General features: G+C 42.2%; 2 protein-coding genes across 24 annotated transcripts; one reads left to right on the plus strand and one right to left on the minus strand.

Annotated features, from left to right (window-relative positions):
• Window positions 1–9563: 9563 nt before the first annotated feature.
• INTS9 (integrator complex subunit 9) lies at window positions 9564–90327 on the minus strand. 2 transcript variants are annotated; one of them, XM_057427478.1, is made up of 17 exons: window positions 90247–90327; window positions 85363–85490; window positions 79980–80040; window positions 77479–77541; window positions 73318–73457; window positions 68841–68927; window positions 64121–64241; window positions 61976–62110; window positions 52996–53107; window positions 44870–45050; window positions 42084–42144; window positions 32656–32827; window positions 28217–28341; window positions 26654–26821; window positions 13912–14010; window positions 10900–11037; window positions 9564–10037 (listed from the first exon to the last, which is right to left on the minus strand). In XM_057427478.1, the coding sequence occupies exons 1-17, from the start codon at window positions 90325–90327 to the stop codon at window positions 9861–9863; spliced, it is 2049 nt and encodes a 682-aa protein (XP_057283461.1). In that variant the 3' UTR covers window positions 9564–9860. The 2 variants fall into 2 exon arrangements, with proteins under 2 accessions (XP_057283461.1, XP_057283462.1); XM_057427479.1 differs by lacking the exons at window positions 9564–10037; window positions 10900–11037; window positions 13912–14010 and adding an exon at window positions 18836–20225.
• Window positions 90328–90421: 94 nt separating this feature from the next.
• HMBOX1 (homeobox containing 1) lies at window positions 90422–202019 on the plus strand. Of its 22 annotated transcripts, XM_057427727.1 has the most exons (13): window positions 90504–90536; window positions 139361–139444; window positions 140638–140719; window positions 147410–147550; window positions 152321–152800; window positions 154777–154862; window positions 162527–162637; window positions 170145–170298; window positions 192184–192266; window positions 194664–194759; window positions 196423–196517; window positions 196724–196855; window positions 200230–202019. In XM_057427727.1, the coding sequence occupies exons 4-13, from the start codon at window positions 147546–147548 to the stop codon at window positions 200365–200367; spliced, it is 1380 nt and encodes a 459-aa protein (XP_057283710.1). In that variant the 5' UTR covers window positions 90504–90536; window positions 139361–139444; window positions 140638–140719; window positions 147410–147545; the 3' UTR covers window positions 200368–202019. The 22 variants fall into 22 exon arrangements, with proteins under 22 accessions (XP_057283703.1, XP_057283710.1, XP_057283714.1 ...); XM_057427731.1 differs by lacking the exon at window positions 147410–147550 and having other exon boundaries at window positions 90515–90536; XM_057427736.1 differs by lacking the exons at window positions 90504–90536; window positions 140638–140719; window positions 147410–147550 and adding exons at window positions 90543–90861; window positions 197495–197575 and having other exon boundaries at window positions 200230–200364.
• The last annotated feature ends 22289 nt before the right edge of the window (window positions 202020–224308 follow it).

A 224308-nucleotide genomic window follows, 5' to 3' on the forward strand; every position in this document is an offset into this window, starting at 1 on the left:
GGGCTGGCAGTGCCCCAGGCTCATGCATTTAAGTGGGCTGCCTTGGCTGGTGGTCTTCTGCAGGTACTGAAGCACTGAAGGCAGCGGTGGAGAGTCTTGGGATTTGGCCTGGGCTTTCCACAAGAGCTTTGGGAGTTTTCCTCCTGCTCTTCAGGGCATCACTCACTGGCCCTGGGGATCTGCTCCAGTAGCACCCCGAGATCTGCTACAGGAGCCGTTGCTGGTAAAATAAACCTCTTTCCCAAAAGCATCCAAGTGTGGACACGGGTGCTGAGCGCTGGCTCTTCAGGTGCCTGGTCCCTGCTAGCGGAGTGGGCATAGTGCAGCTCTTGGTGCCAGTGTGGTGGGTGTCGGGGTCTCAGGGCCTTCTCTTGAGATCGATTTGCATTTTGCAGGGTGGAGGAAGGAGAAGACGCCAACCCCATTCTGTGCGCAGCCAAGCAGAGCTGAAGTGAAGCGCCTGCCTGGCCTGGGTGTGCCAGAGCCTGGGCTGCACCATGGGCTGGGGTCTCTGCCTCATCTCTTGTATCACATCCTGGAGCAAAACTTGCCCATGTTGGGTTTGCCCATGGGCCTCAGCATAACTGCCTTAAACCCCATCCTGCCCCCCCCAAGGTTAACCCCACCCAGAGATTTCCTTCATGGGAGCTGGGAGATGCCACTGGGATTGTGCTCAAGGGCTCTATAAGCTTGTCCCTTCTTGTGCAGTGCTCTCCCTCGGTGCATCCCAGGTGCTTAAGAGCAGTCTGGAGAAGCTCTGGCTGGTTTGATGGGAAGGTGAAACGTGAGTCACATCAGTGTCCCTGATTTTCCAAGCCCCACGTAGCTCAGCATCCTGTGCCCTGCAGCAGCAGGCTGTTACCCTGGTTGTGTCTCTGGTGTGTCCTGGAACAGGAGCAGGGAGGGTCCATCTGCCTCTCCTGCAGCCTGCCCCATGGTTTGGGGTGTGAAGTGGCCTCTCCAGCCATGTTTCACCCACTTTCTCATGTCAGCCCCACAGGAGCACCAGCACTTGCTCCTTGGTAAGGGGAAGAGAAGGGGCAACAGTCCCCAGCAGAGCCACTGGCTGCTGCCTTCCCCAGCACTACAGACTGCAGCGAAATACGGATCACAGCATCTTTTCCTTTCTGTGGGTGGGGTGTTTTTCCTTTCCACTCTTCTTGTTTTAACATCAGGTGCTCAAAACAGAGCACAGGAAGGCTCAGCCTCCTTGAAAACATGACTGGAGCCTCTTGCAAGGCCCCAGAACACCTGGAAGGATGTGTGCTACTCGGAGTGGAAACATGGCACTTGGCGCCAGCCCCGGCGTCGCTGAGGGGCCTGACCCTGCTCTGCCGCTGGCTTTAATTCTCCCCTCATTAATGGGTGGTTCAGTAGCAGTGATGCAGTCACTCACACAGCACAGGCCCCTGTGTCAGCCAAGGGTGGAGGCAGCTCTGGCTTTGCGAGCTCCCTGCCCACACAGCTGGAGCCACACAGGAGCGATGCCAACATGGATTGCACTTTACCGGAATAGAGGCACTTCTCAGCAGCTGATTGCTAAAAAACTTGAGGGAAATTTGATTACTCTGGTGCGAGACCGTAGCACAGGGAGCTTGGAAAGGTGGGAGTCATGAGAAGTATTTGCATTGCCATCTGCATCTGCTTGGGGGTCACTGAGCCACATTGCTTTGGCTGCAGCTGGAACCAGCAGCAAGTCCGATGTTGGGGGTTTCTTCTTCACATTGGTGTGTCTCAGTTCAAGATGTAGAGCTCAGCAGTGGAAATCCAGATTGCTCTTCGCGCACTCACCTCTTGCCCAAAGTGTTTGGTTTTTGGATGATCCCTGGTGCTGCAATAGCCAGGGTCAGGCTTGGAGCACTGCAGTTGGCTGGGATGAGGCTGCGTGTCGGAATCACGGTGCGTGTCATGGGACGGTTGCTTCCTGGGAATGGAGGACTGGGATGGAGGCCCCCTGAAGGGAAAGTATTTGGGAGTGAAGGGCTGCTGTATGTCACTGGTGGCAGCTGCACGGGGCGGGACATGCTGGGCAGTAGCAGTGTTGCAGGAGATGGAGTCCCATAGAGCCAGCAAGAGCATCTCGTTCCCCATGTGCAGGGCTGGTGCTGCCCCTCTTCCTGCTGCTGCGGCTCTTTCCCAAATCGCCTCTAAAATCACTCCAGAGTAAGAGACTCGTGATTCACAGCCCAGCTCTCTGCTCCTGAGACACCCCAGGACCTGAGCTGTCCTTGGGCTTTCTTCCACCATCAGGGAGGAGAAGGGCATTTCTGGAGACCGCTCCCAATGTGCCACCTTCCTGAACCTCCTCTGCAACCCATCGCCCTCCTGGGATTCCCATGGAGTCCCAGGATAACTCTGAAGCTCAGGTCAGGTTGCACGGCTCATCCCAGCTCCGGAACACGCAGTCTCCGCCAGCCCAGCCCCAAGGAGCCAGGAGGGCCCCTTGGCAGCTGCGCCTTTCCCAAGGGAAAGGCCTCTTCCCCTTTCCCGTGTTTCTGCTGCTTCTCCCAGGGGCTGGGGGTTGTGGGTGCCGGCTGCGGAGCGAGGTTTTTTGTCTCATTCACTGTAAATAGCATCGTCTGCGGTGACCCGGCCCCCCGGGGCCCCGCTGGTGTCGCACAGCCCCTGTCCCCCCCGCGCCGTGGTCGTGAACCTGCTCCGTGAGCACTGGGTGTGAAATGAAACCATCAAAAACCGAGAGGAAAGAGACTCCATCAACACGAGCACAATGTCGAGGTTTTGTAAAAGGATCCAATAAATGGAGAGTTTAACTTGAGCGTGTCTGCGTGTCTGCTCCACGGGGGCTGGGGGAGAGGGGAGGGGGCCAGGACGGGGCTTGCAGCAGCAGCAGAGCTCCTGGGGCACCCCAAAAATACAATCAATTATAGAATCAATCCTGGGTTGGAGGGGACCTCAAGGATCATCTGGTCCAACCTTTCTTGGCAAAGCGTGGCCTAGACTGGATGGCCCAGCGCCATGTGCAGCTGGATCTTAAGTGTCCAACACTGGGGAGCCACCACTTCCTTGGGGAGATTATTCCCATGGCTGATTGTTCTCATGGTGAAAAATCCTCTTCTTGTGCCTAGTCGGAATCTCCCCAGCAGTAACTTGTGCCCATCACCCCTTGTCTTTTCCATGTAACTCCTTGTAAAAAGGGAGTCTCTGTCTTCTTTGTAGCCACCCTTTAAACACTGGAACATGGGGATAAGGTCTCCCCTGAGCCTTCTCTTCTCCAGGCTGAACAAGCCCAGCTCTCAGCCTTTCCTCACATGGCTGCCCAGTGCTTGGATCACCTTTCTGGCCCTTCTCTGGACCCTCTCCAGCCCATCCACATTTTTTGTGTACAGCAGGGATCAAAACTGCACACAGTATTCCCAGTGTGGCCTGACAAGCTCTGAGTAGAGCAGGACAGAGACATCTTTAACTGCTGGTGATGCCCTTTCACCAGCAACCTGTTGGCTTTCTTTGCCACAGCTGCACACTGTTCACTCACATTGAGCTTGTGTCCCATAGGACCCCCAGGTCCCTTTCCACAGAGCTGCTCCCCAGCCAGGCAGATCCCTGTGCTGCACTCCTGGATTTTGCTTACCCAAGGACTCTTGTCCATGTTGAACTCCATAAGGTTTGTGATAGCCCCCTCTTCCAGCTTATCCAGTTCATCCTGCAGGGTGGCTCTCCTTCCCAAGTGTCCACTTCCCCACTTCCCCACTCACTTCCACGTTGCCTTTTTTTTCATTTCCTCATGAGGGTTTGTACATTGGGATGGGGGAACACGGGAGAGGAGAAAGGGAAAAATGCCCGTAATAATTCATTCCCTTCTATCAGGATGGAGGGCAGGAGAAGTGCTTTACACTTTTACACTCCACTCCTCCACACTCGGTGTCCTAAATGTTCCCCTGCAGATGATACATTCCTCAAGGAAAAGCAATTTCACTGACATTGTTCCCTATATTTCTGCCTATCAGTGCCATAAAAGCAACCAGCTCCTAAGAGATGGAGAGCATCGCACCTTCCCACAGCCCTGCCTTGTGCCTGGCCACCCTGAGACAGGCAAGTAGAAGGAAATTAATGGATTTGGTTTGGTCTTTTTTCCCTTGGCTGGAAATGCAGAAAGCGTCCTGCAGGCCTGGACACCAGCAGCAACACAAAGCCAAGGTCACACTGGGTCCATCACTCCCAGCTTCAGTAACTGACTGCTTCTCCAGGGCAGCCTGCACCACTTGTCTGTTTAAAAACAAAGAGGAAAACAAGCTTAAATCCAGGAACATGAGGCGTTTTGGGAGTGGGACTGGTGGGAACAGGGAACTCCCCAAATCCCTACCTGACCACTTTGGGGCTGACCAAGTGTTAAAGCATGTTGTTAGTGGTATTAGGAGCCCTCGTTTGGGCTTAAAACCCCTGGGCAGAGCAGAGTTTTGCCCATGATGCGACCAAATGGCTGCAGGATATAAGGAAGAAAACCAGGCATCAATGGCACCTGCAGGCACCCTATGGCCCACAGCCCCATGCTGTAATTGAGATGCTCAAAATAGTAAATACTAAGAGCAGCCAGAGGGAAATGAGCAGTTATTAACCAGGCAATTAATAAAAGACCTCAACTGTGCTCAGTGTCGTGCCTGCGAGGGAAAGGTAACTGTCACTGTGTGCTTCAACCCAGTCATTTAATGTAGGAATGGAGAAAGGAAATGACCCTGGGTCCAGCACCACCCCTTCTTGTGACCACCAGCCTGGGCCCAGCTCTGCCCTGGGGAGGCAGCAAGCCCTGGGCAGAAACCCAGCACAGCTTGGTTTTACTTTTCCCTGCAAGACTGAAAAGGAGAAGGGAGGTAACAGCCATTCCTTCCACCTTGGTTTTCATGGAACCACAGCCTTGCTCTGTCCCTCACCATTGTTGTTACCACATACCCATTAACATCAAGAAATCATAATAATGCAGTTTTAGCAGGAGGGGGGCAGTGTTTGTGCCTTTGGTTATTGCTGCAGTAGGAGCTAGCTGGTTGTTAGAGGTTTTCTCAGCAGGGAGCTCATGCTAACCCCACAGCTTGGCCTAATTGTACTGAATTATGTTCTGCCTCAGGACATTCACTCACATAGCTTTAATTACCAGCAGCAGCCCAGGGTTGCTATGCTTGAGCTGGAGACATCATCCTTCTGTGTGCTCAGGGACAAGGAGAGGAGCGTGTCCTGGGGACACCGAGGGGCAGCCAGTGAGACAAGACAGGGGAATACTTCAATCTTTGGCTGTAGCCAAGGCAGAGAGCCTTTAATTGTTCAACCTGCCAGTAAAAATGCAGCAAACTGACACCACGACTTCTGAAAGGGGAGTTTGGGAAGATCACTGCATCTTCGGGCTGAATAAATCCCTCTTGATTTAGGAGCCTGCTGTGGTGCTGCTCCCTTGCATCAGTCCACAGGACAGATGTAGGATGAGGCCAATGATGTCTGGCTCTAACAAAGCTGTGGCCAGGGTACATCACCTGCTACTGGCTCCTGGTCAGGGCTGACCTGAGCTCCTGGGCAGTGTCTTGTGGCCCCAGGTGTCCTCATGGGAGAAGTACTGCATCCCCAGGAGTGAGAATGCCCCCTCGACCTCAGAGCTGCCTCCTCGGAACACAGGTCCCCATGGCATGCCCTGGAGAGCAGGACTGGGAGGCTTGGCTGTCACCTCAAGGTCATCGGGAGAGACTTGGCTTGGTACCTGTGGGCCACAAGACCACCTGTGATGGATCCTCAAAATGATGAGGCCCAGGTGGTGGTTTTCAAGTGATGAGTCCTTAGTGGAGTCAGAGGTGATTGGTCCCAGGTGATGGGTCCTCAAGGGATGGGTTCTAACAGATCACGGTCCCAGGTGATGTCTCCTCAGAGAATGGGTTTGCAGTCCAGGGGTCCCAGTGGATGGGTCCCATGGGATGGGCTCACAGTTCATGAGTCCTGGGTGATGGGTCACATGTGATGTGTAAATGGGGACCCGTTTGACCCAACTTACCTTCTCCATCATGAGCCTACCCAGGCCATGATGTGCAGCTGAAACCCCAACCCTCTGCACTCAGCTGCCCCATTCCTCCCTAAGGCTGAACTGTTGGTGGGGTTAACATCTCGCTTCAGGTTCACCTGTTCATCATGTCCAAGTCCCCAAGGAGGTGGCACTGGTGTGGTTCAGGGCACTCATCAGGTGGTCAGGTGATCCCAAGTGCCGCTGGCTGCATCTGGGCATGTGGGATAGGATGAGCCTGGAATTAAATGACTCGGTCCAGTTGCTTTTATTAAGGCTCACATTAATAGAAAGAAAACACAGCATGCTTCACTCCATCCAGGAATATCTGTTCCATAAAAGCCATCCAAGTGAAGAAAGCCAATTTTAACCTTTTCTCTGCATCATCCCCAGCCCTGGCTGTGCTGCCGGAGCGCACAGGTTGGGAAGCGCACTGAGAATTAATCACTTGCCAAGGGCTGAGGAGCAGCCCTGCAAAGCGGCTGCTTGGGAAGCAGCTCAGTTGCACCCATAGCTGTTTGTGGTTGATCAGGTGAGCTGCAGAGGAACAGCAGTGAAACACAGCACAGGATGGGGAGCTCCCATGTCACATAAGGTTACAGGGACTGGGGATGGCCACAGCCCAGTGGCCATCACACAGTAGCCAAAGGGATTTTATATTTTTCCTTTCTGGAATAAAGAGTGTGAAACCAAGTACCTTTGCTGTTGTTTGTCCATTAAAGTGTGCAAGTCTGGTTAGAATGTGTTTGCCATCCATCCCCCTCCGCTCGCAGCTCTCCTGGGCTGCCATGGTTACCTCGGCAGGACTGACCCAGCCTGAAGAAATGCTATTTATTTTTGTTACTCTGTGCAGAATGAACCAGCACTTGGTTTTGCTGGTTTAATTAAGATCTTCTCATTAAAACCTTTCCCTATTCCTTCCCCTCCTCCCCCCATGTTTATTTTTCAAGCAGGCACAAGTTTTGTGTTTCTAAGGAATGACTCAGTTTTCAGCCACTGGACTGGAGCAGTAAAGGACTTTTCCTGTCCAAAATGACAAGAAGAAAAATGAAAAAGCCTTTGGAAAGCCATTAGCTACCAGATGACCTGATGAAATACCGGCAGGGCTGTTACTGGTAGGAGTCAAAGCTTTGCACCTCAACTCAGGATTTTTGTTTAACAGCCCAATCAAATCAGTTGCCTTTCAACAGTGAACCAGGCTAAAAACTAACTGTTGAGACTGAGTACAGGGCTAACCCTGTTAATGATCACAGAAGCCCACTCCCAGTTCCTGAATTACCTTCAAACCACTGCGCTTTTAGTATGACATCTGCCGCAGCAGCTTTTGGTCTCAAGGTAGCCTGCGAAAGGGGATGGTACCATTTCCATTTCATGTAAGGGGAGAATGAGGCACTGAGCCAGGACCACATCCAAAAGCATCCATCAGAGGCAGAACTAGACTGCATCTCTATAGTTCTGTCACATTAGGCAGCACTGAGAGACTTCCATGGGTTTATTTGGCCCAATTATACACTAGTCACTCTTGTGGAGCAGTGACTGCAGCCAGTAGAGTCTGTCTCACTCTTCACATTTAAATATTTCCTTAATACCTTGAGATCTGTAAAGCCTGTGTCTATCCTGACTTTCTGTATGAGGAGGCTGTGCTGGATGAGTACTTGAGGAGGTTATTCTCCCCTGATGTGCAAAGCTGGTTGGACTGTGCAACTTCAGCAAAGGCAGCAAATCTCTCTCACCTTCCTGCCCTTCACACACCTGCAGCCAGAGAAACACAGAGCTCCATTAAATGTTTTAAGTCAGTGAATCAGCAGCCCTGTTACTGCAGGGCTCCATGTCATATAACCACACAAATGTGACAGAAATGTCCCCCTATTTCTTAGTACCCAGCTCCTGGGTTCTGCCTCTTGACCACAGGTAGCTGCAACTCACTCTACTCCAGTTGAGGTCTTCTTGACTCTTTGTACCTGGGCTTTAATGCTTCTCACTCCTTGGGCCATGGGAACTAGACATCCTTGTTCTTTCCCCCAGAATAAGCAAGGTCCTTCCCAAGTCCTCCATGGAAGCACAGTGACTTTGGATTTCCTAACGCTGTCACTCCAGCAGAAACTACTGCCTTCATGCTCTGCCCACCAGCACACTGCTGGGACACCCATGCTCAGCCATGGGGGATGCACCAAGCAGTGACACACAGCCTTGGGTCTGGTTTCTTAAAGCAGCAAGTGAAGTTCCTCACAACTATAAGAAGTGCAAATGAATATAATCACAAGATAAGGCTCTGGAGCACTGGTCTGGGTAACAAGCAGAGGTAAAGATGCTCTTGGGGACTCATATTACGAGGCCCTCTCTTCCCTCTCCCCCAACCCCAGATATGTTCAAAATAATCTCCTTGGAGATTTAATTACAAAGTGAAATATGTCCAATTCTTTTATTCGGTTTTCGAGGTATGATAAAGACACTGGGCTACTGCAAATGTTGTAAACTCTTACGAGGATTAATGCTACTGCAACAAGTTTTTTAGCACATTAATGGTATGATTTATCTCATGCCCGTGACATCTACAGAAAGCAAAGGCATGGACACTGGAGTCTGTACACCCGATCGCACAAGAATCCTTACTGTGTACAAAATGTGATGTGGAAAAGGCAATAGCAAATAGTTTTTATTACAGAGCTGTTCTTCCACTGCCTTAATCTCCTCAAAGCTATAAACTGAAGGAGTAGTTATATTTCACAAATGTGCATAGACATACACAGGCAGATGTGGAAGAGGCACACAGATGCTTTTATAAACCACAGAATGTGCTTCCTCCTTGGCAGTCTTACTATGCTTTTTATTTTTAACACCAAATAAATACAAAGCAATCTAATAAAAAACAGCAGTAAATCTAAGAAACTGGTTGCTTTTAAAAGCAATACTATTAACTAAGTTTAGGCCCCAAATATATGATTTGGGAAGGGAAAAACCTCCCCAGGTCTGTAGAACAGATGGCTTTGCATATATGACTCAGTATTTCAGCCAGGATTTGGGATTGTGGGGGCTGGAAGGATAGGGTTTTGCAAGGTAGAAACAAGAGGCACTTGAATCTCAAAGGTTTTTCATGAGCGCTAGGAGTTTAACTACTTCATGTACTTTTGACTGTACCTTTCTGAGATATTTCCTCCACTGATGATGGAGGAACCCCAGAGGAACTGGTCTTCCATGTGTCTGTCTCAGTGAAGAGCCTAGAGCTGGGTGGACAAATCTGGTCACACCAAGCGAGGCTGCAGCATCAATAAACACCTTGCATTGCCAACACATGTATCTTGCCACTTCCCAGCTACTCTACACGTCCAGCATAGCCCCCTTTTCCTATTTTGTTTTAATAATCTTTGCCCCAGTTTTCTCATTTCTCTTCATGCCAGTGAAATACACATGCACAATGCAGATGGAGGACAGACAGGAAATGGGATCTGGTGACCGGGTAGAAGCAGTGGGGAGAAAAATAAATCTCTTCATATCCGTGGCCATTGTTTCAATATTCCTACAGTCTCCTCAGGTAAAGGACTGTATACACTGCTGAGTGGGTCACACAAACAATTTCACCCTCACCTTGTAAATACACACTCTATTTACTCTGCAGTTCGCTGTGAGAGTCAAACTCCCAATTTTACAGAACAAGAATCCCCTCCAAAATACTCCAAAACCAGTTAAAAATAAAATTAAAAAAATAGATAGCTATTAAAAATACTTCCTTGTTTCTCCATGAAGGGGAAGGTAGTTTCTGGTCTCTGTGAATCAGTAAACCCTTTCTCTCCCTGGGATCACCCTCTGGAAAGCTCTTTGCTCTGGTGCCCTGGGGTCTCCCCTTGCAGAGCAGCACGATGTCCATGAGCTAAAACTTCTGCAGGAATTTGAGAACCAGGTCACGCAGTTTCACCCTCAAAGGTTCATCGTTGTCACAGATGATGTGTGTGGAGTCCTCCTCAATCTGAATGAGGGTTTCTGCCTCCTGGAGGAGTACGATGTGGCCCTTGGCTGTGTCCTCCACCTTCACGTCACTGAAACCATGCTACATGCAGCGTTGAGGAGGGGTTAAAAGAAAGAGATGTTACTACAACTCAGGAAAACAGATAAATGACTAGGGCACAGGGGGATGGAGAGGGGAAAATGGTTACAAAATAAGAGTGCCACTGCAGACATCCTAGATCTCAAGGCTTTGCAGAGGAAACACACACAGACCCTCATTATACGGATGGATAAACAGGGAGGTTAAACCCAACATTTTCCATGGCAATTGCAAAATCCTGAGAGGGAAAGAGGACAATAGCTCCTTTCACTACAGAAATGACCATCTGCTGACATTACTACCTCGAAGATGATAGTGGAGAGCTACTGAACTCCAGAACAAATTTCTTCACAGACAATCCTGCCCTTTTTCCTGCTGATTTTCTCCAAGGAATCCCACATGCGAGAGCAGGGCTCCACAAAGCAGTAACCAACTGCCTGCAAGTTCAGCCACCAAGCCCCTGTCCTGCAGCTCCCCAGAAAACCTCACAACAGTGGAGACATTTCCAGGATCTCTTCTTCACTCGCTTACCTTAAATACTTTTGAGACCTTCTCCCCGCTGCTTCAATTTATTGCTGATAAATCCAAAAGTTATATAGGGGAAATTCACCCACCCAGAGTGGCCCCAAAAGCTCTACTTCCATGAGAAACCAAGAGGAAATGACTGTCAGGAAGCCCCTGTATCAGGCCATCTCTCCATGGAAAACTGTTCCCTCCATATTCAGTGCAGGGATACAGGTTTCCTGAAGTACTCTGCTAGCTTATAAGCTCTTCTCCATTTTAAGCTACTGCTAGTAAAGCAGTACATTTATGAGATTAGAGTAGAAATCTGCTTGAACCTCACTTGCCACTAAAGACTTAATACCTTCTCAAGTGTCTGCACAAACTGGTCCACAGGAATGGAGCCACTCAGCAATGGCTTCAAAGGTTTACACTCTGGCACGTCATCATTCACTCGCTTTCTCTTCTTGCTGGCAGGAGGTTGCGGAGGTTTCGGAGGGAGCTAATGGATGAGAAGGTGCACAGTAATGCTTGAATCAGATCAGCTTATTATAATGTAGTTGGAATGAAAAGCACATGAGATAGGAAAGGCATACTGATTTTGTTTTCTGGGACTACAGGGGAATATTGCAGTGCTGTGCTGAAGAGGAGAGGAGAAATCCAGCCTTGGACTCCACTGCAGCTCTGCACACAGAAGCTACCATTTATAGAAATAAGTCAGCAGGTTTAGTTCAAACCTCCATCATCTTGAAACTTCTGTCAAATTCAGTTCTGTTCAAATTTCTGTCATGCTAAAAGGCCTGTCTGACTCAGCTCAAGACTGAAGCTATTTTAGCATTCAAGTACTCTGTGGTATTTTCTAGGAATCATGCCTTAAAGAAATCAATACCTTGAAAATCACACTCTAAAAGATGTAACAGGTTGAGAAACAGGCAAATCCAGAGCAAGTAACTACCCAGGGAATGAGAAGAATGGCTAATTTATTTCTCACTGGCCTCAGAAAAGTGAGCTGTTAGGAAGAACTTGAATACAGACAGGGAGGCGTGAGAGATGCTGCAGTGCCTGAAAAATCACTGAAGTGTGATCTGGGTGTAACTTTGTGCTGCTTCAGAAAGCTTAACTGATCCCTGAGACCCTTCTCCATCAGCAGGGAGGGCGAGGGAGGGTTAGCACGTGCAGCGGTAGCTGACCCAGTGCTGTATGCTGCTGCATGTGCGGGCACGGTGTGGAGTTAACTAAGCACTTTTGAAAGATCATTTCATGGAGATGAAAACCAGATTCCCATAAGAACAGTGGGGAAATTATCATGTAAAATAAGTTACCTCGAAGGAGGTGATCCTGCCCCTTTACTCTGCTCTCGTGAGACCTCACTTGGAGTACTGTGTGCAGTTCTGGTGTCCTCAACATAAAAAGGACATGGAACTGTTGGAACAAGTCCAGAGGAGGCCACAAGGATGATCAGGGGACTGGAGCACCTCCCATATGAAGACAGGCTGAGGAAGTTGGGGCTGTTCAGCGTGGAGACCTCATAGCAGCCTTCCAGTATCTGAAGGGGGCCTATAGAGATGCTGGGGAGGGACTATTCACTAGGGACTGTAGTGATAGGACAAGGGGTAATGGGTTGAAACTTAAACAGGGGAAGTTTAGATTGGATATAAGGAAGGAAATTCTTTACTGTAAGGGTTGTGAGGCACTGGAATGGGTTGCCCAGGGAAGTTGTGAACGCTCCATCCCTGGCAGTGTTCAAGGCCAGGTTGGACGAAGCCTTGGGTGACATGGTTTAGTGTGAGGTGTCCCTGCCCATGGCAGGGGGGTTGGAACTGGATGATCTTAAGGTCCTTTCCAACCCTAACTATTCTATGATTCCATGATTCTAAGTTCATGTGCCCTGCGCCGGGATTGTTAGGTTATGGAAGTGTCAGCACTGGTCTTTCCCAGTGAACTAGCAACTCAGTCCCTGGGAAAAAGGTGCTGGTAAAATTTCTCCCAAAATTTTGGAAAGACTATTTGATAGGGGTGCGTCTTGCATGACACACGGGGAATTTGCCTGAAGCAACTCCAGTGCTGTGTAGCACCCAGTACTCTCCAGGTGACAGCCTGGTCTCCTTTCAACTCTGGATCTTTCCCATCATGTAGCATCATGTCTGAACCTGCTGTGGTGATGTCCCCATGTTTCTTTCAATAGCCAGGGAAGGCTGTTTTTCATCCTTAGGAGAGAAATGCCATCTGCTAGGCTCCAATTCCACAAGCAGGGATGCACTTGACTCACTTCACAAACCCCACCATTTTCCCTTTAGCTGGTGTGCCTACGTGCATGCATGATGTTATTTACGCATGAATCATTCACATGGTTCTGTGTTTGTAGATAGAGTTTTTGAGGCTTGTCTACGCACAACTTCTGTAACTCACAGAGGTTCCAGGCTCAGCCAATACTGACAGATACTGCTGTGCTGGCTTACCTCATCCACTTATGGGGACTCTGCATTTTAAGGCTAGGTCCACATTTATTTGGTATCAAGGATCAGTAGAGAAGAGATTAAATGAACATCACAAAAGAGAAAGCGGTCTCAGATCAACTGGATTGCAATATTCCATTTTTTTCAGTGTTACCCAGTGTTGCAAGGGAACTGACTTGGAAAAAGTAAGACTGCCTGCTGTGCACCAATATAAATCCTTCACTGATATTTACATCCCAGCATTAAAGACATTGCCACACTGGCCCCTCTTCCCAAGTGCAGCTTTGCTCTGCTGCCCACTGAGAAAAGCAGCAGCATGCAGTGTGGCTTCACCAAGTTCCCTGCATGCTTATGCGTCAAAGGAGAAAGGGCATCAGGGCATCCACCACTAAGCAGGTCCACCAGACATCTCCTTCTGCAGAGGACTACTGCCACGAATTGCGGTGCCAGGCTAAAGGAGGTGGTAGAAAAAGAGTGTACACTCTTTGCACAAGGATGTGCAATCTGCTTCTTAGAGAACAGGGCAATTTAAGGAAGACAGACCCTTCACACGTCTGATGTTTTAAGTCATCTCTCTCCTCTCACCCTCAGTTCTAAGTCCATGGGAGGATAACGCTGATCCTGGTGGGTGGGTTATAGAGGAGAGCAGAATGATTTGTAGCCTCTCTTCAGGAATAATCGCGTTTCCCTTTTTATCTTCACCAGGCACGTGGCCAGTAAAAAGAGGGTAGAGATTTATCTACATCCCACTCTCTACTCTAAGTGTAATTCCTCACTTGCACATGCCAGGACAAAGCATCTGACTGTGCTCCAATAGGAAAAGAGCTGTTGAAGGGGTTGTCTCATGAGAACAGCTGGGGTCCCAGATGGCAGGAAACCCAGTGTAAGGATATTTTTCTCCTTTTCCCATTATACTGTACCTGCAGCACATGCTTGTTGTCTTTAGTATGCAACACGGCAGAAACTGTTGCTAAGGAAATACCAGGCTTAATCTCCAAGGGCACAAGCGAATCTGCAAGCTAAAGCAAAAGAAGGATTTTGTTCAGCAAGTGATAATTTCAAACTTCGTATGACTCCAGCTGTGATTTAAATTGGCAGCATGGTATTTTTAAACATGGACTAATGAACTGTAAACACAAAACCACTGATACAATGACAAAGTGCTCCTCTTACCTGCTCTGTCCTCCTCCCAGCTCTTAAAGCTACTGACTTTCATACCGTTATCAGAGCAGCATAAGGTTTTCAATAACCAAGGCAAGCCTCAAAAAGCCCAATTAAAAGGAACCCTTGTTTAAAAAGACATCAATTAATTCATTAACAATTTTGATTAGTAAACCTCATAATCTAATTTGGCATTGCTTAGTATGTTTGTTGTGTTGATGGACAATGGAAAATCCAAGCCATTTTCTTTTCAGTTCCTTACTGCTGCAGCATTCTGACTGCAGAATAGCTGGAAGAAAGGAGTTTGCCCTTTAAAACCCAGTGGCTCTGTTGACTGGTCTGAAATTTTTCCTCACAACACTGTACAGAAACCCTGCCACTACCTTCTCTGTAATTCCTCTCTGAAAGAAATAAAATTTAGCTTTGGCTCCATCCTTGAATTCAATGGCAACCTCCCAAGCTCATCTGCACAGTTGTTGGCAGTGAATGTGGAGTGGGCAGTACTGTACCTGCTGAGACTTGTGGAGGTTGGCCAACAGGGAAGCACCTCTCCCAGCCCTGTTTCCAAAGGAACACTGCAGAAAACAGTGCTCATGAACACAGGAAATTATTCTCTTTTTCCCCTCTGAAGGAATTTTAGATGACATATACTGTCATCTAGGCACTAGGTGCCCTGGAGTTCTGTCCATGACTGCAGCCAGCACCTAGTCCTAGATAAAGAGGTACCTTCACGCTACATGGGCCAGCAGCCTGAGCTCTTTCCGAGTATCCCTCCCTGTTATTCACTGTGGACTTGAAGGCCCGGATGCAGGAAGTCTGCTCTGTGACTGTGGGGAAACCCTGCAGATTCACAGAACAAAAATGGGTAAGATTGCTCATGCATTACACCTCTGAATGGGAAGACTTTTTAGACCTGAGAAGAAACACCTAAAGGGACAGAATCCACTTGGCTGTTTATCCTGATAGTTGTACCATCAACCTACCCAGAGCATCAACCCAACTCATGTAAAAAGAGCCCCTACAAGATGACCTTCATGGTTCCTTTTCATTTCCAAACACATGGCACCTCCAGTTGGAGCCATACATGAAGAAAAGCTTAACCTCCTGGTAAACAAATTATTTTGAAACTTCAGTCAGCTACTGCAGCACTCCCACAGAGCAAAGCTCTGGAGAACCAGCTATCACAATTGCCATGCCAGCAAGGCAACTCCAGCAGGTTTTTAGCAACCTGGTCTAGTGAAAGGTGTCCCTGCCTGTGGCAGGGGGGTTGGAACTGGGTGAGCTTTAAGGTCTCTTCCAACCCAAACCATTCTATGAGTCATTCTAATCTTTACCTTACCAGATGCTCCCATGTATGAAAAGCATGAGAGAAACTGAATGGATTTTTGAAAAGCATGTACGTTCCCATTTTGTAGACAATGCACCTGAGGCAAAGAAAGATTATATTCTTTACCAAAGACCATCTAGTGATTTCCCAACAGCATTCAAACCAGGAGCGGGATGGAGCAGAACAACTGAATCCTGCCATTTCTCAAGAGACTTCAGATACCAATACTTTACTACTGAATACTCAGGTCTGCCGTAAATTATGATTATGTAGGTGATCACTGTATTACTGCAAAGCTCTAATCCTTGTGAACATAGAAGCAAGCGAACTTGACTTCAAAAAGCACTCACTACAGGCCTAATCCTTTTGCCACTGAAGAACTGAGAAGGTTTTCCTGTTTGTTGGCTTCAATGACAGCAAAGTTCAGCAAATTCTAATGACACATGAGAATCTTACCTACCACTATTAAAGCTGCAGGAACATTTTGAGAGCATCTCCTTGAAATAAAACAGTTGGATAGATGATTGTGTTGGAAACACACAGACATTTTAGGGCTGCATTCAAATCCCCTAAATTTTGCACATATTCAGACTTGGTGGATCTTAGAAATCAAAATTTCATGGAGTAATTCACATTGCTGTCTCTCTGGAACCTCTTCAGGATCTTTGAAGCCAGCAGTTTGAACACAGCCTTTACAATTTGTTGTTGAAGGCTAAGAGAATGAAAATATAATGATAATCATTGCTTCAGATTTCCCCTGGGATCTAAAAATAGTAACACTTGCAGCAGTGTGTTATAGCTGCACTTTGCAGTGGTCGAAGGCACTTTCCATTTCTACAACCTTCCAGAGGAGGATCGATACGAAGTGGCCTCTAATGAAGAATACATGGAACAATGACAAACACTGAAAAGAGAAAGGTCCTTAAAAAACAGAGCTCTGCTTAGAATCCAAGTCCTCTTCTGCCACTGAAATACTTTTGTTATTAACATTTATATAGCTTTTAACCACACAGCTGGTGAACAGCAATACTTTAATTATTAAAAGTCAAACAGTAAGGCAGATGTTAATCTTTATTTTCTCTAAGATATTGCTTTGTCTCACAGCCCTCTCCATGTTGCGGCCAATCCTCTTATTATAGAAGTTCACTGACCCAAACCAAAAAGGTCATTTAATCATATCCAGTAATTCACCCACCAAGACCAGACAGCAGTGATATACTCCCTTCAACGGACCTCCTACACACACAGAACTCTTCCAAAATGCTGGATTAAAGAAACTCTTCTCAGAAAGACAGCAAAACATGTCTATACTCCAAGCAATGGCAACGCCACCATTTCCTGTCACAAGCTGTTCCAAACCTTAATTTTCCCTGCAGCTAGGAAACTGTGTCTTATTTCAAGGTTGAATTTGTCCAACTTTCAGTTCCTGGATCTTGTTATGCCTTTGTCTGTGAGACTGAAAAGCCCCCCACTATGCAAGAATAAATGTGTCTTCCTTCCAGTCATTATCACAAGTCTAATGCCACATGCTGGCACCAGGAAAGTCACGAAAGCAGAGACACACAGCACTGAGAACTAACATCACATTAATCAATCCCCTGCCTGGGGATGGGCCCTTGGACTGCCATAAGACCAACTTGTCTGTGTATGTGTACTGTGTATTTCATTTTTTCAATCCCTCCTGTTAAGGGAATTTTAAAACAGAGACCAACCAAAACCTAAGTCATTGACTCTCAGTAGTCTGAAACTGCAAGTGTTGATGTGAACCTTGTAACGGCTACGGGAGAGAAGACTCAGCTTGGGATGTGCTGCTCCTGTGATCAGAGCTGTCCATCTATGCTCTTACAAAGCAAAGACATTTTTAATGTAAACTGCAGGTGAATCATTTGTCTAGGATTGCATTTCACACAACAAAATGAGATCTGACGCATAGTATGTGAAGCCAAACACTTCTGTTAGCCAAACTACAGTTATTTATAAAGAAGAACAAAGTACAAGTGTTAGGTTTCTCTGAAGTCTCTACTCAGGATTCACAAGGGACAACTCTCCCTAGGCTTATGGTCACATGCTGTCTTCTGTCACCAGCCCAAAATCCTCTTGTTGGTAATTAAGGGATGAACAATAACTGAGGATAGAATCTGAAACTCTTGGAGGGAAAAAAAAACAACAACCCTGAGGCTGAATAATAAGTGAATAAAATCAGGAGAGGACCAGAATTTTACCACACATGGTCTTGGTCTTGTGGATGATTTTCCCAGGGACAGACATACACCAGTCAGTATTTTAACATCCAAGCTGCAGTGGTGACTACCAGTGAATTATTCCTAGATATCTACGACACTTCTCCAAACTCCTCCCTTTTCCTTCTTCACCTCTAAGTTTTATAAGTGCAACAGCATTATGGTAAGAAGTCTGACCCAGCAAGGAGAGGCAAAGCCTGAGCTGAGTGAGGCGAGCTGGACCTTCACCCTCTAGGACTGGAGCAAAGAGGAACAGGCAGTACCACAGCAAAGCTTAGCAATACTTAAAATCTCTTTAACCTTTAAGATCTGAAATTCACTGATGTATACACTAGGTTATAGGATGTGTATTTAGAAATGGACACAGCTGGGTTTTTACATCAACATTAAAAATGTATTTTCCGTATCTGCACACTGTGCACAAATGTATGAACTCTGCCTTAGAGGTAGAAGCCAGAGTTGCAATTCTGGATCAAACCAGAGAAATCAAAGACATAAAACAGATATGTGAAACCACTGGGCAGAACAGACCCATTATGAACTCAATCCATTGCAAGTCCTTAGAGAAAATAAAGAATAGAGTTGTAATTCATTCCCTGTAGCAGGGACCAGTTCTGTTCAGTGCTTGAGCAATACGTAGAACTCAGAAATTATACTAGAGGGGTCCATCGTTAATGCTACTGTACTGTTTAAGAACACACAAGTACAATAAAGTAAATGAAGAAAAAATTTTAAATATCATCAATAGTTGATCACATGTGACCAACACAAGAGCTTCCTCTGCGAAGACAACTACTGAGGGAATTGGGGCAGCCCCAGTATGTGCTTTATGAAGCACTACCAAGGTACCACATGGGAAATTACAAATTGGATTTGCACAGCAGCCCTGAGGTGGGGAAAGCACTGGCTAAAGCAAAGATATTCCCAGACTGACCCCTAAAGAGTCTGTCTTGAGCCTACTCCCATACAATTTTTATAAATGACTCAGTACAGAATGAAGAGTGTTCAGAAGGCCTCACTGAAGTTTGTAGAGGCACCCTCAATAGAAAGAAAGATCAGACTATCATACAGGAAAAACTAGATGACCTCAAGAACTGGAGTGAGAAAGCCAAGACAAAATTCAATAGTGTGAAATACAAGGCCAGGGGCTGGGTTAACCAATACTGAGAATTTCTGCTGTGAGCTGGCAGCTCCTGGAAATGACAGAGGTGAAGAGTCCAGGGGTACTAGTTCATCCCATGAGTACTGAGAGTCACAAATGTGACACGGCCATGAAAAAGCTAAATGCAGCTCCAGAAAATACCAGGTAATTCTAGCTGAGATGAGCTACTGCTATTACATGGGGCCCAGGAAGATCTCATCTGAACTACTGGTAAATTGTGGGTAATTTAAGTTCAAGTAAGATATTTTGAAGGGTAGATTAGGGCAGGAAAAGCTGTCTTGTACGGGGAAACTAAATATCTTTGCTTGTTTAGCCTGGTAAAAAGAAAGCAAAAAGGAGAATGTGATTATGTAAACATCACAGGGAAAATACTGACAAAAGGGAAAATGTATTTATGCTAAAACATGATGTTAAGATAAGTATGTGCAGAACAGCCATGAATAAGCGTAAGCAGGAAATTAGGATGTTTCTAGCCATCAGAGACAGTGGGGGTTTGAACAGCATTCTAATGGGAACAGCAGGGGCAAAAGTATTCATAATTTGAAGCTGGTGCCTAACATTTTTTGAGGCACATTATAAACTCTATTACTAACTGCACCTGGGTTCTGGACAGGTAACCCATGAGGGCACTTCCATTTCCGGGTGAAATGATTGTTTACAGCCTCGTAGCTTGCCAGGTATGAAGAGACTCTCAGCCAGATCCTAGCCCTTAAAAATAGATGCAATTTGTATGTGACAGAAAAATATTCTCTCCCATTTATTAGAGAAAAAGCCCAAAGATTTTGAGATCTGCTTGCCTTCAGAGGGAGTCCACCAGGGCCCAGGGAACAGTTTCACAGGGGATTTTACAGTAAGTAGTCCTCAGCAAAATCTGAGCAAAGAACAACCTGCCTCATCCTCCATCTCTCCACTCACCTTGCTCCTCACACACATCAAATCCAGTTTCTGAATGCAGAAAAGCATCTTCCCAGTTTATCTTTAATAGGAAAAAAGTGACCAAATACTCCACATGCTTAAGAGCTGTGAAACAGCCCTTTCACAAGTAGGGTTGACCTGTATAGTCAGTCTTATAAACAGAAGAAAATACATGCTCTTCATCCTGTCACTATATTTGGATAGCAATGTTAGGAAAGGAAGGCAATTTACCTCACCTCCTACCTCCCTGCCTCTTCTTATCCCTTCACTATTTAAGCACCAGGAGCTATGTTGTCACTTAAAACCACACACAGAAATGCACAAGAGGTTATGGCGTGGGCAGAACTCTCAAACAGATTCAGCCTTGGCTTTATACCATCTGCTAAATCAGGCAGAGTCTGAGTGCAGAAAGTCTGCAAGTATCAGATCCTGCAGAGGAAACAAATAGATATGCAGTCAAACACATGCACTGAAGGGGAAAAGTCTAAAGATTTAAATATGCCTGTGCAGTAAGCATTCATGACCAGCAAGCACATTAAACAAGGCACAACTTTGCTGCAGGCTACTGTGCAGTACAATGAATTTGAGGAATTTTTGTAATGAGACTTAAAGGAACAAGGGCATTTCCAATAGAGAAGAATAAACATCTGAGAACTAAGGGCATCTATATAATCATTAGTGGGTGATCCGAGTCATGTCTTGTTGGATCTCCAGCCTCAGATTTTACAGAATCCAAGTGTTTTAAATGGGATGATTAAGTTGCTGAACTAACCCTCACTTAATAGATCTTTCAGTGTCTGTGGGTCTGATACAATTCTCTCTGGAGCAGATTTTCCAGTCTCATTAACTTCGGTGGATGAAGACTCATGCCATAAATATCTGAAGTTTTGATACTATTGCTTGCAAATGCCTACATCTTAGCTTTACTCTTCCATAGAGCCAATATCTACTGGAGAAATAAAACAAGCTGAAGGGATAGTTCTGCAGTTTTGAGCAACAAAATAAGCCTCTACTTTTTCATGTACATGTTCCATGTTCAACTAATGGACCGGGGCTCCTGATCAACGTGCTGAAGCCTAGAAATCCAGAAATATACATACTGACCAACCAACAAGAAATAATCCTGGGTGAGAACATAAGCAGTAGTCTCAGTACTAAAGCTAAAAAATGGCTTTTTGCCAGTCCCGTGCCAAGAGACAGTTTTACGAAGGTATTTAAGAAGTGTAATGAAGTAGATTTATGGCTGTTTAATGAAGCTCTTCCCCAGTGTGCTGCTCATCCAGGGAGCAGGCAGGAAACAGTTGTTTGAGGAATGTACAAGAGGATGGTGGAAGCCAGAACCAGCTGAAGCAGAAATAAGCCTCAAACTTGAATGACAGGTAGGGGAATCAAGGACATAAACATCTTAAAAGTAAAGGCAAGCAGCTTATAGACGCAAAAGATCAGTATTTTGAAAGATATCAAAAGAGCATCAACCACAATATCAAAAAAAATAGTAACCAGTTTACGGGTCAGAATGTCGTCAGAATGTGATATTGTTGAAGCTGACTGGGGAGAGGTGTGTGGCTAGAAAAGAGGGTTATCTTACAGTCAGCCATCAAGAGTAAGGGAGAAACAAACCTAGACATTTATATAGGCAGGCAAATGCAGGCTGGGAGCAGAAAAGCAGATTTGAGTTTCATCAATCTAAATAGGGCAACATGTGGGTAAGACCAACCAGAAAAAAGGTACAGAAGAAACAACAACAAAATGCAAAAAAAATAAGCAAAGGAAATGAAGGGTAGCACATTCAAAGCAAACAAAAGAGGGGAGGAAGGAGGAGAATTCTCTGCAGAAGCATGGGAGGCTGAATGACCAGGCAGAAGAGACACTGGACTGAGGTGGGAGACATTTTTAAGAACAGAACAGCTGACCGCATTGAACACCAATCACATAAAGCAGAAGACAGCAGACTTCAGTTGCTATGGCTGTGTCTAAGAAACGGACAGTAAAAGCTGGGACAAGAGTAGTTTTGGTAGAATGTCAAAAGGTGAAGTCAAACTCAAAAATGAGGGAGGGACTCTAGGCAATTTTACAGTCAGTGGATTCAGTGAGCTGGGAGCTGAAGGGAGGAATGACAGAAGTAGAAGCAAGCAGGTGGGTTACATTTCATTTACTTTATAGTAAGACTATGGAATCTTTATCCAAGGGGGAATAGTCAGAGAAAAAGGAACAGAGAGATCAGGAGACTGGATAACGTGGGTTCACCAAAATAAGCTGAGCTTTAGAAGAAAGACAAAAATTAAAACTCTTCAGTCCCTGAAACATGAAGGAAGTTGGAGGGGTAAGATGAAAGCTGCATTTTGCCTTTCTTTCTCTCAAAAAAGGAACTGGCAAGATTCAATGTAGAAAGATAAGTCAGGCCAGGAGAAAGTTGGGGTGGCGCGAAAGCTACATCATTATAATGGGCTGCCAATTCTTCTCTGCAATAGCTGTTTATAATTTCACTTCATGACAGGCTGTGCATTGCACATTCACACTCTCCTATACTGGCCTGTGTTCTAAAGAACTTGCAAATAGAGTATTTTAAACCACAAAGCCCTCACTGAAGTCAGTCTGCTGCTGAAATCAAGTGATCCGCACCATTGTTCAGCTGTAATTAAACTGGAGGCACATTATTTGCTCAAACACTACTGTTTAATTTATCTGTTTGCTCCAGAAGGTGTTTTCCATTTTCCCATCATTCTCCTGTGAATAGACAATGCCTAGCCAATTTCCAGGAAGCAGTCTTTTTCTTTATTATTTTTTAAAGTGAAAAGCAGATGCCAAGAAGAACAAATTAGTTAAAATGTGAAGGTTTCCACAATCCCTCTGAGAGCCATTCCAGCCTGGTGCTTCGGGACTGTTAAAACCTCTCTCTAAACAAAAGCTGCTCCAAGTGTAAATCTCATTAACATACAACAGTCCTGCTTGACCTGACTTTGCTCTTCGGTGAAGTGATTGAAATGTAGACAAGCTCCAGCAATATAAATTTACCGTAGTCTGACAGGCCAGAATCTGAACCACTATAACAGTTTTGGAAAGGAACTTTCACACTATCATACCATCAGTCTGTACTGACTGAAACCAAACTGAGACAACTGTTTGATTTTCAAAAGCTTTAAGACAGACAGCAGTTTGAGCACATGTCCATGTCTAAGAAAGGGCTGTGGCTGTTAGGACAGGGCCCTGATCAGGGCTTCATTGAAGCAGACGTTCATTTATGAGGCTTTTAGCTGTACTTTAGACACAAGTCTCAGCCCTGCAGCTCATGTAGCAATTACTTTTTTTCCAGGGTAAACTTCATCATTGCATTTTTGGCTGACACGGTTTTGACAAATAAGAAGCCTTTGCAAGGTTTGCTAGGAGCTATGAAACACTCTTTCCAATTGCCACTTGAGCCTTCACAGAACTCCAGAGCTAGTGGTAGTCCATGTGAAAAAAAATGCCCTTTCCTTGCAATATAAAAATTCCTATATATTCAGGTATTGGATGAGACTACTGAAAAGAAGACATTAGGCAGCAAATATTCCCCACCAGTGAGCCTCATCAATCATATGTGCAATCCTGTACTGCACAACAGACCCAGCAGAAGGGAAAGTTACAACCATTTTTTGCCCCCACTGTGAAAGCCCTGCCTGAAACCAACCATTTGCATCAGCCTCAAAAAAATGATGCCCTAATTACCTCTCTGCACAACAGGACAGACAGACAGGGCTCTTCTGCTGGGGAAGGGAATGAGGCAATCCATGCAGATGGCACATAAAAATTATTAGACCACAACAGGAGGTAAGGTGCTTATTTAAGGGAGTTTAGCATCAAAGGAAATACAAGCATCTGCTCCCATTTATTTCAAAACCAAAAAATGATCCTTTGGGATTGGCTGTTGTAACTGGTTACACGGAGTAGGAGAGATGACATAGTGACACTATGCTGCTCAGACTCAATGACCAAAGTCACAGAGAGTGGGAGACAACATACCATCCCTCCCATGCTTTATTACTGCTCTGCAGGTCAAGCCAGAAGCAAAAACTGGCTTCCCATGGTGATGTGATGAAGACATGCTGAAATAGAGATTGTCCTGGAGACACAGTCTGTGATCACTACAAAGTTGTCATTGTTATTCCTCCAGCAAGTTCCTAACCTCTAGCAAGGTCTAACTCTCAAAGAACTCCCACAGGCAAGCAAACACTATATACCTAACACCAGTGGGGAAGGACAAAACCTTTCCTGAAAGTCTCAGAGATTATCTGGTATGCCTAATTTTTTGTATCATATCAAAAAATCTTTTCAGTAGTGTCACTAAGTACCAAGTAGCTTTTTGTAACAAGTTGGTAAGTTCAGCTTTGGAACCAGAGCGAATACCTGGATGTGGAAAAATCACTTAATGTTTTGACTCCCTGAGCACAGATACCTGTGAAATTAGGACTCCTGAGTGAACAGATTGATGTTCGTTAGAGGGAAAAAGGGACACTTCTGTCAACATTCCTGCCTGCAGCTTTCTGCTCAAGCTCTCCAAGTTAAGAGTGAATGCAACAGAAACCAGCTCTCATCTTCTGCGTGCTTCTTTGCTGCCAGTTCCCAGGTTGGTGAATATAACACTGTCTACAGCAGTTTTGGGAAGTGCTCTTATTTCTGTGTACTGCTTTCACCTAGAGGTATAGGAAGAATCCATTCATTTTGGTGACAGCACCTAAAAACTACTGGAGACTGGGTTTGAGAAATTGAGAGCATTTTCACATAAATAGCTTCCAATGAGACTGAATCCACATGGCCTCTTGAGCCTCAAGTGTAAGGGATCCTGCTGCCAACAGCCAAGCCAACAAGAGAAACACTGACTTGTTTTCTGATGCAGTCTAGCCACATGAGCCTTTGGATTAATAAGCTTTGCCAAGGAACTATGCAGTCTTTGGTGTCCTTTCCAATGTGAGCTGCATTTTGTTGTTTAGACTTCGTGCTGATCACACAGGAAGACTGACAGAGCAAGAAACTGAACCTGCCATTCGCACAGACCAGCTACACTTTTAGACAACCCTCCCCCTTGATAGGAACTTCAAAATGTCTGAGGGTTGGTGAATATTCATCTGTAGCATCTGTGCTAATTTGCATTCTATTTGTAGGGAAAGCTGGTACTCAACTCTCTTCACAGGGCTGACACCAGGGATAGGCTCACATACAAAACTTCACTCACCCTCACAGTTCAGGGGACAACCCAAAGCTTCAGTGGAATCTAAATAATAGGTAAGCCATGTGCTGGCTCTCTGCACTCAGAATATAAGATTTGCTTTGGTCACACTGGTGAATGGAAGCCATGTTTTGATACTCTTAGGTTTAATGGGATCCAATAAATATGCAAATTTCCAAAACAATTAAATATACATGCCATGATGGAGTTGCATCCAAGTATATTTTCTAATTAAATAATCCCTCCTTGTCTCTGGCAGTCTTCTAACCAGTGGGCTGGGAAGACTCCTTACAGAAGCGATGTACAAAGCAGACACACGTGAAATGGTAGGAATGGGTGTTGCAGACTGGCTGAGGGATGTCATTAAGGGAGTACCAGTCTGTATCGATGTTCGGCTTAACTATGGGCGCTTCCTCTACTCTCTGGGGAAAAGTAGACTTACATATTCAACAGTTTCCAAATGGCAGTAATGCCTGTTTGTAAAATGCCATTGTGACCTTCAATCCAAGGAAGCATTTGTGCTGATTGGATTGTCAAAAAATATTTTAAGATCATGTCTGTTAGAATATGGGTTACCCTTTGTATTATGGACACATTTATATTTGATTTATGGGGTTAATAAATTATTAATAAATGCTGCAGGAATAAGCAGTCCACAGTACAGAGGGCTACAAGCAACCAATTAACCTGCTGGACTTCAGCAGACTGGAGGAATTAAGTGTTTATTGGAACTGCTATAATACAAATGAGTCACCTCACTACTGCCTTTAACATATGACCGAATACTGCTCCTCAGGGGAAAAGCTATTTCTCATGGTAGGTACAGCTAGGGAAGGACTCCCAACTCCTGGCTACAAACTCAGATTTCTGGGATCCCTTCCATGGCCCTGGGCCACTAATTCAAACTGCAGTGCCACAGGTTACTCATATTTAAACTGGAGATGACTGGCTTGCCTCACAGATGGCTAGCAGAGATTGCCCTTTGTTTTGTATCAAAGAATCACTGAATAGTTTGGGTCAGAAGACCACTTAGTTCCAACTCCCTGTCCCGGGCAGGGACACCTTCCACTAGACCAGGTTGCTCAATCCCCCAACCAGCTTCGCCTTCAACATTGCCAGAGATGTGGCAGCCACAGCTTCTCAGTGCAGCTTGTGCCAGGGCCCCAGCACCCTCACAGGGAAGAACTTCTGCCTAAGATCTCATCTGTATCTCCCCTCTTTCAGTTTAAAACCGTTTCCCCTTGTCTTATCCCTACAGGCCCTGTCAAAAGCCCCTCTCCAGCTTTCTTGTTGGCCCCTTCAGGCACTGGAAGCTGCTCTAGGGTCTCCCTGGAGCCTTCTCTTCTCCAGGCTGAACAGGCCCAGCTCTCTCAGCTTGCCTCCATAGGAGAGATGCCATATCTCCTTGCATAGAACAATTAACCTGAATATATTTTTGCTTGCCCACAATTCTCCTTTAGTTTACACAGTGAAATTCACCCTCAGAAATGCTTCTTTCTTAGCCATCCATTTGATAGGAAGTGCTTTATGTGATCATAATAAACAGTAAATCACAGCCCCAAGATATCAGTCAAAGGGGCTACTGAAGCAAGAGCTTGAATTCGATTGTACGAGCAAGAAGCCACCATCTTTTTCCCCCACTTTTGCTACTTACTTCTGGCATGATTTCAATCTTCTCATAGCGCCGCTTGTATGGAAGGGTCAGCACCTCTGCTCTGCGGTAGGACATTGGTGGAGGCTGACAGTCTATCATCAGATCTGTGCGATGAGACTGGGTGGGTGGTGGCTGAGTGTACTGCTCTGGGCAAACAACATGAAGAGGCTGGAAAAGAATGCGGTGACTTACAAAAATGTGTGGGTGATTCTGTGTGCTGCCCTACAGCAGTAATTACTACCATAAGGAGGTCTGCAGGTTGTTGTTAGCAAGCTAGTTTATCTGCATGAAAAAAACATGCAAAAGACGCAACCCAGAAGATCCAGTGAGTATCGGAACAAGGTGCTCTGTATACAGCAGTGTCCAGACTAACAAGGCCTACATTTGTATCTTTAATCACCACTTCAGTATCAGTAGTCTTGTTAACTGCCATAGGGAGAAAAAAAAAGAATATTCAATAGCTTTTTCTTGTGAATTCTTGTCATCTATATTGGGAGAAAACGACAGTAGAGGCAAAGACCATCATACAATGGTGTGGAGTGAGGCAGATGTATCAATATGCAAAGCTGCAAAACAGCACAATAAACTCTGAGTTTTCATGACCTGTCAGCAGTATATTAGCAAAGCATAAATAGGCTGGTTGCCACAAGGATCGCTGCAGTATATAAGGAAGCCAAAAGACAAGACAGTGTTTCTGCAGACTGTTTTGGAAACAGCATTATACTTCAGTAGTAACATGGAAAGAGATGCTTGTCCAAAAAACAGGCAGTGGCAATCGCTATCAGTTGCATGATGACAAGCCAGGTCACAGAACAGTAAGATACAGTGATCCAGGCATTGTTAAATGGTTTGGAAGAATATGTATTTTTGTGTTCAACAAGTTGAAGATAGAATGAAGGGAAAAGCTCAGCCAGGAAAAAAAACAAACGGGTATTATGTCACGAGTCAGAAAGCACATTTAAGTAGAAACAAACTGCATGGTCAAGTAGAAGCCACAAAAAAAAGAGTCAAAGGGGGAGAGCATAGACTACACGAATGCTTTGGTCTTCTTCCTAGATAGAAGTCTGGATTTTGCCAATGGAGTAAGGAAAGTAGCGGATTTGGAAGAAATGTGAAACTCCAGAGCAGCAGTGCCAGGACCAAAGCAAGTAGCAACTGCAGGATAAAGAGCAGAGGAGATGATTAAAGCTGAGGGTGTTGAGAATACTCAGTACTCAGTACCCTTTATATTAGACACAGCCAGGCCTATTCAACAAACAAGAAAAAGAATCTAGGGGAAAAACTTATTATGACTACATATACCTAAAAAGGAAGAAAGACATCTACACATCACCTGCTCTGCACTTTGACCTTTTAGGGATCTTCTAGCCACTCTGTGCAGATTGGCAGTCATGTCATGCTCATTTTGGAGCAGCATGATAAAGGAGAGCTCAAAGCCATGTGCTCTGTCATGGAAAAAAGAATCTGGCTGTTGTCTGAATTTTGTTGTTTAATGTGAGAGTTGCTCACAACTGACCTATTTGTGTGAAGAAACGTAAGAAAAGGCAACAGAAAATTAATTACCTGAACTTCTTTGAGTAATTTAGACACCTGAATAAAATTCAGTCTTGTGTCAATGGGACAGTAAACACATTTCATCGCCAAAGGTTGGTAAGGAGCCAGGGCATCCAGGTAAGAGAAATCAGGTTCTGAAAAGAGAAATGTTGAAAACACTGAATGCCTATTAAAAACAAAGATGGCCCAATGCCTCTCTGATTCCATATTCTAGTCTAGACAAACTGTTGTTCCGCAATGTTAATTCTGCTTCAGATTTCTCTTCCCTTCTTCCTTCTCTCACCCGTTATTTTCAGTTAATTTGATGAAAATTATGCCCACAATTAGTCTTACCTTAATCAAGCAACAGAGCTATACTATTTCATTTGAACACATTATTGCATAATTTTTATAACAAATTTAAAGAAGACAAAAACATCACCTCTTATTTTTAATCAAATCCTGTAAAAGAAGGCAAGACATAGACATTTTGGGTATCATAAGGTAACACAAATGTCATCTTGTTTTTCACAGTGACAAAAAAGCTCATATCTTGATGAAAGTATACCGATGTTCTCTGCTGCAGGCACATTGCTTCCCAACTCCTTTTTTCCCTTACAACATATATACATATTTTTTTATTTATTTCTGAACAAAGTGCCAGGTTTAAACAGGTGGAAAAACAAGGGTCCAAAGGTCCAAATGTTAACACAACCCTAGAGAATCTGCAGAGAGCCCTCCTGCCGAAGGACAGACAATTGAGGTTTTTACAATCATGCCAACAGAGCAGGTCTAGTTCAGGCTTGTATGAAGTGAAGGTTGTCTTTGGTAGGGGCTATTCGGAAGGAGATAAGGCTTTTATTAGTTGTTATCTTTATTAGACCTAGCAAGTCTCAACTCCTGTTTGTACTTTTATTATTGACTTTTAAAAATCAGATTAGAGGTTTGCCAGGGAAAAGTCATGCATTGAATGGGCTTTTACTTACACAGAGAGTAATACAACACTGAGAATACTACAGAGAAACAGTATTTTTTTTTTTGGTGAAGGAAAACGTAGGTCTCATAGGTGGCGCAGTGTAAGATACATGTAGCCACTTGATTCTGGGGTCCACTAATGGTCTGCAAAAAACTTATGCCATCACTATTTACCTGGTAATTGTGGGATAGATCACATATAGGAAATGCTAGAGAAAGAAAGACTGGAATTAGCCTGGATAGTACAGAATGAGAAAGACTTATCTACTAGATACATGAAAGACTTATCTACCAGACTACTCCATACCTCAGGGTCTCAAAGGGCAACCCGCAGAGCAAAGCACAGTTGCAAAGCACCAAGCCTTGCTAGAAAACAGTATGAGGTATTTCTCTAGTATCTGCTCAGGCTGTGCAAAAGGATGAAGAAAAAGGACATTTAAATACAGACTTCAGTATAGATTTAGACAGCCATCTTCTGCAGTTTTATATCACCCTGATGAGAGCACTGGCTGGATTTCTCATGTAGACAGCAAGAAAAAGTGCCTTTAAAACTTTACCACAGGAAGTTCAGCACCCAGCACAGCATCCAACATTCAATATTGGGCCTCATTCTACTGATAAAGACAAGTTAATTGCTAGGCTAAAAATCTGCTACTGGCTAAGTCCCAGCGATCACGATGTGGTTGTATTTACCCTGTGAGAACAGAATATAGCATCAGGCAATGATACATAAGTTTGGAACTGTCAAAGGGATAATTTTCCCAAGTTTAAAGCAACTGTCAGAATAACTGCCTGGGAACATCAAAGTGAGAAATATTAACAAGAAATGATAGTTGTACAAGAACATCTTACTAGATGCCCAAAAAGCCATGAATCCACAAACATGAAACAAAAATTATACTGGGCAAAAAGCCATGCTAGTTAAAAGCAGATGTGTTAGTGGCAGTGAAACAAAGCCTAAAAATATCGATGTAGAAAATGGGAGCTAATGGCAGTATAGTTTAACTGCAATGAACAGAAGCTTAAAAAAAAAGAATACTGAGAAGGTGTTCACTGAAGAATGGTCAGTGGTCAGTTAGGGTTAAATCAGAAGATACTTTAAAACTTATTGGGGAAAACCAGAAAACTTAAGTCAGACATGGGAGGTCTTCTGCTAGAGATGTACAATGAAATTACAAATAGTAAGTTTAAAAAGTCATCAGAAGAGAGGTTTTCCAGCCTCTCTGGTGTTGTGGATGGCACATGGATTTGACTGCTTGTACCTGATAATGCCACTTAGTCTATTCAGACTAAGTATTTTTGAATCTTTAGGCTCAGATAACGTACAGATATGGATTTTTTGATCTAAAAATCCAAAATGGCATCCAGTTTGTAGTCTCTCTGAACAACTGTTAAGAACATAAAAGCCTTGGAAAAGCGAGAAATTCTAGTGAAGGAATTCTAACCCAGGATTTTTAAGATTTAGAACTTACTGAAAACATAACTTGAGCTAGTCTCACAATGAGCTCATGGGACATACAAGGAAGAGCTGATCTGAAACTACCAAGAAACCAAAACTCACCTGTTTGATGGAAGACAGAGCTTGTCAAGGACACATACTGACCTTTTCCTGACAGAATTACAGGTATTTAGCTTCCCCACCCACCAAGAGACCCGATTTACTACTGTGTTATAAAATCTTCCACTGTACTGCACTGATGTGGCACACATGAGCTGTTTTTAAGATCTCCTAGGGAGTTAGTTTTTACAGCATTGTTGTAACTGGAGAGACAGCAAGAAGCAGACTTCCTTCTACTGTGTTTTCTTCTAGAATTTCTTTGTGGCTTAGTGGCATTCAATATTTTTTAATCAATAATCTATTCAATACTGCTTCAGCAGTAACATTTGCAGATAACACAAGCAAGCAGAGCAGCACTACGGCTTGCTCACAGCTGGTGTCCTGCCTATTGGCTGCAGCTGCTGTTTTAGTCTATATTCTTTCATAGTTGCCTTTTACATTACAAATTGGAAAGGTGGAGACTACCCATCTCCTGCAGACTGAACAAGCAGTGTCATCATTAACAACACTGGATGGCCTGTAGTTTAAAGGTCTTAATTACTAGAAGCTAGGAGTCTTTCACAGGAAAAGCTAGAAAATCATCTGCTATCACACACTGCTTCAATGGACCACAATTCTTCCATAATTACAAGAGGTTTTATCTTAAAACAGGAGAAGCTACATAATTAAATAAAATAAATCCTGGGCATTGATGGAGGTGCTTCAGATTTCCACTGGAGTTACTGAGAACAGAAGAATTTAATCTCTTAGGAATTTCTGTAGACATTAATCACAATCATTTAGATTGGAAAAGAGCCTTAAGATCATCAAGTCCAACCATACACCAAACACTGCCAAGTCCACTGCTAAACCATGCGTCTTTGTTCCAGTTGACACAGTCATAAGGAATTAGCAACATATCACTGAGTGGGTATGCCTACACACAGAGTCCAAAAGCCATGGATAGATGAATTTAGGAAACAAAACCATTACAAGCACCTGGAATCACTGTGCACTCCAAGGTCATCACAACCAAAGCAGATCTCACCTACAGTTTAATTTGAAGTATAAAGTAGAATGAACCTCAAAAGACCATGACTTAATGTATCTGTTACGATGGCCATTCAGATGCCTTAACAACTTTCCAAAACCATGTTTTAATAGAAGCTTCCTCTATTTCCTTATTTCACAGAAAGAAAGGTCAATTACCTCTCCCTATAAGAATGCACAAATTAAGAGTTCTTGCCACCAGAGGCCAGTTTCTGACGCCCTCACTGATGGTGGGTAGTACATTCAGAACATGATTAATGCCACCTATTTCCTAGGGATTCCTGAAATATACAACCCAGCAAAGGGTGTGCGCACCCTGGTTTTAATTGAAGTCCCAGCTGGACTCCATTCTGGAGCAGAATTCCCTATTTCCAAGACAATGCATATCTATATTGCAATGTTACCAATTACTTTAATTGGGGCATATCTCTTGAAACTGCCTTGAAGGTCAGGAGTGACGGGTAACAGCTATAAAACAAACTGATTGCCTGAGGTTTTGGTGAAAGGGCCGGAGGAGGGATGAGGAAAGGTTTGTGATTCCAATGAAACATAGAGAAGTGTTCCTCCTTTCTGACCAGTACCAATTAGGTCTTGCCTGGATTTGACTTGCAGCCAGCCACTTTCAGTACAAAAATTAATTTCCTGTAGACATTTTACTGCTGGGCATAACAGAGATTTTACTTAGAAATGGTGGGAATGGGCTCTGCGTGGCAAAGGTTGGCTCTGCAGGGCTAAAACAAATTAAATGGTGCAATAATTACGTTTCTCCCTACAGTCAATCCTGGGGTCTTAATTTAGATGAGCTCCTACTGAACTCATAAACTTCTGCCCCAGAACAAATGAGTAAGGCCCTTAGGATGTGGCCAACTTCTTGTTAATTTGGTAATGATATCTGCATTTTACTTACCTGTGAATATAACAGTGTTCAAGCTAGATTTCCCCCATAACTCCATGAAATGAACCACATCCCCAAATCTAAGGGAAGGATGTCCAGTGAAAACAACACATGGCTGCTTGAAGTCGTTGCTGAAGTCTCCATGGATGCTGGGATAATGTTTCAATTTGTTTGTCTGAATGAGCTGGAAGAAAAACAAAAATCCAGACATTACAAACTTTTCACACCTCTACTCTGTAGTTTAGTGTGTTTATTTACATGAGATTATATTCTACAGTTTATTTTTAACTCATTACTGAGTCCTTTCCTACCTATCCCCTAGATTTTCCAACAAATTTAGTCATGACTATCCCCATATGTTATGAAAAGGAAGTGAGAGTATGGGGCCAGGTGCCTCCTAGTCCTTGCTCTCACTTCTTTGGTACAGCAGTACAGCTACAGAGAACTGCAAACACTCCCTGCTTAGACTTCCCTGGAGTGAACAGAATGCTCAGCTGCCAAATTCAAAATAAGCTGCTTTTTCCTATTTGCCATGTCTACAAAGAGCTCTGGGCACTGATATTTAGCCCGAGTTTCTTGCATCACAGTAGTACCAAGGCGATTTCGCCTTCAGCAGTATGTTACTGTGAGTTTCATTGGTGTAACGGGTTCATACAAAGTCAAGTCTTCCGAAAAACCATATGAAAGAACAGACTGACTTGCTTTTCCTTAACTATTGCTGAAACTACTACTAACGATGAGCCAAGCAATAAGTACTTGTGACTAGAGCTGGCAAACAGAGTGCAATCAACCACGCAGGTGGAACAGATTTCTTTACTAAGGTGGGGAAGTTTATTTATCAAGGTGCTTTTGAGGAAGAATTTTGCTTCATTCCTCCTGCCACTGTTTTCTACTCTGCAAAGCAAGGTTCAACTTAAAAAGCAGTTTAATAGACTAGTCTGCCAAGCACTCTCATGCAATATTTTGCAAGTATTTTCTTGGCAGGTATATGTATCCTTCCCCAGCCTGAAAATAACAGTAAATACAGTTTTCTTAAAGAGTATGCAATGTAACATAATGAAATCACACACTGAACAACTGAAAACATAAAGAGTGGTAAAAGGGTGTGAAAGAGAGGAACAGTAATTCCTTTGTCAGCTGTTTTTTAAAGGAGGTGGCACTGCTCATCAAAGATCTCACCATACTTTGCTGCCTCCTGCTAGGAGTTGCAACATGGCTCAGAATGCAGAATTCCCATATGCAGGGCTCAGCAACACGTTTCTGGGGCTGTTGTGCCATGGAACCCCAGATGACAGAACTAATTAGCAAAGAGAATGCTCTTCACTACGTGTCATAACTTGACGTGTGCATCACGCCTTTCTAGCGCAAAAACCTGCCACTCAGGACGTTGCTTTTCACTATAACATATTTGATTTTCAAAAGAGGAACTAAGAAAGAACATTGTGATAAGCAGCTCCTCTGGTCTCTCAAAGCTGTAATTCATCTTTTTAGATTCTCTTTTATTTGTTACTTTACCATGGTAGATCTAACTCAAGATAGTGTGCCTATATGGAAACGAACAGAAAGCCAAGAAGTCTAATGCTTCCTTTAAGCCTTTTAGCAACTTATGCACCACAAAGCACTTCAGAACTTGAGGATATCACACAATTAGGTTCTTAATTGAATTTCGCATCGCTGAGCAAAAGCATCAACCCTACTCAACTTCTAGCTGCCATCACCTAAAAATACGTTTTGGCGCTAGAACAGACAATGTACAAACTTACCATCAATGCCCTTTCAACAACAGGAAGTTGGCTGCACACTCCGTTGTTGCCGGCAGTTTGGTCTCCTTCAAGTTCCTAACAGCAAGTATTTTGCTGCAATTCTGCATCTGACTTCTGACACAAACTTCTGTTTGTAACTGCTGCCCCATACCTAAATGGCTAGAATGGAACTGGATTGGTATCTTTCCAGTGGTGGGCTCCCCGGTGATGGACACTGTTAAGATTCAACTAGACAGGATGCTGGGCCATCTAGTCTAGGTCACGCTTTGCCTAGAAAGGTTGGACCAGATGATCCTTGAGGTCCCTTCCTACATGGGACTATGTGATTCCTTCTGGGGTTTGATGTAAGATGGAAGCTGTAGGAGGACACAGCCTGTTACTTCCACATGGATCCTTGGATCATGGAAGAATTATCTAGGGGACTAAACTTTTTGCAGCTTACTAGTAATACCAAAATCCTGTTTAGTCTGCAAAAGGGAAATTTGGAAAAAACATCCGGTAACCATTCTGGCGGTTAATAAGCACTGAATCTTGAAAACACATTTCTGCAATTAAGACTGCAAAGATTTCTGATTAACACATCTGGAGTGCAATATTTAGAATCTAAACTTAGCTTCAGTAATAAAAACTGCAGTTTAGCAGACAATGGGCAAAACAAATCTGATTCCATAAAATACTGGCATTTAAAAGTATGGGAAGGAAATGGTCCCATGAAACCAAAAGCCTCAAAACTGAAGTTGCAAATGCAGTTTCAATTGGGTAAATGGGAAGAAGGGGATAATTTCTACCTCATACAGTAAATTAGATATGTGACATTCCAGGGCTAAACTTTGTCAGAGACCACCAGATAGATATATGAAATACATTTTTACAGCTTTATAGCAGCCTGCAAATACCTTAAGTGGGCCTACAGAGAAGCTGGAGAGGGACTTTTGACAAAGGCCTGTAGGGATAGGACAAGGGGGAATGGCTTTAACCTGACAAAGGGGAGATTTAAATGAGCTCTGAGAAAGGAGTTCTTCCCTGCGAGGGTGGTGAGGCCCTGGCACAAGTTGCCCTGAGAAGCTGTGGCTGCCCCATCCCTGGCAGTGTTTGAGGCCAGGCTGAATGGGGCTTGGAGCAACCTGGTCTGGTGGAAGGTGTCCCTGCCCGTGGCAGGGGGCTGGAACTGGGTGAGCTTTAAGGTCTTTTTCAACCCAAACCATTCTGTGACTCCATGAAGCACACTTCTGAAAATCACAAACTGTTATTCCAGAGTTCTGTTTCACACGTTCCTCAGGATTATATTCATATCTGCATATAATCACAGCATTTAAACCTTTGCTAAGGTGTGAGAGCAGCACTCTGTGCAAAAGCATTCTCTCAACAGCCTATTTCACTGTTATAGCTATACAAATGATCATTGTTTATAAACATAAAAGCTGTATTCTCTTCAGAGCATTACGGAAGCTTCAAATCCCTTCCTGTTACTTTGTAGAGAGACAAAGGACCTCTAATCCAGTTTTCAGGACCTTGTTTTTTTTCCTATGTCATTCGTTTTATTTTTCTCTAAATACTTTATTATTTCCAGCGACAAACCATCTAGTCCATCACTGTGCTGCACTGCTTCTAACTGGGGTACTAAGGAGGGAAAAGGGACACATACTGACTCCTCAGCACCATGTCCTGAATTGTGGTGTTTAGGTGTTTTTTCCATATTTACTTTTTATCTTGTGAGATCGTTTCTTGTAAGTCTACTGAAGCTCCATACTAACAATCTCTCACTCTCACTACTGGACTTGGCAGTGGTGAAAGGCTACAGAAACAAGTTTAAAGGCATTCTGTTCACTCCAGTGATAAAGCAGCTAGTAGATTTTAGTGTCTAGGGCAAAATGTCTCCTAATTACCAAATCAAAAATATATGGAGCTGAATTTGCAAACCAGGTCCAACAAAATTTCACAAATCATTAAGGGGGCTAAACTTGCAATGATTTGTAGAGGTCTTTTATATCTAGATATAAGACAGGTTGTATAAACACAACGGTCGTTACTGTGACACATTCAGATCTTCACTCTGTACTAAGATGGGGCTAAAACCAATGCCTGGCATTTAGCTAACCAATATTTTCACAATGGGACTGAATGCTGGAAACCAGAAGCAACATTCAGAGCATATTTCTACAGAAATGACCATTATTGACTGAAAGCTTAAAAGATAGAGGATGGTAAAGTACTGAACCGAGACTGAGGAGAGCTGCTCTTTTCCTAAATCCCAAACGGTTATGATTCCCTTTAAAGCAGTAGACTTGATTTAAAGGGTCAGCAACTGCTGCTATAAACAGGATAAATCTCCAGAGCCTTTGTGTATGCTTTATTGAAGTGAGCCAAAATGCACTGCTATTTACTCTGTCTGTGTTTTTAGGTGTGTGTGTTCTGGATCCAGAATTTTGAACAGATACGTTTCTCATCAGTGAATGAGTGATGCATTTATTACTTCACCTCCCTTTGTAAGACCAATACGGGTCTTCACCTCCCTTTGTAAGACCAACAGGGGCCTAATTCTATATAATACTATAAGACAAAACACAATACTACACAATCATATGATCCCAGGTATTTATTGCTTTGAATGTGTTACACAGAAACCGGTATATGGAGAAGGGAATCAAAGACAAAGATGACAAATGCTAGTATTTAACACTACAGAATCAATATTGTTCCCACCCTGGTTATTTTTTGAGTCAGAAAAAGAGGCTTTTCAAAGCCATTTCTCTTAGATGTTGTTAACAGAATCCTTAACAAGAGGACAGTAAATCCAAATTCTTCCTCCACTAGCAAACAATGATCAATATAAATTACCTCTCAATTTTTTCTGTTGCTGACATTTAGAGGAGTCTGGATTCACTTACCTTACAGCCTGAAATCATCTATTTAAAGACTGAGCAGAAAGGAAAAGGACAGAAAGCTGCTCATTTTGCCTTGCTAGAATAATTCCAGCTATTCATTTATGAATTCTCTACCTCCACAAAACGGATGGTGTGGAGCGTACAATCCATGGTTCCTTTCTAAAAAGCTTGGGGAGATGGCCGATTCCTCAGCTGGGGCTGTGTTAGGATGGGACATTCCCATGCACTCAAAGGATTTGGTAAAACATACATATTGGTTCTGAGATACCAGCATAACATTTCTAAACAAAACAAATTACTGATTTATGCTCCACAGCATTCCAGCTAGCCATTGTGGAGCTTAAACCTAAGCCTGTTTAGACAGCTGATCCTAGAGTATAACTGATATAGTGCCTTGGAAGTGAAAGCCACCACCTCCCTCAGCCAGTCTGCTATATTCACAAACATTTGGGAACTCTAGTTCTTAAGTCTGCAAAAGCTTCCAGTGTTACTGCAGATTGATTGAGCTCCTTTCTCTCTTCCCCATCACAGACACTGCTGGTGAAAAACTGAGGGGAGAGCCATCCACACAGAGTGATCCATCCCTTCCCTAACTGACTGCTTCTCCACTTTCACAGTTTTCCTCCTGGGAAGTCACTGGTTGTAATGTACAGCAGTCCTGCTCCATATCCTAACTACCTTCAACAGAGTCACAGCAACTATCACACCAGTTATCAGAGAGAAATGCCTTTTAGAAGCAGCTCTTTTAAACTGTGCACTGCTAAAAGAGTGCAGATGAGACTTCAAAAGCTTGTGTAAGAATACAGACACCCCATCCATATTAACACTAGTAGGAACTGATGTCCAAATCCATTCTTACAAGCCTAGAGCATTATAGCCTGCATTCCTTGCTCGTAACAGAGAGAAAATACATTCCCTGTTCACTTGGACTAGATGTTAGGAAATAAAATGCCACCCCAAAAAATTGCACACAGTTACCATGCAGGAGGAAATATGATGAACACCTACAACATTAAAGTGGAAGTAACAAGGAGGAAGTAGAAGTGTTTTGGGTTCTCTGCAGAGATGAACAGTGTATCTAGTTTTATTCAGCGCAGCAGAACAAGAAATGAGCTCAAAACAGGTAATAAATAATAAACCTGGAAAATTTCCATGCAAAGAGGCTGGAAAAGCTTCAAACAACTTAGTACAGAGAAAAATAATAAAAATAATTGTAGAAAAGATGAAGATAGTTTTACTTATCCTCTTGTAACAATAACAAAGGGATAGTTAAATGAAATGCAACCATAAGGGAAGTAAATACTCTTTTATACTATGCATCAGGCACCACTGGAACTTACTGCTGCAAAAGACTACTTCGACAATTTGGGGGATTATTTTTCCCTGTTTGTTTTTAAATCTTGCAATTGAAACAACAAACAGGAACCTCAAGTTTCAGGACCAGACAGCATGCTGGGCTGGACTTATTCTGTAGATAATTAGAAGCTTATTTCCTGGTCTGTCCCCTTCTGATGTATCATGCCAGGCATGTTATTAATGCTTGCTCATAACTAAGAGGCATGTCTGAGTAATTCCCTATTTTCTTCCAACAAGAGAGCAGCTAAGCACATCTTTTCATGATGGGCAATTTCCATCTAGGTTACATTGCAAAAGCCTACCATTACTTTGAAAAAAGTACGGCAATTCTCCACTAACAACCTGGCCATGAGACATGATCATTTGATGTCTGCTTCTGATACTCATTAAAAACTCCCTTAAGTGCTAGCAAGCAGAGCTCCTGATTGTGAGGTTGTGGATTCACAGATTTAGAAAGAGTGTGTTCACCTAAGACAAAAAGGCTGGCTGCTGATAAAAGCTCTAAATTAGCAACTGGAAGCCTTGAGTCCAAGTCCTTCCTAGAGTGATGGTAATGCCATGGGCAGGTTATTCAGGCCAGGTCTGTATTAAGACCATTTTGCTTGGTGAAATCACACCAAACCATCACGGCAGCTGAGTCTACTCTGGATACTCTGTGCGCAGGCATCACAGGGTTTCTGCCCAGGAATAAAACTGCATTTGTTAAAGATTGTACTGAAAAGAGGTTATGCAAGATATTTCACATATAAGTTACATATACAATGTTGGCTGCAAGGTTTTGCCCTTCTTCTGCTTACACTGTTTTTTCCAACTCTGTATTTCATAGAAAAAAAAGAAACCCAGCCCCTCTCCCATGCCTTAGAAACAGTATGACTGCATTAAACTGCAACCAGCTGTAGGTACCAATATAACTGGAACGCAGCCCAAGGTGGCTGAGCATTACAGGAGTAAAAGAATGACAGTAGCTGTCTCAGAGGACAGCAGCAAGGAATATAATGCAGGGTACCTGACATGGATGTCCTGGCACTGTGTTGGCAAGCATGTCTCACATGTCAGTCATCTATATAAAACTCAGTATGCTTTGTTTGAAACTAAACTAAACCAACCCATGCCTCTTAGAGAAGAAAAAAGGAGCAATCTGATCTCGTGCTCTCACACGTCTAAACTTCAGTGATTTGTGACCTTAGGAAAAACACTAAATGAAATAGCAGCCTCAGACTTTCTTTGCCTGGGTATTACTTTGCTTTGGTTTTGCTACTAAGAGGTTTGCTGTATGCCTAGGGCTGCTGCCTCCCACCATACAAACTGGTTTTGCAAAACAGCCAATATATATCAGGAATTAGTAATGAAGAGACCCATTTTGCTCATCAGGGAATGGGGGTAGCACAGGTTACTCCCACTTTCCACTGTTTACTCCACTTCCCAGTGTTTACACAGCAGCATGCAAAAGTGAACACCCGAACACACAATTTTAGTTATTTGAATTGAGGGGAAATATATAATACTTACTTCAGATGGTAGCTCAGTGCTGAAATGCCTAAAGGGTACAGGCATTTCATAGTCTGGGAGCCACAAGGATGTGCATTCACAGTATGTTGTGTCATTCAGCCCATTTAAGGCGATATTTAGGCAAAAATGTAAGAAGCCTAAGAGTGGCTGCCTGTCAATGATATCCATGGGTCTGGATAAAACTGTTTTTGCACCTCACAATAGTATGTCCCAAGCTTTGTGGGTCATGATCTGCATGATTTGGCCTTGTCAACCAAAGGCTGTACCTGTAACAGGCATGTTACTCCCTCTGTGCACTGCATTTTGTTATCCACTGATCTGTTATCCACTGCTGTGAATCATTTCCTAGATAATTACCTTGATCTGCACATGAAGCATAGAGGAATGTCTCAATAGCTAAACAACAATTCGGCAAAATCTCATTATCAAAATGCCTCTGGAGAATATAATATGTCCTAAAAATTAGAGGACACAGTTATCACTCTATAAACACAAAGACCCATCATATAAGATGGGTCAATTAATCCAGTCTTTGACAGCTGCATGTTCGGCTTATTTTTGGAAGAGCTTTCACTTAAACCTGCCAGTTCCAGAGCATATTGTGAACTAAAATTTGAAGCAATGTCTTTGGTAGAATATAGGCTGTCACTAGGCTGTCACTGAAACCAATGACACTGTGGATCAACAAGGACATCCCAGAAAGCAGAGATTCAGGGGTAATTAGAAAGCACAACCAGCAGCATGGCTACAGAGTCTTTGTATTCTTGTATATTTCTACAGACTCTAATGAAAAGTCCCTCTCGGGCATCTTTCAGATACTGGAAGGCTGCTATGAGGTCTCCATGAAGCCTTCTCTTCTCCAGGTTGAACAGCCCCAACTTTCTTAGCCTATCTTGGCAATTTCCAAAACAAGTCCCTTGATGAGATATCTTAGAGGGAAAAAAAAAAACAAAAAACCAAACCCAAACAATGCCTGAAAAAGCATTTTAATCTTTGGACTCTTAAACCTGTAATTGCCACTCTGCACATCTCATCAAACAGTTCTAAAAGAAGCAGTTTTCTGAGACTGCATGCCCCAAATGGTGTCTCACAGGAGTAGATTTAGCTAAATTTATCAGTCCCGTTTCTTCCTTTCCTAGACAGTCTCTCATTTACTGCTACCGGTTCATAGTGGGGAAACTAAGAGACATCATTTCCTGACATGCAAGATAACTCCAAAGGTATGATTTATACCACATTTATTTAACGTCTAGCTGCCTAAACCTTCCCCTCAAGTTATTATTTTGTTGCAGAGAAGATCCCCTCAACATGGGTTGTGAGGAGATCCCCCCAAAGACAAGAATCTTATTCTTTTTTGCTTCACTAAGATGCTAGCTCAGGTAATTTCATTTAAAATTGTCAAAGACAGCACCCAGTGCTGCAAGGTTTTTTACATTAGACCTCTCCTTCAAGATACCATTTCTCCTGCAGCAGACAACATGGTGCCTATCTCAACTAGGGAGATGCTGGGATGACTAAGCTGTCTCTGTTAACAAGCTCTTAGTTTTACAGATTTTGAAATAAAGTGCTTGGACAAAGGGGATATTCATGGTTGCAGTCTGATAAGAGCAAAGATTCAACCATGTGTACACCAGATAGCCTTCTGCGGGGGAAGAAGTAAAGCAGGCAAGCATATGTAAGTTATATGCTGAAATAAACATCATGGTAATTTTTGAGCTGAGGGAACACCATCATTCATTCCTCCCCCATGCTCCCAAATTAATCACAGAAAGCAAAAGAAAAAAAACCCAAACTTGCATGGATAATTTCACAAAACTTAAATAGCTGTAGAAGTGTTCATCAGGAAAGCAACAGCCACATAGATCTGTGTTCCAAAAACCCAATCACACTATGACCTTAGCAAACAGCAAGACCGTAGTTTACTTACCTCAGCATGGGGAAAGGGAGGTTCTGGAAGATACACCTTTGTTTGTTTGTTATGACACAACCTTTAAAAGAAACGGAAAATCAGCCGGGCTAGAGAGCTGCAGAACATCCTACAGTATCTGCTGCCATCTACTGTTAAACGTTTTAGAAGAAAGCCATTCCACACCTGTGGCATCAGGTGCAAAATCACCAATTTGTTCTGTTGTTCTGTTTAGGGGACCAACACCTACAGAAAATAACAATTCAGTCATAGCCAGACAGAATAGAGAAGTTGCAAGACAGCTGAGGGCAATTTTTTACACATAATGTAGAAGAACTCCTTTGCTGTTGAAGACAGATTTGTAACTCAACATCCACATAATTTCATAGAGCAGAGCTCAGCAGCATTTGCAAAGCCAAATCACTCATCAGCAGAAAAATTCCACTTACCTCATCCCACTTCTCAGCAGTGACTTGGTCGTTTTGTTTATTATAATCTAATTCCCCTATGCATTTTAGTATTGCAGCTACAAGGTTGGTTAACTGCCTCTCACCATGGCATACTGTTCATTGTTACCTGAGATTCTACATCAATCATTTATTTTTAAAACATAAATAAATATTGAAGGTTGTTGATCAGCTCTAGCCAGACTCATCTTATTACAGAAGTTGAAAAAGGATATTTGTCACAGGTCTGTGTGATGTTGCAGTTATCTGTAGTGACATTGTCCTGGTGGCTCTTTCTGGAAAACACTACCTGTCTCATACTTTCTTTACTTTATTACACAGCAATAAGCCTGGGTCAAATGAAATTTGATAAAGTCTAAGAGATACTAAGAGCAGGACATTTATTTTGGCTGACTAAGCAGTAGAATTGGAAGGCTGGAGTCCTGAATTTCAACTCCTGTTCCGACCCTCTAGTTTCCAAATGTTCAACCTCTGCCTGCACTTCCATGTAAGTAAAATGTTCACCTCACACATAAGTGTTTGGAGATAGCTAATGCTGGGTTTGACTTTTGAATATAAGTCATTGCAGCAAAGTCGATCTCCAAAAAAAAGGGTGTCTGACCACTTGGGTGTCTGAGTTGTGCCAGCGAGATGCAGCAAGCAGAACGACCTAAGTGGCACAGGTAACACTGCTGTTACTTTGACAGCATTATTGCAACAAGGACTATACACTAGGTAACTACCACTTCACCTGCTACTGAAATGAAATCACCAATGAAGTACAAAACAAACAACTGTTTAACTATAAACTGCCAAGAGTCAACGCAACCTGGTGAGTACATAAAGTTTGGCCCAGACATCAAGGCTTGATTTTCCTGCTTCTGCTGAAAGCAACATAATTAAATACACCAGATTTTAATCTTCTTTACAATCCTCCCATGGGATCAATCCACTTAAGATTTCCAGGACATATCTTCTTTCCTGAACTCCAGACTTAAAAGGGCTGGAGAGGAAGAAAGGAAGGCAAAGCTAACTTACTCTATTTAATAATCTAGAGAATGTCTCAATTTGTAAGAATTCAGAAACAGTTACAAGTGGTTGGGTTTTCGTTTTGATGTCTCTGAATCACAGAACCGTTGAGGTTGGAAGGGTCCTCTTGAGATCAGCCATCCAAGCCCCTTTTCAAGCACTACAGCAGGTCATCCAGGACTGTGTCTAGTTGGGCTCTGGAGCCTCCGTAGACAGCGACTCCACAAACTCGCACCACAACATGTTCCAGGGTTTGAACTCCCTCATAGTAAAAAAATGTGTTTCTTCTGTTCAGACAGAATTTGTTTTCATGTGTTTTAATTTGTGCCTCTTGTTCTGTCAATAGGTCCTGTGGAGAAGAGTCTGGCTCCCTCATCCTCATTTCTCCCCATCAGGTATTTCTACACACTGATAATCATAGAATCTAGATCATAGACTGGTTTGAGTTGGGAGGGATCTTAAAGCTCACGTAGTTCCATGCCCCTGCCACAGGAAGGGATACCTTTCACTAGAGCAGGTTGCTCCAAGTGCCATCCAACCTGGTCTTGAACACTGCCAGGGATGGGGCAGCCACAGCTTCTCAGGGCAACCTGTGCCAGGGCCTCACCACCCTCACAGGGAAGAATTTCTGCCTAAAATCTCATCTCAATCTCCCCTCTGTCACTTTAAAGCCATTTCCCCTTGTCCTGTCCCTACAGGCCCTTGTCAAAAGCCCCTCCCCAGATTTCTCGTTGCCCCCTTCAGGCACTGGAAGCTGCTCTAAGGACTCCCTAGAGCCTTCTCTTCTCCATGCTGAACAAGCCCAGCTCTCTCAGCCTGTGTCCATAGAGAAGGTGCTCTAGTTTGGTGCTCAAGCCGTAGGAGAGGTGTGTCCACCAGGAAATTGAGCCGTTGACTACAGCTCTTTGAGTGTAACCATCCCCTTCCTTGACCTGCTGGTAGTGGTCTGCCTAATGCAGCCCAGGATACTGCTGGCCCTGAAAAATCTATTTTCCTTATACAGTGATACCATGATATAGTTGTGGGGGCACTGCATAAGGTGCGCAAACAGGCAGAGCTAAAGTTCACTCATGTCAGGTACATAATTTAATCATCAGTGCAAGTACCAAAAAGCACAGACTACTATGTTTGTATGTTCTATAGGAAACGATGTTTCCCCAATACAGAACATCCACTTACACATGTACACACGCCCTTGTGACTAAATAAATGTGTTCACAATTCTCATCAAGTATATACTGGAGTGTGTCAAGTAAAGACAACCTGTATACATCTATTAACCATAGCTGAGTATCTGAATTAAGGCTGATGAAGCAGCCCTTTAACACCTACCATTCAGCAAAGATCTGGGAGAACTCAAGGGAGCTGTTGGCAACAGGTGAGATGAAATAAAAAGGGACGTTGGAGAGTCCAGCAGAGTCAATATACTGATACAGGCACTCCAGCAGATCATATATTACTCCAGAGGGATAACAGGGAACAAGCACATTTCCTCCATTCCGGACAGTCATAGCTAAGAGAGAGAGAGAATGAGAAAAATCAATTAACAGGGTTCATATTTAAACTTTTTAATAAATTACTTTAATCCAAATATCACATAAGGTATAAAAAAGCTATCACATGAATTAGCAGAAGACATTATGCATATGAATAGAGAGAAACACTTATGATCATTAAATACATTTATTTACTGCCTTCTCCAGGAAGCAAGACTGGAGAAAACAATTATACTCCATTAGCTGGGGGGGCACATAACAGACTGAGCACAAGCTAAACTCTTGACACGAGAGGGCGGTCTTGCACTGGCACATGAGAATAAACCTCATCATCAAAATAAACCCTGATCCATCTATATTAGCTGTGGACCAGAGGGGAAGGACAACAGTTCACAGGTCTCAGTTGAAAGCTCTACACATGGTAAACTGTTCTGTACTTGTTCTTCAGTACTCCAGATGAAAGGCTTAAGACAAGGTTATTTCAAACAGCCCTTGAAGCTAGAAGTGTATGGTGGACTGTTTCTCCTTTTTAAAAAAATCTAAGTATTTCTGTCATTTCAATGTAACAAGAACAATTTAAAACCTCTATGAATTGCATGGGACTAGAGAAAAATGTGGAAAAGGAAAAAGAAAAATAGGTTTACTCTGTAACTGAGACAGATTTGAGTCCAACAGCAAAATATTTTGTTCTATTGGCAGAATAAATGACAAAATGCTGTACCTTACGGGAAACTGGAAATCCTTTGTCCAGCTCACTCAGCAATTGCTGCCTCACTAGGATTTCATCTGTGGTCTTGGGGTAAAACCATCTACTGATGTTAATTGCAGTGTAGCAGCAGTAACATTATGCATCAAGGCATTACACAAAAAGCTGTGAAAGAGTCTGAAAAGGCATATATTACAACCCTCCATAATCACTTCCTTGACTTCAATTTATTGACAAGCTATGATGGGGTACGGATTTAGCACATTAAGGGTCTTTTTGCCCCACCTGCATGCTGAAGGAGGACTTTTATGGCTGAATGTGTTTAAAGGTTTTACTGGGGAAATGCAGAGACTCTCATAGGATTTTTTACATGCATTTAGGTGCTTAAGTCCTTTTAGCAGCCACTGCCTATTACATGCTGTTCGCAACAACAACTGGTGGTCCAAGACACCTTCTACATCACAGTTACATTAGAAGTGCACTGTAGTGAATTATTGCCTAGGTTTTATCCAGGGCACATGCAAAATGTATCACCAAAATATCTGTGATTATGAATAGCAATATTTTACATTTGTCTAGAACCTGAGATGTCACAAAACATCCCAGCAATGTGTTATATTATCCCTCTTACGTGGGAAAGTTTAAACTGTCCCATCTGTAAACAGGATGTGAAGAGAGGGATGAGATTAAGAACAGTATTTTCAAAGCCATCTGGGGGATGAAAGTTAAGTCTCTGGCTCCAGGACCAGATTTTGCATTGCTTTATTATGCATCTAAAAATTCTGCACAGAGGGAAGAGGAGTACCTAGATCCATAGCAGCAGGAATGCTGCATGGGCCAGAGACAGGATGCAGAGTGCATTAGTGGTCAGTGGAACACGACAAGAGTTACGTCTGCAGCTCTGTATCTGCGCTGAACAGATACTGGCTGAAACACCAAGGTGTGCGCCTCCAAGAAATGGGTGCCCTCTTCTTTCCTCAGGCACCAACTAGCTTCACCTGGTTAAGACAAATGGCTCACCCTTCCCTTTGAAGATGCTGGAGGAACAGATTTCATCTAATGACAGGCTGGCGAAAGAATTTGTCCAGGACATGAAAAATGTGAGTTTCATTCCAAAGACTCTGTGGTGTGTTGACCCCGTCTGGAGGCTAGGTGCCCCACTTAAGCCCCTTTATCACTCCCCTTCTTTTTCAGTGTCATGCTCTGCCAGTGAGAAGGGGCACAAGAAGCTGGAAGAAGCAGAGACAGGACACCTGACCCAAGCTAGCCAAAGGGGTATTCCATACCACAGAATGTCATGCCCAGTATAGAAACTGGGTGGACTTACCTGGAAGGCCCAGACCACTGCTCGGGTCGGGCTGGGTATCAGTCGGTGGATGGTGAGCAATTATATTGTGCATCACTGGTGTTTATTGTTTTCTTTTCCTTTTTCCCTTTTTGTTTAATATTCTCTCCCCTTGTTATTTCCCTTATCATTATTATTATTGGTGGTAGCAGCAGTGGTTTGTGTTATACCTTAGTCACTGGACTGTTCTTATCTCAACCTGTGGGAGTTACATTCTTTTGACTCTACTCCCCATTCCTCCAGGAGTGGGGGGAGGAAGAGAGGTGGGGAGTGAGTGAGCGGCTACCTGGCTCTGACTTACTGGCTGGGCTTCAACCATGACAGTTCTTTGTGGCGTCCAACGTGGAGCATGAAGGGTTGAGATAACGACAGATCTGACCAGAGTGTGTCTAATTGTATTTGTGATAAGCATTCATTGTTTTTGGATTAATAATCACTTGTCACAATGTTTATTTATATGCTCTCAGAGTTGTTGTGCTTAGTCACAGAGTTTCAGCACATTGTACCTTATTTGCAGCCAGTATTTGCTGTTTTAGCATTTATCAGCTGGTGGGGGCTGGGCTAAGCCTATTGTTTCTCTGTACTTCATGGTAATGACTTTTAATACAATAGACTCATCGATCATGAAACTGATCTGGCATGCATTCTCAGCGTGGTCATCACCTCTATACTTTGGGAGGCATATAATGGAAGTATTTAGCAATTACACATCTTTTTTTTCCTCCTCAGGTGGTCAACCTATGAAGGAGACATGCACACACACACACACACACACACACACACACACACACCCGGACAAAGGGGGAGAAAATACAATGCTAGGCTCATGGGTTGAGATAAGGACAGGGAGAGATCACTTTCCAATTACCATCATGGGCAAAACAGACTCGACTTAGGGAAAGGAAATTAGTTTAATTTACTACCAATCAAATCAGAGCAGTATAATGAGAAATGAAACCAAACCTTAAAAAACACCTTCCCCTCACCCCTTCCTTTCTCCTAGGCTTAACTTCACTACCAAACTCTGCCTCCTCCCCTTCAGCAGCACCAGGGAATGGGGGTTACGGTCAGTTCATCATATGTTGTCTCTGCCACTCCTTCCTCCTCAGGGGAGGACTCCTCACACTCTTCCCCTGCTCCAGCATGGGGTCCCTCCCACAGGAGGTAGTCCTTCATGAACTGCTCCAGCAGGAGTCTTTCCCACAGACTGCATAAACTGCTCTAACATGGGCTTCCCACGGGGTCACAGCCTCCTTCAGGCACCCCCTACTCCAGTGTGGGGCCCCGCATGGGCTGTAGGGGCACAGCCTGCCCCACCATGGGTTGCAGGGAAATCTCTGCTCTGGTGCCTGGAATACATCCTCCCCTCCTTTTTCACTGACACTGGGGTCTGTAGGGCTGTTCCTCTCACATTTTCTCACTCCTCTCTCTGGCTGAAGGTGCTGGTTTTGCTGTTACACAGAGGAAGCTTCTGGCAGCTTCTCACAGAAGCCACCTCTGTAGCTCACTGAATACCAAAACCTCGCCAGGCAAACCCAATACACTTTGAATTCACAGTTCTCCCTTCCCTGCAGCCATTGGTTCACTATGGGAAAACAACCAGAAGTTCAAGATTCCTAGGGTCATGGAGAAAGTAACAGAGGATAAGGTCTTGGAGCAGTTGCCAACTTGAGTTTCTGTTCCCAGGAAAACTATACAGCTGGTTAACAATAATTAATATCTCAATCAGGGAATGGAGCACTCTTCCAGCTAGCTGCCCTATCCAGGGCTGCTGGTCCCTTGAATCTCGTGCTGTTGGTGGCACAGTGATGCATCCTTGAAAACTGGCCTGGTGCATACTTCTCCCCAGGGCAGGAAAGGACAACAGCATGGCTATCCCACCTCTGACAAGGCTCTGTGTGACAATTTTTTTGTTTAAATACACTACTCAGTTCCTTGGTACAAGTTTATACATATGTGCTGGGGTCAGCACAGCTGGGCACTGCTTCTTGAGGGTGCTATTAAGTGGTTCCATAAAGGGATAAGAGCTTCTGCCAAACAGGGATGAAAACCTCTACAAGCATATTGCTTCTCATGCAAACAGTAGGTCCAATCTGGCTCTCTGCACCACTACAGCAACTTTCTGTAGTTGTCAGTAAGAAGACACGTATATTTGAAAGCTGTTTAAGCCCAATTTATCCCCGTGACTGATGGATGCACTCTCTTGATAGAAGTTGCATAATAATCTTGGCATTTCAAATTTAGTCTCCTTCAGTAGCTCCATAACAAGTTTTTCAATTTACAGCTCACAATGAGATACTTGCTTTTCGAACAGCTGCCACCACAAGGTCAAGTTGGCACCTAAAAAGCAAACTGTGCTCTTTTCTGCTTTATATAAACATATGCACTCATACACAGAGGCACGATCGCACATGCACACAAAATATCACAAACTGTCCCTACAGACAGTCTGGCAAATTTGCTGATGATGCCCAAGGCAATGTAAAAATACAATTGCTTTTCTTGAGCTGCAGGAGTGCTGGTGCTGCAGTGCTTAGCGTGGAAAAATGGGGTTTGGGCTAAACTGAGAGGAACTTGGAGATGTGCCAAAGCGTGGCTTCAGTGCTGCACACACAGTGCTGGGACGAAATCATATGTGTGACTTGGTACTAATGGGAATTGGCATCTACAACTCTACACGCTGGGATAAAAACAGAGATCAAGGTGAAATTTTCACACTTCCATTTCTGTGCTTCACGACACTTACTCACAAACATGCCAGTACCTCATGATACACGTTTTTGGTAAATCCCCAGTGTCTGCTTTAGGGTTTTCACCTAGTGCATGCTGAGCTTCTTGTGAAGTGCCCTGAGCATTTTGGAAATGGGAAAAATATATGAAAATCATTGTGCTCAGCTTGCCTTCTCCATTGCTTTTCCCAGTAATTTATTGCTTTTTGGACTTTTTTATACGTCTGAAAGAAAACTGATTCACTATTTTCTACTCCTAATGTTGGGTAAATGTCTAAGTACTGCTGGTGTCATGTAAAAGACAACCCTATGACTGCATTATTCATAAAATTATTTAATTTCTTCAGGTTGATGTTTTGGGAAATACCACTCAAATCCCAGATTCTTACAATGGTATTATTTTAAGCATATATCTTCCTTGAGTCTTTAATAATTTTCTAATTTCTTTGAGTATGTCTCCTTCAAGATAAAAGCTGGCTTGAAGACCATCTGCAAAACCCTCAAAATAGTTCAGAATGTTTCTGTAAACCAAAGCAACTTGTGCAGATGAACATTCACCTGTACCTACATATATAACACATTTATTCATATGCGTTAATCTTTTGGATTTTGCTTTGGCTCAAGCTACATCTCTTTGTTTAATTTTTAAAAGCTTTTTAATTAACAACAGTTTCACTCTTGTTTACTCAGCATACAGCTGTTGCAGTTCAAGACATGACTGACCACGAAGATATTTGCCGGAGAACATTTGGACCTGATGGAGCGAGTCCAGAGGAGGCCACTGAGATGCTCCGAGTGCTGGAGCACCTCTGCTATGGAGACAGGCTGAGAGAGCTGGGCTTGTTCAGCCTAGAGAAGAGAAGGCTCTGGGGAGGCCTTAGGGCAGCTTCCAGTGCCTAAAGGGGGCAACAAAGAAATCTGGAGAGGGGCTTTTGACAAGGGCCTGTAGGGATAGGACAAGGGGGAATGGCTTTAAAGTGACAGAGGGGAGATTGAGATGAGATCTTGGGCAGAAGTTGTTCCCTGTGAGGGTGGTGAAGCACAGGCACAGGTTGCCCTGAGAAGCTGCGACTGCCCCATCCCTGGCAGTGTTCAAGGCCAAGCTGGACCGGGCTTGGAGCAACCTGCTCTAGTGGAAGGTGTCCCTGCCCATGGCAGGGGTTGAAACTGGATGAGCTTTAGGGTCCCTTCCAAACCAAACCATTCCGTGACTGTTATGATTTGCAACAGAGTTGGCAGCAGAGCAAGACATAGCACTCCTCAGCCTCTCCAGGACAAAGCGTAACATTTCAGCTCAGATTTGCTTCTGTGGTGGTTTACGGTAAGACAATCGGATGAGACCATGCTATTATCTGTCAAAGGGACTGTAACCCCCATAAAGATCCATAATGGACAGAGAAGGGCAGCACATCTGGATTTAGTACAAGGTCACCAAAGCTTACCTGTGACAGCTCATAGGGTAATAAAATTAACAATTCTTAAAAACAATGAAAACCCAGACCATAATACACACACACACACACACACACACACACATAAACACACATATCACTAAGGAAAGGAAGTCACAGGTGTTAAGAATTAACAGAGCTTCAAGGGGAGGTCAAACAAGTTCCTGGAAGAGAAATCCACTGAACATTATTAACCACACAAAAGCCATGTCTGATTCAGGAAATTCCTGAAAGAAAAATACTTGAAGGCTATGAGATGAAGAGGGAAAAGTATCCTATAACCTCATTCTGTTCTGATCTTCTCTAGGCATCTGCTGACAGCTCCTGATGGAGCCAGGATGTTGGCAGAGAGGGTCTTTGGCATAACCGATGATTACCATTCTTACAAAATGCCAAAACACCCTCTATTAATAGCTATTTACATGACAAGGAGTCATTGCCCTGTAAATCAGCTTCTCATGCGAACAAAACCCACATCATTTTACCTTGAACATCACACAACAGGACCTATGACTCCTGTTTGAACTGTCATGCGTCCTAAGTAGGGATATCTGATTCTGATTTAAAGTTGGTGGGTGATGGAGGAGTCTATCACACTCCTTGAAGTATCCGCCTTCCACTACCAAGGCAATCTCACACTGGGCTTGTAAGACAGTACATAGATATTCAGCATCTGTGAATATGCACAAGGATTTTAAAATGTGGAAAAAAAACAAGTATTGCGGGTTTTTTTTACTTCTCCAAGCGTGCATTCATATGTAAAAAGTAAGATTAAGAATTTGCACTTCAGTCCTATTCTTAACCTTATTCTGCAATTTTGGGTAAGCCACCTAAATACTACAGCTGAGATTTCTCTCAGGTGTGTGATGGGAACCAAAACACTTTCTTACAGTAAGAACTTCTAATGTCTTTTGATAGCCTTTGTAACAAATCTCCTATCACAAGCTTTTTTAGTCTTCTTTTTACAAAGTATTTGATTTAAAATAAAGGGAAAATATCTGATAAAAGAACAGAAAATATACAGCAGGACAGACATAAGGAAGTGGTTTGATGAAAGAAGGGTGAGAGCACAGAGGAACTGAGATGGGGGAAGGGGAGAAAAGGGGAGAACAGCACTGGATGTGACTTTCCAAACAGTCTGGAAAATACTGCCATTCACACTGATACCACAGCTTTGCAATTATCAGCTTTTCCAGCTGTGAAAGCGTCTGATTAGGTTTTATATTTCTGGGGTCTATAAATATATCTTGGTATTTTTTTTTAAACAGAGATTGTGCTGTTTGCTTATGATATATTTAAAATCAGGTGTAAGAAGGGAAGCAGATGTACTTGTTTTCAAAACTGAAAGTCATAAAAAAGCATGTAAAGATTTTGCTCTGGCTGATATACAGGAAGGAAATAGTAATATTACAGATGGGAACAATATCCAAAACCTAGGCAACACGTAGTCTGTTGGCAGCTAAGCGACATACTTAGCAAACCAAGAGCAGCAGATGATTAAAACTCATTATACCTGTTCCATTCCAAAACATTTTAGGTACAACTTGTGTCTCTCCAAGCACTTACTGTATTAATGACATCAGGAGCACATCGTAAAATCTAAACAGCTAGTTTTATGCCAGAAGCTATAGCTGGACAACTTATTCAATTCCAGGAATCTCAGAATTATTTCCCACCAAGAGCAATGAATAAGATGATAAAACAGGCAGAAAACTTCTTTCAACGACCTACCCAAGTTGCTGCAGAATTCTCCTACCATGCCATCTGGGTTGGCAGTTGGGATTTGCGTAAGACCCGTCAGGATGAGAACATCACTGTTTTTAAGAGAAGCCTGGTCCATGGGCTGAAACAGAGTACAGTGAAATAAAATGAGTAACATGAGAGTCATAACACAGGTTTCTCTGCTCTCTACAAGAAGACTGCAATGCGTAATAGACAGTGGCCAAGAAGGAGAACACATGGTCCTCCATCTGTGGAAACCTAACTGGAGTTAATAAAAACACATACAACTATTTACCTGCACACTACAGCCCAAAACAAACAATGGAACTGTAACCAGATCCATCTCAAAGTAGTCTCCATAGACTAATCATTTCATGGCCTCAGGAGCTGAACACTGCAAAGGCAATAACTTGCTGAGAATGTGGCAGTATGGTCAGGAACGATTTGACACTTGAATTCTTATCTCTGGCTGCACTAGGTTCCAGCTCGCTTCCTTTGGCAAAGTAAGGTGCCAGCTTTGATTTCCAGGGCTCACTGTCTACAGGAGGCAATACCATTTTCCTCAACCTCTTCCAAGGAGAATCAGTGGATTCTCTTCAAAAGAGGTCAGTGAAGAAGCTCTCAATTTTGTGCAAGAATCTGAATGCTGCACAAAGCCTGCCCTTGTCTGCTCTTCTGCCCACAGTGTTACAAGCATGACTTTCAAATAATCATTTAAGATTGTTTGTGCAAGGCTCTTCCGAAGTCTGTCCTTGTGAAATGGTAAATGGCAACTGCTGGTAGAAAAAACAGTTTAGATTCCTTAATATTGGGAAAGTTTATCTAAGAAATACACCACTTTTTTTTTTTTTAATACACCTATAAAATTAGGCCAAACAGACAAGTATTTCCATAACAGTCAGTAGCCGAAAACAGGTGAAAAATCATAGCTTCAACTGCATAAAAAAAACCCATATAATAAAAGTAGTGCTCCCAATGCAACACCAGACCTAAAAGAATAGAGAAAATATAACTTGGCTTACCAGTCTCCCTAGTAAATCAGATTAGCGCTATTCCCTCCTCCAATACCTTTCTTTGAAGACTGTACTACAGGCTAAGCTATGTCAAAGTGTAATAAATGTCTTCACAGGACTATGACCTCCAATGTGCTGGATCTACATTGAACGTCGTACTGATGACCTCTGGTCCTAGGCGCAATCCTAGATTTTGCGATTGAAGTGCTGGAGGTAGCTATCAAAAACATCTATCCATGCCATGTCTGCTTCCTGAGGGACAGAAGAGCTTCTATCCGCAGTCTATCCTGTGACTCACAACAGAGGGACTGATGATTAAACAGTCCAAGGAAACAGTGTAGCACCTTGGCCACGGGCAGGCAGCCTAATGTTAAAGCAAATGTTGCTCCTGCCTCAACTGTGCTTAAAGATTTGTTCCACTGAGGTCAAATCATTTAACATGTTTTATATTGGCATTTTATTAAAGCAGAATGAAAACATACCCACTTCTCTCCATTAGCAAACATAGAATTGATATCCAGAAACAATACATAAGTTTGACCTGATATTTAATATATATTCATTATACTCAAAATTTAGCATAATCCAATCTTGAAAAGGCTAAATCCACTCCTCTCTCTGCAGATGCAGTGCAGCTATGGTGAAAAGTGAACTTTCAGCCTTGCTCTGCGCTGGGATGCACTTCCCACAGCTACTGTTCAAGCAAAGGTAGGTAACTGCAGCCAGATGTGTGGTACTTTATGGTTATGTATTCTTAATAGACTGTAATCTCACCAACCAGGAAAGATTTTGACCAGAAGAGACTGACAAAGAGATTTCCTCTACAAGACCACTGTACCATTAATTTCCTTGCTCACAGTTCCTCAGTGCCATTCTTAAGTAGTTGAGAAAGACCTTGCTCTGTTAAAACATGCAGGGGAATTTCATAATCAACTTTGACAGAAGTTTACGCTGTGCATCACCATGTTGGACCTGACCGAACAGGTGAGATTTATTGCAATCTTTGACTCTCCATAGTGTGTCTGTGAAAATGAAATGCCAATAATGCAATAAAAAATAATATCGAATCTGCCTGTGATAATGTACATAATGATTATCCCGTATTAGATACTCATAATTTCAGATGCTATTGCACTGAGAGGGCTTGAATTGATTTTTGGGGGTTAATGTAAAGAATATGTCTTAAAAGGCTTTTAGTGACATGTCTGAACCTGTACTGTCAACTCTTGTTCTCCACTTCAGTGGCAATTGGTGTCAATTCTATCCTCAGTGGAGGGTGAAGCAAAATTTTCAATAGAAACCATTTGCCAGAAGACAGAAGGGAACAATTAATGGTGCCAGAACTCTCAAAGAAACCTTTTCAAGCTGTTCAGTTACTTTCAGCAGCTATGAATACAATCTTGCTGAACCCTTCACCTGCTCTTCCTACAGACCGGCAGAGGATTTTGCAAGATATTCCTGCTACTGCATCCAGGATCGACCCAACGGCCAGCATGCACTACACCCAGCTTCATCTAATCAGCACATCCTGGGCCATGTCTAAGCTAAGCTAACTGCTTCACTTTCTACCAGTTGTTAATAGAGATGGACTGATTGCCGACATAAACTGCTGGTTTTTAGATGAAACCTAGATGTAACATAAAATGTCAAGAAAGCTTTAGGCTGCAATTTATGCCAAAGAAGCAATTTCACTCTCTTCCCGTGACTCCTAATTCCCACCAGTGCTGCCATCTCCACAATGTCAGCTCTTAAATCCCAGTGCTGGCAGAAAGGAAAAGGAGGAAAGAATTGGGTGGAGGCCCAGTTTTGGTCAGGTAAGATGAATCTTACGCTGTTTAAACCCTGAGAGAAGGAAATGCTTTCCAGGCTTGTCTCTATACTAGACAAGAAGTAAGAGGGCAAAGCATTTCTCCACTTGTATGGCCAAATAATCTGTGTCTTATGACCCTAAACAAATGGCTGATGAGAGCCTGGGCAACTGAAGCTTGCTTGTAATACCTATGGAGGGAATTCCAGAAGACTGGAAAAGTGCTAATGTTTTACTATTATACTCTGGATATAGTTTTACATAAACATATGCTGATTAACTGGATATTCTTTTTGAAACAAAATGCAGTGACTGTTTTCATATGCTGTTAAAAGATGGGAATTTCATGATGACTGCTCACCATGGTTCTATGGAGAAACAGGTCAGAAACAACTTTTCAGGCCCTGAAGAAAAAATGCTGATATGTTGAACACAATTTTGACTCTGTGCCACTCAAGATATTGTTATCATTACATATTGTCTGTCAAACATCAAGCACATGAAGAGTTGGCTGGCAGCTCATAAAAACCACTAGTCATTACAGAATCACCATACTGTAAGAACTTGTACTGATGTTAACAGGGATTAACACTAGGACAAAAAACTATCCATTGTCTTAAAAACGATCTGGGAGCAAATGCAAGATGACAATGATATTTGATATGCAAAGGATATCTGGTAACATATTTGGTGTGGTTGTTCTGGGTTCAGCAGTAGCAGTCATTTTTCTCCTTCTTAGTAGCTGGTGCTGTGTTTTTGACTTTCAGCCTGGGAACAGCGCTGATAACACCGATGTTTTTAGTTGTTGCTCAGTAATGTTTACTCTGACCAAGGACCTTCTGAGTCTCATGCTCTGCCAGGGACGAGGGGAAGCCGAGAGGAAGCAGAGACCGGACACATGACTGGAATACCAAAGAGGTATTCCATACCACAGAATGTCATGCCCAGTATATAAACTGGGGGCAGTTACCCAGAAGGGCTAGATTGCTGCTCAGGTCGGGCTGGGTATCAGTCGATGGATGGTGAGCAGTTGTATTCTCTTCCCTTTTTATTTCCCTTATCATTATTATTATTGGTGGTAGCAGCAGTGGTTTGTGTTATACCGTAGTCACTGGACTGTTCTTATCTCAACCTGTGGGAGTTACATTCTTTTGATTCTCCTTCCCATTCCTCTGGGAGTGGGGAGAGGAAGAGAAGTGGGGAGTGAGTGAGTGGCTATGTGGCTCTGAGTTATTGGCTGGGCTTCAACCATGACAGCTCTTTGTGGCGCCCAACGTGGGGCATGAAGGGTTGAGATAATGACAGATCTGACCAGAGTGTGTCTAATTGTATTTGTGATAACATTCATTGTTTCGGATTAATAGTCACTCATCACAATGCTGATTTATTGGCTCTCAAAGTTGTTGCTCTTGGTCTCAGAGTTTCAGCATGTCACACCTTACTTACAGCCAGTATTTGCTGTTTTAGTGTTTATCAGCTGAGGGCCTTGGGTTAAGTTTCTTCTTTCGCTGTACTTTATGGTAATGACTTTTAATACAATAGACTCATTGATTATGAAACTGATCTGGCTTGCGTTACCAGTGTGGTCATCACCTCTATACTTTGGGAGGAATATAATGGAGTATTTAGCAATTACACATCTTTCTTTTTCCTTTCCTTGGGGGTTCAATCTATGGAGAAGATATTCCCTCACACCCTCTGCTCCCTCACCAGGCTATTTACAGCGGGAGTAGATTCTGGAAGAGTTAAAGATCCTGAATATCCTTTCAATGGCCTTGAAAGCACCCTGCTCCTCTTGCTGGGAACTAGCTTGTTGCTGCATATGCTCTCTATGTTTTGCCTACGGCGTTACCACCCTGCGAATGCCCCATTTTGTCTGCTCAAAGAAGCTAAGAGGGCTGGGTTTGGGTCTTGTCTAGGGTTAGACAACGATATAGGAGGACCACCAAGATATTTTTGCCGAGGCCGGGCAGTCATGAGTGGCAGGGTGTGTAGGACAGTATGGGCAAGTATCTAGTCCAGTGGGTCCCTCCAGTGCTTTGGAAGCGTCGGAGATGGAAGGCAGCTGTATGGAGTCCCCAGTGACAAGTTGCAGAAACTGCTGAAGGAGAGGGTGAATCGAGTCAGTTTGCCAAGCTGAAAGCCATCCAGCTGGCCTTGGACATTGCTGAACAAGAAAAGTGGCCAGTACTTTATCTCTATACTGACTCATAGATGGTGGCAAATGCCCTGTGGGCATGGTTGCAGCAGTGGAAGCAGAGCAACTGGCAATGCAGAGGTAAACCCATCTGGGCTGCTGCACTGTGGCAAGATATTGCTGCCTGGGTGTAGAACCTGGTGGTGAAGGTACGCCATGTAGATGCCCATGTACCCAAGAGCTGGGCCACTGAGGAACACCAGAACAACCAACAAGTGGATAAAGCTGCTAATATTGAAGTGGCTCAGATGCACTTAGATTGGCAACATAAGGGTGAATTATTTTTGGCCTGGTGGGCCCATGACACTTCAGGCCATCGGGGCAGAGACGCAACATACAGGCAGGCTTGTGATCGAGGGGTGGACTTAACAATGGACACTATTGCCCAGGTTATTCGTAACTGTGAAACATGTGCTGCAATTAAGCAAGCCAAGCAGTTAAAGCCTCTTTGGTATGGAGGATGATGGCCGAAGTACAAATATGGGAAGGCCTGACAGACTGACTATATCACACTCCCACCAACCCGCCAAGGTAAGTGCCATGTGCTTACCATGGTGGAAGCAACCACTGGGTGGCTGGAAACAGATGCTGTGCCCTATACCACTGCCTGGAACACTATCCTGGGCCTTGAGAAACAGATTTCGTGGCAACAAGGCACTCCAGAGAGAACTGCGCCAGACAATGAGACTCATTTCAGGAACAACCTTATAGACATTAGGGCCAAAGAGCATGGCATTGAGCGGGTATATCACATCCCCTACCACACACCAGCCTCTGGGAAAACTGAATGGTACACTGGGCTGTTAAAAACCACACTGAGAGCAATGGGCGATGGGAATTTCAAGCATTGGGATACACATTTACCAAAAGCCACCTGGTTGGTCAACACCAGAGGATCTGCCAACAGGGCTGGACCAGCCCAGTCAGAACCTTTACATTCTGTAGAAGGGAACAAAGTTCCTGTGGTGCACATAAAGAATTTGCTAGGGAAGACAGTCTGGGTTATTCCTGCTTCAGGTAAAGGCAAACCCATTCTTGAGATTACTTTTGCTCAGGGACCCGGATGTACCTGGTGGGTAACGCAGGAAGACGGGGAAGTCTGATGTGTACCTCAAGGGGATTTGAGACAATGAGCTCAACTGTATGCCTGCTATGTAGCACTTTTATAGCCCACCAATTAGATGCCTTCAGTTCACCAGCAACTGGCCCTGACTTCCCTCCAACCATCATTGCAACAAAGAATGAACCTTGAAGAAACTAGATGAGCTCAGCAGTGACCAGACGAATTCCGCGGTGTCATCAGCAGGCAATAATCCAACACTGCACACAGCCTCTCCTGCTCTAAAAGACTGTTACAAGAGATGGAGCCTGACATCATGGACCGGATGGACTCAGCAGCTTTACAGGGATCGGTCCATGCACTAAGCAATATATCTGTGTGTGTGTGTGTGTGTATGTGTATATATATATATATATGTGAGACAAGAGTGATGGTATATTGAAGAATGTGGGATCTGAGCATGACATGAATGGTATGGAATAAGGGGTGGATATTGTCCTGGGTTCAGCAGTAGCAGTCATTTTTCTCCTTCTTAGTAGCTGGTGCAGTGCTGTGTTTTGACTTCCAGCCTGGGAACAACGCTGGTAACACCGATGTTTTTAGCTGTTGCTCAGTAACGTTTACTCTGACCAAGGACTCTGTGAGTCTCATGCTCTGCCAGGGATGAGGGGAAGCTGACAGGAAGCAGAGACCAGACACCTGACCCAAACCAGCCAAAGAGGTATTCCATACCACAGCACGTCATGCCCAGTATATAAACTGAGGGCAGTTACCCAGAAAGGCTAGATCGCTGCTCAGGTCGGGCTGGGTATCAGTCGGCAGATGGTGAGCACTTGTATTCTCTCACCTTGTTATTTCCATTATCATTATTATCATTGGTGGTAGCAGCAGTGGTTTGTGTTATACCTTAGTTACTGGACTGCTTGTATCTCAACCCATGGGAGTTACATTCTTTTGACTCTCCTCCCCATCCCTCTGGGAGTGGTGGGAGGAAGAGAGGTGGGGAGTGAGCAAGCAGCTGCGTGGTTCTGGGTTGCTGGCTGAGCTTAAACCATGACAGGTAAATTGCAAGCAAAACACAAATCAGATGTAATTTTAAATATCCAGTAAGCTATTCCTTCAAACTATGCATTAATGTAAAATGATGAAAAGTGCAATGGACTGTATGCTTAATAAGGAAACTCTTTGAGAGTGTGTGGGACAAGCAACACTATCAGCAGAGTGAACAGTCAAGTTTTCACCTCTTGTTAGCCAACAGAGTAGGTCCCTAGGGTTTCAGGCAGGCTCACAATACTTTTCCCTGCACTTTTTAAAACTGAAACTGCTCTGTCTAACTGCTACTACTTCTGCAGGTTGCAGTAAGTGAGTGCAGATCTGCTGCTCATGGGCTGTAACAAGGCAGTTCATTCACAGACCATTTCCTGCCATGGGGAGACAGTTTCCTTAAAAACAGGGATTTTACCAGAAATTTCCAGAGAAAGGTTCACCTTTGCAAAATGATGAAGTTTGGCCAGTCTAACCTGATAAACTGAACCATCATTTCATGTCACAGAATTATAGAATCATGGAATGGCCTGGGTTGGAAGGACCTGAAACACCATCTAGTTCTAACTCCCTGCCACGGGCAGGGACACCTTCCACTAGACCAGGTTGCTCCAAGCCCCGCCCATCATGGCCTTGAATGCTGCCAGGGATGGGGCAGCCACAGCTTCTCTGGGCAACCTGTGCCAGGGCCTCATCACCTTCACAGGGAAGAACTTCTTCCCAAGATCTCATCTCAATCTCCCCTCTGTCAGTTTAAAGCCATTCCCCCTTGCCCTGTCACTACATGCCCTTCAAAAACCTCCTCTCCAGCTTTCTTGTCGGCTCCTTTAGGCACTGGAAGCTGCCCATATGTCTTCCTGGAGCCTTCTCTTCTCCAGAAGTCAGTGTTAGAATATCAGTGAGGGGAAAATACTCTCAGTTACCAAATTACTTCTTACAGTGCAAAGTTTCTCCTCAGACAAATATTCCATTCATATATTGCCAAATATTGCTGCTGCTCCTTCGCTAGAAGTGACGAAAAAGCATACGGCCACTATGAGGCCAATGAGAAAAAGGGATTTAAAATCTCTGATATGCTGCATGCATATGGCTGCATACAGCCATACTATTAAGGATGGTTTATCTATTGCAGTTGTTCAGCTCCTGAGATCAAGCTTTTAAATGAAGGATGCTCAGAAGCAAAGCTCTTTAGGAGATACTCACCCTGGGGGAAATTACTTACTGATCATGAACCTGACACATTTTCTAAATTATTTTTAAATACCTCTTGCTAACATTGCTTTTAACTATTTTGACAACTTCTGAAGCACACAGTACTGCAAACTTCAAGCCATTCTTTGCACTAAGAATTTATGGATCTAGAGAGAATTAATTTACTGGAAATTACATCTACAGCACTATAAAGACTTTGCCCTTAGCAGAGCAGGGTGGAAAAGTTGGCAGCCAGTTAGCTATCATTTCTCCCAAGGAAGGATGTTTCAGAAGTGATATAGAAGCAGTCTGTGAACTGTCTGTAAAGGCTCTTCAGTGAAATATGGATTGTAAAAAATGTCACTAATGCTCTACTGTTTAACTGTTGAAAATTTCCTATTTTAAGGTGGAGAGTTTCATATCTTGTGAGTAAGTTAACATCAAATCATCCATAGCAAAGAATTTTAGTTATCTTTCCCTAGTAACTATTGATACCTGTCCACTGATCAGCGTAGTATGTCTTCTCAGTGCCTGTTAAGTCTAGTCAGTTGCTACCAGTTATCTCAGTACAGCTTCTATACCACACCTGATTCCAGCTGGAATAAGCCCTGCTATTTTTCATTTTTGAGCAAAGACACTTTCCACTATAGAAGACTAACAAAAGTCAGGGACTATACCTGAGGGTGTGTTGTAAGTAGAGAAGATCCTGACACATAGGAAACCTTTTCATAGTGTGACTGGATAATCCAATTGGAACTTCCAAGAGCATAGCCTGAGCTGAGAGGGGTGACTTGTACAGCACCAAACAGCTCCTGAAACACACAGAAAGAGACAATAACATGAATGAGCCCTGAAAGATGTCAGAAGTCATTTTCTCATCAGTGGTACAAATTTTAAAACTGGCTCTGCTAGTCAAACCCCTTATGAAGCTGGTTTCCTGAGCTTCACGTCTGCTGTTTTTATTTACCCATGTCTAACAGGACACATGTTCTAAGAAAAGCTTTTCCTCAGGTAGTACCTTCATAAAATCTCTCTTCTGTGTGAATTCTACGGCGTATAACTGAGTTCACACTCAACCATAACTCTAAATGAAGGAATCAGCGGGCATCTTGATCCTCTGCCTGCCTTTGCTGTATTGAAGAAGACTGTAGGAGAATCTTTGAAGATGCTATACTCCCTTAGTCAAATTTTACTGATAGTGGCCTGCAGGAGAGAAGGAAGAACACGTAGTTCTGTTCTGATATAACCTCTATCTGGATTACAGATTTTGCTGTAGAAAACATAAACTTAACCTCAAACTCACTCACTTTCAAATGTTATTTCTTTTTAAATGCTATTTACTAGTGATTTAGAAACAACACCCTGCAAACTCAATCCAAATTTCAGTTTCAGCTCTAAGCATAAGCAACCTGATAGTTGTCTCCTTTCCAGGTGTCATTAGACAGTGGATTGCTTTATCCGTAGACAGTAATGCGTTATACTTGTTCTGCGAAATGAAAATAAGCCTCCACATATACCTCATTAATGTGATCTACTTTCTGGTTACTGAATAATAGAACAAGTATATGATTCATGCCATACTAATAATTTTTCTAGTATCTCAATATGTATTTGGATGCCTTGCAAAACAAGGCAGGGTCTCCATCCTTCGGAGTGCTTTAGGGCTCTGCTGATATGGAGACATGGAAAATGGACAGCAAACTATTCCTGATACTGTCACCCAGTTTTGGGTTAACTGGCTAATGAGAATCTGATTACTTTAAGAGCTAGCTTTGGGAAGAGATAAAATACGTCTCTTTTCCCGGTAACTATAAAAGAATGATTGGCTCAGATGCATCAATCTAAAATTAGGCGAGATGCATCCACACTGTGAGGACAGTAAAAATGAACAGAAACAGGGATAATGAGGAATCCAAACACCCTCAACCTGTCCAGCTGCTAGACAAAGCTGCAGCTGTTATTTATGTCAGCAGCCATGTTAGTGGTGGCTGGGGATCTTTTTCAGCAGCTCTAATGCAGCAGCACCACACAAACCCAAATCCACCAAATTTAGTACACAGCAGCACTGGTTACTTTTTCAAACTGTCTTACGCATAAATAGCAGTCTCCAAACTTCAGTGGCCCATTGCTTAAGAAAAGGGAGCAGAGAAAAAGCTTTGGGTACACCACTTATTTTAACCCACCTTTTTATTTTTTCAGCCCTGAGCCACAATCGCAGGTCTCATGGTCCACATGCTGCCTGCAAGCCAAAAGGGAACCTACTGAACTGTTCGTTCTGTTCATTCTAGAAACTTCACTGGGTTATAGTCAATAGCCTTACAGACAGCAAATGTTAGCTGGGAACCCTGGGAAAGGGGTTTCTGAAGTTCAGATTGAACCATTAGGTTTTGTTTACAACCCCTAATTTGCAGTATAAAAGAAAGTGGAGGCTAAAGCACTCAAAAGATTCCCAGAAGTGAGATACATGGTAACGCAGAAGGGGATGTGGCTTACAGACAGAGAGGATACATTTGTTTGGTACATCCTCCCAGCTCTCAGTGGGCCAGCCATCAATTCCAAATCTGAAGGTACGCTGCCTTAAAAATTGGTCCTCTTGGGAAGAGAAGAAACAAATAGATACTCCCTGATTTCACCTAACAAGAACCCTTCCTGGGAGGCAGACTGAAGGACATTCAATATAATCTTATCTTGCTTTCCTAGGCTAGGGCAACCAGATCTTACACAGGATCTAGAGGTAAAACAGAAAAGGAAGGACATTTCCAGAGAAAAGCTGGAAAACAAGTTGTTACTGCTGACCCGCCAACAGCTTTACAGGTACTCACAATTTTCTGAGAATACCCCACGAGCTGGATCTTGCTGAGTGCAGCGTTCACTTCTGGCATGGTGTAGCACTTCCTCCACATAGACACCTCCACTGCATCCTTCAGAGGGACAGGCAGCAATCTGCAAAAATCAACAGGGTGTGAGCATTTTCAGGACTTCCTGATGGACCACCAGTTTCTATACCCATTTACATGCTCCACATCTTCAATTTTTCTCTTCTTTTCATCTTTTTATTTTAAATACACCTGTGCTTCAAAGTGAGGTGCATAACTTTCTGCCTGTTGAGGAGCACAACCAAACTGCTCATTTTTGCCTCACCCCAAAGACTGCTCTCCTCCAGCTCTCTTTGTAGTCGTTCCAACTCAGGTCTTCCATCACAGACATAGCTGTGATGAAGGTGTTACAGCAACTCTTGTGGTATTTTCACATAAGATGCTGGCTGAGCTGAGATGTCAACATGAAATGCACCACCAGAATTGATAGAGATGACTGGGATCTGGAATCAGGGCCTATTCTGCATATCTTAAGTATATGTATATTCCTAAGAATTTGGAAACAAAAGTAAGCCACAATCTCGTGATTAAAGTACAGGTAACAGACCATGAACAAAGGCTGGCTCTGCTCTTATTTCTGTCACCAGTCTCTTAGCAGAGCATATGCCCCTACACCTCAGCTTTCTTGACTTCAACTGCAATACCCCACTTACCTTCCCATGATACTGGCAAGGATATACTAGCTGACACTGCAGAGCTCTTTGAAATCTCCTACACGGAAGTATTTAAGATGTTTTACACCAAAGTAAAATCCATCCATTCTGCTCTTCACAGACATTGCAAGTTAGCTGGGCAGTGTCATCAAGGGAAGAAGTGAACTATAATGTCACAGGCTGTAAGAGCGATAGCTAACTTCTGGGAAATAAATCTTCCTTAGCAACATGAACTGAGGCAGGAAGCAGCACAGCTGCCAAATGCATAAGAAGAATAGGAGATTTTTTTTGTATATTAAACCAATGCTAAATCAAAGGCTAATTCAAACCAATTTCCAAAGATTTATGGAAACTGGTCAAGTTTCTTTGATCAATTTGTTTAAAGGAATTTAATTTATTGTTATATCTACTAGGTCAGTGAACTCTTCCATAATTTAAGACACTGAAGAAAGGATTAAGGCCAGCTATTGCCAAAACCAATGCACAGGTCTAGTGCGAGAACTGTAATTCCAGGACATGCAGGCTGAAAGCATACTGCGCTTAAGGAAACAAACAAAGTCTTCAAGATCTTTTTTGGGAAGTCGTAAGCAACAAAAAAGCCAAGCAACATGGATAGTTGTCCACCACTGCACTGAAGCAAATTGCCTGTAAAAGCCTTTAACCTACCATAAGAAGCATTTAGTGTTGGATGCTTTCAGGAGCTTCTCTTCTGGGAAGAGGAGAATATATCTACAGGTAATGGAGAAGAGTGGGGAATTGTCCTTGGTGATTGAAGTAACTTTCTATCTACACGGTATCTATCTCTGTATCTACACGGTAAATATACTCTGATCCCCAACAGAGACCAATGGGACAATTTTCCAGTGGTTGAATTCTTCGTCAGATGGCACACAGAGATAATGAAGACTGCTGATTCCTCAGATGTGGGCCTGCTGGCATTTAAACCTGCCACCCGCCATTTTAAAACTTGTACAGGAAGTTACTAGAGGATATTTTAAGATCTGGAGTCAATCTACTAACACTATGGCAACATCCCATTACGGACCACCTCATAACAACCAGACGTACATGGGCAGATACCAGGACAGCCAGCCAGCCCTCGGCCACAAACAGGAAGGTATCACAAAGCAGCATGGTCCTGTGGTTAGTATATAAAATTTATGCTTAAGAAACTCAGAGGCTGGTATTCTTAACTGCGCATCTGCAGACAGACAGTCCCTCCTGTTCAAGGCAAATAACATATAGTGTATAACATAATGTGTTCTTGTTTGAAGGGAGAGGAGGATGGTAGTACCAAATCAGATCAGAATACTGGCCTCTCTTGTCCTCTGTCTCAAGAAATAGCCTATTTCAGAAACTTTGATAGAAAGACAGAAGAAACCATCAAATAGGTAGTCGACAAAGCATCTTTCATAGGGCAAATTTCTTTTTTAGCCTCCTGAATCCTAATCTGTGTGAAAGAAATCCTGGGTGAGCATCTATGGAGCTTCCACGAGACTGCTCATTTAAAATAAAAACCAATGGTAATAAAACTGGCTAAGCAATTAGTTCAGACTGGATCTGATAATGAAAAAAATGTAAACCACTATAATGAACTTTTATATTTATACAGTATTTGCATTTAAAATGCTTCAATACTTTATTTAATGAAGATGATAATACTTTGCGTTTTATACTAACTATTCAGAGTAGAACCAGCTGAACTGTAAAGCAGCAATGGTGATTGATCAGCCTGGAAAATTGAAGTTAGACTCAGAAGTAATATGTATTCTGTTCTAGCAACTGCCAACTATTAAAAAAAAATTCATCAAGGATCACATTTTCTTAAATAACGGATGTCAGTCCAACCCTGCATGTGCTATTAGCCAGGTGTTAATTTGTGGATCAGTAGATGTTTGCTCTCATCCTATAATAATCAGCTCCATTTATGCTTGCATGGCACTTGTCACCATGAATCTCAAAACACTTTGCAAACATTAATTAAGTCCCTGTATACCCTCTGTGGTGGATAGGAGCTCCATTTTATAGTAGCATAGGGAGCTGAAGGGGGAAACTCAGAGCACAGGTGGGGTACAGTTGGAAAAAGAGTTTGGATTCATCCCCTTGTTCCAGCTCACAGAATGCAGTGATTCATACCAGCCTCAAGGCAGAGTTTTCAATACACAGACTTACATTACTGAAGAGCTGCAGTACTATGTCTGACTATCCCCACGAGCACAGCATTTCATTGCTCTGCCTCTGTCTCATATCTGAGCAATGTGTGCATTTCATGGAAGCTGAGGGACTTGCCATCCAACCGAGGTTCCCAACATACCATACTATAGCAGCAGGATGTGTCAGTGTGGATGTGTGGCAGTGGGATGTGGACAATGTCCTCGTAGGTAGGACAGGATGCTGTTCACCCCGGAGTGGTAGGCTCTTATACTATGCTCCTACCTCATCTGGTACTCTGTTACAACAGCTACTCAACAGTACCAAGGAAGCATTACTGATGTTAGAGTACTTCCCAAGCAACATGAGACAGGGAAAAGTATTTTAAATACAGCTCCAACAGAAAGACTTCAGCCTTCTCTAGCAGACAAAGATTAGTTCTCTGTGTTTGCCCCTGGAATAGTCAACAGCACACAAAGTGCTAAACAGCACTTTTTCTAAAATATGACCACCAGGAAAGTGACATTAAATGAGCTCCAAGATATATGATCCTCCTTTAAACCATGCATACTAAACACATGCAGTAGTGTGTTAAGAATAATGGCTCTAATCCTCCCTCTTCACAACACTATGAGCTTCAGGAGTGGTTCTGGGCAGGCTAGCTGACCCAAAATTTAAAAAAACAACAAAATTCTGATCAGAGTATACATCAACCAGCACAAAATCCTGATCAACTTCACTGCCTTTGGTTTTGGTTTATGTGTGTGTTTCATTTGCCTTCTTCAGAAGAGTTATAGCACTGAGTTAAGACTGCTCCTAAGCTCAGCAGGGCAGTACAATGCATAGCTAAATATATGTTAATTTGGGTTTTTCATTCCTTTGCTTTGTGATACTGGAAAATATCAGGACTACTTTTATAGGGCATGAAATAATTCATTTTTAGTAAAGGTTTAAATCAAGCAATGTTAAGAATTGGGAGTAGAAAACTGGGAGATCAATTAAAAATGCACAAAGCAGCTTTTAAAAATAACTTTCTAATCAACAGTCCCTATCTTTAAAATGTGCTAAAAATGAAACTGTCTCCTCCATAGAACATGTTGTGCACCTAAATCTGTTTTATTTCCAAGGAAAGCATTATCTGCAATTAGTAACCGTATGGATAACTTTCAGATTACATAGGCTTTCAAAGTTCTAGATGTGGAAGACCTCAATTTTGAGCACCTTGTTTTTATGTTTAGATGGAATAACAGACAGAGAGCTTGCAACTAACCTTTTTTATGCAGATTTCCATTTGCTTCTAAGTTTTGAAAAGCCAAAAAATAACCCTCCACACCTCTGCTCTTCATATGTGAAAGACGCTGTAAATCCTGGGAGGAAAGGTAGCACTGCTCTGTTGCTGGCCACCAGTGACCTTCAACAGCTGTAGCTTGACTTTCTTACCATTTCAGCAAACGTTAATGTAAATATTGTAAATTAAAATTACTCCAACACAATATAAATAGGTTTAAGTTGCTTGCTAATTTCAACAACTTCTTACAAGTTAATACAAAAATTTGCTGGGTTTGTCTACCATCATGAAGCTATGTCTACCATCATGTGAGCGGAGATCAGGGAAGACTTTTGTGTTACCAAGTCTTCCTCCAAGGTTCAAACTTGCGTGGTTGTTTGAATGACCAATGATGGTTGATGAAAGAAAGAACTGATCCAAGGAGTCATAGCTGTAAACCTGTTAGGCTTTTTTTTATCTGCTCAGGGGTAGTAGCAAATCTCAAATGGTGGCAGCTGATTCATTATTACAATGAATTCTAGACTTTGGTCAGTGTTTTAGGACAGTCACCCTTTCCTGGTGGCTTGTTCCTTACCTTTGTACCTCCTTGTTCTTCCACATGGAGGCAGACTGAGCTTTTGGCACACGTTCAATGGAATTCACCAGTTCTTCCATGAGAAGTCTGAAAAGACACCCATCCTAACTAAATTAGTAATTCAGCCTTTCACACAGGAGAAAATTTTGTCCTAAATGTTTCCAAAATACTACAAAAATTGTAACACTATTAGGCAGTTTTAAAGAGGGGTTCTTCCCAGAGGCATCCTATCCCTGTTTCTTCACTGAACGTTTCAAACTCAAGCTAGTTCATTTCTATCTGCTGGTTGCAACAGCAGTGGATCTGGCCCACTGGGTTATGGGTTATTTGGAAAGTGAAAAGACAAGAGGAACTCCCAAATCTCTCTTCTGCTGTGCAAGATGATTTCTTTGTTACTGACTGCTTGTCATATGGAATGAGACAAAATATACAAAGAAAACTCATTAGCCGATGCTTGTTTATCACTTAGAGAAGTCAAGAACATTGTCAGAGTGAACTCTCCTCATCTAAAAATGCACAATACAGCATTCAAGACAAAAAAATGTCAGGCATTAAAAATTGTCATTGCAGATTTCACTGCCCAAAACTGAACAGCATTTGTAATTGCATGGATGTTTCCCCTTGAAGGCAGAAGTCAGATATAACTGCAGAAGAATGGCACCTGGAGTTACTTGGGGTGGGGAGAACCACACCAATATATTCTCCAACAAGACAATGCTTGTTACCTTGTTATATCCCAGAGGTCTACTATTAGTTCATATTTATATAACTCCTGTCACCTACAAGGGCCTTCAGTTTCTGTTTGTTTTTAAATAATGGGAGAATTACTCTGCCATGGAAAGTTTGCATAGGACCTTTAACAGAGAAAGATTCCTGCCCTGAAGTGCTAACAGAGAGGTCCAGTTACCATGGCCTAATCTGGTCTCTAATTATTTGTCCTGGGTTCAGCAGAAGCAGTCATTTTTCTCCTTCTTAGTAGCTGGTGCAGTGCTGTGTTTTTCACTTTCAGCCTGGGAACAACGCTGATAACGCCGATGTTTTTAGTTGCTGCTAAGTAATGTTTACTCTGACCAAGGACTTTCTGAGTCTCATGCTCTGCCAGGGAGGAGGGGAAGCCGAGAGGAAGCAGAGACCGGACACCTGACCCATATTAGCCAAAGAGGTATTCCATACCACAGCACATCATGCTCAGTATATAAACTGGGGACAGCTACTCAAAAGGGTTAGATCACTGCTAGGGTCGGGCTGAGTATTGGTCAGTGGGTGGTGAGCAGTTGTATTCTCTTCCCTTGTTATTTCCCTTATCATTATTATTATTGGTGGTAGCAGCAGTGGTTTGTGTTATACCTTAGTTACTGGACTGTTCTTATCTCAACCCGTGGGAGTTACATTCTTTTGAATGATCCTCAGGACAGTGAGAAGAGCGCGCAGCAAGCTCACTGCCCTGGACTTCAAAAGAGCAGACTCTGGCCTCTTCAGGAACCTGCTTAGGAAGGTTCCATGGGATACAGCCCTAGAGGGCAGAGGGGCCCAAGACTGCTGGTTGATATTCAAGGATCACCTGCTACAAGCTCAGGAGTGTTGCATCCCAACCAGAAGGAAGTGCAGCAGGAGGGCCAAGAGACCTCCTTGGATGGATAAGGAGCTCCTGAGGAAAATTCAAAGGAAAAAAGAGGCTTATAGTAAGTGGAAGCAAGGACAGGTGGCATGGGAAGAGTACAGGGATGTTACCCGGGAAGCTAGGGACCAGGTTAGGAAAGCTAAGGCCCAGTTAGAATTAAACTTGGCTAGAGGTATTGAAGATAACAGGAAGGGATTCTACAAGTACATAGCAAATAAAAAACAGACTAGGGAGAATGTAGGACCCCTCAGGAAGCTCTCAGGAGAACTGGCTACACAGGATTTGGAGAAGGCTGAGGTTCTGAAGGACTTCTTTGCCTCGGTGTTCACTGGCAAAGGCTCTGACCAAACTACCCAAGTCTTGGAAGGCAGATGCAAGGACTGTGAGAATGAAGACCTTGGGCCCACTGTACGAGAGGAACTGGTTCGAGACCATCTTAAAAATCTGAATGTGCACAAGTCTGTGGGTCCTGATGAGATCCACCCGTGGATCCTGAAGGAGCTGGCAAATGAAGTTGCTAAGCCACTGGCCATCGTATTTGAAAAATCATGGCAGTCAGGTGAAGTTCCCGATGACTGGAAAAAGGGAAATATAACCCCCATTTTCAAGAAGGGGAAAATGGATGACCCAGGCAATTACAGACCAGTCAGTCTCACCTCTGTGCCTGGCAAAATCTTGGAGGTGATTCTCCTGGATGGCATGCTAAGGCACATGAAAAACAACAAGGTGCTTGGTGACAGCCAGCATGGCTTTACTAAGGGGAAATCCTGCCTGAGCAGTTTGGTGGCCTTCTATGATGGGGCTACGGAACTGATGGACAGGGGTAGAGCAGTTGACGTCATCTACCTGGGCTTGTGTAAAGCGTTCGACACTGTTCCACACAACATCCTTGTCTCTAAATTGGAGAGACATCAACTTGATGGATGGACCACTCGGTGGATAAAGAACTGGCTGGATGGCCACACGCAAAGAGTTGTGGTCAATAGCTCAATGTCCAGCTGGAGACCAGTAACGAGTGGCGTCCCTCAGGGATCGGAGTTGGGACCAGTCTTGTTTAACATCTTTGTCGCTGACATGGACAGTGGGATTGAGTGCGCCCTCAGCAGGTTTGCCGATGACACCAAGCTGTGTGGTTCAGTTGATACCCTGGAGGGAAGGAATGCCATCCAGAGGGACCTTGACATGCTTGTGAGGTGGGCTGATGCCAACCTCATGAAGTTTAACCATGCCAAGTGCAAGGTCCTGCACCTGGGTGGGAGCAATCCCAGGCACAGCTACAGGTTGGGCAGAGAAGAGATTCAGAGCAGCCCTGTGGAGAAGGACTTGGGGGTGTTGGCTGATGAGAAAATGAACATGAGCCGGCTTCAGTGTGCACTCGCAGCCCAGAAAGCCAACCGTATCCTGGGCTGCATCAAAAGGAGCGTGACCAGCAGGTCGAAGGAGGTGATCCTGCCCCTCTACTCTGCTCTCATGAGACATCACTTGGAGTATTGTGTGCAGTTCTGGTGTCCTCAACATAAAAGGGACATGGAACTGTTGGAACAAGTCCAGAAGAGGGCCACGAGGATGATCAGGGGACTGGAGCACCGCCCGTATGAAGACAGGCTGAGGAAGTTGGGGCTGTTCAGCCTGGAGAAGAGAAGGCTGCGTGGAGACCTCATAGCAGCCTTCCAGTATCTGAAGGGGGCCTATAGGGATGCTGGAGAGGGACTCTTCATCAGGGACTGTAGTGATAGGACAAGGGATAACGGGTTAAAACTTAAACAGGAGAAGTTTAGATTGGATATAAGAAGGAAATTCTTTCCTGTTAGGGTGGTGAGGCACTGGAATGGGCTGCCCAGGGAAGTTGTGAATGCTCCATCCCTGGCAGTGTTCAAGGCCAGGTTGGACGAGGCCTTGGGTGATATGATTTAGTGTAAGGTGTCCCTGCCCACGGTAGGGGGGTTGGAACTAGATGATCTTAAAGGCCCTTTCCAACCCTAACTATTCTATGATTCTATGATTCTCCTCCCCATCCCTTCAGGAGCTGGGGGAGGAAGGAGGCGGGGAGTGAGCGAGCAGCTGCATGGTTCTGTGCTGCCGGCTGGGCTTAAACCATGACATTACTGAACGTGGCAGCTGCTCTGCATAAAAGATGCACACAGCACAACTCCAGTGAGACTTCATCGAGGGCCAAAACTGCAGCCTTTGGTACTGATCTATCCAATCAACAGACAACTTGTAAAAAAAAGACTATGAAATTTGATGACCAAGTCTTAAGTTTTTGACTGCATTGTCAGGCCTTATATTTTCTCCTTCAGTCTCATATTTCTGCTGGTTTTCTCTCTTTGGAGTTCCTCTTTGGAGCTCAGAGCTTTTGTATCTCAACTGTCATTTGAGATGAAGCCAGCTTAAATTCCCTTCTGTGGTGTGAAGGAAAGTGTGATAATATAAATTTCAAACACTGAAAACCAACAAGGCAATAATCAGTCATTTACTGTTGAAAAGACTGGTGATTCCTCTTTTGTTTAACGGAGCAGAGAGGAGCAGGAGAGATCTTTGATTCATGGTTTTTGAAGGTTTGAAGTTGGCTTTATGGTAATTGCTGACCAAGGTGTCTCAGTCCACTCAAGATCTACCATCCCACATCTACTGGCTACACAAACCAGCTGCTGTAAATGTTGAAGACAGATGGTTCCAGAGGTTGGAAAACATTGAGTTAACTCATTTGCAGCACTAAGGACTTGGCTGGTGTTCAGCTACTGCCTGAGAGCCTCTTCGGAACATTAGACACCACTCCTCTACCCATATTGTCCTTTACACCTTTTGCTTAGCAGTGATGAAAGAGGAGTAAGAGAATATTAAGAGGCTTTTTACCTGCCAATTTGAACAGTGGGCTCAGTGGCATAAACTGTTCCAGTGAATCCTGTGTATTCTGTGATATAGGGCAATGCCATCATGCAGTGATAGTTTGAGATCAAGATTACATCTACCGTGGAGAGGTCAAGCAGCTCAGTCTGAAAACAGAGGAAAGAGATAAGCAATATGTAACCCTTTCATGCAGCTTAAGCAAAGGCAGAAAAACTCCCTGTTCGTTTTTTCTTTAAACTTTATATTGCACAAATACAACCAGTTTATAATCAGTTTAAAAAAACAGGGAGGGGCACGTGCCAGCAGTGGCAAAGAAATAACATTTCGTTAAAATTCACAATATTTATTTAAAAAGCCCCCTAAAATTATTCCCTTCTAAAATCTAAAATGGAAACCATGTCCTGGGTTTGTCTGTCTTTCATGTAATGAAATGGCTGCTGTTAAAAGAAGCTCTTTTATCAAAGAACTGCTGTGTGCACTTCCTTAGGAATACTGGGTGGACACCAAAACTTCCACAATTAGTGATTTAGCATGGTGTCTTGTATTTTTTTTCTGTGGCACACAGTACTGTACCACAGGACAGTGAGAGAGATGAATGTAGACCGTATGTATTCTCATGCTTAAAATAATTCTCATATTTTCCCAAACTAAATGCTTTGCATCTTTATCATTTATGTTTTCTACAACACGAGATTAAGCTCATTCATAGGATGCAACAAAACAGATGGGTGGGTCCAACTTGTTTTGATGTGACAGCTCAGACAGTAGTTCAGAGAAGGAAAGATTTCAAACATTGCTAGAAGAATTTTAATTAGAAATATTTACTGGTAATGCTATAACACAAATGATGTAAAGTCAGAAATTTACAAGATATATGACCTCTAACTCAGTTATTATAGAGCAGCTAATGGAATTCAACACTCATCAAGCACATATTATCTGATTGCAAGGCTTGGTCCAGCAATTTGAATGAAAAAGGCAAGAAAGTAGGTCACTCAGCTTTTCAGAGGGCTGACATGGTGCTCTGGTGACAAGCTGCTTAACTCATAGCTAAGCGTTCATGATTTCAATCCATGATCACAGCTAATATTGGAGGCATGATCTCCAAGCTGAGTGCAAGTAGGTGAAACACCATCCCCAGATTTGTGACAAGGCACCCTTTTATCTTACTAAGCTTGTCAGTCAGAAATACTCTCTATGTGGTATCAGTCTGCTGATGCCTGCTCCTACCAAGGTGGCTCTTCATGCCTTGCTTTTCAGTTGCATCCAGACCATAATCAAATAGCCCAGCAGTGTGCACTCCCAGCCCAGAAAGTCAACCACATCTGGGGCTGCATCACCAGAAGCATGACCAGCAGGCTGAGGGAGGGGATTCTGCCCCTCTACTCTGCTCTCGTGAGACCCCTTTGCAGTCCTGGTCCTGCATCCAGCACTGGGACCACCAGCATAAGGAGGATGTGGAGCTGTTGGAGGGAGTCCAGAGAAGGTCACAAAGATGCTCTCTGAGGGCTGGAGCACCTCTGCTCTGGAGACAGGCTGAGAGAGCTGTGCTTGTTCAGCCTGGAGAAGAGAAGGCTTCAGGGAGACCTTAGAGAAACTTCCAGTGCCTAGAGGGGCTGGCAAAAAAGCTGGAGAGGAACTTTTTGAAGGGCCTGTAAGGACAGGACAAAGGTGAATGGCTTTAAACTGACAGAGGGGAGATTTAGATGAATCTTGGGAAGAAGTTCTTCCCTGTGAGGGTGGTGAGGTGCTGGCACAGGTTGCCCAGAGAAGCTGTGGCTGCCGCATCCCTGGCAGCGTTAAAAGGACAGGTTGGACAGGGCTTGGAGCAACCTGGTCTAGTGGAAGGTGTCCCTGCCCATGGCAGGGGGATGGAACTGGATGAGCTTTAAGGTTTCTTCCAATTAAAACCTTTATATGATTCTATGAAGTGGGGAGTCACTCAGCCCTTAGCAAGCCACCAGGAGGATACAGACTACCACTTTACAAGCTTAAGCATCTCACACCTTAGCATGCTAGAAGCACTTACTAAGAGGGTGAAAAAGGTATCAAAACCAAAGCAAAGTAAAAGCTTCCGTGGGACTCGTGGCAATCCCACTAAAAGTGCCTATGAACAGAAGAGAATTAAAACATTTCTTGAATGTGAAGTCAGAGAGACCAGGGGGTTTCCAAGCAAAGACAGGGCTGCACCCTGCACTCTGACATGTGGAAGTGTACTCTGCTGCTAAGACAGCCTCTTATCACCTTGTGGCTTCTGGATTACATTCAAAACTTGGCTTTCTTTGGCAGTGGTGTTCCTGGAAGTGATACTGTGATTCTCAAACTAACTGCTTTTGCATACAAGTTTCTTCAAAAGAAGTGGCATGGGAGGAGACAAAGAAAAAGACAGAGGCTCTTTCACACAAGCTCCTTCTTAGACTATTCTGCTAAACACCAGCAACATTTTTTACTCTGCTGATGCATTCCACTGGCCACGACATCTGAACCCTCCCCCAGACAGGGGAGCCTATGAAGCTAGAGATGAGAGCTGTGTACAACTAGCAGATCTGTTTCCAGGGCTTGTGGAGAAGATCTGGCACCTCCTGGGAACTTTGGGAACAAGCATTTGAGAGGCCATTTGTAAAGGCGCTACAACAGTGACATGCAGCTAGTTTGGATTTCCTAGTTGTAAGAGAGTTACATTTGGTGATAACACTGATAGAAGGAAGCAACAACTCCCCATCAGTAATATTTAAAGCTACACATGTGGGTATTTTCCAGCCCAACAAAGTAACCAGAAAGCCTAGCTGAAGCACCCTAAACCCCAGCAGATTACCACAACTGTATATGGCCGAAGGGAATCCAGAACATAAAGTCTCTCTTTCCCAAGATCTGGGCCATAATTTCTCGGTATAAAGATGCTTCCTACACTCCTCCCTTGCACAGGACAGTAGTCAGAATGCTCACAAGAACCTCAAATTATTAAGTTTTTGTTGTGGTTTTTTTTTTTTTTTTTGTGGGATTCAATTATATCCATTCCAGTTGGGGAGAACAAACAATTACACACAGATCTGTTGAAACCACTTGCCAAAACCAGTGCCAGAGCTGCCAACTTGCTTAGAAGAACCAAGACAACAAGAATCAGAAGCAGCAAGAGGTGAGTTGAAAGGAATGAAAAGGCAGAAATGCTATTGCCAGCACCCCAGCAAAGCTGACAACAACCCTCCAGGAGCGTTTTGTACTTCCTGTCAACAAGGTCAGGCAGAAAGGACAAAAAAAAAATCACTGCCCAAAAGCAATTGTCTCTTTCAAAGACAGAGAAAACATCCCAACATGAAATGAAAGAATTGATGTTATCACAGTCCGAACACAGCTGAAGAAAGAGGATACTATTCCCAGACTACTCCCCATCATGTACCCCCATCACTCTTTGCACAGCTTTTTACTTCTCCAGCTCCCCTGTATACACCATTAATTGATGAGTCAGGTAGTCACAGTGAATTTAACATTTTAAATAGTCGTTCTTTCCTTCTTTTGTTGTTTTTTTTTTTTTTTTTTTGTTTTAACCCAGGTATTCTTGGGAAAAAAAAACAAAACAACCAGCCTGGGAAGCAGCCACTTGAAGTTATGTCAGTGGATATGAAGGTAAAGCCCTTCTCTCAAAGATGCAGTGATGAAAAGCTGAGAAGGCAGCAAAACTTCTTAACCTCAACTTGCTGCCAGCAGAACACATCTGAGTGCAGCGCAGTGGAATCAAACAGTGGCTTAACCACACAGCTGGCTCCCCAGGGGAGCTCCACTAGGCAGGTCATGCATCTGTGGTTAGAGACAAGTAGTTTTCCTTGTCTTCATTCACTGCTCTTATCTAGATCAGCACATGTATCCTGTCATACTCAAGTCCAGCCCAGTCATATTGTCTTTGGAAGGCCCATAAAAAGAGACAGTGAAGTCTTATTCTTCTGTGAGATATTCATCTGCTCAAGTAGACCTTCCAGTTTGCCCCAAACCATTGTTGAAAAGGCCTGTTTCCACCCTTTTTCCAGCGTCATAGATACTAGAGGCACCTTAACAACACAAAGGGTTTAGTAGCATTATTTACCGAGTGCTGATAAATTTAATAATTCAGCAAGTTTCTCCCACGTGATAGAATGGAATCAGATTTTTCAGCATGACTTTGAACAAACTCACCTCTGGTAAACAGAACTCTGGCACGGAGTCTACAAACACATGGCCAGAGCACTCCTTTAGTTCCTGTAAGAAAAGCACACCAACAGAATAGACACAAAATTACAATGTAATGTTACTCCAGTGCAGCAGATTTTGCTCTTTCAAAACCTTTTCTTTATCTCAGGTAATTTCCAGCCCACTCCTACACAACGTTTATCCATTTTCTAGATAAAATTTGCTGTAAGCAGACTTCAAGGGCTCAGATTCTCATTTGGAGGAACAGACAGCGCTCTGGAAGGTAAGGAGAGATACCATGGCTCTTTCTGGCTGGTTTTGCCATGGCCATGAAGGAGGTGCTGTCCTGTGAAGCTGCATTTTCTCTGCTCTTCTAACTACAGATGTATTGGCTGTGAAATGTGTAACAATGCAAACCAACTGTGTCAACCAGAAGCAAAGTACGAACTGAAAAGTGGGTCATGAAGACCACTCTTCTCGGAACTGCTGCTCTTGTAAAGGTGTGCACAGCACCTTTACACTGCCCTGCATGTCTTACAATTTTGGAATTTAGCTTTGGTTCCCAATAACATCAAACCTTCTCCGTCTTATTAGGAGCAGAATATGATTTTTAGCCCCTGTGTCAGAACATTTGATGAAACATCTTCCGTGGATCTAAGCTCCACGTGGCACTTTTTGTTAGACTTATCTCTACTGGATCTTTAGTCCTCTATTTTCTTCCTTCTTTTTCAAGGCTGACATCAGAAATCTTTGTCACATGAAAAGTCACATTCTTCAGGATAACGTATGGAACAAAACCATTCCCAGCTTTAGTCCTAACATACCTCACAGGCTACCTATCACCTGCTCTGCCTTCTCTTGTGGATGCTTCTCTTGCTTGTCCCAAAGCGAGTGGTCTCAGCCAGCTTCAGACTGACAGAATTAAAGATTGAATCCAATTCTTAATAATTACAGTGCACCTGCCAACTAATAACGAATGAGCAATTACATCTAGTGGCAGAAGTCTCCTAACCTCATCTCAAGGGTGTTCAAAATGATTAAAACTAGATCGCAGCAAATTTCAATGCCTCTCCAGGACTTAAGTTTTATAACTGTCATCCAGAGAGTGCTGTAACAGGAATGTCCACCCAACATGATAAAACACCCCCCTTTGACTCCTTCTCTTGCCTTTTTCCAGCATGGGTCAAAGAATTTACCATTCCAAGCAGTTACAATGGTCAAGGTGAAGGTAAGAGATGCTGCCTTTAGATTTTTAACACAGTTTCCACTGATGCTGAGTGAGTTTGAAGATTTCTCCTGAGCACACACTGCAGCAGCACCACAGAAATGTAAATACATCACATATAGAAATATACTGACGGCCTACCCGTTTGCTGGACAGAAGGGAGCCCAAAGCTCTGAGACCAAGGCTGGGGTTCAGGAGAAACAAATTCCAGGGAATTCAAGCTGAGCAATTCCATTCCTTCTCTGAGCCTCTGTAGCTGTGTGACTGCCACTTAGCATGTGCTCTGAATAGAGCTGTTACTATTTTACTAACAGAAATGCTGCCTGTACAGTTTCTTTTGTCTCCAATGAGAAGAAAAATCAGGTCTTTAATCTATGATCTTCCCCTTGTCTGTAAAAATCAGATGAATCCATTTTGTCCACCTCAAAGTCCCTACAAAAGCAACTATTATTACTGTTTTCCTTTAATGTTCACATAGTCAGAGAACGGTCTATTAAAACTGTATTTTTTCTACTGATACCTATTGCTGCACACATTTGAAATGTATCTGCCTATTTTACCAACATCTGACATATTCTTGTGTTCATTGTTCCCCTGTGGCAGATCAAGCTGGACACTGCAGTGCTTAGTTTTGGTTGAAGCCCCAGCTAAATTCTGCCTACAAAACTAATGTAATGAAAAGAGGGGAAAAGGAAAAAAATCTGTGTCTCTCACGTAGCTGGGTAAGTCCTGTGTCTTAGAATTAGGGGGCTGGAAATAATATCCTCCCTGCTATCTCCAGCAGCAGAACACATGTTGATTTCAGAGGCCAAAGACATGCCTTTCCGCTCTAGGAGACCTCCCATGAGGAGAAAACCATTCACTTTCTCACAGTTCTCCTGCCTAAAAAAGGGTATGATACCAACCTCATTTATAAGCATGCTATGAAGCTTTAGTGTCAGAAAAGTGAGACTGTTGAATAAAAGGCACTCTAAGAAGGCAAAGCACTATTATTTATGGAGCTCCATGAAATAAGAAAATATTCATACTGATGATTTCTGAATTTTAAGAGGATTTTTTAATAAAGCTAGGCTACCTCTGAAGACTGAAAGCCTCCATGTTGCTATTAGCATTAGCATTTTGTTTCAAAATGTTCTGCTCTACAAGGACATCGTGGCTGATAAAGGTACACACAGAAACCTTTGCGATGAGTCAGCATGGAAGTATTGTTCATGCAGTGCAAGCTCCTAACCTGTCAGGGATCTTTTTGTATGCAAGAAAATTCTAACCATCACTACAGTACCTTGTCCAGAAATGTGCTTCCATCTTTCAAAACCCAACCAGGAAGTTTGGACAGCCTGGGGCTGCAGAAAGAGAGAAAAAGCATTATTGCAATATTAATTATACCATTATCAGTCGCTAAGCATAGACCTTCTATTTGGTGCTATACAGGAAAAGAACACCATTTCTGTCTCAGGGAACTAACAATCTCAATAAAACAGCTTCACTGTGTTTAAATGTTCACTAAAATGACTTTTACAAATCATGATTATGACACAAGTAAAAAGAGTAAAAAGAAGACGCATGCAGGGAGTTTGATTTTGGTAATTTACAGTGAGAGTTCCAAAAAGGCTCAGCACTGCTTACACTGCCCTGTGGTGAAACTGGGCACAGAAACAGAAGTTAGGGCAGCAACAAACCCTATGCCTGAAACAATACAAAACCACCTTAAAATTGCTCTGGGACAAATATTCCCATTAGCAAAGGCAAGGAAAGACAGAAGCTCTGGACTAAGTCATTTAGAGACACAAAGATTGTGATTTTATATCCACATAAACCATGGCTTCATGCTGAAGTCTCACCAGCTGTACAGTGCATTTACCTGTGCTGGAAAGACAAAGGGGGAAGGAGGTTTTGCTGTCAACTGCATGTTTTAAGCTGGCAGGTCTGGTACAGCCAGCAATGGCAGGGCCCCTTTTTTAAATTGTTTTAAATATTAATAAAGAAACTTCAAGGTGGATGCTGCAATCCTGAGTTTACAGTAGTAATTGCTACAGCATTTCTTGCTACCATAACTGAGTGACTTATTCATACCTCACATTGACATCTGATTTTTGTATGAGCCTATAACTTAGTTCTAAACCCACTGTGTTGAAGCATATCTACAGAAATCCAAAAACTGAAAAAGTTGAGGACACAAAGGAATTGAAGCCACCTGGAACCAAAATCTGTGAGAACCTCAGATTTGGAGACTTGAGATCTCACTTGCAATGAAATCTGCAAGCGTTGTGCACAAGCTCTACAGACAGGCATGCTTATATTCTATCAGGGCTTTCAAATTTAAGAACTTGAAAATAGGAAGTGATGCTAGGGCTCAGAGGAATGCTGTGTTCAGACTAACATCAATATAAAAGAACATATCCTAACTGGCACTCCAGAAAGTTGCAAGGAAGGAAAAGGAGGAAACCTAAGACTCAAGGAGTGAAGACAGAAGGTAACAGGTGAGAGCAGAAGGATATGTCATTGAGAAGCTGTACCAGAGAAGTGTAACGCCCTTTTGAGGATAAGGAGTAAATCTGAAGAAGTGTGATTATAGGAAAGATGAGGTGGCTAAATGTACTCCCCACTGCCACATTCAACAGCACAACTTAACAGCAGCATTTTGGAGACTGAGGAGGCTGAGTAGAATTGGTGTAGTGAGACTAAAAGAGTTACGGAAAAAAAAGAAAACGGGAAAAAAGTCAGAATAAACCATTCTGATGTGCAATAACTTTGACAGACAAGGGAGAAGACAGAAGCCTTGGTTGGAAAGGACACCTGGAGGTCCCTAGTCCAATGTCTCAAAGCCAGCAATGGATCAGGTCAGCCACGGCTTTGCCCAGCTGTATCTTGCAAATCCCTGGAGAATGATATTCTCTCTGGGGATGGGTGAAATTGCTACCTGAGCCTCCCAAGACACAGTATGTGGCCATTAGCCCCTTATACTGAATGCCACTGTAGAGTTTGGCTCTGTTGCCTTCGTAACTTTCTTTCAGGCAGCTGTAGGTGACTGTTAGCTCCCCACCTCACGCCCTCTCTGCCAGACTGAACAAGCCCAGCTCCCTCAACCTCTCTGCATAGTCATGGGCTCCAGATCATGACCATCTTGAAGCCCACCTGAACTCCTTCTTTAGATTCTTAGTGTCCCTCTTTGACTGGAAATCCAAACCTGGATCCATTTGTGGTTTCACCAGCATGCGGCAGAATAGAATAAGCTCTTCCTGATATGCTTGCCCTGCTCCCCCTAATTTAGCCTAGCATGCGGTTTGCTTTATTCACGATGAAAGAGTACTATTCACTTGTACTAAACCTGGCATCCACGGGAGAGTATACAGTCTTGTCAGGAGACGTAAAATTAGCAGATAAGTCTTGTGTGTAGGTGAAAGTGGAATAAGCAACATAGGACAGAAAGGACTCTTTACCTTGGAGCCAAGAAGTAACACAGTTCCTGCTGACATAGTTTTGACATTGTAATAGAGTGATTGATTAATACAAAATAGCTAGAACTGTCCCATAAATAATGTAAGCAAGTGTGTCATGGCTAGACAGGAAAGGTTAAGAGCTTCCCACATGTTCATTTTACCGTTTTGCATTTGACTTTGGTACAGGGGAGAAAATTCCAGTTGACAAACCTCCTTTAAAGTATGTGATGGGGCATAAAGTGTTTGGCAACTGCAGGTACTTTGCACATGCTCCGTGGGCTAGTGAGAACAAGGACTACAATTTCCAGGATAAGGTGGAATCTAAATACCTTTTGACAGGCTTTTTTTTGAAGAGCAAAGAACTCTAAAAAATGTCCAGTCCCTTTAATGACACAAACACTACAGAACTTTCCTCTTACAGATTAAAGCAGAGTCTCTCAAAATGTTTGCTCAAGGAGGGCCCCATGCCAGGTACAACACAGGATTTAGCTGCATAGCAAAAATCCTCTGTAATACCCTACCTTTAAGCTCCACAGAGGTAAAAACCAGGGCACTTTGCAGACCACATACTGAGACTTGCAGAACCCAAGTGATTCCTGGATCATATTCTGGAGACCTCTGTTTTAAAGACCCCAGAGAGAAGCATAGCTATTGCACATGGGTCTATTTCAGCACATCTGGTACCGGGAGGCCACACAGCTGGTAATAACCTCAGATCTGACAGACCTCTGCACAAATTCTTGTGATGCTATGTGCCTCAGGCTCAGGCAGTCAGTCCTTCTTGTAGTCTCTCACCTGGAAACTGATGATAAAATCAGCTCTTTGTCACACTGCCGTTTTGGCAATACACATTTTGAATTTCAGGGGTATTTAGACATCACGGTAATGGTACAACTATGAACAAGTCTTCATCTGGACTTTTTAGTGACAGCCACATTCCTCCTCAAGTTTCTAACTCATTTCCACAACTGCCTGCAGGACATCTGTTTTGTAGAGTACTGAAGAGATCAATTACTTGCCCAAGTCCATATGCTTAGGACAATCCTTGCTGTAAGGGGTGCTCAATCACCTTACTGGCAAGATTGATTGGATTTAAATCCAACTGTTTGCTCCGGATTCCAGTGGGCCATCAGGGGTCACATCTGACATCCTTTCTTATTGAGTTTGAGTCATTTCAGTGCAGACATTCTGGAGGTACTTGGGGAATTTCAGGTTGTGACCTGCAATTTGGCTGTTCGTTCCCAGGGTCTGCTATTAGCAGACAAAGCTGGCATATCCTGGGGGAGCGCTGATGCCTGCAGTTCTAAAGAACCTCTAAAGCCTTTGTTCAATCACCTGAACTTGCTACTTGCTCCTCCCTGTTTCCTTTTTCTTTGGGAGGTGGGAGTGATTTGGAGAAAACTCCAGGAACAAACTTGCCAACAAAGTTTAAGTTGATAAGCAGGTATTCCTTATTGCGGCACTGGGAAACACGGGGGATAGCTTCACATAGCCTGTGTCCCCGCATTGCTACACAAGCCGTCCTTATATATTCACTGGGCATACATGCATATTCATGAGGCTACGTATGAATTACATAATTTTCCAGAAAGTTTCCCCACATGTGTACAAAAATGTGGTGGTGGTGGTCTCTGAGGGTCGTTTACTTCTTCCAACAATCTTCATCACTTCTGGCAGCCTCTGAAGCAGCAGATGTTTACACCAGCTTAATTGGTTCATTAACACTACAGACATAGCAATCATCCTGTCCTTCTACTTATCAGTTAGTTTAGCTGCAGCCCATCCTGGACATCCGCTAGTCCCAGATACTCCTCATCCCCATGTCCTGTTGCTCTATCCTGGTTTTCTTACACTTATTTTGTACTAAGGTCATAAAGACCTAAAACTACGCCAACTACAACGGTTTATCTTATACAAGAATTCTCAGTATGTTCTCTAGCCGCACCCTACTTTTTTTTTTTCTGTGAACCATGCACCCCAGTTATTTTCCATTGCTCCTGTTACAAAGCCATCAAACTTAACGTTATTTAAAACTGATTCTACTTATTTACAAAGGTTTATATTTCATTTTGTGTTTTTGTGCCTCCTTGTCTCAGGAGAAAGCAAATGCAAGGCAATTCTCCATTTCCCAACTTTTCTGGATCCCTTACAAATCAACTGTTGCCCCTAAACGCTGTAGTTAGCAATTATGGAATGGGACAAAAAATGACTACCACACTGATCTGTCTTAAGGCATCTGTTGCCTACTCTACAGCAGATCTTGAACTCCATGTTCTTGCGGAACAATGCATACATTGTCTATTCTTTTCCTGTCAAAAAAATAACAAATCATAGGAAGTGCTGGACAAACTGATTTAACCTCATTAGGTCTCTTAGGAAACTCCCTTTCCCAGTCATATTCTCCCTTTCTCAATCAAGCCTCCCCTGAACCCAGAACGTTCCTCACTTGTTTCCTTGTTGATCAAAATTACTAAATGGCTTTTGTGAAAATTCCTGTTGCTTCCCATCACCAAGAGTTTACTCATTTCCACCTTTCCAACCACTCATTTTCGTAATTTATTTCATTTATGCAAGACATAAATCACCCTAACTGAATAACCAAATTCACCTAAAAACCAGGGAAAAGATTACTTTCTAGTTTGGGCATAGAAGGGAGCGCCTTGACCTCAGGATTCTCTTCTAGATCCTACTTTTGTTTCATTGCCGTTCCATTCTCATGCTCAGCTGCACGGATCTTTTATTTAATTTTTAAAGGGGAACAATTATGACATCAAGTCAACTAATGAGACTGTTAAGTGCTATTTTTCTTTGCATTAGTCTGTGCTCTGAAGAAAAGCCTGAGAAAATGGTGGTTAAACAGTGCTTGCTGGGCTCCACTCACTCCATCTCAGTTATCCATTTATCTCATCTTGCATGAAGAAGCCAGAAAGATGACAGATATGTGACCTCACTTGTGCTGAGCAGTTGCAGCAATACTTTACTGAAGCTTAGAATAAATTATCTAGAAAAACCAATCAATAAATCCATAAAATGTCTTCCGTCTACTGAGCCAAAGGACGTTATTTTGATAAAGAGAATTTTTAAGTGAACAAAGTCTATTTATGATATCGAATGATGCTGTTCATTTGTACTCATCCCCTCCCTTCTTCCAATACACCATTTCACGCAGAGCACTCCAACTGCAACCCAAGAAAACACAAAGTGCGTACAGGCCGCAGAACATACCTCTGAACCAATGGCAATGGGAGGAAATTGAGGGTAGACGTCATATCCAGTCCACAATCCAACATGATGGTGGTGGATTTGAACTTGAGTACATTGCATGGTAAGGTTGGGTGTCCTGACAGGCAGTACTGTAAGAATACAATCAGGATGTTGTTACTCATGACCTTAACTAACAGTGACCTCCCCTCCCACCAAAAATTGCCTTTTTTTCCCCTTACTGTTAAACATGCAGTTTCATACACAGCAGAACAAAACCTGATTTCCTATAAATCCTACAAACACACCGATGTGTGTTCATTGAGATTTCCCCCGGTATTATGGGGTAGATTTTCTTCAGACAAGGGTTGAGAGGATGGCATAGTTCCTTTTACAATTTAGGACACATGAAGAATCTCTTTTTTTTCCCCTAACAATCCCCTATTCTCACAAAAATCCCAGAACATTGGTTTCTTCAAAACTCGGTCCTACTGGCAAAACCTGGCTGAACTCGGCTAGCATATCTGAAAACTACTTGGGGTGGAAAGAGGGAGAGAATCCCTGCAGAAATACAAGTTTTATTTCCTTAAGAAACCTGACTAAACAACCAAACAAGGCGCAGCAGGGGCTGCGGCTGCTTGGCACAGATCAGCAGGGGAAGCTGTAGTGTGCACCGAAGCAGCTCTGGGGCATGCTCTCACCTGCTTTTTGTCTTGCTAAACGCAAACAGGAAACACGAGGGAATGGACAACCACACCTGAATGGAAGGGTTTGTGTACTGAGAAATCCCAACTGCTTTGCAAACTTAATGAGCCAGTGAGCAGGGCTCTTCAGTACCAGGGCATTTCAGCATCATTGAGATGCAGTCACCTCTTGTATGGAGAGCGGCAAACACTTAACAAGGCACAGGAGCAGCTGAAGTTTTGAATAAGAAGCAAAGTGAATAAAAATGCCAGCTTTAAAATTCGGGGTTTGAAACGTAAATGCCTGAATAGAGCGTGGACGCCTCGAGGTGAGCGTTTCTCTTCTTTGAGAAGGATGAATTCCTTCAGGGATTGCAAGTAAAAGAGATTTTGCATCTGGAAGGAAAGTCTTTGCATCTCTGAAGTCTGGGTGTCTGGCAGCTGAGGTGGTCAAACTTTAGCTTTTAAATTAAAGTTTTGATCAATTAAGATGAAAAATATCAATGAGCTGGCCATGCACTGCACTAAAACCAGACTCAGTCATTTTCTAAGTCATTTATAGTCATGCTTGCTCTCTATATTTCATTCGATGAAGGGGAAAGAAGGTAGATTAATAATTTCACTTCCTACCTCTGCTCACGATATGTTAACACAGGACTGCAAGTGTCTGGATTAGCAACTCCCAAGGAGTCTATTAAATACATTCCTCAGAAACCTGTTTTAAATTATATTTAAATATTAAAAAGCTACTAAGGCCCCAATATTAAATTAAAAAGATCACAAAGACTTTTGTTTTAAATTCACAAAGCCTTGGTTATTAAACATTACATTTTGCCTGCTGTTAGCAAAGTTCAAAACAATGGTGAAAAACCAGGCTGGTGAAGAGGGGAGTACACAGGTAAGGAATTCAGCTGGTTTAGTCGTAAATGTAAAATACACATGTGAAATTAAGTTCTTGCCAGACCAGACCTCTGACAGTTATGCTATAAATCCAAGCAAGTAGAAAGAAACAAAGGAAAAAAAATATGATCTAAACTATTTTTGTAGCTTTTGAAGTATTGGTAATTAAAAAAGGCAATGAAATATCACCACTTTTATCAGCAAAACACTTTCTTGCTTTTATTAAAATCATGAAGAGGATCATGACCCTGACATCTCCAAGCTAACTGGAAAATCTTTCTTTTTTCTTCTTTAAAAGCATCTAAAATAATCTGTATCTGTGGCTGTCATGCTGTGGTAAATGGATTCCAGGGAGGCAATGGGTTCTTTCTACCAGATTCAAGTGAAGTGACTAAAAAGAACTAAAAAAGGAGTTCATATCTTATAGAGCTATTTGCACAGGTGACATTTCTGAGCTTGTACCTCTATTAGAATTTTAGACTAGTAATCTGAGAATCTGAATGCTTGTACTATATACATCTCTATACGTACTATAAATGTGATAATTTTTACCCAGTTCATATTTGCTACTGTTTAAAAAACAGATCCAGAGATTCCAGTCACTAATATTCCTGACTGGACTAAAATGCACATCCTTTCTGCTCTAAGATTTGCTTCCTTCCATCTTTATTCCCTTATGGCTAAAGGCTGGTGCAGTGAACACGCTAGGTGCCTAACTAAAAAGTAGTAACAAAGTCACAAAACACACAGAAGATATCAACATGCCCAGCTCAGCTCACAACCTTCTTGGCAGCCTTTGTAAACTGGATGGAAGTTTGACAGAGTGGGGCACAGAGATCAGAATGCGGGCTCATTCCAGCTGCTGAGGCTCTCACAGCAGGAGGTTCTCAGCTTGGAGTGTCTCTGATGATCTCATGGATGGCAATGTGACAGAAAAGAGATGATGTCTCACACTAGCAGCTCCGAAACATGCAAGATTTTGCAGGTTAAAGCCAGCGCTTTGAATTCCAACAAATACTGCAGTGTATTCTTCCAGTGTTAACATCACATGCTACCTTAAAATCTAAGGGGAAATTAGCAACTAGGTTTGCCTGGACCAAAGCACATTTGAATTTGTGGGAGTCTGACATTTTCACTGGACTCTGAAGCAGGTCTGGAGTCTGTACCTCTCCCTTGTTCTTCCAAATTCCACCCAAATAGATGGAAAAAATAAATGATGGATGAAATAGCATCAAACTCCTCCCACCACAACCCAGAGTTACAGGCACATCTCCAGATAAATGTAAGATCAAGAATCTGTATGATCCCCAGTCTCCAAATTTATACACAGATCTAAAAACATTACAATACGGATTTCAGGCAGGTTGTATTCCCCCCCCCCCCTCAACCTCTTTCTCTACCCCTATGCAAGACTCCAGATTTTAAAAGAACCCTGCATTTCCACTGTGGTCTTCATTTAAATGTTTCTCAGTTTGCTTTCCCCACCCTACATTATCTCAGGCTCTACAACCATGTCTGGAAGTGCTTAGCTTTGCAGTTTGTCCCACTGGTAGTATACACGCACAGAGGCTTAATTGCATATGTAAGATTACATGATCAGGTTGGATGGGGCTTTCAGCAACCTGGTCTAATGGAAGGTGTCCGTGCCTGTTGCAGGGTGTTGGAACTAGATGAGCTTTAAGGTCCTTTCCAATCCAAATCATTCTGTGATTCTGTGATCAAGCTCTTCAGCCACCTGCCTACTGAATTTATTTTACATGGTCACACTGGAGATAGCATTTTACTGGAAGCCTCAAAACAAACTCAGAATCCAAGTTAACTGCTATGAAGCTTCCTCAGGACAAACTGCTCAGTCTCAAAACTCAGACACAATCATATATTTAACAACAGTGTAACTTCAGGTTATACAACTCAAATGTTATGTTCAGGTATCTTGAAACCTGCTTTGGTTGTCACCTCCAAAGAACTGTAGTACATTAGGTGTAACAGAAATTCTTAATCATAGAATGGTTTGAGTTCAAAGGGACCTTAAAGCTCATTCAGTTCCAATCCCCTGCCACAGGCAGGGACACCTTCCACTAGACCAGGTTACTCCAAGTCCTGTCCAACCTGACCTTGAACACTGCCAGGGATGGGGCAGCCACAGCTCCTTAGAAATAAAGTAGCAGAAATAAGCTTCCAGAAAATAAGGTAGCAGCTAAAGCAAAGGTCTCTGGGGAACTTAAGGAGTTGAAAAGGGAGATCTGGAGAGAAAACCAGTAATATGGGTAATGTATTTTCTGTCAACTTTCCCTTTACGAGATTGTTATATCAGAACCAAAGTACCTGTCAGAAGCATAGTGCACACTTGACAAAGTTATTCCAGGCTGATTTTCTCATTAGTAACTAGCTGTATTAACAACATACTGCTGATGGAAACAATTTTATTATGAACCACGGGTATTTATTGATATTCTTAGAGTAACCCAGGAAAGTCACACATGCAGTGGGCTAGCTCCTGCTCTGTTCCATGGCAAGGCTTGTGCTGTGTAAAGGGCAGAGAAATTTCTCCTCCTCTTCCTTGTGAGCCTCACAAACGTTTATCATAGAATCACAGAATCAATTAGGTTGGAAAAATCCTCTAAGATCAAATACAACCATTACCCCAGGACTGCCAGGTCCACCACTAACCCATGTCACTGAGGGCATCTACACGGTTTCTGAGCACTTGAAGGGATGGTGACTCCACCACTTCCCTGGGAAACTTGTTCCAATACCTTACAACCCTTTCCGTGAAGAAATTATTCTTAATATTCAATCTAAACCTCCCCTGCCACAGCTTGAGGCCGTTACCTCTTGTCCTATCACTTGTTCCTTGGGAGAAGAGACCAACCCCATCTTGCTACAACCTCCTGTCAGGCAGTTGCAGAGACCCATAAGGTCCCCCTGAACCTTCCCTTCTCCAGACTGAACACCCCAGTTCCTTCAGCCGTCTCTCACGTAAGACTTGTGCTCATCCAACCCAACCCCCCAAGCCCGGGCAGCCCCTACACCACCGGCACAAGACCGGAGAAGCGCCGCTGCGGCCTGTGCCCCTGCCTTCACCCACGCCCGCCGACTCTCCGTGGGCCTGCCTCGGCGGCGGCTCGCGGGCCGCGCTGCTGAGGGGAGCGGAGCGGAGCGCTGGGCCCGCCCCCACGAGCCCCTCTGGGCCACCCCCTGCAGAGCCTCAGCTTCCTCTCCCGCCGGCCGGGACAGAGGCTGCCGCAGCCCACAGACAACCCGGGGAGCCCCGCCGCAGGGGGCAGGCCGAGCCCCCCGCAACATCCCCTCCTCATGCACTCACCAGCTTCATGCTTCCCCCGGCTCTATTTACCAGGACAATCCTGCCCGCCCCGCCCTTCCTGCCCGCGCTCCACCGAATCATGGGACTTGCAGTCCCACCGCCCCCCGCCCAGGATGAAGTCATTCCCGAGGCACGCCGGGAGTTGTAGTCCGCCTCTCGCTGAGCCCCGCGCTCCGCCGGAGCGCCGCGACGCCGAAGCGTGCTGGGAGTTGTAGTCCGCGCGCGGCGGGTCTCCCCGTCACCCTGGGGAGGCGGGAACTACAAGTCCCATGGTCTCTCATCGGCAGCAGGTGGGAGCTTGGATGTTGATATCAACATGGCGCTTGTCAGACAGACAAAGACAGTCAGTCTGGTGTGATTGAGCCAAAAAAACCCAAACAAACCCGAGGGAGCGGGCGAGGCGCAGGGAGCGGCAGGAGCCGGGCCTCACGGGGTGGGGTCCCTGGTCCTCAGAGGGCTGGCGAGGGGGGGCGAGCTGGCCGAGGGATTTCCTCCCCCCCATTGTCCTCGCCCCTCAGCGCTCCCGTTCATCTCCCCTCACGCTGGGGCAGGCGGGGGGACCCCCCCCACTCCTGCCGTTACATGGTGAGGTGGAGGCGCCGCCGGCACCCAGAGGTGAGTGTTGCTGGAAGTGGGGAGCGGCGGTGTTAGGGGAGGGGACGGGCTGGTGGGTGGGCTGGAGGAAGGAGGGGAGGGGGGGGGCGGGCAGGGGGTCCCCCCTCAGCCAGCGCCGTGGCCGCCTGCGGGGAGTCGCGCCGCGGCGGAGAGCGGGTTTCCTCGTAACGTGGGATGTGCGTGAGGGGGGCAGCCTGGGCGGGGGGCGGCGGGGGGCGGGCAGGGGCAGCCCAGCAGCCGCTTCGCCGGCTGAGTTGGAGTCGCAACTCTGAGGGGCTCCGCTTATCCTCGGCGGCCCCGGAGCAGGGGAGGAGGACGGTGTTCCCGGGAGGCTGCCGCGGGGTCTGCGGGAGGGCAGGGCCACCTCTGGGTTTTACAGCAGAGCCCTCCATGGTTCTTCCTGCCGTTTATTTATCTGTTCTTGTTTCTTCCACCCCCCCGGTGGGGGGGGCACGCACTCCTGGTGGCGGAGTCCCCTCAGCCTGGGTGGGTGCCTTTTTGTATTTCTGTGGTGGTTCGGTTTTGTTCGCCCCTGAGTTTGGGGCTGGGCTGCTGCGAGACCCAGCGAGGCTGCAGAGGGCGGCGGGGCCCCGCTGTCTGTCTCCGGGACCTGGGAGGTGCCCTGGCCCGGCCCGGCGGAGGCCGAGGGAGGCTCCGACCCCGCGGGGCTAGAGACCGGTTCTCCGTACGGGTCGCGCCCGGCATCGAGACCCCTCACCGGGGCTCTGCCATGCCGGGGGCCTGTGGAGCTGTCAGAGGTGTGCGAGGGCTCCGGGGGCTCTTTTCTAGGGGAGCCCAAGTGCTTTGTGCCTATGGGTGTGAGGAAAACCGAGGCCGGCTGTTCCCAAAGCCTCTGGCTTCCAGGGCTGGGGCGCGACGAAGACGGCGAGATCTATTGCAGCTCCCGGGGCTTTGAGAGAGGATTTTTGGGGAGGGCAAAGGCGTGAACCCGAAGGTTGGAGAGTTTAACATGAGAACGGGTGCGGAAGGAGGAGGACCTGGAGGCAGTCATTCCTAAATTGTGCGGGGAGAGCTTGGGTGGGGTGTCATACGCTTGTTTATTTTGTACTTGTTGGGAAGAGATGGGGAAGGGGTTAAATGCATTTGCAGCCGCGCCTGGGATGTTTTTTTTTCGGAAGAACAGTGTGTCTGACCGCTGGACCGGCTGGAGGAAGCGGCGGGGAATGCCGCTGGACTGTTCTGCTGGGGGTCGGGGTTAAAACAAAAAAAGGGGCGAGTGGTTTTAGGTGCAGAATACACATGCGAGGGAGAGCAAGCCGAGTTCTTAAACCTCTGTTTGGTCTGGTGGGGTTTTTTTTTAGTTGAGCCTAGTTTAGTCTCTTGGTATGTTTGCAGAGCACTTATTCGGGGAGCATTTTTGTCTTTGTGATAGGTCTGAAAAGCCTTACTCGTGTATATGTTGTTTTTTCCCCCGTTCCTTCGCGTTAGGGACAAAAAAACCAGCTTTTTGGGGGGGTGTGGGGAGAGAAGAAGGAAGAGGAAATGAAGATTGTGAGCGCGTTTGCTGGTTGTCTGTGGAATCGGGTGTATCTCTGTTTTCCTGCTGAAGTAACGTTGGGACTACAGATAAGTGGCTTTTAAGTACAAAAATGTATGTGAACAAAAGGTGGGAAGATTTAAACTTTGTAAGGAGGAAAGTGTTAAGCTGATGGCTAGAGCCCGCTTTTAAGAGCAGTGCTGGGGCAGATCTGATAGACGCTAGCTACGTGCCCCTGCTTCCAGCTGATGGGGTTGGAGAAAAAGAAACTGGTGGGGAAAATAGCCCCTTCCAATTTGCAGGAATGATGCCGTGTAAAATTATACATCGTATCAGAGGGAGGAATTGTGCTCTGCAGACAATTTGTGGGCTGGCAAAACCCTGAAGTGCCTGCTTGCGTCCCGTGATATGACTAGCTCATTTCTGCAGGGCTCATCAGGTACAGACTCTGCTTCCTTCCTGGGATGGTGCAGCTGGCGTTTGATTTCCTCCATGGATGGGAGAGGAGGAGTCCTGTGCAGTTTTTTTTCCCAAGATGATTGCATTTTCTTTGGCCTTGCTGTACCCTGCCTCATTAGTAGGAACTGCATCTATATTTATTTACCATTATACTGTGTCCCTTGGGATGTGGGGTGTAGTTTGGAGTAGGTATATATGGATTTATCACTTAAGGTTTTGTTGTGTTTTTTTTTTCTCCCATTAAGCTAGGACCAAATCTGTCAACAGCAGAGAACAAACTTAATTTATTTCTGTGTTTTGCATCTCCCTTTTTGCAATTTCTCTTCCAAATTGCTGAGAAAACATCTCTTCTATGTGGATGGGGGTGGGAAGTAGGGGAGAAGTGAGAAAGTGATGGGATATGTTATTTATGCAGGGATGCATTTGTTATCTGCATGTTCTGGGAGCACTGGGCTGTGTGAAAGAGCAAGGTTTTGATGCTGCATCTGAAAACTGGGGTTTGGGAATGCTGTTTTTTCTCATGTGAAGCTGCTTCTTAAGCCCCACAACAGCCACAACTTTTTCTCTGTGGTTGACAGAATTGTCTGACGAGCCTGGGCATGAGACTAGGAACAAGGAACTTGTGTTTTACTCAGCAATGTCTGTTCTTCCTCCTATCGTTCCTTAAGCACCAGAACAGGCATCAGCGTTTTTACTCCTGTGTCATCCAACTGTTCAGAGCAGGTCTAGACGACATTGTGGTATGCAGACTGCCAGCTGTGTTACAGGAATGCTACCTTTGGTGCAACTGCAGGATTTTTAAAGAGTGGTAAGGAAATGTTGAAGAAAATCCTGTGTGGATGAGGCCTGCTTATCTCTGTAACTACTTCACTGACCCCTCTGGAGCAATTCCGTTCTATTTGTTGACCTTTCTAGAAAATGTGCAGCTCTCTAGCAGCGTGATTCTGATAATTCCACACAGTCAGAAACTCGTATCAGCTGCAGAAAGCTTACTTCTGAGGCAGATCCTGTGTGGGTCTTACTGGTCTCTTTCAAAAGGATATTAAAAGTTCATGGTAGTCCTATGTTTTGAAAATTAAATTATTATGAAGTTTTTACTTTATAGTAATAATCCATAAATTCATGGAAGTGTTTACTATGTTTTTTTTTCATTGGTATCTGAAGCTGGGAAAACAGTGGGGCTCAGACATTCACTTTAAAATTAATTTTATTTTTAATAAGATGATTTTTTAATATGCATGAATTCAGGAATTGTTCTGTCATTAACTTTTAGGGCTGCTTTTTTTTTTTTTTTTGTATGTCAGTGGGGCAGTGGTGAAATTTGGGTCTTTTGGATATGATGTTTGGGTGGAGAACTGAAAGAATTAATGAAACTGAAACATGAGAAAGGAAGAATGCTGGGCTGTCCCTTTCATAAAGGGATCTCAGAAGATGTTTGGTTGTGTATGTCAGAAAATAAACTAATTTGCATGAAATGACAACACATTTTAATCTAAAGAAAGCAACTTGTGCTTTACAGGGATTTCTATGCAGAGCTTTTAGGGACACTAAAGAAGTAACAGTGTTGGGATCTGTGGCAAGTATTTTTTATCTTCTGCAAAGTTTAGGATTTGAAATCAAACACTTGAATCTGTCAGTTTAGAATCCTGCTGCACAAACCCTGTGCTGTTGTTACTGTGTGCGGCTTTGACACTTCCACTAAAGTCACTGAAGTCGATTTCACTTTATACTGATTTTATCGGAGCAGGCATTGGATTCTACATACATGTCCTCGTGGGATTGGGCTTTAATTATACCTACTGATAATATGATATTGTGGGTTATCAATGAAGTGAGACCAGTGTCATGATTATGGTAGGATTTTTAGGAGATGATGAGAAGAATTTAGTTTTTTTTTTTTGTCTAACTCATATCCCTAAATTTGGTTTTGTCTGTAAGATTACTAATCAACTGTATTTTGGCATTCTCATATTCCTGTATTGACTAAAGCTTTCTTCTGACATATAGAAAATTAGGATGGCTGGATAGCAAAGTATCCTAAGAGTTCACATTTGAACACTCACTCATGCAGACTGATTCTGTGTTAGCTATGAGTGCAATTTCCAGTGTTAATGCGAAAGATAAGTCTTTTGGCAAATGCTTTTAATTTGGGGAACAATACAAGCAAGAGTAACATGATATGAAAAGAAAATGTTATTTGTCATTTCACAGGTGGCAAACCAAGGTGTAGAAGTATTAACTTACCTGGGTTCTGACGCGAAGTCTGTGGCAAAACTAGTCATCGCTCTGTGATCTTGAGCGTTTGTCAGGGCTTTAATCAGAGGTTTTCTTCCTTCCCTCATTAATTGGCTAACTTCCACATTTTGAAAACAAATATGTAGAGATAATTTTTCTTTCCTCGATTTTCAAAATTTATAGCCTGAAATTTTTTTTTGTTTTTGTTTTGTTTGGTTTTTTTTTCATTTTTCAGTCAAGCCTTGAAAATACAAGGTTGGAAAGCTGCTTTTGAACAGCACCTCCCTGACATATGATACTATCTTGAAACAGCCTCTGACAAGTGAACCCTCTCATTGAAATCATGTGAGGAATTTTATTACTCAACTCTGAAGATCTTCTGGGGGAAAGGAGGTTGCAAACTATTAACTATGTTGTCTTCGTTGCAAGTTGGCACGTTTAATGTCCTTATGTATTGAGACAGTCATGTGGCCACAGCCAGAAGTAGAGAATCAGCTTTGTAGTTTCTGACCAACTAAAAATTTCGTCCTGTAACTGTAAGAAATGCATTTCTTTTTGCGTTGTGCCTGCTAAAAGGAGATACATTAGCTTGAAATCTGGTCTTTAAACATGGTATTGTTTGATTTCCTTCCCTCTCCTTTCACTTGACTGGGTGCTTACACAGGGTTAGCCCGTGACCATAAAAGCGTGTGGAGGAGCTTTTATGATAGATAAACTTGAAAAGTATATTGTGTTTGGGATACTTCTGCTCACTGCTGTTGCAGTCAGGTTTACCAAGAGCTTGTGGCTCATGCATGCTGCCTACATAATACGCTGCTGAGCACAGTGCCCGTTTCATAGTTATGAAACTGCTACTATGACAATTACTGCATCATAAAGCCTAACCTAATCAGAAGTGATCGATTTATGGCCACAACTGGTGTGTGCTACTGGAGTACAGCTCTGATGGGTTATATCTGATCTGTTATGGCCAAGCCACTGCCCTTTCTCGTTTACTATTCTATGATAAAAGAATACTTTGTACCATCATTTGTAGATACTTAAGTGCTTTACAGAGGTATCAGTATTTTACAACTAGAGAAACTGATGTGTAAGGGCCAAGTGACTCACTTAATGTCATGTACTGAGTCAGTGGCAACTGAACATGGCTGTCTCTATTCCCCATCTATTGCCCTCTTACATCTGTAATATTTTAATATGTATTAACCATATAAGGAATTTATTGTCATCTAATGTGCTTGATAAGAATACCTATGTCAATGAGAGTTTTTACAGTGATGGGAGGATTTCTCATGTTCCATTCCCTTCCATGGTTTGACACTTGTCATCCTTACTTATTCAGTTAACTTCATTGCTTTTAAATCTATTAGATTTCCTGCCTCTCCATCAGGCCAAAAGCACCACAGGGTAAACTTTCTATCAGGCTGTAAGGGATGCCCCCTTTTCTTCCAAGGCTCTTCTTCTGTTTCGATTAATAGGAGTTTTTCAGCATTGTACTGCAGCTCTATATTGGGAATGCACATGCATGTTTGTTACTTGGATTGATTCAACACCATGTTAATGGAGACACCAAAAGACTGAACAGTTAGTGTTTTGATGCACTTTTTCAAGAATTAAAAAAATAATTTATAGCTGGTGGTTCTACCCATCTGTGTGCAGATTTCCCTTTCCCAGTTCTTAATCAAAGCTGCATGCAGAGTCTGAAGTTAAAGACTGCTCTTAAAGCTAGGAACTACTGGAGCGCAGTGCTTCTGGCAAAGTGCATTCTGCTTTATCTTTCCTGTGCAGCCAACCAGAAGGTCAGTTAACTTTCTCCTGCAGAATTCCTCTTTGAACATTTACTTCATTGTTTTGTGTTGGTTTCAGTGCAATTACTAGTCTGAAAGGTATTGCCAAGCGTAGCCCTTCATCAGGTTGTGTGTATGTGTACACCCAAGTGCCTTCTGTAATACGGCTTGACAAAGGCCTGACTCTGGGTGTCCATTGCATGCTGATGAGGACTGCTTCCAGGCACTGTTTGCCCAGTGGTGGATCTGTTTGCCCAGATCTAGTGAGGACTAGAGAGACTTGTAGCCCCAGAAAACAAATTTTATTACCCACTTCATCTGCAAAGGTGGCATTCTTCTGTTCTCCATACATATAAGATTTCTATTTAGGCTGTATTAAATTTATCTGAACCTCATTCACTGCTGTGGAGTTAGATGAGGTCTTACCATTGAGCTAAGGAAGTAATTTACAAACCAGGCATACAAAAGGTTAGACCAGATGATCTTTGAGGTCCCTTCCAGCCCGGTATTCTGTGATTGAAACATATTGTGTTTGACTTTACCCCCACCTAAATCTCAATTGCCCTGAATTCCAGCTATTGATTTTCTCTCCACTTTTGAACTTAATATTTAAGTCTTATTTTCTTTCCCATTCTTGGAAAAAATAAAATGAAATTTTAAGTTCAACAGTAAAATTACTGCTACTTCTGAAACGCCTTATGAACAGCCAGTTCTGTTCTGATAAGCCAATGCTCTATCAATTGGGAAGCATAGCATATAGTCATTTCCTGCATTTTGAGCTGCCCATTTCTTATGAGCTCTGAAGCAAGCACTGAATCTGTTTTTTGTTCTCCTAGTGGTACTGTAGTCCTAATGGAAGCAGAAAGCATTTAGTTAGTTCATAAAATAAAAGCGCTGTTTCTACTTGGATATTTATTCTGACCTTTATTTTGGACAGTTTCTCTGCCATGATCAGATTCTCTGATTACAATGTCAGCTTTCACTGGAAGTCTCTTTGTGATTTAGCTGGCCGGGTTTTGGAGTTTGAGCAGCTGGGTATGCAGCAGCTCTGACATGTTAAGTAGTGCTCAAATGTTGAAAAGGAAAGTTCTTCCTGGCAGTGAAATCGTGCAGGGCTCTCGTTTCTGGACTCTGCCATAGGTCTTATTTCATGACCCAGGGCAAACTTCTTGACTTGCTTGTGTTCCAGTGTGTAATATGAAAATAATCCTTTCAGGGCTGTTGAGATGCTTTCATGTTTGTGAAGTATTTAAAGATTCTTGGCTGGGTGGTAGTGCATGCTGCTGCTCTTGGTAGTATAAGCAGGAATGTCGTAAGTGTATTTACACAGAATAAGAAGTAGTTATTTAAGCTAATGCTAATTTTTCATGCCACAGATGGGAGAGGTAAGTAGCTGCTCACAGTTTTCTCAACTAAACTGTATTATGCATGGTTTCCAGACGTTGTAGTTGGTCATTCACTGACTGCATTTCATGGGGGTTCCATCTGTTTGATGGAGCTATGCTGTTTAGTGGTGAGTATTAGCAGTCTGAAAAAGAGGGAACTTAACTGAACTTGAAACTTACTCCTCCCTCTTTAATTTCCTGGTCCATAGAAGTAGAATGATGTTAACATATTGGAGATTCATAAAATTTAAGGTGAGAACAGGCAATTAAATTGCCTTCTCTGATATGTTTTATATGCTTCATATCACAAGCTTTTAAATTTTGATCATTTCCTCTGAAACTGAGACCAGTTACTGATGTTTGGCTAAACAATTCCAGAGCTTTCCAGCCTTGAGTGTCTATCATCAGTAATTTCAGACTCATCACTTCTCTCAGTAGTTTGTACCATCTCACTGTTAAAAATAAGTGGCTGATTTCTAATTTGAATTTGTCCAAGTTCTGCCACTGGTTCTTGTTACAGCTTTCCTGACAAGATTAGAGCCCTTTAGTATCCAGTACTTTCTTGCCATAAAGGTACTTACACTCTGTAATCAAGTTACTCGATTGATAAGGAAACAGAGTTGAGCTTTTAAGTCTCACTCTGAGGCATTTTCTCCAGCACTCAGATCATCCAGTGATTCTTCATGGTCTCCATTTATTTTTAACATTGTGGAAACCAAAAATGGTTAATGTTCCAGGCTGCGTCTGCTCCATACTGAACACCGAGGGGTGACAGCCCTTTTTGCTATGCAGCTATTTAAGAGGTTCACAGTAGCCTTTTGCATAGAGAAATCCTGTTTGTGAGCCTTGATCTGCCACTATTGGTATTCCTTCTCAAGTCTACCATTTGGTAGTTAGTCTGCATTTCTTAGATTATAAATTTGCCTTTGTATTTGGATGTGTTGTACTCTCTTAAACTGAATTAAGGTAGGTATTCATATTGTTTCCCTGTCCTTTCCTCATAATAATGTACGTTCCTATAGTCCTGGTGTCAGTCACAGATTTTTATCTGCAGTGATAAAAATGTTGAACTGCATCAGACCTTAAATTTAGTGACAAAAAAATTAGCATGATGCAGTCCCAGGAAGTAGATTAAGAACAGGCTGACAGCTCTCAGATACGAAACGCCCAATGTGGATTGCCAGTAGAACCGGAGTACGCTCTGTGCACATACTTTGTTCTGTTTGACTATATTTGTAATCTGAAAGAACAAAGTTAGGCCTTTATAGAGGCGTTTTCCATTAAAGCATGCTGACTTGCACTACTGATGTCCTTGTTCTTAAATTCTTTACTGGGAAAATATATGTCTGCTCCCCCCCCCCCTTGGTTTGTCTGGGTGATTGATACTCAGCTGACCACTTTACACCTCCAGATTCGTTTCATCCACTTTTTGAGCATTGGCATAATATAAACATCCACCTGGCCTGGGGGTTTGCCCTCATTTTCTGGAGAGTCGCTCATTAAAAAGGAAAAAAAAAAAAATACCCAAACACTCTACAAGACTGCAAAAAGACCTCTTTGGTGCCTGTTTTTTAGGGTGATTTAAAATGTTTCCCTGTTAATAGATTCGCTGAAAATCATCTTTTATTACTGGTGAATTAGAAGGTACTTAATGTGAGGAAAGCATGTTGCCCTGGTCTAACTGGAAACTGTTCACAGTGATCTCTCATTGGTACTCCTTTCCACTAGAAAGTTACTGTTTTTTTAAATTCTATTACTCTTTATTTCTTTTTCATATCTTCAGTCTTGCACTTTAGTTAGTAAGGGGAACATACCAAGATCTTTCTATTCCTGAATGCCTGAAAGTATAAAGTCACATCGCTTTCGGGGTAGCCGTGGTGCATCTGCTGCAGATTGCATGGCAGCATGGAAGTGAAGACCTTTTCCAACCTTTCCAAGTGGCTACTTCTGAAGACACTTGTGAATTATCCTTCAGTTAATTTCATGGGCATTATTCTCATAAATATTGGTGTCACTCCTCTGTCACGCTCAAGTAAATTCTGTTTTATTCATAGCAATCTGCTTTCTTGCTTTTTGTTAAAAAATGCAGCTGCCCTCGCATGCTGGCCCTGTGAATTTCCCTTTTCCTGCCCCAACCTGATTTAGCTTTTACTTCCCTACATGTTGCAGCTGTAATCAGCACTGCACAGGAATGTCTGTTTCTGTAGGGGAGGCTGTATTTTTGCCATTGCTTTTTAGGATACTGTATTTATGACATCTTGAAACCAAATCTCATTTAAATACCACTGTCAGTACGAAGTGAAGTGTGTTGTGGTTTGGGGTTTTGTCTGTTTGTTTTTTTCAAGGAAAGTGTTTGAAAGGACTTGTTCCCCGAGAAAGACCCTGTTTTGAAACCTGCAAATTCCAGGCAGATAAAATGCAAAGAGGTTGGGCAAGTGTCTGAAGTTTGGGATGTCTGCTTCCTTTCTGGCTGTCGACTGGGAAACCTGCCACAGCGATAGGCTTTGAGGAGAGATTTGGAAGGGGGAAGAAAGGAAAGAGCACTGAGGTGCTGGATCTCAGAGGCTGGAAAAGATAGTGTAAAAGAAGGTATGCCATTTCTGCTGCTTGAAGTCTGAGGTGTGGCACTGGGGAAGTCTGAGGCAGGTAATAGGAATCAAAAAATGTGTGCTGTTTGGTTGGACATAAATACTTTTTATAATGCGAGGCTCTGAGCTCAGCCAGTGGCTTTCCTGCCTCCTAGCTAAATCGGTATCTGATTTTTCTGTTCCTCTGCTGTCTTCTTGCAGGAGTTGTTTATTGACTGAAATTGTTTCCATATGGCTGCAATGTAGAGCTTGATTACATTAAACCTGGTGCTTTCCTGTGGCATTGCTGTGCTATGGAAAGATCATCTCTCTCCTTCCAGCTTCCCCTTTTCTCCATAAAACCTTGTTTTTGGAACATGTAACTTGTTTAAGTACTATCTCCCCCTGCCCTGAGGCAGGTTCTTTTTGGGGTCTTCATTGCTTAGATGGGTTATGTTTGCATATAAATGGCTGTTAAAATATTTAAGATGAAGATTAGTGGTTGCAGTTTGGGAGCATTACTAGAGCTGGGGCCCCGAAGTGTTTTAAGCACTGAACAAGTATGCAGACAAGAGAGTCTTTACTCCCAAAAAGCTAACTGCCCATCAGGACAGTCCATTTAGATGTTTCTGTTTACACCAATGCTCAATTTAAATACTGCTTCAAGAAGGTGTTAAGATTCTTGTACTGGACACTTCAGGATGCTAGAGGGCCAGATTCACTTTTTATCTGGGGTCTGAGAGCTACCTCTGGTTTGCAGAAAACACCCATTTAAAAGCAAATGGGTGCACCTGTATCTTTGATTAAAAGCTGATTGTTGGCCAAGTAAGCTAGCAAACCCAGCAGTAAAACATTTCTACCCTCTCTTTGAAATTACACTCTTTTTTATAAACTTGAGTTTATGATATGGATACAAAATTTGGGTTTTGTTAAAAATGTTTTCTATTTAAATAGGTTAAAATATAGAAATACCTTTTTTTCTTAAGCCTAAGCCATCTGTTGTAATGCCCGCAATTCTTGTATTTAAACAGAACCTAGGCAAGGTGGTTTACTGCCATGTCACACCAATGAAGTGATGGTTGTCAGTCTTCACTGGGCACATGGAACCAGATTCTGATGAAGTAGTAAACCAGTTTTTGCCAGAAGTAGCGTTTTCTGCATGTCCATGGAGAATATTTTCTGGATTTCTGTATATACAGACAGTTCAGATCACAGACTTAATTCAAAGCTGAGAAACCATTTGGGAGCTGTAAATGCAGAAATGCTTGTTTTCCTCGCCTAACATAAGGTGGGAAGAAAGAACAGTGAGCAAAGAGATTCACTAATACTGAAATCTTTCAGTGGAGGACACAGCAAGGTTCAATTCACTTAATAAAGAGAATTCATTTGTTTTCACTAAAGCATTTTAAAATGCAAGCCATGTTTCTGTAACCCTTTTATGCATCCAGCACTTATGATGTATCATTCAAGATTAATAAAACTGTAATACATAAAAGCTGGCATTTTAAAATTGTTTTATAAACAGTCTGGCTAATAACCTGGGGTGGAAACTGGAACACAGGTATGCTGCTCAGGCCTTTGCCTTTCTGCAGTGTGAAGCTCCCTCCAGTCTTTTTTAAATTCAATGTAAAATTAAAGCTTCAAGGGGAGAAATAAGCTTTCCTGCCCATGGGGTATCCAGTAACTTGCTGGACGGTGTAGGGTACTCTGAGGTGTTCGATGTCTATGAGGCAGGTTCAAGCCACAAGTTATTTAAATGTCCCTCATAATTTAGAGGTATTTGACTAGGAAGCTGGCAGGTAAAAGGCAGACAGTGACCATGAAGCTGTCACGGACATCTCCTCTGCTTGTCCTTTTACTTGAAGGACTTGCCAGTGCCCAGTGCTTGTACTGAAGGCTGTAGGCACCTTGTTCTGGTTGGGATATTGCAAGTCTTAAACTTGTGGTCTGATGGAGCTGCTTCGCTTCAGCTCCCACCAAGGCACCCCACTCCAACAGAAGGGTGGATTAAAAACCTTTCATTCTCTTTTGTATTTCTACTTTAGATTGCTCCTTGACTAGCATGCTTTTTTTTTTGTGTGTGGATTATTTGATAGATCATATAATTGCAGAATCGCTTGGGTTGGAAGGGACATTAAACACCATCTAGTTCCAACCCCCTTCCAGTAGACCTGGTTACTCAGAGCCCCATCAAACTTGGCCTTGAACACTGCCAAGGAGGGGGCAGCCACAGCTTCTCTGGGCAACCTGTGCCAGGGCCTCACCACCCTCACAGGGAAGAACTTCTTCCTAAGCTCTCATCTCAGTCTCCCCTCTGCCAGTTTAAAGCTGTTTCCCTTGTCCTGTCCCTACAGACCCTTGTTATCTAGCCTACTGCCAGATATAAGGTGAACTTCTGATCTGTCACCACAGCCATTCATATATTTAACCTGATTTTAACTGATCTTAGTCTCTATGTTGAGTTTTACAACTCTTAAGTAAACCTTACTTTGTAGCTGCCTGTATTCAGAGGTACAAATTAGTGTAGCTCTGCCATTACTGCAGATCAGAGCCTTGCTTCACATAACACTTTAATGATATATGCCCTTATTTTTAGAAGTAGTGTGCGTGTATTGCTGCTCTGCAGAAAAAGAGCAGCAAAGCAAGAACCTCACTGAATTCATAATTTCAAAGTCTACCATGTAAAATGCCAATTAAACAACTGGCTTCTAACCCTCCCTTATACCAGCCATAGTGTTAAATCTGGTGAGAGTAGTATGTCTTTACGAACTGTTATAAAAGGCTTTAAATGGTACACATTCAAGAATAAAGAGAGGAAAAAAAATGGGGGACAGGATGAAAAGCCTGATGATGTCTCTATACGAAACCTAGTTGTTTATTTTCCCTGTTTTCACATACTACAGAATTGTGGAGGTTGGATAACACCTCCCAACCTTGTCAAGTCTAACCCCCTGCATATGCAACTTTCCGGTGCAACTTGCTTTAAAAATAAATGTGCAGGGACGTGATGACCCACCTGGATTTAGGTTGGTGCTGGGGTAATAACTGGACTACAAAGACACCTCTTCCTGCAAAGACATGTCCTCCTACAAAGACAAGCTGCCTCAGAGCTGCGAGATGGGGATACCCATACTTTTTGGCACGGTGGATTCAGAAACCTGAGACAACATTGCTCAATCACTTTAGCAAGGTGGCTGACAAAAGCCAGAGCTAGAAAGTTATTTAAAATGAGGTTTAAGCTAAGTTTGTAATTGGGGGCTGACTTCAAATGGCATAGAAACAGCTATGAAAGACCATCACCAGGAGCAACAAAGCCAGAAAAGCAAGACTCAAGATGCACTAAGAAACAGACACATTATTTGTATTTTCTCTGGTTTCTGTGAACACCAGTCACTGTCCAAGACTGTCCTTAGTGGCTAGAAACACACAGAGCTCATCATACCCGGCACATCCAAATGAATGCAGAAGAGTTTAGGACTGCTCAAGTAATGTCTCCACACAATTATACCTCAGAAGTCATAACCCCTCCCTTTAAATATTTAAGAAAAAAAGAAATCACATTTGCAGCTAAAAAATACACTGGTATTACTGCGATGCAGTATGGCCGTGAGCTTGCAGTCTTTTCTCAGAAGTAATTCTCGTTAGAAGAAAACTGAAGGATCATCGTCTTTATCCAGTGTCCTGTGTTTATTTGCAGGACATCTAACACATGCTGTTCACTATTGGACATTTTGAAGAGTGGGCAAGGAGAATAAGTGTTTCGGCCCCAGCACTGTTGAGATTTTTACGGAGAACATGAAGGAACACTAGGGAAGCAGCACCCCGGAGGACACCAGAAGCAGATTTCTACCATGAAGTGCTGGGGGAAGGCTTCACATAGTGAACTTCTGGAAATCTCTCAAAGTTACTAGTAAACTAATGAAACTTCATTAGTGTAAAGGTGCTCCTTGAAGGCAGCTTTGGAAGGGTTTAAAGAGAGGTGAAGCTTAGGTTTTGTTTTAGGTGGTTATCCACTGGGTGATAGTAGAATGCAGCTCTGACATGAAAGAAGTTGAACAGACAAAATTTGCAACAGTCACAATTTACCTTTTCTTCTCCCTTTCTGTGAAAATGACAATGCTGAAACCTAAATGCAGTCATCTTAATTTCAGCTCCCATGTAGCTAGTGCATTTTATTTTGTGAGGCACACAAGAAAACTAAGAGCTTCTGTAGCCTACCTTTCCCAGAGCATTTAGCAAAATAGGGAGTAGAGAAATCTTCAAGATAAATCAGGATCTGTAGGCATTCTGCTTCAGCTGCAGGATTTACAGCTTTCCATGGAAAGTTCTGTCTTTGCTGTATATGCAAGCCATCTTGTTCAGAGAAGGTGACAAAGATGCTCTGAGGGCTGGAGCACCTCCTATGGAGGCAGGCTGAGAAAGCCGGGCTTGTTCAGCCTGGAGAAGAGAAGGCTCTGGGGAGACCTTAGAGCAGCTTCCAGTGCCTAAAGGGAATGGCAAGAAATCTGGAGAGGGACTTTTGACAAGGGCTCGTTGGGACAGGACAAGGGGGAATGGCTTTAAACTGACAGAGGGGAGATTTAGATGGTGTATCAGGAAAAAGTTCTTCCCTGTGAGGGTGGTGAGGCCCTGGCACAGGTTGCCCAGAGAAGCTGTGGCTGCTCCTTCCCTGGCAGTGTTCAAGGCCGGGTTGTACAGGGCTTGGAGCAACGTGATCTAGTGGAAGGTGTCCCTGCTTGTGGCTTGGAAGTGGATGAGCTTTAAGGTCCCTTCCAACCTAAATCATTCTGTGATTCAGTAAAAAACAGCAGTCCTGGAGGTGGAGGAAAGCCCCAAAGAATTGAGCAAACTTTTGATACCTCCCCAGCATAGATTTGCATATATTCTCACTGTGTGCTAGGCCTGTTAGGTGTATCTTTTGTATCCTATCTCTTCCATTTTGAGAAGATCAGGTATGTTAGATCCTTAATGGTCCATTTGTCTAGACAAACTACCATCCTGAGTTGTGTCCGTTGCAGTGTTTTCCACCTGCATAATGTCACATACCCGGAGGCTGAGTAGCCTTGGTGAAGGGAGATGCTTTTCTTAGTTCAGTTCCTAGTGTGCAGATGTCTTTAATTGATAAATTACTTCACATTTTTTTGGATGCTCCGGTAGTTTTACTCCTTTTTTTGTTGTTCAGGTGTCTGCTCAGTCCTAACCTGTGCCACTTCAGGCATGAACAAATACAGTTTTTAAATTCTGTGTGCTGGATAGTAAATCCTTCCCTTCTTCCCTCCCCCACCTCTCCCAGTTACCATCCTCACGTCTATTCACAGGGCTTGTGTAATAACTCTTTCATTTGGTTCAAATTAAATTGGTTGGGGTAACCTGGACCTTTGAGTAGTATTATGCTTGATCCAGCCCAAGTAGTTTTACTGGAAGTTATCTGGGGAGTGCTCACCCAAAATTCCATGCCACTCTGCAAATGCTCCCTCCTGGCAGGGGAGGTGATGGCAGGAGAGACAGGTCACCCACAGGTTGGCTTTCTGCTGACATACCTGCATCCAGAAAAATCCATCTGTCTGTATTCAGAGTAGTGTGAATGCTGCAGAACAAGGGCAGTGAATGATTTCTCTCCAGTTTAGGTCATCTGCAAACGTCTATAGGACTAGCAGTTACTGTTTAACTGCAGCTCTGTGTACTCTTCGTACATAAGGACTAAGTCTGCTGTCATTTAGAAAATGTAGGGGTTCTTCTAACTTGTCAGTACCTTTTTGGTGTGGTATGATTGCTATTCGGCTGTCATTTCTCTTAACTTTTAAAGCTCTCTCCAGTGTATGCAGTTTTGTATCCCATTAGCTTGCTCTTTCTTATGCTCATCATGCTGCACAGCAATCATCTCTTTTCTGTCTCCTAATACTGTTGGATCTTTCTCTTTTAAAACTGTTTTTGAAAATCCTTCTTCCTATAAAATGCCACTTGCGCAAGACTTTTCTTGGCTATGGTGATATTTGTAAGTCTTGAACAAGGAAGTTCACAGTTTTTCAATTTTTTTTTTAAGACATGTATTTGATAGCTACAGCTTTTTGGAGCCTGACTGCCTCCTAGTTTACCTAAAAGGTTATTTTAATTCTCTTTAATAGGATATGTGTGAACATACTGTTTCAAATGCTGTACAACAGGAGTAATTCTTTGGGGGCTGGGGGGGGGGGGGGGGGGGGGGGGGGGGGAGTTGGAAGCAGTGCTTCAAAGAAAGTTCCCGTGAGCTGCATCATGGAAAGCACAAGGGTTAATGTTTTTCTCCAGATGTTAATCTGTTTCCTGCTTTTATTTTAATGTATGCATATAAAAAGATTTTGGTTTCTTTGTCCCTTTGCACTTGAACTAGAAGCTGTAATCTATTTGTGGTGCACAGTAGAAAAGTATTTTTTTTAGTGCTTTTGGTTTAACAGTTTCTCTTTTAAGGAAGAAAAACCCCGATTGAGACATCGTTCCAGTGAAGTATAAAATGAGTGGACTGCAATAGCTGAACTTAGCGTTGTCACCACTAATAGGAACAGAAATGACAGAACAGATTGAATGGTCCCTTACTGCCTCTGTTTTGGAGAGAGCAAGGGAAAGCAGCAGGCTGAAGAAAATAATCTGCAAGTAAATGGCTGTGAAAGACATTTGCATTTCTCCTTGCAAGAAGTTGGTAACACTTCTAATAGGAATGGACTTGAAATGGTTTTTCTTAACCTGAAATGATTAGCATGCTAAAATTTCATTGCTGATTTCCATCCAAAGATTTGTTTTACAGCTGTTATTAAAAATTTATGGGGCAACTTGAGATCAAAGCAAACATATATTCTCTTTATTATGTAAACTTCGGCTTTGTGCAACATATGCATTGCGCTCGTACACTTTATGCAGAAATTCTTGTTCTAGCAAAGGCAAATAGCATTTACTTTGTGCAGTTAGACCTGAGATGTGGAGTAACAGGGTCATATCCTGGTGATTAATGGTGGTCTGACTGTTTTCTTCACCTATCTCTCAAGTAACTTCTTAAAAAAAGGAGGATCTTTCCTATGGTGCTTAGGTGTCCGTTTCCTAGTTGAAATCTTCTGTAATGTGCTTGTACTGTGCTGTGTTTTCTGTTCTCTACATACCCTTGGTTTCCCACTGATGTGCTGAAGGACTACCTTGGGCTACCTTTCACCTCTTAAGGCCTAGATCTGGAAACATTTATGTAGATACTTAACCTTATGTGACAGATCATAGTCTCACAGTTAGGGCTTTTGAGTTCAAGTGGTTTCAAGGAAGGGGGTGGTCTATCTTATGCATTTGTTTGTCGCTGGGAACAAGGCAGCTGTCCCTCCAGGTAACAGGCTCCTGATAAATGCTTTCTGTTCATTCATACTTTTCTGAGTATTTTCTTATTGTCCTCCATTCCCATGTTGCTGTGTACAAAAGCAAGCTGTCAACATTGGCATCTTTTATCAGATTTTTAGGGTGTTTTTTTTTAATGTCAGCCTTGAGAATCTGCATGTTATTGAATAATCTCGTATTTTAGCAGGACCTAAGATCTCACTTTTGCAGTGAAAAGCTTACAGATGTGAACCCATGGTTCTAGTTTGAGAAGACAATGTGAAAACCTGTAATGGCATGGTTTCTGAAGGTTGGTTGTATTCAGGCATCTCTTTGAGCTTTGTACATGCCAGTTCTTCTTGGGTTTGTTTGTATTCCACTCCTGACCTGCTGTGTCTCCAGCTGGTTGGTGGTTTCTGAGCTCTTACGCGAGCTGTTGCTTTTGCACTCTATGGGGTTTGTGTATGCAGTCCTGAGCATAACTTAGCTCTTGGTGTGCTGTGACTTTAAAGCACTGATAAAAGGACTGTTAAAATGGGGTAGGGAAGGCAAAAATGTGAAAAGCTGTTAGATTTTAAAGATTAATCAGCCTGGTTTAAATAGCAATCAAAGCTACAACCGTTCTTTTCTACACAGCGTGTTTTCTTCCATTCTCCTCTTGCAAAGTTTTTTCTCTAGGGGAAGATTTCAAGCTCCATAAGATTGTGTTCCTCTATTAGTGTCAGGACACAGGGTAAGATTATTTGTGTGAACATGTAAAACCAGTTACATTACCTAGGGTTACTTTTGTGCTTTCTCGCTTGGTGGGATTACAGCCTCATCTTGCACCATGGCTTATCTATTACTCTGTTTATACCTATCTGTATTTGCGAACTCATACTCCTGTGTGTGAGCTTCCATTGTAAGTGAGAGAAAAGTCAGTGTAAATGATAGGGGCGTTCTAGCCTGTGTAGGTGATAAAACCAGTCCTATTTACAAATACTGTGAAGAATATACAGTAGTATTTCACAAAAGGGGTACAGCCAGACCTAGGGTTGCTATAATTATTTAGTTGGTTAGTGGTTTTCAGTTTTGGTTTTTCATGTGAGGAGTACGTACCCCTCCCCACACCTGTAAACCATGTTCTGCGCCCTTAGAACACACAAAGAACTGTTTCAGCTTTGCCACAGGGAAAGAAGTGATATGAGGAGCCTGAAAGATTGGGGCACTTCCTAAAACAGATCAAGTTCAGACACTGTTATTCTTCCTAGACCTGTATGCTGTGGCAGCCACTCATCCTCTCCCACCTCTGCTCCTCTGGTTTGACTGCTTGCATAAGTAGGCTCAAAGAAAGGTTGAAAAACTCTGCTGGGGGAGGTGGAGCAAGGGAAGCTGGTAAAAATGATAATTTATTCTTTTACATTTTCTTATCCAAATTGATTACCAGTTGTGCTTACGGAGCACCTTTCACAACACAGATCAAAACTCAAGGAGGTCTTGCTTTAATCTGTATCAAACAAGTTTCCCTGTTAGTGACTTGCGGATTCCTCTTGGTCTAGAAGGTATTAGAAGGGGTGCCCTGAAATGGCTGCAGCAAAATTAAATATTCTATGCTCTACTTATGGACATGTTCTCCAGTGCTGTTGGTGCTTCTTGGTGTTGTCTGAGAAATATAAGCTGAAGGGATGCAGGATTTTTTATTAATATTTTTAATTAAGAAAATGTTCTATCGATAAGGTTTGTGGTTTTATGACTCTACCACTTCCATGTATCTTAGTGGGACGCAGGGTGCCCCATGGAGTTGTTTCCAGAGTATTGAGATTGGGGTTAAGAAATGCCATCTTGTTAGCCTTAGGCAAAACAAAGCAATGTATACCGTACAGGTTAAACAGCACATCCTAGGTGGTTAGCAGACCTCTTCCGTGCATCCTACCACTTTGGACTGTCTGTAAAGTTGATATGTTTTGCTACCATGTAGGGTTGTAATGAGAATGAGAATGAATAGTTCTCAGTGTGCCTTGGTGATAGAAACATGTATATATGTGTAACTGAAAATGTGTATTCATTTATTGAATAGTATTTGATACAAGATCAAAGTTTTCATTTATGGGGACACTAGGAGCTTTTTTTTATCTCACCCTGTCAAAAGCAGAGAGACACAGGCAGGAATTCAGTGGGGATCAAGTAGACGTGGAGCTGGACAGTAATGCATGTGAGTATTCTGGGGGAACTGCTTTGGTCCTTCCTGGTTGTACGCAGCAGGGCACAGTGTAATAGTGCTCTGGCAGCCTGAAGCTGTGGCAAGGTGAAATGGCAGAGGTGATCAGCAGTGGATGCAGAGGTTGTGTGGTGGTTGGGAGTTTACTGGGAAGGTTTTGCTCCTGATGGTGACTTAACTCCTGACCCATTAGAGAGTGGTTATTAGATTACCTGGCAAGCAAGAGAAAATAAGGATAAACAAGGAGTTGTGTTTTCTAGCACCTGCAGTCCTGTTGCTTCCCTTGGCATGTTTTTTTGAGGGCTGTTTTTTTATTTTTCACTAAATAGTGGGCTCATATAACCAGTCAGTTAAGGGAAAATTAGAGTGTTGCACTTGTTTGAAATATATTGGAAAAGGAAATAGTCTTAAAGGCAATGATAACGGTTGCCTTTAATGCTCTGGTATAATGCAGGCTAAACCATACTTAAAGCAAGTCTATATCCATCATTCTGATATACTGAAATCCCAATCTGCTGATTTGATGTCAGGATGATGAATTATGACCTTTTTATTATTTATTTTAAGGTTTAGTGGCAGACTTTATAAAAACATAAAGCGTGCCTGGCTCTGGTTGTAAGGTTTATTGAATGGCTGGGAGAAGCTTTTAGATTTGGAGCACAAGTGGTGGTTTGTTTTCATGTATGCAGTTGTATGTACATAAAATTTATGTTTGTTTATGTATGTACCTTACAATGGGTGAAATTGCAATCAGGTATAAATCACATTTAGTTATGTGCATGGGAGTGGGTAGAGGTCAGTTCATGGGTATTGCCTTGCTGTGGCTTACGAGAGCTCCTACAGGTGGAGAGACAAGCTAAAGCTGATGGGGATCCAGTTTAAGGTGAAATGGGTACAGGCATTCAAAGTAGCACTCAGGTTGTGCAGATTTACTTAAATTGCTTTGAGGTCTGGTTTAATCATAGAATCCCAGATCAGACGGAACCTCAGGGATCAGCTGGTCCAACCTTTCTTGGCAAAGCATGACCTAGACGAGATGGCTCACCACCTTGTCCAGCTGAAGCTTAACAGTGTCAAATGTATGGGTATCCAGCACTTCCCTGGGGAGATTATTCCAGTGGCTGGTTGTTTTTGTTGTGAAAAGTTTTCCTCTTGTGTCCAGTTGGAATCTTCCCAGGAGTAACTTGTGCCCATCAACCCATGTCTTTTCCACGTGACTCCTTGTAAAAAGGGAGCCTCCATCTTCCTTGTGCCACCATTTAAATAAGGGAACATGATGATGCAGTCTCTCCTGAGCCTTCTTGTTTCCAGGCTGAGCAAGCCCAACTCTCTCAGCCTTTCCTCATATGGCTGTCTGTTCCTTGGATCATCTCTGTGTGCCTTCTCTGGACCCTCTCCAGCCCATCCACATTTTTTTTTTATTTTTTTTTTTGTAGAGTGAGGACCAAGCCTGAATGCAGTATTCCAGGTGTGGCCTGGCAAGCACTGAGTGCACCGAGTAGAGTGGGGCAGCACTACAAACTCCAAGTGGAGGCAGGACCTCATAGCTTCTGCTCTTTGAATTGCAGCAGCAGCAGTGCTTTCTAGCTAACCGTGTCATTCTGGTGTCCACAAAGACTAGCTTTGGTCTTTTAGAAGACAGATATAAGTTTCTCCAGGGAGCAGCTCAAGCTGAAATTAGGTTCCTGTTTGGAATAATCTGTAGAGGACTCTTTACTGTTAAGGTATTTTGTAGAGGATTTTGTAAGGGATTCTTCCCTGTGAGGGTGGTGAGGCCCTGGCACAGGTTGCGCAGAGAAGCTTTGGCTGCCCCATCCCTGGCAGTGTTCAAGGTCAGGTTGGACGGGGCTTTGAGCAGCCTGGTCTAGTGCAAGGTGTCCCTGCCCGTGGCAGGGGGCTTGGAACTATATGAGCTTTAAGGTTCCTTCCAACCCAAATCGTTATGTCATTCTATGACTCCTGCCTCCATTACCTGGAAGAGGAGCCTAAGGAACCTGTTTGCTTGTCTCTGCTCTTAATAATCCACCCAAACAGGGACTGGCTAAACTGCCCAAATGCCTTTGGTCTTCCTGTTGTCTTCTCCCTTTCCCTCAGCTGCTTAGGGCAGAGATTGGACTGCCTCCTAGGTAGGTAAAAGATCTGTTGGATAGATTCCAGAAGTTCTTGTACCTTCACTAAATGCATCCCATAGATGCTGTATTAAGTGTGGCTTTAGAAGGTGGGTGGTTGATGTGTTGATCATCACAGTTAACACTGCAGCATGTAGATCGATTTGAATCAAAGTGGTTCGAATAGCAGGCGGGAAACTTTGGTTTGAATAATTGATCTTCAGTGTTGTTTTGTACATGTATGTATTTAGTTCTGCAGAGAAAGTCAGGTGTCAAGAAGTAACCTAAGCGATTACATTACTTCCTATACATTTGTTAAACGATGAATTAGAAAGTGGTTAATTCTCTTCACATCTCCCAGCTGATTCTTATTTGAAATCTTGTCAAACTACATTTGGATGGAAAATGGAATTCAATTGAAAAGTGCTGTTTTACTTGACATGAAGGCTGTGTTAGACTTATGTCAAAATACAGTTTTTCTTTTACAATACATTTATTAAATACAATGAGTCTTGTCTGGATAAGGTAAATTTCACTTAATTTTGGGTTACCTTGCCCTTCAAAAACATGGAGCTGGTGGAGCTCGTCAGCTTATTTTTATTCCTTATTTAAAAGCGAGAAACTGTTTTTCCTGCTTTCTGAATTCCCAGCTGATTTCTCAACTTTGAAAGCAGTAGGCATTGAACAGAGCTAAATAAGCAAAGTAAAAAGAAAATGTTTGTTCTTTTGTACTTGCAGACAAGGATACTGCTTGAAAGATGGGTTGGCACTTAATCAGATGCTAGTTCCCACTGCTCACCAAGTAACTTCCACTAGTTCACTGGCTTGATCATCTTTTTCCCTTGGGAAATTTTTGCAAAACACGCATCTTACTCATTTTTGTAATTTCAACTATTTTAAATTTGAAAGTAATTTTAAAGCTTTTATTTTTAATCCGCATGACTCCGCAGCAGTGCAGATGTACCTTTGCTTGTGAGTATTGCAGCTGTGTGTGTGAAACCAAGGGCATGTGTAACGGCAGATCCAGCCCTGTCAGATACCCTGTAGCTGAATGTGGGACTGACAGGGCATGCTGCCACCTGGCTCTCTTCTGCTGGTTGGGGACCTCCTGTACATGCAGCCTGGTACTACGGTGTCTGTTCTGCTTGGCGGACTCATATCTCTGATTTGGGCACTCCTCTGTGACCAGCCTTTCAGTGGTGTGTGGGGCTTGGGACAAGGAAGGAAGTTCTTCCCCGTGAGGGTGGTGAGGCCCTGGCACAGGCTGCCCTGAGAAGCTGTGGCTGCCCCATCGCTGGCAGTGTTCAAGGCCGATTGTACAGGGCTTTGAGCAACCTGATCTAGTGGAAGGTGTCCTTGCCTGTGGCCGGGGGTTGGAACTGGATGAGCTTTTAGGTCCCTTCCAGCCCAAACCACTCTGTGATTCTAACTATGTTTATTCATGGCCTGCACATCTGGACTCAGAAAAGAAGTGACCCAAGTACTATACTTAAGAGTTAGCTCTTCTCTAAAGATTATGTCTACATTAAGGTGCTTCAGCTGTTTAAATTATGGGATTTGATTTGGCTCTTCTGTTGTGCCTGCTCCTAAGTTTTTAGGATGAGTCTCAGGAAGATTATTGGAACGGAACTTAAATTGCTTCAGTTGAAGGATACATTCATGGCAGGATACTTGCTGTGTAACAGGGCTCTCTGTCAGCTATTTTGAGCTTGTTTATCTTTATAGATAATGCTTGCACTGGCATCATTCATAGTACTCCTTCAACTTTTAAAGCCTTTAAATGTAAGTTAAACATAGACCATCTACTAAATCCTTCGAAGCTCATGTGAGATGTTAAAGATGGCAGCTGTATATCCTTTTACTGACCAAGCAGTAGTGCTTGAGTGGATGACAGAGCTTCAGTCTGTAAATGCTAAAATTGGAATTAGTTCATAGAAGAATAAGAAATGGTTTGAACTCTGCTGAAGGGGAACACAGGAACGTCGCCCTGCAGTTGCTGGAGCAGGAGCTCAGTTTGCAAAATGAGCATTCCCGACAGATGCAATTTCTGTGCAGTAGTTAAAAATAAATTGTGAGGAGTTAAAAAAAGTTGGGAAACAAATCTGGGCATCAGTTTATGGCAGCTCGAGTTTTCTGAGCATATTGGGGAATGAATTTCTGAGATCTTGAGGCAGGAAATGTCTGTATGCAGCCATAATAGTGTCTTTTGCTCTCCTTTTGGGACATTAATGTTTCCCGTTCTGTAGATCTGGACTGTTTGGTCTCCTAAAATGAGCTAAGCTCCCTCTAATTTTTAAAAATGAGAGAAATGGTGTTTTGCTCCATACAAGGAGTTGAGGTAGGGTTCTTTTCTTGGTTTGTCCAGCTTTAGGATATTTTGGCACTCAGCATAATAATTTAATATTTATAAAGTTTGTGGGGTTTGTTCAGTCTTGAACAAATAAAAGCCTTGAGTGTGATCTGAGTTATTTAATCTAAAAATGTTGTCTTTTCCTATTGCTTATTTTGTTTTATTTACCAATTAGTGATAAGTGCACAGATTATAAATACATGGACTTAGGTAAAACTACTTTACTAAACCATAGGGTGTTTCCCTTGCATTCCTTCCCTTAGTTTGAAGTCAAAAGCAGAAAACTACTTAGGATCGATAGCTTTCTGAATTTCTTAGGAACAGATTTCTTTTTCCTTCACTTTTTTCCCTGCGTGTGTGTTGGAGATACCATTTTTACGCTCTGATCCTGAAAATGCTGTAGTAATCCTGCTAAATCCACTTTGAATTTCCGGAGTGGAAAGGCTCATGCAGTCAGAGCCGTGCACTCTCTATCCAAGAACTTTTCAAAATGGTAACTTTATATGAGAAATTGTAGCACTATTTAATCTTAAAATTACTTTAATACTTTAAACTCAAATGTATTGTAATTGGATCAAAATGACCATGATACGGTTATTAGCTTTGTGCTGTTGCCTTAAAATGTTTGCATTTTAAAAAAAACCTACTTGGCACTTGAGACAACTTTGCTTTTGTGTATACCAATAAAAAAGGTAAAAGCATTTAATGTTTACTCTTCATTTTTGAGACGTGTAGTTTGCGTAAAATGTTGTACATGGAAAGCATTGTCTGAATTCTTAGTAGCAGATTCTTGTGCTTTCCCAGTGTGCTTTATACGTGTTTAATTTTATATGATCCTGACATCCTTGGTGCACTCTCCTCCTTTCAGTTTCTCCAGCATTTCCTTTCCTCATTGTACCTTGAACTAGATGCTGCAGGGAAGAAAGTGGAACCATGGAGAAGAGTTGGTGTTTTGATGGGTGACTTACAAAAGGGCTTGGATAGTATCAGAATCACTTGAAAGCTCAGGTGAAGAGTGAGAGGGAGAAGAAAACTAGGTAAAAGTGGTGGGGAAAATGTAAGTACATCAGAAATAGTTTCTATAGGAAAGACCAAAGCAGGCTAGGGAGAACTGGAACAAAAATCCATCTTTCACGAGCACAGAGGTTGGTAGGTTCTGGCTAAGTTGTCACCTTTAGAAAAGGCAGGTTTGTTTTAATGAAGGAGCCCCTACACTGTGTTAATCCCGACTCTGCTCCAGTGATCAATGCAGGAAAACAGCATGCTGTGAAAATTTACCACTGTAGATCAATAGTCCCTAGCTACCCACTGTATTAAAGATAATTGATGCGCTGAGGGGCTCTTGTAAACACTTGTTTGTCCCATCAGCATGTTTGCTTGTTTGTTGATGTAAGGACATCTACAGAGCAGCCATCAGCTGTAGTATATTTCTAGTTTTACTTGGGATTACTGCAGAATGTGCATTTGTTTATCTTTTAAACCACTTCAACATCCCAAATACTATTAGACATAGAATAGTTAGGGTTGGAAAGGACCTTAAGATCATCTGGTTCCAACCCCCCTGCCATGGGCAGGGACACCTCACACTAAACCATGCCACCCAAGGCTCTGTCCAGCCTGGTCTTGAACACCACCAGGGATGGAGCATTCACAACATCCCTGGGCAACCCATTCCAGTGCCTCACCACCCTTACAGTAAAGAATTTCTTCCTTATGTCCAATCTAAGCTTCCTGTTTCAGTTTTAACCCGTTACCCCTTGTCCTATCACTACAGTCCCTAATGAAGAGTCCCATTCTAGCATCCTTGTAGGTCCCCTTCAGATACTGGAAGGCTGCTATGAGGTCTCCACGCAGCCTTCTCTTCTCCAGGCTGAATAGCCCCAACTTTCTCAGGCATCAGTGATGGAAATGTATTAGTTGATAGTGTCATTTATAAATTTTTAAAGGAGAGCACAAAAGCCTTGCTTATGTTGGGTGAATTGAGATTTGGAGAAATACTCGGCTGACTTTGGCCCTTAGATGACATTTTAGGGGATAAATGATCAAGGTTATGCAAATGAAGGAATTGATCAAAACTAGTGATTTAAATCACTTTGATTTACATCAGCAAGAGGCAAGCTTTGATTTAAATCATTGATTTTAATCTTGTTTTGGGATTGTACTTTCGTTATTTTCCTGAAGGCAGGTTGATTTTCATTGGCTGGTAACTGTTTGAAGCGTGTTTATTTGCAAACAAGTATAGCTCTTAAATTAATTTCTTAATTTCTTAATTTCTTTCTCTGGGCAGGAGAAGGAATGCTTAACTAACTGGTAGGGTAAGTGGGGCAGGGATCTGTCCTTAAGCAGGTATATAATTTAACAAATCCTCATTGAAATTCTGTAACATTTACATTTTCTAGAATTGGCAAATGAGTTTTATATAGATGAGGATTGCAATTGAATGTTAAAAAAATCTCACCATTTTGAGATCTGTATTTAAATGTAGCTGTCTAAAGAAGCCAGCTTAAAAAATAGTAAAAAAAAAGTAAGACAAAAGTATCTTATAAATGTTTAGCATTTTTAAACTGATACATTAAACAAAGAGAGCATTATCTGCAGTTAATTAACTGAACTGTTTCTGGATACCATGTTCTTCAAAGTGTGAGAGCTTGTAGATCTTATTTTCTTACCTGTCTCTTACTCAAAGATTAGAAGAGGAAAGCAAGCTTTCCTGCTTATTTTTTTAAAATGCATTTTATTACTGTTATTATTTTTAAACTCACAGTTGGTTATTCAGCTTTTGAATGAACAAGTAATTGATTTGAATTAGATGAATAAACTAAAATGAACAAAATACTCCTTGTATGTACAAAACAGGGCAAAAGTGCATTAGCGCTTGTGACTCTCCTTCAGGTGCTTATGCTGTAGTTTTCACTGGTTTGGGGGTTGGATTTATTTCCCTTCCTTCCCAGCCTCCCCTGAACAAAGCAATAGCAAATGTTGCTAAATATTTCACGTGTAATTTTAAATAACATTATAGTAAGCTTATGCTTTGAATAGACCAAGATTTGAATAGAACTTAAAGTCAATAAAAATGTAATTCAGAAAACCTTTTTTAATGTTCCCATATGAAATCTATAAGAATATCAATGCAGAGAATTTCTTAGCATTTTTTTTGGTGGTGAATGCAGTCTAGGTTTGGTAATTAGGGTAAAAGAAATGTACGAAGCTAGTTTTCAGCCTGTAGGACATATTAAGTTTTTTTCCCCCATATTAAATTTCTATCCTCCCCAAGGGACTTTAACAGCAGATTTCTTTTTTAGCAGCATAAAGTGTGTCTGTCTCACAGACAGGTTCAAGGGGTTTGGTCACTGTTTAAATTCGCAAAGGCAGGCAGGTGCAGTTCTGCTTCTCTGCAATTAAAACCAAAAGTCTTTCACACTTTTTTTGGTCCTAAACCACAAGACTTGTTGCAGCTGTAGAGCGGTTATAATGAAGGCTGAATAAGAATAGGCAAGAGATACTGGTCTGTTTAGATTTTGTTACATTTATTTTATCTGAATTGATGGGATGATAACAGTTGTGTTTCAACTGTCAAGAGTACCTTAAATCCTTTGGTAGTTAACTATTTGCTTATTGCTTTACATTCTCAGGCACAGTAAGTACTTACAGTTAGGAAAAAAGGCAATAGTTTTGAGCAAAGCTGATGGTACATTCCTGTCTTCAACAGTATCAAACCTCTGCTGCTTCTTACAGCACAGTGCTTGTGCTCTGCCGAAAACTTTATTTGGCTGGAAGATTCTGCAGAGCCTCTCTTCTTCCCCCAAAACCCCCAGAATTAATTCTTCAGAATGTACAGTTCTACTTTTGTACCACTTTAAAACAAATGCCCCACCATTGTGATTTACCAGCATTCTGTTGTTGAATGTGCTATACTGTAAATCAGGGCTAAAAGTGAGGTCCCAACATTTTATCACTGTCAGTTTCACTTGAATTCTGTATTGTCAGGTTATTCATTTGCTGCTGTTTGTGTTCCTTGGTGATGCTGTGATAAATAGCTTTACCTTCCATCATTTAAGTGACTGCTGCTGGAAATGACAAATTTACCAAGTTCTTTCACATGTTAAGCTCTGCTTAATAAGTTAGAAAATTTTTTTTTTTTTCTGATGGGGGTTGAAAAAAGCCTTTATAGGAATGCAACATACCCTTGCTCTTCAGATCTGTAAAACTCAAAGGAGGGAGTAATGGTATATACAATCTTATGATAAACCAGAAATGTCTGTTGTTACATCCTTGTGTGCTTATTTCCCACATCATAGATTACAGGATGCCAGAGAGGGACTCTTCATCAAGGACTGTAGCGATAGGACAAGGGGTAGTGGGTGTAAGCTTAAACAGGGGAAGTTAAGGTTAGGTATAAGGAAGAAGTTCTTTCCTGTGAGGGTGGTGAGGCCCTGGCACAGATTGCCCAAAGAAGCTGTGGCTGTCCCATCCCTGACAGTGTTCAAGACCAGGTTGGATGAGGCTTTGGGCAACATGGACTAAAATAAGATGTCCCTCCCCATGGCAGGGCGGTTGGAACTAGATGATCTTAAGGCTGGAAAAACCCAAACCATTCTGTGATTCTGTGGTTTTAATTCTCAGTCTCAAAAAACCTTTGCACGTATCTGAATACAGAGCCTAAATTGGTGGCTGCTGCAGTGTACTGAGCCAGTTGGAACATCCATTTAGAAAAAAGGTGAAACGAGTAGAAATATCAAATGGTAACTGCTATTTGCTTTTACTCATAATACAGGGGGTGGTAGATATAAAATGAAATGGAAAGGATATCCTTCAGGATATATGCCAGTCATGATAAAATACAAGGATTTCTTGCCTGTTGCTGTGAAACACCCAATTTCTAATACTGTTATTTATCTGTGGACATGGGAGTAGCCATACAGATTTATGGTTCATCACTCCACGCAGAGGCAATTCCTGACCAGCTGTAGCAGGTACTTCTTTTTGCTTAGTTGAACAGGCAAAAAAAAAATGGGATGGGAGTGTAGGGCAGGAACAGGACTGGAAGCAAGATGTGAAGTTAATCTAAAAGCTGAAAATGTGGCAGTGAAAGGATGATGAGTTGAGTTCTGAGATGATTCTTACAGGAGAAGGGAAGGGCAAAGACATTTAAAGTGAAACCATTAATAGCCCACCCATTTGCTAGGGGTTGTTTAAACCCAGTGTGAAAGCTTCTTGTAAAGAAATGAGTAGTACACTGTTTTCTGCATTAGCTGTGGGGAGTACAAGAAATAGTCAACCTAATTTTCAGCAAAAAAGTTGGTATTAGGAAAGTAATTTCTGTGTTGAACTTCTGGAATGGCTCACTTAGGGAGTCTTAATATTCTGGTTGCTCTTTCCTGCGTTGCTGTAAGGTTTTCCTGCCAGTAACTTCATCTCAATGCATCAACAGTTATCTGTAATGTCTAAGTCATCCTGCAATAAAAGGGCCTTCTTAATCAAAGATGGTAAAGTCCGAGACAGTCAGTGCTTTCAGTATTGGCATCCTGTTCTGCTAAGGCAATCCCACGTAGGAGGAAGACAGACACAAAAAGTGATTTGGCTGTTATGCAGCAAAACAAATTCTGGCCAAATTGTGGACTTAGAGTTAATGGGTACACAGTGTTACTCTGCAAGTCTCTATAATGCTGACTGGAAATCAGGGTGAGTTTTGTAGCCTCTTAACTACTTAAGATGGTTTTGTTATTTCAAGTTTGGCTTCAGCTAGTGAGAAATGGGGCACTTTCATGTCTTATAGTTCAAAACGAAAAATGTTTTAAGAATATTAAAGGTAAATCTTATTAGATTGCTTTATAGCAAGTGTAAGGCTGTGATCTAATCCATTTGTATGCATGCATGTGTCATCTCCCCTTCTACCCCAGCCAACTGGGTGTTGACTTATGGTGTCAGTTTCCTCCTTGATGTAGAATGAGTCTTTTCTGATGTGCCGTGTTTTACAATATATTCACATGCTCTGGCTTGTGGAACGGCTGTACATAAATTGTGCCCAGGTCATTTAGGAACATAATATCCCTGCAGGGTCAGACTGATGGTCAGACTAGCCAGATTACAGTAAAAACACTACTTGTAGAAACTCAGCCTTTATCTTGCAGTTGAAGAAGTGGCAGAAACCATGGTTAGGGCTTCAGCTTCATATATTAAGGCTGTCAAAAGTTCAGGCCATTCAGCATCTCTACTCTGCTCCTGGACAAATCTCTCTCTGTTACCAGTTTTCTCTGTAAGCCTACTTGACCTGCCTTCTGCAGCCCATCTGCTGTGCAGCTCTTCTCAACAAGGCCACTTGCTGGTTCTTGACTGATCAGTCTCAGTCATGGGTGAGAATGGATCCAAACTCCCTTTGACAGGTTAAGAGGGTTCCTTAGAACCCATTTGGTTGTTCCCAAGCACTTCATATTCCCAAATGTTAGGTGTGAGCAGTATTTTGAAATTTATAGAATCATAGATTGGTTTGGGTTGGAAGGAATATCCATCTAGTTCCAACCTCCCTGCCATGAGCAGGGACACCTTCCATTTAGACCAGGTTGCTCAAAGCCTCATCCAGCCTGGCCTTCAACATTGCCAGGGATGGGGCAGCCAAAGCTTCTCTGGGCAACCTGTGCCAGGGCCTCATCACCCTTATAGTGAAGAATTTCTTAGCTGATGTTTGTTATTTACATCATAAAATATGAAATAAAGAAGTTATTAAATCAGAGTTTGATAAAGGGAAGAGATTTATTTTTGTCTTAGGGAGGGTATAAGATGTATTTATTCACTTTACATTTCTCAGCTTTTCTTTTTCCACTTTCCTTTCTGTCATTTGACTCCAGGAGCTGGAGCTTAAAGAGGAGCAAATGCGAACTGTGAATGTGAGAACAGTGGGAGAGTGGCTAAGATATTTTACTTTCTGATTTGGATTCTAAAGAAAGTCCTAAAAAAAGAGACTTGTCAAAGTTACCCCACTTTTATTTCTCTTTTTCAAATCCTTAAAGGGTTCTGTTAGTGCAGATCGTTGGTGAGAACTGGGGAGTCAGCCAGCACTCTCTAGTTGTTAACCCTTCCCCATGATCTAGGTAGCTCACTGTGTGTATCCTGCTTCTCTTGTAGGGCTCATCATATGTTGTCCAAGCACCTTAATGGCAGCAAGCGAGGATAAGGCAAAAACATCCTCTTGGAATAGGCTTGGTGGCTTTAGTTTGAGAGATTTAGCTGCGTAGCTGTGTTGATGGGGGAAAAGCATGATTTCTACTGGAACGGTAATACTGCATAGAGGACAGTGTTGACATGGTGAGGGATTACTTGCTTCAGTGTACTTGGTCCCCTGTTTCTGTTGGAATAGTGATAAAAGCATCCTTGTGTCACTGTAAAAAGATGAGGGAGGAAATCATATCACTTTAAGTAATACAATATTGTAATTTCCTAGAGTGGCGAGGATGGAGTTTAAGGATTAGGTAATACTGGGTCATAACTTCTCCTACTCCATTTGCTTGCTAAGATCCTGAAAGGATTTTGTGAGCTTTCCACATGAGTGGCATCGTAGTCCTACTACTGTCACAGCATGCACAGTCTGTCATGATATTCTCCAAGTACACTGCTGTGGTTTTTCACTCCCAAGATTCTGCTTTTAAATTAGCTGTTTTAAGATACCTTGCCCATTTAGAAACTGGCATCTTCTTATAGGGACATGTCGTCCCTTCTACTGTCAGAAGAAATTAAGATTTTTTTTTTTTAATGCAGAGTGTATCTAGGAAGATCCATCTGTTTTGGCTACTGTATGAGAGAGAACTCATAACCAATGCATGCGTGAATTTGCACTCACATCCTAAAACAATGGTTAGGTACTTGATCAGAAAGGTAGGAACTGAGGGAGAGATGTCGTTCATAGTCTCCAAATGTCCCCAGCAATTGCTGTCCTGTTTTGTTCTCTGGAGGATCTTCCAGCAGTCTTACTGCTATAATTTTTTAATGTCTTCCAGGTGTTCTTTAAATTGTATGAATAACCTCAGTCATGGGAATTAGTGGTGTTGTCACTGGTAAGTCGTATTTAAATGGGGGGTAAACCATTAACAAATAGTATCCTTGTGTGCATAGGGACAGAGATTTATATGGCAGGTAAGTGTGCCAATACATTATCAACAGGATGTAAAGAATCATAAAGATCTAAGTAATAAATGAAGTTGAAAGTAACCCTTTAGATAAGTCAGTATTTAGAACTAACTAAAAAGTAAAAAATCCATCCTATAGTATTCTGTGCTTGGCGACAGAATTGTAAGTCAGCAAGAATGTGCAGAACTTTGTGAAGAAATGTTTTTTAGATAATTGCATGTTGCAGACTGTCTAGAGGAACTCACATTTTATTTTTGGCATATTGCATTATTGCATGGTAGCTCTTACATTTTAGAACTCGTGTTGATTTATATATCCTCCAATCCTCTGGTGGACATCCAATTTCCAAGCTTGCATACCTCTGTTCAGTAACTAGAGTAAAAATTTTCAGTTCTCACGTAAAAAAACTTTCCAAGATACCACCTCTGCAGCTCTAAGGACAGTGGTGAAATGATGAGTGTGATAGGTCTGAAAGAGCGCATAGGTAAGGCTTTATGCTCACTTGAATGGGTTGAACATTCCTCTGACCAGCATAGATGCACTTAGGGCCATGACACTTATCTGAAAGTTCAGAATCAAAATGAAGGTAGTGTGTGAATTAAAAGAATTCGGTTTTTCTGTCATTGCCCTTAGAATTGGAAACTTGTAGGCAGTAGGGCTAAACTAAAACAGCAGCTTATTGCTGGAATTGCCAGTTTTTGGTATCACTGATACACAGGATAAAATCGTGGAATCATCATACAATCACAGAATGGTTTGGGTTTGAAGTGATCTTAAGGCTCATCCAGTTCCAACCCCTTGCCACCGGCAGGGACACCTTCCACTAGACCAGGTCGCTCAAAGCCACATCCAGCCTGGTCTTGAACACTTCCTCTCCTCTGTCAGTTTAAAGCCATTCCCCCTTGTCCTGTCCCTACAGGCCCTTGTCAAAAGCCCCTCCCCAGATTTCTTGTCAGCCTTTTAGGCACTGGAATCTGCTCTAAGGTGTCTTGGAGTCTTCTCTTCTCCAGGCTGAACAAGCCCAGCTCTCTCAGCCTGTCTCCATAGCAGAGCTGCTCCAGCCCTCAGGGTATCTTCATGGCCTCCTCTGGACTTGCTCCAACAGCTCCACATCCTTCTTATGTCGTTGCCCCCAGACCTCGATGCAGGACTGCAGGGGGCATCTCACCAGAGTGGACTAGAGGGGGAGAATCCCCTCCCTTGACCTGCTGGTCCTGCTGCTGGTGATGCAGCCCAGGGCACGGTTGGCTTCAATATTGCACTGCTAATTAGGAGTCCTAATTGTTAGAAACATGTTAGCAGTCTGTGTGGCAGCAAGTCATGCGGGGAAGGTACAGTTCCCACTGTTGATGATACACCTGTGCCTCTTGAAGCATGTTTTGGGAGGATGCTGCTGGCTCATCTGTCGTACCACAGCAGCTGGCAACAGAGGGGATAGAAGCTTCCATCCACATCACAAAAAGTCTTACAGCTTTTTTTTTTTAATTAGCAACCACTGTAACTTTAATTCAAATCTGAATTACACATGTGTGTAAAATGGCCAGAGTCCTGGGTTTCTCTCCAACAGCTACATCTCTTTGAGTGTTGGGGCTCAATGGGGTGAGGTTAATGGACTCTGCATCATTTGGTTGGGTTTAAAATAAAGTGTGTGTGCCTGTATAAAAAAACCTCCACAAATATAAAATGCTTCTGGTAGTCTGAATGGTGAATTATAAAGAATCTTCTGTGATCTTTGAAATACAGGGTGTAGCATGGAGACAGAGTAACAGGAAGACATATCGAAAAATGATGAAAGTCAGGGCTGGAATAATTCTTCAGATGGTTTCTGTTCATTGTGTTATCGCTATACACCAGAGTGGTCTGCTGCTTTGAAGGTGAGTCAACCTTGCTCTGAGATGCTCTCTTTTGAACTGCTGTTTGAGCTGTTAGGTACCTGACCCATTTGTACAGGAGTGAGGAGATACCTTAAGACTGCTTGACTGCATGAAAGGGTAGAGAGCTCAGCTCAGGAAAACAGCTCCGAGAAAATGCTTGTGCAAAGCGGTTTTAGAAAATAAGCTGTATTGTGGCTAGGAAGCTTTTTGGTTAGTGGGAAGTTTGGGGTTTTCAGTGCTTTCCATAGATAGGCAGTCCAGGAGATAATACAGCCCGAGGAAGAAAGGGTTTGTACAAACCATGGATGTGGCACTGGTTCATTCTGGGAGCAAGGAGAAATAGCACAATGGCCCGTAGGTGTTACAGAAGAGCTCAACACTTGGGAAAATATGAAATATCTGAATGTGAGGAATAAATTAATATTTTGCTAGCTTTCATTTTGGCCCGCTTCCTTCTGCTTCCTGAGCACCAGCCTGGACCCCGTTGTAAAGCACAAACGTTATTTGGTTCAAAACCAGCTATAATAGATAATGCATTTTCTGCTTGTTTCTGGAAGTGGAAAAAATCATGATCAGTCAGATATGTGAATAAGCAACTCCACCTGTCTTCAGTACTGATGATTTGTTTTAATTCTTCCTATCCCTTTGCCTTCTGTGCCTCTCACAGTTGCCAAGATTGCTGCAGAAATTTCCTGCATTCAGTTGCATTATATTTGAAATAAGAAAGTTTTCAGAGAAGTTAGGAAGTGAAAATGGAGTGTATAATGGTAGCCATAACTGTAGCCATTGCTGCCAGTGACAGCTATAATTATATATGGGGCGCATACATTCTAGCAGATGCTTCCCATTTAAACCACACTGGTTTCAGCACAGACCAAATTTAGGATCTAGGCTTGGTGACCATAGCACTCGCTAAATCTCTCATTCCATCTTCTGCCATTTACTGTCTTTCTCAGATGCTCAGTGAGACTTTTTTCCTAGTTGTTCTATGGAACAGCTTTGATTTTTCTCACTTTGTGGTTATTTTAAGCTTCAGAAAACAATAAGAATGTACTTCTCTCCCCCCCCTTTCCCCTGTGCTTTTATGAAGGTAGAATCTATGTAGATAAAGCACAGTTGATCTGTTAGGGATTACTGTTTCTCAGTTATTCTTTTGCTCTTGCATATCATGCCTTTATGTAGAAGAATATTTAAAGGTGCTGTGTAGAACAGCGAGATGAAAGATTCTTTGTGCATTGAAGAATTCTGGTGTCACAGGAGTCCACCTGTTCCCCCGTAACTTTTTTTAAAAAAAAAAAACCCTGAAGTTTATTTAAAGTGATTTTTAGCGATCATAAAAGCTGCTGCATTTTGACAGTCTTAAAAATTGAAAGGCTGTCCCCACAGGTGGTGGCAGCCGCACTATGGCCTGGTATTCAGGGCACAGGAGTAGGAATCAAAAGATCCAAGTTCTGTTCTCATCTTTATCACAGGTGACCTTGAGCCAAGTAGCATGTCGCTGAGGCTCAGTTTTCTGTAGAGAATTTTACCCTGGCTTGTGAGGACATTGTAAAGATTTGCTATTCTCTTAGGAAAGAAAAGACAAGGATGAGAACTTTTGGCGTCACTGTCAAGCAACAGACCTCATCTCCAGTCTCCCAAGGAAGAGAATAATTGGCAGTTTTCAGGGTGTAGCACCTCAGCCCATTGAAAGTCTCAAAATAAGTGGAAGTACCTTTTGTCTGTGCAGCATTGTCTCAGAGGAGCTAACCAAATGTTTTTCATGCAGGTCCAAAATGACTGTTCCTGTTGGCCTGTCCTACCTGAAATCTTAGTAATTTTTGTGGAGAGTTAAGCTGACTAAATCCAGAGGTCCATTTGATGTAGTGTGTCTCAAGTAGTGGTCAGACGATTAATACACCTATCCAGCTCGTGAAGCTATTCTTCTGATTAAGTAAGGAGAAATTTTCTTTTTGACCCTTTCAGCCTATCAGCTTAATTCCCAGAAGCTTCAGATTTAATTACCCATATCATTACCACAACATGCATAGCTGCAGATTTTATTAATGACCATAAAATTATAAAATCCTCTCTAAAATGAATGCAGATTCCCAGCCAGAATGTCCTTTCACACATCAGCTCTAGTACAAGTGAATCCCACAGGTTGCTGTGGCTCCTCTCATGTCCTTTTGTCAAATGCCAAGCCTAGCTCAGTCTGTCTTTCTGCACCTGATTTCCTGCTAATTTACCAACCACTAGTAATACTCTTCTGCATTCTGTCACCAAATTCAGGTTTTCTTGCCTCTAAATTGTAGCTGAGCTAAAGTTTGACCCTTCTTGGAGCCCATTTTCATGCATTTAGCAGGAGACTGACCTTTACCCCTCTCTGTTTCAAACTCCTTCTGCTCGCTGAGTTGCTTTTGTTCCTATCCCTAAAATGTTCTTTAATCTATTTCAATTCCTTTTTCGGGCGCAATGCTTTATGACTTTGTAAATCAGTCTGAGTGGAACAAAATCAAATGCTTTCCCGAGATCCTGATAACTTATGTCCACTGTTTCACTCTTGTCTAACCTAACGATTTGGTCATATAATAAAAAGGATTTCAGCAGATTTGTCAGGCATGACCTTCCTTTTATGAATCTGTACTGGGTGTCCTCTACTAAATTATGCATTTCCAAATGTTCTGCAATTTTGGCTTTTATCAACACTTGCAATACATTCTCACAGCTGAAGCTGGATTTCCTGTTCTAAGAGAATTCAGCAGAATTCTGTCACAGCCCAACAAAATACATCAGTTTTTCAGAATTTTCCATAATAAAGCTTCCCTAGTTTCTACTTTTTGTCCTCATCTTATTGGGTTCTTGACATGGGAATTAGCATTCTCTTCTGTATAGCTCTGAGAGTACTCTGTGTTCAGGAAATAACAGGCTCGTTGTTGACAGTTCAGCAGGTTTGTGTGTCACATGTAGAATGAGTTGCTGAGTCTCAGTCCAGTTGCAGGTAAGAAGATGTAGTCTGGTAGCTCAGTCTTGATTTGGTTCCAAGCTTCCTAAATAATTTCATTTGAGACTGGAGGTCATTTCACCTCTCTGTGCATCTATTTATTTTTCTGGCCTGCTTCCTAAAGAGTATTTTACATTGCAGGCTTGTTTTGTGCTTTTGTCTGAATATTTGTATGTGAGGAGGGAATGCAAACTCCAAATCCTTCAAGTGTTCTTGCTTAAATCCCTTATGCTTATACCTGCTTTGAACGTATAGCTAGCCGCTTGGGCTATGCTTCCAAATACGGATTTCTCTTGGAGGTATGTTCTGACCCACCTACTTTGCATGCAGATATATTTAGCAAAGTTTTGCCGTAATAGTCCTAAAGCGCTGTCCCAGAGCTGTCATCTGCTCTTCTGCCTACCTCCTTCCCACTTACCTTCCATGCGTCAAAAGCCACCTGCCAGAGTTCTCTTTCTGTGGTCAGGGCTATCTGCCACAGGCGCAGCTCCTTTATGATGGCAGGTGGAGTGCAGAGGTTAAACATCCTTGTCCTTCTTGTGTGCTAGTGGCTGGGTAGCACAGATTACCTAGTGTACATGGGGGTCAGGGCAACCCCAAGCACAACTACAGGCTGGGTGGAAAATGAATTGAGAGCAGCTGTGAGGAGGAGAACTTTGGGATTTTGGTTGATGAGAAGCTCACCACGACCAAACAATGGGCACTTGCAGCCCAGAAACCAGCCATGTCCTGGGCTGCATCACCAGCAGCATGAGCAGCAGGTCAAGGGAAGGGATCTCCCCCTCTGCTGCACTCTGGTGAGACCCCCCCCCTGCAATCCCACATCAAGCTCTGGGGGCAATGACAAGGAGGATGTGGAGCTATTGGAACAAGTCTCTCCAGAGGAGACCAAGAGGACGCTCCAAGGGCTGGAGCAGTCTGCTATGGAGACAGGCTGAGAGAGCTGGGCTTGTTCACCCTGGAGAAGAGAAGGCTCCACGGAGAACTTAAAACAGCTTCCAGTGCCTAAAAGGGCTGGCAAGAAATCTGAGGAGGAGCTTTTGACAAGGGCCTGTAGGGACAGGACAAGGGGGAATGGCTTTAACCTGTCAGAGGGGAGATTTAGATGAGATCTTAGGCAGAAGTTCTTCCCTGTGAGGGTCGTGATGCCCTGGCACAGGTTGCCCAGAGAAGCTGTGGCTGCCCCATCCCTGGCAGTGTTCAAGGCCAGGTTGGACAGGGCTTGGAGCAACCTGGTCTAGTGGAAGGTGTCCCTTCCCGTGGCAGGGGATTGGAACTGGATGAGCTTTAAAGTGCCTTCCAACCATTCTGTGATCCTGTGATGATTCTAAATTTGGGTTAATTCCTCTGTGTCTGTGGCAAAGATCATGAGTTCTGCGAGAAGCTCCCAAAGTTATGAATGAGACCAGCAGAACTGGAGACTTTGTAAGTGAAGCCTCCAAGTAGGGGGAATTTTGTGTTTTTCTTAAAGCAGAATGCACGGGTACATACTTCTTGACCCCAGTCCTTGCTCATGCAAAGCAAAGTGCTGTTCAGCCTGGTTAGGTTGAGGGCAGCACAAGAGGTTCTTACATCTGTATCACAATGCAAGAGCAGACCATCTGGGCATTAAGTATGTTTTAAAACCACAGAAAATGGCTCTTTTTTTTTGGCCTGGACCCAGCTTATGGGAAAGTATCAGTAGAATACTTGTTGAGTATGTATCTGCCCTGTATCTGCTATTTATGCCAGGAGGAAATTGCTAGGTTATTGAGATACTTAAGTTATGACAAGATTATGGAAGACACTGCATCTAATGGTCTGGCTTTTCTTTAGCAAGCCAGATTCTGCCTCTCTCCTTCAGTCTTCCTGTTAGATGTCATCAAAGATGGATTCCAAGTCCAAAAAAAATGCCAAACAAAAAGTTCAAGGAAACCTGCACCAAGTGAATCATGCCTACTAAATTTAAACCACTTATTATGGGGAGGAAAAAAAAAAAAAAGAAAACTTGGATTACAGGTTTAGCAAGCATGAACACATATTCCAGCATATATTGCTGTATTTGTAATTGCCAAACTACTGATTTCTTTTAACTCTGCTGTTAGCACTGTTAAGCACTGTTCCAGACAGTCACTCCTATAAATCCCTGTTGATATATTAAGCAGGAGAAAGCTTTTGCAACAAAAATACTTAGCTGGCAAGTCATCTCCATTTGGGAAGTGCTGTCTAGGCTACAGGGACAGGTAGAAAAAGTAATTGCTTGCTGTTACTTGCTTGCTGGTTTGGGTTGGGGGGACCTTAAAATTCACCCAGTTCCAAGCCCCCTGCTGTGGGCCGGGGCACCTTTAACTAGACCAGGTTACTCAAAGACCCATCCAACCTGGCCTTGAACACTGCCAGGGATGGGGCATCCACTTGCTGAGCCTCCAGTTGATGTTTGCTTGAATGTTATTGCCGCTTTTTTATTCATTTATTCATTTGGACAAATGTGTAAAAGTGTATGAGGTTTCTGTACAGGGTACACTTCTAGTGTAAGGGTTATATTTTACTGATCACTTAGTCTCCTTCATATGCTGTTCAGGCAATAAGTAGTGACAGGAGAACCACCTCAGATCATCAAACAAATGTCTTTTTCATGGACAGATAATATTCTTTTTCAAGTGTGCATTTCCAAATAATGAAGTGCTTCAGACCCTGAAATTATGACAGCACATCGCTAAATTCCACCATATATATATATATATGTTTATTTTCATAACATCAGTAGAACCAGAACCTTATCATCACTGCCAGTCTTCTGACCAAAGTCTTCTCTGTCTCTTCTGAACTAGTCAGTGGGTAGAAATAAGATGGAATGTCTTGAGAATAAAATTGTCAGAGTACAACTTTACCTTGGACAAAAATGATTGTCCTCTTTCACTCGCATCTGCTGTACCATGTACCTCTGCAGGGGTGAAAAACCCCCACAGGCTTCCTGGCCAAGTATGAGAAAAAGAGAACTTGGATCACAGCATTTGCTTGATGTGGATAATACATTTAGAGGTGGTCCTAATGTAAGTCTGGGTCATCAGAGAGGAAGAAGAGGGGAAGGTGAAAAAGGAAGGTAGATCTGCAGATCAGTATTTTAAGCACAGCCAGTTGAGAAGGGCATGGGGATGGAGAGGGGCAAGGAGACTTGTTTGTTCTGCTGCTGAAGTGAGAACACATCTCCACATCCCAGCCCTGCTCCAGCATAACTGGTGGACTGCAGATTCCCAGATAAAAACTAGTTGCATTCCGAAGTGAACAACAGATGAGCGCTCTATGATTGGTCATGAACCTGCCTTCAGTTGTGAGGCAGAGGGCAGGCATTTGTGAGACTGCTGTGCTTGTAGTCTCTCCTTAGTGGCATGATTTTATGCAGACTTGTTTGGGCGTGGAAAAGAGCTGCATGCTTATTTTATTACAAGTAACTGAAAGCTCACAGAGCTTTTCAGAACATTATTTAATGTTTTGTAAAGTTCCTAACAAGTTTATTTGTTGTACATCATGTTATCAAGTTACTGTTTGGGAAAAGGAGATGATAATCTTAAATCCAAAATCTATTTTAAAAAAGATAACACATAAATTTTATGCAGTGTATTTACTGTTGCTGAGTGATTCTTAATACTTTGTGCCGTACAGCAAGAAGAACAGAAGGCATTACTTCTCTTCCATGCTTGTTCCTGGTACTAGTAATAGCAGATACACTTATGGTTTCTTTTCTGAAGTCAGCAGCTGGGTGTATGTTCTTCAACTTGCTTCAGCTGCATGTGCTTACATCTTGCATTAGACATCATCATATTCACATAGGATTGTGCAGTAGCAGTTTTTTGTGCCTGCCAAACATTTGAGGTACTCCTGTCCTGCAGTTAATCTCTATCAAATAGTCTGATGCCAGGTACGATTTCTGAAATTCTGCTAAAGAAGAATTGGTGACATCTGTGAAGATGCAGGGGGCTTCCTGCAGGAAAGTCCTAGATAAAGGGTGGTCTCTGCTGGTCCAGTCAGATGAATGCTCCATTTTCTTGGGCCTCTTGTACATTTTGCAGGGCCTCCCATTTCCATGCTCCTGAACTTGCCTATCACCATCCATAACCTACATGGCAATGGAGTGTTATTCTTCATAGTAGACATTTATATTCTCTGGGGCAAGCAAGGTGCAGGTCTCAGTGGAATTGACAGCCAAGGGAAGTCCTGTCTTTTAAAGACTGTATTTTAAGTCCAGCATGTAAACCTGCACAGCTTCAAGATCAAAACCCAAGCTCCGTAAGCACTGCAGTCTCTATTAGTTGTCCTCTAGACATTGGGAAAACTAGTATGTTTTCTAATCTTCGTGTGTCATGTCAGTAGTAGGCTGAGATTAGTTTATTGAAGTTTTATGTTCTGGGTGGATGTTCTGAAGGTACTGCTGGCCATCTTGGACCCGCAGAATACTGTGCTGTTGCTGGTTTTCCTTCACTTGAATACCTATTGCTGCATGAGGTATGCAGGGCAACTTTGTCAGGTTCTCCAAAGTGAGCAAGCTCCTCACTGGGACCTGGAAGCCATGATAGCAGTAGTTTCTTTCTTCCTAGTTTGCGCTGCTAGCCTTTATATGCTTGATCTGCATGCTCTTGCACCCAAATTTCAGTCAAACAGGGTAATTCTTCCTCTGTGCCAAAACTGATACCCTGTAGCTAGACTTGAGAGATGGCAAACAGTGGGGCACTCCAGGAGGTTAAGTTCTACCAGAGCGTACCGCATAGTAGTTCATTTGAGCAGCCTCAGCTGGTGTGAAATTTAACTGCAGCATCCTTAGGGTCATAATGACCAGGTGTGGACCGCACGTGAGCCTGCCTGAATAGACTAAGTAAGCAGAGCTGCTGACATCTAACAGTGTTCTGCAGTGGAGGTATACTTGTGGCATGCAGACATTAAATTTGGCAATCTAGAATCTCATTTCAGTTGGCATAGCCAGTGCTACTATGTCACCATATTCCTAGCAGAAAATTGTCAAGGTAATTAGTGTTAATTGGGATCTTTTCTGAATGAGCCTCTCATTTATTGTATGTTTGGCCCAGGCTTGGACTCAGGGGCTTGGCAGTCTTTCATCTGCAGTTCTGTCCAGATGAACGTGTATGCCTCACAGTGTACGTATCCAGAGTTCTGGGTGTAATCTCTACTGTTGGTATGTATTTTAAATCTTCATTCTACTTTCGGGTACATCTTGCCTGTTGTAGCTCTGTAGGAGTTAGCTGGCATTGGCAAGAGCAGAGAGATGAAGAAGTCCTTTTGTCTTCTGACATGCAGTTGCTTATTTTGTGACAGCTTCTGCTCTGTTTGCAGCGCAGCGTCAAACATTTTTGTACTGAACCTGTCAGCTGAGAGTCACCATCTCCTTAAAATCTCTCTTGTGTGAATGACCATCACTCTTTCTCATCCATTTCAGTGCTCAAACTGATCTAAATGTATTAAGATAACCTATTTGATCATTAAGTAAGTGGTCTTTGTAGCAGCTGTTAGCTACAAGTTTGTGTGCTATGAGTTCATTGCTGTCAGTCTTTCGCCATCGAGATTCACTTGCAATTTTAGCTGGAAAGCTAATTCAAATCTGGCCTCTGGTTCCACGCAGGTTTTTAGAAATGATTGGAGGGACAACATACTGAAATTAAGGAGATACAACAGCTTAGGTGCTGGTTGCATTAAGGCTGGAAGCTTATTTGTAAGCATTAATGGAAATACAGCCTGGGGTTCTCCACTGAAATGTGACTGCAGATACCTTGATGACAGTGTTTCATTTTCCAGCTGCCACTAAGGACAAAGCGATACTTAACAGTGTTCTTTTACTGGGACTGTGTTGCCTCTTGTGTATCTCTTGGACTTCTAGAGTAACTAGGGGTCCTTTCTGATGAAATACAGATGATCCTGCCTTTTTAGAAGTCTTGTGTGAGTTTGGGAAACTTGATGATTTTGTGACCTCAGTTTTTCTGTAGATAGGATCTGTCTGCTTCAAAATGGAGCCTGGGCTCTGGCTTGCACTATAGGTAATGCCACCTAATTAGGGAAGATTGTTTTGTGTGGGATTGGAGAGGGAAAAGAGAGAAACAATTTAAACAGCAACTTTTGGCTAATTGTTCTCCAGGGCATGTTGTGGAAGCAATAATTTACCTGCTTGCTCTAAGTTTACCAACTGTGGCTTTATTGTAAGATTGGGGGTGTGTTTTCTAAAGGGGAAAAGGGTTCTTTTGGTGGTTTCTCCTCAGTTAAAGAGTTCTGAGGAAGAAGAGGATCCAGTCCCTTCAAAAAACAATTTGCTGCAGGCTTGGCATGATGCTATTATATTCCCTCACTGTAATCCCAAAATATGGCTTTTTCCTGTGTTGTACTGTCAAGGCTTTGGCAAACTAACACACTATAATGAGACTGAAAACAGCATTGATTGGGTTTAACTTCTGAGCAGTTTCTTCAAGAATTTTTGTGTTCGTAAAAAGTATGCTGTCTTGCCCCTTTGATTCACTAGTGCAGGTTGCCCAGAGAAGTGTTGCAGTGTCAAACCTTATTGATACTCAACAGCCGTCTGGACATGGTCCTGGGCAACTGGCTCTGATTGAGCAGGGGGATTGGGCTAAAGGACCTCAAGAGATTCTCTTCAACCAGCCGTTCTGTGATTCCGCGATTAGAAGGTCACAACCTGTCCCTTAAGATCTCTGTCATAGCAATTCATGCCTTGTTACCTTGCAACCGAGCCAACGTGCTCCTTGCAAACATGGATTCAAGGTTACACAGAAGCTGCAGCAAATGCAGTGACTGTGTTGCTTGTTTAGGCACGAGTTTTGACAAGAGCTTGTTGTGCACCTTCTTGAGGGTCTGCACAAAACTGTGCTCTAAGTACAGATCAATGTGCTAACTTAAAGTAATGATATTTAAATAACTTGGAGCCTGGATACTTAGGAAACAACTTTTCTCTTTGCGTTGCAGTACAAAGGCTGCATAGAACTGGATGCTGTGTTCCGCCAAGCCGCAGCAAGCCACAGCATGTGCTCGGGAGGTGGCCGTTCTTAGAGAAGGTTCTTAACCTTGCTTTCCAGGGCACAAGTGTAACACATCCTCAAATCATGTGGCAGAGCTTTTTTATTTTTCCTCTAATAGGACTATTTTGGGAAAATGGGCTAGAGAGTCCTAGATTAGATTTAGTATTTTGGACACTAGTCCTACTTTTGTGCATGCATGCAGATGAATTTATCTGTAAGTTTTGATACAAATGCAGTAGCTTGAGTTTTAAAAGCACTGGGTAAGCAACAGCCTTGCTGAACATCTCCCAAGAATAAAGAACTCCAAGCTGGCAAAGGAGTGCTTAACAGAAGCTGCTGTCTGGAATCTGAAGTCAGACACATTCAAAGTAGGTATCAAGTACAAATTTATAATGGAGAGGGTGATTAAGTACTGGAATGAACTAGAATGGACAGATCCTTGGTGTCTTGCTGGTTTTGAGATGAGGTGTCCCCTGGACATAAGTTAAGCCAGGCTAATAGGTTTGTTTTAGTTCATGCTGGCCTCAGTTTGGAGAAGGTGAACCAGATGAAATGTAACAGCTTGTGTTTATAGACACATACACACACACAAGAGTCCAGCCAGAAGACTTGATGATTCCTATAGACCTTCATTTGTACATTAAGTAAAAGACTTAAATTTGGGTTTGGTTTTTGTTACTTCTAGGAGTGCATTGGTTTGTAATTATGCATGGGGTTGTGAATCTGACTTTATTGTGAATTCAGCAGTGGTAGTACATCATTTTCAGGGCTGGTTTTCTTCACTAAGGCACCAGGTTTATCAGCAAGCTTAAACTTGATTCTTCTGCATTTCAGTAGCTGGTACGGTAATAGTCCTGTTTTAATAGTGGGGCCTGTGTCCTCAGGCAGATACCATGTTCAGCCACTGATAACCATCCCGTGTGGCTTTAAGCCAACAATTTAGCCCCTCTGTTCATGTTTTATTTGTGATGTTTTTTTTCCCCAAGGATAAAGGCTTTTAATTTCTTATTTGTTAAGCCCTTTATAAGAACTTACCAAGGAAGATATTAGTGAAATACAAAGTGATGGCATTATTTTTTTACTGTGTGACTCACTCAGAAATTAAGAGGGAAAATTAATTTGTCTTCCGAATAAGTGATATCAGCTTCATCTTTACCAAGTGACTTCCTCCTTGCTTCTGCAGGGCATTGTGGATCAGGGTGAACTATGCTTCAAAACAATTAACTGCATACAGTGAGAAATGAAGAAAACTGAAGTGGATCTCAAGAATGTATTAAAAATCGGAACTAAAATGAGAATAATTTCATGTCAAGCGAAACAAATGCAGAGTTGGTACTCCAGTGCTTCACACTTCCACTTGTCCTTGGCACCGAGAAAATGAGATTTTTAATATCGGAAAAACAGATTGCCATGAAGACTTATCCATTGTAAATTTAAGCTGCCTTTATAGCAACTTAAGCTGGGGACAAGATTGTTCGTTACATCTGATTCTACAACTGTGGCGATGATTTCCAAATTAATTTTTGATTTTTTTATTGTCTGTCCCAGTAATAGGAAGGGGAGCTGGTAGTGTTGTCCCAGTAATAGGAAGGGGAGCTGGTAGTGTTGTCCCAGTAATAGGAAGGGGAGCTGGTAGTGTTTTCCCAGTGTTAGCAGGTAATTTATTTAATGAATAATGCGGTAGGGCAAAGGTTGGTGAGTGCTTATTTGCGTATCAGCTACAGATAGTGGTGATACCTGCCTTTGCTGCTGTGATCAAACCTGGTTTTCTGCTGAGAGGAGGCTGAGGGAACAGGGAATACAGATTCATGATTTCAGAGTCATGATTTGTTGGTGACGGAAGTTATGTTGGTTTGGGTTGATTTTTATCTTTTTTTTTTTTTGATTAAAAATTAGAGATGAGGGAGTTTCCTGTTTCCCACCTGGTAGGCCCTTAAATTACAAAAAAAATGTAAGCAACCGTTGCATGTGTATGGGGGCAGGGAAGGTATTTCTGTGCTACTGAACTTTAGACCAGCATTGAGTCAAAAACTATTTGCAACTTTTTTCAATAGCAGCTGGTCTGTTCTGGCATCAGGCTTCAGAAGCACTAGCTGTCCTTTTTTTCTGTGCAACTGCGTTTGCTTTCACCAGTCCAGCCACCAAAGCAGACAGCAGGATTCCCTGACCTGGCTTACTGCTTGGCTCTGTCTGTGATGGTTTGGGATTGTGTTCAGACTGTACCATTACTGCCTCACCTTTAACATGGCAAAAATGGTGAATTTCTCCTGTATTCTCAGGAACTCTGACCTGCTTATTTCTGCCGAAATGCTATCATCCTCTGTCTGTGCTCAAAGATCTGGAGTCTCTTGGAAAAGCTCCTTCTTCCTCCTATGTTCTCATTCCAGATTTGGTCTAGATCCTAATGGCTCTTCATTTATAACATCCGAGGCCCGTACTATATTTCTTCTCTTCCATTAGTATCCCTAATATCATTGTCCTGCCTTTGTCATCTCGCACCTGAGTTACTGCAACCTTTTCTTTGGCTCTGTCTCCTCTCCTTGTGCTCCAGTTTTAATACTGTGTTTCATGATGATGGAAAATGATCTTTTCTTTCCTTTGTGGGTTTTGTTCTTTGCTTCTTCCACATTCCTCATGCTGGAAGCAAATCTTTCTCTGAGGAATCCAGTTTTCTATCATTAGCCTCTCTGACCTTCAGAAAGTTTGTATATATTTAAGACTAATTTGTTCCTTTTTGGAAAACAAAACAGCTCTCTGTATTAACCTTAAAATTTGGCAATAAGTCAACAGCATGATCTCATATTTTTTGTGACTGCTTCAGGGAATATGTTTTAAATGCAGTTAAGAGATTTAGCAGAGTAGTGTTTGGTATAGAACTATCTTATAAAGCTTTGGCGTGGCTGACCGTGAGACACCTGAGTATTTGTCTTTTCCATCCATCAGTACTTCGGTGCCACAGTTTCTCTCCTGTACCACAGTACATGACCTGGGACAGTATGCTGGGACCACTCATCTTGTCTGTGACCTTGCTCTTGGCAACCTCCTTTCCTTGAGAGGAAAAAGACAACTTGAGATGTAGATGTGGGCCAAATGAATTGTTTGAGAAATGGCAGCAGCCATCTCAGCAGCCTTCCCCCCCCAAGACACCCACTGCTTTCCTTGGCCACATCTGGGTGGTAGCAGTCCTATGGGGGCAGCCTTAATTCCCCTGGGTGAGCTGGTGCCTGAGGCTGACTGCTATTACTTCTGGAGGAGCTCATTCAGCTCAGCCTTTTGTCCTAAAAGTTCCAAAGTTTTCCTTCATCAAGGAAAAAAAAAAATCCACCTAAATGATGGTACAGTCTGTATGCCCAGTGGGTTCTGCCTGGAATAGGTGCAGTTCTTCCCCAAAAGCCTCTAGTGACATGATAGTGGAAGAGTCATACCACAATGTCTGGGCCACTCTTAACTGCTGAGAAGAGCCAAGATGTGTCCATCCACCAGGCTTGGTTGCTAATATTACAGACGTCTCTTTATAGATCAGAGTGAATTATCCAATGCAAATCCCTGTGCTACTCTACCCATTTTCTATTCCAAGTCACGTACACCCGTAGCTCAAAGCGTAAATATTCTCTCTGGTTCTTTCTGTATCTTCCTGGATATAATATCCTGTCTTTCTCTTGGTTAATAGTTTGACTTTTGAAGCACTTCAGTCCTTGTTAGTTTGTGGAGAAAGACATCAGCAGTGATAGCTAAAGAAAATTCTATTAGGTCATTCCTTTTCAGAACATAGTACCTGTCTTCTAAGTTCTTTGCGGATGTTAGCCAAATAATCCTTTTAATAGCTTTTGTGAGTTAAAAGGGTAGGTAACTGTCATAAGGCTAAATGATTGCATAGATTAATTTACTTGTGGCCAAAAGAAATCAATTGTAATTTTAATTTTTGTCTCAGGACTGATTATGCTGCCAGCCATCAACTTTCTCCTTAGGAATCTACCATTGAAGTATCTATCTGGGATTATATGTGGGCCTGGATTAGTCACAGATTATCCAGAGTAATGCGCTTGAATATATCCATTTTTTAACCTGTGGCTGTGCACAAGCTCAGAATACTCAGCTGGTTGGCCTTGTTTAGATCTATGAAGTATCCAGGAATAACTTGAGCCATTATAATCCATAGGATGTTTGTATGTAAAAGATTATTTGCCATACTTTAAAGACCATGGGTCCATTGCAGGCCATGTGAAAGCTCCCACTGAAAGTAAAGTAAAGAAAGAGGCTGAGGCTTTAACAGGCAATTAAGGAAAAAAAAAAGGAATAAATAGAAAGATGATATAAGAAAACTATGTGGTTCTAGAGAGCATTTTTCTTAACCATGGCTATATTTAGTGATTGGTATACATTCTGCTGCCTTTTAGCAGAGGGATGCGTTGGATGACTGAGAAGGATCCTGAAGGCTTTGGTAGTTGTTTTTGGTTTTGTTTTCTGAAACAGGAGGTTATTTGCCATTCCTCTAAGACAGTTGTGTAATTGTAAGTGAATGACAAGAAGTCAGAATTTATTTGTCTTTCATAGAAATCTCTCAGCGTTCTCATATCTTTTCATTGTGTCTTACAGAATGGTAAATAACACTGAAGACCCTCAAGAGGCTTTGTGACGTCCCATCCCCATGTAAAGTATGCTCAGAACTTTTCCAGTAGTGTAAGTACAAGCTAAAAAAAAACCCACAAAAATGAAGAGTTCCTTGGTAGTTTGGGCTTTCTTTCTTTCTTGCCCCCCTACCCCCATTAATTTGTCTAAAAAGAGCAGTGTTTATCAACAGCTGGCTATATTGGAGGGTTCCACTGGTTTGGTATTTGTTAGATATTTGAACCAGGGAACAGGAGCATTTAATCTCTCTCTTGGTCTGGCTGATGTGTTTTTTCTACTTTTCTGTCACTGAAAGAAGGGGAACATCATGCAGTTCTTAGAAATTTAGCCTTGATCATAGGAAAGTTACTGTTAAAACAGAGGTCTCCATACATCTCCTGAACGTACTAGAGGCATACCAGAGCTGTGCAAGAGAGCTTAGCACTAGACTTGGTGAAATGCAATTAGTACACCATTAACGCAGTGTTATATAGCAAAGGCAGAAAACCTGGGGCACCTAACCTAGCACTAGAATTGGATGTGTTGGTCCAAGTAATTACTGCTGTATCTGGAATCCAAGTATGAACTGGAGTTGTCCAAATCTCATCTTTGAAGTTCAGCCTATTAATTTGTTCTTCCAAATTACTTCTGTCAGAGATCTTCAATGCAATTGGTATCTATGCTGTTTCTTCAATAAGCAAGCAAATGAATTCAAATTTGAAGCTTGTCAGGCTTAAAGGAAAGGATTGACCTGTACTGTGCTGTACATCCATCTCTCATCGGCTAGTCCTATGTCACTGTTCCCCGTTCATGTTTTAGAGATATGACCGAATTCTTGTCCACTGGCAATCAGATTCTTTAGATACTTTGACCTCTTGACTTCTGATTGTACCTTCTGTCAGACTGAGTTGGAAAGAGAAATTCTGTCTACAGAGCAGATAGCGAGAAACTGGACAACTGTGAATGAAGACAGATTTTCCCAGATGGATTATTACAAGGATGATGATTATTCATCCAGCACATGGACAGTCACAGTACAAGTGGCAGTGTACTCACAGACTTCTGTAGAGGCACTCACAGTGAAAAGTAGTGACTGCCATGGGTTTTGCGTTGGAAACTAAATAACCAGTGTATTTCAGAAAGCTTTCTTGATACAACCATTAATGAGTTATTTTCTACTTCTGGTGGCTTAGTCTTCTGTTCAAAACTAGCGGTTTTCTACTTTGTTGCCAGCCTGCTGAGCCACCTCCTCTGCTTTCTTTTAGCTGGAAATATGTTGGATTTCAGTATTAAAATCACCACTTGAAATTGTAAAGATCTAGTTCACAGCAGGAAAGAAGTCTGGAGGTAAGGCTGCATTGCCCTGTGCATCTTTATTACGGTGGTAATTCAGAGATTGCAGTGTTCTTAGAGCTCCCCTGTACTTTGTGTGAGCAGAAGGACGGCGTGTCAGCTACTACTGTGAATCAGACTTTTAAGATAAATTTCCAAACTGTGAGTTATTTAGTTTTAATTTCCTGTGTTTTAGCTAGATTTCAGTCATGTTCTGCCCCTGTACATTTTCTGCCCTGTTAATCAGCTTCCACCTTCCCATCCAAGAGGTAACAGCTTTTTCCATTTATTCCAGTATATGTGCAGTTAATACAGTCATTGAGAATGCAATAGAAGTGTAGGTGGATGATTTTTTGACTGAATGAATGCGGGGGTAAACCTCTTTGGAAGGGATTAAAGAGTATTAAATCAGACTAAATGGGCCGAGATGACCCACTTAGGTATAAAGTTTCCAGATTAAACCACAGATATTGTTGAAAAAGGGTAAACAGGCATCGTGGGTTTGGAAGGGGAAAGAAGAAAACAGAGCCTTTAAAAAAAAAAGGAAAAAATAAAAGTAAGTTTTTACTTAAATATTGAATAAGATTAAACAGTCTTAAAACTACCATGGTTAGAGGGTAGTTTGTTTATTTCTACCAAGGGGAAGCATCCTCTGTCAGAACAGCAAAGTAGGCAGCTGGCTGCAGTTACCATTTCACCTGCTTAATTTTTATCCACAGTTGAATGAGAGTCGGTACTTGAGAGGAATTTGAAGCATGGTGTGAACACAGGACTCTTGATTTTGGTCTCACAAAAATTAGTCAGTTATCTAAAACTAAGTCTTCCTCTAGCCTGTGAAAGAAAATCTCTGTTGAGTTCTCCATAATTACTGACTCTTCACAGACTTAGGGCAGTGTTGATTAATTAATATGTGTTAATAGTGAGTGTTAATGTGGCCATCAGTATTTGTGTTGCATGTTTCAAACTATCTCTCAAAATACAATTTCTAATGGAACTAGACAGTTTCAACATAATCACTTAAAGTTTACCTGAGTTATCAGGCTTGTTTATGAATCTAATTGCCAGCAGTGACAGAGCTGCCTTGGAAGTGAGTAAAAGTCTGCTGAGTGGAAAGAAAATCAGTGTGAGTAATGCAGATGAAAAAGGACTAGATGGAAGCCTTATCATCGTTTATAGGAAAAACAACAGAAAAAAAGGAACAAGTATGTGAATGATACTGTTTGTCACCATATGCCAACTTCAGTGGAGTCACAGTGGCTTAGAAAGTCATTGCCTGGCTGAGCTGTGCTAACTTTTGTCCAGCTTCCTTGAAATGTGACATGAAACTCGTTAGTTAAACTTGGGTGAAAGAGAACTCGGCTAAATTGCTCCTTTTGTCTTCAGTGACAAGGTATTGCGTAAATAGTTGGTGTTTTAACCTTCTTTAACTGAAATAGCATCTTGTCTGAGCCGTTATTTTACTCAAGATAAACCAGATGAATTAATTTGATTTCACAAGCAGCTAAGGCATTCTGGAAGGGACCATAAAGCGGTCTTGTGTCACATGCGCCTCTTACACCTGCTTATGCTTTTGGCCAAATTGGCTTGTCCTAATGTGTTGAGCTGGTAATAGCAATCATCAGAGCCTTCTATAAGCTCATCCAGCTTGCTAACCCTGGCAAATACTAGCTATGGGTGGGTTGGTGGTTTGATTGGCTGATTTTCCTCCTGGGTTAGTGAGCCGAACTGGTCAGTGGTGATTTTCACCAAGTCCTGGAGCTATGCAGATGGGCTGAAGAACAGGTCATAGCTTGGTTCACCATCTCACTTGCATCTTCAAGTGTCCTCCTCCTGCTCTGAGCAGGATTTGGACTTGCCCTAAGAATATAGGCTGGGTTTTCTCTGTGTCACGCAAGAGGAAATTTCCCTAGTTTGATCTGGGCTGCACAAAGGGATGTTTGTTGCTGTAAGCGCGTTAGTTAAGATGTGCGTTTCTTCTTGAAATGCTTTTAAATAAAATAGAACTTTTAATATGGAAGCAAACATAGCCAAAAACCCCATGTTTTTGCTATTATGGTATATGTTCTTCAAGGAGCTGCTGTTATCTATTTGGGTTTGGATTTTAGTTTTCTGAAGTAAAAATTTCTCTTTTAAGTAAGTATGTTAGTTGTTACTGCTGGTAATAGATCCTGAGGAGAAAGACTGCCTGAAATACTTCAGAATGTCTCTTTTCCTTTGCGTGTGGAAGAGGTGGGGGAAATCCTGGTGATGGCATTGCTTGAAACTTGTCCTACGCCTTGTCATATCTGATGCTATAGAAGGACCCTGTAGGATGGCTGTATGTGTGGTGAGAAAACCCTCGAAGTCTGGCCAGATGCTTGGTTTGCGTTCTTGCAGAATGCCTGTGTGACTTTGAACAAGTAATTTTGATTTGTCTGAAGGCCAGGCTTTTCCTGTGAGCTCTTGGTCTCAAAAATTAGCATATTTCCACTTCCATGCCTTATGGGGGTATTCTGTGGGAAGATTTGCTCAAGTATATAGATACTCCAGCTAGCTTCTCCTTATAGAGAATTCTGAGGTGCTGGGTTTTAATAAAGGAGTGATTAAATTCTGAAGTGAACTGAGGAGGCAGAAGAGTGCAGTATACCTACCCTGTAAACTTGACAGCTGAAAATGTGACTTGCCAGTCTGGTGTTTCAGTTTTATTGCTGCAACGACTGTGTTTTCCTCATATGGAATAACAACAGTATTTTGGTGTGTTGGTGAGATTTACTTAGCTGCATAACTCAAGTACACACAAGTCCTGCCCTGATTCTGTTACTTAGCTTATGTATCCGAAGTTTAGTCTTCGGCTCCCAGATCCAAGAGTTGCTCCTTTGCTCTTGGCACAGGTTTGGGCTTTAGGCCCTGGTTCAGCAGTCAGCTGCCACTACAGCTTTTTTCTCTCTGTTTGTTAGTCCTTCTGATCCTTAATTCTGCCCTTGAATCCAGCTTCAAAGTTTGAATTCCTGCTTCATTGCTGTAGAATTGCGACAATAGTAGGAAACTCAGATTTTAAAAGCAAGGAAGGTTAGGGTTAGACAGATAAGGTGTCAGTGTGAATCAGTCTGTGCCTTGAGTAGAATTCAGAATTATCTGGCTCCCAGCCCTGTGCTTAGTCAGAGGTCAGTCCCTTTTGTAAGACTTGGATTATGACAATAATTGTCATTTATATATACATATTTTTACCTTGTAAGATCAATATCAAGTTCTCTCTCTCTTTCCCAAAGATGTAAAGCAGATACTATAAAGCAGAGTAAGTTACTCACCCAAGTGGAATCAGCAGCAAAACTGCTAGGGTTTGCTTACTGCCAGTGTGCCAGCAGCCAGTAAAAATATTTTATCAGCAGTAAAGAATGTCAAAGATCTAGTGGAAGAAAAGTTTATGCGGAAGAGGAGAATTTGGGTTTGGGGCTCTTTAACTAGCTGAGAAATTTGAAGCCTCCTGAAGAAATGATATGTTGATATTCTCCTCTCAGCTTGCCTTCTGTAATTTGTGTAGCGGTGAGTATTTGATTACGTTGGATTTATTTTCAGAAGTTTCAGGCTGCTCTTATTAATTGTCACCATTTTGATCGAAAGCGTATGGCAGTGTTCTGCATTCATAAGACACTGTTTTGCATTCATAAACAGAACTGGTGACGTTTAACCTCAGTAGATCAGCTTGTAGACTGATTTCACTGCTTGCTGCAGTATGAGGCTTTCGTTTCCCTTGGATGAGAGCAGTCATTACAAGCATTACATTTTGTTTGTGAATCAGGATGAATGGGAGTAGAGTCCTCTTTGAAAATCAGAACTAAGAGATGCAACTGCAGGAGATGATTATGCTAACGTATGGATAAGGATGGCTCTGTGTTCGTTGACATGATGAGCACTTGAGGCCTGATTTTTTTTCTCTCTCTTGAAAACTGCTACAACTCCACTGAAAACACTGGAGTTGCAACTGATGAGCATAAATGTTGGCTCAGATGAGTCAGATCCTTAATCCTCTGTTGCGCCCCAGAATTCATAGCATCAACTACTGTTTTGAAGGCAGCTTTGCTTAATACAGTGCAAAGCTTTGGGTACTTCTGAAATATTTGACTGTGAATAAAAGGAGATGCACTTGTTCAGTAAGAACAGAAAAGGCCAAAGCTTGAATTTCAGAAGACTAGTGTTATGCCCTAAAGGTCCCAGTTTGGTTCCAATTGTACCTTAGAGCTGCACTTGATGGGTCACAGTGTTTGCCTCTGAACATGAGTGCATGGTATGCACAGTTCATTTTGTGATATACATCAACCACTCTGCTTGTGGAACAGCTATAGCTTAGCATGAAGATCTCTTTCTTGAGCATTTTGTAAGAATTAGCTGCATCCTTTGGGATGGTAATGGTGGGAGAGATGTAGGAAAGGAAGGAGTGAATGAAACTTTACTTGGGTCCTTGGAGCTCACAGAAATGTGTGGAGAGATAAACAAGCTTGCATAATACAAAGCATGGTTAAAATAATAACAGACGGGGCAGCTGGAAGTGGAGTTTATTTGTAGTCACTGATTCTGATAGAAAGCATCCAGAGCTGTGGTTCATGTGAATTAGGTTGTTGAGTATCGGGCTGATTGATAAGCAAATTATGTTCCCTTTGGAAATAGTAGTGCCATCCTTAATATCCATTTTTGCTTGCTGTCTAGATCAGAGACCTCATGTAGAAAGGAAACATAGCAGCCCAGTCATACCGACCGACGGTGCTTGCAGACCAGTGCGTGGTCTGTGGCCTGGGCATGCAAAGCCACCATAGCTGGAGGACATCCATTTCCACAGTCATTCAGATAGTGGTGCTCACTAGTACTGTATGCACATACACACAGGAAAACAACTGGTAGGCAAAGGAGTTCAAGCTGTGAGAAAAACCGTGATGGCTAAAACACTTTTCAGTTAACTGGTTGTAGAAAGTGATTTTTGTGCTGTGTTTTGGGATAACCTTCTTCAGCTGAAAAGCTACATCTTTGCCTTGTAATTTTGCTCTTCCATTTAAAGGGCAAAACTGTATTCAGTGATACCAAGAAAATATATGTTATGTTGCAAAAAATGATGGTGCTATCAAAGAGAAGATAACAACTTCTGAAGATCCTGCTGGCAGGACAGTGTAGTGCTGTTAGCGACCAACCCTGGGCCAGCAGTATGTGTCATATGTCAAAGGAGGGCAGAAGCTGGCATCTCCCCCCATCCTGTTTGCTACAGTTAATGTGACTTTATCAGAATCATTCTTAAACCAATTACCAGGATCCTGTTCAGAACACTTTGGCTGTAGCCCACATCCATATTATGCAGATTATATCAAATATAGGTCTTTTATCAAAAAGTGCAACTGGTGGCAGAGCTTATTAGATAAAGCAGTGAATTTTAATGGATATTTAGAGAAGCAGAAGAGGATCTCTTCAGTGATGCTAGAGTACTTCCTACTCATGTACAGTGAGTAAAAGAGTGGAGAAAATGATTTCTTGTGATCATTAAGGAGTCCAGAGCCATTTTCTGAAGTGTTAGAGGTGTTAAGGCTGGTGTCTGGCCCTATTCCCAAATAGGTAATTGAAATGCTTTGAACTTCTCAAGTTCAAATGGACATGGACTTAGCTCCTAGCTGGTTTTATAGGATTATTCTGCTGTGTTCCAGCACCTAGAAAGTTAGTGTCAGGTAGATGATTCTTGTATCTGGGGGGGCTTGGGCTGTGATAGTAGGTGAGAAAACTGTGCTTTCTTTTTCCTTGCTTTTCTTTAAGAGATGCAGGGAAATAAGGGAAGAGAACACCCCTGTTAATTTGCTACATACCCCCACTCAAGATCAGTACTTTCAAAGTGTGGAGGGATCCTCATATCTAAAGAGTGAAATTCATACAAAAAAAAAGACTAAGTCTTGGTGGTATGACAAGGAAAAGCAACGATATTGAGAACAATTATGACCCTAAGCAGCTTTGACTCCAGAAAGTGGTGTTAGAAGTGGAAAAGAGCAATGCTGCATCCGGCTGGTTGAGACCTGCTTGTTGTATCTATGGATTTGGGGGAGTAAAATAAGTTCTTTTTTGTTTAGCTCCTTATAGTTCTCCCTTCAGTGTGATATTCAGGTACCTCAGGTTCCTTTTGGATGAGACAAAAAAGTGAAGTTCTAATGCTTTATCGATACCAAGAGACAGGAATTGGAATTGGTCTATCTTACTTGGGGTGTGGCTGCCAACTCAATGTAAAAAAATGTAAATAAATTTGATACTTCAGTCTACATTTATTTTCTGTCAGGATCTAAATAAACAGTTCACTTTAAGGGCCAGATTCAGTTGTTAAAAAGTTGGACAGTTACAGATTTGAGCTTAATTAGTGCTTTCTAGAGGTCTTGCTTTCAAAATTTCAGGCAGAAAAATGCATGACAGTTCTCCCTTGGTTGTGCTTTCTACTTTGGTTATTTCCCCAAGGAAATTTGACAGTAACTGGTGAGAGTTTTGCTAACTGATAAGGAGATGAAGAATGTGATTATAAGCTAAGATCTGCAACTGTTGAGGATATGTTACTACTGTGGCAGCGAAGTTTGCCAGTTTGACTACAGCAAAGCAGTCGGTCCACAGTCTTTGTTCTTAGGAAAAGTATTTGCTATCTTTATTTTCTCCTGCATGCCCCCAATTATTCTGCTTGCCTCTATCTTATTTTACTTCTTGTTACTTTTGCAGTTGATTGTATTTCATAAGGAAGAAGAGGGGGGAAGCAAATTGAATTACAGCTAGCCAGAGGAGTTCAGGAGGATAAGAGGCTCTTACAGCAGTATGGGGGGGGGGGGGTGAAGTAGTGGAGAATATCCACTAATTAATGAGGTGAATGAAATTACAATAATTTTTTAAATGGCTGATTTACTTAACTGCTTTGTAAATTGATCTTTAAATAGGGTAAGTTTATTCAAATATTTTAAAAAGGGAAAATAACTGCAGCCCTGCGAGAATAAAGGTTCTAAATAATGTTACTGTAGTTATTCATTAAAAAGGAGTAGCTAGTTGGCAATGTTGGAACAAGTTCAATAATACCACGTTTTGCAATATTTGTTTTGGGTTTTTAATGGAAAATTCCCAGTTCCTGCAGTTTTCAGTACATAAAACTCAGAAGCATTGTTTCTAGATCTCATGGTTGTGTAGAAAAGTACCTGAAAATGTGAATAAGAGTTCAAAATCAAGAAGACCAAAGAGAAGTATGTCAGATGCAGTATATGTTGTGTATGTAAGTATAAGCAAGGCAGTTTTTACTGTATATGACATTAGTTAGATCAGCAGTGAGATACTGTATCTGATTTTGGTGTTCTTATCTTTTTAAGCATTGGAAAAATTTTGCAGAAGTTTTCTAAAAAGGTTGGAGGGCTAGAAGAATATTTTGCATGGTCAAATTGACAGACCATTGAATTTGGTTTGGTTTGCTTTGTTTTTTCAAATTGCCACAATTTTTCCAGTGATTGTGTTAACATAGTGTGATGGATATAATGTAACAGTAGGTTCGCTACTCTTAGATTACTTTCTGCAAGCCTCTTAGGTGCAGCTCACAGATTAAGAGGATACAGTGGAACGTAAGTTGGAAGTCATTGAATATCTTATCCTTACAGCAGAGGATGGCCTTGTCCAGCAGCCCATGCATCCCTGTGCGATTGCAATTACTGCACATGCACAGCACATCTGTGGTACATTGAAGTGGGACAAGTTGGAGGCCAGACCACTTTCCCCACATACAGCAAACTACAACAGGTAATAGAATCATAGAATAGCTAGGGTTGGAAAGCACCTTAAGATCATCTATTTCCAACTCCCCTGCCGTGGGCAGGGACACCTTAACTCTAAATCATATCACCCAAGGCCTTGTCCAACCTGGCCTTGAGCACTGCCAGGGATAGAGCATTCACAGCCTCCCTGGGCAACCTATTCCAGTGCCTCACCACCCTCACAGTGATGAATTTCTTCCTTGTATCTAACTTGAGCTTCCCCTGTTTAAGTCTGAACCCGTTACCCCTTCTCCTATCACTATGGTCCCTGATGAAGAGTCCCTCTCCGGTATCCTTGTAGGCCCCCTTCAGATATTGGAAGGCTGCTATGAGGTCTCCACGCAGCCTTCTCTTCTCCAGGCTGAACAGCCCCAACTTTCTCAGCCTGTCTTCATACGGGAGGTGCTCCAGTCCCCTGATCATCCTTGTGGCCCTCCTCTGGACTTGTTCCAACAATTCCATGTCCTTTTTATGTTGAGGACACTAGAACTGTACACAGTACTCCAGGTGAGCTCTCATGAGAGCAGAGGTGCAGGATCACCTCCTTCGACCTGCTGGTCACACTTCTTTTGGTGTAGCCTAGGACATGGTTGGGTTCTGGGCTGCAAGCACACACTGGTGGGTCATGTTCATTTTCTCATCAACCAAGACCCCCAAGTCCTTCTCCACAGGGAGGCTCTGAATCTCTTCTCTGCCCAACCTGTAGCTATGCCTGGGATTGCTCCGACCCAGGTCAACCATTTCTCTTACAGCTAAGAACACTGCAGTTCATTATATGTAATTCGCTAGTAATTTACTAAAGGATACTTAGGATTCACTAAAGGATTATGTGTAATTCACTAAAGGAGATTAATTTGGCCTGACAACCCAGATCTAGAAGGACAGCCCTGACATTTTAGACAAATTAGGAATCACACTTAAATTTTAAAAGGAATGATTGGCCATGGCCACAAACTGCTGCAAGTTCTGTGTTACCGCATTTTTGAAGCTACCTGGAAAGTCATGCTTTTGTCAGATGCTAGTTTTTCAGTTCTCGGGCTAGAAGGACAAAAGTTTCGGGTTTTTAGGTCTGTGACAAATGGGAGATAAACCTAGACAGTCTAAAGTATGTTTTAGTATTAAACTTTAAAGACTAAAGTAAGAATTTTGATTAGTGGTAATTCTGCATGGAGGCTCTTGTTCATTAAATTCTCTAGTTCAACAAAGTACTTGAGCATGTGAAACTTGGTGTTGACAGATAAATGATCCAGGAAATGGTAGCATTAGAAATACAGGTAAGAAATGGGCCAGATGGGTTTATCTCTAATGAAAGGCAAGCTGGCATATCTAGTGAAATCCATCTCAAGGCCAGATGTTTAAGAAGAAAACCAGCCACTCAGAGGTGACATGGGGGGCTTTCAGGCTGTACCAGAATTTGTGATGTGAGTTAAGTCACTGTGACACTTCTCACAATGCTTGGAGAAAAGCACTGTGCAGCCTTGCCTCCCCTGACGCAGAGGCCAAACCTAGAACACAATGTCTGTTTCCAAATGCTCCTTGTCAAGCTCTGAGTGTCTTGTCTGAGATGTGACTTCCAAATTTTAGTTGTTACAATTCCAGTCAGTCACTAGTCTGCTGCTGCATTGGCTGCTGTGTCCTCCTTTTAGTAAAATAATCTGGGTCTTTTTCTTTTAAAATTTAAAATGGCTTGTACGTTTTAAGTAATCAATTGTCCAAAGGACAGCGCATTCCGGTTGGACTGAAGCACTTACGTGGCTGTAGTCCGTCTGTCTTCTCACACAGTCATTTTCTTGGATGGGAGTCATCCCCTTGTGTTGTCCTCCTGCTTCTTTCTCCTATGTTCACACTGTTGAAACAATTAAAAGGGTTCAGTAGTTGCTTGATGAGGCCAAAGACAGGAGCTTTTTTTCATTTCTGTATTTTCTAGGCTGCAGATGCCATTTTTATGGATTCACGCATCCTGGCTTTGTAGCTTTCTCTGCATAGCTACTCTTTACCTACAGTTTACTAAGCTGTAGCTTAACTAAGCCAGTTCTCAGTGCTGTTCTTCAACCTCAAGGCCACATGGCCACCTCCATACCACCAGACCTTCCTAGCCTTGGGACTGAGTGGCTGCATCCTGACAGGGTTTGTGGTTTCTGCTCCATGCAAGGTCTCGAAAAGAGCCTGTGAACTGGTTGGAAGTGCACTGGTTGTGATGGACCAAAAGTGTGCCAAAGACAGCTGCAGCGATTTAGTAATGCTGCAGACAACTGCATGTAGATGCTACTGTGCCTCTTCCTGGGCACTATTTAATTTCCTAGCACTGACATGGCTGTACCCTCTGACTCTATAGGATGGACCTGTTCCCATTGCCTAGTCAGGTGTGTGTAGTGAGAGGTTACTCCCCTGAAAAGATTCTCTTGCTACACACCAAAACCCTACAGATTTTGTTTACTTCACTGCAATTCATGTATCTTAAAAAAGACTAAATGCAGCAGTTGAAAAATTGTCACTCTCTGGCTTCTGCTGGGGACTTCTCTATGCCAGTGCAGAAATGGAAATGAGATGTGATCTTCAAAATTTGTGGAGAGAAATAGGCAGCCCTGTGTCTGGAAGGTCTAGCGTAATTGAGGCAGCTGTCATCCCTCTTTCTGTTTTCATCGGGTCCTTGGAATTCTTGCTTGACTTTCCCGAGGCTGTTGTTTGTCTGCTCTCACTTGTAGGGATTGTACATTAGCTCTGTCATGTCTCCTGGAGTTTGAGTGATCTCTTCACCCTGCTCTCCTGCAGGAATTGTAATAAAGCATTGACTTATAAGAAGATTCACAAGAAGGATGGAAAATGTGTTGATCTCTTTGCCAAGTTCTGTCTGCCCTCCATCTGCCATCCGTTCTCAAAATCTTGAGTTCTGAAGGAGGTGATCTTGTCATTTGTATGTCATTTGGATCTGTAGTGAGGAGACCTAGGAAAGAAAAGAGACTGAAGGAGCATATTGTGATTTATTTTTTTTCCAGTTCCATTTCTGGGCTTTGCAGCAAATACATGTTTGTTGTTTTGGCACTTTGGGAAGTTTTGGAGTTAAAAATGCTTTTGATGAGCCACCATGATGATTGAGTTACATGAGAAGCCTGCCTTTGGAGAGGAAAAAGCTGTAGACTTACTTCTTTAAATGAAAGCTCAGTAGTAATTGGATGTACTGCACTTTCCTTGTTAGGGCAGATGATCTGTGACAACATTGCAGGTTCAAAAGTTACTGACTTCAGAAATCAAACTTCAGATATGGGACTTCAGTCAAATCAACTTTTGTCCTACAGGGCAGTATAATTTCCACTAGATGTGTTTTTTATCTTCTTTTTTTCAAAGTAACAACAAAGTTAGGGCGACTTGAACTCTTCACACTTAAGATTTGAAAGAGATTCATAAAACTCATGTCAGAACTGGTTAAAACTTCTCCAAAAAAACTCAGCCTTGACCTAACAGGTTTGGAGCCTGGGATTTCCGACTGGGGGATACTTAGCAATGGGCAATATTTTCTCTGAAATCAAGTTGCAGCCTTAATTACTGAGCAACCACTGTCTCTCTGTAGCAGTGGTTTATCAAAAGCAAAAGGGTACTGTTGTAGAAGGTGTAGGGAATGCTAGTAGAAGAGAGAATTCCTGTTTGAGCAGTTCAAAGAAAATAAGCTTTAGTGGGAGGTTGCCTGCTGAGCTTGTTTAGAGGTGGATTATTGGGCTGTCATTTCTGTCGTGTGTGACTCAAAGTTTTGGATCAGAATTGATCTTTCCGGCATGTAAGGTACTTTCATGCACCACAGAGAACTACTGAACTGAATTACTTGCTTTTACATTTTACCTTGTTTTAGTCTGCTGGAAACCATGTCTCACTACACAGACGAACCAAGATTTACCATAGAGCAGATAGACCTGCTTCAGCGCCTGAGACGTACCGGAATGACCAGACATGAAATCCTTCACGCTCTGGAAACCTTGGATCGGCTTGATCAAGAGCATAGTGACAAATTTGGAAGAAGGTCTAGCTATGGAGGTGGTTCCTACAGCAACAGTACCAACAATGTCCCAGCATCTTCCTCTACAGCCACAGCTTCAACACAGACCCAGCATTCTGGGATGTCCCCATCACCAAGCAACAGTTATGATACCTCCCCACAGCCTTGCACTACTAATCAGAATGGGAGGGAGAGTAACGAGAGGTTGTCTGCATTCAATGGGAAGATGTCGCCTACCCGCTACCCACTTGCAAACAGCTTGGCTCAAAGGTCATACAGTTTTGAAGCTTCTGAAGAGGACTTGGACATTGATGACAAAGTGGAGGAACTGATGAGGTTAGTAGAAGTCTTTGTAAAAAGCTTGGAAAGTCAGAGTGAGAGGTCCTCCAGAGGAGATCGTCATGCTGGAGGACTGCTCAGTAGTGATGGCTATTGCCAAGAAAGCAGGAACAGCTTTAGATAGCTGTTCCCCTGCTAGTTCCATAATGGTCACTATCTCAGTACCTCTCACCTGCCTTTTAGTCTTTGTGTAGAGAAGCCCTGGCCATGTCTGGGTATCCCAGTCTGTTTTACTGTTGAAATATCTGTACTAAAAATTTAAATTAATGTCAGTGCACTAATTTTCCACCCTCCTCTTATTCAGGAGACTTCTGACTGAGTGTTGATTCACATGAATCGTCCTCCACTACTTCATATCTGTTGTATTTCCTTCCATATATAGGGCGAGTAGAGAATCTGCTTGAATAATGCTTTCCAGTGGGATCTGCAGAACATGTTATGTTATCTGTTTAGAGTTTGTGTCAGGGCTAACTCTGAGATTTGCACAATCTGCAGGTTGGCATAGGAAAATACAAATAAAGAAGAAGCAGAAAGTCTTCACTGAGAGCCAGTGGGTTGGGATTTTTTTTACTCAGACTGACCTTCCTTTACCTTTAGTGGCTTCCTTTTCAGCATTAGGGCAAAGATGGAAGGAGGGGATTATACTACTGAGGATGAAGGTCAGAGTCAGTGGGCTTGATAGCAAAAAGAAATAAGAGGAAAGGCCAAATGTCTCAAAACAATTTTGGTCATAATATTGGAATTCTATTTCTGCGCGCCCCCCCCCAAAAAAAAAAAAAAATTGCAACATTTCTGAAGTACCTGTGATAGATCTGATGGGTCCATAAGCTCTAGGATAAAAATATGTTTGAACTAGTTAGGAGACTTAGGGTAAAAGTGTGGCTTTTGGAGGAGAGGATTAGAGATGAGCAGTATGGAAAGCTGATCAACCTCATGTACTGTCAGCTGCAAGATAATGGAGTAATGCAGGAAGGTGGTGCGTTTAGCAGTGTGCAGGAGTTCTCATTGCTGAAGTTTAATCATTCCTTTGAGTTTTGGGTTCCTATGCAGTAAGTCTCAGGTAATGCTTGTAATGCTTATTTAAATGGAAACTGCTTTTATGTGCAGGCATACAGAAGATGAGCATTGGTACAGAACTAAAAATGAACCCACAACACAGCATTTATTTTGCATTTACATTTGCAAGCTTGAATCGGCCTTGAATGCTGCTGGGGCAGGAGTGGAGAAGAGAAAGGCAAACTACTAAATGATAAAGTCTGGTTTTAATTGTCTGCCCTTCTCAGGAAAGGAGAAAGGAAGAGGAGAGAAAAGTACGTGTTTACTGCAGTTAAAATTTTCTGCATATCACAGTCCCTGTGCAACCTACAGATTTTATTTTCTTTTTAGCAGTTTCGGTCCCTTCTGAACTACCTTTGCACACCTTGTAAAATCATACAAAGGCTTTAAATAACCGCCACTTGTTCATTCAGTGCAAGCTGTGGACTAAAGAAGTGTGTGTGGAGGATAGAGGTTGCAAAATCTTTTCTCCTTTGAGTTTTTTCCTTGAAAGGTTTCAGGAGGTTTGTGTATGTATATTCATTTGTGCAGCTAACCAGGCAGACCCTGCTATCCTTTATATTTTATTTTTGTGCCTCATTTTTATGACTGAGGTTTTTATGCTGGTATGTGAGATTTATTCATCCCTGTGTAATGAAACTTTGTACATTCCATATGGCAGTGCTGAACCTATTATGAATTATATAGGACATGAGTCATCCATTCTCCTGCTAAGGTACTTTGATCAAACGTGACACTTGTTAAAAGAAGTGTCCACCGGTGAGGCACTTTGACTATTTTAATGCCTGCCTTCCCCACTCCTTGTCCCCTAAATAAAGGAAGTAAAGCCATTTTGCATCTTCAAAGTGCACTTTGGTCTGTCTGTCTTTTGTGTGTTCTTTTGTGTTGTTTTTTTGTTTGTTTGTTTGTTTTGGTAGGAGGGACAGCAGCGTGATAAAGGAGGAAATCAAAGCCTTCCTAGCCAATCGGAGAATTTCCCAAGCAGTTGTTGCACAGGTAACAGGTAAGAGCTCGGGGAGTCCTTTCTTCAATTTGGGAAACTGCGTAACTGTCTGTCTCTGAACATTGCAGATGTTGGAATATTGCTTGGCTTTCTGCATTGCAGTGCAGATCTGTCAGCTTAGTCATGATAATGTATGCCTTTGATTTAAGACCCATTGTCCTGCACATCATGGAACTTCCCCAGTGAATCACTTTTTTCTTTTTTTTCTTTTTGTGGCTTGTGCTAGCAGATTTTATTTTACAGCATTATAATAAGCCCAAAGTTCTTATCTTAAGATGAAAAAGGTTTTCCTTAATTCTAAAATTGTTTGTGAAGAGTGGCAAATAGATGGCGTATCTTCATCTTCATGTATGGGGAGTGAGAGATATATAGATATAATGTGTATTTTTACCATAAAATGTATATGAATAGTAGGGAGACACAGCTATAGTTTGTATAACTACAGGCAGAGAGAGCTGGGCTTGTTCTGCCTGGAGAAGAGAAGGCTCTAGGGAGACCTTCCGGTGTGTAAAGGAGCTGACAAGAAAGCTGGAGAGGGGCTTTGACGTGAGCCTGTAGGGACAGGACAAGGGGGAATGGCTTTAAACTGACAGAGGAGAGATTTAGATGAGATCTTAGGAAGTTCTTCCCTGTGAGGATGGTGAGGCCCTGGCACAGGTTGTCCTGAGAAGCTGTGGCTGCCCCATCCCTGGCAGTGTTCAAGGCCAGGCTGGACAGGGCTTGGAGCAACCTGGTCTAGTGGAAGGTGTCCCTGCCTGTGGCAAGGGGTTGGAACTGGATGAACTTTAATGTCCCTTCTAACCCAAACAATTCTGTGATTCACGAGTCATATTATGATAGATTGAAGTTTTTTAATCACTTGCCTTTGAGCAACATCCCCAGTTCCCTCAGCTGTTCCTCACAAAACCCTTCACGAGCTCCATTGCCCTTCCCTGCATATACTCCAGCATCTCAGTATCTTAGGATGAAGACTTAATAAAATAGGTAGCTCGAATTCCATGTTATACCTATAACATATTAATTTTTTAACCCAAGCTTGAATTAAATCTTGAAAATAGGTTTTTAAGGCTTCTTGATGACTAGGAATTACAAACCAGCAAGAGGGAATTTGTTTTCTATGGTATTTCCAGTATTTGAAAGGTCAGAAGAACCCATCTGCCTGGGAGATTTGGGTCTGCAGGCATGCTAGCAGTTCAGGTAGGCAGGCAGAAATGGGCACTTGATCCATGGAGCTAGGAATTCCTTCCACGTCTCCAGCTCTTCTCTGTGATCTGGGCTAACTTATTTGTCCTTCCCTGGTTTCAATTTCATCTGAAAAATCATGAGATTAACATTTAGTGTAACTGAGGAATATTATTAGCTTTATCAGATGTTAGCATTAGTACTTCAAAAATTAAACATTAAGTCTAGTTGCTTAAATTATACCTGAACTCTGAAGTTTTGGCAGTTAGTAGGTCCCTCCCCTACTTTTGTGCAGTCCTTGCCTGCATATAGTCCTGGAATAATGCTCTCTGATTTGACCATCATGTCTACCAGCAGTCAAACTAGCTTCAACAGAAATAAAGCAAAGAGGGAACAATTGCAGAAAAAGACTCTCTAAAAGAAGCCAGCATTTTTTTATTATTTTATTTTTTTATCAGTGCAGACTGCTGCATGCTGGGCCATTGAATCAGAATTATCACACATTTCAGTTGCTGTTAAGTTGGCATTTAGCCTTTGGGAGATTTCATTGTTTGTCAGGCTGCTCCTCCTGAAAGGACACCATCCATGTTGTACACAGTTGACTAAGTTTCACACCCATCCCACTCAACTCTCCTGAGTAACAAGGAGGGGGAATCCAGAATGTAGCTGCACAGTGATCAGAGAAAATACTACTAGATGTCGCTTTTGAGTTTGTCAGTGGGACAGGCAAAGATCTAAGTAATGGCAGTGCTTTATTATCTTGTTTTCAAGCCATATCAGTGGTTAACCAAATAGATCTAGATGTTAAATGGCTGCATCCTTTTGCAGTGGTGCTTCCGTGGACCTTTCAAATGAGAAAAGAAAGTGGTATTTTGCACATGATGCAGTTTCTCAGGACGAGGTGGCATCAAGGCTTGCACTGCACTGTCATGCACCGGTCTCTTCCACCTACTACCCTTGGCAGGTGAACTGTGTCATCCTCCATATGCTTGGTGGGAAGGTCTACATGAGCCAGTTCATTTTAAATATAACCCATAGCCTCGCGTAAGCAGATGTGTAGTACTTATGTGCCACTGTTAAGTACATAGTTATGGCTTATCTGAAAAGAAATAGTAAATCTCAAAGAAATGTTTGAAGGGACCAGATTAAAGAGTATACTCAGCACTTCTAGGGAGAAACATCAGCTTCCTCTCAAAAGTACAGCATGGTGAAGAGTGACTGAAAATGGCTCGGGACAGAGATCCAGCACAGAAAGCACATGTCCGAGGGCTCTCACTTCCAAAGCTGTCTTAGGCCCGATGAGTGCTAGCTGACTTGTGTATTCTTCAGATGTATCCAGCATCCCTTCCTGTTCAGGCTGTGAAACAGGCTCCCAAGCAAACTGTTACTGGAGGCTGCAGTGTGGATGTTGGATGTATTTGACTTGCCCATCCATTGGCTGCCACCCTGCATCAGCTGGAAGTCTTTTGTGTAGCACTTGAAGTAAATGCAGAATAGCGTGGCCTCAGCTTTTAGCATCCATCTCTTCTTCTTGGTGTACTGAGAGAAAAGGACAGACTGGAAAATGGTAACCAAGTGTTAAATAGTGACTTGAAATAGCATAACACTTACTAATGCTGGTCTTAAATGCAGGAACTGCTTTTTATAGAAACTTTTTTAATGGTGTCTGTAATAAGATAAACAAGAAGCACTTGGGTTGGGCTCTGTATAAATAATCTCCTACTGATAAGAAAAATGACAGTATAAACAGGAGCTAATAATAGTTCCTGCGGAATTTCCTATCGTGTTAGTTGAAGCTCCTTTTAACTTAACTGCAGCTTACTTGGGGGTCGGTATTTAGCCCTACATATGGCAGTTGAGATGCCAAATTTTTTATCAGCAATAAATTGAAGTTGTGTGCTGCAATTTGCTTTAATTGCCATCAAAATTGTATCATGGTACCAAGGGTGTTATGGTCAGAGGGCAAAGGATAAAGAGATAAATATAAAGTAGTTAAGAGATGCTGTCTCTTAGCTTCTGAATGTAGATGGAGGGTGAGTGAAACGTTTGCAGAAACTAGTGTCTTTCTGTTATGTACTACAGTAAAGGAGAAAGGAAGGAGTATACACAGATGAGCCTTTTGCAGCAAGGCTAAATGCTTTGATGGATGATGCCTCTGCAAGGTTTGGAAATAGTAGCTTTTCCATTTTTTACACATAGGGAGTGAAGAAACAAAAAAGAACCTTACTTCCTTGAGGGTCATAGTGGAGACAGTCTGTTGCAGAACAGGAATTTGAATCCAGGTATCTCAAGTCATAGGCTAGTAGCATAAAAACTGAACCACCATTTAAAAAAAAGGAAATCAACAACAATAAAATGAAGAGGCCATTTATTCTTTTTCTTTTAATACAGAATACGTAGAGCTTTCCTGTGTGCAGTTCTGCTAACCTTCCCAATTATTCTGCTTGTACCATTCAGCTCTGTCCTACTGTCTCTATCTTAATTGATATGAGATCTTCAGGACTTATGTTTGTGTTTGCTAAACACACAGAGCATCTTGCGCGGTGGAGGGCAGCCTTGAAGCACTGCTGTAACATAAATAAAATCCCTTAAGGTTTGGAACTGATGCGTAGGGATGCTGAGCAAATGTAAATAAAAAGTGAAACTGAAGTACTTCCATTGTGAAGAGAATTCAGAAAATTGCTTAGTTACTGATCGTCTGAAATGACAAGAAATAGGATTTTGAAAAACATTTTCCTCCCTGTTTTTTTTTTTTAATACTCATGACAACACAGTGAAAGATGTGTTTTTCTGTCACTTTGGAAGTTTTCTGTAGACAAGGTTTGCTAATCTAAATTGATAGATGTCCTTTGCTATGGGAAGGAGTAACATGTGACATGTCAGCATTTCATAGAATCACAGGATGGTTTTGCGTTCATCCAGTTCTAAACCCTGCCATGGGCAGGGACACCTTCCACTAGACCAGGTTGCTCCAAGCCCTGTCCAACCTGCCTTGAACACTGCCAGGGATGGGGCAGCCACAGCTTCTCAGGGCACCCTGTGCCAGGGTCTCACCACCCTCACAAGGAAGAACTTCTGCCTCAGATCTCTATCTCAGTCTCCCCTCTGTCAGGTTAAAGCCATTCCCCCTTGTCCTGTCCATACAGGCTCATGTCAAAGCCCCTCTCCAGCTTTCTTGTCAGCCCCTTTAGGCACTGGAAGCTGCTCTAAGGTCTCCCTGAAGCCTTCTCTTCTCCAGGCTGAGCAACCCCAACTCTCAGCCTGTCATTGGAATTGCTGTAATTCTTTGTGATTACCACTTCTTCCTTCATTATGTTCTGTAAGAAAACTAGTTGTCCTCATTACAACGTATTCATGCCCCTGTTGATGCAGAGCCCAGAGGATTGCAGTCTTCCTTGAGGTCCGTGATTCAGTTTGAGAGCGAATTTCCTCAAGACAGCTGTATTTTCAGTACTGCAGAGAACTTATTTCATTAATCTGCTTCTGGCAGCAGACTGATTTTTTTTTTTTTCCTGCCAGTGCAATTTCCTAAAGTAGCATGATTATAGACCGTGTAACAGGAGGGTACTGGTGATAGTACTAGTCATTGTCCCTGTAAGTCAACTGTGCAAAACCCACCTGAGATTGAAGAAACTCTGATGTGACAATTTGGAGATATGTTTTTTTTAATTGAAAGGAGTGAAAGATGAGTTTGTGATTAAGACACTGTACCCAGGATCTAGGTGATTCTGCTTCAGTTCTTCTGTTAGGACTTTGCATGTGACCTTGAATCAGTCAGGCTGTTGGAATATGCTGTTTTGGGGCCTCTAAACCAAGCTAAGGTACAGATTAAAGACATTTATATCTTAAAAGCAGAAACAGGATGAGTGATATAGGTAGAGGAAACATTTAAGAGGGTTGGCTCTTATTACAGATGTATGAAACAAGGAAAGAGAATAATAAATAGGAGAAAAGAATAACAGGATATGGGATTCAAATGGCCTTCTAGAGGTTGTCCGCTACTTTCCTGTGACCAAACCAAAGATCAGCTGCCTAAGCCATACCAGGCATGTTCTCTGGGTTTGCAGCATTGCTATGGAGGTCTGTAAGCTGAAGAGCAAAATGGGCTGTGGGCTTTTTGCTAATGCAAAAAATGCTATGGACTACAGCCTGTTCACGAGATGCCACAGTCAAATAATAATGTACTGAGAATTTATTGTTGAATTTATTGTTACTACATCTCAGCCTCCTTTACAAATCTCCATTTTGCAGAAACAACTTTATAAACTGTGAGGACTTGCAATGGGTCAAATGTGGACATGGAAGTACACAGCTTGAATCTTCTGGCTCCTGCTCCTTTGCTTTGTCTTGAGCACATTGTCTGGAGTGGCTAACATCTGTACCACTTTATGACCCTATCAGGCAGCCTCTTGAGCAGCATTTGGATTTTCCAGTAGCCTCTTGTTGAAGATACTTAATCTCTATTTATAATTTTATGTAATAATGCTTTTCATTTGTATCTTACCTTGTTACCCAAACACTCAACAAATATTAATTCACTGCAGTAAGCCTAAGTGGACTGTAGTAAACACGTTAATTAATGGTGCTGTTACCCATTGATTAATAGGAGCCAGGCAGCCAAAAGCAGACATGAACAGTTGTGACCCGCAGCACTGTGTTAAAGAAATGGCTTTTCTAAATCATAATAGTAAGGGAAGAGCTGCAAATTTTCAAAACTTGGTCTTTTCACTGCCCATCAGGCGTGTGGATTGCGAGATTTCAATTAGACTGAAGCTTTGTTTTGAGTCAGAGAGGTTTATCAACTTTTATTGACTTATTTTGGTAGTAACTTGTATGCTTCCACAGTTACTCAGTGTAAATTTGGCAGAATCGAAGGTTTGTGTTTAGCTGAATAATTTTGCTTCCCTACTAATATGAACTCAATAATATATCCCAATGGGGATGATCAACTCCTGAGTGCCTCAGATGTTTCTGAAATCTTCCAGATGTGGGGCAAATGCAGTTGCTGAGAATGGGTGTTAAGAACATCAGTAGATGTACAGGAAACAGTCAGACCTGAGCAGGTTTTGTGGGCAGAGCTCTGTTGAATAGCACTAAGCTTCTGTACTCAAAACAAAATATACCTGTCCCTTTTCCCCAGGACAATTGAAACTTCATATGCTCCAAAATCCTCTGTAAGGAAGAACAGTTAAGAGCGTAAACTCCGCAGTGTAAAAATCTGGTTGGAGTGAATTCCCCTGAATATGATACTTGAGAGTCAGGTTGCATCATTGTGAAGTTAACTAGCTTCAGGGTTTCAATGAAAAAAAAAAAACCACCAACAAAAAAGCAACCAAACCCCACACATAGTAAAATCCCCTTATTAGAAGTGGTAAAACTACAGGGGGTTGTTTTTCATGAGTTAAATATGATTATGAGATCTTATAAAACTTTGATGCATCTCAAGAGAGGAGAGGTAGTTTGGTTTCCATGTGAAAACCAGCCTTCTACCGGCCTCAGTGTTATCACCAAGCAGGTGGTAGCACAGGTGGTGTTCAGCCATATATTATTTCTTGGAGCACCTCCTAAAGCTTTACTTCTCAGGTGAGTTTAGATGTTATTAACCCTTTTTGTCAGCTGAAGAGTCTTGTGGAAAGCACCAGAAATCCTCCAGTACTGCTTCAGTTATTCAGCAAACTACATGTATTTTGATATTTTCAAATGAATCTCTTAGTGCACTTTTAAACTTATTGCACTATTTGGTTCCTCTCTTTTTTTCCCTTTTCCCTTTCTGCATTTCCTTTTCTGCATTGATCCTTCATTCAATGTCGCACTTTGGAAATCACTATTAACTTGTAGGGGTTTTTCCCATTTTACTATTTTCTTAGAATTCCTGCCTTAAAAACTCTGGAACTTTTTGTCCCTAATCTTGTGTGGATACCTAGAGCATGAATCCTGCTTTTCTGACAGACAGCTGCCCTTTGTCTGTTTTCTGGCTGCTGTTATAGCTACTGGTAGTTGGCTTGCTCCATTTCTGGACTGATTTGATCTATGTCACATAAACTGTTTTTGTGTTTATCTCCCTTCTTATTCAAGCCTTGAATAACAATCTTCTAACTCCCTTCTTTATATATAGTAGGGGGTAAGGGACTTGTTCCCATTTCACAGATGACAAAATTCCAGAATGTGGGAAGTTGTGAACAGTTCAAGTCAATGGTAGATCTGCCTTCCCAATTTGTACCCTCTTTGCTTGTAGGTTGATTGTGCCGATTCCAGGATGTACCTTGAGTAAAGTTGAAGATAACAGGGAGAAGTCAAAACAGTTAGGGATGGGGATGGGAAAGCTTGAACCATACATTTTTTGTGGTTGAAACATTATGAGTTCCTGAGCTTTGTAAGACACCTTTTATCAGTATATAAACCACTTTAAAATGTTTTGAAAAGAGCAAGTTTTCTCTTCCTCTCTCTCTCTTTTTCTTTTCTTTTGTTCTGTTTTTTCACAGGTATCAGTCAGAGCCGGATCTCCCATTGGCTATTGCAGCAGGGGTCGGACCTAAGTGAACAGAAGAAAAGGGCATTTTACAGATGGTACCAGCTTGAGAAGACAAATCCTGGTAAACAAATACAGCCTAAACATCTCCTGCTGTTTTATTTATGGAAATAAATAAAGCCTTTTGTCACTGTTTTTTATTATCACTGATTATTCACCTCTTGGTCTGGTGTCCTGTAGAGGTATTCCCTCTCACCAGTTTACCTTTTTTTAGGAGAGTAGGAACAAATACGCGCTTTGCTTTGCAGTAAATGATCTATAGCTGACTCATCCGTAGCCATGTGTCCAGTTCCTCAGTCATGTTACCCTGTCCTCAGTATAGCCAGCTCTGGGAATCAGAAGCTTTCAGGTGAAGTTGTAGTCGGGTAACATGAAATACATGCTGAGGCTCTTCAGAAAAAAACAAATAAAAAACATTAATAACATCTGCATAATAGAATGTTGCATAAAAAGAAAAGCAGTTTTGTGTAGAGGAACTTTGAGATAACTTCAGAGGGTTTCACTTTGGATGGGATGTTGATAGGTAGAGCAATAAGTTGGAGATGTGCCTCTCAAATCCCACCTGCTTCTTCAAATCTCAAAATAGATCTTAAATACAAAAAGTAAAGCTCCTCGTTATCTTTTCACTCACCAGCAATCTTCAAAATCACAGAAGAATTAATTTCCTTGCATTGTTCTTCTCCATAGATTTATTTTTTTTTTTAAAACAGTTCCTATTTTTCCCTTTAGCAATTTTATTGTAAAGATCAAAATATTTACATTCAATCTCCTTTAAACTATGGCATGATTAAATTAACTGTATAATTGTTTTAAGAAACTTAAGACTTGTACTCCCTAATGTGAATTTGGCTTTATATCCAGAATTCTATTAAGAAAAATTCCAGTGAAAACAGATCTTTACAACTTCTGCTTTGTATATAAGCTGAAAATCAAAGAGGCTGAAGCTGTTGGTTTGAGAATGAAAAACTTGAGCTTAAAGTTGGGCTGGTTCAGATTCATGGCTGAGCCCATCCTTTCTGTTAAGCATGTTTAGAAAATGGTTTTAAAGAATGAAAGTGCCAAGGGTTGTGAGGTGCTGGCAAGCTGCAGGGATTGCCAAGAAGTCTTGATTTTGCAGTGGGTAGAATGTGATACTAAGGACCAGCAAAGTTACCAATATAACTGCTTTGAAAGCCTCAAGTTGTACCCTATGAAGTAACTCTCAGCCACTTCCCTTTTATGCAAGGTAACGCCTCCAAAACAGTGGAGAGAACTAAAGGGGGTTTGGAAGATGTAGGTTGTTTTGGTTTTTTTTTTGGGGGGGGGGGGGGAACACCAACAAAAAACCCCCAAACAAAACCGAAGTTCCTCCACTAACAGTGAAAATTGTGTGGATCTTTCTTACGGCTTTGCACCTTGCCATTTGGAACTGTTTAAGAACTAGTATTCTGTGGTGAGGTAAGCGAAGCCGTGTCAAACTTAGCACTAAAATCTTTACTTCCTCCTCTTAAACTTCTTTCTTTCTGCACATCCACAAGCTCACATCTTGTTTGTCCTTTCACTCTTGAGAAACATCTAAGAAAGGAAGACTTACAACACAGAAGGTTATGGCTTAAATTGAAATGAATCAACATTAATCTCTAGTTCTCTGATGCACTGTCTTCCCGAAGTCTTGTTCACTTTTCTTTATATACACATGGAAAAAATTCTTGAGTTGTTGCTTGAGTGTAACTTATTTTTGACCAAAAATTATTGCACAGCATTTCCAAGAAGTGTAAAAAGCAAAATAGCTCATCAGCCTATGCCAAGGGACTATTTAGATGCATTTAAATTCCCTTTAGAACCAAGGAACATTTGGTTTCTTTTTAGAGACTGAGGTAAAGGAAGGAGCTCTCAGTTTTCCTGTAGCTGTTGGAAAAGTCTACTTAAGGAAAATGTGGTGGTATTTATTTATTTATTGTGGGATAATCCACTGCTTTGAATTACTGCCATCTACTATATTGCAGGTCAGATTAGCTAGTCAAGAGATAATTAACATGGATACATTCAAGTGTATACAGTGTATTAAGAAATGTACAACCTTGTTCAAAGAACCCTGGCTTTAAATTACTGTTACAAAACCAATTTGGAGCCTAAGATTTGGATACTACTTACAGTGTCCTGTGACTAGTAGACTAGACTAGCCATTCAGCTGTCATCTTTAGAGTCAGAAAATGAGAAAATCAGCAGAACTTCCTGCCGTGTTCAAAAGAATCAATGTTGTCATTGCACTTTCTGTAGAGTGCAAAATTTTGTCCTTCCCTCATGAAACTTATATTAAATGACTGGCATGTGTTTTTTCTATTTCTCACTTACTAGGAAGTGACATTTGGCTTTATATTCTCATATATCCCATCTTTTCCAATTCCAGCTGCTGGGAATAAAATCTCAATCCTTCCCCTTCGAGTGATAGAGTCAGATCTCTCTGTGCAGTGGCACCTACACATTTGAGTTGCCAATGGACGAAATGAGGTCTTTGGAAGCTTTTAGTTCCCCCATTTCTTCAGTTCCTTAACTTGGAAAACTGGATTTTCAGCGTTAGTCCATTTTCTGGCTGAATTCGTTTGTGTAATAATGGGAAGAAAACTTTTGCTTAGAATTGAAACAGTTTTGAAGGGCTGGGATATCAAATATAATCAATTTATGAACTCTCAACAAAGAATAGTTGTTTTGTACAGAAAGCACTGGTGATCACTTGGCAGACCTGTAGTCTTTCCTTGGCTCTGCCAGTTTTTCTGTGCAACATCTAGCAAATGACTTCTCCTTTGCACCTCACTTTCCCATCTTGTAGATAAAGATGAGACCGTTTACAGTGTGTGACTTGCCTGCCTTGCCTGTAAGCTCCTCACAGCAGGGACTATTACTATGCCTATATAAACAAAAGAGGATTTACAAATACATCAAAAAAGATTTTATTTTTATTTTTTTCAAATGTATAATGTGCTATATAATGCTTTAAATCGTCCACAAGCAGTCCTGCATTTGCTAACCCAAGAACTTTGTGTTGTGGAGCCTCATAAGGTTTTTGAGATGTTGCTGCTGTTGAGACGTTGCTCCTATGGAGAAGGGATTCAGCAATTCCATTACTTTCCTTATTTGTCAGCTTGCTTTGAACTCTTGAATATGCTGTTTATTATTTGCTTGGTTTTGTTTGCTGGTTTGCATGGACAGGTTCTGTACTTCCATCTTCGGTGGTGGATGTTCAGACAACAGCAGATTTGAACACTGCAAAAGAGACTTAGTCTCATGTATCAGGAAAATAAAACAACTTTTGCTACAGTATGCAATAATCTTGCTCAAAAATTTCTTGATCAACATTTTCCTGGTAGGAGTGATGTCAGAGTTAATGGCAATGCTGCAAATTCCAGTGTACTGGTGATTGTAAATTCTTTCTGGAAACAGTTGCCAATTAGGGTGAAAAGCAGTTTTTTGTTGAAGGGAAGAAGTCAATGCTAAATGCTAGTGTTTGAAAGGTCTTTCATCCAGTTGTAGAATCATAGAATCATAGAATGGTTAGGGTTGGAAAGGACCTTTAGATCGTCTAGTTCCAACCCCCCTGCCATGGGCAGGGGCACCTCACACTAAACCATCTCACCCAAAATCTCACCAAGTTAATACGGATACTTTTAATTTAGCCTGAGTTTTTTTCGGGCAGGCACTATATCTCTTGTGTTTTGTAGAGGACTGAAAGCATTTTGGCAGTAGATAAATAGTATATGTTTCAGAAGCTGGTGTACAAGTGCAGAGTCCTGTAATGTTCTGACTGTTTTTCAGAGCCCATAAGTTATAAATACATAAAATATTCCTTTTTACATTGCTAGTTGCTAGTCTGATTAGTTTGGCAGGCACTGGGTCTTGGGCAATGTGGAGAGTTTGTCATGAGAAACTTTGGCATGTCTTTTGCCTCCGTGTACTGCATATTGAAGCTGGCATCTAGAAATGATGTGTGGAAGTTACAGATGGATACAGACTGATTCCATCTAGTCTGGCTATTTATTTCTGCCAGCCTTCTGTAATAGGAAGGCAGCTGTGGTCACCTTGGAGAAAACCGTGTGCTTTTCCTCCTTGAACAAAAGGGAAAAAGAAAGGTAGTTATTATCAAGTTGTAGCATCTCTTGTGTTATTCCCATAGCAGTTCTTGTTTAGCTATAAACAAAAAGCCTTCAAAAGGGAAAGAAAAGAAAAAATCAGCGGCTGGATATCCCATGAGATTTGAACTGGAAATGTATTGTTGCTGATTTACTGTTTTACAGAGTAAAGAGAAAATAGTCCCTGCTTTGATCTTCTCTATCCAAGCAGTGAGCTCTGTAGGGAAGGTTTTGGTGTGCAGACTGCTGATTCAAATCTAGCCTGGCTGAGGAGTAACTGAAAGGTGTTTATTATGTGATCTCGGGTCAGCCTGGCTAAAAATACAGCATGACATCTGTTCTTATCAGTATAAATATATGATAAGTACTTGCTGCAAAGGCTTGCCAGGAAATGATTTCTTGGAGCTGGGAGATGGCCTGAGGCTTGCTCCAACCATTTTGCACATCACCCCTGTATGATGGGGCCTCTCTGAGACATGTGATGTGGATCAGGAATTGCATGTGATGCTTGTAAGACCAATGCTCTTTCTTCAGGAAAGTATCTGGGATGTGCTGAGAGAAAGCAGGCCTTTGCCTTGAGGAATTTTGAGTATAGAGATAGAGCTGCATTCCAGCTGGAGAGCACCACTTTTGCCTCCTCTCCCCAAAACCCACCTGCAGCATCCCCATATGTCATACCTGGCATTTATGAAAACGCTGGCTTGCCCAATGGAAATACAGTACTGTTGCAAAAGGTGCATGGCACTGGCAGGGAATGAGATGTTGCATTTCATTTTTCTCTGCAAAAGCAGTTCTTCCCACATGCTTTACCTCTATACCCCTATAATAAAGATTTACCTCTATACCCCTATAATAAAGATTTATTGCTTTTTGATGCATATCCTAAGATGAAAATCTTACACTGCCTTTGCTCTGCTCATTCTGCTCAAGAGAGAATTTCCACTTCTTTAAAGTGTTTGAGGGGTTTGTAAAAAGAATCTGACCTAGTAACAAAGATGAAACTTATTAAGTTGTAAAGAAGTTGAGCTGGGTGGCAAGAAGACTGAGATGAAGCATTCAAACAGTGATCCCTAAATGCTCATTTAGTTGAGTGTGATGAAGAAAAGCTCCATAGTTACCTTATCAAAAGTGGCAGCAGTGCATATGTCCTCCACTTTTGCCACTTGTGTAGTCAAGCACATTTGGGCCTCTGTATGCATTCAGATGCATCTGACTTTATCTGTGTGCAAAACCAGTGATGGGGGTCCTTGCTTGTAATTCTCAGCATACTTCTTTCTGACCTGCTGCTGATACTGATGTTACCCCATGTAAAAGAGAAATAAGTAAATTGATCTTGCAAGGCTACTGAAACAAAGAAAGCATCTTCTATTCAATAAGTGAATATAACAGTAGCAGGAGCAAAGTTATGCTTTAAATGCAGATTCTTTTCCAACCTTTGTCTGAAAAATCTCAGGCAAATTTAACAGAACTACTTTATGCCTCTTATCTCAATCACAGAATCACAAAATGGTTTGGGTTGGAAGGGACCTTAAATAAGCTCATCAAGTTCCAGTCCCCTGCCATGGGCAGGAACACCTTCCACTAGACCAGGTTGCTCCAAGCCCTGTCCAACCTGGCCTTGAACACTGCCAGGGATGGGGCAGCCACAGCTTCTCTGGGCAACCTGTGCCAGGGCCTCAGCACCCTCACAGTGAAAAATTTCTTCCTAATATCTAATTTAAATCTACAATTAGATTGTTAGGCATCGCTGAGATTTCTGTACTCTCCCTTTTGAAATAAAATTGGCAGGTAGGGAAAGTATACTGCTATGGCAATGCAGTGAAAGGTAATTTCTTGTCCTCTTCTCCCCTGATTCTTTTTTAATCTATTTTTTTTTATTTATTCTTGAAGTGTATTTAAATCCTGGCAACTTGATACTGACCCAGACCCCTACACTGTGCAAGAACTAGAAAGTGTAGGTAAGGAAATTTCCTTGAAATGGCTGATAAATCGGTAATATAGGAAATATTTCACATGTCAATAAAAGTAAGTAATCCATGTAGGCTCATTAGCTGGGAATTAGGAAGAGGCACCATACGTTGTGCATGCAAGGCAGAGTTTGTGGGCTTCCCTTCCTGGAGACTTCTGGGTAAGAATTTTAAGTTATTTTGGGCTCTGATACCTAACACTGATGCAGGCCCCTAGCAGTAAGGAAAAAACTCACTGTGCATTTCTGGAAAGGAACACAGCCAAGTGCCTAAATAGCTAATTTCTTGCTTTTTAATTCTAGGAATTTGTTTATTGGTTAAACTTTAAATTCCCTTGACCCTTTTACTCTGTTTTGTATTAAAGAAGCAGTTTTGTTTCACCAACACAGTATGTTTTCATTATTAAATCCTAACTATTCTGAGTAAGTTTGACTACCCAGAGGGATTTGCTTTTTTGGCCCTGCTTTTAGGTGTGCACAGTACTGTATTCCTGGTGTGAGCAGAGCTGCCTGCTTCTCTTGGATCTATACAGGCTAGTTTCGTGCATGAATTCCAGTAGAGCTTAGTATGCTCATGGGATACATATGGTGATTTATCTTGTCATGCAACTGAAGTTTTTTACGTTTTTTTGCACACAAGAACTTTCTTCCCTCCAAAGGAAGTCACTGACCACAAAGCTTTCCTTCAGAACATACCCTGTTTTACGTACTAATGTCCTATACCAGGTTCCCATCCTCACCAAGGGATGTATGAAAGATCAGTCTTTCAGTTTGCTTGATTTATCTTGATTTATTAACTGAGAGACTCTTGTTGAAAGAATCAGTGGTAAGTTTCAAAGGGCCTTTCCTGAAAGTATTTTGCCAAGTCCTGACTCTTGCTTGATGCTTTCCAGCTCAGGATTCTTGAAAAGAAAAATATATCCATAGAAGGGGGACAGAAGAGGAAAGGTGTGATGTTAATTTGCTTTTGGTGACTTTTTCAAGCAACCTAGCTCTTTCGGAGTCCATGTTTGTACAGGTTATGGGGTGTGTTTCTATTGGTGGAGCTACTTCAAGTGTTTACTCAGCTCTTTGGACATGTTGAAATACCTTGGGTATAAATTTACATTTTGCTTCCTGAGACTGATGTACAATTAAAGAGAAACCTTCTGTTTCTCATTTTGTGGCAGAAAAGGTAGCATCATGCCTAAATAAATCCCAGCTGGGGCATAGCTCATCCTTTCCTCTCAATGAAGATAGGACAGTTTTTTCAAAGAGGCTGTCAGCTCAGTTATGTCTCCGTTAGATGTCCGTGCTCACCTGATACCTCTCTGGCTTGGAGGTTGGGGATGGGAACTCTAGCTGGTTTTGTGCATCTTCAAGGTGTCTGTGTTTGATAATGCTTTGCTTTTTTAATTTGAATGGTTTCATCATCTGTCTTGTCTTTTTTTTCATGAGCAGGAGTGAGAAAATGAGCATGGTTTTAATCCATTAGGAAACACAATATTTATTATTCTTAGGGGCTACATTAAGCATGAGACCCGCTCCTATGCCAATAGAAGAGCCAGAATGGAGACAGACGCCTCCCCCAGTCACAGCTACCTCTGGGACCTTCAGACTACGGCGAGGCAGTCGGTTCACCTGGAGAAAGGAGTGCCTGGCTGTTATGGAAAGGTATGTCACTCAGGGGGTTTGGAGATGGGCATTTTAAAGCCAGTACAAGTGTCCTTTTTCCTGCTCTGGTGAACACCAGTTTCATTTTTGTGGATGTGTTTTAGCATCTTAAGCCAGTAACAGTGTAGTAATTTGATTTTAGATGGTAGAGTAGGAGGAACCATTTTACTGCTTCTGTTTTAAAAAATGTTATACTCCTTTGGACAATACCTCATTTTTTGTAGCCCCTAAAACATCTTGTCCATAGCTCAGTCTGGGAGCATTGCCATTCAGCTCTTCCTTTGCTTTTGCAGAAACCTTTCCATTTAGCCTAACACAGGCTCTGTCTCAGTGGGGGTCTGTGCATGCTCTTTACATTCTGCATTTCTCCTTTCCCAGTTTACTCATTTGTCCTCGTAATGAGTCATGTTATAGTTGTAACTGGCATTTCTGCACTGCTGTAATTGTTCAGGATGCAAAACTTTGTCTAACAAGCAGTAGATTCCTTGTCCAAAAAGGCTCTTACAACCCTTTTACATGAGCTGGGAACAGTACAGAGCAAAGTGGATCTTTCAAATACATATGCAGAGTGGCAGGTGATCATTAGAGCTCCCAGCCCTTCAGTCCTGCAGAGACGAAGCACTCTGAGTCTGGGCTCCTGGCTGCCTATGTGCTTTGCCTTTCCCTCTCCTTACACTAATGTCTCTTTTGTGGATAATGTCGTATAATAGAAAAGGGCTAGTGAACTCAAATGTAGTTTAGGAATGAATGCTTATTTCTGGTAAGGGCTAAATGGCTGGGAGGAGTTTTATTCCCTCGGAGAGTGTGAGAAACCTCCTTTCCATGGAAGCACCAGATGACTCTGTGTGTGCTATACTCCTCTCTGGTTTGCAACTCCATTGAGTTCTTGGCTAGCGAATTTTTAGGATCTTCTGCCATTTCCATAATGCTTGTCTTTCATTTTGCTTGCACAAGGGCCTCTGGAACTGATCAGAAGCAGGAAAGTGCCTCCATTGCCTAAGCTAAGATCAAAACACTGAGCTCCCTCAGGGACCCAAGCCATTTTACAAACAAGAGGGACATACATCTGTGTGGCCACAGGCTGTCACAGGGTCTTTGCAGGGCTGAGACCAGTAACAAAGTGTTTGTTTCCCTGTTCTGTCCTGGCACTGCACTGATGTTTTCGGCTTTGGCTGAATGTTTCCCCAAAGGAAATAATGTAAATGTTTGAAATCTGTTCTGTTCTGCTTTGCTAGACCCAACTAATGCAAACTCCTGAAGTTTAATAGTGTAGGGGACTGGGTTTTTATGGTGTCCTCCTCCACACAGGTGATACAACGTGCAGTAGGATCTTTAGCACTTTAAAATGCTTATGTGACCCTCCTGATTGCAGTAAGTAAAATGGCAGAACCATTACAGCTTCATGTACCTTCAGGACAGTACCATGACCTTATTAACTCCTCTGTGTGTGAAATACTGAGTTACTCTGAAGTAAAATTAGAGCTTTTGGGGGATGGGTATTTTCCTTCTTGGTTTCTGTCTGGCCTAAAGTATGATAACTGCTGTTATTTGCTGTTTGAATCACGATAGTGCCTTAGACTCCTTTGTGCTAGGTGCTGTGGAAACACAGAGAAGGAGGAGAAAGCTAAGCAAGTGCTCCCTTTCGTCCTTCTCTCTCCTAAAGCCAGTCTCTGCTGTGACACTCTGAAGAAGTCAGGCAACCTGTAATGATTTGGTATGTGTCTGTTAGAAAGGTGTGAGTTTTGATTTTGGATATGGAGAGAAGCAAGTCAATGTGTTGACATTGGAAACCATCCAGTTGTATATACAGATACATAATCACTTGATGTAATTTTTTTGTCATTCTTGGTTTTGTTTGCTGTGTCTTGTGCTCTGCAAGGTCTTTGTTGCTGGGGTTTTCTTCATATTCTGCTGTTTCACGGAGACTTCTGCCACATTGCCTTAATCTTGGCTTTAATATTTATTTGCAAAGCCTTTGCTAGGTCACTGCAAGCACTGGATTTCACAGCCTTGGGTGTGAGTACTGCAAAATGTGGCTGAGGATGTTTACTTGATGCAAGAACACAGTAAACTTGAGCCGTGGTAAAAGCTTTGTGTGACAATAAAACTACACTGGAAAGTAAGTTGGGACTATGGTTGTTTAACTGTTACATTTTAATAAGCCTCGTTGAGCGGTAAGGATGAGCTGTTTTATATTATGAGTTTTGAAAGCGTAGGAGGGCAGCACTCTCTTGTGGGCCTTAGGAAGAAGCTAACTAATTTCACTTACAAGTCACTGGAGTCCTCTAGACTTGTGCTTAATATGACTGATTAACAGCAGCCAGGTTGGAGGTAACCAGACCCCTGGCTGTCTAGCCCAAGCAGATCAGGTTCACTGGATGCCATAGGGTCAGGAATGAGCATTTGGACCAGTGAAATGGTCCAAATTGAATTGACATCGCATGTGGTCTGATGCCATTTATCTGGTAATTTGCGTTTTCTTCTGAAGGATTAAGTTTTGATTGTGAGTGGAAGCATCTTACTCAGTTTAATGGACTATTTTCTTTAATCAATACAAATTTCATTGCATTGTGTTTCTGTGTCCTGCAGCATCTTGATGGTACACCTAGATTTTGGTGCACACAGGGATTTGCAGATATTGGTGAACACAGGGATTTAGGCACCTAGATTTGCGATTCTTATTTTGGAACCTCAGTAAAGTGCTTTCATCTTGGCTTCTAGCTATTCAGCAATGAGAAATAGAGATCCAGAAGGCAATTCTATCCCACTAATGCAACTCCTATGAGGGCTATGTGCTCCTTCTTCTCTGGCTACAAGAGAGGAGCCTTGTGCAATTAGACCTAACTTTTGTGATTTAGTTAAATGCCTGAAGATAAGAGGATTGGATCTAGACCTTAATGGAAACTTGTGTAGGTGGTGCAGAACTGCGTCTTCCTATAAATTCTGAAACATTGGTGTGAAGCTGTATAAAGATACTTTTGGCGAGGATCAGTCTTGGGCTGCTCCATCAGTTAATTCTGGTATGTGCTTCTGACTTTAATTCAGTTGGTAAGAAATGCAGTTGCTAAAAGTCGATGTGTCAAACCAGCTGAGAGCACTTCAAGGAAAGAATCTGAATTTGATTGCAAAAATTAGAGAGGTTTGCTTCTAGGAACAGGCTCTCCAACTGAAAATGCACAGCACCAGTCAGTATTTGGCACATGAACTGAATGAGAAGGGTTGAAGGGCTAGTTTCTCTTTTTTAAAAATATTTAAATAAACAAAAAATCCAGTGCAATTCATTATTGTATTGGTGCCAACCTGTTATAATTAAGATTAGAGTTAGGGTCAGCATGTATACTAAAATGTCTAATGTACGTAAGTGTCTGTGTACAGGGTATGTGTATTAAAGAAACTAATTGGTTTATACTGGATTTCTGGAATGCTGCTTGTGGTTTCTGTAATTCAATTCTCCAGTCTTTACTGCTTTTTTGGAAATTCTCCCAGGGTAGTTTATTAGTTGCTAGGCTTAGATTTTGGACAATAGATTCAGGACTCTTTCTCCCTCTTTCTTTTTTTTCTCTTAAATATCTCTCTGAATATTTATGCTCTGAAGGTTAAGAGGAGCAATAGTTCCAGAAAGTAAAGTTCTATATTTAACTGCAGACTAGGTGTGGTTCAGACAACTGCAGTGCAAGCTCCCTCTCGCTGCTCTTCTAGTGATATCAACCTTGACCTGTTCTCTTCTTGAGCCTCCTGCTCATGAAATATGCTGAGTTTTGTGTGTGGCGGTGATGTCGTGTGGCTTACCCTCCTTTGGGAACAGAGCTAAGACTACAATAGTCCTTTCTGAGGTTAAACTTGAAAGTCTGTTTCTGGTTCAGTTTCATGTTTTTTGTTACGTCTTGCCCCACAGATATTCTTTTTTTCTTTTCTCTGCTTTACTTTTTCTTTTCAACCCCTCTCATTATAATTATGAATTTCAAAAATTCCCATAGGGTTTTCTCTTTTTAATGACACTGTATTGTCTTGTCTATTTTTTTTTTTTCTCCAAATGACTTGTGCTTCTCTTCTCATCATATGTTGGAGTGGAATTTATCTTCTTTTTCAGGGAAAAAAAAGCATACAAGATTGGCAGCAGAATGAATGACTGTATACCTGTTTTAAGGCATTTTTGTTGGGTGCTATTAAAGACTGGAGGGGAAGTCTGAGTGTCGTTTTTTAAGTGTATGCTTTATCGAAAGATTAAATTAAAATAACTGAAAATTCTGCTCTGAATAAAATGAATAATTCATCAGTTGAAAGTATTTCACTTTGTCTAGGGAGCAGGGACTTTGCTTTCTGGTTGAGGGTTATTTGGTTTGATTTTATGGGGCTGTTTTTTTATTTTAATGCTTGTCTGTGTTTTTGAAGCATCCTTTTGTAAGGATGTATTTAAATTAAATCAGACTAGATGATACAGCTACTTAGTATCCCCGTTTCATAGATGGCAAAACAGAGTCAGGCATTCCACTCGGCCTTGTGATCCAAGGCAACTTTATTCGTAAGAGAAATGGGTTTAGATTTCACAAGGTACTGAGGGTTTAGTTTCATGATACAGCTGAGCTGAATTAACAGTTTGTCACCATCTCATTCTTAGGTGTTACCCTGTCTCATTGCCCTTCTCAGTTCCTCCTCCTCAGTTTCCCTACTCCTGCCACCCCGCTTTGTGCCAGATACGTTTCGTGTCTGATGGAAATACCAGCCAGTTCAGCTCGGTTCAGAAAAAAATAAATCCTTTTTATTTCCCCCTGCATTTTACTGAATTGGTTCAGCTTGCTGTGCAACAAGGGTGTGCCAGAACTGGCCCAGGGCATATGACAGGAGTGCACCACTGAGGGCATAGTAAGGGGAAGTTAAACAAAATGAGAAACATTTTTTCCGTGGTGTTTAGTTTTGTTTTTTTCTTTAATCTGCTTGGTTTGTTCTGATTTTGTTTACTTTCAGCTGGATGAGTTCCTGCTTTAGTTAACAGCATGGTCATGCTGACAGTGGTGCTGGCATCGTGGAAGAGGTGTCCTTTGATTTTTGCCATGGAGCGGGAGTGTCTTAAACTGCCAAACTCTTTGTTAAATTTCACCAGGTTGTATGCTTGTTCCGACTTTAAAGTGGAGCCAGGTTGGTGAGGAAAGTTATCTCCCTGCTAAAACCAGTCACTGTTGCGTTTCCATCAGCCGCACACTTACGCTGGGGAATATTTAGCATCATCTACTCTCCTGAAAGAAGCTCCTCCTGCAGTGATTCCAGTGAGGCGGTGCCGGGCTAGGCCGGCAGAGCCCTGTGCATGGTTCTGGCGCTGAGTGATATCAGCCCTGACATGCGTTATTAGAAATTCTTCCGATTGTGAAAGCGCTATTACTGCAGCTCTCCTGAGCGCTGGGGCTTCCACGGCTTCCCTGGGGAAAATGAGAGCTCTATTAGCTCCTGAAATTCAGTTAGGATATTTTCTTAGTTAATTTCATCCCATTACTCTTAGTTATGTCTTCTAGCAGAACCTTAATACTGGCCCCATAGGGGATCTAAGTTTCCTGTGGAAGGCTTTGGAAGAGATTTAAGTTTTGGATTCATTGCGTTTCTCCCTTTTCAGGCTGACAACAGAGCAGGAAGTAATGTCTTTCGGCCCCTTCCATTAGGCTTGTGCATTGTTAGAAACAGAACATCAGTTTATCATCAATGTAACGATGTCCATTGGTTAGTTTGGGAATGCTGCTTGTCTTCTTCAGGTTTGTTTCGTAGCCTGCTGGGAGATAAGGAGTGCTGAGAGTTATGCTCTGCTCTCCTTATGAACATTGCATGGTGTTGCACCTTTCAGTGACTCGCCATTGTCAACTGTAAAATATCTGTCATAGAATCATGGAATGGTTTGAATTGGAGGGGACCTTAAAGCTTATCCAGTTCCAGCCCCCTGCCACGGACAAGGAAACTTTCCACTAGACCAGGTTGCTCCAAGCCCTGTCCAACCTGGCCTTGAGCACTGCCAGAGATGGGGCAGCCACAGCTTCTCTGGGTAACCTGTGCCAGGGACTTAACCACCCTCACAGGGAAGAACTTCTGCCTCAGATCTCATCTCAGTCTCCCCTCTGTGAGGTTAAAGCCATTCCCCCTTGTCCTGTCCCTACATGCCCTTGCCAAAAGCCCCCCCCCCTCCAGCTTTCTTGTTGGCCCCTTGGGGCACTGGGAGCCTGCCTTAAAATCTCCCTGAAGCCTTCTCTTCTCCAGGCTGAAGAAATCTCTGTGCTTGGGAGACTGAGCCAAACCTTAAATAAAGGATGAACAAGGTGTTAAAAGCCTATAACTCCTTGGTTATCAAGGAAGATTGGTGTTAGACATTAGGAGAAACTTCTTAACTTTAGCAATGGTTGAGAGTAAGCAGGCTATCTACAGAAATTATGGAGCATTTCTCAGGAGCAAATTAGCTAAAATCTGTCAGGATGGTTCTGATGTATATTTGATCTTAATGCAGGGGGAAACATCAGGTGGCTACATTATCTTCCAGCTCTATTCTGTCATAAGGTGTTTGTTAGTCAGCAACTTGCAGTGGGAGGTTCAACTTCATTAAGTCCTTTGAGATGTAGGGAGTGTTTTTTTAGGATCTTTGTTTGACATTGGTGCTTGTGAAATGCTTTGCAATCTGTGAGTGCAGGCACTTTGCAAAGGCATTCAGTAAAGTTCAATTTACAATTTAGACCCAGGCAAGATCATCTTATTGTCTGAAAGTTCAAGTGGTTTTGCTCAGGGTCATTGCTGTATGTCTTCAGAAAATGCAAGAGCAGACATTTTATGCTTGCTACACAGTATCTTCCTTATTTTGCATTAGATCAAGCTATGTTCCCTCTTAGACATGCATAATATACAAGTTTCCTATTCTAATCAGCTGTAAGCAAATCCCAGTTGTTTGGCAGATTGCATGCAGTAAAATATAACTCAAGGATGTCAGTCCAGAGTGCTTGCCAGACTCTGGTCTGTGAAGGATCCAGCACTTAATGAGTTATTTTTCTTTTTAGGGAGCTCAGGTGCTTTTTGTATCTTTGTGTCCTCTCTTTCTCTCTTCTAAAATAATAAAAAAATCTGTGGGAGGAGCATCTCTTTGTGGCACACTCCAGATAAAAATTTTATATCTGCCAAGGTCAAAATAACTGAAATCAACATTTGCAAAAGAGCCTTGTCAATCTGACCTGCAGCACCACTGTCTGGTGAAATAAACCCATATTTTAAGAATAGGAATTATTCTCTAGTCCACATATCCTCCTGCATTTCTCCAGCACCAGCTGAGATACTTCACGGGCCCCATACTTCGGGGTGGCCCTGTGCATGCTTACATGTGCAACATCCAGCTGCCCTGCTTGCCCTTGCAGTGATTTCATGTAGCTGTCCCCAGTGTGTAAACCTGTGTTGGGGCACTGTGTAAGAAGAGAGAGGTGTAGAGTCAACCCCGGTTCAACCTGAGTTCCTGCTACGAAAATTTTTGTGACATGGCAGGTCTGAAAAGCACCGTGAACTATAGGCTTCTTAACATCTGCTAGGTCAGCCTAGTCTAAGAGCAGCTGTTTTGTCCTTGGGTGCCTTTTACAGCTCCATCTTCTGTCCCTGGCAAAATGGCAGACGTGGCAATATGTACCCATACCACACCACCAGTGTGGAATTCTGGCATGTGATTGATGCTTCAATGCTTGGCAATAAGCAAGACTTGTGCCCCGCAGTGCTGCATCCAGTTCTGATGCTCCTGACATAAGAACGACGTGGAGCTGTTGGAGTGAGTCCAGAGGACACCATGGAGGTGCTCTGATGGCTGGAGTACGTCTGCTATGGAGATAGGCTGAGAGAGTTGGGTTTGTTCAGCCTGGAGAAGTCCCTTCCAACCCAAACCATTCCATGATTCTGTGATTAATAACCCAGGTGGTGGTCATGATAATCATGGTGGTGTTTGTTGTTCTTTCTACCTATCCTCTTTGACCTATGACTAGTTCACACATGCCTGGCGACCCTTTGGCTGTGGACAAAAGCTCTTATATCCTGTCGTTTTATTTAAATCCTGCTATTGCAGCTGTGGGTATTCTTATTATTCACATAAACATGTAATTCATTCTAAATTCTGCTAAGGTCTTTGGGGTACTTTGGGAGAATTAATTATGCCTAGTTTTATTTTATATGCTAAAATGTGTTTAAAAAGTTGGAGGTCCCTTTTGCCTGAGTATCATGAGAAAGAAAGAACATCATGTTTACCTTCCCATGATCATTCATCGTATATACTGCTGTCAATGTGCTGCTTATTTATCTCCTCTGAACTAGTCATTCTCTTATCTCTTCTCAGATGGCAAGTCTTCACTTGTCTAATAATATTAATTGTCACTCTTCCATGGATCTTTTTTATTTCTACATTCAATTTTTAGTGACCTAGGGTAGGTGAGTAGGGACAGGAGCAGAACTGATTACCATATTTCCAAGCTGAATATTCCAGTTCATACCGGCAGCAGAGGCTGATTCCTATTGTTCTCTGACCTCCAGCTTCACATCTGGTTTTTGCTGATCACTTCTGTGCATTGATTGAGAATATGTTGGGCTAGTCCACAATGATGTATGCCTTTTTCCTGAGCATTTACAATCAACTTAAGGCCAGTCATGTATATGAGGAGTCCGGATTTGTTCTTTTCCGTCTTCATTACCCTGCTTTTTGCAAAGATAGCAGATAAAGTTCAGTCATGGGAATGTTTAGATAATTGCTGTGAATTTCAAAAATAACAGCTTTATTTGTATCCAATATAAATAATTGACTTTGCAGAATATCATTTAGTGTAACTGTTAACGCCAGTCATTTTAGGTTACAAGTTTGCTGAGCCAAGGGCTTGCATTCTGCTTGTATACAGATCCTGGTGCAGTGGGCTCTCTACAGTCACATTGAGACCTCTGGATACTGCTTGCTGTAAGGAGTGTAAAAGTACAAGTCTAGTGCTGTCGGTTATCTTTCTTTGAGCTTTCTTCTGTGGCAACGCTAGGGTTCTTCCTATGACTGTTCTGTTTAATGTACAGAACCAAATAGTAAAAAAAAGCTCATATTTAGCTACAATGTGATTTTCTTACCTGTTAAAATGAATTCAGGGGGCAGGGAAGGTCATGGCATGCTTGTCATGGAAACTGTGTGAACTGGACCCTGGCACATTGTCTGTATTTTGTAGCTGCTTTATAATGACTATTTATTGTAGGCTGTCTGGAACAAAATTTCTTGATCATATTGCAGCCCAGGTAAAGGTGGTGTGTCTTTGCATGTGCAAGGGTGTAACAGTGGCATTCTACTGTCTCTCTGTACTGAAGGAGCTTGGGAGTGTGCTCACTCAGTGTGATCAGATAAGGGCAAGGTCCTGCACCTGTCTTGGGGCAGTCCCAAGCACAATTCCAAGCACAGGCTGGGCAGAGACTGAATTGAGAGCAGCCGTGAGGAGAATGAGTTGGGGGTGTTGATCGCTGAGAAGCTCAACATGACCCAGCAGCGTGTGCTTGAGCCCAGAAACCATCCGTGTCCTCGGCTGCATCACCAGCAGCATGACCAGCAGGTGGAGGGAGAGGATTCTCCCCCTCTGCTCCACTCTGGTGAGAACTGCCCCTCGACCCTGCAGTCCTGCATCCCACTCTGGGCCCCAAAATAAGAAGCACGTGGAGCTGTTGGAGCAAGTCCAGAGGAGGCCACAAAGGTGCTCCAAGGGCTGGAGCAGCTCTGCTATGACGAGGGCTGAGAGAGTTGGGCGTGTTCAGCCTGGAGGCAAATGGCTCCCTGGGCAATGACAGGCATAAGTGACCATAAAGATATGAGCATTCTGCTTTTGGCTCCTTTTCAGCCTGCTTAAAGTCCTGAGAAAGAAGTAAGTAGCCCTGTCCTGACAAGAAGGGTCATTCCAGGTCGAAGCTCAGCTAAAAGGGACAGTCATCGCTCACAGTGTGATTTCCCTGACCTGTATGTAGTAATATCCATGGAATAAACCACTTAAGTGAATTACAAAATTAACTTCTTGAGTGATCTGGAAAGCATTCAGAAGGAATTAGTAATCAGGTTGACACCCTGTCACCTCTTGCTTTGATGGAGCCAGCTGTCAGCATGGAGCATACATGAGCACCATCCAGCCCAAAACACTGTTGGGTTTGCCCATTCCTGGTTTCTGGAAGTATGCAAAGTGTTCCTGCTGACTCGCACTGCAGCTACTCTCTGAACAGAGTCCAAACCTACCTCAGTGAAAAGAACTTCTGCCATCTAGTAACAGATGTGAGGTCTTTATATAAGTAATAAAGAGAGTAATTACAAGGAATAGCGAGGGAGGAAAATTCCTAAGTAAAACTCTTAAGTATGTTGCATCATGTATTTATGGGCACTTGGTCAGACTGCGGAGCGCTTTAAACAGAGTTAAAAAGAGTGCTTTATCAGAGAACCATATGGGCTTTAACCACAAAAGTCACTACCACATCCTTTTTATCCTTTTTTTTTTTGGTGGTTCAGGATAGTACAATTGACCTTTTTTAGTTTGATTTTCCTTTGCAACATGCGTAAATTTTACTTTTTTTTCTTTTAATACTGTGCTGTTTGTGAGGATCTCTTTCAACTGAATAGAAGACATGGATCTGTTCCAAAGAGCTTTTTTAATATGATTTTCTTATAAACAAAATAAATAATAGGGCACATAAGCACAAAAGATACAGAAAAAGTCACCTGGTTTGTTGCCTATTATATGCATAGGCTGGCTTGCTCTCAGTTTCTAAATGCCCCTTGATTTTCTCTTAATCACAGGAGCATTGGACTGGGATTTCCAGGTTAATGTCCAGCTTTTTTTGTTTCACTCAGCCTTTATAAGCTTTTCATAAATTGATTAAATTCCCTCTCTCAGAAGCAGGTGTAGCCAAGGGTACAAAAAGGCCATCAGGAGACGGCTACCCAGCAGGCTCTTACCATTTCAGCAGCTAGATATCTAAACTCCTGAGATTTTGGGACCCATTGTTCTCAGATCAGTATTATCATTTAACTAAATAAATCCGTACCTCCATTTCTTGTCTCCAATGTTAGCCCCCTTCATGCATTTATGGTAAACCAAAACCTGCCTTAAGTTTTGCTCAGGTAAAACATGCTGTGTCTCCTGCAACACAGGCTTTCTGTTCCACTGTTGTCAATTGATCATTTAGAATTTCAGTTTTAAATTCATCTTCCTTGAATGTGGGAGACCAGGATTGTACATACTCTCATGCAAGCATTTTAATACTTTTCTTTCTGGACTGCAAAGAGCTGGCATCCTTAGCTGTATCAGGCTTTGCCTTTTTGGTGGTTTTGTTGCATTGTGTCTTTTGGTCATAGTTAACAGAAAACAATCTTTACAGCCCATGATCTTTTGGTGTATATGAGAAGTTGTCGTTCCCAAACTGTATGACCTTGCATACTGTGCTGTTAAATTTCTTTTTAGTTCTTGCCCTTAGGATTGCCTATTACTTTTTATGGTGCTTCAAATTCAGTGTATTGACATGGCTTCTGACTTTGTCATCAGCAGATTTCATTACCATGTTCATACTTTGTGTCAAGATCATTAAGTGTTTCATTCTTAAGATACTCCAAAGATGATACTTCAGGAATATCACTGATATCCATCTTCCAAGCCATTATTTCAACTTTTCAGCCCTGTTCCTTCTTATACATTTCCTTTCTATACTATCTTACAATTGTACTCTTTGTCTTTTACATGAATAATTTCCCATTTGTAACTGTATCAAATGCTTCTACTGAAGTCCAGAAGTTGTAAGAATAGTTCATTTTTCTAGACGTAGGGCATATAATCAACAACTTCTCAGTTGTTTTGAGAGCATCACTACCGGGACTGTGCAAGTCATGGCTTCTAAAGACGCTGTCCCCAGGGAGCTTGGCTATTCTGAGCTGGAGTGGCAATGACATTTAAAAAGAAGCACACTGCAAAAAACATGGCTTGTGATAGGAAGCACAAATCTAGGAGGAAGGAGCTGTGGATTGATTACACGGCTCTGTGGCTGGTTTCTTGTGTCTGTGTCTATGTTTTAACTTTGCTGTTCTTCTACCTGTAAATTCTTCCAATAATATTGAACACAATTTTAAAGGAGTTTATGATCTGGTTATAGAAAGCACTTTTGAAATATGGAGCATGATGGGTGTTCTTTAATGAGAAGAGTCCTTGGAGCGTATTATTTCCAAGGTAACTATTTGCACTCCTATTTGAAAAAAAATAAAATTACAGAAAGTTGGATCATAAGCTCAGCTATTTCCGTTCCCCACAGAGGGCGAATGGTCATGGAATAATCTGTACAAATAAAGATGCCAGACTTGAGAAGTAGTATTCTTCAAGGATCCACAAAGCTACCTCATTGCTTTAAAACTTGCCTTATCCCTTTTCATTTGCTTTCATGGCTACAATGAACATCATGAAGTTGGTCTTGACACCATAGTAGTTTAATCAACAGACATGCTGGCTATGCTGATTCATTAATTTTGTTCTCATTTGCTTATATCCACCTGTTGCATTGTATTTAGGTTCCAAGGCAGAGAATAGATTGATTTTTTTTTAAAAAAAAGCAACAACACCTTTTTCTGCTTTGTGTCTGTAGAGCAATTAAAACAAATAATAGTTCTTGTCCAGATCTTGGAGGTACAAGGTATTAGGGAAAATACATGTAATGATCCCTAAAACAGAAGCTTTGATCCTGAGCCTTTTGACCTTAGGCATTAGATATCCTGTAGAATTGGCCTGATCTTGTATTTTGAATCCTGTAGGATCCTTTTGTAAGTTAATCAATTTTTATTTTCTGAAAAGGCACCAGCAGTGGTGGTCTGTGTGCTTCTGAGCTGAGTCTGTCCAATGCTGGGAAATTGAAAATAAAAAACTTCTTTGAAGGGAAATGCTAGTGATGATGTTGGAAGTTGTCAGTTCATACTAAGCTTTATCACAAATCTCATGACTGGTATTTTTATTCCTGGAGGCTTAGGACAAAGTGAGACTTCAAGCTTCACAGCCAGAAGGACTATAGATTTTTGAAAAACATGGCCTTACTGAGGCTAAGCTAATAACAATTTGAGGGACCTTACTGCTTACACTTGACATTCTGTACATACATTTTTTGTGATCTAGTGCTGAACTTCCCTCTGAGGCAAAACTAGGCTATTGTTCTAGAAATATCTTTCTTTAGATGAGCTGAAAACAGTTCTGGCTCTGATGAGTTTAATATTTTCTTCAATAGTTCAATACAGTCAAGGGAGGGCATTCTCCCCATTACTGTTGTATCGAGTCCAAAAGAGGCCAAGAAGATGCTCTGAGGGCTGGAGCATCTCTGCTGTGTAGACAGGCTGAGAGAGCTGGGCTTGTTCAGCCTGGAAAGTAAAAGGCTTCAGGGAGACCTTAGAGCATCTTCCAGTGCCTAAAGGGGCTGACAAGAAAGCTGGAGAGGGGCTTTGGACAAGGGCCTGTGGGGACGGGACAATGGGGAATGACTTTTAACTGACAGAGGAAGATTTGGATGAGGTCTTAAGAAGCAGGTCTTCCTTCTGAAGGTGATGAGGTGCGGGCACAGGTTGCCCAGAGAAGCTGTGGCTGCCCCATCTGTGGCAGTGTTGAAATCCTCTGTTTTCTTGCAAGTAGTATCTCATCTCCATAAGTCTCATTGGAAGGGTGGGTCACCAGGCAGCAAAACAGCCCTTACAAGTGGGTGGCTCTTAAATGCCAAGTCTGATTTCTTCACAAATTGATTTCTCATCACTTTTTGAGGATGTTGCACCCAGGTACTGACCCTGTCTTAGCTTTGCTTGCCATGTGAGAACTAGATGATCCAAAGGATGTAACTGAATTAACTTCCCCTGTATGAAGTTAGTGTAGATGAGATGTTTGTTTCCCAGTTGTCTTGATATTATGAGTCGGTTAAGTCCAGAGGATTTAATGCACATATACATCTTTGTAGTGTGTAGGCCTCAATTTAAATATTGCAGGTAAATAAAGGAGAACAGGAGATACTATTATTCATGCTTAGATGCCTTGTTAGGAAGAGCTTTGAAGGTGCCGTATACTCACACCAACCGGTTATTGAACAATTGTCACTTTATCTTGTCTTGATGTGTTAGTTAGTGGGTGGCTTATAAAAATTCCATCTTTTATTTCTTTTTTTTTTTTTTTCCCCCTCTTTCATTTTGTGAACAATTTAGTTACTGTGTTGGTTTCGGGAGTTGTCAGGGTGCCTTCAGTGGAAAGTACCTGTATGTTTCAAAGTGCTGAAAACTCCAAATCTATCTACTCAGATGTTGTGTCATTTCAAAAATATTCTTATCACCAAATCCAATTACAGGGATGAGTAAATCGCCACCTCCAATGTCTTTACTATTCTTTTTTTAATTGTTAATTATCTCAACAGTAGGGTGCTATAGATTAGGAGCCTTAGATTATCTTTTGGAAGTGTGAGGCTTTCAGAGCCATTATCAATTAATTCTGGTTTTAAACAAATTTTAGGATAATATTAATAGCTTGATAGGATTGTGATGCTTGAGAATGCTGTCAAAATACTGAGAAAATGATTTCTAAAAAGTCAGAGAAACTTGATGTTATAGTAGCATTGAAGGTCATACAGTTTTATGCACTCCAGTGCAAGGTGTATTTTTTGGCAGTTTAATCTACATTGCAGAGTAGATTCCTGCTAAGAAACGTCAGTAAAATGACTGTCTCAAAGTTTAGGCACTGATTTATAAAACCAGAATAGTCACCTCTGTTGTACAAGGGTTTTTTAAATGTGTACTGAAATGACTGTGCAATGTACGTACACAGGCACATACTGACTTGTGAAATAGTTTATATATATGTGGTGCTCTAAGTGATCTAGTACTGTTGAGATCTCTCCTCCAGATTTGCACTTTCATTCCAAGAAGGAATGAAACTTCTCTTATAGTAAGAGACTTAGAAACTGTTTTCTCGCTGGACAAAGAGTATGGCAATATGCTGGGGTTGAAAGCCCAAGCGGGGAACAAGATGCAGATTTTAAAGAATGAGGATTTTCACAATTTGGTTCCAAAGCTTACTTAAAGTAATGGTAGATTCTGCATTGGATAAAATGCCGAATTTTTTGCTAGGCCTGGGTAGCTCTGTAGGTGGAGCAGAATATCTAGGCTTAATGCCAAGATTGCTGAGAAACCTGGTCAGTGCTGTAGAAGAGGTCAAGCTAGAGTCCTACAGTGGTTCTACAGTCCTTTAAATCCATAGACTTAAAGAAATGATAATGCTATAGGGGAAATAGTAGAGCTGTAGCAATCGTGTTCATCAGTGTTTTTTATGGGGTTGGGATTTTTTTCACATTTGTCTTTTGCCTGGATGGAAGGTCTGTTTGAGCTGATGCTGCAGGAATCCTGAGATTCGAGTTCATCTCCTGGCATCCAGAGAGCTGCAGTTCTCTCATCCTTGGCTGATCTCAAGTGCAGAAGTGGCTCACCAGATGTTTCCTGTAGCAACTACACTGGTGGTTATGTTTTGCAGTCTTGGGGGGAAAGAGAAGATGGTGTCTTCAGTGTAATTCTCAGCTCCATCAGAGTTTATATGTGTAGAGAATATCTTAGAGCTTTAATTTTGCTGTCTAAAATAGAAATTACTGTGTATTGTGAAGCAAACTGTTTAGTTGACACGTGCTGTTGTTATAGAATCTGTAGGAATATCGGTAGATAAAATAGATGGTGTCATCTGTTGACCTTGCTGAAAATGGCATTAGTGATATTCCTGGTTAGTATTTACTGGGAAATAAACTAGTCATTACACTTTCCAATGAGATTATGCTTAGAGTGTCACTTCTCTGACAGTCTGTCTCATGCCACACAGAGATAAGATCTCAGGCACAGATGACAGACTAACTTCAGAAATATTTCCATTGATTTGACAGCATGAATAATAGTTCTGTTAAAAGCCACAATGACTGAAACAATGACCTCTTGCTACTGGGTGATAGTATGTTGATAAACATACTAATGAGAGATAAAGTAGGTAACTATATTCGAGTGTTTTATGTAACTTGTCAGTGAAAAGCAGAGGTACCGTTGGAAGGGAAACTAGATAGGGAGCTGAAATTACAGGCAGTCTTATCAAAGACAAAAGAGCAGCTTGCACTCTCGTGTATTTTGAGACACCAGAGGTTTTGGCAGGGAGCTCGGTCCCTGGTGGCAGCAAGATCTTCTGTTTATCACCAGGGGTCAGATGGGAGCTGGGGAAAATGGGCAGTTCTTTTTTTTTCCATGTGTCCCTGCGCCAGCCGCCGAGCCCATCACTCAGGCTTTGCTTTTAGTATCAGTTGAAGGGGATGTGCGTGAGCTGTCATTGAGGGAGCTGATCCCAGCTGCGTGTTTCAGCCATCTCCTCCCCGCCTCTCTTGGCTGCACAACCACTGCTCCTGGCATGGGTGAGAAGCTGGACCAGAGAAGCAGTTGGGCAGAAAACCTTCCCACTAAAAGGGAATGAGGGAGCAGATAAGACCATTCCTTTCACCTGTGTGAAGCAGGAGCCTGTGCTAGCGTGCTGGGATGTTTCACTTGCAGGTGCTTCCTGCATTGATGAAAGTGGAACCCAGAGGTGCAAATACAAAATGGGGGAGTGAAATAATTATTTGCAAACTTAAATGAGGGAGTGAACTTGCAGCACGTTCGCTGTTCTTCAATAAATATCCATCTCCGTGTTCTTACCTACCACTAATTGCAAGGTAAATTATCCTTCTTTCAGTGAGACTGCCCTGGTGTACACGTACCTGAATTACCTCACCTCGAAGTGTGCGTAATTCTGCTGTAACAGCTGACTCACAGTGAATTGTTATCCTGTAACACATTTGAGCCTTTCTACTTTGAATCACTTGCACACTTTGAAGCTTTAACCGTTATGTCATGCTGTAAACTAAGCTTTTCCCCAGCCCAGGGTCTTTTGAGCATTTCTGTGTTTTCATCTGTTTGTGTCTAACATCCAGACATATAAAAAAGCATCCAACCTGGCCGTCCTTCCACTACTCCATACGTTGGGTCATATCAAACCCTTCCCTGACAGCTGCAAAAATGATAGGAAGCAGCAAAACTTCCACTGTGGATTATCAGAAACACTACAGAGGCATTGCTTAATGCATCTGATATCTAAGCCTGGATAACAGAAGCCATACAGCCAAGCAAAAAAAGATTGGCAGCTATTGCAGGAATTCAGATAGGGGCACCTTGGTAAAGGAGGGGGGGAAATGCGTTTTCTTCCATTACAGAGCCCGGGGCTGAGATGGATTCTCTTTCCGTCATTGTCCTAAGCACATTATCCCTGAAAGAAAAAGGGTTTCTCTGAATCTGCAATTTTTCTAGGCTTCAGTGTTATTGAAATGAAACTGCTTCAAGGATATCTACATTCTTTACCATCATATGGATTCTCATCTCATGTAAATTATTTGGCCACTTTTCATTTTAATCCTCCACTGTCATTTCCCACAAAAGAGATCATTTGGTTTCTTCATTGAAGGTATTCAGCTGACAGCTGCCCTTTGTCTAGAAAGCAGTGTGCCTTTGCAGGGTTTATTTCTTGTGCCTGCTCTTTTTATTTCCTTTTTTTTTTTATTTTCTTTCTGCTTTTTTTACCCCCACTTTTAAGTTCACGTTGCTTTATATTTTTCATCTTTATTTTTTAGGAACTTTTCAGATGGTGAACAGGCTGTTTGTAGCTATGAAGAGCATGCTATGTTCTTTCCCTTAGCAAAGGTATACCTGGCTGGTAAGAAACAAAACTGGAGGCATACTAATTAAATTTCCTGCTTGCAAGGAGAACTGTGTTTTCACAACGTCTACTTGAGCAAACTGAAACAGTCAATGATAATTTTTTTTTTCCATGACTTCCCTATCTTGAAAACTCAGTTATTCTCCCTTCCTTTCCAGAAGTGTTGGAAGTCTTTGAATTTTATTCTTTGTGTCATGGTATATCACCCCAGAAATCAGAGAATCACAGGATGGTTTGGGTTGGAAGGGACCCTAAAGATCATCTAGTTCCACCCCTCTGCCATGGACAGGGACACCTTCCACTAGACCAGGTTGCTCTAAGTCCCATTAGGACATTGAAATAAGTGATGAGAATTAAACGTGACATGTTGGTAGTGTGCGTTTATGGCAAATTTTGAAGCTGAGCATGAAGATCAGTTCTTACTGTTGAGGTTGCATGGTTTTGGTTATCGGTAGCTACATGAGACCTTTTCCTTTCAGACAGAAGACTCCTGAGTATCATCTCTTCTCTGATAAAACCAGCTTACACTCTGTCAAAGGTTAAAAGCACAATGTGGTGATGAAGAAGTACAGTATCAGAAGATACAGTTTTGGGGAGCATGAGTTGCCGGTTGAACAAGTTTACAGGCAGCTTGAATCTGTGGGGGAAGGAGGAAGGAAGCATATCATGAATGTGGATAAGGAGTAAGAGACAGGTTCTAAAATTACTGTGTCACTTGCAGAAACTGAATTTAACAACTCCGATAGTGCCCTTCCAGCTCTCCTCTGGTACCTGCTTAGCTTTGTGATTTCCATTAAAATTTCTTACTTACCAGGAGAGCTGCCTGAAAACTCAAATTTGGGGCAGGCTGGGGTTGTTGTTTTATTTTTCCAGGGTTTTTTTGTTTGTTTTTTTTTTTGTTTGCCTGTTTTTTTTTTCGTCAGAAAACTGGATTTCAGGGTGAAAAGAAATTCAGGTTTTCAAGTGGGAATCACTTTTCTTGTAGAAATTTTGGGACATTTACATTTAAAAAAAAATGTTGGAATTAAAGTGTTTCAGAATGATAAAAACTATGTTTAAAATGTGTGTCGTTTATTCAGGTGTAAAATGAGTTTAAAATCACTGTTTCAGCAACGAGTTTTTTCAAAATCACAAAAATGATTGGACTACAGTCGTTGGTTGCCAGGAAAGGTGTCTCATTCATTGTCCAGTTCTGAAAGTTAGCTCTATCACAGGGAAATTTCCTGCTACCTCAAAGAACTGTAAACCTGAGCCTAATTTTTGTTGTTTTAGAAAACTTGAGCCTTGTTGTTAGACCCAGCAGAAGTGTACAGCAGTCTGTGCTTGCTAGAAGAGGATGGTATTTAGTTATGTGCCAAGAAAAGGATCACGCTAGTGCCTCTTGTCTTGTCTTTTCTTGCATCAACATAAGAATGGGCAGTTAAATTATATATGGTTCCTTAATTTTACATCTTTTGTCATTTCTTCCATAAAGTTAGGCATTGTCTAGCAACTTGGGGACCGTAGGGGATCTACATCCATAATATCACATGATACCATGGTTTCACCTTCTGGTTTTAGTACATCACTGTATAGATCCATCAGGTTTCTAATTTCTGGTTTCTTTTGTGGTATTTTTTCTTGATTTTTTGACAAGTATCTGTAAACAAAATAAATAAGATTCAGCAAAGGGAAGCCATAAAATAGCTGTTATGGCTACCAGAATTTGCCAAGTTAATTTTTGTACACATAGTGATGACCTGGGTACTTTATTAGAACTCCAGGTCATCCAATATATTTGTGTGAATAGTAGTGCAGTTTTCAGCTGTGATGTCTTGACTTTTTTGTTCCTTTATCTTATGGCACTTATGAGGAAATAGTTCATAGCTACAGGCAGAAAGTGTTCTATTTTGTAGGTGAGAGAGATGAGACTCTTTCATGGGGCAGCTGGACTAGGGTCCTGAGCTTCTGCTTCCATAGCTAACTACTAGAAAAAACATTTTCTGCTCTGTTTATCAAGCTCTCCAAAAAAGTCTTTGTCGAGAACATGACCCCTTTGAACAGAATTTTGTAAGTTAAGATAGACACACATATCACTTCAAAGGCTTATAATAATAGAAAGGATAATATGTCTGGAAGAGAAAAGAATATACTTTAAAAAATACCATACACAGAGACTGCGGGCACTGCTCGGAGGGGAGAAAGAAACTCTCTTGCTGATAATTCAGTGAGAATTCTGTTGGTAACAGTGCCAGACTTGATAGCCCTGTGTACTTGAACCTTCCCAGAAAGTGAGTGTAACCAGGCATCCTCATCTCAGCTCTAATGGCAAAATCTCAGCAGCTTTTTCAGAGTAGGAGCAAGCATAGTGAGAATTGCAGTTATGGTCATTCTCTCAGGATTTACTTCATAAGAGCAACTTGAAGGTCCAGGGAAGTAGTAGTTGATGTTCACATGTAAATGCGATTGCCTCCAAAGCCCAAATGGGTAGTATAGACATAGCCTGCCCTTCAATTTGTGAAGACAGATCTATTTCTGTGGTTTCGTTTGCTAAGCTATCAAATCAAGTGGAAGTACATTAACAGTGTAACTAGCTATGCTCATGCTAATTTCTCTTAGTCGGTGTATAGTGACTTTGAAATAGGACCTCATTTGTTAGTATAGTTGCAACTGTACATAACACTGTGACCAACAGGATGAAGTAGTAGCTAAAATGCAAAGGGAATGTTCAAAAGAAGCGTGGACAGAAACAGTTGCTACATGGAACAGATTCCAGGTTTCTGTAGAAAGTGACTGTGCTGGGGTGATCCACCGGAGGAGAACTATGACCATGGAAAATAATAATTATAGAATCATAGAATAGTTAGGGTTGGAAAGGACCTTAAGATCATCTAGTTCCAACCCCCCTGCCGTGGGCAGGGACACCTTATGCTAAATCACACGCAGCCTTCTCTTCTCCAGGCTGAACAGCCCCAACTTCCTCAGCCTGTCTTAATATGGGAGGTGCTCCAGTCCCCTGATCATCCTCGTGGCCCTTCTCTGGACTTGTTCCAACAGTTCCATGTCCTTTTTATGTTGAGGACAATTGCCTAAATATGCCTGAATCTCCTAGTACCAAATGATCTGAGGAATAAGGAAATATGTTATTTGAAAAGCCAGAGCAGCTGTCCAACAGCTGAACCTGCTGCTGATCAAAGTTGATCAAAGAATTCCTAGGATTGCGTATTATGGACAATCTACAGAAAAAAAATGTGGTAGTCTCTGCTTACGGCATGCTTATCAGAGTCCATTGAAGTAAACAGGACTTTTTGTTGGTTTTAATGCAAATCTGATAAGCTCTGTAGAATGTAAATCAGTTCATTAAAATTTGTAAAGCACTTAAATGAAATAAAAGAGAAAACAGTTTAACTTTTATAGGATGTTTACTGCATATAAAGTACAATAAAATCATGATTATTCAGAAAAAAATACTGTTGGAGTATGCTATACTCTATGTTCTGGGGAAGATTTAAAATTTTTAAATTGTGATTTTTAAAAAAGTAAACATACCTGACTCTAGAAATCTTACTGTGTTACTGTGTAATTTAGGCTGTGTAATCTTCAGACCATATCTGTTTAAAGGGTGCACTATTTGTGTGTGTTTGTGTGTTATATATATATATGTATGTGTGTATATATTAACTCAGGGATCAGCATAAATATTGAACAGCTCCTTTATTTGTAGGATGCTGCCTAAGCTATCCTTAGGCAGGGTAAAACAATAAGTAAATGATAATAAACAGAGGCAGAGGTGTGGCCTATGATGTCTTTTGACATGATGATTCTGCTTCACTTGACAGTCATAATTCGCATATTCGTAGCATTGCCTACTGTGTTATATCTCCAAGTGCAGTATTCCAAATGCTGAGGTGACATTGCAGATACTGAGATAATATTTATTTACTTGAGGCATTTGGGAAGGTTTATCCACTTGGTGGATATGAATGCATGCACATACTACCTTGTGCATATACAGGTTTACATAAAATTCGCTGCTTCTGTGCATAAACTAGCAGCTGGCACCTTTAATGAAGCTGCTTTGGAGCCTTCATGCTCTTTATTTCTGATAAAAATTACCAACCTTTTTTTGTTTTCCCTCTTGCAGTTACTTCAATGAGAATCAATATCCAGATGAGGCAAAGAGAGAAGAAATTGCAAACGCCTGTAATGCAGTTATACAAAAGCCAGGTGAGGAGCTGATCATGGTGTCCTTTCCAAAGGCAACTGCAATTAGATTTCAACATCTCCGGCTAAATTCAGCACATCTCATTTTATGGCTGTTACTAACAAATGCACTGCTCTCAACTAGTAGTAGGCTTTTTCGTGAGCAGTCTATGACTCATGTTGTTCAGAGCTGCTGTACTGGGATGAACGTGACAGCCAGTGCAAGTTTCAAACCTAAATGCCAATGTGTGCAACTTAAATTCCCACCATTTGAGATATGAAGTACAAGTTGTGCATCTGAACCTTTCATTTATACAGCATGGTAAATGGCATTGCTAACAAAATAAACATGTCTGGAAGGATTTCATTCTTTATGTTCAGTTATTTCAAAATACTTATCTAAGCATTCAGTAGCAGTCTGAGAATTTTACACTCCACAAAACTGTGTTTTACTGATTCCTTTTTACAGATGGGAAGTTTTAGGTTCAGAGGCTGAGGCTTGCTGGAGATTATAGAGCAGGTCGTCAGAGGAGAAAGGAGCACAGCTTTCCCAGCTTTCAATTTTCTTTACAGCTTGTAGACAAGGGTCTTATATTAGAATCTCTGTACTAATAGGGGAACTTGGATTTGGGTAAAAAAAAAAAAAAATTGCACTTTTTGTGTTGTTTGTCATACTTAAGAGAGAAGACAGTCTGAGAGGGCTTTGGCTGTTCAGCCTGTAGAAGAGAAGTCTCCAGGGAAACCTTAGCGCAGCTAATGGAAGGGGCTTTGAGCAGCCTGGTCTAATACAAGGTGTCCCTGCCTGTGGCAGAGGGATTGGAACTGGATGAGCTTTAAGGTCCTTTCCAACCCAAACCATTCTGTGATTCTGTTAGAGACATGAATATTCAGTGTAGTATTAGTGAGTACACCTGCGTTCACTTAGGTTTGCTGACTGTACATTTACAGTTTTCAGAACTTCTATTTTGGATATTTCAATTTTACATAACCAGAATAAAAATTAACGCAAAAAAAAAGAGGCCAGGGCATGACTCCTGGACACTGGTACAGTCACAGAACAGCACAGAATGATAGAGCAATATAGGCTGGAAGTGACCTCCGGAGTTCACCTGGTCAGGCAGGACCAGTTAGGTTAGGTTGCTCAGGGCTTCATCTTGTTCAGTTTTGAATATCTCCCAAACCAGAGGTACCTCTGGGCCCCCATTCTACGATGTTGAGCCACTCTCATGGCAAAATACTTTTTCCTAATACTTAGTCAAAATTTCTCTTGTCACAACTTGTATATGTTGCCTCTTGTCTTTACCAGAATGATCGATCAGGCAGAGGTCGGGATTTTATTCTTGGCTGTGCTGCTGTTTGGTTAAGTAACTTGGAAAAAACGGTTTGAACACATTGTGTCTCAGGATCAATAAAATCTTGTGAGTGGTACTGATGCACAGCATTAGTAAACAGCATAGCTGTCTGTTTCCAGATTTTAATTTCACTTGTCTCATCTCTCCTTACCTATTTAAGTTTTCAGATTGCTGCAATTACATAAATGCTTTGTATGCTGAATAAATAAACTATTGAGAGACAGTCTGAAGTAGGGGAGTCTCATCCCCACATAGCCTGCAGAGGACTGAGGATGCAGCTACATCCAATATTTTAGATAAGGTCAAGGCCAGCTGAAGAGGTTTCCACTATGTGCTTGCATTCCCTCTTTTCTGTTGGTGATCAGCAAAAGGCAGTGTTTCCTGTAGCTGGCTGGTGGTGGCTGGCATTTTTTTTGCTGGTTTAAGCATGAAAACTCCAGCAATCAGGTTTTGAACATCCACCCCTGTTCTCCCAAAAGATCGCAAGTGTCCTGGCACATTTGCGAGGGTGTGATTAGAGCTGCAGGAGCACGACAGCAGCTAGTGGTTCAGAAGAAGGAAAGCAGATTGGAGAGGATGACACAAAATTTCTTCATTCATTTTGCCACTGAAGAAGACACGTCATTGAACTATATCCTTGTGGCACATACTAAGAGAGCTAGCCCAGAGGTACACGATTTGTGGTAGGGCTGTGAATTGAATTTGAGTTTTTTGAATCTCAGTTTTGTGCTTGAACTAGGAAAGCAGCCCTTTATTCTCTCCCACGGCTCTGGATTTAGTTGATTGAAGCTGCAAAACAATTCCTGTAGTTCAGATTATTTTTTTTTTTTTAAAGAAGAAAGGCTACTTTGTTTTTAGAGAGATATTTGGTGTTTATTACCATAACATCTGGGCACAGTACTTTGATTCACATAAAATTCACTTTATTTTCAGTTATAAGCACTTTTCAGTGCAGTTTCTATTTCAGGGGTTTATCACAAGTGTAATGGTCTTTTTTGCCTGCCTCTGGAACCCAGTGAGTAACAATGCTGTATTTATTCTTCCTCCCCACCTCCCATTACTTTCATAGGGAAAAAGTTATCGGATTTGGAACGAGTTACCTCCCTTAAAGTGTACAACTGGTTTGCCAACAGAAGAAAGGAAATCAAGAGAAGAGCCAATATCGGTAATGTATCAGAGAACCTGTTTTCAGGGTTTAGTACTAATACTTGCTCAGGAGAGATGGAAATTACGTAAGATTGTATTAATGAAAATGCTAGATGTTCTGACATTCTTAGTAGAAATGTGGAGGAATTATTAAAATTAGTCTCATGCTGTTCCAGATCTTTCCTGAAATATGGGTAGGAGTTTAATTTATAGAAATCCATCATCAATGCAGGAAAATGATGCTGTTAGGAAGTTTTACTGGAAGATCAGTTTTAAAAATGAAACAGAATTTGATGGTGGGAGGAGAATTGTATCTCTTTATTCTTGGGCTCCTTTGGGTATCCAAAATAAAATCTAAGCTAAAATTTCAAAATATCTGCAGTGAAATATGGGAAATAAGGCATTTTGAGATGATGGCAAGTGCACAATCTTAATATGCAGTTTAAAAAAAAAGTAGATGTTTTGAAGAGCTTTTATCTGGTTGTAGGTTTCTTTGTGTCTGTGTTCCACTGAGGCTGTCTTTCTTACTGCCATCCCTGAGACCCCACAGGGATCTGAGAGTCCAGTGAGTTGTTTTACGTCTCAGATACAGCCACTAGGACCTAAGGTTCTTCAAGCCAACTGCTTAGTCTGTACTTGTCTTCCTTACTGCTTTCCAAGGGATTGCACAGGGACAAATGGCTGGAATAAAGTAGTAATTTTTCTCGCTGATCAGGATAAAACAGAAGTCACTTCAGAGTTAGCCCTGCAGGTTCTTTGTGTGAGTAGCAGATTGTAAGGAAATTAGAAGTGACTCTGAACTTGTAAGATGTACACCTTCTAATGTGAACAAACATAAGACATTCTGATGAGAATAAACTCACATTAGTGGCCAGGAGCCAACAAAGTTTGGCAGTGCGTGCAAAATTTTATGTACTTCCTTAGATACTATGCAGAGTTATGTTTGTAGTCCATAGATGAACAGAAATCCATACCTGTCTACTACCCAGTATTTTTGCAACTGCAGAACGTTGTGTCCTGTTCCTATCTGCTTTTTCTTGCCGTATTTATGAACAAGAAAAAATTCTTTTTACAGCATTTAATGTGTTATTGAAATTTAACCTAAATTTTTTTTCCTGTAACTTAAATCTGTCAAGGAGTAGGGTGAATAAAGCAAAGTCAGTCCAAGGTGGGTGAAGTTGTAGCTGTATCTGTACAATTTGAGGAGGAGGGTTAGAAGGAAATTAAAAAGAACCGAAGGGAGCTTTAGATGCATGAATCCTACTGGAAGGTGAAGACGTGTGTTTTTAAATCCCTTAAGTGCTTTAAAGAATTTCTCCATCTATCTTCAGATACTCTCTGTCCCCCTCAAATCCTGCCAGTCCAAACTATGTAGAAGATCTACAGGGAATGCTTTTGCCACTTCAGTGCATCAGACATTAAGCTAATATCTAATACAATTGGCTGGAAAAGGAGGATTCTTACTTGAAATCAAGTCTGTTAGTTGGCAGGGAAGGATTTCAGGCAAACCAGTATCTGTACATGTGCTACCTTCCCAAATACTGTAGAGTGAAGCGGAATAGGCTAAGAGCTAACTCTGTTCTTCCAGTTGTTCTAATTTCTTGGAAAAAAAAAAAAAAGTAGTTACTTTCAGTTACTATAATGCATCAGATAAATTAGGGATCCATTTGCTTTTTTCGAAGAAGCAGCAATCCTGGAGAGCCATGGAATAGATGTACAGAGTCCAGGAGGTCATTCCAACAGTGATGATGTTGATGGCAATGACTACTCGGAGCAGGTAAGCACTGTGGCCAAGCTGCATGGCCCATAAAGGGGAAGTTCAGTTGAAACAAGAAGAGGCTCTTAACCTCTCGCAAATCAGATGTCTCTTGTTGTTTTTCTTTTATCTAACTGTAATGGGGGAAGTGGAAGAGCACAGCTACCCTATTTTAATGTGTTGAAGCAACCAGTATTCACCCACATGGATTTATTGTCATACAACAGGACACTTGGCAAGTACGCAATGGGGAGGAGGAGGGAAGATGTTCAGAGGGAGGCAGAGAAGCAGAGAAGGTAGAAGAAGACAGGAGGATCTGCTCCAAACAAGCAAGTTACACCATTCACGCCACACGCAATGTATGAAACATGTTAGGAGAGTGTTAACTCACCCAGTGCACCATGCATAACTTACGCTCTCCTTACCCCCAACACTGTTCTAGTTATCCACCCTCAAGAAAGGTCTATAACAGTTGCTCCTATATATCAGGCACCAACATTCTTCCCTGCCAAACTAGGCATGTCTCTTCCTTTTACACTTATTATTTCTTTCTGCAAGAAATGTCTCCTTTACAGCTTGTGCTACAGCTCCTGTGAGTTGCTTATCTGGCACCCAGGCAAGTCCCTGCTCTGTACACTTTATAATCCCTTTTGGCAGCCTTGCCCAGCAAGATGCTGAGTGCCCTCCTATAAGGTACTGAGCTTCCTCTCTTTGACTATGGCAGTACCTTTCAGGAGCATCTCAGGATCCATCCCAAAGACACTGACAGACAAAGGGTGAAGGGTGGGGGAAGGGGTTTGATTAAATGAGGTTTGACTTTTATTTGGCTCTGTACCTGTTCTGTATTGTTCTGCAACTATGTGCAACTATTTGGATTGTTTACATATTATCTGTCTTTTTTTGGTTTGTTTTATGTTTGCATTTTAACTCTTGCCTATTCTCTATTTTCCTTGGTTATTTTTAACCCTTGACAGCAACTTCTTTTTTAAATTCTCTAGCAAAAGAATACCCCTTCCCGCACTCTGAGCCCTCACCTACCCTAAAGTTGGTGACCCTTCCTTCACACACCTTCCTGACAGGTATTGCATCCCCTTCCCAATTTTCCTTCAGGTGTCATTGTTGGCCAACCCCCCCCAGGGCTGTGTGTGCTTGGCACCAGTGGCCTTCAACAGTTCACTTAGTTCTGGTTTTGCCATGAGCTGTGTTCTGTGCTACACCCAGCAGCAGCTGGGGTGGGCAGATCACTTTTAATTGACTGATTTGAGAGAATTAGGTAGGTCTCCTGCTACAAAAGCTGCTGGTAGAGAGTAATAGCAACCGAGTGTCCTGGAATGAGTCCTTAACACACTTGGCTATGGCCCAGTACAACAGATATCTGGCAGACACATTCCCAGCCGCTCTGCTTCTGATGGGTATTCAGGCCTTTCTTATAGGTCATCACCAGCAGATTTGGTGGAATCAACTTTGCCAGCTCTAGGTGATGGAAGGCTGCTTTGTAATGGCTATAAAATATGTTGAAACTGCTGCTGAGCACACATAATTCCATGTCAGTCAGATGCAGGACCTGAATAGGAGGTGAAGTGTTATGTAGACTCCCAAACTATGTTTTTTTTCTGTGTGCTATCCAAAATACTTTGAAAAGATAAATAGATTGGTTATTAAAATTTAAAGGTCTTTATTTAGAGCCCTTAAAAATTACATTTCTCAGTAATCTAGCTGGCCTCTCTATGAAGTGTAATTAGGCATTAGCAGCAAAGCAGATTAAATGGCAGGCTCCTAATGACCATTTAACATCCCTTAGCTGTTAAAAACATAAAGTCTCTTTTCCACAGTGACACGCTAACTCTGGTAAACCTTAAAACACCAAGTTCACCCAAATACTAATGAAGTGCCTAAAACTCCAGAAGTCAGGACTTTGTATTTCTTACTGTAGTAAATATTACTGAGAGGCCCTTAAAAGTGTGTGCACATAACAGTATTTGCCTGACATTTGTTGTAAATGATTGTATTCCTTTAAATAACCTCAGGACTTTACCAAATCCTGGATTTTCTGTCCCCCTCAGCATTTACAACCTGTCATCCATCTTAATCTGAAATGCGTAATGCACATTTTAAACCTTAAATTTCACAAGTTTATCACTTAAAGGCTGTTGGAAGACTGATAAATGTTTATCATTTCCTTTCAGTAAATAATAATAGCTAAAAAAAATTGCAGGATCATAGTGTGGTTACTATTGGTACCCCATTTTAAAGAGGGGAAAACACCATGATTTTGCCTGAAGTTCTAGAAGGATTCATTTGACAGCTGGAATTAAGAGTTTGGATGTTGCGCAGTCTCCTTATTATTGAAAACCAGGCCTTCTTTCTGATGTAGACTGTGAGACATGCACACTTGTATAAAATTTATGCCAGAATTGTCAGCCTTTTAGGTCTGCAGTTGTGATGCCATTATGCACCATGTTATGTGCACAACAGTCCACTGAGTTTAAAATTTTCACTGCAATACTTTAGCAGCAGAGTTTCTCAGTGTCAGATTTTTTTTTGCCAGCCACCTCAACCAAAACCACGCTGGTTCTCTTACAGCTGAGGGACTTTGCACTTTAGAAAATAGGCAGAGAAATATGAGACATATAGTTCAGTGGACTGGAGAACCTGGCAGTATCTTCACCTATGTATTTAAATTACTTTGGTTCCAGCCCTCTGAAATCATTGCACTGTCTTTCTTAGCAGTCTTAAGAGTTTTTTGGCATCTTTTCCCCTATACATGTGTGAATTCAGCATCTTCACAGCATACTATCTCAGACCAAGGGTTAATTTAGGTTTTTATCCTGTTTCTGAGTGAGGACAATAGTGATATTTAAAGAAAAAGGATTCTTAAAGGATATATATTTTATTATAGTAGCCTCTAGCTTCTGGAAGTCGGCAGTTTTGAGAGGCTTCCTGAACCAGGCAGTGTATCCACTTTCAGCTTTGATAATTTCTAGTAGATTAAATTTTCCCTAAACTTGTCTAAACCCCACCTTTTAAAGCCATTTTTACTTTCATCTGAACTAAAAATCAGTGAATCCTACAACTCAGTCATGATAAGCAAAGCAGAGCTTCCCATTGCCACTTTGGAGTATAGAATCATTCCAGTGAGTTAGATCACAAGAAGCCATGAACAGTTGTTCTTTATTTACTAATTATTTGTGATAAACATTTACCGTATCAACCACCAGCCATTGCTTTTTCAAACTGAAGAACCTGAGTCTCTATAGCCTCTCCTCATAAGGAAGCCACCGCATGCCTCTCCTCCCCAGGGTTGCCGTTCTCTCTACCTTTCCTAGTTCTATTGTGTCCTCTTTAATTGGGGTGACCAGAACTGTGTATTCAAAATGTAAGCCTAGCGTGAATTTGTGCAGTGCACAGTGCTTGCTATCTTAGATTGGTTTCCTGACATACCTAGTGTATCACTTCTGTCTTTATAATTTAGTATTTCCTCGGAGTATCCACCTCCCTATCCTCTCAAATTCCTCTCAGAAGTTGGGTGTGCCACTCCTTGCCTTGCTTACCTTTGTCTGCACAGTGTGGGATATCAGTCCTAAATCAGTTTTGTAAATTTCTTCCAATTCCAATTCTGCCCCTGTAACGAATGTGTAAGTCACTGCCCTTAGTCCATTACACACTTGTTTGTCTGTGGGTTTTGTACTCATGGAGTAATAATGCTTCTCTCTTCTCCTTTCTACATTCACAGGATGACAGCACTAGCCATAGTGACCATCAAGACCCCATTTCATTAGCCGTGGAAATGGCAGCAGTAAACCACACCATCTTGGCATTGGCCCGGCAAGGAGCCAACGAGATCAAGACAGAAGCTCTAGACGATGACTGATACAAAGAGAGGGGAGGGTCAAAGCAAGACGTAACTTAGTTTTAGACGTAGCACCTTAGCAGACTTTCCTCAGTCCTTAATATGTGTTCTTACAGTATAACTTTGCAGTTTCTTGTACGTCAGTTAGCTGTTAGGGTCTTGTTCTGTGAAGATGGCATGGTGCCCTCAGCCTTTGCATATACTCTCTCAGTATTAATTCCCAGTAAATAATCAATCAACCAACCAACCTCCCTCTCCCAGCCCCAGTGGCTAGAAAAATCTTGCTGCTCTGTCTTAGCATTCAAAGTGCTTCCAGGTATTTTAGACAGCCCTCAATTACAAGTCTTAGGCTACACTTAAAACCTTGGATAACCTTAGAGATCGTGTTAAAAAAATAGTCTGTACGCTTTCCCTTCTCTGAGACTGAAAGGATGCAAGCTGAGGTAGTGGCACAGGGTCGATGGACACCAGATCGGGAGTATCACCAGAGAGTAAAAAGAACACTAGAAACCCCACTTCAGCATGGGAATAAATCATTTCCAGCTGCAATAAGCCGTGCCTCACTGGTCATACAGTGACTTGATATACTTTTGGGTGCTGTGCTGAGAATGTCCATTGGAAACACATTCACGTATTTTGGTTGATGTTCACATATTCAACACAGACATCCTCTACTCTCACGAGCTACGTGGCTTAGTGGATAAGTACTGCCTTCTGCCTCTGGGACCATGATTGAAGCCCAGCCTGGAATCATATGAAAAATGAGCTGAATGTCTAATGGACAACAGTCCACTTCTCAAAACCACTATTCATTATTTGGCATGGCTAGCAGTGCCTGCTCAGAAGAGGTCTAGACTCTATTGATCTGTCATTAACAATTTCACCTATTATTCTTCCTCTCACCTTTTCTGTCCCCACCCTATTCCCCTCTCCACTTTGCTGCTTTCAAAAGCAGTGTTTTCCAGGAAGGTTATTAAAGTCATAAAATGGGTGAGTGGATTTTTACACATCTGTGTAACTAATGCCTACATCCTGACTAGCCTGGAAGGTTCTTGGAGAACTTTTGCATCTGACCTTTGCTAGGAAACCATCATAGCATAAATATTCTCCTAATTATGAACTCTTTTTGTTTCTTTAAAGGCAGGAGGATCTCTTACATGAGAAATGGGGTGTGAATGTTTTGTGTTCTCTTTACTCTGTCCTTGTTAAGATGTGAGAAAGCTATACGGCTACGAGCAATTTAATTAATAATTGGAAGCCATACTGATAATGGATGTGGTAATATTTGTAAAGCAAACCTACTTTAAGTAGCAGAAACTAATGGAATTGTTTTCCTTGATCATATGTAGCACTTTTGTTACTTTTTTCTTAAAGATATTTATATTTGATAAGTCTTTTTTTTATCATTTGAGAATTCAAAATACCAAACAGCAAACTTGCATTACAGAGTCACCCTGCGATCACCTTGTCATCTAGTATCTAAATGATGAACTGTGTGTGCATCTAAGAAAATTACATCTGCTAGCATTGTGTGGAAATGATCTCCTGGCATCCTGATAAAATGATATGCTGCTGCCGGTAAGAGGAAGCATTTCAATGGAAACAGCATGGGAAGTGTTAGAGATGGGCAGGACTGTGTTGCATTAAAACTAAAAATTAAAAACCCATGTAAATTTTTGTATGTAGATATATGAAAATTTGCATAGCGTTTCCTCAACATTCCATTTTTATCTTCCCAGTTTACGTGGGAATAGCTTAAAAAAAGGAAAACAGCTCAGTCTGAAGGATGGGTTTCCCTTTTCTCCCCTCCACTTTTCAGGTGGGGGAACAAAGGGAAGTTGCTGTTATTTGTCTTGTTCTCATCCATTCCTTACATTTCACTATCAGATAGCATTGTGAACTCTGAAAATGTGGCTCCTCAGCAGGTTTATAGCCAGTTTACACCCTTCAAGGCATAGGCCAACTAGATCATCTTTACATCTGTGAATCTCATGAAAATTGCTTAGGTAAGTGTGGAGGAGATTTTGTACTTTCAGGGGGCACAGGGTTGGCACCTCTTTGCTCTGTAACTTTGAAGATGTGTAGATAGGGCTTGGCCTCGTCTTTCACTTATGGATTTCATTGGAAAATTTATGTGCTTTCCTTAGATATCGATCACTGAAGCAGAATGAAGCTGTCTTTTTTTTCTTTTTCCTGTTTATTGCATTTCTTGATTTGGAAAATTCGTAAGTAGCATCAGAGCAGACTCAGGAAAGAAAGGAATTGGATCAGCGACCATTGCAGCAGGAAAGTTTCTTCTTAACATGTGTATGAATGTCTTGGTACTAAAGAGTGAAAGGATGGGGAGAGCTTTTATTTCTATTTTTGCACAGCAGAATGATCAAGCAAACTATAGCCTTTGTGGAATTTTACCTACTTACTCATTCCACAGTCACACACCAAGCTGACAAGCAACATCCACGATTTATAGTGAGGAGATTTTAATAATCGATGACCTCTTTACGCTGAGCTTGCCACCACCATTTGTTCTGGCTGTTTCATTTTAAAAAGAACAGACTCAAACTGTTGGACAGCTGTAATTTTAAAAGAAATATTGCTTACTATACCATCTTAAAAAAAAAGTCATTGTTTCAAGCATTGCCTTTTTAAAGCAATAGAGAAGAATAAAAGTAGTACTAGAACTTCTATATCCTGATTATAGGTTCATGTGATGCAGGGTCAAAGTGACACCATTAAAATTGTATGTCTATGCCACCTAATGTAGAATAATCTCATCTTAATTCTGTTTGTCCCTGTCAGGTAGCAGCTGGTCTCATCACGCATCAATATCCTATCAGAAGGTTAAACAGTTAAACCCCTTGTGAATGACTGGAGTTTGACAGATCCTCCCTGTCTGTAGCTTCCTGGTAAATACCAGTTTTCTGCTTTCCCACAGCATCTTCTCACCAGAGAAAGTAACAAATGGCTTAACTAGGGAATCAGACAGTTCTGTGTGTCAGTGTCTGGATTGGCCCTGTTTTGGCTTTTCTTCAACCATTGAGAGGTACGAGGAAGGTGTAAGATTTCAGCCATTACCAGGGTGCTTATGGCAGTTTGTTTCCTTGATTCTGAACAATTTGCTGTTGGCTGGTGGCTTTTTGGTTTCTCATGAGTTAGCTAGAACAGATGGTGGTGTGGTGATATCAGGAGAAGTGTACATAATCTGGAGTGAGTGAATTGGTGGAGAGTGTGTCCTGGAATTCAGTCTTTGTTTTAGGGTTTTTCCCACAATATGGGGCTGTTGGTTTTCCATCTCTGGATTTTCTTGAAAATTAGATCTCATTTTTGTAGCTTTTCAATTCAGTTGGAATTTGTTGTAGCCAATCTGGAATTACTGCAATTTGTTCTCATGTCAGTTCCCTTGAAGTGGATCTGGTGGCAGACTAGATTTACCTTACTGTTCTGTGAATAGAGAAGAAATTATTTAAGATGCTTTTCTTCTGTGATGGGCACAGATTGCTTATAGTTTTGTAGAATAAGTTGTAGCTGTTATTTTGTCACTCATGAAGTCCTTATACTTGAGTTATTGTTTCTTACTGTCTTCTTAAAACAACAATTTCTACCTCCACTTCTTTTTCAGGTTGTTGTTGTTTTTTTTTTTTCAGTTTTTGTTGTTTTCTTTTTGTTTTCCTGAGGATATGAGATCCCAGATGTTTGCAAAAGCAGTATGAGTTGATAAAAATAAGTCGACATAGGGGCGAGCAGGCATGTTATCCATTGATTGTGTAACACATTGTCTTGTGTTACAGAGACATTTTCTAAATACTCTATAACCATCTGTGGTGTTCCAGCATAATCCTGTTAGTCCCGTGCTGGATATGAGCAAGTTGGTTGTGAGTCAGCAGTACACCTTTGCAGGTCACTGAGAAAAGCCTTCAGCAAGTCAAGGAAAGTCCCCTCTGTTCATTACTAGCGTGACATCTGAAGTATTGTGTGCAGTGTTGGGCAGGAGTGAGTCCACCATAGGGCTGCTGAGGTGAGAGGGTCAGAGCACATGTCATGTGGTGAGAGATTGCAAGAGCTGGGGTTGTTCAGGCTATGGAAGCATCCTCTGTTTCATTCTTCATCTTTCTTAATGGGTGGGTTTAGAGAAGTCATAGCCAGGCCCTCCTCAGAGGTGCATAGCAACAAGGTGTGGAGCAGTGAGATAAAATTGCATTAAAGAAAATCCCAAGTGAACATGAAGAGAAATATTTCTTCATGCTTAAAGTGGGACAGTAGTGGCCCAGAAAGGCTGTGAATATCCCAGCCTTTAGGATATTCAAAACTCAACTGGACAAGGTTGAATTAGAGACCTCTAGAGGTCTCTTCTGGCTTCAATTACTGTATGATTCAATACAAACCTGCTCAGGTTGAGGTGTTTCTTAGTTCTGATCTGTTAGTGTTGACTTGTTTAAAGAAATTCCCTCAATTTGTTGGTTTTTGTTTTGGTGTTTGATTTTTTTGTTTGTTTGGGGTTTTTTCTTGTTTGATTGGTTGGGGTTTTTTTCTCTTTTGTATTTCATAAGAAGTTCTCTTTCCTACTTTTCTAATAGAGGGGAGCATTATTTGCAGGGTCTGGCTCCAGGCTCCAATCAAGCCATAAGAAATACATGTCATTAATTATTTCCTCTGTTTACACAGTTTTTCAGGGATATTTGAATTATTCTGTTTGTTTCATTGCCTAACGTCAGACTGGTAAGTTTTCTGTGTTTTAGTAACATTTGTGCTGTAGATCAGATTTTGCCTTCGTTTGTGGGAATTTATTGTTGTCTTACTGCTGTGAGTGCAGGTGAAAAATTTCACATAGCTGAACTTGTTAGAGGAAAACTGTAATTAATTTAAGCCCATTGGTGACTACTATGATAAGCTAGGTTTTGGTTCAGTAGATCATGAAGTGGTGATTATCAGAAGCTGAAAGGGTCTGACTAGGAAAGAGTCACATCCTCACTGAGATCTTCCTTTACTGACCTTAAGTGTTTGCTGCTGGCTGCCACTGGGAAAAAAAACCACACTTCAGGTCTGATTTGGATGTCAGTTTGAAGAGCAATAGTAATGGTGTTTGTCAGCACGGACTGGGATGGACACAGTTAGACGCCCGAGTGTTAATTGCTGCCTTGAAGGTGCCTAAGAACATGACGATGAGTTCACCAAAATTTTGACTTCCCTTATGAGATAGAAACATTTTCCTCCACAATGAAGTGCTGCTTGCAAAGAAGTAAAATGAAAGCGTTGCTCTGGTCTTTCACCAGAGCAGTTGAGTCACTGAGACATCTGGTAGTTGTAAAGGGGTTTCATAAGGAAACAGGTTTTATTTTTTGTGTAGACAAAACCAGCAACATTAGTATAAGAGTTCTGAAAACTCAAAATCGCTGCTCCTAAAGTACTTAGAATCATAGAATCATGGAATCATAGAATAGTTAGTGTTGGAAAGGACCATAAGATCATCAAGTTCCAACAATCCTGCCGTGGGCAGGGACACCTCACACTAAACCATGTCACCCAAGGCTCTGTCCAGCCTGGCCTTGAACACCTCCAGGGATGGAGCATTCACAACTTCCTTGGGCAACCCATTCCAGTGCCTCACCACCCCAACAGTAAAGAACTTTTTTTTTTTGCCCTTAGTATGAGACCTGTGGATGTTTAATAGAAGATTTCCCCCACTCCTTTATCCCTGTAATTCTGCTCATTTTAGGTAATAATATTCTTCTAAGAAGTTTATATTCTTCCTTCCACCCCAGCTACATCATTGTGCAGCCCTCACTCCCCAGTGTTCATCAGCTTCTTTTAAGTTCATTGGATAATTACCAGCCAATTCTAGGGATTGTTTTTGTCAAAATAATTTTTGCTCTTATTTTAGACAAAGCTTCCCACTCAAGTAGCTCTTGCACTCTTTGAAGTTATTTAACGTGATAATACTATTTTGGTCAAAGTCTTAAGCTTGTAGGCAATAATCTTGAGTTTGGTGTAGCTTTTTTCATTTGGCAGAAATCTTTGTTGGCAGGATCGGTCTTGAAATCTGTGTTATGTATCAGTGACCTAATGTGTTCATTAGGCAGCTGGAGATTCTGTGCATGTGTTAGTAGCAGTAGTCAGGGTTGTATTGTGTTCCTGGGTAATTTAGTGGAGTTTTGTGGAATCAGGCATTTTCACTGTGATTTCTTGGAAGGGAAGGTTGATTGCCAGACCAAAAAGTACCTTGCAGTTCCCAAGAAGAGTTGCAGAGACGTTTCAGAATAAAACATCTCCGCTTGGGCTTTTTGCAGCTGGGATATTTACTCAGGATATTAAATCAGTTGTTGGCCAAGAGGCATTTGGCAAGCTGAAAAGCATAGCCCTGAAACCTTCATTTTAGCATCTTTTATTGTTGTCTAATTTATGGGGTTTAAACTGTCCGACTAATGAAAAGAAGAGCCATTCTAGAGATGGCAGCTGTAAATTCAAATCTAAAATACGCAAAAACTTACTTTTCTCCTTTGTGAGAAATGTTTTTTAACTAGAAAAGTGGGCTGGGTCATTTTGAGGACTGTCAGTAAGACGCCAGCATTTTGATGTTGCTTTTTGTCCAACAAATACAAATAAAATCAAACAAGTGACAGTGATCTCAGTGGCACCACTGAAACAGAGATGTGAGGAAAAAAGTTCAAGCAATTTCAGAGTTGTGCTTCACTAACCATGGCCTTAGGTTTTGTCACATAAAAATAGGCTAGAATTGTTTGTTCATGCCTGTTTTTACATATGGATCCATTGAACATAGGTGATGCTGTGGCTAAGATGGTATCGACACAATTACAATAATCAGTACAAACTACTCTCTGTTTTTGCTAAGGTTGTTCTTTATGAATACCAATATCATACTTTAGCTTGAGCTTGCTGGAAAAAGTAAACAAATATATTCTGCTCTTTCAAAATGATAAGATATGCTCTGTGATGTCTGCAATGTGCTTGTATCCAGACGATAATATTGATAGCTTATGTCACGGAGATAGAACAGGGTTTGCCATCTTCAGTGCGGAGGGAAAAAAAATCGCAAAACATATTTTAAATGCCCCTTTTAATCAGGCTGATGAAGAAAACGAACTAATCTGTTCGATTGCTGCTGTGTTGCGCTCTTCCTCGTTCTTTCCAGTAAGCTTTGGAGTGCTCTGGCCAACAGCTTAAGCGGGAGTGAACTAAACCCATTGAACTGGAGTGAACTGCGTAATGGGCCTTTGATGTTTCTGTATGTACAGTGCATCTCTTGCTCAGATGGCTTGGCAGAAGGCTCTCTATGCCATTTATTCCCTCACTTCTCTCTGCTGTTAAATGGAAGCGGGTGTATTCTGCTGATCAAAACATCCAGCACACTTCTGCTAAATCCTTTCAAACTGCAGCCAGGGTAATTGGGATGGGTAGGATAAATGCGTAAGAGTATGGCAGTAAAAGTGATGGTAGTTCTTTTGAATGACTGGGTGTCCTTCTGACATGTAATTAGCTGCTTTAGAAAGATGTGGATTGGCATGGTCATAATTAAAAGGATTTCTGTCTTTTCTGTGATTGAAAACAGAAGATCTTCCGCCCTCTAATTCACTTTAATACCAGTGTTATTAGTGACACTTGGAACACAGCTACTTCGTAAACTTAAATAATGACCTGTTCCTAATGGTAACTTACAACAGCAGGGACTGAAACAGAGTTTAGTTTCTATGCAAAGCTGCTTCTCTTCCTTTCTCCTCCCCTCATGAAAGTATTGCTTCTCAGTGGGTTTTAGAAACAAAAAGGACATTTAGTTATGTGTGACAGCATGATTACAGATTACCCAGGATTCTGGTTTAGCTGCTCTTAATTTGTTTTAGAGTGTTGGGGAGGATTGGCTATGGTTCAGGACTCCACTGAATTACTACTCATCCGGTGTTTTCACCCTGCCTGCAGGTGGAGGGTACGAATTGCACTGTTGTCCTTGGTTCCTGAAGCAAGGAATCCTGAAGCTAGCTCATCTGTGCCCCTCCAGGTTCTCCTTCATAGTGTCTCATAGTTTGAAAGCCTTATCAGCCGTTGTTGCAAAGTATATAACTGTATTGTCCTCAAGCTGTCTCCTGTCTTTTTTTGGTGTCCTGATACAAGCTAACACAGCTTTGCTTAAGAAATCTCAAGCTAGCCTGCGGCTGGAGAGTTGGCCGGACAGCATGGTTGGCCCTCACTACAGGAGGGGATATATAGTGGTGACCTAAAATAACATCATAATCTTTCTCTGATAGGTTGCTGGATTCATAGGGTATTATGTGCCTTTTTATTCTGTGTTTTTGTGAAACATTATCTGTTGACCAGTCTTGACCACTGCAGAGCCTGTGCTCCATTTTTGCCCTCAATTTTCTTGACCATATTTTTCCATAATGCTGTTCTCCTGCTGTAGTTAAGTGTCAGACAGGTTTCCATATGCAGAGATGCATATAGAGATTCTTAGTCAAATTTAGAAAAATTAGCAGGTTCTTGACTCCCAACAGATTTGCAAAAAAAGTTAGGAACTTCCTTAGGTTCTTATTTAAATCATCCAGATACTTCTCAGCTTCTTTGTAGTGAAATACTTGTGTGTAAATCTCATCCAGTGTCATGTGGTTCAGAACAGACCTGTGGATCATGGGTACTTCCGTTCTTCCAGCATGGTTAGCTCTGGTGGTACTACACTCACAGTAGCAACTTCTTTTCAAGGATGTGTTTTTAGACATTAACTTGCTGCTGTTACTGACCCCAATTCAGCTTCCTATCCTCCTCTCCCCAGCCTTTCTCCTTAACTAATTAAAGTCTTCCATGTTATGGCAAAATGGCATATGTAGCTTAAATAATCCACCTCTGTAGTTAAGAGGTTGGCTTTAGCCTTCTGAGATATATTTTACGTCATTTGAGATTTAAAAATACATTTACTTGTAAAGTTGGTCTGTGAAATCTCTCAAGAAGGGCACAGAGATAATGAAAGTAAATTATTAATTACTATTTCTCACCCAATATATTCCATTAAGACTGTTAAGCGTATGTTCCATTCCTCAAAGCATATTTGACTTTGGATATATGTTTTTTTTTTAAGTCTGCCTGCTGATGAAGTTGCAGCTATCTTTCTTTGACAGGACTGTAATGGCAGTACTGAAAATATCCTTCGGGAGCTAACCAGGGCCTAGAACTCAGAATATCAACTCACTGATCAGGTTTTCCTATACTGGAGCGCAGACCATTTAATTTATGGCAAGTGAGCAGATCTTTTCAAGACCAAAATGACATAGACTCACACTTAACACATTCAAGCTTTTCTTTTGAAAAAGTTTGATACATTTTTTGGGTGAAAAGTAGCAGCAGGAGCATCTCACCTTTCTGAGTATTGGATAGAAAGGTTTGAGTTTAGGTGGAGTGATGCTGGGTTCAGAACGGTGAAGAAGTAGTTTATTGTGTTGCTGGGTGTATTGCACAGTATGCGTAACTACTACACGAGTAGGGTAAACATACTGGATGCTTTATTGATGAGGTAGGCAAAGCAGTTTATGAAATGCTCTGAAATCTCCAACATATGTTTCTGTGTGCCAAAGTGTCTTCATGGCTCACCATGTAGCATTATAATGTTCCTCGAGGAGTTGTTATTGGAATTTGAGACATGCTTTGGTTTGTTGAAGAGGCAGTTTCGTATCAGTTTAGCTATACATTTACATCTTGGCACACAGCTGCTCCCTGGGCAGTAATGGTTTAATTCTGCAGCTCTTCCTTCCTTTAGAGCTCTCTTAAGACACAGTCCTCTTTCTTCAGGTGCTTTTTTTCTTTTTGCATTTGGAAGGGCAGGATAGTTCATTCATCCCAATGGAGGAGGTAAATAGAATAGGGAGTTTGCATCAGGATTGTGGGAGGCCATCTAAAATTCAGGGTCTCCTTGTAGGTGATAGATTGGTCCCTTCTGGCCTTAATTGTAAAACTATGATTCCAAAGAGGTAAACTTTTATGTTACCTTTATAACCTGTTCATAGTATTTAATAATTTATAGAGATTTGAGTACTAGAGGGGTTCTCTGCAGTAAGATCTTGTTTAACTTTCCATCAGAGAACATATTGTGCCTTATGTCTCTAAACCACGTGGAGTTCCAGTTCTGTATGATAAATACCTTTTTATACTTTGTACTTCTGCCATAATGAGAATCAAACAAATGTAGTTTTGATAACAGGTGGTTTCTGTATGCTGCTGTATTATTTAGGTTTGCTCCAGTATCTTACCAATTCAGGCTGTCTATTCCACTGACACAGTGATATGTACTTTCATATCATCCAGTGTTGAGCAGCTAAGGTAGCTCTGGAGCAGCATTATTCTGTTCAACTGTTACTTTTGCTTCTTACATAAAAATCAATAAAAGCCCCCCCAGCCAAAAGCCCAGGTCAGTCTGAATTTCTAACCTTCATTATGTTAGACACTGGGTACATGAATTCCAGTTGCTAAGGGTACCTTGCAGGGATTTTTACCATTACCCAAGAACGTTCAACATGAAAATCATTCAGTATGAATAAAATTTGATCAGTCGTGACCATCCTCTAGCTGCAGTGCCTCAAGCAATGGGGGTTTTTACTTTCATCAGTTGCCAAAGTGCTTCAAAAAATATCACAGCCAGCAGAAGGCCTCTTGCTAAACTGAGCATGTATTTTCTACATATTTCCTACACTGAGCATGTATTTCGTTGACAGAGTTCCATACGGGCATTTTGAGCTGTACCTCTCCCAACTGCTCTGAGCCATTCCCTTTCCTCTGAAGTTGATTCTCGTTGGTACTGAATTTGTCACATACTATTTTCCCACCCAAACTTCAGTTCTTCTCATGGAGGTAATTTCTTTTATCTTTATCCAAGCTTCTTCACACGCTGCAGTCCTGTTTTACCTGGTGTGCCGGTGGTTTTCTCACACAGTGCCCTGGCCTGATCCTATTGTTCATACAGTCTCCAGATAAGGGATATATATTTTTTCCATCCTAATAAAAAGCCATCCAGTATAGTGCTGAAGCTTAGATTTGGTTCAGTCTTAGGAATTCTTCCAAGCTTTCTGTACCCAAAATACCATGGGGTTTTCCATCATGGTTATTAGTTAGCAGCCCTCCTCCCTGCCTTCATTCCAGTTTTGCTGCTTAGATTAGAAAATCAGGGAAACAGTAACTTTTAAGTATAATATTTTTTATTGCTACTTGGACTATTCTTTTTTATTGGGAAGACTGATACTGAGCTGTGCGCTTCAGCAGATACTCAGCAATGTTCTAGCAAATTGCTTGCAATAATTAAGGTCTATCACAGGTACAGCAGTGCTTCAGAACAGACTGATTTGATGTTTCTTGCACACAATTATCATGCTCAGGTTTACCTGTTCTGTTAAGTTCTTCATACCATTTGTTTTTGCTGCCTCTCCCAGTCCTGGTGGGACTCCTTGTTGCTCTCTGTGCCCTTTTACAGTCTTTGGTGACTAGTGTCATTTTAATTTTGTTCTTCCCTGCATTCACTTGTTTCTTCTTCTTTTTCCTGCTCAGGCACTTTATTACCTTCAAGCAGCTTATTTACAGTTAGATATTTTTTAAATTCCTTTAGTACTACTTTACTCCAGCTCGAAAGGCATTCACCTTTCCTTTTGCCTATTAAATGGTGCTGTATCAATTGCTTACTTGAAGTCCAAATCTGTTTTGTCTACAGTGTAATAGAAATGAAAAATCTGTCTACTTTGACCATTCAGAAACAAAAAATCAGCTCATAAATTCCATCAGATTACAGCAGGATTTTTACTTGCAACCTCCTGTATGAAGTAAGATAGTTCCAAGGTGTTGGACTGTGGTTGATAGAGACAAACAAGGCAGTAGTGTGTTTTTCTTTCATTTCGTTTTGTCTTGCTGGCACTCAGTGTTGGAAGCTGTTGTAGTTGGTGTGGTTGTTTCTCTTGGTTGGAGGGCTGTTGCCTTCTTTTTTAATGTGAGGGTTTAGGACAGGATGCATGGATTTGCATAGCTTTACTGAAGGATGCTTCCCCTTGTCACTTCATTCACCCAGGATTTGGGATCACTTTTTGCAGACAGAGTAGCTTTTTACTGGATTTTTTTAAAGTTGTTTTAGATTTGAAGAATTATAATTTGAAAAATTATAATGGAAACAGAGTTTGGAGTTTGAGCTTCCCACCTTTTGGTATCATCCACTGAATTTTCTTGTTTGTTTTTGGTTTCTGCGTAAGTTTACGTATCATCTTGAGACATGTGCTGAACTGATGCTCAGGACTCATTTCTAGTTGCTGTGGGGCCAGAGTCCTGTTCGTCCTTTTGAGAGGGATGGATTTTCCATTTCATCACCCCTTGCAATACGAACTCCAAAGCAGAAACACCTTTGGCTGTTGGCTCTACCCATACTGTTAGGAATGTCTTTCCAAATCTTGTCTGTCAATAGCCTGCCCTCCTTCATTTGCCACCAGAGGTGTTCTGGAGGGTTGTGGGCAGCACATCCCGCACTGGCGCCACACTCAGCATGCTGCTGCTGGCTTGAACAAGGAGAGCACCGTGTCTTGCTGGACATCAGATGTCTGATCTGAAAGGATAAAGCGATACCATCGCTCCACAGGACCACCATAAAGACAGGCATTTACCTTAAAAATAATACAGGAATAAAAAAATTAAACTAGGTTTAGTTCAATAGCAGTTCTATCAAAGGGTGACAAATAAAAGTCAGTTGTGTCCATGGGGAGCGCTGTTTTCTTGACAGATCGCCTTGGCTGTCTCCCTCTTGGTCTTTATGATCTTCCCAAGGCTGATGAAAGCCCGGGAAGTGTGAAATATGTGCAGTACTTTTTTATTTTTTCTTTTATTTTTTTTCTTAGTGTCAATTTAAGAAGTGCCTCAGTGAGTAACAGGACTCCAGAGTGAGCTGGAGGAATAGGATTAGACCTCATTTCCCTCTTAAGTAAAGAGCCCTCCCTACAGTCCCTCCGCACACCTGACTCCAGCCAAGTGGTGGGAGTCCGGAGCCCCGCAGAATCCCACTGGAAGGAAATCTCTGCTCCTTCCTCATGCTCCCCCCTCAGTTTTCAGTCTGTTGTGGGGCTCTTCTTAACAAATCTCATTTCTCAGCCAAACCTCAGCAATCTCCCATTTGGAGTGGATGGTAAAGAGGGGGGAAGCTTGAACAGAATTCAGTAGGAAACTGCCTCTTGGATTGCAGATGGAAATAGCTTTGTGCATTGAATATGCACCTCTCAGTAACCATACATCTGAGACTCCGGATAGAAAAAACTAATATGCATATTGATCATCCCTTTCTGGGATCACAGAAGCGGTTTCCTCCTATATTCTTACTTATTTCTAGGTTTATAATAGTGGCACCTGCTAAGCATTTTGTCCAGATAATTGTAACTCTTGGCAGGTGGTTATAATTTTGTAAGCATACACGAGAATTTTATGTGGGTTAAAAAAGAAAGAGATATCGATGCTAGTTTAAAGAATTGCATTAAGGGAGAATTTCTTCTGACCATAGTAAAAGGAAATAACACTATTAAGATGTATTAGTACCACTTAAGGATTCAGAAAATGAAAGCAATCCATATGTAGATGTTTTATTTTTCATTAGTAACAAAATGTTGTTTTCACTCTTGACAACTTAATAACATATGAGTTAGGAAAGCCTAGGAAATTACTATTGGCAAGAAAAGCTGTAAGGACATCTCTTTTGCAGAGAAGAGAAAATTAGCTTGTAGGATGTTGATGGGTGTTGATATAAGCAATGATCAAATGTGAATCTATTGCTGGGGTACTAATGAAAATAAAGTAGTTGTGGAGCCTGTAACACAGACGAACTGTTGGATGCCGTACCGTCGCCCTGCTCTAGGGATGCCTTTTTTAACAGTGATTGTTTTTTCCCTAAACCAAGTGATTGTCAATAGCAGTGGTTGTAATTGAAAAAAAGATTAATGTAGTAGTGAATGTTGCAAGCCTAGAAGCGAGAGGATGGTGGAACAGTATCTGAGGCTCACAAAAAGCGAAGCAAAACCCCGTCAAAGCGCCTGGGAGTCGCAGCTTTCACTTCAAACTTTTGTGTGTCTTAGTTTTGTTCCCCTGTCACAGTGATTGGGAGCTGGGGGTCATGTCAACCTTGCATCTCCAGAGGGGGCAAGTGCAGTGGTGGTACTGTGTGTGCTGGGTGGCTGGTGGTCACCTGCGGACACTTCATGCATCAGTAGCTTAAGGCGAGCTGCATCCCACCTCAGCCAGTCACCGCAGTGCACCGGCAGGTTCTTACGTGTCCCTGCGTGTCCTGTGTTGGCATCTTCCATGCGTGTGTTTGTTTCTCCTGCTACGTGCCCCGATGAAACGGCACCTGTGTCTTGTCTGCTGTAGGTGTTCTGCCTACCTCAAGAGGTAAACATGGTATCCTAGAGTCGTATGTTCACAGTCTGTTCTTTTTTACATGAGCACTAGCGCACACACTCACACACACACTGGAATGTATATTCTCCTCCCCCACCTCGTCCCAAAATAACCTCTTGACCTGATCCTTGCTGTAGCCACCACCAACTCCTCTTGCAAATTGGATGCTGCTTTAAATGTGAAAACAAATGTTCGAGAAGCTATAAAACCTGAATGAAAGCTAAAGCTGAATTTATAAAGCCTTGTTGCATATGAGCCAAAAGTGCAAAAAGCTCTATATAATGAACTAACCTGCCACTCATATAAATATAAATATATATAAATATATTAAAATCAGACTGTTCTACAAAATTGTGTATTTGTATTTTTGTGTACGTACAATTTTCTGCTAAGCAGAAGGAGGATGTAGTATAGGATGATGTGAGAAGAGATTTTGTTTAATCATATTTCTTTGTTACTTATTTTTGTTAACATCCAGATGCCTGTCTTTGTCTTATGTGTATGACACTGTTTTAAAGGTGCAGTATCCCTCTCCCACCCACGTATTGAACCTCTTCCACCATGAAAGAGTCAGGTAACTCTACACACCATCATCGTCAAACCCACAAACATGCCTAGGTCTTGATCTTCATAAGGGCTGCTTGTTCAGCTTAAAGACTCTGTGATTCACACTGGCATTTAGTGGGTGTGTTGTGTTGTTGCTCCCAGTAGTAATGTCAAATATTCCTGTGCTGCTTGGTGGCATTGCACACATGTGTTCTCCACACCATCTGTAGGATCTTTGCTACTGGTCCTTGGCTTCAGATTTTGAGGGATAAATGGGGTGAAGAAGTAGGATAGATTGGGAGGGAGAATGATTCTTGTGTTGGTTAAATTGCTTATGGTAAAAAAAGGCACCAGGGAAGCAATACTGTGTATGGCAGGGGAGTGAATCTCAGGTAACACCACCACAGAGGGAGATGGAGGAAGGTGCCACAGGGAACTCGGGTTTTCCACAGCTCTCTGCGTGTTTAAGTGTGGGTTGGCTTCCTGGAAGGTGCTGTGGGAAGGGTAACGGGTTGTAACTTCCCCTGTGCCTCTTCAACCATGTCCTTCTGTCCCAGGAGCTCACATGAGGTGAGTTTTGCTGTAGGAGCAGTCATAGCAGCCATACTGGACAAGGTTCACCTTCTCATGGCCAGATGCCATTGCAGTAAAGACACTGATTTTTGAGAAGAATATTCCAAAATCTTCTCCAAATCACTGCTTTTATCTGCAAGGCACCCATGGGTCTGCTTCCTTGTTTCTTGCAAGGAGGAAAGTAATAGCTTTTATCCCTTGGGTGCCCTTGGAATCATTATTTATCTGTTACAGAGGGAAGAACTATCCAGGAAAAGGGGAGTCAAAGGAGAATAAGACAGAACATGGTGGGAAAAACAATGCAAAGCTTTGGGCACAAGGGAGAGCAGTTCCCCTCCCTGTCCCACCACAGGCTGGCTGTAGACCATCAAGGCAAATGGGGTTCTTCTATGTGTGTCTACGTGCCCATCTCTGAAGTGCAGGTGAGAGCCAATAACCCCTCACATCTCCCTCAAAGTGCTGCAAAAGGGCGAAGTATTGACCTGACTCCTTCCCCGTGTCCTTCACTCTCTTCCTTTATTTTCCTTTCATTTTAATGATTTCTAACACTGTTTGGATCTTGGCCCAGGGTGAGCGATACTGCATCTTTACATGTAGGGCTCATATTTATAACAATGTGTAATGACTGTAGCAAAAGTCCTTGTTTCTATACGTGAATGGACAGAGAAACAAGTGCTCTATTGTATTGATTAAAATAGTTAAAATGAGTCCTGTATCATTGTATCTCCTATTCTGGATTAGTGCCTTTTGGACAGTAGACTGTTCTGTAATTAAAATGTAGTATAACTGCTTTTTTGTACAGTTTTGTTTTAATAAAACTTTTTTTTAATTTGTGTTTATTTTAGTATTGTACCTATTAGAAAATAAAAATGTATAACTCCAGCACGCTGCCTTCTGCTCTCATCCTTTCTGTCTGTTGAGCCTGGGTGGGAAGGCCAGAGGGAACCTTGGGCACATATAGGACCTAAAATGTGTCTTGAGCAGTTACTAAATGTACAGAATACTAACAGTTCCCTTGCGAAAGACTGAAGTTTTTGTGCCTTCCCTTTTCCATAAGGATGGCCTCAGAGGGATGAAGGTGGCAGAGGTATGTCAGAAGCAGCTGCATCCCTTGGCTTTTGAGCACTGGGCCAGTGTTGGAGGCTCCTTCCACTAAAAGGAAAGCCGATAAGTAGAGTGCTGTCTGCTCCTCTGAGCACAGCTGGGTTTGTCACAAGTACACATCATACAGGAACGGGATGACCAAGGAGGGTGGAGGGTCTCTTGCTTGAGGAGTTGTTGGAAATCTGGAGGGAGGAGACTTCAGGGCCATTTGATAATAAGCCCCAAAAGATGGTGAAGTAACGAGCAGCAGCATAGCTTGGAGAAGCCAAAGGCAGGAGGATGCTTTGGGTGCCCATTCCTCCTGACAGGTTGTGCTGAGCATCTGGGGGGGCTCCAACCAGGGGGAGCTGGTGCCTTTTGAGCTGGTTTTCATCAGGGTTTGTTTCTTTACGACTGAATTCCCAACACATTGCATTTCTTTCTGATTTCCGCAGTAAGGGTGAGCCCTCGGAGCAAGTCGGCTGTTATGAAGGAGCTGGTAACGGAGTTGCCCATCAGTGCCAAGTCCCCCCGCTCCTTTACTTGGAGGGGAGCAGTAGGATGTGCAAGGAGGGGGATGGAGAAGGTAGGAGGGGTGCTGACAGGGCCTTTTCCAGCATGACTTGGAGCACACGGGGACCCCCTTTCCCAAGGAGAGACAGCCCCTGGGTGGAGGATGAAAGATGAAGCCCTCACCCTGCTTCAGAGACAAAACTGTGGGATGCAGAAAAGCTCAGGCTGGAGATCTTCTGTAAAGGAGAAACACACACACAACAGGGGCTTGTAATTTGCAAAAAACTCCACTTCCAGCCCATTTTGTGCCTTTTTAATCCCTGGAGAACCAGATGAGCAAGGGAAAGAAATAAATACATAAATTCATCCCAAGTGGGGGTCTGAGAGTGAACAAAAATCCCCCTTTGGAACCTGCTGAGCTGGTGGCAGAGCTGCTCCTTGCACGGCTCAGATGGTGTCAAGCCAGACACCCCCCCACCCAACCTCTTGTCTTCCTGCTCTTCCTCCCCTGAAGGAAGAATCCAGCCACCCCTGGAACACCTCAGCTCCGCTGGCTTCACCTCTTGCAGCAGAGGGCCTGAAGCCAAGTGAGGACAATGCAAGCGGCATCAATCCGAAGGCAGGCAGGGAAAAGGTGTTCTTTGTGGTTTGTTTTTATATTTATTTTCCGGCTCGTTTTGATCAGGGCCCTTTTAAAACCGGCTTTGGCTGAGGAACAGAGAGCGGCGCGCGGCTGCGGTGCGGGGAAGGTGTTACAACCACCTTCTGCGAAGAGCGGGGTTTGAACAAAGCACCGGCGCTTCAAACGGCTCCTGTGTTTCAGCCAAGGATGGGGGCTTTTTTTTGCAGGAGGTAAAACATTAAAGGGAAGTGGCTTTAGAAAGGGAGAAAAAGGCAGCTGTATTTTCGTGCACTGATTGCAAGACAACACCGATAAAAATATCCTTTGCTAAATGACTTTCAGTGGGATTGTGGGATCAACACAGCGCTGGTTGCTTAAAAAAACCCACAAAATGAAATGAAGCAAAACCAGCCACAAAAAAAAAAACCCAAAGCAAAACCCGACAGCTCCGTGATGGAGCTGTGGTTTAGAAGTAGATGTTGCTAAACAGAGTGATGGGACAGAGGGAGGCAGTTTCAAGGCCGTGCTGCTGCTCTGAAGCGTTGGGTGGGTGCCTCTTCCTGCTCAGGAGCTGGGGGTGAGGGGTCCCCCAAGGGCTTCTGTGCCTGCAGAATAACACCAGGGTAATGGCTGCAATATCCCACTGCCGCGGACAGAGCGCCACTGGGGAGCACGTGGCTCCTCAGAGGATGTTTCTCATTTTCAGACAGTGCCAAGAGCTCTCATGGTTCCTACTCACCCCGGACACCTGCCCATGAGCACACCCATTCCTCACCCTTACATCTTACTGGCCACTGTGAAGAGATGCTGAGCCTGGGGCAGCCCCTCTGCCCATCCATTGCTTGTTGCATCTGCACAAACCTGGGGGCTCAGGTAATGCCAGGCTGCAATCACATTAAAATAAACAATCACATCAAAATCAGCACCAAGCTCAGGATGATTTGTTCTTCCAAAGGAGCCAACCCCACCCCAGCTCCCTCCCCACACGCCAGGTCATGATTTCTAAGCTGTTTCCCTGCCCCATCCCAGCTGGCACCGGTCCTCCTGACCCCAAGTGCTGGGACACTTGCCCGGTTTGAGGGGGCTGCAGGCAGTTCAGTTTTAAAGCCCATGAGGGCAATGGAAGGAGCAGAGGAAAGAACAATCCCTACAGGGACTGAAGGCAGGGCTGGCAGCAATAACCCCTCGTCCAGTCTGAGGTCCAGCAGCTGGGGAGCATGGAGGGGGCATGACCAGACCTCTGCCTGTTTTAGTGTAATTAATGTATTTTATTTATTGAGCTCTGCGACCCCAACATAAGAAGGACGTGGAGCTGTTGGAGCAAGTGCAGAGGAGGCCATGAAGATGCTCCGAGGGCTGGAGCAGCTCTGCTATGGAGACAGGCTGAGAGAACTGGGCTTGTTCAGCCTGGAGAAGAGAAAGCTTCAAGGAGACCTTAGAGCAGTGCCTAAAGGGGCCAACAGGAAAGCTGGAAAGGGGCTTTTGACAAGGCCCTGTAGGGACAGGACAAGGGGGAATGGCTTTAACCTGACAGAGGGGAGGTTGAGATGAGCTATTAGGCAGAAGTTCTTCCCTGTGAGGGTGGTGAGGCCCTGGCACAGGTTCCCCAGAGAAGCTGTGGCTGCCCCATCCCTGGCAGTGTTCAAGGCCAGGTTGGACATGGCTTGGAGCAACCTGGTCTAGTGGAAGGTGTCCCTGCCTGTGGCAGGGAGTTGGGACTGGTCCCTTCCAACCCAAACCATTCTCTGATTCTAAAATACGGAAAAATGAGCTCCACAGGCAGTGATTCCCCCACCACAATGGCTGCAAGCAGAGTGCTATTTTCCCAGAACATCAAAGAGAAGGGAGGATGAAGGGAAGGTAAACCCATGGGTTTCTCATGGATCAGAAGGTCCCTAAACTGGAGACAACCAAGTAACAGTCTTGTTTGAAACAGGTCTTGGCACCCTGGAGTGATGCTGCTCCATTGCAGGGCTGCAAGTGCATCTAAACGTTTTGGTGATGTGATCCTAATTAACAAAGCACAGACTTAGGGGCTCTAAAGAAGACGTTTATTTCGGTACTGCGGGCTGCGTCACACGTATGATACAATATTACAATCATTTAGTATTGTACAGTAATAATTAAAAACTTTACAGCTCATTACAAAGTATCTTTGGATTTTAGCTCATTTAAAGTACACCGATCGGCACGGAACCCCACAGCGTGAATGGCCACTCTATATACAGAGCCACTACATTTACATCAATCAACACAACCATGAGCTGGAACAGGCTCTCCCAAGACACAGTGGGTGTTAATGGAGGTGAAAACACAGAACGAGTCCCAGCACAGGAACAGCACCAACACCACCACGTCTGAGGCAAGGCAGGGATGTACTGCTGCACACCCAGCCAGCTGCTGCTTGGAGCACGGCTCCTCTGTCAGCTTCAGAATGGGTTTGGAAGGGATATGCAAGAGGAGTGCAGCTGCATCCTCCTGACGGACAGAAGCCCTGCTCCTGCTGAGCAGGTGAGGCCCTTGAAGGGGAAATGTCTCTAATGCATCCCCACCACTCTGCACTCCTGGCTCTTGCTGGGTTTAAGGAGACCCATCCCATGTCTCTGCTCCCTCTGCTGTGGCACTCAGATGCTGGAGCCAGGATAAGGCTCAGCCAGGCTGTGCCAGGAGGCTCTGCTGAGACCTGAGCAACCTGGTCTAGTGGAAGGTGTCCCTGCCCTGTGGCAGGGGTTGGAACTGGATGAGCTTTAAGGTCCCTTCCAACCCAAACCATTCTGTGATTCCATGAACCCAGCTGTGCCCAGTGCTCAGGGGCAGATGGCAGCAGCCAAGCATTTCTCGGGAGTGAGAAACATGACAGTGTTTTAGGAGGAGGATGGAGAGCACAGAAACCAAAGCACAGATAAAGGAGACCCAGGAACAAGACACTTGTCACCCCAGCTCAGGAGTATTCTGCAGTGTCCAGTTTGCACCTTCACTTCTCATGCTCACCCCTTCCTGAAAGCTGGATGGCCTCGAGCTGGTACAAAATCCAGCCCCTCGCTGCATCAGCTGCTGACCCAGGGATAAGGCACTGCGAAAACTCAACCTCTTGTGCAAAGATCTGGCAGTACTGCCATAAGGACAGCACAAGCATGAACACAGAAATGACTCAACAACAGCTCCGCTCCCGCACAAACAGGTCTGTACAACACACAAGCACTTTTTGTATGGGTTTTCACAACTGATAGGTAGGAATGAGGTGGGTTTCCTGGTTCCTAGGAGAGCAAAGAGGCGTCAAACTTCCCCCACACAGGCAGCAGAGGGGAGCTTCCACCTCAACACTGACAAAATGCTCTTCTTAAGGACTCGGGCAATATTACCACACAGAACTAATTTCTGTTAGCTTTCCTCAACTGAACTACACCACTAAACAGCAAACAGACAAGGCCCTTGAATGGAAAGATGATTTGGGGGATAGAGATCAAAACACCATCAGAGAGCTGAATGTAACCCAGGAAAATATCTTGGCTTGCTTTGAGAACACCCAAAGAAGTCCCCCTGGAAAGCATCCTCTTGGCTGACTCGGAGTAAATGACACAACAGTTGTGCAGAGCTGCAGACCCAGGCTCAGACCATCACCCTTCCTACCACCAACACAATTTTCAACATCCAGAATCCAAGACGTACCCATGGTTCAAGAAAGCAAGCTGGCACCACCAAGCAGACACAGGAGAGGAGACACTTCCTACAAATTATAGTTCCTGCATTAAATATTCTTCTTCCCTGTATAAAGTGCATGAGAATCTTGGAAAATATGCATAGCTATCAACACGTCAGCCCCAGTCGCTGGTGCTTTCAGGTAAGAGCACCTCCTCTATGCTGAACGTAGAGCCTTTCTAATGCTATCAATAATAAAATAGATGTGTATTACCTTCATTATGGTTTTAAACTGCTTTCTGGTTAGTTGGCTTAGCTGGTGCACAGTAACAGATGGCTTTGAGTGGAGGGATGTGCACTCCCTGTGCCAGAATCTTGGAAAATATCTTCAGAAGCATGCCCAGGAATGCTGGGGTGGGCAGGAGGGAGACAGAGAATCCTCCAAGAACATCCTCATGGCCAAATCTGACTTGCTGGGCTTTCTGGAGCTTGTGCCACATTGGGGTGGTTTGGTCAGGGTGGCTTCCCTTTTGGGGCAGGTGCCAGGGTGGAATGTGAGCAGAGGTTTAGTTTCAACAGTCAAATGAGATGGTAAAAACCAAAAGAGCTATAAGTAAATTCCTCCCTCCACCAAAGTCAACCCGGTGCTCCCTTAACAGAGCACTTCATCATGCTGATCATCCACTGATGTTTTAAACAAACCAGCCATATCCAAGACATTTGCTTCCAGGACAAGTTATCCTAGAGGAGGCAGCAAGTATGTTCTGTTCAAGCCATATTTCAAACCCCTCTGAATACGCCCAGCATGATTTTGTGACACAACTGAGGGCAGGTGGAGGAGGAAATCCACCCTGTACCAGTCACCTGCAGCCTCTGAGCACGTGCCCCAGATGTGCAAACACTGAAATCTGCCCTTAGGTGGTCAGGGCTGTAGTACAAATACAGCCACAGGAATTTATAGAGGGTAGCATAAACAGTGAACTATTAACCCAACTGCTTCTGCCTGACCCTTTCACCTCTGTGACTTCAACACCTTTATGTGCCACAGACTCCAGTCTTCAGAGACAGTGGTGCAAGAAAAAAGGCATCAGAAGGACTCTGAGAGGTTTTCCCTTCATGTCTCCCCAAAAGGGGCCACCTATCAAACATCAATTAAAGATATCCCTAAATCCAGCAAATGAAGTGCCGAGACTGAAAACCACAGCTACCGGTGAGGGGCTGTTTCACGGTAGCTGACTTTCTGCAGCACATCACAACAAAGTGCAATTAAAAACCGGTAAAGATGGGGTTTAGAAAACTCACAAGGCAGTAGAAGATGCATCATGTTCATTAGCGGGTGGTTTTTTATCAGCAAGACTCGTCATACCCCAAAAAGGAACGCCGCTTGGTTGCAGGGGTCATGTCCATAAAACCAGTTACAATTTCAAACCCCAGGATTTTAGCATCTGAATTCCTTACTACTAAAATTCTCCCATCACCTTGGCTTGAACAGACAGGAGCTTTGTGCAAAGGAAAAGAAGGAAAAACTGTACACTAAAGATAGTTTTAAAAGCTGGTCTGTACATTTTATATTACGGTTTCTTTATGAGAATTTAGGAAACACTGAAACTAGTCACACGGAGCTGAAAGGATACACAAATCCCTGGCAGTACTATGCATGCTGCATTGCAACCCATCCCACTTCTGCTACAGATTAGTTTCTATTTTAATTTTATTCCTTCTGCATAAATAATATTAATTACAGTAAATCAGCATAATTATCTCCTCCGCTAAGCATCCCTACCTCCTCTGATGACAATGAATCTTTCCCTTGGACCTCTGAACCAGATGGCTAAGGCACTTAGATACCCACGTGCAGCACGGGCAGCGACTAGATACCTATTAAAGTTTAATCATTAATTTAGCATCCTAAATATACCCCACGTAGATAAAATGTCTATTGCTCAAGCTGTCCGATCCCCCCGTGATGAGTAAATAAGACATAAAAGCTCAGAATAGAAAAAGTCTGTGGCCTTTCTTCATTTGTTAGACAACGAGTGCGTGTATGTTGATATGCGCACATGTATATACAACACACGCACAGCAATGCGTCATTTGGGTCACAGGCAGTTAAAAAATAACAAGGGTTACTGAAAATAAAATCAAATTTCATAAAAGCCAGCCCAAACCTCCCACTTCCAAGAGGGATGATTCGTTTTGGGGATGACTCCTCAGCCCGTTCAGCCAGGTTTGCTTTTGTGTGCCGCTGGGGTGGTTTAGCTGGCGACAGAGGCACCTCCTCTTTGGATGGATGCTCGATATGGATCTGGTGGAGCTCCTCTGTGCAACGTCAGGTGGTGGATGATTGTAAAGCGCAAACATTTCATATTTTAAAACAATAAATACAAATAAATAGACTGGATTCATCCCGTTACAAGGACGGCGACCCTCTGCTTTGCCCAAGTGGTAAAAATCCAACCGGCTCCAAAGGCTGGGAAGAAACATCAAAGCACTTCAGTGCTGCTACCTCTGCAGAAATCCTTTTGGCCCACACGGCAGCACCAACAGGAAGAAGGTGCTGCCACTTTGGAGCAAGTGAGAGGGGAT

Source organism: Pezoporus wallicus, unplaced genomic scaffold (assembly GCF_028554395.1).
Source record: "Pezoporus wallicus isolate ANWC-B61680 ecotype Strahan unplaced genomic scaffold, APGP_CSIRO_Pwel_v1 contig_6464, whole genome shotgun sequence".
In the NCBI taxonomy this organism is placed as follows: Eukaryota; Metazoa; Chordata; class Aves; order Psittaciformes; family Psittacidae; genus Pezoporus; species Pezoporus wallicus.

Coding starts and splice junctions, on each gene's coding strand:
- HMBOX1 (XM_057427720.1), top strand. CDS start 139,422: ATGCTCAGAACTTTTCCAGTAGT. Junction 154,863..162,526: donor AGTTGTTGCACAGGTAACAG/GTAAGAGCTCGG, acceptor GTTTTTTCACAG/GTATCAGTCAGAGCCGGATC. Junction 162,638..170,144: donor GCTTGAGAAGACAAATCCTG/GTAAACAAATAC, acceptor TATTATTCTTAG/GGGCTACATTAAGCATGAGA.
- INTS9 (XM_057427478.1), bottom strand. CDS start 90,327: ATGATTCGGTGGAGCGCGGGCAGGAAGGGCGGGGCGGGCAGGATTGTC. Junction 73,458..77,478: donor CAGAGTTCTGTTTACCAGAG/GTGAGTTTGTTC, acceptor CTCTGTTTTCAG/ACTGAGCTGCTTGACCTCTC. Junction 64,242..68,840: donor AAGAACAAGGAGGTACAAAG/GTAAGGAACAAG, acceptor TGATTTTTGCAG/ATTGCTGCCTGTCCCTCTGA.